Source organism: Ornithorhynchus anatinus, chromosome 10 (genome assembly GCF_004115215.2).
Source record: "Ornithorhynchus anatinus isolate Pmale09 chromosome 10, mOrnAna1.pri.v4, whole genome shotgun sequence".
NCBI classification, from domain to species: domain Eukaryota; kingdom Metazoa; phylum Chordata; class Mammalia; order Monotremata; family Ornithorhynchidae; genus Ornithorhynchus; species Ornithorhynchus anatinus.
The window spans coordinates 53,402,967-53,661,963 of NC_041737.1; the positions used below are offsets into that span (position 1 = coordinate 53,402,967).

Consider the following 258,997-nt stretch of genomic DNA (forward strand, 5'->3'; position numbering starts at 1 on the left):
GTCGGAGAGGAAACGGGGGCCAGGAAGCCCCCAGCCGCATCAAAGACAGCACAGGCGGCAACAGGAAGCTTCGGGCCTGGGGGGGCGGGGGGGACACTTCTAGGGGCTGGGTGGGGCGAGTCGCCCCCCACCATCCAGGCGTTGCCCCCCTTCTCCTTAGAGCTGGGAATATTTTGCTGTTTACCCTCTCCGCTACGACCCATTGCAACCGTATCTCACAGCAAGGTGCTAGACCCTTCTTTTCTGCAAACTGGAGGCCTGGATGGCCCGAGGGGATCTGCGGGGAGGGGAACCGGGGGGCTCCGAGACGCCCCTCCCCTCGACCCGTTGGCCCGGGGAACGGAATAACAAGGGCGAAACTGGAGCCGGGGGCTGGGAGGGGAAGGGCGTGGGCTCGTGGCCTCTGTTTAGATCCTGAACCACCCACCACACCTGAGCTCTTCCCGACCCCAACGCCTTTCCGATTCGAAGGGGGCCTGGGGCATAGAATCGGGGGGTTGAACCCCCCATCCCCATCTTGAGGGGAGGGAAGGGAGCAGAGAGAGGAGGCGGGGGGCGGGGAGAGGGTGGACAAGGAGCTGAAGGGGACAGTGTCAGAACCACGGAGAAAGAGAGAGTGGCGGAATCCTAGAGGACAGAGATGGAGGTGAGGGTGGAGAGAATGAGATTGTCAATCGGATTTATTGAGACCTTACCGCGTGCAGAGCACTGTACTAAGCGTTTGGGAGAGTACGGTAGAACAGAATGGGTAGACACGTTCCCTGCCCACAAGGAGCTGACAGTCTAAAGGGGGAGACAGACAACGATATGAGCAAATTAGAAATATGTACATGTGTTGAGGGGCTGAGGGTGGGGTGAATAAAGGGTGTAAATCCAAATGCAGAGAGAGACAGAGACGAGGGGGAGAGAGACAGAGACGAGGGGGAGAGAGACAGAGAAAGGGGGACCCGAAGAAGTAGGAGATTGAGCAGGCGAGAACAGAGAGATGAAGAGCCAAGGAGACAGAGAGAGATGAAGACCGGCTCCGCCACTTGTCTGCTGTGTGACCTCGGGTAGGTCACTTCACTTCTCTGTGCCTCGGTTTCCTCATCTGTAAAATGGGGATTAAGACTGTGAGCCCCAAGTGAGACAACCTGATTACCCGGTATCTACCCCAGTGCTTGGCACATAGTAAGCGCTTAACAAATAGCATTATTATTGTTATTGTTATTATGAAGGGCGCGGGAGACAGAGACAGAGGGAGAGAGCTGGAAACAAGAGACGGAGAAGAAGGAGGGTGAGGAGGACCAATAGGAGAGAAAGAAGGCGGGAGGAGGAGAACGGAGCCTGGAGGAGGCAGGGGGGCGAACGCTGATCCAACCTGACGGCCCCCCGCCCCCCATTCATAGCCCGGGGCCTTCCAGCCACGGCCAGGACAGGGACGGAGATGTGGGAGAGCGAGGGAGGCAGACGGAGAGCGAGGGAGGGAAAGAGAGAGGGAAGGAAGGAGAGAGGGGCGCGAGGGAAGGGACGAGGGGGACGGGGAAGGAGACGGAGAGACGAGAAACACCGATTCCGAGAGATAGAAGAGAGGCGCCGAGCCAGAAAGGGCGAGAGGCTCAGTGATATCACGAATGATGTGTGTACATCTAGGATTCTATTTATAATGATGCTACTGCTGCCTGTTGACTCGTTTTGATGCCCGTCTCCCCCCTTCGAGACCGTGAGCCCGGTGTGGGCAGGGATTGTCTCTGTTGCTGAATTGTACCTCCCCAGCGCTTAGTACAGTGCTCTGCACACAGTGGGCGCTCAATAAAGACGAGTGAATGAATGAATAGGGGGCGGTGGAGAGGGGGCGGGGGGCTGCCAGAATTAGGCGGGGGTGGGGACGGGGGGAGGGGGTGGGGAGGGGGCGTTCTGCCCCCAGGGAGGCCCCGGCCCCTCCCCCCCCCCCAGGTGCTTCCTCCCCCTCCCCTCCCCCCAGCCGTCCCGGGCGGGGCTCCTTGCGGCGGCCGCTTTGTTTACCCTGCCGGGACCCCCGCCCCCTCTGCCCTCCCCTGAGCCCTCTCCCTCCTCCCCTGAGCCCCCCCCCCCCCCCCCCGCCCCGCTCTCTCCTCCCTCCCTGCCGCTTCCTCGACCTGTTTTTTCCGCTGAGGCTCTGGCGGGCGCGTGTTTGTTTCCGTGGGTCTCCCGGGAGCGGCGTGTTATTGTGGTGGCCCCGGGTCGGGCCGGGCCGGGCCGGGCCGGGCCGGGCCGGGCCTGGCGGGTCAATGCCGGGGCTAAGGTGGGGGCTCTTAGAGAGCCGAGGAGGGCCCAGCAGCCCGGCTCAGTGGCAAGAGCCCGGCCTTGGGAGTCAGGGGTCGTGGGTTCTAAGCCCGGCTCCGCCACTTGTCAGCCGGATGACCCTGGGCCAGTCACTTCTCTGTGCCTCGGTTACCTCATCTGCAAAATGGGGGTGAAGACTGTGAGCCCCACGTGGGACAACCGGATCACCTGATATCTACCCCAGCGCTTAGAACAGTGTTCGGCACCTAGTAAGCGCTTAACAAATGCCATCACTATTATTCTCTGTGCCCCAGTTCCCTCATCTGTAAAATGGGGACGAAGACTGTGAGCCCCTCGTGTGACGACCGGATTACCTGGTATCTACCCCAGCGCTTAGAACAGTGCTCGGCACATAGTAAGCCCTTAACAAACCCCGTCATTATTATTCTCTGTGCCTCAGTTCCCTCATCTGTAAAATGGGGATGAAGACAGTGAGCCCCACGTGGGACAACCAGATTACCTTGTATCTACCTCAGCGCCTAGAACAGTGCTTGGTACCTAGTCAGCGCTTAACAAATACCAACATTATTATCATTAAACGCTTAGTACAGTGCTCTGCACACAGTAAGCGCTCAAGAAGAGCGATTGAATAAATGAATGAATGAAAGGGGCCGGGCGGGGGACCGTTATGATAGAGCCTCAAGGGGTGTGTGTGTGGGGAGGGGATTGTAGGGCCGCCGTTGAAAAACTTTCAGGGAGTGGTTAGTAAAGGGTTCCTAGGTTTTGCCGTTTCGAAAGAGTCTCTATTCATTCGATCGTATTTATTGAGCGCTTACTGTGTGCAGAGCACTGTACTAAGCGCTGGGGAGGTACAATTCAGCAACAGAGACAATCCCTGCCCACAGCGGGCTGACAGTCTAGAAGGGGGAAGACAGACATCAAAACAAGTGAACAGGCATCAGTAGCATCATTATAAATAAAAAAAGATTTATAGATATATGCACGTCATTAATAAAAATAGATAGAATTATAATTATAAATATGTAGTCAGCCTGGGAGGATGGTTATTGTAGTGTCTGGGGGCGGTTATTATGGGAGCTCCTTAATGGACTCCTTAATGAGTCCTTAAGGGACTCGAGGGGGTTTTACTATGGGGTCTCCAGGGGCGTGTTATTGTAGGGTCTCCTTTAAAGAATCCCAAGGGGGTGTTTGAGGGGCATTTCCCAGCTGTTATGGTAGAGTCTCCATTGAAAAATCTGGGGGAGGGGGCGGTTAGAAGTAGTAATAGCATTTATTGAGCGTTTACTGTGTGCAGAGCACTCTACTAAGCGCCGGGAGAAAATACACAGATGCGAATTCAACAGGGTCCCTGTCCCTCGTGGGGTGCGAGTGTAGACTAATTCTAGACTGTAGACGGTGAACTCGCTCTGTAAACTCGTGTGGGCAGGAATCGTGATTACCAATTTACCAATTCTGTTCTATCGTAGTCTCCCCAGCGGTTAGTACAGTGCTCTGCACACGTTAGAAATACGATCGATCGATCGAAGGGTTTCCAGCAGTGTTAATGTAGGATCTCCGCTGAAGAGTCTCTAGGGGCTGTTTGAATAGGTCCTTCCAGCTGTTCTGGTAGAATCTCCTTGGAAGAATCTCAAGGCAGCTGCGAGGAATATTATTGAATACTTTCTTTTGAAGCGTCTCGAGGAGTGTTTTGCACGGGTCTCTGGGGGTGTTACTCTAGAATCTCTTCCGGGCTGTTACTTTAAGGTCTCCAGTCATATTATCGAAGGGTCCCTGCATAAGAAGCTGCCAACTCTCTTGTATTGTGCTTAGTACTGTGCTCTGCACACTGTAATCGTTCAAGAACAGTGCTTGGCACATAGCAAGCGCTTAACAAATACCATCATCATCATCATTATTATAAATGATCGATTGATTGAGGAGTTCAGGGTGGAGACCTAAATTCTGCCCCACAGCCCCTGTGCCTTGCGAGTGTCTCCAGGCTAATTCCCACTTCTGATTGCTGGGAACTTGTCACTTGGAGAGACAGAGAGAGACACTTTTTCACTGCAGGGTTTCTTTTTGCAAAGTAACTATCATCTCCGGATGTTGTAGAAGGGAGCTGAGGCAGAGACCTATCAATCAGTGCTATTTACTGAGCACTACTGTGTGGAGGAGAAGGTGATAAGCACTTGCAGAAGGGAACTGGGGCATCGATCTATCCGTCAGTGCTATTTACTGAGCACTCCTGTGTGCAGAGCAAGGTGATAAGCACTTGTAAAAGGCAGTTGGGGTATCGATCTATCCATCAGTGCTATTTACTGAGCACTCCTGTGTACAGAGCAAGGTGATAAGCACTGGTAGAAGGGAATTGGGGCATCGATCTATCCATTAGTGCTATTTACTGAGCACTCCTGTGTGCAGAGCAAGGTGATAAGCACTTGTAGAAGGGAGTTGGGGGCATCGATCTATCAATCAGTGCTATTTACTGAGCACTTGATAATTTACAGGTAGGAAGAAGAACTATTTGAATGAGTAGGGTATGGAAAATCGATTTGTCTGAAAGTACAGCAGGAGGTTGTGAGTGCAAAAGTGTTGGTTGAGATGGTGTCACAGTCAGGGATCGATCATTTCGGGTCTCTGGGTGGTTAATGTTGGGTTTGGGGATTGCCGTTTGCGACACTGTGTGATTCCGTGATGGTGTTTGTGTCTCCGTTTTGTTGTTATTGTCAGTTGACTGTTGTATGACCTTAGGTTACTTAATTTCTCTGCGATTCATCTGTAAAATGGGATTAAATATCTGTTCTTCTTCCCCCTTAGATGGTGTATCGGATCTATTCCAGCACTTAGTCCAGTCTTGACTCATAGCCATTAACAAATCTATCCGTGATCATTTTATTGCCTAGTGGTAAGAGCTCGACCTGGGAGTCAGAGGACCTGGGATCTAATCCTATAATAATCATAATAATGGTATTTGTTAAGCGCTTACTATGTGCCAAGCACTGTTCTAAACTCGGGGGGGGGGGATACAAGGTTATCAGGTTGTCCCAGGTGGGGCTCACAGTCTTCATCCCCATTTTACGGATGAGGTGACCGAGGCACAGAGAAATTAAGCGATTTGCCCAAAGTCACACAGCTGACAAATGGCGGAGTCGGGATTAGAACCCACGTCTTCTGACTCCCAGACACGTGCTGCTTCTCGCTCCTAGCTCTGCCACTTGTCTGCCGTTTGATTTATGGCAAGTAACTTCACCGGACTGTGCCTCCGTTCCCTCATTTGCCAAATGGGGATTAAATCGTATTCCCTCCTATTTAGGCAGTGAGGCCCATGTGGGGTAGGGACTGCGCCCAACCAGATTATCTTGTAACTACTCCAGGGCTCAGTACAGTGTTTGGCTCCCGGTAAGGGTTTAACGAGCACTGTAGTTATTATTATTATTAGCCATAGTAGTAGTAATTACGGTTGTTGTTGTAGGGTAGAGTCTCCGAGGTGGTTATTGGCGAGAATCTGGGGTGGTTGTCTTTTGTAAGGCCTCGGAGATTGTTATTGTAGTGCATCTGGGCTTGTTATTGCGGTGCATCTGGGCTTGTTATTGGAGGGTCTCTGGATTGTTTATTATCGCGTTTCTGGGGTGGTGGTTGTTGTTATCGCAGTGTCTCTGGGGTTGTTTTTCAGGTTCCCGCGTTCTCTCCTTGCCCAATAAGCAGGAAGAAGCAATGCGGTCTTATCCTTTTATTGTCACACACCGGAGCGGGGTGGGGGGGGAAGGGGGAAAGGGGAAGGTGGCGGGGCGGGGCGGGCCGAGGCCTGCAGGGCGGGGGGGAGGGCGGGGTTAAAGGGCCCGAGGACCCGAGCCACGCTCCGGGTTGTGGGGGGGATGGGGAGGGGTGGGGCGGCCGGGACCCCCGTCCCCCACCCCGTCCCCCGCCGTGCCGGTGTAGACGCACGGACGACTCTCACTGCAGCCGCGGCCAGAAGGGGCCCAAGTCCGAGCCTGCTCCGGGAACCGGCACCGGGGAGACGGACACGCCGGTTGACAGGAGGCCTGGACCGGGGACAGAGGGGACTGAAGGGACACGGGGGGGGGGGGGGCTGAGGGACGCCACTTCCTCGTCCCTCGGGACCAGGCGATAGAGGCCTTCCTCCCCTTCCTCCCCTCGCCCCCGGCCTCCCCCGTGCCGGTGCCGGTCCCGGTCCCGGTGCCGGTGCCCGCGGCCCCGCTCACCGGTGCTGGCGGAGCCGGGGCGGGCCAGGTGTGGAGGCAGGGAGGAGGGGTAGCGGCCCTCCGAGCCGGGGGCGGGGCTGGGGTAGGGGGCGTTGGGGGCCGCTACGGGAGGCGGGGCCTGGGCCTGGCAGAGGCAGGCAGGCCGTCAGGACCCCCTCCCCCCGGCCACCAGATTCCCTCCCCTCCCCCAACCCCCTCCCCTTCCTCCCTTTACCCCCTCCCCCCATTTCCCTCCCCCATTTCTATTGCCCTCCCCCCTTCCCCTCCCCCCTCCTTCATTCCCCTCTCCCCTCCTTCATTCCCCTCTCCTCTCCTCTATTCCCCTTCCCCTCTCTTTTTCCTCCCCCTCCCTTCCCACTTCCCCCCTCTTCTTCTTCCCCCTCCCCTCTCACTTCCCCCTCTCTTCTTCCTCCCCCTCCCCACTTCCCCCTCTCTTCTCACTATCTATTCGCCCCCTCCGCCCCTTCCTCCTCCTCTTTCTCCCCTCCCGCTCCCCTCTCCCCAGTCTCCTCCCTTCTTTGTCCATTCGGTCCATTTTTTCCTCCCACCCGCCCCCTCTGACCTGCATCCCCGAGAATCCAGGGGAGGGTCTCAGGGGACCGAAGCTGGAGGGGACCCCAGCGTCCCCGGCCCCCAGAGTCGGCCCTGAGGACGGAAAGGGGTCGGGGTCAGCTCAGATGCCCATCTCTCGAACAGTAGCCTCCCCCCTCCCCCCAACACACATACTTTTCTGCCTAAACAGGGGTGTGATTTGTGAGGGGAGGGAGGGGGTGGGATTTAGGGGAGCGGGTGGAATTTGCAGGGACGAGGCGAGGCCTAGTGGCTACAGCCCGGGCCTGGGAGTCAGAAGGTCGTGGTTTCTAATCCCGACCCTGTCATTTGTCTGCTACGTGACCTTGGGTAAGTCACTTCTCTGGGCCTCGGTTACCTCGTCTGTAAAATGGGGAATTGAGACTGAGCCCTGCGTGGGACAGGGACTGTGTCCAATCCGATTTGCTTGTATCCAGCGCTTAGTAGAGTGCCTGGCACTTAAGCGCTTAACAAATACCACAGTTATTATTATTACATTATTAATAACAAATGCTACAACGATTATTATTATTATTACAAACGACGGTTCCCGGGAGTTGATGAGGAGATTTGGGAAGCTCGGGTGCCGGGGGAGGGGGAGAGGGAGGGTGGTTACCGGGTTGGGGAGGAGCGAGGGTCCCGGGGTACCGAGGGGCGGGGAAGACCCCGGCCCCCAGCTCTGACCCCGAGCACGACCCTCCAGCCTGGCGTCTCTGGCTTCGCAGCTTCTCCTCCCTGCGCCACTTGGCTCGGCGGTTTGAGAACCAAACCTGGGGTCCGCGGGGAGAGAAAGGGGAGGGGAGGGGAGGGGTCGACCCCGTCCCGACCAACTTCTCCCCCCTCCCCCCTCGACTCAGACCCCGCCCCCCCCCCCCTTTGAAGCAGCGTGATTTAGTGGCAAGAGCACGGATTTGGGAGTCAGAGGTCGTGGGGTCTAATCCCGGCTCCTCCCCTTGTGAAGATGTGAGTCCCACGTGGGACAACCTGATGACCTTGGATCTCACCCGGGGCTTAGAATAGTGCTTGGCACCTAGTGAGCGCTTAACAGACGCCATCATCATTATTATTGTTATTATTATTTACCCCCAGACTCTGCCCCCTTCGTTCCCCGCCCATCCCATCCCGTCCCCCCGGCAGGCCCCGGACCTGGATCCGCGCCTCCGGCAGGTCGATCTTGGCCGCGAGGCGGTCGCGGGCGAAGACGTCGGGGTAGTGGGTCCGCTCAAACTCTGCGGGGGGAGAGGGAGGCGAGGAGAAGGTGCGGGACCCGCCCACTCCCCTCCCCCGGGAAACCTCACCCCCCACCCCCCGCCCCGACCCCCGACCCGAAGTTCCGCCGCCGCTTGTCTGTCGTGTGACCTTGAGCAAGTCACTTCACTTCTCCGGGCCTCGGTTCCCTGTTCTGTAAAATGGGGATGGAGACTTGGTGCCCCGAGGGGGACAGGGATTGGGTCCAACCCCATTTGCCGGTATCCACCCCAGCGCTTAGTACAGTGCCCGGGACAGAGTCAGCGCTCAACGAATACCGTAATAATACTAGTTAATACTAGTTATTACTATTATTATTACCCTTCTCCAGCGCCTCGATCTGCTCCGAGCTGAACGACGTCCGGTTCCTCTGCAACTTGCGCTTCAGCTGCAGGTGGAGCTGGGAGGCCTCGACGTCCTCCTCCTCCTCCTCCTCCTCCCCGGGGACCCCGGCGGGGTCGGGCCCCAGCGCCGGGCAGTGCCCTGCGGGGAATCGGGGAGACCTCGGGCCTCCCTCCCCTAGCCTCCCCTCTCTCTCCTTCCTCGCCCCCCTCGGCGCCCACCGCCTCGCACCTACCTGCGCTGTCCTCTCGGGCCCTCGGGCTTTCCGGGTACCAGTCCTGCCTCCCCCAAACTCCGCTCTGAACGTTGAGCATCGTGAGGGCTCTCGGGGGTCGGAGTGGGGGTCTCGGGGCCGGGCGAGGGGAAGAGAGTGGGGGGCTCGGGGCTGACAAGGAGATGGGGTTGGTGCGGGATTGGGGGGGAAGGAGTGAGTCCCAGAGGATGAATTTGTCCTCCTCCCGCCCCGGGGGACGAGGAGGCGAAGGCCGAGAAGGGGAGGGGGCTTTTCCGCGGCTCTTCCGCACAACGCTCCGCTCCCGAGTGATTTAATTCGCCGCCTCCCACCCCGAGATGCGAAAGACGGACCCAGTTGCCCCGTCCTCCAGCCCCCAGGCACGGTCCGTCCCCTAGGCTCCCTCTGGGCGCATCCCAAGGGCCCCCGGCTCTCTCCCTCCCCCACCCCCTTCCCCGGCTTTTCCCCACCCAAGGACCCGAGTCGCCCCCCCGGTCGCCCGGGCCCTAGTCCCGACCCCCCGGGCATCCGCCGGTCCGCGGCCCCTTCCCTCGAGGGGTCCGAGTCCCGCCGCCCGGACCCCTCCAAGGGGACCCAGGCGTCCGGGCCGCTCAGCCGCTGACCTGGCCTCGGTGGCGGGAGTGCGGCGGCCTCTCCAGCCGTGGTCTGAGCGTTTCTGGCCGCTCCTTGTTGAGTCGGAGGGGGGGGGGGGGGGGGAAGGGCTGTCACTTCGACTCAGGCGCAAAGGAATAAGGGAGGGGGGGCGAGAGCCGGGCCGGAGCGCAGCCCGGGAAAGGAGGGAGCCGGGCGGGGCTGAGACTGGGGGCCGGGGGCGCAGGATGGGGGAGAAGAGAGGGGAGAAGTCAGCAGGGCCCGGGGTGATGCGGGGAGAGAGAGAGAGAGAGAGAGAGGGACTGGGAGTGGGAGAATAATAATAGCGGTATTTGTTAAGCACTTACTATGTGCCAGGCACTGGACTAAGCGCTGGGGTGGATACAAGCAAATTCGGTTGGACATAATCCCTGTCCCACGTGGGGCTCACACTCTCCTCCCTCATTTTACAGATGAGGTCACTGAGGCCCAGGGAAGTGAAGTGACTCGCCCAAGGTCCCGCAGCAGACAAGTGGCGGAGGCGGGATTAGAACTCATGACCTTCTGACTCCCAGGCCCCTACTCTAGCCACTAGGCCGTGCTGAGAAGAGGGGAAGGTGGTGGGGAGAAGGGAGGGGGGCCCCGGGATGAGGTAGGGAGGGGGATCCTGTGGGGCCCGAGGACTGGGATGGGGAGCGGGAGCCCGGGGGTGAGGGGGGGCGTTCAGGGATCGGTGAGGGGAGAGGGGAAACGGAGGGTCGGAAGGGGGAGAGATGTTGGGGGGAAGACCCTGGCCGGAGAGAGCGAGAGGAGGAGAGGGGCTGAGTTGGGGGAGATCGGAGGCTCTGGAGTGGGGATGGAGAAAAAAGTGGGAGGCCAGTAGTCAATCAGTCCATCGAATTTATTGGACGCTTTCTGTGCGCGGAGCATCCTACTAAGTGCTTGGGAGAGGTTAAGCGCTTACTGTGTGCCAAGCACTGTCCTAAACACTGAGGTAGATACAAGGCAATCGGTTTGGAAACTGTCCCTGTCCCACATGGGACTCAGAGTCCTAATCCCCATTTTACAGATGAGGTCATTGAGGCCTAGAGAAGTGAAGTCCCTTGCCCAAGGTCACACAGCAGACAAGTGGCGGAGCCGGGATTAGAACCCACGTCCTCTGACTCCCAAGCCCGTGGTCTTGCCGCTAAGCCCCGCTGCTTTCACGCTGCTCTTGCCAGTAGGCCAAGGCGCTTCATCATAAACAGACCGTAAGCCCGTTGTGGGCAGGGATCGTCTCTCTTTATTGCTGTATCGTACTTTCCAAGCGGTCATGGGTTCAAATCCCAGACCCGCCACTTGTCAGCTGTGTGACCTTGGGCAAATCACTTCACTTCTCTGTGCCTCAGTTCCCTCCTCTGTCAAATGGGGATGAAGAGACTGTGAGCCCCACGTGGGACAACCTGATCATCTTGTATCCTCCCCAGCGCTTAGAACAGTGCCCGGCGCAGAGTAAGCGCTTAACAAATTCCATAATAATAATAATAAGCGCTTAGGACAGTGCTGTGCACACCGAAAAGCGCTCAATAAATACGATTGAGTGAAGAGATGCATTCCTTGCCCACGATGAGCTTACAGTCTAAGGGAGTAGGCTGAGCCAGGGGTCCCGGGGGGCCAAGTAGGGGGTCCCGGGGGGGAAACATCCCGGGGGGGAAACATCCCGGGGGGGGGGGGGGGCGGTCCGGGTTAGTCGGTGTTACCACGCCACCGTGTGGCCGCGGGCGGGGCTGCAGCCCCGGCGTCGGGCCCCCTCCCCTCCCCCGGCCTGTCCTGGCCTGGCCTGGCCTGGCCTGTCCGGCCCTGCCTCCGGGGGGGCGTCCAAACCGGAGGCAGGGGCCTGGCCACGGTGACCCCAGGGCCCGGGGCGGACGCCAAACCGGGCGGGGGCCCAGCGCCGAGCCCGGAAGGGGCCCGGCCGGGCGGAAAGGGGCCGGGAACAATTCGGAGACAGAAAGAGGAAGCGGGCGGGGGGCGGCGGCGGACACTCTGGAAGCCCTCGGAGGGGTCCGCGGCGTGAGTCCGGGGCCGGGGGGAGCGGGGGGCGCCCGGACGCCTGGGTCCCGGGAAGGCGGGCGAGAGGGAAGCCTCCCGGACACTCATTAACCAGCCGGAGGGTAAAGTCCCCATTCGGGGCCCGGGAGGAGGAGGGCCGGAGAGCTGGGCCGGGCTCGGGGGGCTCCCCGGGACTGGCCACACCCGGGGTCGGACCGCCCGGACACCGCCCGCCCCCCCGGGGGGTGACCGGGCCCGGCCTTCTTGCCTAGCTGGGGGTCCCGAGGAGGGAGACCCGGGGGAGGGTCCAGGGTCGTCATTCCCCTTTTTGCCCAGGTCTCTCCTACGACATGGCCGGCCCCCTGGCCCCCCGAGGCCCCGCGCGGAGCCCCTGTCTCCTCCTCCTGTTCTTCCTCCTCCTCCTCTTCCTCCTCCGCCTGCCCCTGGCCTTGGGGTCTGGTAAGATGCCAAGATACCCACCGGCGAGGTGGGGGGCGGGGGGCACACACGCGGGGAGAGAAGCGGTGAAGGGGAAAGGAGCAGGAAGTAGGATGCCCGAGCAGAGGGTGTACCGCGTGGTTGGGGACTGGTGTTGGTGGACGGGGAGGGATCTCTGGAGGAGAGGTGGGAAGCAATCTTGGAGTCTCTTTCCTGAGGATCTGGACCACCCCCCCCTTCCCTTCCCTATTTCCTCATTCTCCCCCGTCTTCCTTTCGAGAAGTCGCCTGACCTAGGATAAAGAGCCCGCATCTGGAGGTCGGGAGACCTGGGATCTAATTCCGGTCCTGCCCCTTGTAGTCGATCGATCAATCGAATGTACCGAGCCCTTACCGTGGGCTGAGCCCTGTGCTGAGCGGTTGGGAAAGTAGAGTCTAACACATTTGGGCGACGTGTTCCCTGCCCAACAAGGAACTTTCGGTCCAGAGAGACTTGCCAGCTGGGTGACCTTAACTGCCTTGGACCTCAGTTTCCTCATCTGTAAAAGGGGGAAGAAAAGCCTACTCTCCCTCCCTTCTTCGCCGTGAACCCCGTATGGGACGGGAACCGCGTCCGAGCATGGTGTGGCGGATAGAGTGGGGGCCTGGGAGAAGGTCAAGGGTTCCGATCCCGTCTCTGCCCCGTATCTGCCGTGTGACCTTGGACAAGTCACTTCACTTGTCTGGGCCTCTGTTCCCTCATCTGTAAAATGAGGATTGAGATTGTGAGCCTCACGTGGGACAGGGACTGTGTCCAACCCGATTTGCTCGTATCCACCCCTTAGTATAGTGGTTGGCACATAGCAAGTGCTTAACGAATACCGCGGTTATTATTACTATTACCACAGCGCTTAGTCTAGTGCCAGGCACGTATTAAGTGCTTCACAAATATTATTATTTTCATTATTCCTCCTCCTCCTCCTCTCTCACGGTATCTGAATCAGGACATCCCATCAGGGAGGGGGTAGGCCTGCTTGCTCTGAAATGGGCAAGGAGAGTCAGGAATCACAGAGGCCAAGATTCCCTAAATCCTGGGAGCTCAGGGACAGAATTAAGAGAGGGAAGGGATGATTCTCCGCCTTCAGGGTTGGGGGGTGTGTGACCTGACCGGGCTGGCCAACGTGAGTAGCTGGGGGTCCCGGAGCTGGGGGACGGAGACCCGGGGAAGGGCACAGGGGCATAGGGGCCCAGGGTTGTCATTCCCCTTTTTGCCCAGGTCTCTCCTTCGACATGGTGGGCCCCCAGTCCCCGGAGCGGAGCTGTGTCCTCTGTGTAGCCTCAGCTTTGTCTCTCCATCTCTGGTCCCTGCCATCCATTTCCCTGAGTTCAACCAAGCAATTACTCAATCGGTGGTATTTATTGCAGAACACTAAGCACTTGGGAGAGTGCTGTGCACGCAGTAAGCATTCAGTGAATACCACTGACTGATACTATCTGGTGATCAATCAGTGGTATTAACCGCTTAATCTGTGCAGAGCACTGTACTAAATTGATAATCAGTTGGATTTATTGAGAGTTTACTGTTTGCGGAGGATGTACTAAGCACTTGGGAGAGTCCAACCTGAAAGAGTTTCCCTGCCCAAATGGAGCTCACAATCTAGATGGAGACTGACATTAAAATAATAATAATGTTTATGGCATTTGTTAAGCACTTACTGAGTCCCAGGCACTGTTCTAAGTGCTGAATCAGTTTTAGGTAGAGGAAGCAACAGGGTCTAAGGATGTGGAGACAAGTCCTGGGAAAGGTGGGAAGCTGGGGGTTGGGAGCGGGGAGTGTCAAAGTGCCTCGGAGGTTCAGATCTAAATGAGTAAGTGAAACAGAAAAGAGGGAAGAGCAGCATGGCCACCCCCCCCACCCCCCACCCCCCACCGCCCGAGTCCGAAGGATCTGGGTTTTAATCCCGGCTCTGCTACTAGTCTGCTATGAGACCTTGGGCAAGTCACTTCACTCCTCTGGACCTCAGTTACCTCATCTGTAAAATGGGGATTGAGACTGTGAGCCTCATGGGGGACAGGGATTTGTCCAACCCGATTAGCTTGTACCCACCCCAGCTGTTAGTACAGTGCCCGGCACACAGTAAGTGCCTAACAAATACCACCCAATTATTATTACAGTTGATAAGTATGAATGACTGATTAGCATTAGAGGAGCTACGAGTGCGGGCTGAGCTACAGCGGGAGAGGAGCGAGGTTGGGCGGTGGGACTGGGGGTCGACAAGCCGATCAAGCTCTTGCTGTGTCTCCCTGCTGGCCTTCCTGCCGTTATCTCTGCCCCCTCTCCCCTCCCCCGCAGCGGCCCTATGGTCTCTCCACTATCACTTCACGGCCCTGAGCCAACCAGGCCCGGGGCTTCCCCGCTTCTGGGCCTCGGGCTTCCTGGGAGAGGAGCTGGTGGTGACGTTCAAAGCGGCCGGCACCGGGGGCCAGGAAGGCCAGGCCGAGGCCCAGGGGCCCTGGAAATTTGAACTCCTCCCTCCCTGGGCCTGGGAGCAAGAGACCACGGATCTCCGGAGCCGCCACGCGGAGATGGAGAAGGCTCTGGCCGCCATCGTGGAGCAAGCCGGTCCTGGAATCGGTGAGAGGGGGGCGGGGATGGCCGGGATGGGCGGGCGGAGGAAAAGAGGGGAGGGGGGGATGTCCCTGCCTCCCCCCGCTCACGGTCCGGGTCGCTAGGAAACGGGGGGCTCCCAGGGTCGCACACGCTCCAGGGCCTGGTCAGCTGTGCGCTCCGAAAGGACAACAGAACCGAGGGCGTCTCCCGCTTCGGCCTGGATGGGCGCGACCTGCTGACCTTGGACCACCTGACGACCCCAGAGGCCACCTGGGTGGGGGCCGGGCCCGCGGCCGACAGCGTCCGGAAAGCCTGGGGGTCTCAACAAGCTGAGAAGGAGGTGGGCTTTCTGCAGGTGACGTGCCTCAAGCGCCTGCAGAACCACCTGAAAACCGGCCGGGGGAACTTGGCGTGGACAGGTAGAGGGGCCGAAGGGGTGGTGGGGTGGGGATGGACTCCCTCCTACCCCCCAGCCTCCATCGCCCCTTCTGACTGCGGTCGTGCTCTCCCCGCCCCCGCCAGAGGCTCCCACGGTCCGCAAGTCCACCCGCCGCTCCCCGGGCCAGAACACTACGCTCCTCTGCCGGGCCTTCACCTTCCACCCCCCCGACCTCCGCCTCTCCTGGCTGCGGGACGGCGCGGTGCTGCCGGGGGAGACCCGGGCCCAGGCGCCCCTCCCCAGCGGGGATGGAACGTTCCAGACCTGGGAGGTCCTGAAAGTCCCTGAGGGAGAGGAGTGGAGATACGCCTGCCGCGTGGAGCATCAGGGCCTGGCCCAACCTGTTATCCTAACGTGGGGTCAGTAACGGGGGAGGTCAACTCATCCATCCCCCTGCCTCCGCACTGGCCTCCCTCATCCCTCAGGGGCGGCATGATTCTCTTTGATCCCCCCGATCCTCTAGCTTCCTCTGGGGAGTCCCCTGGACCCCCGTAGGGGGAATCTCAAACCTAGAGTTGTTCACCGCTTCCTCTGGCAGAAGGGGAAGTCGCAGGGATAGTCTGAGTGGATAGAGCACCGGCCTGGGAGTCAGAAGATCGTGGATTCTAATCTCGGCTCCGTCACTCGTCTGATGTGTGTGCTTGGGCAAGTCACTTCACTTCTCTGGGCCTCAGTTTCCTCATCTGTAAAATGGGGGTTGAGACGGTCAGCCCTACTGTGGGACAGGGACTGTGTCCAACCTGATTTCCTTGTATCCACCCCAGTGCTCAGTACAGTGCCTGGCACACAGTAAGCACTTAACAAATACTACAATTATTATTATTATTATTAATATGATAATATTAATAATTATGATTATTATTATTAATAAGGGGCTGGGGTATCGGTTGGGGACGTGGGGGGGACAGGAGGTTCCCGAGGGGGTCTGAGAGAGGACAGGGAGCCGAACACCACAAATAATAAGAATGATTATGGGACTTGGTAAGCGCTTGCTATGTGCCGAGCACTGTTCTAAGCGCTGGAGTAGATACAAGTTAATCAGGTTGGGCACAGTTCCTGTCCCACGTGTCCCATGTGGGGCTCACACTCTTATCCCCGTTTTAAAGATGAGGTAACTGAGGGCCGTAGAAGTTAAATGACTCGCCCTAGGTCACACAGCAGACAAGTGACAGAGCCTAGATTAGAATCCATGACCTTCTGACTCCCAGGCCGGTGCTCTATCCACTAAATCCTGCTACTTCCAGCTGGGCCGGGATTAGAAGAACCAGGTCCTTAGGATTCCCGGACCCGTGCCGTATCCGCCATCCCAATCTGCGGGTGGTGGGGACGGGGCGGGTGGGCAGAAAGAGGAAGCAGTGGGTGGGGTGAACGGAGGTCGTGTGGGAAGCACCGGATCAACAGTGAGCATCAGAGAGGCCTGACTGCTTTTATCCTTGCCCTCCTTGGGCTGCACTTCGACCCCTCCGACCTCCGTGCCGCTCCTCTCTGCGCTCCGGCCCCTCGACCCCCACGGTTCCGGGGCCGTGGGTTTGGCCTCCGTGATTCCGGGAAGTTCGGGAAGTTGGGGTCCGGACGGGGTCTTCACGGGGCTTGACCCCCCCTCCCCGACCCCGTCCCTGTTTCAGAGCAACGAGGCCCTTCCCCGGCCTGGCTCTTTGCGGCCTCCGTCCTGATCCTGGCCGCGGGGGCGGCGGGGTACCTGGTGTGGAGGAGGAGGAAGCTGGGACCCCCAGGTACGGACCGGGAGGGGAAGGGAACGGATGGTTGAGCCCGGGGGAGGGGGGCGGGGGGGCAGGGTCCCCCACCCCCATCCCCACCTCCTCGGCAGAGCAATGACGGGGAGGAGGGGGAGGCCCCGGCCGGGACGGCGGGTCCTCACCCCCCTCTCCCCTTCAGCCCTGTGGCTCCGTCTCCGCGGAGAGGACACCGGCTCCCTGCTGCCCGATCCCGCCACCTCCGACTCGGACGTCCCATCGGCGGCCATTTGACGCCCCCCGGGCCTCCCCCCCGGCCCCCGCTCTCTGCCGGTCCCGGGACTCCCCCTCCCCTCCCGGTGTCCTTCTCGGTTTATTGAACCACAGTGTCCGTTTGGTGTGCCTGGCGTTTCTTTTGGGGAGGGGGTCGGGGTGGCGGGGCTGGGGAGGGGGTGAGGGAGGGGTGGGCGGCGGAGGCGCGGCCCGGCCCGGACATCCCCCGCCCGCCCCCCGGGGGGCTTCCCCGGCCCCCTCCCCTCCCCCCCGGTGGGGACGTGGCGCGCGGGGCCCAATGAGCGACGGGGGGTGGGGGTCTCGGGCCCCGCCCCCGGCGGGGGCCGCCACGAAGTGATTGGCGGAGGTCGGGGGGGCGGGGACCTCTCGGGGGCGGATAATCGGGGCGGACGGAGCGCGGAGCGGAGGGGAGCGGGTCGGGTCGGGCCGGGCCCGGGGGCCGAAGACTTTTTGCTTGCGCAGAGAAGAGTGTGGGAGGAAGGTGGACGGCGGGGAGGGGGCAAGCAAGGGCCCAATCCCCACTCCCAACCCCCCGCCACGTCCCTCGGCGCGCCCCGGCCCGGCCCGGCCCGACCCGGACTTGTGTCCGGCCCCACCGGCCCTTCGGCTCCCTCTCTCTCCCCCGGGCCCCGCCACTCGGGGTTAGTCCCGCGTGTCCCCCCGCCCACCCTCACCCCCGGCCTCGCCCCATCCCCCGCCCGGAGCGATGAGGAGCTGGGCCTTGCTGTGGCTGCTGGGGCTGTGGTGGGGGTCCCGGCCGTCGGAGGGGAAGCCCCCCCCCGAGCCCCCCGCCCACGGGGAGCGGGTGCGGCACGGGACCCCCCTCAGCTCCGTCCCCCACGACGACGCCCACGGCTTCCAGTACGACCACGAGGCTTTCCTGGGCGCCGAGGAGGCCCGCACCTTCGACCAGCTCAGTCCCGAGGAGAGCCGGGCCCGGTTGGGGTGAGGACAAAGGGCGCGGGGCACGGGGAGGGGAGGGATGGGGAGGGGGTCCCCGGGCCGACCCCCCCAAAGACCCCTCCGGCCGCAGGCGCATCGTCGATCGCATCGACGCGGCGGGGGACGGGGACGGCGTCGTGTCCTCGGCGGAGCTGCAGGCCTGGATCCGCCACACGCAGCAACGCCACGTGCGGGAGAGCGTCGACCGGGCCTGGGGCGACTACGACACCGACGGCGACGGCCGCGTGGCCTGGGGGGAGTTCCGCAACGCCACCTACGGCTACTACCCAGGTCTGACCGCCCCCCACCCTCCCCGCCGCCCTGGGGAGTCACCGTAACTTTGGGCCCTCTTGAGCGCCGGGGGGATAGAGGGGCGTCGGGTAGTCCCGCGCGGGGCTCGCCGTCTTTTTTAGATGAGGGAACTGAGGCACAGGGAAGTGACTTGCCCAGAGGCACCCAGCTGATGAGCGGCGGAGCCGGGATTAGAACCCGCGACCTCTGGCTGCCCAGCCCGGGCCCTTTCCACTGAGCCACGCTGCTTCTCTAGCTCCCCCCGCTTGCAGAAGCTCCTTGCCGGGGGTGCTGCGGGGGACCTGCCCGTTTAGTCTTACCTTCCACTGTCCCCGTAAAACACTGCTCAGCGCTTAGAACAGTGCGTGGTACATAGTAAGCGCTTAATAAATACCGTCACGACTATTACTATAATTATCCTAAGATCTGTTTGTTCATTCAGTCGTATTTATCGAGCGCTTACTGTGTGCGGGGCCCGGTACTAAGCGCTTGGAAAGTACAATTCGGGAACAAATTTCTTACAGTGTGCCAAGCGCCGGGTTAGACACGAGGTAATCAGGGTGCCCGATGTGGGGCTCGCCATCTTAACCCCCATTTTACAGATGAGGTAACCGAGGCACAGAGAAGTGAGGTGGCTTGCCCAAGATCTCGCAGCAGACAGGTGGCGGAGCCGGGATTAGAACCCACGTCCCCTGACTCCCAAACCCGTGCTCTTTCCACTAAGCCATGCTGCCGGTAATAATCGTAGTATTTGTTAAGTGCTTACTATTTGCTAAGCACTGTGCTAAGCGCTGGGTAGGTACAAGGTGATCAGGTTGTCCCACATGGGGCTCGCAGTCTTAACCCCCATTTTACATATGAGGTCACCGAGGTCCAGGGAAGTGAAGTGACTTGTCCGAAGTCACACAGCAGACGAGTGGCGGAGCCGGGATTAGAACCCACATCCCCTGACTCCCAAGCCTGTGCTCTTGCCGCTAGGTCGTGCTGCTTCCCAAGCGCTTAATACAGTGCTCCGCACACAGTCCGCACTCCATAAATACGATTGAACGAATGGAGGGTGGAGCCGGGTGGGTCCCTCCACCCCACCCCGGGCTCTGGTCAGCAAGGGTGGGTGGGCTGATCCTGACCCTGACCCACCGCCCCACCGGCCCAGGTGAAGAATTTGGAGATGTGGCGGACGCGGCTTCGTACAGAAAGCTGCTGGCCCGGGACGAGCGGCGGTTCCGGGTGGCCGACGAGGACGGGGACATGGTGGCCACCCGGGAGGAGTTCACCGCCTTTCTGCACCCTGAGGACTTCCCCCGCATGCGAGACATCATCATTGCCGTAAGCGAGGGGGGGCACCAGTCCCGGGGGAGGGGAACGTGGGGAGACTCTGTCCCCCATGGGGCGGGGACCGGTCTGCTAAGTCATAATAATGATTGTCCCTATCCTAGGTCCTTCTGACTTCCAGGCCTGGGCTCTATCCGTTTGGCTTTGCTCCTAGCCTGTTGTACTCTCCCAAATGATTAAGACAGGGTTCTGTTCAGAGTAAGTGTTCAATAAATGCCATTGATTGATTGATTGATTGATTGCCCTACCGCCCCCTTCCCCACAGGAGACGCTGGAGGACTTGGACAAGAACGGGGACGGCTTCGTACAGGTGGATGAGTACATAGGTAAGAGAGGAGGGGGTTGGTCTCCGGGGGGGTCTCCATCCGCCCGCCGGGGGGTCTCCGCCAGGCCCCCGACCGCCACACGCCGCTCTCCCCTCCCCACCAGCCGACATGTACTCGCCCGAGCCGGGGGCTCAGGAGCCGGAGCCGGAGTGGGTGCGGACGGAGCGGACGCAGTTCCGCGATTTCCGGGACCTGGACGGGGACGGGCACCTGAACGCCCAGGAGGTGGGGCACTGGGTCCTGCCCCCCGACTACGACCAGCCCTACGTGGAGGCCAACCACCTCCTCCATGAATCCGACAGCAATAAGGTGCGTGCGGGGGATGGGGTCGGGGGGCGAGGCAGGGGGCGGGGCCGCCGTCCCGTCGGAAGGTGCTCAGGCTCCCATCCGCCCCAGGACGGGCAGCTGAGCAAGCAGGAGGTGCTGGACAACTGGAGCATGTTCGTGGGAAGCCAGGCCACCAACTACGGCGAGGACCTGACCCGCAAGCACGACGAGCTCTGAGGGGGCCGGAGCCCCAGCCACACGCACCCCCCTTCACCTACCGGGGCCTCGCCCCCACTGCAGCCAAAGAGAAGGTGCCTGGGACCACCCCCCCACCCCCCGCCCCGGGAACAAAAGTTCTCCTACCTCTCAGACACTTTCCCCACCCGCTCACAAATACCAGGCCCCCTCCCGCCCCGATCCCGTACCCCGGCCAGGCAAGCGTTGCTCCCGGAGAAACGCTCCTCATCTCCCTTTCCCCCCTGGGCCACGGACCACTCCCCTCAGCACTCCAGCCCCCCAGGAGGAGTTATTTATTGGGGTTGAGGCCCCTAGTGGGCGATCAGACCCTCCCTTTCCCATTCCGACCCTTCTTGCAGGGGTCGGGGGCACAGGGAATAAAAGTCTGGTCTCTAGTTGTGTACGTGTGTGCTCACGCTCTCTGTCGGCCCGTGGGGTCCCCTGGCCCGGAGCCCCTGCCCACCCCCGCCAACCCGAACTCAGCAGCAAGGACTCAAAGTGTAGCGCAGCACAGCTTTATTGCCTCTTTCCTTGGGGCCCTCAGGCCTGCATCACGGGACGAGATTTCTTCGCTTCCAGGGTCACCCCAGAGCCGGCAAAGCCCGTGCCTCCCTGCAGAGAGAAACACAGAGCCGAGGTTGGGGGTGGAGCGGGGTGGACGGTCCGGGGGTGGAGGATAGAGCAAGGGCAGAGAACCGGGCAAGGTAGGGGGAGCGGCGGTGGCTGGTGGAGGGCTGCAAGGGAGAATAGGGCGAGCTGGGGCAAGAGGAGCTGGGGCAGAAGTCTAACCCGCTGCAGCACGATGATGTCCTTGGCCGTCAGCTTGGCCCCGTTGACGGGGTCCACCATGTCCTTGCGGATCAGCCGCTCCACACACTCCAGGGTAACCACCGCTCCCCTGCCAGGCACGGATGGACGGACGCAGTGAGACGTGGGATCCCTCCTCGGCCGTCCCCGCTCCCACCCCCACTCCCCGACAACCCGGGCAGCCGAGGGCGGTCCCACGGCCGCCGCCGCCCGCAGGGGAGCAGGGTCCGACGGCCCGCGACCACCTGCCCACGCCCCGTCTGATGGTCCGGCGGGTACACTCACGAGGGCCGCAGCACGGCGCAGGGCACGGAGTTGCTGAGGCTGTCGCGGGTGACGGCGCAGATGTAGCGCTCGCTGCGGGTGATGAGGCCCACGCGGTCCACGGAGCCGTCCAGGAGCGTGAAGCGGACGGGCGTCAGGTCGTTGAGGCGCAGGGGCCGTCCGCTCATCGGACACAGCACCGCCCGAGACTGCCGGGCAGAGGACGGAGACAGAGAGAGATGACGGTGGGTGGGAGGGGATGCGAGGCCCAGGGAAAGGGGGAGTCGGTCGGGGAGGGGAGGAGTGGGGCGTCCTTACGGGTTTCTGCAGGCGAGAAGCCTTGGCCTCCGGGGTGAGCGAGGGGATCCAGAAGCTGGGCAGCTGCTTGTCCTTGTCCTCGGGGGCGGAGGTGGTGCTGGGGCCCGGCTCGCTGTCGCCTGGCCGGGATGACGGGACAGGGTCTCGGTGCCGGGGGGGGTGGCACGGCGACCGTGGCCATCACCCCACTTCCGCCCCCACGCTCTCCCCCAGCCCTCCGGCTCCTCGCGCCCCCACGCGCCGGACCCTTCCGTACCGGTCCCCGCCGGCCGCCGCTGGAAAGGGTTGAGGGGTTTGGTGACGATGGCGGTCTCCTTCTCCAGGAAGCCGCGCACTTGCTCCTGGGCAGCCGCCCGGCTCAGCTCGCGCCGCTCCGCCTGCTGCTCCCCCTTCTGCTTCTCGTAGGCCTGGGGGGTGGGAGGAGGGGGGGATCTCTCGCCGCCAGCCCCGGTTAGCGCACCCCTCCGAGCTTCCAGACGCGGCCGTGTGCACCCCCCGTTCCTCCACCTCCCCCCGACCCCCACCTCCATCCCACAGACCTTCATCTGCCGCGCAATCTCCCTCTTCTGGTGCAGGATATACTCCAGGATGGCTTCCTTTTCGTATAAGAACCCGTCGGGGCTGGCGGGGGCAAGGAGAGGGATCCAGCAATGATCTTTTTTTTTTTTTAATGGTATTGTTAAATGTTTTCTATGGGCCAGGCACTGTACCAAACGCTGGGGTAAATACAAATTTAACAGGTTGGATACAGTGCCTGTCCCACACAGGGTTCACAGTCTTAGTCCCCGTTTTATAGATAAAGTCACTGAATAATAGCAATTGTGGTGTTTGTTAAACACTTACTATGCGCCAGGCACCCGTAGTAAGTGCGGTAGAAGACACAAGATAATCGGGTTGGACGCGGTCCCTGTCCCACGTGGGGCTCACAATCTATTTCCCCATTTTATAGTTGAGATAAGAGGCACAGAGAAGTGAAGTGATTTGCTCAAGGTCACAGAGCAGACAAGTGGCGGAGCTGGGATTAGAACCCAGGGCCTTCTGACTCCCGGGCCCGGGCTCTATATGGCAGATTGCCTGTCCCACCCCACGGCGACCATAAGAACGATGGTATCTATTTGGTTCTTGCTATATGCCAAACCCTGTGCTGAGCGCTGGAGTAGCTCCCAGACGGTGCAGCACCCAACCCTCCCCGCCGTCTCCCCTGTCCCCCAACTCACGTGACAACAGGATCATGGCAAGGCTGCAGGGACAGGCAGCAGCAGTCAAAGTCCTTGACGGCATCGCGGCTCAGACGCACATTCTGGGTCCCGTAGCCCGAAGCCGCTGCGGGGTGGTGGGGAGGAGGGGCAGGAAAATCGATCCATCAGTGGTACTTAGTGGGTGGCTCCTGGATGCAGAGCACTGTACTAAGCGCCTGGGGGGACTACAAAGAGTAAGCCGCCTTCTCCCACTCCCTTTTGCGTCGCCTTGACCTGCTCCCTTCATTCACCTTTCCTCCCATCCCCGCAGCATATATATATATATATACATACACATATATAGCTAATTTATTTATATATATTAATGTCTGTCTCCCTCTTTAGAGTGTAAGCTCGTTGGGGGCAGGGAATGCATCTTTATTGTATTGTACTGTCCCATGCGCTTAGTACAGTGCTCTGCACACAGTAAGCGCTCCATAAATACGACCGAAGAATGAATGAATGAAGGAGGAGCGATCTGTCTGCCCCTCTAGACTGTAAGCTCGACGGGGGCAGAGATTGTGTCGTTACTGTATTGTACTCTCCCAAGCGCTTAGTACTGTGCTCTGCACATGGTAAGTGCTCAATAGCTACGGTTGACTGACGCGAGGGTCAAGTGGGTAGGATGAGAGAGCAGCGGTAAAGGGAAGAAGGTCGGGCCATAGGTCCCTTTAGACTGAGCGACTTGTGGGCAGGGATTGCCACTCTTTATTGTTGTATTGCACTTTCCCAAGCGCTTAGTACAGTATTCTGCACATAGTAAGCGCTTAATAAATACAACTGACCAAAGGACCTTTGCCCCATCTCTCCGGGAGATCCTCTTTCCCAGGCCTCTCCTCCAGCCTCCCCCTGGACTGGCCTTCAGCCCCGCGACCCCCACGCTCACCCGTGTCCTTCTTCTTCTCGTGGTAGGTGTAGACGGCTCCCGCCGTGCAGTTCTTCCCGTGGCGGGTCATCTCGGGGCGGGCCTGGAGGGAGAGACAGGGGTTCGAGAGGGTCCCGGCCTTGGGGCGGGCTCCGAGGGCGTCTGGGTTCCCCAAACGGAGTGGGAGTGGTGGCGTGGGGGACGGCGTTTAAGGAGGCTCGGGAAGTGTCCGCACCCGTGGGAGGCGATAACAGGGGAGGAGCGGGTGGCGAGCCCCCTTGTTAACACCCGCTGAGACCCGCCGCCCTGGGCCTGCTCTGCCCTCCAGGAAGTCCCTCCTGGAGTCTGCCCTAACTCCCTCTTGCTTCGGTCTGGCAATCAGCGTGGCTTGGTGGAAAGAGCCTGGGCTTGGGAGTCAGAGGACGTGGGTTCTAATCCCGCCTCCGCCACTTGTCCGCTGTCTGATCTGGGATAAGGCACTAAGCTTCTCTGTGCCTCGGTTACCTCATCTGTAAAATGGGGATGAAGACCGTGAGCCCCATGTGGGACAACCTGATGGCCTTGAATCTACCCCAGCCCTTAGAATAGTGCTTGGCACATAGTAAGCGCTTAGCAAATGCCAGCGTGACGGCTCAGTGGCAAGAGCCGGGGCTTGGGAGTCAGAGGACGTGGGTTCTCATCCCGGCTCTGCCACTTGTCTGCTGTGTGACCCTGGGCAAGTCACTTCACTTCTCTGGGCCTCAGTTCCCTCATCTGGAAAATGGGGATGAAGACTGTGAGCCCCACGTGGGACAACCTCATCACCTCGTTACTCCCCCCACCCCCAGCGCTGAGCACAGTGCTTGGCACATAGTAAGCGCTGAACAAATGCCATCCCACCTCCACCACTTGTCTGCTGCGTGACCCTGGGCAAGTCGCTTGGAGAAGCAGCGTGGCTCAGTGGCAAGAGCCCGGGCTTGGGAGTCAGAGGTCATGGGTTCGAATCCCGGCTCTGCCCCTTGTCAGCTGGGTGACTGTGGGCAAGTCGCTTCACTTCTCTGGGCCTCAGTGACCTCAACTGTAAAACGGGGATGATGACTGTGAGCCCTATGTGGGACCACCTGATGACCCTGTATCTCCCCCAGCACTTAGAACAGTGCTCTGCACAGAGGAAGCGCTTAACCAAACGCCAACATTATTATTATTATTGTTATTACTCTCTTCTCTGGGCCTCAGTTCCTCTCTGGGCCTCAGTTCCTTCCTCTGTCAAATGGGGATGAAGATCGTGAGCGCCCCCTGGGGCGATCTGATGACCCTGGACGTCCCCCAGCGCTTAGAACAGTACTTGGCACAGAGTAAGGGCTGAACAAATGGCATCATTATGATTATTCTAATAATCATGATAGTATTATAATCATGAATCGTCCCCGCTATCGCGGCCGGAAGCCAGTCCTTACGTTTGTCCGCCTTCCCAGCTGCGACCCCCGGCTGGCCCAGCGCTGCCCCAGCGCTGCCCCGGCTCCCTTCCCCCAAAACCGGAAGCCGGAAGTGTCCCGGCCCCGCCCCTCCCGGCCAGACCGGAAGTGTGTCTGCCCCGAGCCGCCGCGTCCCTCCCTCTCTACCCTCCCCCGGAAACGCCAGTCCGAGCGCCATGGTTCCGGGGCCGGAACGAGCCGGAGCGGGCCCCCCCCCCCCCCCGGCGATCCCGTCGTCATTCATTCATTCCAGAGTATTTACTGAGCGCTTACTAGGGGCAGAGCACTGGACTAAGCGCTTGGATTATACGACTCGGCAGCTGAGACCATCCCTCCCCAGTGACGGGCTGGAAGTCGAAACGGGGCAGACAGCAGAGCAAAACAGAACAAAACAAAAACAACATGAAGATAAACAGAATCATGGAGATAGATAGACACCTCATTAACGAAATAAATAAGGTAATACATCTTCGTGCCAGGATCCCTCTCCTCTTTCAGTCGTATTTATTGAGCGCTTTCTGGGTGCAGAGCACTGTATGGAGCGCTTGGAAAAGTACGGTTTAGCGGGACTTAGTGGAAAGAGCCCGGGCTGGGGAGTCAGAGGTCGTGGGTTCTAAACCCCGCTCTGCCACTTGTCGGCTGCGTGACCTGGGGCAAGCTACTTCACTTCTCTGGGTCTCAGTGATCTCGTCTGTAAATGGGGATAAAGACTGTGAGCCCCACGCGGGACAACCTGATTACTTTGTATTTCCTCCAGCCCTTAGAACAGTGCTTGGCACCTAGGGAGTGCTTAACGAAGACTGTTATTATTATTATAATAATTATTAAGGAATGAATAAATACGATGCTTGACTGACTTAAATTCCATTTTAAAAAAGGATCCCCTTGGGTGCTTAAATATCATTACTATTATTATTATCATTATGACAATATTCTACCCCATCAGGGACCCAGGATGTCCTGCTCCTCCAGGCCCTGGCGCCCCGTCCTAAGAACCTCAACCAACCAACCGACCCCCCAATCCCCTGCCCCTTCCCTGGCAGCCCCTCGCCTCCCCTCTCCGGGGCATCATCATCAGAATGGTATTTGTTAAGCGCTTACTATGTGCCAGGCACTGTTCTACGCGCCGGGGTAGATACAAGGTCATCAGGTTGTCCCACGTGGGGCTGACATGCTTAATCCCCATTTTACAGGTGAGCTAACTGAGGCCCAGAGAATAATAATAGTAATGTCGGTATTTGTTAAGCGCTTATTATGTGCCTAGCCCTGTTCTAAGCTCTGGGGGAGATAGGGGGACATCAGGTTGTCCCACGTGGGGCTCACAGTCTTCATCCCCATTTTACAGATGAGGGAACCGAGGCAAGGAGAAGTGAAGTGACTTGCCCCAAGTCACCCAGCTGACAAGTGGCGGAGCGGGGATTAGAACCCACGACCTCTGACTCCCAAGGCCGGGCTCTTGCCACTAACCCTCGCTGCTTCTCATGCTCAGCAGTCCCCGGCCCTTCCTTCCCGCTTTTCGGGGTCGGGGGTCCCGACCCCCGACCCCTCCTCCCCTCTGGCCCAATCCCCCCCCCCCCCCCCCCCCCCCCCGTGGCGGTCCCTTTAATCACCTGCTCTGTACCAAGCACCACCCCTACCAGGTGATCCCAAAGTCCCGCCCCCTCGTTCACCTGTAGCCGGGACCTGTGGGCGTTGGGAGGGAGCCGGCCCCTCCAGAAACCCTCTTTCACTCCCACCTGCTCTGGCCCCCGGGTCTCCCTCGGACGCAGCCGCCCGCCTCCGGAGCCGGGTTAGGGTCCCGACCCCCCCGGCAGGTGAGTTCACTCCCCTAAACCCTCCGCAGGTTTTGGTGTCCAGCCCCAAGCCTGCTCCACCTGCCCTTTGACCCTTGTTCCCTAGGTTCAAACAGTGAGCGGTGGAATGGAGGAATGGTTCCCGGGGATTCAACTGTTTATTTCTGAGAACCGCTATTCCATTCCCCCCCTCACCGCCCTGTGGGACCGCTCCCCTCGGGGACCCAGACGTCCTGCACCTCCTTTCATTCAATAGTATTTATTTATTGAGCTCCAGTGACCTAGGTGGTCAGCGCCCCCCCCCCCAATTCCCCTCACCCTCTTGGGTGGAGTTAGGAGTTGTGGCAAGGCAGGGTTTTCTGGGTGTTACCACTCGCCCCCGTTCCTCTCTGGGATCTGGTTATCCGGCCCCCAGGCCCCGGCTCTTCCTGGATCCCCTCGTTACCGTCTTTTCACCCTTCAGGATCAGGCGTATTCCGCTCAGCCCCCTCACTGGTCTCCCCAACTCTCTCCAGGTCTCCCCCCGTCCCCCGCACCATGCGCTTCCCCCCATCCCTGCTGCTACTGCTACTCTATCACGGGGCCGTCGGCTACCTGCCCCCTCCGCCTGACCTGAGACGGGACCGAGGGACCGGAGTCAGGTCAGATTCATTCATTCAGTCGGTCGTATTTATGAAGCCCTTACTGTGTGCGGAGCACGGTACTAAGCGCTTGGGAAAGTACAAATGCAACAGTAAACGCTGACATTCCCTGCCCTCAGTGAGCTCACGGTCTAGGGCGGCGGGGGTGGGGAGGGAGACAGACATTAATGCAAATTAAATAAGATTACAGATATATACATAAATGATGTGGGGCTGGGAGCGGGGGAAGATGAGCAGGTGGGTGTACCCACAGCTGCAGACGGTCCCCTTATGGGGGAATGTGAATTTCCCTGGCCCCAAGTCCCTCCATCCAGGCCTTTGGCTCTCCCGGCCCTCGCCCTCCTCAGAGACTAGGCCTCCTCCCCTCCTGCTCTCCTTGGGAATTCCGGTGTCTAGGTCCCTGATCTTCCTTCTCCCCCATCTGGAATTCTCCATTTCCCTTAGGAATCTAGTATTGCTATTGTTCTTGTCTGTCCGTCTCCCCCGATCAGACTGTAAGCCCGTCAAAGGGCAGGGGACTGTCTCTATGTGTTACCGATTTGTTCATTCCAAGCGCTTAGTACAGTGCTCTGCACATAGTAAGCGCTCAATAAATGCTATTGAACCCCGTTCCCAACCCAGGCCTCCCGCCCTCCTCTCCCCCCCAGCTCCCCTCCCCGCACATCTTCCCTAGAGCCCCAGCACCTGCCTTCCCCTCCCGTGTTCCTGGAGGGTCCTGGGGCCCTTACTTTCCTCCATCACCGCCCTCGGGTCCCTCGGGCCAATCACTGGGACCTGGAGCTACTGACCCCGGGGAACCTGGAGCGTGAGTGTATAGAAGAACGCTGTGACAAGGAGGAGGCCCGAGAGTTCTTTGAGGACGACTTTAGCACGGTACTGGCGTCGGGAACTGGCTGGGAGCCTGAGGCCGGGGGGTTGGCGGGTCGACTCTTCAGTGGGTCGCGGGGATGGATGCGGGGTGAAGGGAGAATGAGTTGGGGGGAGGGGAATCAAAGAAGAAAGCGGGGAGCAGAAGAAGGAGCTGGGGGAGATTGGGGCAGGTGGAAAAAGGTGGAGCTGGGGTTCGGGAGAGCCCAGAAGGGAGGGAGAGGAGAGGAAGGGGATATAGAAAGGAGAAGTGAGAGGGAAGGTTGGAGGTTTGAGGCGGAGAAGGGAATCCTGGAGGAAGACCTGGGTCACGGGTGAGAAGAGGGGAGGTGGCCGGAGAAGGGAGGGAGAGGCATCGGACTCCCGCGGTTCAGCTGACACCCTCTTCTCCCCCACTCCGATTCAGGAGCTCTTCTGGGAGTCGTACATCTTCAACGGGAAAGGCGGAGGTGGTGAGTGTGGGGGGGCACGGGCGTCTCTCGGCATCCCAGCCCCGAGGGTCACCGAGGAGGGAATCTCCCAGCAGCGAGGGCTCTGGGGCCGACTCCTCTCCGGCCAAATTCGAGCTCCCTGGCCCTCCTACTGTGGGCCCTTGCAGACATGCCCCTTTGCCTGGTTGCTAAGGAAGGATGCTCCCCTAGTGACCGGAGCTGTCCCTCCCCCGAAGCCCCCCACCAGACACGCCTCCTCCTCCTCTCCTACCAGGCCTCGGGAAGGGCTTGGACGTGGCCGGGCTGACCGTGGGGCTGACGGTCGCCCTGCTGCTGCTGCTCTTGACGGGGCTGGGAGTCTACTGGTACCTGAGCTGCTACCGGGACCGTGCCCGAGGCCCCAATGGGTGAGGGATTCCGGGAGCGGTGCGGGGAGGGCCGAGAGACGTGGAGGAGGGGAGTGGGGCCGAGGCTGGAGAGCTCTGGGAGCTGCGTGGGGGGAGGGAAGGGGAAGTTGGTGAGGGCCGGGGCGGTCCCAGGGGGTCGTGTCCGGGCTGCTCGGACCCCGGGCTCCCTGGGTCTGCCCTGGCACGAGGCCCCGGGTCGGCCTGCACGCGCCTTTCCATTTCTGCCCGTCCATGGTGCGTTCTAATAATAATAATGATGATTACGGTGTCCGTGGAGCGCTTACTAAGTGCCGGGAACTGTACTAGACGCCGGGGTGGATACAAGCAAACCGGGTTGGACGCGGTCCCCGTCCCACGTGGGGCTCACGGTCTCAATCCCCATTTTCCAGATGAGGTAACTGAGGCCCAGGGAAGGGAAGTGACTTGGTCCCAGAACAGACAAGCGGCAGGGGCGGCATTAGAACCCTCGACCTTCCGACTCCCGGTCCCGGGCTCCAGCGTGGTTTACTGGAGACGGCCCGGGCTGGGGAGTGGGAGGTTGTGGGTTCCCATCCCGGCTGCGTCACTGGTCAGCTGTGTGACTTTGGGCCAGTCACCTCACTTCTCTGGGCCTCAGTTTCCTCATCTGTAAAATGGGGATGAGGACCGTGAGCCCCAGCGCTTAGAACGGTGCTGGGCACGTAGTAAGCGCTTAACAAATCCATCATTTGCACTAGGCCACGCCGCTTCATGCTGTTTGTGTCTTGCAGGGCCTGCAGGGCGGGGCTGGGGGTGGAGGAAATACCCCTGCAACCGACGCCCGCCGTCTCGCCCGTCCCGCTGCCCGACCTGGCCCCGGGACTCCCGTCCTACGAGCAGGCCCTGCAGGCCTCAGGCGTCCACGACGCCCCGCCGCCCCCCTACCACGGGTACCCGGGCCACGAACCCACAGGGGCGGGGCGGGGCGGGGCGGGGCGGAGGGCGGGCCTTCGCTGAGGGGGCGCGCCCGGGGATTGGCGGAGGGAAACGTCCGTCGGGGCTCGAGGGGCGGGGCCTCGGGGGGAATTGGCCGCGTCTATTGGCTGAGGGAAACGTCCGTCGGGGCCTGTGGGGGCGGGGGCCTCGGGAGGAATTGGCTGCGTAGATTGGCTGAAGGAAACGTCCGTCGGGGCTTGAGGGGCGGGGCCTCGGGAGGAATTGGCTGCGTGGATTGGCTGAGCGAAACGTCCGTCGGGGCTTGGGGGGCGGGTTCAAGAGGCGGGTGGGCGGGGCCGGGGCAGGATTTCGCTGCCTCGATTGGCCGAGGGAGACGTCCGTCGGGGCCCGGGAGGGCGGGGCTTCAAGAGGCGAGTGGGCGGGGCCGGGGCAGGATTTCGCTGCGTGGATTGGCCGAGGGAAGCGTCCGTCGGGGACTGGGGGGGGCGGGGCTTCAAGAGGGGGAATGGGCGGGGCCCCGGTCGGATGGGGCTGCGTGGATTGGCCGAGGGAAACGTCCGTCGGGGCCCGGCGGGACGGGACCGGGGGGGGGGGGCGGGTGGGTTCGTCTCCGCCGTTCGGGCGGGACCCATCTCAACTGGTCTTTTCTCGCCCCCTCCCCGCCCCCCGCCCCGCTCTTCTCCAGCAAACCACCCCAACGGCCTCGCCGAGGAGACCCCGCCCCATCGCCCCCGCCGACCAATCCCTAGGCCTCCCGGACGGAGACCCCGCCCCCGCCCCCCCCCCCCAGGACCGGCCTCCGCCGCCTGCTTTCCCTCCGGACTGTGGGGGCCCGCGGGCCCCGGGACTCGGGCGGGAGGCGGGGGGGCGGGGTGGGGTCTAGACCCGTTTAGTAAATGTTGTTGTTTTTGACATGTCTGTTTGTTTGGCGCCGCCCACTCCCCTTTGCCTTCCACCGCTCCGTCACCGAGCCCCCTCCCGTGCGCTTCTTGGGGGACACGCACACGCACAATTGTCGAAGCCGAGTATTCCGGTGGCCACCTTTTCCCGGGGGTGGGGGGTGGGGGGCGTGTGAGCCCGCAGGCCCGGGCTTTTGCAAATGAGCGGGGGGAGAGAGGGGCGTCAGCCTCCCCGCCGAACGAGGTTTTCAGGTTCGGGGAGGGGGGGCTGTTGGGGTTAGAGCAGCCCCACTTCTTCTTTCCTCCCCATCCTTCACCTCGAGGAGCGAGGTGAGAGGGGAGGGGATCGGAGGGCCATTGTGGGGGGGGGCGGGGGGGGCGCTGGCCTCGCAGAGGGAGGGTGTGCATGGCGGAGGAAAGTCCTTTTTTGGGGGAGGGGGGTTGCATTACGCCCCCTCCCCCGTGTCCCTCCCCCTTTCCGCACGCTGCACCGGGCGGGTTGTGTCTTGCACGCGCGTGTGCGCGCGGCGGCGGCGGCGGCGGCTCCTTCTTTCTCTGGCCCGGGTCCCCCCCCTCCCCGCCCCCTCCCCTCCATCGCCGCCTCCCCTCCCCCCGCCCCCCCCCCCCCCGCGTCTCCGCCTTTGCACTGGATTGTGGGAGGAAGCGGAGCGCAGCCAGACACCCCGCCGCCCCCTCCTCCCGCAGCCGCTGCCTTGTGCAAAGATGGCTGCTCCGTGAGCCACCCGGAGGAGGAGGAGGAGGCGACCCCAGGCCGAGCGGCGGCGGCGGCCTCCACACCCCCCCCCAGCCCGCCCTCCCCCCCGGGGGCCCGGCCGACCCCCCCCCCCTTTGCAACCCCCCCCCCCCCGGCCCCAGCGGCGCATCCAGGAGGAGGAGCAGGAGCAGGGACCTCCCCCTCCCCCCCTCCCCCCCGTCCGCGAGGGCCCCCCGCCCTTCCCCCTCCCCTCCTCCGGGCCCCGGAGGTCGCGGCCGGTCCCGGGGCTCGGGCGGCAGCGCGGCGGCTGCGAAGAGCCGCCCCCCCCTTCCCTCCCTCCTCCTCCCCGGCCTCGCCGCGGCCCCTTCATGGACAGAAACTACCCGAGCGCTGGCTTCGGGGACCCGCTCGGCGCCGGGGCGGGATGGAGCTACGAGCGGACAGCCAAAGCTAGGTGAGGACCGGCGGGGGAACCGGGAGGAGGAGGAGGAGGAGGAGGACCCGCTTCGGGGTGGGGTGTGTGCGGGGGGCGGGGGGAGATGTTAGGGGGTGCGACCCCCCCCCCCCCCCGGTTGCACCGGAGCCGCCCCCGGTTGTCCCCTCCCCCTCCCCCGCCGCCTCGGGTGCAGCGGCGGCGCGTGCGTGCCGCCGGAATGCAAGAAAAATGCATGGGGGGGGAGAGGGGGGGCGGGGCGCGCCGAGCCCAGAGAATAAGGCGGTGGGGGGGGGGCGGCGGGGCGCGCCCCCCCCCTCGGCCCGGGAGGGGGGAGGGGGAGGCGGTGCGAAAGAGGCGAGCGTGGCGCGGCCTCGCCCCCTCCCCCTCCCCCGCCTCGCCCCCCGCCCGGGGCCCCGGAGGCGCGCGCCCCCCGCGCTCCCGCCCCCCTGAAGACCTATTGTTCTGCGGCTGCGCGACACTCTGCCCTTCACACCCCCCCTCCGCTCGCACACACACACACATACGCACAGCCGGGACCCCCCCCTTTATCCCCCCCCCTCCGAGACCCCCGAATCCCGCTTGCCGAGGCAGCCCCCGCCCCTGGCCTCTCCCCGCGGGGGCGGGGTCTCTCGCTGGCCCCGCCCCCCGCCCTCCCGGGGGGGGGGCGTCGATGGGGCCCCCGGTCCCGCCCCCTCCGCCCCCAACGGCCAATCCCGCCGCCGTTGGGCTCCCCCTCCCTCGGAGACCCAAACAATGGGCTTTTGGGGAGGTGGGCGTCGGGGGCGGCTGCGTCTGCCTCTGGGAGGTGGGGGGGCGCGGGGGGGGCGGGTTGGGGGGGGCTGGTGTCTGTCACCTCCCCCTCCTCTGGGAAACTTGGGCCTGGACTCGGGGCCTGGTAGCACCTGTGTGCAACCTAGGCCCGCCCTGCCTCTCTTTCTCACACACACACACACACACACTCCCCCCCCCCCCCCCGTGTGCAACCTAGGCCCACCCCTTCTCTGTCTCTCTCACACACTCGCGCACACACTATTCTTCCTCCGTGTGCAAGTTAGGCCCACCCTGTCTCCGTCTCTCTCACACACACTCTATTCCCCCTTCAGTCTCACACACAAATACCCCCCCCCCACTCGTGCAACCTAAGCCCACCCTGTCTGTCTCTCTGTCACACACATAGTATTCCCCCCTCTGTCTCACACACACACACACACACACAAAACCCACCCTCACTCATGCAAACTGGGCCCACCGTGTCCCTGTCTGTTTCTCACACAACACATACTATTTCCCTCCTCTGTCACACACACACACACACAACCCACCCTTATTAGTATAACCTAGGCCCACCCTGTCTCTGTCTGTTTCTCTCTCAGGCACACATACTATTCCCCTCTCTGTCTCTCTCACACACATACACACACAAAACCCACCTTCACTCGTGCAACCTAAGCCCACCCTGACTGTCTCTCTCTCACACAGGTAGTATCCCCTCTCTGTCTCACACACACACACACATAAAACCCACCCTCACTCATGCAAAGTGGGCCCACCATGTCCCTGTCTGTCTGTTTCTCTCTCACACAACACATACTATTTTCCTCCTCTGTTGTACACACACACACACACATACACGCAAAACCCACCCTTACTCGTACAACCTAGGCCCACCCTGGCTCTGTCTCTCACATTCAGACGCAGACAGTATCCCTCTCTCAGTTTCACACACACACACAAAACCCATCCTCACTTGTGCAATCTAGGCCCCCCGTATCTCTGTCTGTTTCTCTCTCAGGCACACATACTATTCCCCTCTCTGTCTCTCTCTCTCACACACACCCAAAACCCACCTTCACTCGTGCAACCTAGGCCCACCCTGTCTCTGTCTCTCTCTCACGTACACACACTATTTCCCTCTCTCTGTCACACACAAAATCCACCTTCACTGAGAGTTGGGCCTCTGAGAACTCAACTCTACCAAAACCCGGTCCTCCTCCTGTCTGTGCACTGCCCAAGCAGGTCCCTGGTCGTTCTCCAATACCTCTTTGCCCTTGGTGAGCCTGTCTCTTGCTTTTCTGTATTATCCCGGGGGCATGTTCTCCAGGCCTCCCCCCATTGGGGGGACTCTTTCCTCCGTCCCACTTGGGTCGGTGCGTGGAGTTGTGTGTGCCGCCTGTGACCCCGGGATCCATGTGATCTCCGAATCCGGGAAGAAGGGGAGGTGGAAGGGTCAGGAGAGGAGTGTCCATGCAGGTGCTGGAGCTGGAGGGTGTCTGGGGACAGGTGTGTGTGTGAGAGATAGAGATGGGTGTGAGAGAGAGTCCAGGCAGAGGAGGGGGGTGTGAGCGGGAGAGTGAAAGAAAGAGAGGCTGGGGAAAGACCTGCTCTGTGTCTGGTCCTAGACAGGGACCCAAAGACGTGAGGAATGGTATGTGTACGTGTTTTTGTGCATGTGTTTATAAGTTTAATTTGGGGCGGGGGGTTCATGTGTGCACTCTGGGATTCCTTGTGCCCCCAGAGGTGGTTTCCAACTCTGGAACACCCTGTCCTCGGGGGCCGCACCACCACTTCCGAGCCCTTTCTCGGGGCCCCTGCAAAGGGCTGGGGGCGGTGGGTCGGCGTCCTGGGGTGGGGCTGGTGGAGAAGGCGGTCCAGCTGTTGCTGGAGAGGAATGGAGAGAGTTGGACATCTGGGTCTCTTTGAGGTGTGTGTGTGGGGGGGGGTGCTGCACTTGTGACCTGGGATGGGGTTGGGGGAAGAAGCTGGAGTCCAAGGGTGTGGAACCCCCCCCCCCCCCCCCCCACCGAGTCCTGAAGAAAACGAGGACCAAGTGGGGAAGAGAGCCGGGGTCAGGGAGATGGGCCGAGGTGGGGAGCGGCCGGGGTGGGGTGGACGGAGGGCCGTGTTTCCTGGCTCCCGGGACGGGCTCTGACGTTGTCCCTCGGACGTTCTCCCCAGCTTGGTGTACGGCGGCTCCCGGGCGTCGCACCCTGAGACGGACATTTTGCACAGACAGGCCTACGCCGCCCCCCACCCGCTTCAAGGCTATGCTACCAACCACCATGCCACAGGTAGCCGTGGGCCCTGCCCCGGACGGCGCCGTCCCCTGCTCTCCATTCCCATCTTACCTCTGACCTCCCCCTGGCCCCCCCCAGCCTCACACACACACCTTGGCTCCCCATCTCTCCCCTTCCCCCGTGTCTCTCCTCCTGTTTCTGTCCCTTCGGATCGGCCTGGCCGTCTCCCTCCCTTTGGTTCCCTTCCCTTGATCGGCCCCCCGCTTTCCCTGGCTCTCTCCGGCCGACTGGCACCTCTCGCCCCCCCACCTGCTCGTCGGTTCCCTGCTTCCCCTGGTCCCGTCCCCTCCCGCTGGCTGCCGCTCTGTCCCCTGGCTCGATTTTATTCCCCCCCGTCGGTCGTCCCTGTTCCTCGTGGTGCCGGTCCCTCCGATTCGACCGTCTTGCTCTCCTGGGTCGCCTTCCCCGCCCCGGGCGTCCTCGTCTCTGAGTCTGCCCCGCAACTCGGCCTCCCCTCCCGCTCCGCCTCCAGGGCTGTCGGGCTTGTTCGAGACGGGCCTCCACCACGCTGGCTCGGCCGCCCCAGATGCCTCCGTCATGAACCTCATCTCGGCCCTGGAGTCGCGGGCCCCCCAACCCGGCCCGTCTGCCTCCTCGCTGCTCTCCCAGTTCCGCACTCCCTCCTGGCAGACAGGTAACCCCCAGTGAGGGCCGGAGGGGCTGATGTTGCTTGGATGGGTGGAGGGGGGGACGATCTGGGGGGGGCGGAGGCGGTGGGGGGGGGGGGGCGGGAGAAGTGGGGCGCCGGGGGCCTGGGGAGGGCGGGGGAGGGGGAGGAGGCGAGTTGTGGGGTCAGGGGGCGGGGGAGGGAGTCTGTCATCTGGGGGTCAGGAAGAGGGAGACGGGGGTGGGGGATGGCATTCGGGGAGACAGAAGGGGCTGGGAATGGCAACGGAAAGCGAAGGGGGTTGGAGGGGAGGAGGTCAGGAGGGAGGGAGGGGACCCCGAAAGGTGAGAGAGCCGGGTAGAGCAGAGAGAGGTGGGGGCTGGTGGAGGGCCGAAGGTCAGGGACCGAGCGGATGGGATTTGGCGAAGGGGAAGGGTACGGCGCAGGCACTGATGTCCGGTCCTCCCCCTGCCTCTCCCTCCTCTCTCTCCTCTTCCCTCTCCCCCCGGCCCGCCCCGGCCCGCCCCGGCCCTCTTGGGCTCCCCCGCCCTCCCCGCTCCCCCGCCCCCCACAGCCATGCACACCCCGGGCCCCACGGAGCTGTTCATCTCGGGGGCCCTGCCGGGCTCCGGGACGTTTCCGTCGTCCTCGGCCCTGTCGGCCTACCAGCACCCGGCGGCCTCCTTCGGGGGACGCAGCTTCCCGGTGCCGTCCTCCCTGGGCCTGCAGGATGCCCCCTTCAGCCCCCCCGCCAACGGGCTGCTCTCCCCGCACGAGGTCCTCCACCTGAAGCCCTCCCAGCCGGCCAGCGTGCCCTCCTCGCTGGGCTTCGACCGCTTGCTGGGCCCCGCCCAGACCCCGCCCTACCGTCCCGGCCCCCCCGACCCGGCCCCCCGCCACCTCCCCGCCCAGTTCAACCTGCTGTCCTCCTCCCTGGGGGGCGCGGCGGGCGAGCAGGGGGCTCCCCCGCCGCAGCTGTACAACGCCTCGGTCTTCTCGGGCGCCGCCGGCCCCCCGCCGCCCCCGCCCCCGCCCGAGCGGGCCCTCCCGCGCCAGGACAGCGTCATCAAGCACTACCAGCGGCCGGCCAGCGCCCAGCCCCCGCCCCCGCCGCCGCCGCCCACCCACTCCCTGCAGCACTACCTGAGCTGCGGGGGCAGCTACGCGGGCATGGGGCACCGGGCCGGCCTGGCCTGCAGCCCCCTGGGAGGGGAGGCCTCGCCGGGGGGCGGCGAGGGGCCCGCGGGCAAGGCCGGGCAGCAGGGCGCGGGCGGGGGCCAGGGCGCCGGGGGGCCCGGAGGCCGGGCGGGCGGCGGGCCGGGGGCCGGGGAGGCGGGGGCCGGGGGCGGGCAGGGCGCGGGCGGGGGGCCCGGCGGCCCCGGCTACCGGCCCATCATCCAGTCGCCGGGCTACACGACGGCCAAGGCGGCCAAGGGCTACGGGGCCGGGGGCGGCGGGCGGCCCCCGCCCCCGCGCTCGACGGCCACCCCCAAGTGCCAGAGCCTGGGCGGCGCCGGCTACTCGGCCGGGACCCCCAAGGCGGGGGGCGGGGGCGGCGGGGGCGGGGGCGGCGCCGGGCAGGCCTACTCGCCCGGCCAGCCCCAGAGCCTCCTGGCCAGCCAGGGCTACGGCGTGTCGCCGGGGCCGCCGGGCTTCGGGGCCGGCCAGGCCCAGGACCTGAGCAAGGGACCCGGCTACTCGGGCGGGGGCCCGCCGGCCCCGCCGCCGCCGCCGCCGCCGCCGCCCCCGGGCCTGGCCACCTGCCAGAGCTTCTCGCCCGAGCAGCTGCAGAGCCTGCCCTACGCCGTCCAGGGTGACGGCTACGCGGCCTCGGCCCACGCCCAGGGCCTGCCGGCCGCCAGCCCCTCCCTCAGCTACAGCACCGGCCACTCGCCCGCCCTGTCGGGCCACGGCCACTACGGCCACGGCCCGGCGGCCCTGGCCGGGGGCGGGGACTCCAGCCCGTCCCAGATCATCCGGCCCCTGCAGTCGCCCCCGGCGGCCGGGGGCCGGCCCCAGCAGGGCGTGGGCAGCCCGGGGGCCTCGGGCAAGTACCTCAGCTCCGTGCTGGCCTCCCCGTCCTTCCTGCCCCCGCCGGGGGGCGGCTACCCCGGGGGCGGCCTGGAGCGGGCCGGCGGGGGCGGGGCCGGCGGCTACGGCAAGGGCAAGGGGGAGGCGGAGTCCCTGCTGGGGGCGGGCGGCGGGGGCGGGGCCGGCGGGGGGACCGGCGGGGGCGCGGGGGGCGGCGGGGGGGCCGCCGAGCGCACGGAGGACGAAGACTTCCTGATCCAGCACCTGCTGCAGGCGCCCAGCCCGCCGCGGGGCGGGCCGGAGGGGCTGGTGGAGTGCGAGGAGCGGGGCGGGGGGGCCGGGGGCGGGCCGCCGCCCCCCCAGGCCCCCAAGGGGCTGGTGGCCGGCTACGAGCTGGGCAAGGAGGAGCAGCAGCGGTACCACCTGCAGAGCGTCATCCGCACCAGCGCCAGCCTGGACGAGGCCGGGGGCCTGGAGCTGGGCCTGGCCGGCCTGAAGGAGAAGAAGAAGGGCGGGGCGGGCGAGCGGCCCCCGCCGCGCGGCACCCCGGAAGCCCTGGCCACCTCGGTCGTCCACTACGGGGCCAAGGAGCTGGCCGGGCACGGCTACCTGCAGAAGACGCCGCCGCCGCCGCCGCCGGCCTCGGCCGCAGCCGCCCATCACGGCCTGCTCCTGGAGGGCGCCGGGGACCTGCCCCTGGGCCTGGCCCCGCCCGGCCCGGCCCCTCAGCCCCAGCTGCTGCCCTCCGTGCTGAGCCACGCGCCCAGCCCCCAGCCCCCGCCGCCCCCGCCGGCCCGCAAGGGCCGGCCGCCCGGCCTGGACGTCCACCTGCTGGAGGGCCCGCGGGGCCTGGCCCCGGACGGGGGGCCCGGCGGGCCGCAGCTGCAGATGCAGGCGCTGGAGGCCCACCTGCACGGGGTGGCCGCCGGCGGCCGGCTGCTGGACGAGGCCCCCAGCCCTCGCCTCCGGGCCGACCTGGCCCCCGGCGGCCTGGACCCGGGCCCCGCCATCCAGGACTTCCTGGACCCCGAGCTGGGCGGGCTGGAGGGTCACCTGGCCCCGGCGGGGGCCGGCCCGGGCCCCGGCGGGCCGCCCCCTCCCCACCTGCTGCCGTCGGACGGGGCCGGGGCGGGCGGGGGCCGCCCCCCGCCGCCGGGGCCCCCCGAGCCCAAGGACCGCTACCGGAGCCCCAGCCCGCAGGGCCCCAAGCCGCCCCGCTTCGTCCCGCTCACGTCCATCTGCTTCCCGGACGCTCTGCTGCAGGACGAGGAGCGCGGCTTCTTCCCCAGCATGGAGGACATGTTCTGCGCCGGCCCCCCTGACGACTACCCCAAGCCCGGCGGGGGCCAGGGCCAGGAGGACGAGGACGAGGACGACGACGACAACAACGAGCCGCCCCCGCCGCCGCCGCCCGCGGGGCCCAAGGGGCCGGGCGGGGGGCCCGCGGCCGCGGCCGGCTACGGACTGCAGGGCTACGGGCCCTACTGCGGCGGGCCGGCCGCCGGCCAGCCCCCGCCCTCGCCCCCGGGCCTGGGGCTGGAGCCCGGCAAGCCGCCCGAGCTGCCCTCCACCGTCAACGCCGAGCCGCTGGGGCTGATCCAGGCGGGACGGCAGCCGGCCCCGCCCCCGCCCCTGCCGCCCCCGCCGCCCCCGCCCGAGCCCAAGGGCGGCCTGAGCTCGCCCATCTTCTGCTCGTCCAAGCCCAAGAAGCTGCTCAAGACGTCGTCCTTCCACCTGCTCCGCCGCCGGGACCCGGCCTTCCAGCCGCCCAAGAAGCTGTACGCGCAGGAGTACGAGTTCGAGGCCGACGAGGACAAGGCCGACGTGCCGGCCGACATCCGCCTCAACTCCCGCCGCCTGCCCGACCTGCTCCCCGACCTGGTGTCCAGCTGCCGCTCGCGCCCGGCCCTCTCCCCCCTGGGGGACATCGACTTCTGCCCGCCGGCCCCCGGCCCCGCCGGCCCCCGCCGCCGCGGCCGCAAGCCCACCAGGGCCAAGCGGGACGGGCCGCCCCGACCCCGCGGGAGGCCCCGCACCCGGCCCCTGGCCGAGCCCCCCGGCCCCGCCGGGACCCCCAGGCCGGGCCCCGGCGGCCCCCAGCCGGACGGGGCCAAGAGGCCCCGGGGCCGCGGGCGAGGCCGGGGCAGGAAGGCCGAGGAGGGGGACGGCCTGGAGCTGCTCAAGCCCCTCAAGGTGAGGGGGGGGCGGCGGGACCCCGGGGGGGTGGGGGGGCGCGGGGAATCACTGTGGGTGGTCCGGGCCGAGGACGTCTGCGGGAGAGGAGGAGGTCGGAGGGGACGGGGTCGGGTGCGGGTGGGGTGGCGGGGGCGGGGCCCTCGGGTCGGGAGTCCCCGGACTCCGGGTGGAGGATGTCGGGGAGGCCGGTGAGCTCGTCCCGTCCCCCCCGGCTCGAGCGTTCCCCTCTTCCCCCGTCCCCCGGCCCCCAGATCAAGCTGCCGGTGCCTAAGGCGGGCGAAGGCGCGGCCCCGCTGGGCGTGGGCGAGGCGGCCGGGGTGGCCCCCGCGGAGGGCGGCCTGGACAGCTGCCAGACCCGCGAGAAGATCAAGCAGAAGATCAAGGAGGTGGAGGAGCAGCAGCCCGAGGTCAAGTCCGGCTTCATGGCCTCCTTCCTGGACTTCCTCAAGTCCGGCAAGCGGCAGCAGCTGCCCACCGCGGCCGGGCACCCTCCCAGCCCCCCCAAGGCCGCGCGCCCGGCCGCCCCGGCCCCGGCCCCGCCGCCGCCGCCCCCCTTCGGGCTCGGGGGGGCCCTGGAGGCGGCCGAGAGCGAGGGGCTGGTGGGCATGGGCTGCCCCTCGCCCTGCAAGCGCCTGGACGAGGAGCTGAAGCGGAACCTGGAGACGCTGCCCTCCTTCTCCTCCGACGAGGACGACTGCGTCTCCAAGAACCGAGACCTGCAGGAGAGCATCTCCTCCGCCATCTCCGCCCTGGACGACCCCGCCGACCGCCGCGACGGAGACGCACCAGGTGCTGGTGGGCGCTGACCCCCGACCTCCCGGACCTCTGCCCTTCCTTCCTCGGGGCGGGGGGGGAGGGGGGCCTCGGGGGTCGGGGCTCCTCTCACCGCCCTCCGTCTCCCCGCAGACGTCCCCGTCCTGGAGGAGAAGCCGGCCCCCTCCCCGACCCCGTCCTCCCCGTCCCCGCCACCCCCGCCTCCGGCCCCCGTCTCCCCCTCCCCGCCACCCCTCCCTCCCCCTCCCCTGCCCCCTCCTCCGCCTCCCTCTCTTCCTCCCGCCCCGCCCTCCGGCCCTCCGGCTCCTCCCTCTCTCCCTCCCGCTCCTCCCTCTCTCCCTCCTCCCCCGTCGGCCCTCCCTCCCGCTCCTCCCTCTCTCCCTCCTCCTCCTCCCCCTGCTCCTCTCCCTCCTCCTCCTCCCGCTCTCCCTCTTCCCCCTCCCTCTCTCCCTCTTCCTCCTCCCTCTCTCCCTCTTCCCCCTTCTTCTTCCCTCCCGCCGCCTCCGTCTCCCTCACTTCCTCCTCCTCCCCCACCTCCTCCCGTCCCTCCTCCTCCTCCTCCTCCTCTTCCTCTTCCACCTCCTTCTCTGCCTCCCCCTTCTCTCCCTCCTCCCTCTCTCCCTCCCCCGTCCCTGCCTCCTCCTCTGCCTCCCCCACCTCCTCCCCCTCCCCCGTCGCTCCCTCCTCCCCCTCCGCCTTCCCTTCCTCCTCTCCCGCCGGCCCTCCCGCCCCCTCCCGCCCTGCCTCCGCCGCCGGCCCCCGCGGCCGACCCCGTGCCCCCGGCCCCGCCCCCGGCGCCCCCGGCCCCGCCCCCGGCCTCCCCCGAGGCGGAGGAGCCCCCGGACGCCAGGCCCCTGCACCTGGCCAAGAAGCAGGAGACGGCGGCCGTGTGCGGGGAGACGGACGAGGAAGCCGGCGAGAGCGGGGGCGAGGGCATCTTCCGGGAGCGCGACGAGTTTGTCATCCGGGCCGAGGACATCCCCGCCCTCAAGGTGCGGTGCGGGAGGAGGGCGGCGGGGCCAGGGAGGGCGGGGACGGGCGGGGGGGCACCGCCGGGGAGCGATCTGACGGCGCTCCCCCACAGCTGGCGCTGCAGACGGGCCGCGAGCCGCCACCCATCTGGCGGGTGCAGAAGGCCCTGCTGCAGAAGTTCACGCCCGAGATCAAGGACGGCCAGCGCCAGTTCTGTGCCACCAGCAACGTGAGGCCCGGCCCGGGGGGTGGAGGCGGAACGGGGGCCGGGGCGACCGGCGGGCGGCGGGGCCGCGGCCGGCCGGGCGCTGACGCCTCTCTCCCCGGCCCCGTCTCCTCTCCCCACCCCGGCCCGCCCCCACTGCAGTACCTGGGCTACTTCGGCGATGCCAAGAACCGTTACCAGCGCCTTTATGTCAAGTTTCTGGAGAACGTCAACAAGAAAGACTACGTGCGCGTGTGTGCCCGCCGGCCCTGGCACCGCCCGCTGCAGCCCGTCAGGTAGGTGGGGCTGGGGGCCCGCCGCACCCTGCCTCTCCTCCCCCTGGCCCCGTCTCCTCTCCTCTCTCTTCCTTCTCCTTGGGTCTCTCCTTCCTCCCCGTCCCTCCTCCCCGGATCCCTCCTCTCCGTGTCCCGTGTCCCTCCTCTCCTCCTTTCTGCACCCCGTGTTCCTCCTCCCCACGCCCCTACTCTCCGTGTCCCGTGTTCCTCCTCCCTGTGTCCCGTGTACTCCCGCTCTCCTTCCCCGTCCCCTGTCCCTCCTCATCTCTCCTCATCCCTCTTTCCTTGCCCTCCACCCCTTCCTGGTCCCAAATCTCCTCTGCCGCGCTCATCCCCTCCCCTGCCCTCGACCCTCCACCGGCCTTCATTTTCTCCACCCGCGTTTACTTTCTCCGCCCGCCTTCATTTCCCCCGCCTGTCTGCTTTCTCTCTGCCTGCCTTCGTTCCCTCCGCCGCTCGCCCGCCTTCATTCCCCTGCCCGTCCGTTCCCTGTCTCTCCGCAGGCGCCCCGGACAGCCCAAGGGTCCCGGGGGAGCAGGCGGGGGGGGCACCAAACCCTCCGCTCCGCCGCCCAAGCCCGAGCCTCCCGAGAAAGGGCCGGAGAAGCCCACCCCTCCCGCCCCGGAGCGCCCCGCCCTGACCCCCGCCGCCGAGAAGGAGCGCGGACCCCGCGGGGAGCGGGGACCCCGAGGGGAGAGGGCAGCGGGCGCCAGGCCCCCCCGACCCGAGCGGGGGACCCCCCCCGGCCCCCGAGCCGGCCCGGCCGCCCCGGCCCCCCAAGGCCCGCCCCCCGAGGGTGAAGGCCGAGCCGCCCCCCAAGAAGCGGAAGAAGTGGCTGAAAGAGGCGGCGGCCGGGGGCGGGGACAGCTCCTCGGACTCGGACTCCTCGCCGGGGCCCCCCAGCGACCACGGTCAGTGGGGAGGGGGCGGGGGGCCGGGGGGGTACCGGGGGCCCTGGTCCCGCCGCGCGCCCTCCCTCTCGCCCCCGTCCTCACGGCGTGCCCGCGCGTGCCCCCGCAGACCGGAGCGTGCCCGGCCGCCTGCTGAAGACGCGGGCCATGAGGGAGATGTACCGCAGCTACGTGGAGATGCTGGTCAGCACCGCCCTGGACCCGGACATGATCCAGGCCCTGGAGGACACGCACGGTACGGACCGCGCCCTCAACGCCCCCCCCTCTCGCCCTCCGGCCCACTGCCCGCCCCGGGCCCGGCTGTTGGATCCTCCCTCTTCCCTCCCTTCCAAGCCCACTCTGGCCACACCTCTCTCCCTCTGGGGGCACGTGAGGGAGCCGCGTGGCCTGATGGACGGAGCCTGGGCCTGGGAGTCAGCTGGACCCGGGTCCTGATCCCGGCGCTGCCCGCTGTCCGCTCCATTTCTCTGGGCCTCGGTTACCTCATCTGGAAAACGGGGATGAAGACTGTGAGTCCCATGTGGGTCAGGGACCGTGTCCGACTCGATTTAGTTGTCTCTGCCTCATCGCTTAGAACAGTACGCGGCACGTAGTCGGCACTTTAATGCCACAGTTATATTTTATTATTATCTGGGTCACTTGGGGGAGGGGTTAGGACACTGGGGACCTCCTTTCTCTGTGCCTTTGTAACCCCTGTTGGTCCCCCCACCCCAGATGAGCTGTACCTGCCCCCGATGAGGAAGATCGATGGGATCCTCAATGAGCACAAGAAAAAAGTTCTCAAGAGGCTGTCGCTGAGCCCGGCCCTGCAGGTGACAGAACGGGGCGGGGGAGCAGGGGAGGGAACCGGAGGGGATTACAGGCAGTCAGTCGTATTTATTGAGCGCCTACCGTGTGCAGAGCACCGTACTAAGCCCTTGGGAGAGTACAGTGCAACGTAACGGGGAGGTGGACGTTAATGTAGATAAAGCGACAGACGTGGACATGAGTGCCGTGGGGCTGGGAGCAGGGGGTTTACAGTGCCCCGGGGAGGGTGTGAGGGGGAGGGGGAGGGGGTTACGGGATCACGGGTGGGGAGGGTGCCTGGGCTGGGGGGGGGGTCCACTCTGACCCGAGGGTCTCCGCCCGCCGCCTCCGCGGGCAGGACGCCCTGCACACGTTCCCTCAGCTGCAGGTGGAGGCCGGCGGCGTGGAAGGGGGCGGCCCCGGGGCCGCCGTGCGGCTGCGCCCCGCCGGGGAGCCCTACAACCGCAAGACGCTCAGCAAGGTCAAGAGGAGCGCCACCCGCGCCCAGGTGGGGGCTGGGGCAGGGGCTGCTGGGGGGAGGGGGGGAGCGGGCAGGGGCGAGCACGGCCCGCACCCGTGTCAGGGGAAGGGGCTGCAGGGATCCGGGGATGGGGGTGGAGCCGAATAGCTCCCCCCGGGCCCCCGCCCCATCCCGAGCTGCTCCCATGTGGCCGCAGGAGTTCAAGGTGGAACTGGACAAGTCGTCCTTCTACACCCTGTACCACGCCCTGCATCACTACAAATACCACACCTTCCTGCACTGCAAGGACCAGGTGAGATCTTCGAGCCACTCCGCTGTCCCCCCGGACCCTAGCCCCCAGCCCCCAGTCGTGACTGGATGCAGAGCACTGTACGAAGCACTGGGGAAAGTACAACAGAGTAGAATTGGTTGATGTTATCCCCGCCCGCAAGACCTTACAGGGTGAGACAGATGTTAAATTACCAGTGTGGGAAACAGCAGAGTTTAAGGATGTGTACCTAGGCGCCTTGGGGTGGGTTGAAAATCAAAATACTTTAAGGGGTACAGACTCAAGTGCATAGGTGACCCTCTAGACTCTAAGTTCCTCCACGGCGCGTAGTACAGTGCTCTGCACACAGTAAATGCTCGGTAAATAGATTGATTCCTGAAGCGAGGGCTTAGTTTTGAGGAAGGCTTCTTGGAGGAGGGGAGATTTTTAGGGGAGGGCGGTGGACAGTTGGATGGACTCTTTGTATTGATGTCTGTCGCCCCCCCATCCAGACTCTAAGCTCGTTACAGGCAGGGATCGTCCGTCTCTATTGCTATTGTACTTTCCAAGCGCTCAGTACAGTGCTCGGCACCCAGGAAGCGCTCAGTAAAACAACTGAACGAAGTGGGAGGGGGTTCAACTCGGGCCAGAAGGGGGATGCGAGTGAGGAGTCGGCGGCGCGATAGCGTGGTTTAGCCCGGGCTTGGGAGTCAGAGATGGTGGGTTCTAATCCCGGCTCCGCCGCCAGTCAGCTGTGTGACCTTGGGCAAGTCACTTAACTTCTCTGTGCCTCAGTTACCTCCTCTGTTAAATGGGGATTAAAAAACTGTGAGCCCCACGTGGGACAGCCTGATCACCTTGTATCCCCCAGCGCTTAGAACTGTGCTTTGCACATAGTAAGCGCTTAACAAATACCACAATTTATTTATTTTAATCTCGGCTCTGCCACCTGTCAGCCGTGTGACTCTGGCCAAGTCACTTCACTTCTCTGTGCCTCAGTTAACCTCACCTATCAAATGGGGATTAAGACTGGGAGCCCCACCTGGGACAACCGGGTCACCTTGTATCTCCCCCAGCGCTTAGAACAGTGCTTGGCACATAGCAAGCGCTCGACAAATACCATCATTATTAGAGAGAGGAGATGGCGGTACAGGGAGCAAATTGGGGTTAGAGGAGGTTTGTGCGTGGGCCGGACTGGAGTAGGAAATCGGCGAGGTGAGGTGGGAGGACGCGAGCTGGTTAGTTTAAAGCTGAGGACGAGGAGGAGTCTCCCCAAATCCCGCCCCTGGTCCCCCGACCCCCCCGGGAGCCCCGCCCCCAGCCCCCGCTGTCGGGTCCCTTCCCCGCAGACCACAGCCATCGAAGGCGGGGCGGAGGATCTGGGGCAGGAGGAGGTGGTGCAGCAGTGCATGCGAAACCAGCCGTGGCTGGAGCGACTCTTCGACGCCTTCAGCGACCTCCTGGCCCAGGCGCAGAGCCGCTGCGCGTGACCCGGGCCCCGGAGCCCCCTCCTCCCACCCTGGACCCCGGGCACCCACCGGGCGGGCGCGGGCCCCGGTGCGGCTGTGGGGGCCGGGGAGGCCGGCGGGCGGCCCGGGCCCCCTCCCTCCCCACCCCGTCTCAGAATCCAACGGGCCCGGGGCCGCCGTCGGGGAGGGTCCGGAGGCCCCGTCCGGGGGAGCCGAGAGCCCCGGCGGCCCCCACCGCCGCGTTCCCCTCCGTCGTCCCCCCCCCAGTAACTGTACAGAGAAATTATTTATATATATGTATAAATGTCTATTTAGTAACGTGCCCCAGCCCTGCTCCTCCTCCCTCCCCTCCCCCATGTATATACTGTATAGGAGAAGTCTATGTGTGATAATGGGGGGGGGGGTCCTGGAGGTGGGGGGGCCCCCCCCACGGACTTTTAGACGCCCTCCCCCACCCCCGAGAGGGGACGTTTTCTTCAAGGCCTGTAACCTGCAGCCGGGGCGGGGGTTGGGGCAAGACTCTGTGCGTCTCGTTAATTATTTTTAACCTTATTTATTGTACATAACCCAGCCGGGGGTTGGGGGGTGGTCACTGGGGCGGGGAGGGCGGAGGAGGAATCCCAGAATCCCACGTCGCGGCCGCCTCCCCCCCGGCCCCCTCCCCGTTTTCTACGGCGCCGCGTCTGCCTCCGCCCTCCGCCTTCCCGGTCCACGTGTTGTCTGAATGTGATTCTCTATTTTTTATCAGTCTCCCCCCTCTCTCCCCCACCCCCTCCCCGTGTCGCTCGCTCTCACTTGTATACACTGTGTACACACCGAACGGCCAAACAGAAACCAACGGCAAACACTTGATTTGCAGCTGCCTGTGCCTGAGCCTCTCTGTCCTGCGGCGGGGTTTGTGGGGGCCGGGTGGAGGGCTTTGGGGGTCCGGAGGCGTCGGCCACCGTGGGCCGCCGGAAGGCCCGGGGTGGGGGTGGGGGGCCGACGGGTCACCGAAGAGGGCTTGTCCGCCCCGGGACCCCGCCTGATTCTCGAACCGTCTCCCCGGTGCGGCCCGTTCTTCCTCTGGGACTGCAGCCCCCCCCCCCCCCCCCCCCCCCGGCCAACTATCACCATCCTAGGGTTTGGGGGAGGGTCTCAGCTGTACTCCTCAATGTGGCTTAGGGGAAAGAGCACATCTTTGGGAGTCAGAGGTTGTGGGTTCTAATCCCCACTCCGCCACTTCTCAGCTGCGTAACTTTGGGCAACTCACTTCACTTCTCGGTGCTCGGTGACCTCATCTGGAAAATGGGGATGAAGACCCCGAGCCCCACGTGGGACCACCCGATTACCTCGTATCTACCCCAGCCCTTGGAACGGTGCTCCGTCCATAGCGCTGAACAAATACCGTCGTCGTCGTCATTTAAGGGTGTCCCTGCCTTCTTTAGATTATTAATAATAATAATGGTATCCGTTAAGTGCTTACTATGTGCCAAGCACCCCAGATAGCCGGCCATTTAAAGACCGCAGGATTCCTTGCACAAGGATCACCTCCGGCCCGGGGCCCTAGATCGGGCCGTAATTCCCAATCGAGTGTTCTTTCCCAGCGCTTAAGAGAGTGTTGTACACTTAAGCTCTAGTACTTTAATTACTCCTCTTATCACTCCCCCTCCTCCCAGGCAGGAAGCTAGCTGAATTCCCAGCCCAAGCCTGTCTCTTCCATCCCCACGGCTCCCAGGCCCCCCCATCCAAGTCCGGTACTACCTCGGTAGTGATCGGAGTGGGTGACTTTATTTGGAGGTTCGAGGAGGTATATACAGCTGTGAGCAGGTGCCAGACCCTCTCCTCATCCCCCAGGCCGGTGCGCGGACGGACGAGAGGCACTGAGGCGGCCCGGGCCCGGAGGCGGGGGAGGGTCTCGGCGCCCCCTCCCCCGTCCCCCCCCCCGCCCCCGGTCCCAGGCTTCGGGTAGGGGCGGGATGGGAGGGAGGGAGAGGATGTAGTGTTTCTGTGGAGAGGACGGACAGGGTCCACGGAGGCACTTGAGGCGGTGAGGGGCGGTGGGCCGGGGGCGGAGGTGCAGCTAGAGGAGGAGGCAGGGGCAGCCCCCGTCCGCCGTCTTTTTCCCAGATGGTGCCGGAGGGGTGGGCGGCGACTCCTGCTCCTGGAACTTCCTAAGGGGGCAGCGGAGGAGGATGGGGTGGTGAGCCCGGGGGGCACCCGGGGCAGGGGGCACACGGGCAGGGGGCACCCGGTACAGGGGCATGGGACACCAGGGGCAGGGGACACCCGGGGCAGGGAGCGGGGGGCGGGGGGGCTGGGGGCGGGGCAGCGCCTGACCGGACGGCGCGGACGAGCTGGTGGAAGGCTTCGTCCACGTTGAGGCGGAGCTTGGCCGAGGCCTCGAGGTAGGGCAGCCGGTGGGAATGAGCGAAGGACAGCGCCGCGTCCCGGGGCACCTGTGGGCCGGAAGGACCGGCGGACACCGGAGACCTAAGGCGGCGGCGGTAGGGAAGGAGAGAAGGAGAGAGGGAGAGAGGGAGAGAGGGAGAGAGGGAGGGAGGGAGGGAGGAAGGGAGGGGCGGGCCGGGGCGGGGCGGGGCTTCTGGGCCAAAGGGCGGGCCGGGACCGGGGGAGGAGGGGCGGCCGAGGGGGGCGGGGCCGAGGGCACGGACGGGCCCCGGGGGCCCAACCGAAAGGGGCAAGGGGCGAGGCCTCCGGGCCGGGGGCCACCCCGGGGAGGGGGCCGGGGGGCGTCGGGGCTCCCGACCTGCCGGGTCTCCTCCAGGTCGGCCTTGTTCCCCACGAGCACCATGGGGAAGTCGTCTCGGTCCTTCACACGCAGGATCTGGGTGTGGAGTTTGCCGATCTCGTTAAAGCTGCGGAGACAGAGCGGGGCGGATGGCGACGGGGGGATTGCGGGGGTCCCGGCCCCGGCCCCGGCCCCGGCGGGCGCTCGCTCTCACCTCGGGCGGTCGTTGACGGCGAAGACGAGGAGGAAACCGTGTCCCGCCCGCATATACTGCTCCCGCATGGCCCCGAACTCCTCCTGCCCCGCCGTGTCCAGGACTGGGGGGAAAAGCGGGAGCCGGGCTGGGCCGGGCCGGGCCGAGCCGAGCCGAGCCGGGCCTCCCGCCCCCCGGGCCCGGGTCCCCTCCGCCCCCCGCCCCGCCCCGGCCCGTCCCGTCCCCATCCTCACTGTCCAGCCGGGCCAGGCGGCCGTCCACCGGGCAGATCTTGGTGTAGGAATCCTCGATGGTGGGGTCGTAGTCGGACACGAAGTAGGACTGGAGAGGAAGGGAAGGAAGGAGGGAGGCGCGGTGAGGCGGGGGCCCCGCACCCCGCACATCCTGCTCCCGCTCCCGTCCCTTCCCGCCGCCCCGCCCGCGCTTCCTCCTTCGGCTCCGGGACCCCCGGGACCCCCGGGACCCCCGGGACCCCTCCGCCCCGGACCCCTCCCTCTTCCTCCTCCTCCGCCTCCCGTCCCGCCGCCCGCCACCTGGATGAACTGGATGGTCAGGGCGCTCTTGCCCACCCCGCCGCCCCCGACCACCACCAGCTTGTGCTCCTCGCCGGGGGGGACGCCGGCATCCCCGGGACCCGCCGCCGCCGCCGCCGCCGCCGCCCGCCCGCTCATCCCGCCGCCGCTGCCGCCCGGAGAGCGGAATGGGGCGGGGCGGGCCGGGGCGGGGCGAGGCGGGGCGGGCCAGGACCGGCCCCCGGACGCCGCTCCGCTCCATCATTCCTGAGCCTCGCGCGCTTCCGTCCGGGGGCGGGGGCGGGGGCGGGGCCGCGGGGAGGACACGCCCCCTCCACCTGGGCCCCGGACCCCGCCTGCCGAAGCGCCCCCCGCCCAAACCGGGACCAAAGAGAGTGTGTGTGTGTGTGTGTGTGAGAGATGGGGGAGGGGCCGCCCGCCCCCTTCCCCTCCCCCCGCCCGTGAGCCCTCACCGCAATCCTCAACCGGGAGGCGGATCTTCCCCCGCCCCCCTCGGGCCCCGGGCCCCCGCGCGGCGCCGTGCGGCCCGGGACATTTTTCAGCCCTATATGTCCCGCGGGCGGCCGGACTACAATTCCCGTCGGCCCCGGGCGCCGCGCGCCGGGCAGTCCCTCCCGCGCGGTGCACTGTGGGGCGGACCTCTCCTCCCCTCCCCTCCCCTCCCCTCTCCTCCCCTCTCCCCCTCTGGTCCCCGCGGCCGGGCTCCCTCTCCCGAGGCCGGGCGGACTACATCTCCCGGCGGCCCTAGCGCCGGGCGGCGCGCGGGCCGCCGGGAGAGCGAGTCCCCGGCCCGCTGGCCTGAAGGCCCTGGGCCGCCCAGAAGACTTCAAGTCCCGTCGTCCCCCGCGCGCCCTCGGCGCCCTCCCCCCTCCCCTCCCCTCCCCTCCTCTCCCCTCCTCCCCCCCTCCCCTCCCCTCCCCGCCGGGGCCGGAGCCGCAGCCCGAGCGGCGGGGTAAGATGGCGGCCGGGGCCCGGCCCGCGAGGCCCCGCCGCCCATTGTTATTATAGGGCCGGGAGGGAGCGGGGCCCGGGGGCCGGGGCCTTCCCGCGGGCCGCGGGGCGGAGGTACGGCCGGGGAGGAGGGCGGGGTGCGGGGGGAGGACCGCCGGGGCGCCCTGGGGGCCGGTCCTGCCGGGGGCCGGTCCTGCCGGGGGGCGCCGCCTATGCGGGGGGGGGAGGGGGGAGGGGGGCGGGGGGTCCCGGGCGGGGGCCGGGGGGGGGAGGCCGATGACAGGACCGTCCCCAGGGTGGAGCCCGCGGCGGCCATGGAGGAGGAGGACGACGAGGCCGGGCCCGGCCGCGGCCCCCACACCCCCGACCGCGCCGGGACCCCCGACGACGACCCCCAGCCGCCGCCCTCCGTCGCCCTGCCGGTGAGACCCCCCGGACCCACCGGGCCGCGTGGCGGGGCCCGGGGCGGGGGGGGAGGGGAGCCGGGCCCGACGCGCCCCCGACCCCCGCCGTGTCCCCCCGCAGATGACCCTCCGCCCCGCCCGACGGCCGGACGATGGACCCCGCAACAAAGGTCGGTCGGAGGGGGTGGGGGGCGCAGGGCGGGGGGGACGCACCCCCGGGGGACCCCCAGCCGGGTGGGCCCCGCTCCAGCCTCCGGGATCGATGGGGGTCCGACGGCCGGGCTCCGGCCCGTCGCCCCCGTCCCGCCGTCATCGGGCGCCACGTGGGACCGGGACGGACGACGAGGCGCGGCGCCGAGCGGGGCCCGGAGCCGCCCCGGCGAGGCCCGGCTCCCCGACCGCCGTCTCTCCGTCTTCCTCAGACGCCTCCCGGGGACCCCGCCGGAGACGCTGCCGCAGCCCCCGGACCGAGCCCGCCCCGGGCGCCACCGGCCGGGCTGACCCCGCCGACCCCGCCGCGGTGCGGAGAGCGCGGGGGCGCGAGGGAGAGAGGGAGGGAAGGACGGGGCCGCCCTCCGTCGGGTCGTCCTGACCGGCCGCCGCCTCCTCCGTCCCCTCCCAGGTCATCGGCCTGGCGGCCGGCAGCCTCCTAGCCGGACTGGTGGGCGTCCTGGAGTCCCCGGAGGCCTGGGTCCCGGCCCGGCTGGAAGCCCTCCCCCTGGAGTGAGTGGGCCCGGGAGCCCCGGGCGGGAGGGGGAGAGGAGCGCCGGGGGAGCGGGGCGGCCCCTGCTCGGGGCCGGGGGGACGGGCGAAGGCCCGGCGGGGACCGCCCGCTGACGTCTCCATCCCTCCCCACGCCACCAGCGGGGACGAGGCCGGGGAAGAGCTGGAGCTGGTGGCCGAGGTGCGCATGGGGGACGCGGGGCCGCTGTCGGCCGCCCGCCTGCTGCCCCGGGCCCGCCCGGGGAGGTCCGGGAAGACAGGTACCGGGGACGGGCGGGCGGGGGTCGCGGGTGGAGGGGGGGGGGGGGCTCTTCTCAGCGCCGGGCGGGTCCCCCCCGCGCCCCCGCCGCCTCATCTCGCTCCTCCGCCCCCAGGCTTCCCGTCTAGCCCCCGCCCCCGGTCGCTGCCGCCGCACCCCCTGGTGACGCTGGGCACCGGGGAGCAGGGGGCGGCCGGAGGGGGCTGCCCCCCGGAAAGCCAGCGCCCGGCCCCCCCCCTTGGAGAAGGCCGACTCCTCCTCTTCCTCCTCCTCCTCCTCCTCTTCCTCCTCCTCCTCTTCTTCCGCCTCCTCCGCCTCCTCTTCGGCCTCCTCGTCCCAGCGGCCGCCCCAGCCCCCCCACGCCCAGGACATCTACGACCCTTTCCACCCCACGGACGAGGCCTACTCGCCGGGCAAGGAGCCCCCCACCCAGAAGTACGACCCGTTCGAGCCCACCGGCTCCAACCCCAGCTCCTCCGCCGGCAGCCCCTCCCCGGGCGAAGAGGAGGAGGAGGAGGAGGAGGAGGAGGAAGAAGAGGAGGAGGAGGAAGAGGAGGAGGAGGAGGAGGAAGAGGAGGAGGAAGGGGAGCGGTTAGCGCACAGCATCAGCCGCATCTCGGAGACCCTTGCCGGTATCTACGACGACAACAGCCTGAGCCAGGACTTCCCGGGGGCCGAGAGCCCCGGCCAGGCCCCCGCCGCCGCCGCCCCCCCGGACCCCGCGCCCCCCGGCCCCGAGCCCCGAGCCGACTCCACCCGGGCGGACGCCCCCCCCCGGCGCCGGGTCTTCGTGGTGGGGGCGGAGGCCGAGGTGGCGCCGGAGGGCAAGGTGGCGCTGGAGGTGGTGGCGGCCGGGGCGCCCTACCCGGTCCGCCCGGCCCGGGACGACTCGGAGATCGAGGAGGGGGAGATCGTGCAGCCCGAGGACGAGCGCCACAGCCCCGTCCGCCTCTTCCGGGCCGGGGCGGCCCGCCCCCGGCCCCCCGCCGCCGGGCCCCCGCCCCCGCCGCCGCCCCCGGCCCCGGCCCGGGGGCCGGAGGGGGACGACTTCCTGTCGCTCCACGCCGAGTCGGACGGCGAGGGGGCCCTGCAGGTGGACCTGGGCGACGGGCAGGAGTCCCGTTGGGGCGGCCTGGACCTGCGCCGCAAGATCCTGACCCAGCGGCGGGAGCGCTACCGCCAGCGCTCGGCCTCGCCCGCCCCGCCGCCGCCGCCGCCCCGCCCCCCGCCGCCTCCGACGCCGCCGCCGCCCCGCCCGCCTCGCCCCCGCCGGCCCCCCGGAAGAAGACCAAGCGGGAGCACAAGCGGAGCGGCCGCGGCAGCCGGAGCCGGGACCCGAAGCCGGCCAGGGAGGCGGGGGCCGCGCCCGGCCCGCCGCCGCCCTCGTCCTCGCAGGCCGCTTGGGACCCCAAGGCCCGCCGCTCCCGCGAACGGCGACCCGCCGGCTCCCGCGCCTCCCGCCATCGCTCGCGCTCCCCTCGCTCCCCGCGCCTCCGCTCCTGGTCCCCGGCCCCCAGCCCCGCGGGACGGCGGGGAGGGGGCGGGGCCCGGCGTTCCCGCTCCCGCTCCCGCTCTCGCTCCCGGGAGAAGCGGCGCCGGCGGCGGCGGCGGAGCCGGCGCTCGTCCTCCTCGCGGCGGGAGCGGCGGCGGGCCCGCCACCACGGCGACAAGAAGAAGAAGAAGCGCTCGCGCTCACGGGGTGAGAAGCGGCCGGGCAGCGGCCGCCGGGAGTCCGGTCCGGACAAGGCGGCCCGCGGTGAGCGGGAGAAGCGGCGGGGGGACGGGCGGGGCGTGGTGCCCCCGTCCATCCAGGACCTCACGGACCACGACCTCTTCTCCATCAAGCGCACCATCACCGTGGGGCGCGCCGAGAAGCCGGGGCCTCCGGCGGCGCCCCCGCCGGCGCCCGCCCCCGGCCCCGCCGGGGCCAAGCGCGAGGTCCTCTATGACTCGGAGGGGCTGAGCTACTCGGACCGGGAGGACCCGGGGGGCAAGGGCAAGGTCGGGGACAGAGAGCGGCGGAGGGGTCACCTGGCGGCCGCGCCCGCCAGGGACAAGACCGCCAAGAAGGCGGAGGCCGGGGGCAAGGGGCGGGCGGAGCGGGACAAAGGCGTGAAGAAGGGCAAGGCCGGGGCCGGGGGCGGGCGCCGGGACGGGGCGGGCAAGGCGGGAGCCGGCAGCGGGCGCAAGGTGAAGCTGCAGTCCAAGGTGGCCGTGCTGGTCCGCGAGGGCGTGAGCAGCACCACGTCCGGCAAGGAGCCGCCCGGGTCCATCGGAGTCAAGTTCAGCCGCGACCGCGAGAGCCGCTCGCCCTTCCTCAAGCCCGAGGAGAAGCCGGAGCCCCCCGGGCCGGAGGCCGCCCGCCCCGCCGGCCCGGCCAAGGCCAAGAAGGTCAAGGCCAAGGCCAAGGCCGGCCTCAAGAAGGCCAAGGCCGGCAAGGGCAAGGCCCCCGCCGAGGCCAAGCGCAAGAAGAAGGCCAAGCCCAAGGGGGCCACGCTGAAGAAGTCCAAGGCCGACAGCTGCAGCCAGGGGGGCCCCCAGGCCCCCGGCGGGGGCGAGGAGCCCTCCTGGTCCGGCTCGGAGCGCTCGGCCAAGCCGCCCAGCCCCCCGCAAGCCAAGCCGGCCGCCCCGCCCGCCCCCGCCCTCACCCCCGACTCCCAGACGGTCGACAGCAGCTGCAAGACGCCCGACGTGTCCTTCCTGCCCGAGGAGCCCGCGGCCGAGCCCCCCAGCACCACCACCGCCGGCGCCGCGGCTGGCGCGGGCGGGGGCGGAGCCCCGGACCCCGGGGCCGAGGAGGGCGGGGGCGCCGCGCGGGCCCCTCTCCCCCCGCCCTCCGCCCCCCAGATGCCCTGGAACCTTCAGGCCGGCGTGGACTGCGCCACCAGTGGCGTGCTGGCCTGTGAGTTGGGGTGCGGGGCGGGGGTGTCCCCCCCGAAGTGGAATTGGGGGGGGGGGGCGCGCCCCTCGGGAGCGCGAGGGGCAGTCACCGGCCTGACCCTCACCCTCCCCTCTCCCTCCCCCCAGTGACCGCGCTGCTCTTCAAGATGGAGGAGGCCAACCTGGCCAGCAGAGCCAAAGCCCAGGAACTGATCCAGGCCACAAACCAGGTGCGCGGGTTGGGGACGGGGGAGCGGGGGAGGGTGGGGGGTGGCGGCCGGGCCCGGGCGGGAGGGGTGCCCGGGTCCTCACCCTCTCCCCGCCCTCCCCCAGATTCTGAGCCACACGAAGCCGTCCACCTCTCTGGCCGTCTCCCAGGCCGCCCCTCCTCCCTCGTCGGCTGCTCCCCCGCCCCCGGTCCCTCCCGGCTACTTGCACCACGGCGGGCTGCCCCTGGGAGGGGCCACGCCCCCCACCCCTCCCGGCCTGGCCGGGCCCCCCGGACCCCACGGACCTCTTTTCGGCCCCGAGCCCGGCAAGCGCGAGGGCAGCAGCAGCTCCGACGGGCACATGGACACCGATAAGGTGAGGCGGGGAGCCGCCGAGGGCTCCCGCGGGACGGGGACCGGGCCGAGGGCCCGCTGCGACGGAATAGCGGCGACGCGGGGTCGGCTCTAGCACCTCTAGGGCCGGCTGCCTACCTGAGCGCGCCCCTAAGCCTTTGTCTCCGGAGTCCGGAGCAGGAGGGCTTTTAGCCTCGGGGCAGAGGGAGCCCGGTGGGGGCAGTTGCAGTGGCCGGGATTGCAGTTAGACTCGGGGGGAGGGACCCGACAACACCCAGCCCTTGCGTTTCGTCCACCCGCAGTACCTAAAGAAGCTGCACACCCAGGAACGGGCGGTGGAGGAGGTGAAGCTGGCCATCAAGCCCTATTACCAGAAGAAAGACATCACCAAGGACGAGTACAAGGATATTCTGCGGAAAGCTGTGCACAAGGTGGGGCGGGAGCCACCGGGGGTGGCGGGGGAGAGGGCCGGGCGGGGGGGACCCCGGGAGGTTCCGGAGCCTCACTTCCTCCCCGCCCCCCCCAGATCTGCCACAGCAAGAGCGGGGAGATCAACCCGGTCAAGGTGGGCAACATGGTCCGAGCCTACGTCCAGCGCTACCGCTATTTCCGCAAGCACGGCCGCAAGCTGGGCGGGGAACCCGGGGCGCGGGCCCCTCCCCCGGTCCCGCCTGACCAGGGACCCCCCGCCCTCCCCATCCCTCCCTTGTGATCGCGCCCCTCGGGGGGCCGGCCCCCCGGGGCCCCGGCCTCCCGCCGTCCCCCGTCCCCCCCCCCCCGCCCCCGCCCCCCAGCTTCCGTAACGACTCCGGATAAAACCGTGTTCCGCGTCCCCGCTCCGGCTCGTGTCCCGTCTGTGAGGGAAGGTGGAGGGGGCCGGGGGCGAGAGGCGGGCCCGGGGGAGCGAAAGGAGAGGGAGCGGCCCGTGGGCGCCGGCGCAGGGAGCGGACGGCGGGGCGCGGTGGCCGAAGGCTGCTTTATTGGGAAGCGGGGACCCGGGGGTCCGCGGGGGACTCGGTCTCCATGCTCTCGCAGAAGTCCTGCAGCAGGGTGATGAGGTCGGGGAGCGGGAGGGACCCGAGGCTGTCGGAGATCCTCAGGTCGACTTCTCGGTCGTCCAGGGAGGAGGCGCCGGCGTCGCGGCCGATGTTGTGCAGGAGCTGCAGGCTCAGGGGCACCACCTGCGCCCGGGGCTGGGGTCAGGGACGCCCGGCCCGCCTCCCCTCAGCCCCCCGCCCCCAACCCCACCTCACCTTGACCATGACAAGTTTCTTGTTCCAGGGCAGGTCTCTGTTGGGCCAGACCTCCCCGAGGCAGAACCATAAGGTGTACTGGGGGGAGCGGCCCCCACCGTTCAGGAAAGGGATCATGTCTGGGAAGGAGAGGCCCGCTTAGTCCCCGACTCCCCCACCCACCCCCACCCTCCCTGCCTTTCCCCCTCCGCTCCCCCCTCCAGGGACCCCGGCGTCCAGGCTCACCCTGTACAAACTCATTGATGTGGTAGAGGCAGCTGCCCCCGTCCTCCTTGGTCACCACCCCGTGGGGGTGGTCCTCCTGGGGCAAGACCCCCCGGCCCCAGTAGACGTGACAGTGGCCCCGGCGCCGGGCCCGCAGCTCCGTCGGCGTCGCCCAGAGGTGCAGCCCGGGCACCAGGCTGTCCCGCACCCTCTGCACGTAGCCGGCCACCTTCCGGTCGCTCAGGACCCCCGGGTCCGGCAGCGCCAGCTCCGTCACCGCCCCCGGGTTCTGATCCCGACGGCCCACCACCTGCAGGCCCCCGGGGGCCCGGAGCCGCTCCTGGGCCACCTGGGTGCCCCGGTAAAACACGGTCACCTCGAATTCCGTCTCTGGCGGGGAGGAGAGGGGAGAGTGAGCGCCCGAGGAAACTGGTCCCCCGCCCAGCTATCCGTCGATCAATCGCCGGTATTTAGCGAGCGCTTACTACGTGCAGAGCACTATACTAAGCACGTGGGAGAATACGACAGGGTCCGCGGGGCACGTTCCCTGCCCGTCACGGGCTTAGGGTCTATGTAAGCCTAACGGGAGCGGCGTGGTTTAGTGGATAGAGCGGGGGCCTGGGAGTCGGGAGGATCTGGGTCTTAATCCCGGCTCGGCCACCTGTCTGCCGTGTGACCTCGGGCGGGTCGCTTCATTTCTCTGGGCCTCAGGTCCTTCGTCTGTAAAATGGGGATTGAGAGCGCCGGTCCCATGTGGGACAGGGACTCTGTCCCACCTGATTACCTTGTGTCTACTCCACAGAGACGTGTTCCAGCTGCACATTGTAAGGCCTTACCAATACCATCATTATTTTGATTTTCGTCATCATCGTTACTATTACTAACAACTAGTACTTGTTCGAGTGCTTACTGAATGCCAAGCACGGTACTAAGCGACGAGACAGGTCAGACACAGTCCTTGTTCCATCTATGACTCGACAGCCTACAGGGGGAGGGAGGATAGGGATTTTCTCCCCCTTTTCAAATGAGGAAAACTCAGACCACAAAGGCTAAAATGACACGGCCAGAATCACCCAGAAGGTTCTGTACGTTTCCCACAAGGTCCGCTGCTGGCCCCAGAGCTCCTCCCCTCCCGGCCCCGCAGAGTCCCAGTCCTTACCGACAAAGAGTTGGGCTACTTGATGTGCATCGGCTGGTGGTGCTGTCTCCCGTGGCACTGGGCATATGGGGGTGGGGGTGGCAAGCAGTCAGTCGATTGTATTTATTGAGCGCTTAATGTGTGCAGAGCACTGTATTAACCGCTTGGGAGAGGACAATAGAACAGACACATTCCCCGCCCGCAAGGAGCTTACGGTCTACAGGAGGAGAGAGACCTTAACGTGCATAAATCATGGATACGGACATAAGCGCCGGGGGGCCGGAAGAGGGGGATGAATGCAGAAGGGAGTGGAAGAAAAGGAAAAGGGGGCTTAAGACAGGGGAGGCCTCTCGGAGGAGATGTGCCTCCGATGAGTCTTTGAAGAGGGGGAGAGTCATCGTCTGGTGGATATGAGGAGGGAGGGTGTTCCAGGCCAGGGGCAGGATGTCGGCGAGAGGTCAGAGGGAGAGGTGAGATCGAGGCACAGGAAGACGGTTTCCGTTAGAGGAGAGTGAGGTGTGCGCGCTGAGGTGTAGTAGGATAGAAGTGAGGTGAGGTGGGAGGGGGCAAGGGGATGGAGTTTTTTTTAAAGCCGAGGGTGAGAAATTTCTGTGTGAGAGGTGGATGAGCGACCGCTGGGAGTTCTAGAGAAGTGAGGAAACGCGGATTAAACGTTTTCGTAGAAAAATGATCCGGGCAGCAGAGTGAAGTGAGAACTGGAGTGGGGAGAGACAGGAGATAAGGATAACACCAAGGTTATGGGCTTGGGAGACAGGAAGGATGGTGGTGCCAAGTACAGTGGTGGGAAAGTTGGGGACGAGAGGATTCAGGGGGGAAGACCAGGAGTTCTGTTCTAGACAAGGTAAGTTTGAGGTGACAGGAGGACATCCAAGTAGTGATGTCTTGAAGGCGGGAGGAAAGGTGACTGCAGAGGGGGAGAGAGAGATCAGGGCTGGAGATGTAGAGTTGGGTAACATCAGCATAGAGGTGATAGTCGAAGCCATGGGAGCGAATGAGTTCATCCAGGGAGCGGGTGGGGATGGAGGATAGAAGGGGAGCCAGAACTGAGCTTTGAGGGATCCCCAAAGCTACGGGGTGGGAGGCGGAGGAGGAGCCCCCGAAAGAGATTGAGAACGAGCGGCCAGAGAGACAGGAGGTGAACCAGGAGAGGACAGTGTCAGCGAAGCCGAGGCTGGATAACGCTTCCGGGAGGAGGGGGTGGTCGACAGCGTCGAAGGCAGCTGAGTGGTCGAGGAGGATTAGGATGGAGTAGAGGCCGTTGGATTTGGCAAGGAGGAGGTCACTGGTGACCTTTGAGAGGGCGGTTTCTGTGGAGTGAAGGGGACGGAAGCCAGATTGGAGGGGTCCAGGAGGGAATCGGAGGAGAGGAACTTGAGACAGCGGGTGTAGACAACTCGCTCAAGGCGTTTGGAGAGGGAGGGTAAGAGGGAGATGGGGCGGTACCTGGAGGGAGCTGTGGGATCGAGGGAGGATTTTTTTTTTTAATAGGAGAGGGGAGACATGGGGAGGAAGCCATTAGAGAGCCAACAGCTGAAGGTGGCAGTAAGGGAGGGAAGAGTGTTTTGATTAAGTGCGGAAGAATGGGTTGGGATGAGCAGGTGGAGGGTTGGATTTTGAGAACAGGTAGGAGATCTCCTCTAGAGAGAATGTTGGGAAAGATGGAAGAGGTGGAGAGGGGGCGGGACCGGGGCGTGGTAGGGGAGATTTTAGGGAGGGTTTGGGGGTAGATGGAATTCTCCAAGAAGCAGGTGGGTGACACCAGAAAAGGCAGCAGTGACAGCAACAGGATGGGGGTTGAGAGGGGCTGGGGGGTTGCCCCAACGTCCTGTCTTCCCCCATTCCCATCCCACTTCTTCCCTCCCTCCCCAACTCCCACCTGGAGCTGGCGACAGGGCCAGGTTACCGAGAAACTCATCTAGAATATCTTCTTGAATAGTATCCTGAAATGAAAAAAGATGGGGGGGGGGGGGGTAGAATTTGGATTGCGCTCCAGTTCTCAAGCCACCCCACTACTCCCAGTCAATCGAAGGTATTTACCGAGCGCTCACTGGGCGCGGAGCACGGTACTAAACACTCGGGACAGTACGGTCCAGTGGACAAAAGCGCTGGGGGAGGCAGTGGGGAGATGAATAAAGGGACCGAATCAGGGCGACGCAGAAGGTGGGAAAAGAGGAATGGGGGGCTTAGTCAGGGAAGGCCTCTTGGAGGAGACAGGCCTTCAACATGTCTTTGAAGACGGGGAGAGTCATCGCCTGTCGCATATGAGGAGGGAGGGAGTTCCACACCCGATCCCTGCCCTCGGGAAGCTTCCAGTCTAGTGTTCTGGGGTCCCTGTTCCCGACCTTCTCCGGGACCCCAGGCATCCTAGCCCGAGCTCCCAGTCCTGACCTGGCTCCAGCCGGTGGCGTCCTGCAACTCCTCGGGACCGCTGCTGTTGGCGGATGAGTTGACCGCGGTTCCGTTGTCTTCTATCAATCGATCGCATTTATTGAGCGCTTACAATGTGCAGAGCACTGTACTAAGCGCTCGGGAGAGTACAAACAAAGGGGCTTAGCGGCCACGTTCCCTGTCCCTGATGAGGTACTGCCTCAGTTACCTCATTTGTAAAATGGGGATGGAGACTGGGACCCCCCGTGGGCCATGGACTGTGTCCAACCCCATTCGCTTGTATCCACCCCAGCGCTTAGTACAGTGCCTGGCACATACTAAGTGCTTAACAAATATCACAGTTATCATTATTATTATTATTATTATGAGCTCACTGCCAAGAGGGAGCACGTGAGGGGGTGGGGGGGGGCGGGAGGTGCTCAGGACACTGCAGTCCTCCTCCCAAGGCTCCCTCCCCATCATGGAGACCCCGGAGACCCCCGCCCTCCTCCTCCTGCCCCCCAAGTCCCTCCGAGTCCACCGCCTCACCCGAACCCAGGAACTCATAGATCTTGTGGGGGTCTTGGGCGTCACGGCTGTGGTCCTGGACGACGCGAAGCCCCTTGCGGTTCAGGGCTGAGCGGAAGTTTCGTTTCCAGATGGATGGAGTGCGCTGGTCAATGTTTGGGCGATATGCCCCGCTAGCCACAGCCCAGGCCTGGAGGGGCGAACAGATCATTATTATTATCACGGTATTCGCTAAGTACTTAAACTACCTGCCGGGCACTGTACTAAGCACTGGGGCGGCTACAAGCAAATCGGGTTAGCACAGTCCCACGAGGGGCTCACAGTCTCCATCCCCATTTTACAGGTGAGGAAACTGAGGCCCAGAGAAGTGAGTTGCCCAAGGTCACACACAGCAGACAAGTGGCAGAGCCGGGATTAACAAGTACCGCACCCCGCTCCTCACCTCCCCGGCCTCCTTCCCTCCCTCCAGCCGTCGCCCTCTTGCTCTTTCCAGGTTGGGGGAACCCCGGCCCTCCCGGGCCCCAGCCTGCCTTTGGTCAATTGTATTTATTAAGCGCTTGCTGTGTGCGGAGCACTGTACTAGGCGCTTGAGAGAGGACGATATAACAATAAACGGACCCATTTCCTGTCCGCAGCGAGCTCACGGTCTAGAAGGGAAGACAGACATTCACGAAAGGGTAAGTAAATGACTTGTGAGTCCCATGTGGGACAGGAATGGTGTCCAATCCTACTTGCTTGTAATAATAATAATAATTTTGGTATCTGTTAAGCACTTACTGTGTACCAAACGCTGTTCTCAGCGCTGGGGTAATAATAATAATGGCACTTGTTAATAATACTAATAATGTTGGTATTTGTTAAGCGCTTACTATGTTCAGAGCACTGTTCTAAGCGCTGGGATAGATACAGGGTGATCAAGTTGTCCCAGGTGGGGCTCACAGTTTTAATCCCCATTTTACAGATGAGGTAACTGAGGCACAGAGAAGTTAAGTGACGTCCACAGTCACACATGGGACAAGTGGCAGAGCTTAAGTGCTTACTATGTGCAAAGCACTGTTCTAATCGCCGGGGACGATACAAGGTGATCAAATTGGCTCACTGTCTTAATCCCCATTTTACAGAGGACGTCACTGAGGCCCCCGAGAAGTGAAGTGACTGGCCCAAAGTCACCCAGCTGACGAGCGGCGGAGCCGGGATTTGAACCCACGACCTCTGACTCCCCAGCCTGGGCCCTTGCCACTGAGCCACGCTCCTTCCACCATGTTGTCCCACAGGGTGCTCACAGTCTTTATCCCCATTTTCCAGATGGGGTCACTGAGGCCCAGAGAAATGAAGTGACTGGCCCACGGTCGCAGAGCAGACGAGGAGTCGGGATTAGAAGCCCCGTCCTCTGCCTCTCTCGCCCTAATGCTGCTGCTGCTCCGCCTGGGTGCTTAGTCCCGGGCCTGGCACCCAGAGTGGGCTTAACCAATACCCTTATTAGTATTATTAGTCCCGGGCCTGGCACCCAGAGTGGGCTTAACCAGTACCCTTATTAGTATTATTAGTCCCGGGCCTGGCACCCAGAGTGGGTTTAACCAATACCCTTATTAGTATTATTATTAGTCCCGGGCGTGGCACCCAGAGCGGGCTTAACCAATACCCTTATCAGTATTATAAGCAGCGTGGCTCAGTGGCAAGAGCCTGGGCTTGGGGGTCAGAGGTCATGAGTTCGAATCCCGGCTCTGCCACTCGTCAGCTGTGTGACCGTGGGCAAGTCACTTCACTTCTCTGGGCCTCAGTGACCTCATCTGGAAAATGGGGATGAAAACTGAGAGTCCCCCCGTGGGACAACCTGATTCCCCTGTGTCTATCCCAGCGCTTAGAACGGTGCTCTGCACACAGTAAGCGCTTAACCAATACCAACATTATTAACATTATTATTATTATTAGTCCCGGCCCTGGCACCCAGAGTGGGCTTAACCAATACCCTTTTTAGGATTATTATCAGTCCCGGGCCTGACGCTCAGAGAGGACTTAACGAATACCCTTTTTAGGATTATTATCATCAGTGCCGGGCCTGGCACCCGGCTGGGGCTTAACCGCTGCCCTTCTCAGTATTATTATTATTATTAATAATAATAATAATCCTCATCCTCGGCGCAGCCAACCTCGAATAGCCGGAAGTCCTCGTCGTGGGCGTCCTGCCTTAGCCCGTGCTTCCAGGGGACGCGGAAGCGGGTGCGGGTGGCGTCGGTCCAGGCCACGCCGTCCAGCAGCCCCCGGTCCAGCTGGTCCCGCAGCCAGGGCACGATGAGGGGTTTGGGGGCGCCCATGGAGGGGGAAGGGGAGCCGGTCGAAGCCCCCCGAAGTCGAAGCCCTCCCGACCCTCGGGCTGGGCCTCCGGGCCGGTCCCGCGCCGCGGCGCCCCCTGCCGGACCGCTCCGGGAGCGCCGCGCGCCGCAGCGCCCCCTGCCGGGCCGCCGCTTCCTCGTCCCGGGACCCCGGGCGGGGGGCCAAGGGGGGGGGGGGGGGGGTCTCGGCTTCGGCCTTTTTCCCGGCCTGGGGCGGGGGGGGGGGGGGTCTATCGGCAGCCGGGAGAGGAGGGGACGCCGCCCGGGGCCCGCGGAATCGCCGAGCGGGGCGGCTGACGTAGGCCTGACGCGGGGGGAGGGGGGCCGCGCCTCTCTGCGCAGGCGCCGAAAAGTTGGCTCCCTCCGAGTTGGCCCAAGTGGGCGGGACGGGCGGCTCCAACGCCCACCGGGCCCATGGCGGGAAGCGGACGCCCCCTCGGCCCGCACCCGGCGGACGGGGCCCGGCTAAGAGAGGACACCCGAAAGGTGCTGGACGCCTTCCTGAAGAGGAGGCTGAGCCCGGGACAGGCGGCCCGGCGCTGCTCACGGTAACCGAGCCCGGGCCCGTCCTGCCTTGATCCCCCCCTCCCTCCCGGCTCGGAAGAGCTTCGCTTCTCCTCCCTTTCGGCCCCTTCGTAGCGTTCGCTCATTCAGTCCTCCTAGTAATGATAATGTCGGTATTTGCTAAGCGCTTACTAGGTGCGGAGCACTGTTCTAAGCGCCCAGGGGGATTTAATAAGAATCACGTGGGTATTGGTCAAGCGCTCACTATGCGCAGAGCACTGCTCTAAGCGCTGGGGTGGATACGGGGTCATCAGGTGGTCCCACGTGAGGCTCACAGTCTTCACCCCCATTTGACAGATGAGGGAACTGAGGCACAGAGAAGTGAAGCGACTGGCCCACAGTCACAGTGACCTGGTATTTGTTAAGCGCTCACTATGCGCGGAGCACTGTTCTAAGCGCTGGGGGGGATACGGGGTCATCAGGTGGTCCCACGTGAGGCTCACAGTCTTCACCCCCATTTGACAGATGAGGGAACTGAGGCACAGAGAAGTGAAGCGACTGGCCCACAGTCACAGTGACCGGGTATTTGTTAAGCGCTTACTATGCGCGGAGCACTGTTCTAAGCGCTGGGGGGGGGATACGGGGTCATCAGGTTGTCCCACGTTCTTCATCCCCATTTGACAGATGAGGGAACTGAGGCCCAGAGAAGTGACTCACCCACAGTCACACAGCTGACAAGTGGCAGGGCTACTTCCTGAGCGCCTATTGAGTTGCCCGCTTCGTCCCCCGCGTCAGTTTCTCGTGTCTTTTCAATCAGTCGATGGCACTTTTGGAGCACTCACCGTGTGCTGAGCACTGGACTGAGCGCCCGGGAGAGCACAAGGGAGGGGAGACCCGTTCCCTGCTCACGGTCCGGTTTCTCACTGTCCCTGTCCCGTGTCCGTCTCTTCCCCCGCCCCCTTCCCACCCTCCTGCAGGACAAGACCCACAGCTTGTAGGGTGGGGATGGCTGGAGCTCGAAATAAACAGGCAAGGCCCGGCGGCGGCGAGCGGGGTTCCAGTTAGACTTTAAGGAGGGCTTCCCGGAGGGGGAAGGCTCATAGCTTCTGGAAGCGGGGATTGAGAGAGGTGGGGGGTGGGGGACGGGAGTCGGTCACCCCAGCATCCTAGGTTGGAGGTAGCAGGATTCATTCATTCAATCGTATTTACTGAGTGCTTACTTTGCGCGGAGCACCGTATTAAAGACTTGGAAAGTACCATTCAGCCACAAAGGGAGACAATCCCTGCCCACCACAGGCTCACAGTCTAGAAGGGGGGAGACAGACAGCAAAAGAAGTTAAGCGGGCATCGATAGCATCAGTATCGATATGTGCAATTAGAGATAGAAATGCACATCAAACAAGTAAAACGGGCATTATGACGGAAGCCTCTCTTCCCCACAGGAGCCCAGGAGAGGAGGTCCAGAAGTCCAGCCCCCCGCCTCCGGAGGAGAAGGATCTTGGCCTCCGGAACCAAATCCGACGCCTCCTCGGGGGTAGGAGGGACGGGGACGGAGCCCCATCGGAGCCGGGAAGGCCCCCCGGCAGCGGCTTCTCTCTCCGCCAGCTGCTGCCCCGGCGTCCCAATGATTCCCAGCCGGAATCACCAAGCCCCTCCAGGCCCGACTCCCTCCCCGTCCTCTCCTGCTACTGCCCGAATTCTGAGGAGCCGGGTAAGAGACCTTTCCCATCCAGCCCAGATTCCCAACTCTGTCCCTGTCCCATCCCCTCCGACTCGATCCCCAGGAGACACCCGTCTCTCTCTTCCCCCCCACCCCTCACCCCGATCACCCCCTATTTCCAGCAATCACGTTCTCCTCCTCACTGTTATCGGGCTGGCATCCCATCAGCAGGGCTTGGTACTGGGGCAGGACTTCAGGCTCCCTGCTCAGGCTAAATTTATTATTATTTGATGATGATTATTAATAATGATAATCGTATCTGTTAAACGTTTACTATGGCCGAGCAGTCTTCTAAGCCCTAGGGTAGATACAAGTTAATCAGGTTGGAGCCGGTCCCTGTCCCGCATGGGGCTCAGAGTCTTAATCCTCATTTTACAATGAGGGAGCTGAGGCCCAGAGAATTGAAGCGACTTGCCCAAGGTCACACATCTCAGACAGGTGGCAGAGCCGGGATTAGAACCCATGACTTTCTGATCCCCAGGCCCGCACGCTAGCCAGTAGGCCACACTGCTTGTCGGCAGCACCCCCTGCCCCCGGTGCTGGCCCTGTAAGATGCCCCCCAGCCACCTTCCCTCTGTGGATTTTGCTTACTCCCCTGCCTCCCCGCCCTCCAGCCTTGCCTTGTCTCCTCCCATCCTTCCCCACTCCCACGTCCGGGATCCCTGCCGAGGACCCGGCTTTCTACTCCCTGGTGGCGGAGAAGCTGGAGGCGATAGTTCAGGAGCAACTGAGGTCTCCGTTGGCCACCCTGCCCCCACCCGGTAAGGCCTGGAGTCCTGGGGGTATTGGGGAGGGGGGCCGTGCGGGATGGGGTGGCCGGGGTCCCCTCATCCGTTAAGTCCTCTCTCCTCTCACAGAGTCCTCCCCCTCAGAGAAAGAGGAGCTGCTCAGGCGACTCGTGGCTTTGCTAGAGGAGCAGGCCGACATCATCAACCAACAGGTCAGCGCGGAAGGTCACTTAATGACCCCTGCCACCACCCCTGCCCCTTCCCTTCTTTCATTCATTCGTTCAATCGTATTTATTGAGCGCTTACTGTGTGCAGAGCATTGGACCGGGCGTTTGGAAAGTACAATTCAGCAACACAGACAATTTCTATCCGACAACGGGCTCACGGTCTAGACGGGGGGAGACAGATATCAAAACAAGTCAACGGACATCAATAGCATCAGTAGAAATAAATAGAATTATAGATATCTATGCCCATCATTAATAAAATTAATAGAATAACAAATAGGTACATATATACCCAAGTGCTGTAGGGCGGGGAGGTGGGTAGAGCAGTATGAGGGAGTCGGGTTGAAGGGGAGGGGAGGAGGAGCAGAGGAAAAGGGGGGCTCAGGCTGGGAAAACCTCCTGGAGGAGGTGAGCGTTCAGTAAGGCTTTGAAGGGGGGAAGTGTGATAGTTTGGCGGATGTTGGCCCTGAGCCAGCTCCACCTCAGACACCTTTTTTTTGATCTTTCTGTCCTAAAAATCAACGGTATTTATTGAGCACTTACCGTGCACAGAATATTGTACCGAGCGCCTAGGAGAGTACGGGAGGCTTGGTAGACACGATCGCTGCTCACAAGGAGTTTACCGTCGAGACGGGGAGACAGACATTAAAACAGATTAGGGATCGGGGAAGCAGCTGAGTATAAGGAAGAGGACGTCAGTGCGGTGGGAATGGGGAGGTTATCAAGTTCATTCATTCATTCATTCATTCAATAGTATTTATTGAGCGCTTACTATGTGCAGAGCACTGTACTAAGCGCTTGGGATGAACAAGTCGGCAACAGATAGAGACAGTCCCTGCCGTTTGACGGGCTTACGGTCTAATCGGGGGAGACGGACAGACAAGAACAATGGCACTAAACAGCGTCAAGGGGAAGAACATCTCGTAAAAACTGATGGCAAATAAATAGAATCGAGGCGATGTACAATTCATTAACAAAATAAATAGGGTAACGAAAATATATACAGTCGAGCGGACGGGTACAGTGCTGTGGGGATGGGAAGGGAGAGGTGGAGGAGCAGAGGGAAAAGGGGAAAATGAGGCTTTAGCTGCGGAGAGGTAAAGGGGGGGATGGCAGAGGGAGTAGAGGGGGAAGAGGAGCTCAGTCTGGGAACGCCTCTTGGAGGAGGTGATTTTTAAGTAAGGTTTTGAAGAGGGAAAGAGAATCAGTTTGGCGGAGGTGAGGAGGGAGGGCGTTCCAGGACCGCGGGAGGACGTGACCCGGGGGTCGACGGCGGGATAGGCGAGACCGAGGGACGGCGAGGAGGTGGGCGGCGGAGGAGCGGAGCGTGCGGGGTGGGCGGTAGAAAGAGAGAAGGGAGGAGAGGTAGGAAGGGGCAAGGTGACGGAGAGCCTCGAAGCCTAGAGTGAGGAGTTTTTGTTTGGAGCGGAGGTCGATAGGCAACCACTGGAGTTGTTTAAGAAGGGGAGTGACATGCCCAGATCGTTTCTGCGGGAAGATGAGCCGGGCAGCGGAGTGAAGAATAGACCGGAGCGGGGCGAGAGAGGAGGAAGGGAGGTCGGAGAGAAGGCTGACACAGTAGTCTAGCCGGGATATAACGAGAGCCCGTAACAGTAAGGTAGCCGTTTGGGTGGAGAGGAAAGGGCGGATCTTGGCGATATTGTAGAGGTGAAACCGGCAGGTCTCGGTAACGGATAGGATGTGTGGGGTGAACGAGAGGGACGAGTCAAGGATGACACCGAGATTGCCGGCCTGCGGGACGGGAAGGATGGTCGTGCCATCCACGGTGATGGAGAAGTCTGGGAGCGGACCGGGCTTGGGAGGGAAGATGAGGAGCTCAGTCTTGCTCATGTTGAGTTTTAGGTGGCGGGCCGACATCCAGGTGGAGACGTCCCGGAGGCGGGAGGAGATGCGAGCCCGAAGGGAGGGGGAGAGGACAGGGGCGGAGATGTAGATCTGCGTGTCATCTGCGTAGAGATGGTAGTCAAAGCCGTGAGAGCGGATGAGTTCACCGAGGGAGTGAGTGTAAATGGAGAACAGAAGAGGGCCAAGAACTGACCCTTGAGGAACTCCAACAGTTAAAGGATGGGAGGGGGAGGAGGCTCCAGCGTAGGAGACCGAGAATGATCGGCCAGAGGGGTAAGAGGAGAACCAGGAGAGGACAGAGTCCGTGAAGCCAAGGTGAGATAAGGTATGGAGGAGGAGGGGATGGTCGACAGCGGGTACAGACCCAAGTCCATAGGTGATGCGGGAGGGAGGGAGAGTGAGATGGGGAGATGAGAGGTTAGTTGTGGAACAAGTACCGTAATTATGATTATTATTATTATAGAGGCTTCCTGGAGGAGAGAGTTTTAGTAATTACTGTGGTATTTGTTAAGCACTTACCGTGTCAGGCACTGTTCTAAGCACAGGAGAAGATACGAGATAATCAGATTAGACACAGTCCTCGTCCCGTACAGGGCTCGCAGTAGGAGGGAGAACCGGTGTTGAATATCCATTTTAGCGATGAGGTGACTGAAGGCCAGAAAAGTTAAGTGACTTGCCCATCGGGATTTGAAGAGGGGGAGAGTGGTGGTCTGAAGGATAAGGGAGAAGAAGTTCCAGGCAGGAGGGAGAGTGTGAGCTAGGGGTTGATGGCAAGAGAGATGAGATGGAGGTACAGTGAGTAAGTAGGTTGGGGTAAGAGGAGTGAAGTTTTGGGGGTGGACAGTAATGGAAGGAGAGGGAGGGAAGAGAGCTGACTGAATACCTTAAAAGCCCAAGGGGAGAAATTTTTGTTGACCATCGTCAATATCAAGAGTTTTTACTGACCACTAGGGTTACAACAAAACTGTGAGGCTTGGTCCTGCCTGTTCCTCCTCTCCTTTCTCTAAGCCTCAATTTTATCACCTATAAACGGGGATCCAACGCCCTCTTACATCTACTGTGCAACTCATGTGAGGCAGAGATGGTGTCCGACCTGACCTGTAGCACGGCGCTCGACACCTAGTAAAACCTTAACAGATGCCTCAGTTGTACTACGATTTTCATCATTACTTCCCTCTCCTCCTCTGCCCAGCCTGCCTTTTCTCCTCTAAGGGCAGAATGAACTCACTGTGGGCGGGGAACCGGGTGGTCCACCAGCTCTGTTAGAGTGTACTTTCCCAACTGCTCTGCACACAGTAAGCACTCAATTCATTCAGCTGCATTTATCAAGTACTTACTGTGTGCAGACTGCTGTCCTAAAAGCACTCAATAAAGAAATACGATGGATGGATGGATGGATGGATGGATGGATGGATGGATGGATGGATGGATGGATGGATGGATGGATGGATGGGGGTGTAGTCTGGTAAAGAGGCGGGGCTCATCGTGGGTGCAGAGTGTGGGCGCAGAGTGTGGGCGGCTTGGCCAGAAGAGGGAGGGGGGAGAGCCTGGCGGGTCAGGTGGAGCCCGTTGCGGACCGTGAGAGGGTGAGCGACGGGGGCGCTCCCCATATCGTAACTCTTCCGGACCTCATCCTCATCCCTTACCCCAACCTCCTCCCTTCCTTGCCCTCTTCCAGCTCCAGGAGGACCCGGTGCTGCGCCGGGCATTAGCGCGCATGTCCTTCGGCTCCTTCACTCGCCTGGCGGAGCTCTTCTCCTCTCGTCACCCGCCGGGGGCTCCCTGTCCCGGGACCCCGGGACCCCCAGCGCCCCCGGAGCCCCCCGAGCCCCTGGCCCGCCTCGCCCTGGCCATGGAGCTGACGCACCGTGTGTCCGGGCTCGGGGGGCCGGCGGCCGGGGCCCTCATGGGGCACAGCCTGGACCATCTGCACAGCTTTGGGCCCTGGCTGCAGCGGCGGGGGGGCTGGGTGAGCACGGGGCCCAACTTCTTCATTCATTCATTCATTCAATAGTATTTATTGAGCGCTTACTCTGTGCAGAGCACTGTACTGAGCACTTGGAATGGACAATTTGGCAACAGATGGTGGTTGGGGGGGGAAGATGAGGAAGAGAGAGGGATGCCAGGGTGGCCAGCCTCTTCATGGCCGGGGGGTGACTCACATCTCCTGGTGGGGAGAAATCGGAGGGGATACGAGTGGGAGCGGGGAGGCAGAGGGGTACTCTCCTGGGCAGGGGAAGACTGGGCTGGGGGGGGTAGTGTGGCTCAGTGGAAAGAGCTTGGGCTTGGGAGTCAGAGGTCGTGGGTTCTAATCCCCGCTCTTCCGCTTGTCAGCTGGGTGACTGTGGGCAAGTCGCTTAACTTCTCTGTGCCTCAGTTCCCTCAAATGGAAAATGGGGATGAAGACTGTGAGCCCCACATGGGACAATCTGATGACCTTGTATCCCCCCCACCCAGCGCTTAGAAAAGTGCTTGGCACATAGTAAGAGCTTAACAAATGCCATCATTATTATTAGAAGTGGGGGTGGAATGGCAGGATGGGTGGGCTCCTCCTGGCCTGGAGGGGATGAGGGACCAAGGCCGGGTGGGGGGCTGCGGCCGGAGGGAGCCGAGGCGGGTGCCCTGACCCCTCCGTCCTTCCCTCCAGGAGAGCCTCGTCTCCCCCGTGGATCTGACGCTTCCACTCGACTGAGGATTTGGTCGCTCGGGCCCGTCCACCCCCTGAGGCCGCCCGAGGCCCAGGGACGGCGCGCCTCTAATACAGTCGGTCGTCTTGATGGAAGCAGCGTGGCGCAGTGGCGAGAGCCCGGCCTTAGGAGTCAGAGGTCGTGGGTTCCAATCCCGACCCCGACACTTGTCAGCTGTGTGACCTGGAGCAAGCCACTTCCCTTCTCTGGGCCTCAGTGCCCTCATCTGGAAAATGGGGATGAAGCCTGGGAGCCCTACGTGGGACAACCTCATCCCCTTGTATCTCCTCCAGCGCTTAGATCAGTGCATGACACATAGTAAGCGCTTAACAAAGAGTACAATTATTATTATTATTATCATCTTGGAATTCCGCCCCGCTCGTCTCTCTCCGCTGCCGCCGCCGCCCCGGGCGCGGGAGGGAAAGAAGCGGGGGCGGCGCGCGCTCACACGTGCGCGCGCTGGGGGGAAGGGGGCGGGACCTTCCGTGAGTGACCGTTTTTAGGCCCAATCCCTTCACGCCCCAATCCTCCCCTCAACCAATGACGCTCGTCCCTTCCGGGCCCCTCGAGGCGGCGCGCGCGCGCGCGCGATGCAAATCCCGAGCCCCGCGTGGCCAATGGGAGGGCGGGGGGCGGGGCCTCCGCGGAACGGCCGCCGGGAGGGGGCGAGCGCTTCCTAAGACTGACAGCCGCGCCGGCCAATGGGGCGCCGGGATTCGGCCGGCCAATGAGCAGGCTTTCCCCGCCCGGGGTGGGGGCGGAAGGCGGGGTCTCCGGCCGACCGGGCCGGTTGATGGACGTTGGGTTCCGCCTATAGGAGCGTGAGGGGCGGTGACGGGCGGGCGGCTTCGCCTATCGCGTGCCGGCGTGGGGCCCGAGGGGGCGGGGCGGGCGGTCCCGCTATAAGAGCGTCCCGGGGGAGGCCGAGAGGGGGGTCCGGGCCAGTGGAGGAGGAGGATCGGGGAAGATGGCGGCAGCCGAGGCCACGAACTGCATCATGGAGGTGAGCGGGCGCACGGGGGGCCGCGGCCGGGGGATGGGCCGGGTGGGGGGCTCGGGGGGGAGGCCGGGAGCGCCACGGCGGGGGCTCCGCGGGGCGGGGGCGCGTTAAGGGACACACGTCCCCAAGGGGGGGGGGGGAGGGAGAGCGGTGCGGCCGGGGGTCCGGGGGGGTGGGAAGGCCCCACGTGCTTCGATGGGGGAGGGGCGGGGGGGCTTTATACCGGCGATGGGGGGGGAATCTCTTTGCCTCGAGGCTAAATCCCCCATCACGTGTTTCCGGTTCCCCTCCCCCCCCCCCCGGAGGTCGGGGCGGGCAGGGGTCGGGGCCGCTTCGCTCCCCACGTGGGAGGGGGAGGGGCCGCACAAAGCCCCGCGCGGGCCGCCCCGACAACAAAGGCCCCGCCCCCCGCCCGGCCTTCCCCCACTGGGGGGGGGGGGGGCGGGGGCGAGCGGGACCCCACCGCCTCGGGGATAGACAGAAAGAAAGGGTTAATAATATTAGCGACGGGGGTGATGCGCTCACTATGTGCCGAGCGCTGGTCTAGGCGCCGAGGTGGATGCAAGGTCATCGGGGGGGGGCCGAGCGGGCTTCACCCCCATTTACGGGGGAGGGAACTCAGGCCCAGGGCAGTGACCCGTCCAGGGTCACCAAATGATGATGATGATGATGATGGTATTCCGTTAAGCGCTTACAATGTGCAGAGCACTGTTCTAAGCGCTGCGGGAGATGCAAGGTCCCACGTGGGGCGCCAGGCTTCATCCCCATTTTACGGATGAGGGAACTGAGGCCCAGTGAAGTGACTCGCCCAGGGTCACCCACCAGACCAGAATTATAACGGTATTCTGGTAAGCGCTTACAATGTGTCGAGCACTGTTGTAAGCCCTGGGGGGAGATACGAACTAATCAGGTGGCTCCACGTGGGGCTCACAGGCTTCATCCCCATTTTACGGATTGAGGCAACTGAGGCCCAGTGAAGTGACTTGCCCGGGGTCACCCAACAGCCAAATAATGATGATGATGGTATTTTGTTAAGCGCTTACAGTGTGCCGAGCACTGTTGTAAGCGCCGGGGTAGATCCAGGGTAATCAGGTTGGCCCACGTGGCTCACAGGCTTCATCCCCGTTTTACAGATGAGGGAACTGAGGCACAGAAGTGAAGTGACTTGCCCAGGGTCGCAGACAATAATTATAATGGTATTTTGTTAAGTGCTTACGATGGGCCGAGCACCGTTCTAAGTGCTGGGATAGATCCAAGGTAATCAGGTGGTCCCATGTGGGGCTCACAGTCTTCATCCCCACTTTAAAGGTGAGGGAACTGAGGCACAGAGAAGTGAAGCGGCCTCCCCAGAGTCACATAGCTGATAAATGGCAGGGCCGGGATTAGAACCCACGACCTCTGACTCCCAAGCCCGGGCTCTTGCCGTTGAGCCACGCCGCTTCTCCGTTAGCGGGCCGGCTTCCAGGAATCGGGGCCAACACTTGGAATCGGGGTTCCCGGGGTGGGTTAGGGGCCGGGGACGTTTGTGGGGAAGAGGCTGGAAAAGAGAGGGCCGGGGAGAGGGAGCTAGGCGGGACGCTCCCTGAGGGCCGCGATCCTGGCTGCCAATTGTATTGTGTGCTCCCAAGTGCCTAGTACAGAGTTCTGCAGGTAGTAAGCGCTCAATAAGTACCCTCGGTGCAATCAGATGAGGCACAGCCCCTATTCTGCAAGGGGGGCAGTGGGAGAAGTTGCTAGGAGGATTGATGAGCCGGGGGGGGGGGGGGGGGGGCTTGTTGGGAAGCCCGAGGGGCGATTTTGGGGAGGGGGGCGGCGACTGTCCAGAGAGACCCGATTTAATGGTCGGGGGTGGAGCCGTGAGATTTGGTAAAGGGAAAGTTGGGGGTCGAAATTGCGGGGGTGGAGGAGTGGAACGAGCGGAAGGATGAGGAGAGAGAAAGGGGAACGCTAGATGGAACTGGGGAAATCCAGGGAATTCAATCATTCAGTTTATTGAGCGCCTACCGTGTGCAGAGCACTGTACTAAGCGCTCAGAAAGTACAATTCAGCAACAAGTAGAGACAATCCCTGCCCACAACGGGCTCCCAGTCTAGAATGGCTCGTTGCCTCCCCCACCCCCCCGTGCTGCAAGCTATTCCTGGTCCTGTAATCTGCTCTGGGGAGATTAGGCTGGGATCGTCAGCCCCCCCCCCGCCCCCCCCCCCCCCCCCGAGTCACAGCTGCCTGTGTCTATCTTGCGCTCAGTGGATTTGCTCCCCCTTCCTTCTCTTTGGGGGTCCTGAGGGGGGGCCAGCACGGGCCAGGAGCCTCTGAGGTCTAGTGCTGGGTTTGTGCGTGTGTGCGTGTGTGTGCGTGTGGCTGTCTGGGTGTGGGGGGCTGCTGGGATGTTGAGGTACAGGCAGTTGAGTTGCTGGGGGTCAGGGGAGTCACGGTAACACCTCTTCAACCACAGCGGGGGCAGAGGATGCTTCCCCCCCCCCCGTCCCCAGAATCCAACGCACAGACACACGCAGACACACACACCCCTCTGTCCTGCCCCCCAGCACTCCTCCCCTCCCCCAGATCCAGCCCTCTTCAGTAGCCTCCCCTGCCTAATCCTGTCTCCCTGTTGCTCTCTCCTAGAGTTTTGTAGCCACGTTGGCTAATGGAATGAGCCTTCAACCACCTCTTGAAGATGTAAATATCCTTTTACGGGCCCCCGGCCCAGGTTGCGTCTCTGCCCCGCTCCCCCTACTTTCTTTTCTGGACCCCAAAACTGGGGTCCCAGTAAAGCCAGCCCCACGTTCTCTGCCCCCCGCCCCCAAGCCGATTCCCCAGAGCTGGGCCCCGGTCAGTGTGCTCTCCCCTTAACGTAGGGCCCACCCAGTTCGGACATTTTTCCCCGCCCCACTCCCCAGGCCTTTCCCTCTCCACAAAGCACAGTGGCTATTTCCTTAACCCCGTCTCCAGCAGCCTGTATCCCCTCTCTCCGTTCCTTCCCCTCCCCTAGGCCCCCTTCCTTGCCCCCCTCCCCCAGCTGTGGGATCAGCTAGTGACTAGGGCGGAGTGACTGGAGAGAGAGAGTGTGGGAGCAGGTATTGGGGCGGGGGGGGGGGGTCCGGCTGGATTTGGGGGGTTGGGGGCGGGATGGAGGGGACTCTTTGGGGAAGGAGAGGCTAGGGCTGGTCCTTAGGGTGGAGAGCAAGAGGGTTGGGGGAGGTGTTGGATTGGGTGGGTCTGTGGAGGGTGGGGACGTGGGGGAATTGGAGCGAGGAGTGGGTGGGGAGAGTCTGAGCCTAACCTCTCCCCGTCCCGTCCCCCCCGTCCCGACTCCAGGTGTCCTGCGTCCAGCCCGAGGCCAGCGAGAAGCCTAATGCCGAGGACATGACTTCGAAGGATTATTATTTTGATTCTTACGCCCACTTTGGCATCCACGAGGTGAGGAGGGGTGGGGGATTCTGGAGAATGGTGGGTGCGGGGGCCGGCTGCTCTGCTCTCTGGAGCCCCATGTCGACGCCTCACAGCGGCCCTGGGTCAGCCCACGGCCCGTCCAGCCCGCTCCGCTGGCGGGAAGGAGACGGTCGGTGCTCTGACAGGTTCCCCTTCCGGTCCGGGGCCGGACCCTGTGGCTCCCCCGTCCCGGGGTGGAGGGTGAGGAGTTGGGGTGGGGGGAGGGGTCCCATCAACCCCGGCCGTGGCTCCCCAACAGGAGATGCTGAAGGACGAGGTGCGCACGCTCACCTACCGCAACTCCATGTTCCACAACCGGCACCTGTTCAAGGACAAGGTGGTCCTGGACGTGGGCTCCGGCACCGGCATCCTCTGCATGTTCGCCGCCAAAGCTGGCGCCAAGAAGGTCATCGGGGTGAGCTGCCAGCGTGGCGGTGGGGTCGGGGCAGGGGAGACGACACGGGTCTTTCGTGGCTGCCTCCATCCTCTCTGGGGGTTGGGGGCGCGGAGGGCCAGGGATCCGCTCTGGGGAGAAGGAGGGCCACAGCTGGAGGGGGGGTGGTCCCCCGGAGGGGCACTGGTCGGGCTCAAGGGGGGTGGCCCCCCGGCCCTCCGCCGCTCTGAGGGGTTGTCTGGGGAAACCGAGTCCCGACAGGGGGGAGGGGTGTTCTTCGGTCAGCCTCCGAGCTTAGGATCTTTCTAAGCGTCGCTTTCCCCACCCCTGCAGATCGAATGCTCCAGCATCTCCGACTACGCGGTCAAGATCGTCAAAGCCAACAAACTGGATCACGGTGTGTCTCCGCGCCCCTCGGTCCCCCAGCCCCGTGCCCCTCGGCCGCCCGCTCTCCCCTCCCCCTGACCTCTGCCCTCCCCGTCCCCACCCCAGTGGTTACCATCATCAAGGGGAAGGTGGAGGAGGTGGAGCTGCCGGTCGACAAGGTGGACATCATCATCAGCGAGTGGATGGGCTACTGCCTGTTCTACGAGTCCATGCTCAACACCGTGCTTTACGCCCGGGACAAGTGGCTGGTGAGTCGGGCTCGCTCCGCACCCGGGGGGCTGCTGGGGCCAACGGGGAGCGGACAGCCGACCGGCGGCTGAGTCAGTTGTATTTATTAAGTGCTTGGGAGAATACAGTATAACGACATAGACGTGCACGTTCTCTGCCCACAACAAGCTTATAGTCTTGAGGGGAAGGTGGGTCAGAGAGCTGAGCGGAGCCTGCTGGGATCGAGGGGCCGGGGCGCGCCGGAGAGCTGAAAGGGGGGATTTCCCTCCACAGGCCCCCGACGGCCTCATCTTCCCAGATCGGGCCACCCTCTATGTGACCGCCATCGAGGACCGGCAATACAAGGACTACAAGATCCACTGTGAGTGGGAACGGGGAGAAGCGAGGCGAGGGGTGGGAGAAAAGGGCGGGGAGCCGGGGCTGGACCACCCCCCGACCCTTGACCCCGGCCGCCATCCTCCAGGGTGGGAGAACGTGTACGGCTTCGACATGTCGTGTATCAAGGACGTGGCCATTAAGGAGCCCCTGGTGGACGTGGTGGACCCCAAGCAGCTAGTGACCAACGCCTGCCTCATTAAGGTGGGATCGGGGCCGGGGGGAGGAGAGTCGGGGGACGGGGGCGGTCCCTGGGTCGGCGCCTCCTGACCCCTGTGGCCTCCCGCCCCCGGCAGGAGGTGGACATCTACACGGTCAAGGTGGAAGACCTGACGTTCACGTCTCCGTTCTGCCTGCAAGTGAAGCGGAACGATTACATCCACGCCCTGGTCGCCTACTTCAACATCGAGTTCACACGCTGCCACAAGCGCACAGGCTTCTCTACCAGTACGGGGGCGCCAGGGGGCTGAGGGGGGTGGGCCACGGGCGGAGAGGGAACCCTGCCTCACCAGGTTCCCTCCCGGGCCACAGGTCCCGAGTCCCCCTACACGCACTGGAAGCAGACGGTTTTCTACATGGAAGACTACCTGACCGTCAAGACAGGCGAAGAGATCTTCGGCACCATCGGCATGCGGCCCAACGCCAAGAACAACGTGAGTGGGGGCTGTCGGCGGGGGCCGGAGCCAAGCGGCGGGGAGGTGCGGGTCCTCTCCCCTCCCCTTCCCCCCCAATTGACCCTCCTCCTTTCCCTCAGCGCGACCTAGACTTCACCATCGACCTGGACTTCAAAGGCCAACTCTGTGAGCTCTCCTGCTCCACCGACTACCGGATGCGCTGAGGCCCTTCCTCCCTCCTCCGGCCCCCTGCCCCTCCCCCCTCCCCGTCCTCCATGGCTGTGGCCCCCAACCCCACCCCCCTCGGGCCCACGGGCCGTCCGGTTATTTTAGGTGCCCAGGGGCGAGGGGCCTGCCTGTCTTCGCCGCCCCCCGGGCTGCCATTGTGACTGTGTTTTTCATAACTTATGTTTTTATATGGACATGGCCGCATTCGTGACAATAAAGCGATAGCCGCGAGCGTGGGGCGTGTGTGCGGGGCAGACGGGTGGGCCGGCCGGGAGGGGGTGGCGCGGCCTCCCCGCCGGCGCCCCGTTCTCCAGCGTTCTTGCGGGGGGCTCTCCAGAGCCCCTCAACTGAGGCGGGGGCTCCCACTTCCCTGGAGCTTCCCCGTTTCTGGGGCCGCCAGTCGTGGAGGGAGACGGGACCCGATCTCGGTGGCGCTTTGTCGGCTGTTTGCTCAACCTGGGCCCCGCCCTGACTATGCCGGAGCATTGGCTTGCCCTCTGGGGGCCAGAGCGGAGGGGTCGTTACCCCCATCTCTCTTACAGCAGAGCCTGGAGCTTCCTGCTGGCGTGTGAGGTCGGGGATCGTGTTCGGGAGCATCAGGGGCGGGGCCACCGGAATAGGGGTGGGTGTCCAGGTCGCTGGAGCCTGTCTCCCCCTACCCCACAGTGAGAATCCGTGCTGGGTGTCCCCATCTCTCCTCTAGGGGCAATTAGGCCTGTGACTGCCCCTCTGCCCTCCTACCCCAGCCAACCCTTGCCGGTACCCTCACGTACCCTGTTGAGCAAATGGAGTCAGTGGGGAGGGGCGGACAACGGAGGTAAAGATGGGAACGCCAGGCAGTGTGGGTGCGGAGCGTGGAGGCTCGTGAGCTAAAGTGTTCGGGGCTTTCTCCGGGCCCGGAGCTCAGTAGTGTTTTTTCCTCTCTGGAAGGTCTCTGCCCACCTTCAGTTGTAAACTCCGGCGATAGGAAGCTGTGTAGGAGAAAGTTAATGGTTTGGTGGTGACGGTGATGGTGGGAAAGGCAGTCAATCACTGGTATTTATTTAGCACTCACTTGGGAGAGTATGATATGAGTTCATTGACAGGATCTCTGTCTACAAAGAGATTATACTTGACATGGGGAAACATTAAATTACAAGGGGAAGCAGTGGAGTATGACGACGTGGACAGGAGTGGTGTAGAAAACGGGGAGCATCAAAGGGCTTATCGGGTACTTGAGTGTGTAGGTGATACAAGAGGGAGAATTGGGGGTAGGCAGGGAAGGCTGGAGGAGATGTGGTTTTAGGAGGGCTCTGAAGGTTGCCGGGCGGACTGCTGGGTATGAAGAGGGTGGGCAGGGAAGGACTTTAACAATAATCGCTTGCTACGTGCCAGGCCCTGGACTAAGCGCTGGGATAGATAAAGGCAAATTGGGTTGGACGTGTGGGGCTCACAGCCTCAATCTCCATTTTCCAGATGAGGGAACTGAGGCCCGGAGAAGTTACGCGATTTGCCCCAAGTCCCTCACCAGACAAGTGGTGGAGCAGGGATTAGAGCCCATGACCTGACTCCCAAGCCCGTGCTCTATCTACTTCACCATTCTCCTCGGTTTATCGTTGCGATATACTCTCCCAACCGCTTAGTACAGCGCTCGATAAGTACGATTGAACGAAAAAGGGAGGGAGTTCCAGGTTGGAGGCCGGAGAGTAACGGAGTGCCGGACAGAGAGTAGGTTGGCCTTAGAGGAGCGAAGCACGTGGGCTGCGGGAAGGAGGCGCCGGGCAGGGCACGGTGGCCGAAGGCCCAGCGCCGGCCAGAAGGATGCCACGGCCCGAAACGGAGAAGACAAAAAGGGCAAAGGGCGGTGTGTGTGGGGGGGGGGTCGTGGTTTCAATTGTAGCCACCGTGTGCCACCTCGACGGACCCTGGGCCCTGCTGGTCCTTGGCGGGGGCCGGTTGGGGCCGGCGGGGGTCATCGCGGCCAGGCCCCTGCCTCCGTTCCGGCAATCCCGGCGGCGGCCGCGGGGTGGCGCCGGGCAGCCACGTGTCGCGGGGAGGTGGGGGGGCCGAGGGGGTCCCGGGGGTCCCGAGGCCGCGGGGGCGGCGCCGGTTCTGGGAAGCTCAGAGGTCGGGAGGGCCCTGCAGCTGCTGGGAAGGAGACGCCGCTGGTCGTCTTATCCACCCCCATCCCGCTCCACATCCCCTCACCCCCGCCGCCTCCACCTTTCCCCCACCCTGCTTCCAAGCAGGGAGTAAAGGCGGCGCACACACTGACACCTGCTTGGGGCTGGGGGCCGGGGACAGAAAGGCCCCGGGGCCTGAGAGGAGGGCCGCTGGGGGGGTCCCTAACCCCGCCTGTCCCCCCCCCACCGCCACTCTGTCTTCCCCCGAGTGTAAGTCGCCCCCCCTAAGCCTTCTCCCCCCACCTCCTCCCCCACGTTTCCTCTCTGACTCGTCTGTTTTTTCCGTTCCCGGGAGATCCCGGCACGGACGCCAAGGGCTCGGCCCGTCGGGTCCCACCGCGGCCTTGACACCGTCTCTGCCTCCTGCCTCCGGGTTCTGTCTCCGTCCGTTATCTGTCTCTGCTCCGTCCCTTCGGTCTCTCCGTCTCTCCGGAGCTCGCCCGATGCGTCTCTGCTTACGTCCAGCTGGGTGTCTCCGCCCTGCCCCCAGCCCCCCCGGGGACGCCGGTGTTCCCGGTCCCCTGCAACAGCTCTCGAGGGGGACAGGAAGACTATGAATAACTCGGGCCCCCCTACCCCGGACCCCTTCCAACCTGGAGCCAGGAATCAAAGTGGCCCCGGGAGGTGGGAGAGTGTGGGAGAAGCAGGGGTGGACTGAGTGGATAGGGACAGAGAGAAACAAACTAACCCCCCCACCCCCCCAACCACTCCATCGGCCTCCTCGGCGTCCGTCCCCCGCCCCCTCGCACTCCTCATCAGGAAACGACGGCCAGAGGAGGAAACCGGTGAGGGGGGGAAAGGCCCGCAGGGATCGACCAGCTGCAGCCCGCTCCTGAGGTGAGTCACCTAGGATGGCGATAGCCGCTCACGTACCCTGTTCCACCCTGACCCCCGCCCCCCACCCCCATACCGCACTCTCCGCTCAACCCTCGACCCCACTCCGCTCAGCATCTCTCCCCCATCTCATTCCATCCACACCTCCTCCGCTGGGTCCCTGCACTTTTTTTTGTTTTTGTGGTATTTGTTAAGCACTTACTACGTGCCAGGCACTGTATTAAGCGCTAAGGCACTGCACAGCACTGTACCCTAGACCGTAAGCCCATTGTGGGCCAGGTTTGTCTCTATTGTATTGTACTTTCCAAACGCTTGATACAGTGCTCTCCACCCAGTAAGCACTCAATAAATGATGGAATGAATGAAAGCGTTGGGGAAGATACAAGTTCATCAGGTTGGACGCAGCCCCTGTCCCGCATGTGGCACACTCTTAATCCCCTTTTTACAGATGAGGTAGCTCAGGCTCAGAGAAGCGAAGTGACTTGCCCAAGGTCACACAGCAGACAAGTGGGGGAGTCGGGATTGGACCCAGGTCCTTCTGACTTCCAGGCCTGAGCTCTAACCACTAGGCCAAACTGCTTCTCCCGCTGCTTCCTGCCATCCCTTCCCATATTACTCGTGGCATTTGTCAAGTGCTTACTATGTGCCAAACACTATATGAAGCCCCGGGGTAGATACTAAATCATCAGGTCCCACGTGGGGTTCGCAGTCTAAGTAGGAGGGAGAATAGATATCGAATCCCTTCTTTAAAGATGAGGCAATGGCAGCCCAGAGAAGTTAAGTGACTTGCTCAGGGTCACACAGCAGGCGAGGGGCAGAGCCGGGATTCGAATCCAGGTCCCCCATCAACCACCTTATTTCCTGGAGACCTGACCCTCTATCCCCTCCCTGAGGGAATGGAGGGGTCAAGTCCATCGCCAGCTAAGCTCAAGCTCTGACTGGGCAGGTTCAATCACCAACGCCTCCTCCATTCTGCCCTGTTTCATCATCATCATTATCATTCCTTGTGGGCAGGGAGCGTAGTAATCAATCAATCGATGATATTTATTCCATTCAGTCATATTTATCGATTGCTGAGGGCAGGGAATGTGTCTGGGTAGTGTACTCTCCCATGTGTTAGCGCAGTGCTCTGTACACAGAAAGCGTGCGGTAAATACGATTGAATGAATGAATGAGCACTTACTCAGAGCGGGAAGTGCTCAGTAAATGCTATTGATGATGATGGTGAATTGGATTGATTGATTGATCGATGATGGAGCTCAGGGTCGATGAGCACCCTCTGCCGGCGGAAGCGAGGAGAGCACCTCACGCCCCTTGCCGCCTCTTCCTCCATTTCCCTCCATCCCGTCCTTCCCAATTCCAGCTCAATTCAATTGTATTTACTGAGCGCTTACTGTGTGCAGAGCACTGGACTAAGCGCTTGGAATGTACAATTCGGCCCCAGATAGAGACCTGCAGTTCCTGCATCCCTGCAGTTCTCCCTCATTTCCCAACCAAACTTCCCCGGGGCCTGGGCGGGAAGGGCCGGGGGCAGGCCCAGGGTAGGGCAGAGAAGCAGCGTGGCTTAGTGGAAAGAGCCCGGGCTTGGGAGTCAGAGGTCGTGGGTTCTAATTCCTGCTCCCCCACGTGTCTGCCCTGTGACCTCGGGTCAGTCACTTCACTTCTCTTGGCCTCATCCGAAAAACTGTGAGCCCCACGTGAGCCAACCCGATTTCCTCGGATCTACCCCGGCGCCTAGAACCGTGCTTGGCACATAGGAAGCGCTTAACAAATACCATTATTGTTATATTATCATCATTATTATCATCACAACTGTGGTATTAAGCGCTTCCTATGTGCCGGGCACTGTAGTAAGCGCTGGGGTGGATACGAGCAAATCAGGTTGGACACGGTCCCTGTCCCAGGTGGACAGGGGTTAGGGGTTTGCGTCGGGGGTAAGGAGAGTCCGATAGAAGGAGACTTCGAGTAGGGGGGCGGTAGAGGGGGAAGGTCGGCTTCTCTGCTCCCCCCTCCTTGCCCTGGCCCTGCCCCTGGCCTGCCCTGGCCCTGCCCTGCAGTCCCTGCTCCGGCTGGGCCCCTGCCCGGATTTCCCCAGAGGGGAGGAGGGGGCGGGGCGGCCCCCTTGTTTGGGTCTTTTTCGTGGCACGTGCTGGGGGGCGGGGGATGGGGGAGGGGTCGAGCATCCCCAGGCCCCCCCTCCCCTCCACCCCCGCCCCCGGCTTTGGGTCCCGCCCCTTCCCTCTTAAAAGGTCCGCGGTCCCTCGAGACCCCGGTCCAGTCGGAGCCGGCCGCCGCGGGACAGGCCCCCAGCCCCAACTCCGGGGACCCCCGAACCCCGGGAACCCCGACAGAGGCCTCCTCCTCCTGCTCCTCTTTCCCCCCCCCCAACCCCCTCCCCGGGCGTCTCCCCAGGTGAGAAGTTCTTCGTGGAAGGAGAAGCGCGGTATAGCCGAGGGTGGGGGCGAGGGGGAGGGTCTGGAAGGGGAGGTGGGGTGGGGTTGGCGGGGTAAAGGAGCGATCGTGGGGAGCAGGAAACGGGGACCCTGCCGGGGGGGCGTTATAGAGAGGAAAGGGAATGAGAGACCGCTAAAGCTGGGGCTACGACCCCTGAAGAACGGTAAAGCGGGAGCAGGAGGAGGGCAGAGGTAAAACATCTGGACCGTGAGACTGTGAGCCTCCCCTGGTGGGACAGGGACCGGTCCCGGCGCCATTCTCGCCTCTATCCCAGCGCTCAGTACAGTGCCTGGCGCATAGTAAGCGCTTAGCCGTGGTTTAGGGGGAGACAGATGGTTGAGGGAGCGTTGCATCGAGGAAGGGAAGTGAGGTGGAGAGGCCTGACTTCTCTCTGGGGAGCCCGGCTTGGGGCACTGTATGGAAGGCAGTCGGGGAGCGTTGTAGACAGCACGGGGGGCGGGGCCGAGGCGCCGAGAGAAGTAGGTTACCCTGTCCGCAGGCCGGGGGGATCAAAGCTGCCGTTAGGGAAGCGCTATAGCCGGGAAGGGAAGAGGGGGAGGGCAGGCGGCAGGTGAAGACGGGAGAGGTCACGGTGCAAGAGGATCCCGAAAAGGGGCGGTTAAGAGGGGTAGGGCGGCGTAGAGGGGGGCGGGCCTTCGGTGGAGGGAGGAGGGTGGGTGACGGGCGGCTGCTTAACCAAACTCTTTCCAGGAGTCGAATCTGAACCCACGACCCCCTGCCCCCGAGGCCTCGAGGCTCGGCCCGGACGGCGCCCCCTCCCCCATGACGCCCCTGGCCCTCCTCCTCCTCCTCCTCCTCCTCCTCCTCTTCGCCTCCTCCCCCGGGGCCTCCGGCCGCACCGACAGGTGAGAGATGAGCGGGCTAGCCGGGGACGGACGGGGGCTTAGTAAAGCGCTTTAGCGGGCCGGGACCCGGAAAAACGTTTAGGGGAGGGAGGGTCGCTCGGGGTCGGGGTCGGGGTCGGATCGGAGCAAGAACCTTCGGGAGAAATCTAGAGGGGGAAGGTGGGCTCCTGCCGGGGTGAGGAGGGTCCGCGTCCAAAGGGGGGGGGTCATAGAGGGGACGGTCCGAAGGGTGGGCCTCGGTCGAAAGGGGAAGGGTCTGGCGGCCCCCTCCCTCCCGCCGCCAACGCCCCGGGGCCTCCCTTCCCCTCAGGGGGGCGGGGGCCGGACCGTCGCCCGTCGCCCCCCGGAGGCGGCCGGGACCCCCGGCCCCGGCGCCCCCGGACCCGCTGCCTCGGCTCGACGGGGACCCGCGCGAGGGCCGGTAAGAGGGGCCGGAGGGCGGCCCGGGGGAGGAGGCGGGAAGAGGGGGAGGATGGGGCGGGGCGGGGCGGGGCGCGGAGCTGAGAGCCGGTCCTGTCCGTGTGTCTGCCCCCCACCGTGTGTCTGCCCCCCGTGCGGCGGCAGGAGCGCTCCCGGCCGTCGGGCGCGTCGCCAGGCCTCGTCCTCGGCCCTGGGCCCCAGCCCGCCCCTGCCCTGGCGCCGCTGCCACCTGGGCACCTGTCAGATCCAGAACCTGGCCAGCCTCCTCTACCGCCTCGGGGGCAACGCCGCCAAGGAGTCCTCCGGGAAGAACAGCAAGGGCACCTCGGACCCGCTGGGCTACGGCCGCAGGCGGAGGAGGCGGAGGAGGCGGAGGCGGAGGAGGAGGAGGAGGGGAGCCCCCCGACCCCCGCCCGATGCCCCCCCGGGGACCCTCCCCGCCTCACGGCTCCGCCCTTGACCCGGGCTCCAGAGGAGGGGACCCCGCACGCCCCAGCCGCCCGGCCTGGAGCTGCCCCCCCGCCCCCCGCCTGCCCCTGGGGCCCGGACACCCCCCGCTCCCGGACTGACCCCCTCCCCCGGGTGGCCTTGGTGGGGCGGGGGGCGACTAGGGGCTCCCCACCCTCCGCTGGCGTGCGAGGTCCTTTCCCCAGGCGGCGGGCCTGTCCTACCCCCTAATAAACGCTGACCCGGCAGGCTGGGTTTTTCTTTTCATTATGGCATTTGTTAAGCGCTTACTATGTTCCAGGCTCTGTACTGAGCGCCGGGGTAGAGACAAGGTGGTCGGGTGGGACACTCCCTGGCCCGCCGGGGGCTCCCAGTCTTAATCCCCCGTTTTACAGATGAGACCACCGAGGCGCAGACACCGATAATGACGGTATCTGTTCAGCGCTTACTTGGTGCCAGGCACTGTACTAAGTGAAGCGACACGCCCAAGGTCACACAGCAGACGAGTGGCTGAGTGGGCATTAGAACCCAAGTCTTTCTGTCGCCCAGGGCCCTGCTCTTACCACTAGGTCACCCGGCTTCTCGTTCTGTCTCCCCCTCTCGGACCCGGATCCTGGGAGTCATTTCGGTCAGCCCCCTGCCTCTGGCCAAGACCAATTCTCCCTCACGCTCCCTCAGTCAGGCCTTGGCCGAGGAGACGCCACCTGAGAGGAGGAGAACCCAATGACCCCTCGCACAGCTGGGAAGTCCTTCCTTAGATCTGGCCTCTCTCCCTCGTGCTTTCATTCCAAGTCTTTTTTTTTACTTTAAATCCTCTTTGGCCATCAATCCATTAATCAATTAGTGGTATTTATTAAGTGCTCACTCATGGGAGACTACTGTACTAAGCGCTTGGAAGAGTACAGTGCAACAGAGTGGGTAGACATGTTCCTCGTCCACAAGGAGCTCGGTCTAGAGGGGAGAGCGGGGGTCTGGAGCCCCCCCTTAGGCTGAGCCTGGAGGCGTGATCGTAAAATCATATATAGAGAGGCGGCATTGCCTAGTGGATAGAGCCTGGGATCTGGGTTCTAATCCCAACTCCGCCCCTTGTCTGCCGTGTGGCCTTAAGCTAGTCACTTCCCTTCTCTGTGCCCTGGTTCCCTCATCTGTCAAAAGGGGATTGAGACTTAGAGTCCTTCGTGGGGGGGGGGGGGGACAGGGACCAACCCGATTTACTCGTATCCAGCTCGGGGCTTAGTACAGTGCCCGGCACATAGTCAGCGCTTAACAAATACCAGAATTATCATCCTACTTGATAACACCTTATGTAATTCACAGCTGGGGTGGTGGTTCCCCAGAGGACAGAATTTGGGGGTCCCCCAGGGGAAGCTGGGGACACCGCTAATCTACCTTTTAGATAATAACGATGGTATCTGGTAAGCGCTTACTATGTGCCGAGCACTGTTCTAAGCGCTGGAGTAGATACACGGTAATAAGGGGAAGGGGAGATGTTTCCTTGCTTCGGCTTCTCATCCCTGAGCCGGCAAATCGCTAAGAATTGTCCTTCCAGGAGAGATGGGGGTTCAGGGGGATCGCCGTCGGTCGCCCACCCCCAAATTAGTGACCGTCGTGGGACACCTCCACCCCCGGGAAAAGAAGGAAAAGAAGGGGTGGGGGGTGTAGGGGGGCTGGGGATGGGAGATGGCAGGGCCCGGGGACGCTCAGAGGCGGTGCCAACGAGCTGGACTCGGGGCGCGGGGGAGAAAAAGGGGATGCGAGGAAGAAAGGGAGGGGTTTGAGGGCCCCTTCGGGGGTCGCCCCCGGGGCTGGGCTGCCCGGGCCGAAGGGCGGTCCCAAGCCCTGTGGGGGGGGGGTCGCCCTTATTAGGGGGCAAGATTTCGGGGGGTGCATGTGTCCCCGGCGGCGGGGCGGGGGCTGGAAAGTGGGGTCCGGAAGGCACAGGGGGGAGACCAGGGGAGGAGGAGTCGGGGAGCTGGAGGGTTAAGGAGGAGGGGGTGGGGCGGGCGCGCTTCGGAGGCCCCCGGGAACCTCCAGTGGACCCGACTCTCTGAATGACTCCCGGGTTGCCGTGAGTACGGAGGGGTCCGGGGGAAGTCCGGGGGTCCGGAGCCCCTTGAGGGCATCAGAAAACGGGGCTAAGCCCCGGAGGGGTGGGAGAGGCCTGCGACTCCCACTAGAAGTGGCTGGGAAGGAGCTGGGGCGGGGGGCGTGGATGGACGAGGCCCGGAGCCGGACACCTGGCTCCCGGCGGCGGCGGGAGGGGGCGGGGAGCAGGATCCGGGCCTCTCCATCCCGGGTCGGGAGATCTCCGTCTCTCCGGCTCGGCCCCGTGGGGCATGCGCGCCGGGAAAGGAAAGGATGGGGGGGGGGGGGGGGCGGCGAGGGAGGAGGGGGCTGCCTTAACCCCTTCCCGCCCAGCGGGAGCGGGCCGCCGGGGTCCGAGGCTATAAATAGAGAGCCGGAGGCCGCAGGGTGGGAAGCGGAAACCGGGGGGACAATGAGGCCGGCCGGGCGTCCGGCAGGTGGTGGCTGAAGGCCTCGCACCTCCCCCCAGCCCTCCTCCCGCCCTGTCTTCATCAAGGACCCAGGCGTCCTGCCCCCCTGCCACCCCCCGCCCCCCGGGTTCGTTCATTCACTCAGCCGAATTTATCGAGCCCTCACTGTGTGCAGAGGTGGCCCCGTTCGCCGCTCCCCCCCCTCCCCGCCCCCGGCCATCGATCTGGTCCTCTGTGCTCCCCCGCGCTCCCGCCCTTCCCCCATTTAGCCTCCTTTCCCAGCAGCGCCCGAGGGACGAGCCAAACCGGGATGGACGGCGGGTAGGACGGAGAGATTCCTTCCCTCCTCCGCCCGGCTCAGGCGGGGCCACGGAACCGGACCCCGGGCCCGGGGCGCCGCTGCGAAAAGGAGGTGGGGGCGGTTGGTGTGGGTGGTGGGGGGACAATTGGGGGGCGACTCCTTGGGGGTCCTCCGAGGGGGAGGGCAGGCCTCCCGGCTCCCTGAGGAAAACGAGGCGGTGGCCGGCGGGGCGGGATTTCTGGGGGCTGGGCCTTCCCCGAGGGGAGAGGCCGGGGCGGGGGTGACCCGGCAAAGAAAGGGTCCTCTCCTCTCCTCCTCTCCCCTACCCCTCCCCACCCCGCATCATCCTCTGTGCGCTCACCTCTCCCGGAGCCCACGTCACGAAAGCCCGGGGGTGGGGGTGGGGGGTGGGGGAAGGAGGCTGCGGGGCAGCTGCGGGACGGCTGCGGGGAGGGGCGGGAAGGGAAGGGAGGGGGGTTTCCCTCGGTGAGGCCTGGCCTGGACCGGACCCTGCCACCGAACAAGGTGGCCGAGGCCTGGGGCGAACCGAGGTGCGGGGGCCGGGCTCCGGGAGGGCCACTCCTGGGCCTGGCAGGGCCCCAGAGATTTGGGGGGGGGGTCCAGGGGAGAGCAGGGGGTCGGGAGGACCGAGGGGAGTCCCGGGAGAGCAGAGGTCCCGGGACTGTGGGGAGCAGGTGCGAGCAGAGAGCAGGGGCTCAGGAGCACCGAGGGGAGCCAGGGGGAGCAGGAGGACTGAGGGGAGCCCTGGGACAGCAGAGACTTGGGGACAGGGGGAGCAGGGGCTCAGGAGGACTGAAGGGAGCCCCGGGGAGGAGCAGGGGCTCAGGAAGACCGAGGGGGCCGGGGGAGATCAGGGGCTCGAAGCAGGGACTCCAGAGGACGGAGGGGAGCGGGGGAGAGCTGAGGAGAGTAGGGGCTGAGGAGGACTGAGGGGCCCGACGCCTGGACTGGGAATGGATGGATTCGGGAGTCGGGAATCCCCGAGTCGGTGCGAGGCTGGGCTGTCGGGACTCCGGACTGCCCAGGGCCCTGAAGGATGAGGGTCCCGGGAGCCTGGACCCCCGTGGGCGGGAGGGAGCTGAGAGTCCAGAAGCCTGGGCCCCTAAGGGCAGGCGGATGGTTGGTTTGGAAAACCGAGATGTGTGGGGTGGCGGGAAGGATGGGGACCCCTGAGTCCGCGGAGTCTCTATCCCGGGAGGAAGGCTATCTGGGTCGCTCTCTCCCAAGCAGCGGGATTGCCGACTCTATCTTCCCTCCCTCCTTCCTTCTCTCTCTCTCCCTCCCTTCCCCGCTTCATCCTTTCCCGCTCCCCGGGCCCTGGCGATACTCTCCCGGATCAGGGATCTAGGCGGCCATGGCTGAAGCCCACCAGGCCGCGGGTTTCCGCTTCTCCGGGCCCCAGGAGGGCTTGGAAGAGGAGTTCCACCACCAGGCCCTGCGGGAGGTCTACCTGTCTGGCCTGCGCTCCTGGAAGAAGCGGATTTCCCACCTCTGGGTGAGGGGCGCCCCTCCCTCCCCCCCGACCCCGGCCTCCCCTTCTGAGACACCTGACCCCACTGCCCGGACCCTGCTGACCCCCGTCTCTGGCAGCCCTGGAGGTAGCTGGCCATCAGGGTGGGAGGAATTGATAAAGCCTGGGCCTACGAGTCAGAAGGTCATGGGTTCTAATCACGGCTCTGCCACTTGTCTGCTGTTTGACCTTGGGCAAGTCACTTCACTTCTCGGGGCTTCAATTACCTCATCTGTAATCTGGGGATGGAGACTGAGGGCCCCTCGTGGGACAGGCACTGTGTCCAACTGTTTCTCATTGCGGGCAGTTTATTGTTGCGTCGTACTCTCCCAAGCGCTTAATAGCGTGCTGTGCGCACAGTGAGTGCTCAATAAATATGATCGAAAGAATGAAGAAATCTACCCCAGCACTTAGTGGAGTGCCTGGCGCACAGTGAGCGTTTAACCGATACCACAGTTATTTTTACTAAGCCTCTCTCTCTCTCCCTCCGCCCCCTTCTCCCTCTCTCTGGCTCCCTCGCTCTCTCACTTCTCCTCCCTCCTCTCCGCCTGCAGTATGGCTTCCTGGCCGGGGTATACCCCGCCAGCCCACTCAGCTGGCTCTTCCTCTTCCTGGCACTGCAGCTCGCCCCCCTGGTCCAACTGGATCCATCCCTGGGGATGGTGGGAAAGATCAAGGAGCAGCTGCCGATCAGGTGAGACCGCGCATCCGTCCCCTCCTGGAGTCTCTCCCGTCCCATCCCCTCCGACTCCTCTCCATTTTCCTCTCCAATCAATTGGGAAGCAGCGCGGCCTAGTGGAGAGAGCCCGGGCCTGGGAGCCAGAGGACCTGGGTTCTCATCCCAGCCCTGACAGCGGGTCTGCGGCGTCACCTTGGGCAAGCTCCTTAACTTCTCTGGGCCTCAGTTACCTCATCTGTCAAATGGGGATTCAAACCCTCCCCCTCCCTCCCCTTTAGACAGTGAGCGTCGAGGACGGTGTCCCACCTGACCATCCTGTAACCGCCCCAGCGCCTGGTACAGTGCTTGGCACATAGTGAGCGCTTAACACGTACCACCATTTTCATTATTTGAGAGCTTACTCTGTGCCGAGCACTGTATCAAGCACTTGGGAGGGTATGAGTTGATACGCATGATCCCTGCCCTCAAGGAACTCCAGAAAGCTCTTAATAAATACCACTATTATTATTATCAATAAAGCAGTAGTATTTGATGATTTACTCTGTGCAGACACTCTACTGGGTGCTTGGAAGACTATAATAATAATAATTGCGGTATTTGTTAAGCGCTTAATATGTGCCGAGCACTGTACTAAGTTTGGGGGTAGAGGCAAGATAAATCAGATCCCACGTGGAGCTTTGTAAGTGCTTAACCAATCTCATTAGTATTATTCGCTATCAATCAATTAATAGTACTTGTGAGCTTACTATATGCAGAGCACTGTACTGAGTGGGAGAGTGCCGTACAATAGATTCTGTAGGCTCAATCCCTGCCTTCAGTGACCTTTGTAAGGGCTTAGTAAATACCACTATTATCTATCAATCAATCAATAGTATTTATTATTATATAATAATTGTATTTAAGTGCACTATATTTGAGAGTTTACTATTATCTATCTATCAATCAATCAATAGTATTTATTATTATATAATAATAATTGTGATATTTGTTAAGCACTGACTATGTGCCAGGCACTATATTTGAGAGTTTACTATCTGCAGAGCACCGTGCTGAACGCTTGGGAGAGTGCTGTACGATAGATTCAGTAGACTGGATCCCTGTCATTTGTTCACTCATTTCATTCAGTGGCATTTATTGAGCAGCTGTGTGTAGAACATTGTACTGAGCACTTGAGAGAGTTCAATACCACAGGAAACAGACACGTTCCCTGCCCACAATGAGCTTACAGTCTAGAGTGGGGGGGGGGAGATAGACATCAATAAAAATAAGTAAATGACAGATATGTCCAGAAGGAGCTTCCAGCCCAGCCCCCCATCTCTGCCCCCGGCTTGGGCTCTGTACTCTCGGCTGTCTGTCCCCAGCGGGGAGCCGCTTCTGGACGGGTTCTGGGGAGCCGTAGCGTCCGGCCTCTTCGCCACGGGGCTGTGGCTGTTGCTGATCCTGACGCTCCGCCTGGCTCTGAGGCTGCTCCTGTCTTACCACGGCTGGATCTATGAGCCCCACGGACACGTCTCCACCACCACCAAGGCCTGGCTGGTATGGACGGGGGGGCTGGGGAGGGCGGGGAGGGGGCCTGGATGCTCAATGCGGGAGGGGACTGCCGGGGAGAGCCAGAGTTTTGGGGGTGGGGGCGAGTGGAGGAGGGGGGTCAGCACATATGGCCATGACGTAAATGAAACTGCCCAAGTATTAAGTCTTCAGTGAGCATATTATCCTTTTGATTCAGTTCTTCTGTGCCCCGATACTTTCTGTGTAAAACCCTCTCTCATTTGATCATTTGTACAATATTCTGGGAGAACCCCAGAGACAGCTACGTCGTTGGCTGGGCACAAAGAGTTTGGTCTCTGGTTTGGTGGGACCTGGTTTATGTAATCATCATAATAATAATGTTGGTATTTGTTAAGCGCTTACTATGTACAGAGCACTGTTCTAAGCCACTGGGGTAGATACAGGGTAATCAGGTTGTCCCATATGAGGCTCACAGTCTTCATCTCCACTGAGGCACAGAGAAGTGAAGTAACTTGCCCACAGTCACACAGTTGACAAGTGGCAGAGCCGGGATTCGAACCCATGAACTCTGACTCCCAAGCCCGGGCTCTTTCCACTGAGCCACGCTGCTTCTCCCAATCAGTAGGATTTATTGAGTGCAGACTGTGAGCTTACAGATGTGTATTTTCTCCCAGCGCTCTGTACGGTGCTCTACACACAGTAAGCGCTTAATAAATACTCTAAATACAACTACCTACTAGGTGGAAAGCGCTGTTCTAAAAGTGTGGGAGGGGACAATGGAGTTGGTAAATAAGATCTCTGCTCTCAAGGAGCTTTATAATAATAATGATGGCATTTGTTAGATGCTTACTGTATGCAAAGCACTAGCAGGGAGGACAGACCCTGAAAGAAATTAGAGTAGGAAGAAGAAGGGCAAGGCAAGATATATATGAGTTAATATTTAAGTAATAGGGTATTGAAAGCAGCATGGCCTAGTGGGTAGAGCCCGGGCCTGGGAGTCAGAAGGTCATGGGTTCTACTCCCAGCTCCGCCACTTGTCTGCTCTGTGACCTTGGGCAAATCGCTTCACTTCTCAGTTCCCTCATCTGTAAAATGGGGATTAAGACTGCGAGCTCCATGTGACTGTGTCCAACCCGATGATCTCGTATCTACCCCTGCGCTTAGAACAGTGCCTGGCACCCAGTAAGCACTTAACAAATACCATTATTACATTTTTACTCTCCCAAGTGCTTAGTACTCAGTACTCAGTACTCCAAGTGCTCAGCACACAGTAAATGCTCAATTAATACGATTGATTGATTGATTATAGACAGGGTGCGTCTTGCTGGCTTTTGGAGGAGAATCTGGGAGGGAGATTCCAGGGCTGGAATTGGGGGAGGAGAGGGAATCATGAATCACGGGGAATCACAGGGCGGGAGACATTCGAGGGGTCTTGGGGATGGGCGGGAGTCGAGCTAAGCGCGGAGCCGACCCCTGCCTTGCCCTCCTCCAGGCGTTGGTGAAGATTTTCTCCGGGAGGAAGCCGATGCTCTACAGTTTCCAGGGCTCTCTGCCCCGGCTTCCCGTCCCTGCCGTGCAAGATACCGTGCAGAAGGTGAGCGAGGCGGGGGTCGGGTGCAGGCCACTGGTCTGCCGGGTGACCTTGGGTGAGTCACGTCACTTCTCTGGGCCTCAGTTACCTAGCCTAGGGGATAGAGCCCGGGCCTGGGAGTCAGAAGATCATGGGTTCTCATCCCGGCTCTGCCAGTTGCCTGCTGTGTGACCTCGGGCAAATCACTTCACTTCTCTGGGCCTCAATTCTCTCATCTGTCAAATGGGGATTAAGACTGTAAGCCCCATGTGGGACAGGACTGTGTCTAACCTGATTATCTTGTATCTACCCCAGCCCTTAGAAAGGTGCCTGGAACATAGTAAGTGCTGAACAAATACCGTAATTATTATTATTATATGTACAGTAGGGATCAAGACCTTGAGCCCTGTGTGGGACATGGACTGTGTCTAACCTGAGTAACTTTTATCTACCCCAGCGTGTCGTATGGTGCCCGGTTAGGTAGTAAGGGTGTACCAAATACCCTTAAAAAAAGGAGAATTAGGGGGAGGGGAGTGAGTGAGAGGCAGAGGGAGGTGAGGAGGGAGGGGTGTGATGGAGGCACTGATGAGAGCTGTGCCGGCAGTACCTGGAGTCGGTCCGGCCGCTGCAGACGGACGAAGACTTCGAGCGGACGATGGCCCTGGCCCAAGCCTTCCAGCGCAAGGAGGCCCCCCGCCTGCAGTGGTATCTCCGCCTCAAGTCCTGGTGGGCCGCCAATTACGTGAGTCCGCCCCCTCCCAAGCACCCACACACCCACTCACCCACCCACCCACCTTCCTGCCCTGCCCCCTTCTCTTAGCCCCGCCCATGATCCATAATAATAATAACGATGATATTTGTTAAGCACTTACTAGGCACCGTACTCAACGCTGGGGTGGCTACAGCCAAATTGAGTTGGATGCGGTGCCTGTCCCATGTGGGGGTCGCAGTCTTAATCCCCATTTTCCAGATGAGGTCTCTGAGGCCCAGAGAGTAACAATCATAATAACGAAGGTATTTGTTAAGCGCTTACTATGTGCCAGCACTGTTCTAAGCGCTGAGCACTGTTCTAAAAGAAGTGAAGTGACTTGCCCAAGGTCACACAGCAGACAAGTGGCAGAGTCAGGATTAGAAACCATGACCGGCTGACTCCCAGGCCTGGGCTGTGGCCACTTAGGCCATGTTGCTTCTCTTAATAATAATAATGATGGCATTTGTTAAGCGCTTACTATGTGCTGAGCACTCTTCTCTTAGTCCCGCCCCCTCAGCCCTCCACTCCCACCCCTTCTCGTGGCTCCTCCCACCCCCTCTCGAGCCCCGCCCCTCAGAGAGACCCCACCCCACCCCGCCCCCACCCCAGCGACGTGTGTCTTTCCCGCCTCCCCCCACCCCGCCACAGGTGAGTGACTGGTGGGAGGAGTTCGTCTACCTGCGAGCCCGCAGCCCTCTGATGGTCAACAGCAACTACTATGTCATGGTGAGGAGGTCCGGGAGGAGGGAGGGGAAAGCTCATCCATCGATCCATCCATCCATCCATGCCGTTTATCAATCGGTCGTATTTACTGAGCACTTACCGGGTGCAGAGTACTGTACTAAGCATTTGGGAGAGTACAATATAACAGAATAATAATAATTATAATAACGATGGTATTTGTTAAGTGCTTACTATGTGCCAAGCACTGTTCTAAGCGCTGGGGTAGACACAAGGTAATCAGGTAGTCCCACCTGGGGCTCACGGTCTTCATCCCCATTTTACAGATGAGGTCACTGAGGCACGTGACTTGCCCAAAGTCACAGCTGACAAGTGGTGGAGCCAGGATTAGAACCCACGACCTCTGACTCCCAAGCCCGGGCTCTTGCCACTGAGTCACGCTGCTTCTCTAAATAACAAGATACATTCCCTGCCTACAATATGCACAGTCTTGAGCACTTACTATGTGCAGAGCACTGTACAATAGAATGATCAGACACGTTCCCTGCCCATAATGACCTTAGAGCCCAGAGGGAGACAGACTTTAATATAAATAAATAATTTACAATATATAATTTAAAGATGCGTACATTAGTGCTGGGTGGTTGCGGGTGGATCCAGCAAATATCAAATTCCCAAAGGTCACGGATTCGAGTGCACAGATGATGCAGAAGGGAGAGCGAGCTGGGGGGAAGAGGACCTAACTGGGGAAGGCCGCTTGGATTGAGATGTGACCTTAATAAGGCTTTGAAGTTGGAGAGGGGGGTGGTCTGGCGAACATGGAAGGGGAGGGAATTCCAGTCCAGAGGGAGAACTTGGGAAAGGAGTCGGTGGTGAGATAGATGAGAGTGGGGCACGGTGAGTGAGCGAACGAAGCGTGCAGGCCGGGCTGGAGTAGGAATCGGTGAGGTAAGGTGGGAGGGGGGAGAACCGATTGAGTGCTTTAAAGCCGACGATACGGAGTCTCTGTTTGAGACGGAGGTGGATGGGCAGCCGTTGGAGGTTCTTAAAGAGAGAGGAAATGTGGATGGGACATTTTGGTTGAAAAATGATCCGTGCAAGCAGAGAGAAATCTTGCCTGGAGTTGGGGGGAGAGAGAGGGAGCCAGGAAGTCAGCAAGGAGGCAGATGCAATAGTCAAGATGGGATAGGATAAGCTCGGATCAGCGTGGTAGCAATTTGGATGGATAGGTAAGGGCGGATTTTAGCAGTGCCGTGAACCGAGTGGATTTGGTGCCAGATTGGATACGGGGGTTAGATCAACCGGTCGTATTTATTGAGTGCTTATTGTGTGCAGGGCACTGTACCAAGTGCTCGGGAGAGCCCAAAATAACAGAGTTCGTAGGCTCTCTGTCCACGAGGAGTTCCCAGACCAGACGGGGAGACATCTAGTAAAATATATTACAGATATGGACAGAAGTGCTATGGGGCTGCGGGTGGGGAGGAATATCAGCTTCTAAAGGAGGCAGATCCAAGTGTGAAAGAAATGAATGTAGTATTTATTTTTATTAACGTCTGTCTCCCCTTCAAGGCCCGTAAGCTCGTGGTGGTAAGGGAATGTGTCTGTTTATTGTTTTTATTGTTGTATTGTACTCTCCCAAGCACTTAATACAGTGTTCCACACACAGTAAGTGCTCAATAAATATGATTGATTGACTGATAATGAAGAAAGGAGAGGATGAGGAAATGAGGGCTTCGTCGGGGTGCGTCCTTATGTGTGATTTATTTGATGTGATTTATTGATGTCGTGGACCATCGGCCATCTCCGCTGTGGTTCACCTGCTCCAACTGCTTATCTGGATAAGTTCACATGGATAATTGGGAGTTGAACGTGTGGATCCAGGAATGTCCCTCTAAATCCCTACCCTTCTGCCCCCGCGCCTTCAGGATCTCCTCTACGTCAACCCGACCCGGCTCCAGGCCGCCCGGGCCGGGAACACCGTCCACGCCATGTTGCTGTATCGGCGGCGGCTCAACCGGCAGGAGATCCAACCCGTGAGAGGGGAAGGAAGAGGAGGAGGAGGAGGGAGGAGAAGGCCCAGAGGAAGCCCGGGAGGAGCTCGGGGCAGGAGGGAATGGGGTTGGGGGGTGACACCGGAAAATAGGGAGCGGGAGAGAAGGGCGAGAGGGGAGCCAGGGCTGCTGCTGACCCCCTCCCGGTCTCCCCTCTTGCAGATGATGCTGGCCGGGTGCCTCCCCACCTGCTCCGCGCAGTACGAACGGATGTTCAACACCACACGGATTCCGAAGCTCGGGACGGGTGAGAGGAACCGAGTCCCCCGAACCCCCTCACACACACCCTCCCCCTCGCTGACCTCCTGCCCCGGTTCCACCCCTTCCCCGCAGGGTCCTTGTCTGATTCCCGTTTGCCCCCTTTTCCTTTTTCCCGCTGCTTAGAACATGCTCTGCAGGCAGTAAGCACTCAATAAATAAATTCTACGATTACCACTACTATTCCTTCCAGCACTTAGTTCAATGCTTGGCACATAGTAAGCACTTAACAAATGCCAGAATTATTATTCCTATGACTACTGCTAGAAGAATGATCGAACTCCACCCCTCCCTAATTCTGCCCTGCCCCTCCTACCATGACCCCGCCCTCTGCCTCCCGTGGCCCCACCACCTCTCCATCTGGCTCTGCCCCCTCCCTTTGGTTCCGCCTCCTCCTCCCCTTCTGTCCCCTGGCACTGCCCCCTTTCTCTCCCATTCCGCTGACTCCATCCCCTCCACTGACTCTGCCGCCCCCCCCCCCCCCCCAACGACCCCGTCCTCTCGGACCCGGGTCCCCAGACACCCTCCAGCACCGTCGGGACAGCCAACACATCGCCGTCTTCCACCGGGGACGCTTCTACCGCGTGGGTCTCTACTCTGCCGGACGCCTGCTGCCCCCCAGGGCCCTGGAGCAGCAGTTCCAGAGGATCCTCGATGACCCGACCCCGCCCTGCCCCGGAGAGGAGCATCTGGGCGCCCTGACCGCCGCTCCCAGGTGAGGGGGGCGCCTGGGTCGGCCGGGGACGGGGTGGGCGAGGGGCCCGGCCGGGCAGGAGGCGGGGTGGAGGGGCAGTGCGGGGAGGGGGGAGGGCGGCGGTCTCAAACCCCCTCGCCTCCCCCACCCGCCCACCGCAGGGACACCTGGGCCCAGACTCGCTCGGCCCTTTGGGTCGGGGGCTCCCGGAATGCGCTGGCGGCCGTGGAGGAGGCCGCCTTCTTCGTCACTTTAGACGACTCGGCCCAGGGGCTGCGGCCGGAGGAGCCGGTCACCTCCCTGGACAAGTACGCCAAAGCCCTGCTGCACGGGAAGGCCCACGATCGGTGAGAATCGCCCCATCCCGCCCCCCCCCCCCACCTCTCTTCATCGCCATCATCATCGTCATCGTCATTGTCGAGGGCGGGGGTTGGAGCCCGCCGCGTGCAGTAAATGCTGATAATAATAATAGTGGTATTTGTTAAGCGCTTACTATAATACTTATGGAATTTATTGGCGCTTACCAGGTGCCAGGCACTGTTCTAAGTGCTGGGGGAGATAAAAGGTAATCAGGTTGGAAACGGTTCCTCTCCCAAGTTGGGCTCACAGTCTTAATCACCATTTTACAGATGAGGGAACAGAGAAGTGAAGTGACTTGCCCAAGGTCACGGAGCAGATAAGTGGTGGAGCCGGCATTAGAACCCATGATCTTCTGGCTCCCAGGCCCAGGCTCTATCCACTAAACCACTCTGCTTACTCTATGTCAGGCACTGTTCTAAGTGCTGGGAAAGATAGAGGATGAACAAGTCAGATAACAATCCTTGTCCCACACAGTAAGTGTCCTCCCTAAGTAGGAGGGAGAACAGATACTGAATCCTCACTTTACAGAGGAGGGAACGGAGGCACGGAGAAATGAAGTGACTTGCCCAAGGTCACCCAGCAGATAAGTACTGGATCCGGGATTAGAACCCAGGTCCCTCTGACGCACAGGCCCGTGCCCTATCCCTTAGGCCATCCTGCTTGTCTAAAGACATGGTCCCTTAGTTTCCAGGCTAAGAAGTGTGGCATTTATTAAATGCCAAGCGCTGTACTAAGCGCTGGGATAGAGACAAGCAAACCGGATCAGACCTCCCTGTCCCACATGGGGCTCACAGATTATTCTTTCCCTTCTCCTGTCTTCCCTTTCCCTCCTTCAGCCCCTTTTCTCCTCCTCTCAATTTACTGTTCTTCTGAGATGCCCCAGCTCCCCCAAACTGCGGCCTTTGCTTGCTCACCAGGTCTCCCCTTCTTCGTTCCTCGCTTCCTTCATCCCCTCTGACTCTTCCCTGCAAATCCTGGCCAGATCCTGGGTCCTCCCCGCCGACGCCCCACCAAGCAGCAGATTTTAGGAAAAAGACCCCAGCAAGGACAGGGGAAGGAGCAGAGAAGCCCGACAGCTATCCCCCATCACCCCCCCCCCCGACTTCGGCCCAGTCCCCGCTCCCCGCTCTGACACTCTGCCTTCTCCCAGGTGGTTCGACAAGTCATTCACCCTCATCATCTTCACCAACGGGAAGATGGGACTGAATGTGGAGCATTCGTGGGCTGATGCCCCCGTGGTGGGGCACATGTGGGAGGTAATGGAGACGGGCGAGGGTCCCGAGGGCAGGGAGAGGACGGGGTTCGACGGAGGCCAGCCGGCTCCCCAATCCCACCCGGCCTCCGGGTCTACCGGCCCTTCCGGAGTGGTCGACCTCTCAGCCGGTTGGGCTTCTAGATCTACCGGTCAACCCGACCTGGCCACCGTGGCCTCCAGGTCGCGGGAATTGTTATTATATTGGACCCTCCCAAGCGCTTAGTACAGTGCTTTGCACGCAGCAAGCGCTCAATAAATACGATCAAATGAATGAATCGGCCAATAATAATAGTAATTGCGGTATTTGTTAAGCACCTACCATGTGCCAAGCACCGTACTAAGCTCCGGGGTAGATACAAGATAATCCGGTTGAACACAGTCCCCGTCCGACATAGGGCTCATAGTCTTCATCCCCATTTTACACAAGAGGGAACTGAGGCCCAGAGAAGTGAAGTGACTTGTCCAAGGTCACACAGCAGAGAAGTGGAGGAGCCGGGATTAGGACCCAGGTCTTTCCGACTCCCAGGCCCGTGCCCTATCCACTAGGCCAAGCTGCTTCTCAATCCAGCCCAGTCGAGCCTGTCGCTATGCCAGCCCCGACCACCATCATGAATGCCTGGGGTTGGGGAATGGTAAGCAGAGGGGCCCGGACGCTGAACGGGAATTCTCACCCACCCTCCTTCTTTCCCTCCTAGTTCGTTCTGGCTATGGATAGCTTTGATCTAGGCTATTCTTCGGATGGACACTGCTGGGGAAATCCAGATCCCACACTTCCCATCCCCCAGCGCCTAAAATGGAACATTCCTGAGGAGGTGAGATCTACCCCCACCCGCCCCCGCAGGACTCAGACTCCCTGTCTTCCTGATATCGCGTGGTCTCATGGCCCTCTCGACGTGCAGCCCAGTGTTATATCAAACTGCACCGTCTCATGTGATGATAACAGTCGTCACAAGCAGCATGGCGTACTGGATAGAGCACGGGCCTGGAAGTCAGAAGGTCATGCGTTCTAATCCTGGCTCCGCCACTTGTCTGCTGTGTGACCTTGGGTGAGTCACTTCACTTCTGTGCCTGTTACCTCATCTGAAAAACGGGAGCTGAAACTGTGAGCCCTACGTGGGACAGGGGACGGAATCCAACCCACTTTACTTGTATCCACCCCAGTGCTTGGTACAGTGCCTGGGACATAGTAAGCGCTTGACAAATACCATCATCATCATCATTGTTGTTATTATTATTAATAGGCTCCTAGGTGCCAAGCACTGTACTAAGCGCTGGGGTAGATTCAAGATCCTCAGGTCGGACACAGTCCCTGCCCACCCAGGGTTCAAAGTAGGAGGGAGACCGGGAACTGAATCCCCATTTTACAGATGAGAAAACTTTCAGGCCCAGAGAAGTGAAGTGACTCGCCCAAGGTCACGCAACAGCCAAGGGGCGGAGCCGGGATTGGGACCCAAATCCCCGACTCCCAGGTCTTGCCTCTGTCCCCTGGCTCACGCCGCTTCCCGTTCACTTCCCCTCCCCCAATTAATCAATTAATTAATGGTATTTATTGAATGCTTACTGTACACTAAACGCTTGAGAGAGTACAATATAAGAGAAGTGGTAGACACATTCCCTGTCCAAAAGGAGTTGCCTTATTAGTAGAGCATGGGCCTGGGAGTCAGAAGGACCTGGGTTCTAATTCGGACTCCTCCACCCTCATGGAGCTCACAGTCTGAATCTCCATTTTACAGCTGAGGGAACTGAGGCACAGGGAGTAATACTAATAGCAATTATGGTACTCTTTAAGCGTTTACTATGTGCCAAGCACTGCTCTTAAGCGCTGGGGTAGGTAGAAGTCAGTCAGGTTGGACACAGTCCCTGTCCCACATGGGGCTCACGGTCTTAATCTGAGGGAACTGAGGGCCAGAGAAGCGAAGTGAGTTGCCCGAGGTCACACAGCGGAGGTGGGATTAGAACCCATGACCTTCTGCCTCCCAGGCGGGTGCTCTATCCACTAGGGGGTGCCGCTTCTCCAACCTTGTCCTAAACCCCGTCCGTCCCCCAGGTCTTCCCGTCCATCTCCCTGGCCCTCCGGACAGCCCGGGCCCTGGCCGCCGACATAGACTTTCACACCTTTCCTTTCACCGACTTTGGCAAAAACCTCATCAAGCGGTCCCGTACCTCACCCGATGCCTTCCTCCAGATTACTCTGCAGCTGGCTCACTTCAGGGTACTAGGGAGTTGAAGGGGTGGGATGATCGTGTATGGGTGCGTTTGTGTGTGTTGGGGTGGGGGCTGGAGCGTCCGGGGGTCGGTCCCCGAAGAGCTTGAGGCCACGGGCCAGACACCAGGATTCCCCAAGGGGCAGGATTGGGATGTGGAGCCCCAGGAGATGGGAGCCCCGAGAAAAAGCCTGAACAAATCCCCAGGGCTGGGAATGGAGGGAAGGGGTTCCTGCGATCCAGCTTTGGGAGAAGACCCAGGACCTCGAAAGGAGCGTGTGTGGGAAGAGTTGGACAGAGAGGGGTTCGGGGAAGGTGAGGACCTGCCCCTGCCTCTACCCATCATGGGCTTCCCCTCGCTTCCCCCCACGCCCCGCAGGACAGGGGCCATTTCTGCCTGACCTACGAGGCCTCGATGACCCGGATGTTCCGGGAGGGAAGGACGGAGACCGTGAGATCCTGTACGCGAGAATCCTGCGCCTTCGTCCGGGCCATGGAGGATCCCGACCAGAGCGTGAGAGATGGGCCGGAGTGGTTGTTGATGGGTTTGGCGGTGGGGAGGGCAGCCCCGGGGGGCGGAGGAGGGCAGCCCCTTCCTGACTCCCGCCCCCTTCGCGACTCGCTGTCGCGTGCTTCCGGCCGCCCCCGTCACTACCAGGACGCCCAGCGCCTCTCCCTGTTCCGTGTGGCCACGGAGAAGCACCAGGCCCTGTACCGCGCGGCCATGACGGGGGCCGGCGTCGACCGGCACCTCTTCTGCCTGGCCGTGGTGGCCCGCTTCCTCAACATCAACTCCCCGTTTTTGTCCCAGGTCAGCGGGGAGCGGGGCCGGGGGGTGGCGAGTGGAGGGAGACGCAGGGGAGGGGTCTGAGAGGGGGACGGCGGGCGGGACGGGAGACCCCGTAACAACTCGAGGAGAGGAAAAGTGCCTGCCGACTCGGATATGCTGTAGTCTCCCAAGCTCCGCACACGGTAAGCGCCCAAATAAATACGACTGAGGATGAGAGGGAAGCATAGGGATGTCGGTGGCCGGGGGAAGGTCTGGAGGCCCCAATCTCCCCTTCCCACAGGCACTGTCAGAGCCGTGGCGCCTCTCCACCAGCCAGACGCCCATCCAGCAGTCCCACCTGTTTGATCTCAAGAGTCGGCCGAACTACGTGTCCTGCGGTGGGGGATTCGGGCCTGTGAGTGCACGGTGGGGCCGAGGGTCCCGGGGTGGCTGGTCGGGGGGGACTGACAAGTGCGGGTAGCGGTGAGACCCTGGGTCCGGGTGGGCGGAAGTCTGACCCCTCCCCAAATCCCTCCGCCCTGACCTCCTTACCTGCCCCAGGTGGATGATAAAGGCTACGGAGTTTCCTACATTATCATCGGGGAAGACATGATCAACTTCCACATCTCCTGCAAAGTCTCCTACCCCGAGACGGTGAGAGGTCCCCTTCCCCGATCCCATCAGCCCTCCAGCGCCCTGAGCCTCCTCTGCCTTCTCCCCCTCCTCCACGTCCTTCCTCTTCTTCCCTTCTTCCCCAGTGGGTGGGTGGTCTGTCAGGTTCCTCCCCGCTCAGGGGCTGGGGGCAGGGCGCAAGGGATTTTGCAAAGGGGTACGGACAGAGGCCTGAGGCGGTCGGGGGTAGAGTGCCCCGCCCGATGTATGGTTCCTGAAGAGAGCGGGAGCTGGGGGAAGGGAGAAGGGGGTTGCCTGGCCTCACGGGGTTCCCCCCCATCTCTCCCCCGACCCCAACAGGACGCCCACCGCTTCGGCCAGAATATCCGGGCAGCCCTGCTGGACATCGCCGCGCTCTTCCAGTTCGGGGAGGAGACGACCAAGAAGGCAGAGCGACCCCCGGGGGCGGCGTCCCACCTGAAGCCCACTGGGGAGGCAGGAGCGAAAAGATTCTGATGCTTCCCTTGCCTTCGAGGAGCTGGTCTCCTGTGGGTGTGGGGGTCCCCCACCATCGGGCCCCCCTCCCCTAGATCTCAGGCTTGAACCGGTGGCAACTCCAGCGCTTGGGGACTCCTCGTCAGCTCCTTGGGCTCCGCGCTCCCCCCGCCCCCCAGTCAGGGGGTCCCAGCCCCCCAATAAAGCGCTGAACCGGCACGTGGGGTTGTCGGGTCGGGGAGCGGAGGGCGGGTTTCGGGCGCCCCGTCACCCAAACGCTCCCCCAGACCGGGGCAGCTGGCTGGACTGGGGGCAGCCCGTTTATTGATCAGTATTTGAGCCCCCATGTTTGAGAGGGGGCCCCCCGCTACTGCCGCCCCCCTGGCCTCCGGTCGGTCCCTCCAGGGGAAGGGTGCTCAACTGCTCGTGCAGCGAACACATCTTCAGATGGAGGTAATCCAGTGCCGCGATCTTCTCCCTGCAACGGGGCAGAGGCTCAGGGCCAGGGAGCCCTGAGAGGGCGAGGGATGAAGGGGCTCAGGGGGAGGGAGAGGAAAGAGGGGGCGCGGGGGCCGGGAGAGGGCGAGGGGGCAGGGGACCCGGAGAGGGCGAGGAAGAGGCCGAGCGGCCACAGAAGGCTGGCCAGGGGTGGAAGACCACTCCTGCACCGTCCGTCGTCGTCCCACCTCCTGTTCCTCAATCGATCGGTGATATTTACTGAGCGCTTCCTGTGTGGGGAGCACTGTACTAAGCAGCCGAGAAAGTACAAGCCACTGGAGTTGGTAGACGGGATCCCTGTCCACAAGGAGCTTCCGGTCTCATCGTTATGGAACTTAAGCACTTGCTACGTGTCAAGCGCTGTTCTGAGAGCCGGGGTTAGATCATCAGGTTATCCGGTTGGTAAATAGGTTGTGATCGGGTTAGACACAGTCCGTGTCCCACTTGAGGCTCAAGATCTAAATAGGATTTAATCCCCATTTTACAGAAGAGGAGACTGAGACACAGAAGTGAAGCGACCTGCCCAAGCTCACGCAGCAGACCAGTGGCGAGCCGGGATTAGAACTCAGATCCTTTGACCCCTAGGCCTGTGCTCTGGGAGACAGACATTAAAATCAATTACAGAATGGAGGTGATGACTGGGGGTGGTCGGGATACGTATATAAGCGCTGTGAGGGTGGGTAGTTAGGGCTTAAGGTATTAGACCGGTGCTTGGCACATAGTAAGCACTTAAATACTATAATCATTATTATCATCAGGGAGCCGAGTGGGTTAGGTGATGCCAAGGGGAGGGGAAATGAGGGCCTAATCTGGAAAGGTCTCTGGGAGGAGATGTGATTTTTAAGAAGGTTTTGAAGGTGGGGAGAGTGGTGGACTGTCGGATATGAAGACCAGACTATAAGCTCCTTGTGGACAGGGGACGAGGCTTCCGACTCTCGTAGTCTTCCAAGTGCTTAGTATAGTGCTCTGCATAAAGTTAGTTGGGGAATACCACCGATGGATCGATTGAAGGCCAGAGAGAGGATGTGGGCAAGGGGTCGGCGGGGAGATAGGAGAGATGGGGGTACGGTGAGTAGGCTGGGACCAGAGCAGCAAAACGTGCAGGATGGCTCAGAGGAGGAAATCGGCGAGGCGTGATAGGAGCAGGCGAGGTGACGACTGAGGGCTTTAAAGCCGAGGGTGAGGAGTTTGTTGGGTACAGAGGTGGATGGGCAACCCCTGGAGGTTCTCGAGGAGGCGGGGGGTGTGGACTCTACTTTTTTTGTAGAAAAATGACCCGGGCAGCCTGTGGGGAAGCGTGTTCGTGGAGGCGAGGGAGAGGGGGCCGGGCGAGGAATGATCAAAGGGAGAAGAGAGGAGGGTCGTGGCGGCTGGTCTGACCCTCCCCAGCCCCTCCCCCTCACTCCGGCTTCATCTTGTCGGTGAGCAGCAGGTTCTTGGCCCGGAGCGCCTCGTCCTGGGCCAGGCGCAGCGTGGAGCTGAGAGCCTCCGCCCGCACGTGCTTGGCCAACGCCTGCCGCTCCAGCTCCTGCGGGGCACCGGCACCGGGAGAGGGGGGCTGGGCCGGGGACCGGAGGGGCCGGGAAAGGGGGCAGGAGCGGGCGGAGGAGGGGGCTGCCCAGCTTTGACATACGGGGCGGGTAAAGAGACGTCATGGAATCCGGCGGGAGGAATTAGGTGGGAATTCCGGGCAGGATGAGGAGGCCGAGGGGGGGCAAGGCGACATCGGGGAGGCCGAGGAGGGTGAGGACGGGGAGCGAGGAGGCCGAAGACGGGGCACAGGGAGGATGGGAAGGCCGAGGACAGGGCAAGGGGAGGCCTAGGCCGGGCCCATGGGTGGTTTGGGGGTGAGGGTCGGGGTACCAGGATCTTCTTGTGCAGGCGTTGGCAGCTGGGGCAGGCGGGCGGGAGGCCCTTCTGGCGGACCTCGTCGAGCAGCGGGGCCAGGGCCCGCTCCAGCATGGCCTGCAGAGACTCGGAGCCCAGCTGCTGCCCCTGGCTGGGGGCGGGAGGGGCTCACACGGGGCCCAGGCCCCGTCGCGCCCTCCCTCGCCCGGCCCCCTCTCCCTCGCCCCCACGGTTCCCCTCCACGTTCGGCCGCCAGGCCTTCGTCCGCTCCCCGGCCTTCCTCCCCCCAGCCCCACTGAGCGGAGGGGCGCCAGTGCCCATCGTACCTGCCACAACGGGTGCAGGAGATGTGCGGGGGTCTCTCGGGGGGCTCGGGAGGCCCTCGGTGGATGGCCAGCTGCCTCCCCAGCTCCTCCAGGACCGGCTTCACGTGGCCCAGACCCTCCAGCTCCGAGCGCAAGGACGACAAGGAGAGGACGGAGCGCTCCACCCTGCAGGGGCCGAGGGGCGCAGGTGCCGGACTCCATCGCCCCCATCCAAGATCCCCCTCTTTTCCAGCGGCTCCCTCCCACGGCGCAAGATTTGCCGTTCCACCCGTGTCTGCAGAACCTGTGGATTTCCCTAGCTGTGGCCCCACCCTCCTGGCTACCCTGTTCTTCTCCTTCTCTTCCTCCTCCTTATCCTTCTCTTCCTCCTCCTTCTCTTCCCCTTCCTCCTCCTCCATGTCCACGGGCCCCTCTCTCCCTGCCCTTGTAGGGTATAAGACATTTTTCCCTCCCCTCCCAGCCTCGACCTTATGGACATGAGTGCATATTCTCTGTCATCACCCCACCCCAGGTGCCCTGATGGGGTTGGGAGGCAATGCTTTATGAAGACTGGAAGCCCCACATGGGATAGGGGCTGTGTCCAGCCTCATTAACTTGTATCTACTCCAGCGCTTAGAACAGTGCTTGGCACATAGTAAGCACTTAACGAATACCATCGTTCATTCAGGCCCCGATTCCAACTCCCTGGGAGTCTGATTGCACCCAGCCCCTCGATCACCAGGGCTCGGGAACTCCCTGATTGGCACCTCCTCCCCAGTGCTGATTCCGCCCTACCGAATTCCCTGTTTGGCATCTCCTACCCAGCACCGGTCCCATCCCCCTCACCAAGTCCCATCCCCACAAACTCCCTGATTGGCATCGCCCACCCAGCGCCGATTCCTCCCCCTCAAACTCCCTGATTGGCAGCCCCTGCCCAGCGCTGATCCCGCAACTCCCCGACTGCCACCTCCTCCCCGGCACAGACTCTCTAATTGGCACCTCCTACAGTGCCCCATTGCTTAGCGACTGGCACATAGTGTGAGCTTAACAAACACCATCATTATTATTACCCAGCGCTGGATCCCGACTCCCCGATTGGCCCCTCCTTGCCAGCACTGGTCTCCCCCCTGCCCCGACTCCCTGATGGACACCTCCCGCCCGGGTCTGGTCCCGGATCGGTTCCCCTCTGCGTCCCCGGGCCGCTTGGCCCTCCCGAGCATCGGCGCTCACATGGTGCAGAGCTCCTCGGCGCGGGTCCGGAGGTCCTGCAGACCTCGGGCCGCCTGATCCTGCTCCCGCTGGGCCCTCTCCCACTGGGCCAGGAAGCCGTCCAGCCGCCGCACCGCCTCCTGCCCCGGCCCTTCTTCCGCCGGGCGGCGGCGGGCCAGGGCCGACACCTCGCGCCTATGGGGTGCCACAGTCGAGTGGGGTGGAGGGGACAGGGACGTTCGCCGGATCGGGGTGAGGAGGGGGAGCAGGGTCTCTGTCCCTCGTCCCGTCCTCCTCTCCCGGTGCCGTGCCCCTTCATTCCCTTCCCTCTCTTCTTCACCCCGGTCTTAACCGGTTCTGTTTTCCAGCCTCTCGGCTGCTCTGATTTGTCTGCCTCCCTTCCCTCCCTCCCTCTCCTCTCCCCCCCCCCGCTCTCCTCCCTCCTCTCCCCCTGCCCACATCCCTCTCCCTCCTTGGCCTTCTCGGCCTCCCCGGCCCACCTCAGTTCTTCCAGCTCAGCCGAGATCTTCTGCAGCAGCTGTTGTCCGCCGCCGGGACCCTCCCCGCTCGGGGGCGGTTCCTGGGGGCTGGAGGGAGTCGGGGTCGAGGCCGGGGCCGGAGCGGGGTCGAAGGAGAGGGGCGTTGGCGTTGTCTCCAGCCCCTCTGGCTGGTCCTCCGGCCGGGCATCCGGCTGGGCCTCCGGTTGTGTTGGGGCCTCCTCCTGGATCTGCTGCTTTAGGAACCGAAGCTTCTCCTTGGAAGGGAAGGGGGACCTCCCGGGGCTCACCTGCCTTTCCAGCCCACCCCCAGCTGGCCCCCTCCGAGCCCCCTCCGCTCGGGGCCACAGAGAAGGAGACCCTCCCACCCTAATAATAATTACGGTCCTTGGTAAGCGCTTTACTATGTGCCAAGTTAAGCAGGTTGGACCAGTCCCTGCCCCTCATGGGGCTCACAGTCTTAATCCCCATTTTACAGATGAGGTAACCGAGACCCAGAGAGGTGAAGTGATTTGCCGTAGGTCACACGGCAGACTTGTGGCCCAGCCAGGATCAGAACCCAGGTCCTTCTGACTCCCAGGCCTATGTTCTGTCCAGGAGGCCAAGCTGCTTCTCAGCCGAATGCCGGCAGGTGCGGCATCAGCGGGGCACGGTGGTGGGAAGGGGTTTGGCCCCCTGCCCCCGGGCCCACCCCTCTCTGACTCCCCCACTTTGGGGCAGCCCCCCCAGTCCCCCCCTAGCTGGCTCTCTCCCTCCCTCTGGGCCCCCCCTCACCACCAGCAGGGTTGAATTCTGCTTTAGGACGTTGGTCTTCAGCTCTGCATCCTCCACGGTCTGGGTCACCATCTGACAGTTCTCCTGGCACCGATAATAATAATAACGATAGTATTTGTTAAGCATTTACTACGTGTCAAGCGCTGTTCTGAGCGCGGGGGTAGATACCAGGTAATCGGGTTGTCCCACATGGGGCTCACAGTCTTAACCCCCATTTTCCAGCTGAGGTAACTGAGGCGCCGAGAAGTGAAGTGACTTGCCCAAGGTCGCTCTGCAGACAAGGGGCGGAGTCGGGATTAGAATCCACTCCCAGATCCGGTTTCAGGCCACTGGGCCATGCTGCGGTGTCCCGCCCCCGTCCCCTGTGCCGATTAGCTCCTCCCCTCCCACCTCCCCTGCCGCAGGTCACCCGGCCCCTCGGGACCCCAGTCCCACTTCTCCCAGACCATGGATGCTCTCATTCCCCTGCCCGTCTGATTTGATTCATTCTTTCATTCGATCGTGTTTATTGAGTGCTTACTGTGTGCAGAGCACTGTACTAAGCACTTGGGAGACTACAACGGTAAACGGACACATTCACCGCCCGCAGTGTGCTTACGGTCTAGAGGGACTGTGGCTCACTCACAGTATCCTCTAGTCACCGGGAGCCTGCTCCTGGAGGTTTCTGGCCCTACTCCTCAGGCTCTGCCCTGGAGATTGGGTGCTTTCCTAAGGGTTCAGTACAGTGCTTTGCACACAATGGGTGCTCGATAAATACTATCAATCGATGGGTTCTCCTTAAGTCCCTCCCCCTAATAATAAAAATACTAATAATGGTATTTATTAAGTGCTTACTCTGTGTCAAGCACCGCTCTAAGCGCTGGGATGGAACAAAGTAATCAGGTCGGACACGGTCCCTGTCCCACATGGAGCTCACAGTCTTTAATCTCTAGACCGTAAGCTCGTCGTGGGGCAGGGAATGTGCCTGGTTATAATTGTGCTCTCCCAAGCACTTAGAACAGTCCTTGGCACACAGGAAGTGCTCAATAAATAAGACTGGTTGACGAATCCCTTTTTTTACAGATGAGGGAACCGAGGCACAAAGAAGCGAAGTGGCTCGTCCAAGGCCACGGAGCAGACGAGCGGCGGAGCCGGGATCAGAAGCCAGACCTTCTGACTGCCGGGCCTGGGCTCTAGCCATTAGGCCACTCTGCTTCTCCTCTGATCCAACCCACTTCTTCCTTCTAACCTCATCTGGCCTCATTTCCTCCCTGGGCCCCGGCCGCCCCGGCCACCCTGGCCCTGGCCACGGCCCACCTTGAGCTTGCAGCAGTAGCCCTCCAGCTCCTCGGCCTCCTGTCGCCTCCGCTCCAGGTTCTCGCTGAGGAGGGAGCACTCGCTCTGTCGGACGGGGTGGGGGGTGGGAGCCGTTCATCAGCGGGGGGGGCGGACACAGAGGAGCCGGGGGCAGGTTGGCGGGGCTGGTCAGTGAAGCAGGAGGGAGGACAGAGAAGGGACTAGGGAGGGATGGGTGAGGCTAGTGGAACTGGTTTACCGGCTCCCGTCCTGCCGTGTGACCTTGGGGAAGTCGCTTAAGCTCTCTGTGCCTCAGTTTCCTTATCTGTAAAATGGGGACTCTATACCTTTTCTCTTTCCTTCAGACTATTTATTCATATTAATGTCTTCCCCTCTAGACTGTAAACTCGTGGTGGGCAGGGAATGTGTCTGTTTATTACTAAATTGTACTCTCCCAAGCCCTTAGAGGGATTGCCTATCCGGGATTGTCAATCAATCTGTTGTTGATTGATTGCTAATATATTTTAGTGTCTCTTCTCCTAGACTGTAAGCTCCTTGAAGGCAGCCTCCTGCCTCAAAGCGTTCAGTACAGAGCTCTGCACTCGGTAGGTGCTCAAGAAATCCTGTTGGTTTATGGATAGATTGGAAATGCCGCCTGGGTCCTGTCATCCCAACCTGCCCCAGCGGAATAATAATAATGATGAAAAGAATTGTGGTATTTGTTAATTTGCTTTCTGTGTGACAGGCACTGTTCTAAGTGCTGGGATGGATACAAGCAAATTGGGTTGGACACAGTCCCCGTCCTACATGGGGCTCACAGTCTCAATCTCTATTTTACCGATGAGGTAAGTGAGGGACAGAGAAGTGAAATGACCCGCCCAAGGTCTCACAGCAGACAAATGGCGGAGCCGGGATGAGAACCCAGATCCCTCCGACGCCCAGGCCCAGGCTCTCTCCACTAGGACGAGTTGCGGAATTCGTGCCTGGGGCTCTCGGGCCGGGATCAGAACTGGGTCAGGGTTGGGTCAGGATCGGGTGGCTCTGGCGATGCTCTCCCTGATTCCCCAGGCCGGCCCCTCCTCTGTGGCCGGACGTCGGCTCCGGGGAAGGGGCGAGACGGGGGGGAAAGGGACCGCTACCTGCAGACACTGGACGTGGTGGTTGACCCGGGTGGTCTTCTCCTTGAGGCTGGTGATGGAGTCCTTGGCCCGGACCAGGCCACTGTTCACCCCGTTCTGCAGGCAGGAGTCGGGAGGGGACCCCGAGGACCCCGAGCCAGAGTAGCCGTGCCGGCCCCCGACCCCAGCCCGCCCGCCCCCTGGCTCCCGGGGGCTCCGGGCGGGAGGGTGATCGGGCTGCTCCTTGGCCCCGGTCCGCTAGCGCTCAAGTGGCCAGAAGTGACCGGTTGGCCGGCAGACAGCGGGGTTTGGTTTCTGGCTGCACGGTGGAGGGGGGTGGTCCGAGAGGTATTTCTTACACAAATGTCTCCCCGCTCTCTTCCCCCTCCTCACCTTACCCCTTCTTCTCCCTCCTCACCTTACCTCCTCCTCCCCCTCCTCCCTCTCCCTCTTCTTCTCTCTCCTCCCCTTCCTCTTTCCCCTTATTCCCCCCCTTCTCCTCCTGCCCCTCCTCTCCCCTCACCCCCACAGTGACTGAGTAGGCCTCAGTTCTGCCACTGCCCCGCCCCCCCCGCCCCAGGGCCCTCTGTGCCCCATCGCCCGGGCCCCCGGCGGCCCCTCACCAGCAGGTCGGCGATGTCGGGGTCGTGGGGTCCCCAGGCCGGGGCCCCGCTGTCGAGGAAGGAGTCGGTGAGGTCGGGGGGCAGGTCCACGGAGGCCAGGTTGAGCAGGGAGACGTTGGTGCAGGCGGATGAGCGCTTCAGGTTCAGGCACCACTGCATAGGCTCATGGGACATCCGGGGTTCCACCCTGGGGGGGGACGGGTGGGCAGGGGAGGAGCGCTGACCCCGGACCCTACCTTCTCTCCCCCCCTTCTACTCCCTCCCCTCCTCAGCCCTGCCCTCCAGGCCCTACCTCCTCTCCCCTTCTCTTGCTCCCTCCTCTCCTCAACCTCAGCCCCCCGAGACCTTACCTCCTCTCCCCGCTTCCGCTCCCTCCTCAGCCCTGGGCTTCTGAGCCCCTCCCTCCCTCCTCTCCCTCACCTCTGCCCACCCAGATCCTGCCTCCTCACTCTTTCTCCCTCCCCTCCTCAACCCCGGCCCCCAGCCCCTACCTCTTCTCTCCTCCTTCTCCTCCCTCTCCTCTTCAACCTCCAAGCCCCACCCCGGACCCTACCTCCTTTCCCCCTTTTCCCTCCTCTCCTCAACCCTGCCCACCGGGCCCTATCTCTTCTCCAGCTCCCTCCTTTCCTCAGCCCTGCCCCAGACCCCACCTCTCCTCCCCTCCTCAACCTCCACACCCCACCCCGGACCCTCCGTTCTCTCCTCCTCTTCTGGTCCTCCTCACCTCTCCCTCCAGACCCTACCTCCCCTCCCCTTCCCTTGCCCACCGAGACCCTCCCTCCTCTTTCTCCCTCCTGTCCTCAACCTCACCCCCCAAGACCCTACGGCCACTCTCCCCTGCTCCTCAACCCCGCCCCCCCCACCCCTCTCCCCCTTTCCGGCCGGGTCCCCTCCTCGGCGGCCCCTTCCCCGCCCCGTCCTCGGGTCCCAGCGGCCTCTTCCCCTCCCACCTCCCCTTAGTCCCGGCCCTGCCCCTGCCCACCCGTGGAAGGACACGGCCTTCTTCTTCTTCTGGATCCCCTTCCCAGCGCCAGCGGCACCGCCCGGGGACTCCTTGCCGAGCTGGGCTTGGCCGTCGGCTCCGGCCGGGGGGTCCCCCGCCTCGTGGATCTCCTTGCTCTGCCAGATGGTCTTGACCACCACGGAGGCCATCGTGGCTGAGAGTCTGCCACGGGGGTGGCGGTGGGGGGAGGGGGGGGGCGCTCGGCGGGGGGCCTGGTGCCCAGGGGCTCCACGGGACCCACTGCCTGCTCTGACCCTTCACCCCAACTCCCTTCCCCGCTTTCACCTCACAATGGACCGGACAATGAGGCCCAGAAGGGGGCTTTGGTTCTAGATCTCGGGGTCCCCCCCGGGTTCCACAGCTGGGGCAGGGCCTCGGGTTCACAGTGAGACGGCTCACGGAACTTCTGGGGGGTTGAGCGCTCAGCACGGTGCTCTGCACACCGTAAGTGCTCAATAGATACGACCGAACGAATGGATGGGCGGGGGGCTGACTTCCTGGAATCCACTCTGACCTCTCCGGGGCTCGGTTAATCAATCGATCGATCGTACTGATCGAGCGCTTACTGCGCGCAGAGCACGGTAAGCTCGCTGTGGGCAGGGAATGTCACTGTTTATTGTTGTATCGTAGTTTCCCAAGAGCTCAGTCATTTCCCTTCTCTGGGCCTCAGTTCCCTCATCTGTAAAATGGGGATTAAGACCGTGAGCCCCAAGTGGGACATGGACTGTGTCCAATCTAATTAGCTTTGTACCTACCCAGTGTTTAGAACAGTGCTTCGCATATAGACAGCACTTAACAAATATCACAGTTATTATTCTTATTATTATCTTGGGCAAATCACTTCTTCTCTGTGTCTCAGTTTCCTCATCGGTAAAAATGGGGATTAAATCCTACTCCCTCGAAGTGCTTAATACAGTGCTTTGCACACAGATCAGTCCTCAATAAATACAACCGAATGAATGAAAGACTGTGACCCCCGTGTGAGACAGGGACTGTGTCCGACCCGATTACCTCGTATCTACCTCAGCGCTTAGTATGGTGCTTGACATATAGTAAGCACTTAATACCGTAAAATGAAACAAAAATGAATCAGGTTTCATGTCCCTGGAAAAGGGGGGCCTCACTGAAGCTTGAAGGTAGTAAATTCAAAACCAACCACTTTTTCAGAGGGGAAAAATGTATCCATCCAGCTATTACTCTGTCGACTTGTATATTCAGTTGAACACTCCATTATTTACCCTGCTATATGCTATTTCATTTATAGACATATCCTGCCTACAGCAAGTTTACAGTCTATGATTTCTCATTTGGAATACTGCCTACTGCCTCTCTGATCCTTGCTTTTACTGTTCTCACTTTTGTAAATATATTTTGGGTCATCTTGTCTCTCCCATTAGACCGTAAGCTCCTCATGGGCAGGGAATGTGCATGGCCTAGGAGATAAAGCCGGGGTCTCCTCCCTCTCCTTCAGGTGAGCCCCACGTGACCCAGGGACAGTGCTCGACTTAATTATCTTGTATCAGCTCACTGTGGGAAGAGAATATGTCTGTTTATCGCTGTACTGTACTCCCCCAAGCGTTTAGTACAGTGCTCTTCATCTTGTAAGCGCTCAATAAATACCACCGATTGAAGGAAGGATGAACCAATTCCTAATTCTGTCCTAACGAGTTCTTAGTACAGCGTTCTGCCCCAGGAAGCGCTCAATAAATACCATCGATTGATGGAATGCCGAACCGATTCCTAAATCTGTCATACGGAGCTCTTAGTACAGTGCTCTTCACCTAGTGCTCATCGTCTCAAGCTCTTCGTACAGTGTTTTGCTCCTAGGAAGCGCTCAATAAATACCATCGATGGAATAACGAACGAATTCCTATTTCTGGATTATCGTGTTTCTAGTACAGCGCTCTGCACTAAGCGCTCAATAAATACCATCGATCGATGGAATGATGAACTAATTCCTAATTCTGTCGTATCGTGTTCCTAGTATAGCGCTCTGCCCCTAGTAAGCGCTTAATAAATACCATCGATCGATGGAATGATGAACTAATTCCTAATTCTGTCGTATCGTGTTCCTAGTATAGCGCTCTGCCCCTAGTAAGCGCTCAATAAATACCATCGATCGATGGCATGATGAACCGATTCCTAATTTTGTCGTCGGGAACTGTCTCAAACCGTGCACGGCGCTCTGCCCCCGGGAGGGGCTCGATAAGTGCCATCGATCGATGGTGAATTAATCGATGCATCAATCGGAGGCAAGGGTCAGGCGTCGGGGGAGGAGGTGGGAAAGGCCGGGCCCAGCAGGTGGCTCCCTTCCCCCGCCCCGCCCCGCCCCGCCCCGCCCCGCTCCCGCCAGCCGCCGCAGCAGGGAATGGCAGGCGCCGGCGGACCAATGGCAGGCCCGCAGCCCCCGCCCGGCAACCCCTCTCCACCAATCAGCGTCCGCACGGCGCGAACGTCCCGCTCCCCGCCAATCAGCGCCGGCGCCGGGGGCGGAACCCGCGCGCTCATTGGTCCGTCCCTCCGTTCCCGCCCTTTCCTTCCCCCCGCCCCAACTCCGTGGCGGAAGCGCGCGGCCCTCGGCCAATCGGCGGGGGCGCGGGGGAGGGGGCCGGGAGGAGGGGAGCGTCCATTGGTCCCCGGCCGGGAGGAGCCGCTCCGGACGGACCAATGGGCGGCGGCGGCGGCGTGAGGGACGGCGGCGGGGACCAATGGCGGCGGGAGGCGGCGGGGAGCGGGCCAATGGGCGGGGGCGGGCGCGGGGGCGGGGCTCCGCCGGCGGCCGTGCCCCGTCCGCCTCCGAGGCCTGGCGGCCCGTCCCCGGTCGGGCTCGGCGTCCGCCCCGCTCCGCTGTCGCCGCCGCCATCATCATCATCATCATCATGCCCGCCGTGTCCAAGGGAGACGGGATGCGGGGCCTGGCCGTCTTCATCTCCGACATCCGCAACTGTGAGGGCGGCGGGGGCGGGCCGGGGGCGTCCTGCACGCTCCGGGGGCTGGGGGACCCCGCCCCACCCCTCCCCCCACCTCCCCCCCCCCCCCCCCGCCCCGCCAGCTGCTTCCTTTTCGGTTGCTCTGCCGCCTCCTCCTCCTCGCCGTCTTCGCGTTTGTTCGGCGCCGATTGGGAGCGCCGGGGGACCTCCGACCCCATCAGCTTGCCCGACCCTCCCCCCGGGGGGGGGGGGGGTTCCTCAGTCCTCATCCCCATTTTCCAGATGAGGTCACTGAGGCCCAGAGAAACGAAGCGACTGGCCCAAGGTCACAAGGGAGGCGAAGGCGGGATTAGAACCCACGACCCAGCCGCTAAGGGGGCGGGTAGCGTACAGTCGATCAGCTCGTATCCTCCCAGCGCTCACAACAGCGCTTGGCACATAGTAAGCGCTTAACAGATGCCGTCGTTATCATTGCAATTATCGTGACGGTATTGGCTGAGCCTTTACAGTGTGCCAAGCGCTGTGCGAAGCGCTGGGGGGAGATCCAAGGGAATCGGGTTGTCCGCCCCCTCCACCTCCCCCGGGGCTCACGGTCTTCATCCCCATTTTCCAGAGGAGGGAACTGAGGCCCGGAGAAGTCAAGTGGCTTGCCCAAGGTCAGACAGTAGACAAGAGGCAGAGGCGGGATCAGAACCCACATCCTCCGACTCCCCGGCCGCTAAGGGGGGCGGGGGTATTGCACAATTATTATCCTAGCATTTGCTAAGCGCTCACTATGTGCCAAGCGCTGTTCTCAGCGCTGGGGGAGATCCAAGGGAATCAGGTTGTCCTTCCCCCTGCCCCCTTCTTCACAGTCTTCATCCCCATTTTCCAGGTGAGGGTACTGAGGCCCGGAGAAGTCAGGTGGCTCGCCCAAGGTCACACAGCTGAGAAGCGGCAGAGCCGGGATTAGAACCCACCCCCTCTGACTCCCAAACCCCGGCTCTTGCCACTGAGCCACGCTGCTTCTCTGATAATAACCGGGGTATTTGTTAAGCGCTCACTAGGTAGCAGGCACTGTTCTAACCGTTGGGGTGGAGAGAAGATAATCGGGCTGGACAGTCAAATTTTCATTACTCTCCCCCTTATCGGAGATTCAAGGGTATTTATCCAGCACTGTGCAGAGCACTGTCCTCAGCGCTCAGGAGAGTACGGTTTAGTCGTTCGTATTTATCGAATGCTTACTGCGTGCTGAGCACTGTTAGAGCACTGTTAGAGCTTAGCAGTGCTAAGCGTTTGGGAGAGCGCAGTCTAACAATGTAACAGATACATTCCCTGCCCACAAGGAGCTTACGGACTAGAGGGGGAGACGGACGTTAATAGAAATAAATAAATGAGAGCTAGGGCCGTATTTTCATCTGGCCGCCTGGCTGATTTCTGTAGCCCCGCTGCCTGCTTTCCGCTAGCCTTGGCCACCTCGTTTCCACAAACGCCCGTTGATTTCCATCAGCCCTCGCTGCCGTCCGCCTTTCACCGGTCTCGGTGCCCGGTTTCATTTAACTCCGCCAGATCTCTTTCGGTGTCCAACCGACCCGGTCGTCGGTGTGGGTCGTGCCCGAGGTCGGGGGTCGGCCCTTCCCCTAGAGTCCACCCCCACCCCCTCCTGGACCCGGGAATAATACTAATCATCATCATAATTATGGCACTGTTAAGTGCTTACTCTCTGCCAAGTACTGTTCTCAGCACTGGGGTAGAGCGGACCTAATCAGATTGGACACAGTCTCGGTTCCACATGGGGCTCACATTTTGAATCCGCTTTTTACAGATGAGGTAACTGAGGCACAGAGAAGTGAAGGGACTTGCCCACAGCAGATACGTGGCAGAGCCGGGATTAGAAGCCAGGCCCTTCTGACTCCCAGGCCCGGGCTTTATCCACCAAGCCACGCCGCTCCTCGAGTCGGGAGAGTCGGGAATCTGACGACGGAGGGGGAGGGAGGGAATAGAGAGGAGGAAGGCGGAGGAGACGAGCGAGAAAGGGAAAGGTGGAATATTGGCAGCCGGGTTTCTTGAGCCGCCCTCCCCGCCGCCCCCGCGGACACTCAGCTCCTCTCCCCACCTGCCTCCACCACGCAGGTAAAAGCAAGGAAGCCGAGATCAAGAGGATCAACAAGGAGCTGGCCAACATCCGTTCCAAGTTCAAAGGTAATAATAATAATAGTATTTACTGAGGGCCTACTGTGTGCAGAGCACCGTACTGAGCGCTCGGAATGTACAATTCGGCAACAGATAGAGACAATCCCTGCCCAATGATGGGCTCACGGTCTCATCGGGGGAGACGGACAGAAACAAGACAACATAATCACGATGAATAGACTCAAGGAGATGGACACCCCATTAACAAAATAAATAGGGTGATAAAAATATAGACAAATGAGCACAGTGCTGAGCGGAAGGGAGAGGGGAGGAGCAGAGGGAAAGGGGGCTTAGCTGAGGGGAGGGGAAGGGGGAAGGGGGAGGGAGCAGAGAGGGAGCAGAGGGTGAGTGGTAGCTCGGTGTGGGAAGGCCTCTTGGAGGAGGAGGAGTCTGGGGGGACTGGACGGGCCCCCCGGGGCAGCGGGACTTGGCGGGGGGGCAGGAGAGATGCGGTCCCGGTGGCAGGGGGTCGTGGGGGTCGATCGGGTTGCCCGCTTGCCCACCAGGGGACAAGGCCCTGGACGGCTACAGCAAAAAGAAGTACGTCTGCAAGCTGCTGTTCATCTTCCTCCTCGGCCACGACATCGACTTCGGACACATGGAGGCCGTGAACCTGCTCAGCTCCAACAAGTACACGGAGAAGCAGATCGTGAGTCCCGGCGGGAGGGCCACCCGGAGGGGGTGGGGGTGGCGGTGCCCCCCGGCCCCTCCCCCTGAGCGATCCCGCCCCCCGCTTCGCAGGGCTACCTGTTCATCTCGGTGCTGGTAAACTCGAACTCGGAGCTGATCCGCCTGATCAACAACGCCATCAAGAACGACCTGGCCAGCCGCAACCCCACGTTCATGTGCCTGGCCCTGCACTGCATCGCCAACGTGGGCAGCCGCGAGATGGGGGAGGCCTTCGCCTCGGAGATCCCGCGCATCCTGGTGGCAGGGTGAGGGTCGGGGTGGGCACGGGGCCCCCGCCCTGGGAAGTCGGGGGAGGCGGGAGGGGGCCGTGGGGTCGGTGATGGAGATGAGGCGGGGGAGGAGGGAGTTTTATGGGGTTGGGGAGAGGGGGTGCCGGGGAGGAGGGCCAGGCGGGGATCCAGGTTGAGACTTATTTGACACCCTCGTCCCCCCCGCCCCGCTCAGGGACACGATGGACAGCGTGAAGCAGAGTGCCGCCCTATGCCTGCTGCGCCTCTACAAGACGTCGCCCGACCTGGTGCCCATGGGGGAGTGGACGTCCCGCGTGGTTCACCTGCTCAATGACCAGCACATGGTCGGTGGCCCGGCGCCTCGTCCTCCCCCCGGGGGGGTGGTGTTTAAGGGATCGCCTCGTGCCAAGCCCGGGAGCGGAGCGGCGGGTTAGATCAGACGCCATCGGGTGGGGCTCGGTTCCCCCCCCGCCCCGGGGTGTCCCGGGAAGGGAGAGGGAGCGGGTTCCCCTCTCCGTGGACCCCCCTGATCCCTCTGGGTCCCGGGCCCCAGGGCGTGGTGACCGCCGCCGTCAGCCTCATCACCTGCCTGTGCAAGAAGAACCCAGACGATTTCAAGACCTGCATCTCCCTGGCCGTGTCCCGGCTCAGCAGGGTCTGTGGGGGCTGGGGGGGGAGGGTTGCGGGCGGGAGGAAGGGAGTGGGTCTTTTTTTGTTGGTTTTTTTCATGGCATTTGTTAAAGTGACTCCTCTGAGCGCTAGGGTTGATAGAGGCTAATCAGGTCGGACGTAGTCCCCGTCCCGCAGGGGAACTCACGGTCTCAATCCCCGTAGAGACAACGATGATAATGATGGTATTTATTAAGCGCTTACTATGTGCTAGGCACTGTCCTAAGGGCTAGGTGAATACAAGCAAATCCAGAGGGGGACTCTCAGTCTTGATAATAATAATGGCATTTGTTAGGCGCTTACTATATGCCAAGCACTGTTCAAAGCGCCAGGGAGAATACGAGGTAATGGACTTGTCCCACATGGGGCTCACAAGTCCTAATCCCCATTTTACAGATGAGGTAATGAGGCCCAAAGTCACCCAGCTGCCAAGGGGCGGAGCCGGGATTAGAACCCATGACCTCTGACTCCCAAAGCCGTCTCCTTTCCACTGAGCCACGCCGGTGAAGTGATCCGCCCGAGGTCACCCGGCAGACAAGTGGCGCAACCGGCATCAGAACCCGGGTCCCTCTGACTCTTCCCCGTCCCCTCCCTCCTCCAGATCGTCTCCTCGGCCTCCACGGACCTGCAGGACTACACCTACTATTTTGTCCCCGCCCCCTGGCTGTCCGTCAAGCTCCTCCGCCTCCTCCAGTGTTACCCGCCACCAGGTAGGGGGCTGAGCTTCCCGTCCCAACCGGGCCCCACCGGCCCCGCGCCCCGGTCCGTGTCGTCCCCCCGCCCACCCCCGGCTCTCCCCGCAGAGGACGCCGCCGTGAAAGGCCGGCTGGCCGAGTGCCTGGAGTCCGTGCTCAACAAGGCCCAGGAGCCGCCCAAGTCCAAGAAGGTCCAACATTCGAACGCCAAGAACGCCACCCTCTTCGAGACCATCAGCCTCATCATCCACTACGACAGGTGGTCCCGGGGGGCGGCGGGAGAGGGGCTGGCGGGGGCCCCGGGGAGCGGCCGGGCTCGAGGCTGACCGGCCGGGCTCGAGGCTGACCGGCGGGCCCGGCTCCCCGCTCAGCGAGCCCAGCCTCCTGGTGCGAGCCTGCAACCAGCTGGGCCAGTTCCTGCAGCACCGCGAGACCAACCTGCGCTACCTGGCCCTGGAGAGCATGTGCACGCTGGCCAGCTCCGAGTTCTCCCACGAGGCCGTCAAGACCCACATCGACACCGTCATCAACGCCCTCAAGGTGCGCGCCTGCTTCTCTCTCTTCTTCCGGCCCGTCCCTTCCCTCCTTTCCTTCTACCCCTTCCCTCCCTTCTTTCCTTTTTTCCCTCTCTTCCTTCTTTCCCTCCTTCCTTTCCCTCCTTCCTTCCATCCTCTCTCTTCCTTCCATCTTCTCCCTTCCTTTCCTCCTTCTTTCCATCCCCTTCCTCCCTTCCATCTCCCCCTCCTTCCCCTCCTTTCCCTCCTTCCCCTCCTTCCCCTCCTTCCCCTCCTTCCCCTCCTTCCTTCCTTCCTTCCTTCCTTCCTTCCTTCCTTCCTTCCTTCCTTCCTTCCTTCCTTCCTTCCTTCCTTCCTTCCTTCCTTCCTTCCTTCCTTCCTTCCTTCCTCCCTCCCTCCCTCCCTCCCTCCCTCCCTCCCTCCCTCCCTCCCTCCCTCCCTCCCTCCCTCCCTCCCTCCCTCCCTCCCTCCCTCCTTCTTCCCTTCTTCCCTCCATCTCCTTCCTTCCTTCCAGCCACTCCCTTCTTTTCTTTCCTCCTCTGGGCCCTGGCAACCGACTCCCGCTCTCACCCCCGTCACCCCCTCCCCCACAGACGGAGCGGGACGTGAGCGTCCGGCAGCGGGCCGCCGACCTCCTGTACGCCATGTGTGACCGGAGCAACTCGAAGCAGATCGTGTCGGAGATGCTGAGATACCTAGAGACGGCAGACTACGCCATCCGCGAGGAAATTGTGAGGGGTGGGGCGGGCCGGGGGAGGACGGTCTGGGCCCCGCGGGCAGGGCAGAGCGGGTGGCCCCGAAGCCCCTTGGCTCGCGGGGGGCGGGAGCCGGACGCCTGGGTCTGCCGGGCAGGTGCTGAAGGTGGCCATCCTGGCGGAGAAGTACGCGGTGGACTACAGCTGGTACGTGGACACCATCCTGAACCTGATCCGCATCGCCGGGGACTACGTGAGCGAGGAGGTGTGGTACCGCGTCATCCAGATCGTCATCAACCGCGACGACGTCCAGGGCTACGCCGCCAAGACCGTCTTCGAGGTCCGTCTCCGTCCCCCTGCCCATCCCCGAGGAGCCCCGGGCCCCCGCTCCGCCCCGGACCCCCGACCCCCAGGGGCCCCAACCGCCCCGGGCCCGGGGGCGGCGGGTGACGCGGGGGTTCTCTGTGCACGCCCCCAGGCCCTGCAGGCCCCCGCCTGCCACGAGAACATGGTCAAAGTCGGCGGCTACATCCTGGGCGAGTTTGGAAACCTGATCGCTGGGGACCCCCGCTCCAGGTGAGGCGGGGTTGGGGGGGTCGGGGGGATCCCTCGCCCCGGGAGCTGCCGGCGCCTGCCGCTCCCGGCCTGCAGGACACCCGCAAGCGGCATGGTGAAGTGGCTGGAGCCCGGGCCTGGAGGTCCGAAGGTCACGGGTTCTAATGCCGGCTCTGCCACTTGTCTTCTCTGTGACCTTGGGCAAGTCAGTTCACTTCTCTGGGCCTCAGTTCCCTCATCTGGAAAATGGGGATCGAGACCATGAGCCCCACGCGGGACAGGGGCTGTGTCCAAACCCATTTGCTTGTATCCACCTCAGCGGTTGGTACAGCGACTGGCACATAGTAAGCGCTTAACAAATCTCGCGGCGATTATTACTATCGTTTATCTGGGTCCCGGGGTGGCGGACGGCATGGCCGTCCACCTCGGGAAAGGGGAGGGTGGGATGGCACCGCTGGGCCCCTGACTCCTCTCTCTCCCCCCCACCCCCCCACCCCCCCGCCGCTTCCGCCAGCCCCCTGGTCCAGTTTTCCCTGCTCCACTCCAAGTTCCACCTGTGCAGCGTGGCCACCCGGGCCCTGCTCCTGTCCACCTACATCAAGTTCATCAACCTGTTCCCCGAGACCAAGGCCACCATCCAGGCGGTGCTGCGGGCCGGCTCCCAGCTGCGCAACGCCGACGTGGAACTCCAGCAGCGCGCCGTCGAGTACCTGAAGCTCAGCTCCGTCGCCAGCACCGACGTCCTGGTTGGTACCGAGACACCGCCCCCCCGTCCGACCCCGTCGGATCACCCTGGGCCTCGGGATGGCCTGACGGCCCCCTCCTCCCCTCTCCGTCCCCAGGCGACGGTGCTGGAGGAGATGCCCCCCTTCCCCGAGCGGGAGTCGTCCATCTTGGCCAAGCTGAAGAGGAAGAAGGGCCCCGGGGCCGGAGGGGCGGTCGACGACGGGCGCAGGGAGCCGGGGAGCGGGTCCGAGCTCAACGGCAGCGTGGAGCACCCCCACAGCGCCGTGGTGAGGACCCCCGCCGCCCCACGTCATAACCTCTCCCACACCTTCACCCGTGCTCTTCCTCCTCCTCCTTTCTTGCCCCCCTGAACCCCATGGCCTCTCCCGCAGATGGGGGGTGGGGACCCACCGAAGGAGGCGGCGTAGGGAAGCGGCATAGCATAATGGACAGAGCCCGGGCCTGGGAGTCAGAAGAACCTGAGTTCTAATCCCGGCTCTGTCACGTGTCTGCTGTGACCTTGGGCAAGTCACTTCACTGCTCTGGGCCTCAGTTACCTCATCTTTAAAACGGGGATTGAGACCGCGAGCCCCATGTCGGTCATGTACTGTGTCCAACCTCATTTGCTTGTATCCACCCCTGCGTTTAACACAGACCATAATTATATTATTATTAACTTGTATCTATCCCAACACTTAGAGTGCGTGGCGCATAGTAAGCGCTTAACAAGTACCATAATAATAATTATTATTGGGGAGGCAGAAGAGACCTAGGTGATGGACCCCGGGGGCGGGGCGGCGAGGAAGAGGAGGGAGGGTGGAGAAGAGGCTGAGGCCAGGAGCCCTCCCTTCTAACGCCTCATCGTCCATCCTGTCAGTCCACCCCATCCCCGTCTGCCGACCTCCTGGGGCTGCGGGCCGCCCCCACCCCCTCGCCCGCCCCCGCCGGCTCCCTCCTGGTGGACGTCTTCTCGGACAATCCTGCCCCTCCGGCCGCCCTGGAAGACAGCTTTCTCAGGTCAGGGGCCCCGCCCACCCGCTGCCCAACATCCTCCCGGCCACTTGCGGCCCCATCCCGTCTCGGCGGCACCGCCCGTTGCCTGGGCTTTGGCCCCCTGGCTCCTCCGGCCCCACCTCCCCAGAGACCCCTTCCCCGCTTCCTTGGTTTCTCTTTTTCGACGGGCTGTGCTTTGCTGTCACTCTGCCCCGGGTCCTCCCCGGCACTGTCCCTTTTCATTTCCATTCAGCGCTAGTACAGTGCCTGGTACATAGCAAGTGCTTAACAAATTCCACCATTATTATTATCTGGGTCTTGTCCAGCGGAAGGGCTCAGAGCCTGCCTTGCTCTCTCCTCTCTCTCTCTCTTTCCCTCCCTCCCTCTCTCTCTACCTTCGGGCCCGGGCTCCTCCTCGCTCTGCCTCACTGCTGCTCGGGATCGGCCGTCCCCACCCTGTCCCGTCCCATCTGTCCCGTCGGCTTCTGCCTCCGCCCCGGGCTTGGTGGTCCAGGGACTTGGAGCCGTCCGCCCCCGAGAGCCCCGGGGCTGGGGCTGCCGAGTAAGGGGGGCTGTGTCCTTAAAGCGGGGGGCTGGGGTGGCGAGGGTGGCTGGGTCCCCAGAGAGATGGATCGAGCCAAGGGAGGCTGGGGCCTAGCAGTTGGGGCCTGTGGGGGTGGGACCGGGGCCGGATATCATCAGGGCCCAACGGGGAGAGCGGAGGGGCGTCCGCACCTGGCTCACGCTTCTCTGGGCTGCTCCCCCGTGCCCCGCCTTTCTCATCTACCCCCGCCACCTCGCCCCTTCCCTTCTCGCCGTTTCCGACCCCTCTCCCCTCCCTCCGACCGATGGTCCAGTTCTGGCCCCGACGACCCAGGAGTCCCCATCCCCGAGGCCGACGAGCTGCTCAACAAGTGAGTCGTTAGAGGTGTCGGGTCAGAGGCGTCCGGTCTTTTGGTGGGGGAGGTTGGGGAACCCTCGGTGGGCGAGGGAGGATCAGAGAGATGCCCGAGATCCCCCTCTGGGGCTCCCTCATCCCCTCACTGCCGCCTCCCCCTTCCCAGATTTGTTTGCAAGAACAACGGTGTCCTCTTTGAGAACCAGCTGCTGCAGATCGGGGTCAAGTCAGAATTTCGGCAAAACCTGGGTACGCGGTGGGTGGGAGGGGGCCGGGGATGAGGCGGGGGTGGAGGAGACTGGGTGGGTGAGTTGGGGACCCCCAGGGGGACTCCGGTCCGGCCACGAGACGTCCCCCTTCCCCGTCCCCAGGCCGCATGTACCTGTTCTACGGGAACAAGACGTCCGTTCAGTTCCAGAACTTCAGCCCTACGGTCGCCCACCCGGGGGACTCTCAGACTCATATCCTCCTTGGCCTCCGGCCTTGGCTCCCCCTCCCCGGCACCCCCTCCCCACTCCTCCGCCACCCCCCGGGCCTTGCCGCCGGGCCTTTCCTTGACTGACCGGGACACAGCTGGCCGTGCAGACCAAACAGGTGGCGGGGCAGGTGGACGGGGGCGCCCAGGTCCAGCAGGTGCTGAACATCGAGTGTCTCCGGGACTTCACCACCCCCCCGCTGCTGGCCCTGCGCTTCCGGTGAGTCCGGGCGGCCCGGGACGGGGCCGGTGGAGGGAGGCCGGGTTGGGGGGTCTCACTGCCCCCCTCCTCCGACCCCACCAGATACGGGGGCGTTCCGCAGTCCGTGACGCTCAAGCTGCCGGTCACCGTCAACAAGTTCTTCCAGCCGACGGAAATGGCCGCCCAGGACTTCTTCCAGCGCTGGAAGCAGCTCCGCCTGTAGGGCGCGGGGCTGGGGGTGGCCGGGAGGGTGGGGAGTTTGCAGGGGGGTGGGGGACACGGATGGGGCGTCCCCTCCGGCCACCCTCCCCATCGCCTCTCCCACCCATCCCCTCGCAGCCCCCAGCAGGAAGCTCAGAAAATCTTCAGGGCCAACCAGCCGATGGACCCCGAAGTGACCAAGGCCAAGGTGGGAGTCCTGTAGGGGTTTGGGTGGGGGACGGGGGAGGGCGGGGGCCCGGTTCCCTGACCTCCGACCCCTTCCCCCCCTCCCCGCAGCTGTTGGGCTTCGGTTCCGCCCTCCTGGCCAACGTGGACCCCAACCCGGAGAACTTCGTGGGGGCCGGCATCATCCAGACCAAGGCGCTGCAGATCGGTTGCCTCCTCCGGCTGGAGCCCAACGCCCAGGCCCAGGTGAGCGCCGCCCCCGGGCCCTCTGGCCGCCCTCGCCTCCGCCGCCCCCCTGACCCCGTGCCCCGTCTCTCCGCAGATGTACCGCCTCACCCTGCGCACCAGCAAGGAGAGCGTCTCCCGCCACCTCTGCCAGCTGCTCTCCGAGCAGTTCTGAGCCCCAGGGCCCCGGCTGCCCCCCGCTTCGGAGCGAGCGGCCCGGAGCCGGGCCCCTCCCTGGTGGGGGTCTGGAGAGCCGGGGAGCAGGAACTCTTGGATCTCAGTTGGGGGCGAGGGGAGGGGTGGGGAGGAAGGAGCAGAGCACTTGGGTCCCCAGCGGCCGGGAGGCAGGGCTGCCTGCTCCCCTGTCTCTCCTTTTGTATTATTATTTTTTCATCTGCTGCTGTTTACAGTCTTGGGAGGGGAGGGGGCCGGGTGGCCCTTCCCCTCCCCGCCCCCTGGGGGTGAGGGTGCTGGGGGCAGTGGGGTGCCCCCAGAGGAACAGTGGGCGGGAGGGGTCGGTCAGGGCCAGCGGGCCCCTTCCCTCCGCCCCCACGGTGTATCCCCGTGAGCCAATAAATGGAGAAGACATGGAGAAGACGCAGCTGGTGTCTGGCGCCCCGCCCCCCGTCCCCGGGGAGGGGCAGGATGGCCGGGCCGAGGAGGGAGCAGGGACGGCCGGGGTGTGGGGGGGAGATGTCTTTATTCAACAGGTGGCTGGGGTCAAAGTCCCAGGTGTGGCCGGGGAGAGCTCCGGGGGTCAGAGGAGGGGCGTGAGGGCCTGGAGGGTGCGGGCGGCCAGGGCCCGGAGTCCGTGGGTGGGGGCCGAGCCGGCCAGCAGCAGCAGGAGGCGGCGCGGGCCGGCCCTCAGCGCGAAGAGCTTGTGGCCGCCTTGGCTGACCGCGTAGCAGCCCCGCGGCTGGGCCAGGGCCGGTGTGGGGCCCGAGCCGGCCTCTGACGGGGCTGCGGGGGAGCAAGAGGGGGAAAGATGAGGCCTTCCAGAGAGGCCCACGCTTCCGTCCCCACCCCTCGACGCCCCCGCCGTCACCTGGGCAGCCGTCGGAGGGCTCGGCAGCGAAGTGTTCGGCCGTGACGAAGGAGAACCACCAGCGGAGCAGCTTGCGCCGCTGGCTGGGGGCCGGGCCTGGATCGGGGAGGGGGCGTGACTGGATCTGGGGCCGGGCCGGGGGAGAAAACCATCCAGCCTCCCCTTTCCAGCCTCCCCTTCCCGGCCTCACCGCGGGGCCCGGCCTCCCGAACCCTTCTGACCTTCCCCGGCAGGCCCCCCAGGCTGGACGGTGAACAGGCAACGCCGCTGCTCCAGGTGGACGAACAGGAGGCTGGGGCCGGGGAAGGAGACAGAGCGGGAGAAGGTGGGTGGCGGGGGCTCCCCCCCACTCCCCACCCGAGGTCCGGCGCAGAGGGAGGGCGGTGGGGGAGGAGTTGCCCCCCCCTCCACGATTCTGGGGCAGAGTGGGACCTCCGACCACCCTCCGTGGGACTGTGGCGGCAAGGTGGGCCTGTGCCCCCTCCCCAGGGAGGGCAGGGGTGTGGTTACCCCAAGATGGCAGGGGCCAGCGTGAGGCTGGGGGGCAGCCCCCGGGGCAGGAGGAGGAGACAGGCTCTCAGCGGCTCAAGCAGCGGCTGCCACCACCGGTCCAGGAGCTGGAGGGGGACAGACGGTGGAGGCGGAGCGTCGGCGGCCGCCCCCCGAGACCGCTGGACGGTGCAGCCGGCGGGGGCGGGGCGACGCTCTGACCTGGGGGGTGAACTGGGCCAGGGCCGGGCCGGGCCCGCACAGCAGACCCAGCTCCAGGCCGGGCAGCAGCATCAAGGTCAGGAGGCGGTGGGGCACCTGGAGGGACGGACAGATGGACGGGCGCGGCGGCGGAGCCCTCCCGCTCCCTCCTGCCCCCCACTCTGGCTCCCCTCCCCCCCCGGGACCCTCTCCTCAAGTCCGCTTCGCCCAAGAGCGCCTCCACGGCCCCCTCACCGTGGGGCTGCCGTGGGGCAAGTAGACCGGGTAGTCCCGCGCTGAATGCGGAGGGAGGGTGCCCAGGAGCCAGGGCAGGAGGATGGACTCGGGCGCCGCCAGGCGCCACCAGCCCGGGGTGCCCGCTGCCACTCTCCCCCCGGCCACCAGGCACGCGAAGGCCGCTCCCACGGACTCGGCGAAGCCGGACAGGGCCTCCTGGGGGGATGGGAGGGAACGGGGAGGAAGGAAGATGGGGTGAGAATCTTCACCGCAGCAGCCAACACTGAGCCTGACAGTCTCCGCTTGCCAGCACAACTTAATTTTATTGATAACGATGACTGTGGTAGCAGACGTGTTAAGCGCTATTCTAAGACACGACAGACAGAACCAGTCCCTGCCCACGACAAGCTCACGGTCCACGCTGAGAGAACAGTTAATTCCCATTTTAGAGAGGAAGGAGCTGATGCCCAGGCAGGCTTACCCTGCAGGCAGTGAGCACTCCACTGCTTGATCAAGACTCCCGGCAGATTAGAACCCAGCCCGTTGGCTTTAATTGAGTTTTTACTGCGTGCAGAGCACTGGGTTTAGCCTCTGGGAGAGCAAGGCACGAGTCACGGATACATTCCCTGCCCACGGGGAGCTTGCGGTCTAGCCCAGGCCTGGGCTCTTCCCGCCCAGTCCGTCTGCGGGTGGGAGCTGGGGTGTCTTCGGTCCCTTCCCCACCCCCCATTACCTGCAGCAGGGGCCCGTCGGGGGACACGATGCAGTCCACGCACTGAGTCAGGTCTCCCACCCGCTCCGACTCACACAGCAGGCTGTCGATGAGGCCGTGACAAGCCTGGGGAAGGGGCCGGAGGGAGAGTGGGTGGGCGGTCAAGGCCCTGCTGACCCCCACAACCTCCCCCCCCCCCCCCCCCCCCCGGCCACTTACCCTCAGCTCCTTCTTGAGCCTCTCCACGTTGCGGATGTCGGTCAGCTCCTCCAGCCCGATCAGCAAGACCTGGAAGAGCCAGAGTCCGGGGCGGGGGGGGGGGGGGCCCTTGGCTCTCTGAAGTGGGGGGAGGGAAGGGAGGGATGGGGTTGGGGTCCCTGGGCCGGGAGGCGGCACGGGAGGGGGGGTTTGCGGGCATCTCACCATGGCCCCAAAAACCAGTTCCAGCAGCCGTTCCAGGCTCAGGGCCGAAGCCCCCTCCTCCGAGGACAAGACGATGAGAGTGATGCTGAGAAAGGGGGAGCGAGGGGTGAGGGGTTGGGCAGGTTGGCACCCCTATGTGGGAGCGCTGCCCCCCCCCCCGGTATGGTTTGATGGGATAGAGCACGGGCCTGGGAGTCGGAAGGACCTGGGTTCTAATCTCAGCTCCGCCGCGTCTGCTGTGTGACCGTGGGCAAGTCATTTCACTTCTCTGTGCCTCAGTTACCGCGTCGGTAGAAGTGAGGACAAAGACTTGGAGCCCCATGGGGGACAGGGACTGTGTCCGACCTAATTCCTATCTATCCCAGTTCTTAGAACAGCCTGTTGCTGGGTAGGGATTGCCTCTATATGTTGCCGAATTGTACTTTCCAAGCGTTTAGTACAGCGCTCTGCACACAGCAAGCGCTGTTCTAAGCTAAGAGTTATATGGGTTCTGATCCCGGCTCCGCCACTTATCTGCTGTGTGACCTTGTGCAGTCACTTCACTTCTCTGGGCCTCAGTGACCTCCTCTGTAAAATGGGGATTGAGACTGAGCCCCACTTGGGACAACCTGATTACCTTATATTTACCCCAGTGCTTGGGACAGTGGTTGGCACATAGTAAGCGCTTAACAAATACCATCATCATTATTATTATTCTCTTGAACTCTCCCAAGAACTTAGTACAGGGCTTTGCACTCAGTAAGGGCTCAATAAATACGACTGAATAAATGAAGTGCTCAATAAATACGACTGAATAAATGAAGTGCTCAATAAATACGACTGAATGAATGAATGTTCAATAAATATGACTGGATAAATGAAATAAGTGCTCAATAGATGAGTGAACGAATGAAGTATTATTAGTAAGCAGCGTGGCTGAGTGGAAAGAGCCCGGGCTTGGGAGTCACAGATCATGGGTTCAAATCCCGACTCCGCCGCTTGTGTGTGTGTGACTTTGGGCATGTCACTCCACTTCTCTGTGCCTCAATTCCCTCATCTGTAAAATGGGGGCTAAGCCTGTGAGCCCCAAGTGGGACCACCTGATCACCCTGTACCTGCCCCATCGCTTAGAACAGTGCTCGGCACATAGTAGTCGCTTAACAGACACCAACATTATTACTTCACTTCTCTGTGCCTCAGTGCCCTCATCTGGAAAACGGGGAAGGAGACGGTGCGCCACCTCACCACCCTGTATCTTCCCCAGCGCTTGGCACATAGTAGAGCACTTGGCACATAGAGAAGCAGCGTGGCTCAGGGGAAAGAGCCCGGGCTTGGGAGTCCGAGGTCATGAGTTCGAATCCCAGCTCTGCCACTTGTCAGCTGTGTGACTGTGGGCAAGTCACTTCACTTCTCTGGGCCTCAGTTCCCCCATCTGTAAAATGGGGATTAACTGTGAGCCTCACGTGGGACAATCTGATGACCCTGTATCTCCGCCAGCGCTTAGAACAGTGCTCGGCACATAGTAAGCGCTTAACAAATACCAACATTATTATAGTAAGCACTTAGCAAATACCATCATCATCATTATTATTCTATCGAACTCTCCCAAGCGCTTAGTACAGGTCTTTGCACTCAGTAAGCGCTCAATAAATACGCCTGAATGGATGAGGTAAGAAATGGCCACATTTATTATTATTATTATTATTATTATTACCTGTCGTGGAAGGTCTTCCACACGACGACGCTGTCTTCGGTGCGGGCGGAGGCCAGCCCGACGTCCAGATTGCGGCCAAACATGTGGACGCCATTGAGGGAGCCGATGACGGAGAAGGGGAGCTGGGGTGTGGGGGGGAAGGGGATGTGGCAGGTAAACTGAGGACCCCGGCGTGCGGGCCTCGCCCCCCTCCCCGTCCCCTCACCTGCTGGCGGGAGGGGAGGCCGGCCCGGCTGGTCCGGCAGAAGAGAGGGACGCCGCTGGTGGCCGTGAGGCAGAGCAGGTCCTTCCCCTTGTCCCCCATGGCGCCTCGGCCATCTTGCAGTCGCAGAGCACGCTGGGAAAGTTGGCCAACTAGGGCCGCCCCCGCTCCCCTCACGGAAGGCCCGGGACCCCGCCCGCTTCTTTCTTTTCTTTTCTTTTCTTTTCTTTTCTTTTCTTTTCTTTTCTTTTCTTTTCTTTTCTTTTCTTTTCTTTTCTTTTCTTTTCTTTCTTCTCTCTCTCTCTCTCTCTTCTCTTCCTTCCTTCCTTCCTTCCTTCCTTCCTTCCTTCCTTCCTTCCTTCCTTCCTTCCTTCCTTCCTTCCTTCCTTCCTTCCTTCCCTATCCTTTCCTTTTCCTTCCTTCCTTCCTTCCTTCCTTCCTTCCTTCCTTCCTTCCTTCCTTCCTTCCTTCCTTCCTTCCTTCCTTCCGTCCCCTTTCTTCCTTTTCTTTCTATCTTTCCTTCTCTTTCTTTCCTTCCTTTCCTTTTTTCTTTCTTTCTTTCTTTCTTTCTTTCTTTCTTTCTTTCTTTCTTTCTTTCTTTCTTTCTTTCTTTCTTTCTTTCTTTCTTTCTTTCTATCTTTCCTTCTCTTTCTTTCCTTCCCTCTTCTTTCTTTCTTTCTTTCTTTCTTTCTTTCTTTCTTTCTTTCTTTCTTTCTTTCTTTCTTTCTTTCTTTCTTTCTTTCTTTCTTTCTTTCTCTTTCTTTCTCCTTCTTTCTTTTCTTTCTTTTCTTTCTTTCTTTCCTTCTTTCTCCCTTCCTTCCTTCCTTCCTTCCTTCCTTCCTTCCTTCCTTCCTTCCTTCCTTCCTTCCTTCCTTCCTTCCTTCCTTCCTTCCTTCCTTCCTTCCTTCCTTCCCCTTTCCTTTCCTTCCTTCCCCTTTCCTTTCCTTCCTTCCCCTTTCCTTCCTTCCTTCCTTCCTTCCTTCCTTCCTTCCTTCCTTCCTTCCTTCCTTCCTTCCTTCCTTCCTTCCTTCCTTCCTTCCTTCCTTCCTTCCTTCCTTCCCATTCAGCGCCCACTGTGTGCAGACCACTCTACTAAGCGCTGGGGAGAGTAGCCCACCTCCTCCAGGAGGCCTTCTCAGACTGAGCCCCCCTTTCCCTCCGCTCCTCCTCCCATTCCCCGCTCTCCCGCCCTCAGCACTTATTTATTACTCTATTTATTTTGTTAATAATAATGTTGGTATTTGTTAAGCGCTTACTCTGTGCAGAGGACTGTTCTAAGCGCTGGGGGGGGGGATCCAGGGTCATCAGGTGGTCCCACGGGAGGCTCCCAGTCTCCATCCCCATTTGACAGATGAGGTCACTGAGGCCCAGAGAAGTGACTTGCCCACCGTCACACAGCTGACAAGTGGCAGAGTGGGGATTCGAACCCATGACCTCGGACTCCCAAGCCCGGGCTCTTTCCACTGAGCTGCTGCTTCCACCTTAATGAGGTGTATATTTTCATGATTCTATTTATCTTCAGGATATTGACATCTGACTACTTATTTTGCTGTCTCCCCACCCACCCCCCCCCCGTTAGACCGTGAGCCTGTCGTCGGGCAGGGACTGTCTCTATCTGTTGCCCAATTGTCCATTCCAAGCGCTTAGTCCAGTGCTCTGCACATAGTAAGCGCTCAATAAATACGATTGAATGAACATTATTACTCTATTTATTTTGTTAATGATGTGTCTACAACTAGGATTCTATTTATCTTGATGATGCCTGCCCCAGATTACATGTTTTGTTCTGTTTTGCTTTGTCTGTCTCCCCATTTGGACTGTGAGCCCGTTGTTAGGCAGAGATTGTCTCTGTTGCCGAAGCGTACTCTCCCAAGCGCTCAGCACATAGCAAGCGCTCAATAAGTACTATTGAATGAATATTATTTATTACTAGAGGTCGTGGGTTCTAATCCCGGCTCCGCCACCTGTCAGCTGTGTGACTTTGGGCAAGTCACTTGACTTCTCGGTGCCTCAGTGACTTCATCTGTCAAATGGGGATGGAGATGACCTGATGACAACCTGCTTCCCCTGGATCTCCCCCAGCGCTTAGAACAGTGCTCTGCACAGAGTAAGCGCTTAACAGATACCAACATTATGACGATTACGATTTGTGCGGCCGTCGGTGGGTGATTAAGTGGGGCCGACAGAGGGTGCGGACGGCCTTTCCAGGGACCGGCGGCCTCTAGGCGGGGGCGGGGCAGAAGGGCGGAAGGGGGCGGGGCCGGCATCGGCGGCTCGGCGTGCGACTCCGCGGCCTGCGTCGGCCCGAGCGACGCCGCCCCTGGGACTCCAGTGGACGGGCCGGGGAGTGGAGCGCCGAGCTGAGGCGGGGGTGAGCGGGGGGCGGGGGAGGGGGCAGGGCCCTGAGGGGGCGGCCTTGCCCGCCTCCCGTCGACGCTGAGGGCGCGGGGGGGGGGGGGGCGGGCCGGGTTGTGCGCCCTCGCGCCCCCCCGTCCTCGCGTCCCCCCCGTCCTCGCGTCCCCCCCGTCCTCGCGCCCCCCTCTGTCCTCGCGCCCCCCTCTGTCCTCGCGCCCCCCCGCCCTCGCGCCCCTCCGTCCTCGCGCTCCCGTCTTCGCGCCCCCCTGTCCTCGCGCCCCCCTCCGTCCTCGCGCCCCCCTCCGTCCTCGCGCCCCCCTCCGTCCTCGCGCTCCCCTGTCTTCGCGCCCCCTGTCCTCGCGCCCCGCTCTGTCCTCGCGCCCCCCTCCGTCCTCGCGCCCCCCTCCGTCCTCGCGCCCCCCTCCGTCCTCGCGCTCCCCTGTCTTCGCGCCCCCCGTCCTCGCGCCCCGCTCTGTCCTCGCGCCCCGCTCCGTCCTCGCGCCCCCCTCCGTCCTCGCGCGCCCCCACCCCGTCCTCGCGCGCCCCCGACTGTCCTCGCGCGCCCCCTGCCCTCGCTCGCGCCCCCCTGCCCTCGCTCGCGCCCCCCTGTCCCCGCAGGCAGACGGGCAGGCAGACGGGCAGGGAGGGCATGGGGGTGCCCGGGGCCGACAGCCCCGCCCGGGCCGGCGGCGCCCTGGTGGCCGACGTCGTCTTCGTCATCGAGGGAACCGCCAACCTGGGCCCCTACTTCGAGGCGCTGAGGAAACATTACCTGCTGCCCGCCATCGAGTGAGCCCACCCGGAACCCCCACGGCCAGGCCGCACACACCGCACCGCACCGCACACACCGCACACACCGCACACCACAACCCACGCCCCGCTCCGCCTCTGCTGCCCCCACAGCCTCCCATCCTCTCTCTGTCTGTGGGTGGGTGGGTGGGTGGGTGTGCGCGAAAGACTCGCCTTTTAGCCTACAACGTCTTGTGTCTGTGCGTTTTCCCTCACAGCCTCTCATGGTGGGAGTGTACAAGACTCACCGTTTACCCCACAACTTCTTGTGTGTGTGTGTTTTCCCCCACAACCTCTCATGGGGTGTGTGTGTGTGTGTGTAAATGACTCATTTTTTATCTTACAATTTCTTGTGTGTATTTTCCCTCACAACCTCTCATGGTAGGTGTGTGTATCTGTGTGTAACAGACTCACCTTGTACCCTACAACTTCTTGTCTGTGTGTGTGTGTTTTCCCTCACAATCTCTCATGGCGTGAGTCTGTGTATAAAAGGCTCACCTTTTACCCTACAATTTCTTGTGTGTATGTGTGTGTGTGTGTTTTCCCTCACAATCTCTCATGCTAGGTGTGTGTATCTGTGTGTAAAAGGCTCGCCTTTTACCCTACAACTTCTTGTGTGTGTGTGTGTGTTTTCCCCCACAACCTCTCATTGTGTGTGTGTGTGTAAATGACTCATCTTTTACCCTACAACTTCCTGTGTGTGTTTTCCCTCACAACCTCTCATGGTAGGTGTGTGTATCTTTGTGTAAAAGACTCGCGTTTTACCCTACAATTTCTTGTGTGTGTGTGTGTGTGTTTTCCCTCACAACCTCTCATGGCGTGAGTCTGTGTATAAAAGGCTCACCTTTTACCCTACAATTTCTTGTGTGTATGTGTGTGTGTGTGTGTTTTCCCTCACAACCTCTCATGGTAGGTGTGTGTATCTGTGTGTAAAAGGCTCACCTTTTACCCTACAACTTCTTGTGTGTGTGTCTGTTTTCCCCCACAACCTCTCATTGTGTGTGTGTAAATGACTCATCTTTTATCCTACAACTTCTTGTGTGTGTTTTCCCTCACAACCTCTCATGGTAGGTGTGTGTATCTGTGTGTAAAAGACTCACCTTTTACCCTACAACTTCTTGTGTGTGTGTCTGTTTTCCCCCACAACCTCTCATTGTGTGTGTGTGTGTGTGTGTGTGTGTAAATGACTCATCTTTTATCCTACAACTTCTTGTGTGTGTTTTCCCTCACAACCTCTCATGGTAGGTGTGTGTATCTGTGTGTAAAAGGCTCGCCTTTTACCCTACAACTTCTTGTGTGTGTGTGTGTCTGTGTGTGTTTTCCCCCACAACCTCTCATTGTGTGTGTGTAAATGACTCATCTTTTATCCTACAACTTCTTGTGTGTGTTTTCCCTCACAACCTCTCATGGTAGGTGTGTGTATCTGTGTGTAAAAGACTCGCGTTTTACCCTACAATGTCTTGTGTGTGTGTGTGTGTTCCCTCACAACCTCTCATGGCGTGTGTCTGTGTGTAACAGACTCACCTTTTATCCTACAACTTCTTGTGTGTGTGTTTTCCCTCACAACCTCTCATGGTGTGTGTGTGTTTGTTTTGTCCTGCTTTGCTCTGCCATCCGTCTCCCCCGATTAGACCGTGAGCCCGTCGTCGGGCAGGGATGGTCTCTCTCTCTGTTGCCCAATTGTCCATTCCAAGCGCTTAGTCCAGTGCTCTGCATACAGTAAGCGCTCAATAAATACGATTAAATGAATGAATGAATGAATGAATAAAAGACTCGCCTTTTATCCTACAACTTCCTGTGTGTGTTTTCCCTCACAACCTCTCACTCTGTATATGTGTAAAAGACTCATCTCTTATCCTACAACTTCTTGTGTGTGTGTTTCCCCCCCCCCGGCCTCTCGTGTGTCTGTGTAAATGACTCAACTTTTAGCCTCAGCTTCCCGTGTGCGTTTTCCCTCACAACCTCTCATTGTGTGTGTGTGTGTGTGTGTGTAAAAGACTTGCCTTTTACCCTACAACTTCTTATGTATGTGTGTGTTTCCCCATACAGCCTCTCATTGGTTGTGTGTGTAAAAGACTCATCTTTTATCCTACAACTTCGTGTGTGTGTGTGTGTGTGTGTGCAGAAGACTCATCTTTTATCCTACGACTTCGTGTGAGTGTGTGTAAAAGCCTCATCTTTTATCCTACAACTTCGTGTGTGTGTGTGTGTAAAAGACTCAACTATCGTACAACTTCATGTGTGTGTATAAGACTCATCTTTTATTGTATATCTTCGTGTGTGTATAAGACATCTTTTACCCTACAACTTGTGTGTATATATGTGTAGAAAAGACTCATCTTTTCCCCCACAACCTCTCATCGTGTGTGTGTGTGTGTAAAAGACTTCTTTTCTCCTACAACTTTTAGTGTGTGGATACATGTGTGTAAAAGACTCATCTTTTCCCCACAGCCTCTCATCACATGTGTGTGGAAGACACTTCTTTTCCCCTACAACTTCTCGTGTGTGTGTAAGACACTTTTTTCCCCCCTCAACTTCTCATGTGTGTGTAAGACACTTCTTTTCCCCTACAACTTCTCATGTGTAAGACACTTCTTTTGCCCTACAACTTCTCGTGTGTGTGCCACTTCTTTTCCTCTACAACTTCTACTGTGTGTATGTGTCTGTAAAAGACTCATCTTTTTTCCTACAACCTCTCATTTGTGTGTGTGTGTGTATAAGACTTTCCCACAATCTCCCATCGTGTATATGTGTGTAAAAGACTGGTTTTTCCCCTTGCAACCTCTTATTGTGTGTGTTTGTGTAATAGACTCTTCCCCTACAACTTCTAGTATGTGTGTGCATGAAAGACTCGTCTTTTCCCCTACAATCTCTCGTCGTGCATGTGTAAAAGACTCGTCATTTCGCCCTCCACCTCTCGTGTGCGTGTGTGTGTATCTACCATTCACCTTTTCCCTGAATTTATCGTGCGGGTCTCTTAAAGATATCTTCCTCCAACCTCTCGTCGTGGGTGTCTGTACATGTTAGACTCGTCTCCCCCCGCCCCCAACCTCATTGTATGGGTGTGTTTAAAAGACTCCTCATCCCCCCTCCAACCTTTCTCTCTCCCCCTTGCCCTCCCAGGTATTTCAACGGAGGCCCCCCGGCAGAGACCGACTTCGGGGGAGACGTGAGTAGGGATCTGGCGGGGCCAGGCACCCCAGGCCAGACCTTGTGTGGACCTGAATCCCTGGCGCGGCCTCGTATCCACCTGTCCCCGTGGGCCTCGGGGAACTCCAGCTTCCCCCTCTTGGCCCGCAGCCCGAGCGACCCCGGGGTCCCTATAGGGGTGGGGGCGACGGACCTCGGGGTCCTTGAGAAGGGAAAGCTTGGACGCCAGGCTGCCTGGCTTCCCACCCGCCCGTGACCTCGCCTGTCTTCCTTCAGTATGGGGGCACTCAGTACAGTCTGGTCGTCTTCAACACGGTGGACTGCGCCCCGGAGTCATACGTCCAGTGCCACGCTCCCACCAGCAGCGCCTACGAGTTTGTCACCTGGCTCGATGGGATCCAGTGAGTCTGGGCGGGGGCCGGGGAGGTCAGAGGGCCCGGGGCTTCCCGGGGAACCCGCCGGGGCCCCGGGGAAGAGGGAGGGAGACCGAGGTTGGGGCGGTGGGGAGGAGGGGGCCGGGGAGGGAGAAGAAGAAAGGCCCCCGATGGGGGAGGGACGGCAGCTGAGCCCCCCGCCCCACGCTGTCCACCAGGTTCATGGGCGGGGGCGGCGAGAGCTGCAGCCTCATCGCCGAGGGGCTCAGCACCGCCCTGCAGCTGTTCGACGACTTTAAGAAGATGAGGGAGCAGATGTGAGTGCTGGGGGAGGAGCAGCGGCTGTGTTTGTTGCTGTATTGTACTCTCCCAAGCGCTTAGTCCAGTGCTTTGCACACAGTAAGCGCCCACTACATTCGATTGAATGAATGAATGCTTCACCTCGCCCCGCCCCCGTCTCAGAATCGGGAGGACGTCACTTCCTGATAGCACTTCCCATCTCCAGATGGTCATCGGTCCCACCCCACGGGCCCTCCCTGCCACCCGCGTCTCTCCACCCCTTCGCCGTGTCGCCCCCGTTGGGCCTCTTGCTTCCCGGTTTTCTTGTCTCTGCTCCCCGGTCAAGGGCGGGGCAGACGATCGGCGGGGAGGCGGTGGCGGCCGCTCGGGCCCCGCTCTGGATCTGCTCGCTTTCCTCCCGGTCCCCTGACGCACTTCTGTCTGCCTGTCCGCCCACAGCGGGCAAACCCACAAGGTCTGTCTCCTGATCTGCAATTCGCCCCCGTACCTACTCCCTGCCGTGGAGAGCACAACGTACTCGGGCTACACGACCGAGAGCCTGGTGCAGAAGATCGGAGAGGTGAGGGGTGGGCGGGAGCGGGCGGGGCCGCGACGGTGCTCTGGGCAGGAGGCGCCCGGCGAAGGCACGTCTTCCCCTCGGTGCCCGCTCGCGGTTGGGGGGAGCCCGGCGGGTGCATGGGGAGAAGCGAGAGGGGAGGAGGGCAGGGAGGCCTGGGATCCAGAGGGGAGCGGGAACGGGGTGGTGGGGGATTGGGGCCAGGAGGCGGGTGGCCTCGGTCCCTAACCCGCTCTCTCTCTCCCCCCCCTGCAGCGCGGCATCCATTTCTCCATCATCTCCCCCCGGAAGTTGCCGGCGCTGCGGCTGCTGTTTGAAAAGGCCGCGTCGCCCCCCGCCATCCTGGAGCAGCAGGCCAAGGATGTGAGCCAGGATCCACGCCACATGGTGCTGGTGCGGGGCCTGGTGCTTCCTGGTGAGCGGGCGCGGGCCCCGGCTGGAGGGGGAGGGGCCTCTGTCCCTCTTCACTCATTCATTCAGTCGTATTTACTGAGCGCTTACCGTGTGCAGAGCACTGTACCGACCGCATGGAAGGGTGCGAGAGAACAGTAAACAGAAACCTTCCCTGCCCGCAACGAGCTCACAGTCTAAAAGGGGCGACAGCAATAAGTAATTGACAACGGTGGACGTGAGCTGTGGGGGGGAGTGAAGCTACTTCCCCTTTGATTGGCCTCTGTCTCTGCCTCTCTCGCAGTTGGAGGGGGCTCGGCCACGGGTTCCCTCCCGACCAAGCAGCCGGTCCCGCTGCCCCCGGCCCCGGCCCCCGGCCCCCAGCTCTCGTCCGCTCCGGCTCAGGCGCTGCCCCCCGTTTCTCAAGCCTATCAGGTACGGAGCCCTGGCCCTCCTCGCCTCCCCTCCCACGTGGTCTCCCTCTTTCTCCTTCCCGGGCACGGTTCAACCCCTGCCCCTCTGTGGAGTTTGCAGGACCAGCTGATGCTGGACCCCCACAATCTCGGGGGGGTCCTGTGGGTCTTTGACTTCACGGGAAACGTGGTCTTTGTAGGTAGGCCAGGCCAGAAGAACCGCCCACCCCGCCAAATGAAATAACAGGGGGATCTTTTAAGGACTTACTCTGTGCCAGGCACTTTGTGAACCACTGAGGTGGATACGAGCAAATCGGATTGGACAGAGTCCCTGTCCCACGTGGGGCTCACGGTCTTAATCCCCATTTTACAGATGAGATAACCGAGGCCCAGAGAAGCAGAGTGACTTGCCCAGGGTCACCCTGCAGATGAGGGGCAGAACCGGGTTTAGAACCCAGGTCCTACTGACTCCAGCCCGTGCTCTGTCCACTAGGCCACGCTGCCTTAGGCTCCTCAGTGGGAGCAGAAGGGACCTGGGCCAACTTCCCGGGGGCCGGGTTGGGCCCGGACGCTACGAGGCCGATGGCCCCGGGCCCCGAGGGGCAAATCCGTGCCGCCACGGGACGGACCAAGGCCGGGGCCTGAACTCATTGAGTGGGGCCCGGTCCCCACTTCCCCCCATCTCCCCGTCCTCCCCTCCGGCCCAAACCTTCCCTCCATGACCTCCCCTCTTGGCCCATCCCCAGGTCTCCAGCAACCTCAGTGCAGCCCAGGTGGCGGCTCAGAACGCCGTGGAGGCTGCCAAGAACCAGAAAGCTGGACTGGGCCCTCGTTGTGAGTCGTGTGTGTGTGTGTGTGTGTGTACCCACGAGTGCAGAACGAGGGGTGGATGTGGGGGTCGTTGGGACCTCCCTGAGGGAGGGGAAGCCCCAGGGTCAGGGGTGCAGGTGGCGATCTCTAGACTTCGTGTGTGTGTGTGTGTCTGACCCGCCTGCTTCTCCTCCCCCGCAGTCTCCCCCATCACTCCGCTGCAGTCGACCACCTCGGGCGTCGGGCCCCCGTTCAGCCAGGCCTCGGCCCCTCAGATGGCTCCCGGGGCCCCCGGGGCCCCCAAGCTGCCCCCTACCGCCTCGCAGCCCAACCTGGTCTCCACGGTCACCACCGGCTCCGGCCTGGCCCCCCAGCCCCAGCCGGGGGCCCCTTCTTTGGTACGGACCGCTCCCCCTCGTTCCTCCCCCGAGCCCACCCCTTCCCCCCCGCCGGGAGCCACGTTCACCTTTCTCCACGGTCCCCTCCAGCCCACCGGCGTGGCCCCCGGAGGGGTGTCGGCCGCCCCCCAGGCCCCGATCGGAGCCCCCCAGCTGCCCGGCGCCCAGCAGTCGGTCACCAACAAAGTCCTGGCCTGGAGTGGCGTGCTGGAGTGGCAAGAGGTGAGGGGAACCGGGAGGTGGCCGGGGACGGCACCGGGCCTCGGGGCAGGCTGGGCGGGGCCGGAGGAACCGGGAGGGGCCGCGGCCCTCCTTCCACCCCCCTGACTCCCCCCCACCATCCCAGAAGCCCAAACCGGCCTCTGTCGACGCCAACACCAAGCTGACCCGCTCCCTGCCCTGCCAGGTCTACGTCAACCCTGGCGAGAACCTGTAAGTGTGGGCGGCGGAAGCCAAGGGGGTTGGGGTTCACGGACTGGTGTGGGGCGGGGAGTGGCGAAGACGGCTTCGGGCGGGGGTGGGGTGGGGTAGGCCCGACATTTCCTGCCAGCTTCTCTCTCCCCCTTCCAGGAAGACAGACCAGTGGCCCCAGAAGCTGATCATGCAGCTGATTCCACAGCAACTTCTGGTGAGGTCGCGGGTGGGGCTGGTGGGAGTCCTAGATTGCATCCCCCTCCTCCTGCCCTGCTCCTCCCAGGATAAGAATAATAATTATGGTATCTATTAAGCGCTTACCATGCGCCAAGCACTGTTCTGAGCGCTGGGGTAGATAGAGGGTAATCTGGTTGTCCTATGAGGGGCTCACACTTTTAATCCCCATTTTCCAGATGAGGTAGCTGAGGAACAGAGAAGCTAAGTGACTTGTCCAAGGTCACACAACGGACAAGCGGCGGAGGCTCTTTCCACTGAGCCCCGCCGCCGACCGTGCGGGTTAAGCGCTCACAGCGGGCCAAGCACCGTATCGGAGCCCGGGGTTGACGTAGGGCCGGCTGGCCGGTTTCCTTCCCCCGTCCACACCCGGTTTCCGTCGGTCAGCCCGGACTCTTTCATTTCCCCTTCCCTGTCTGTCTCCCGCCCTCCCCGGCTCCGCGCAGACCACCCTGGGCCCTCTCTTCCGAAACTCCCGCATGGTCCAGTTCCACTTCACCAACAAGGACCTGGAGTCCCTGAAGGGCCTGTACCGCATCATGGGCAACGGCTTCGTGAGTCCGGGGGGCCGGAGGGAGGAGGGGGAAGCCGGGGGCTCCGGTGGGAGCCGCTGCCCGAGCTCCTCCTCCAGCTCTTCCTCTTCTTCCCACTCTCTCTCTCCCGCTCCCGGCCTCAGGCGGGCTGCGTGCATTTCCCCCACACGGCCCCGTGCGAGGTGCGCGTCCTCATGCTGCTCTACTCCTCCAAGAAGAAGATCTTCATGGGGCTCATCCCCTTCGACCAGAGCGGCTTCGTCAACGGCATCCGCCAGGTCATCACCAACCACAAGCAGGTGCAGCAGCACAAGCTGGAGCAGCAGCAGCAACAGCGCGGGGTGAGGGTCCGTCCGGCCGCGCCCCCCCCCCCCCCCCCCGACCTCCCTCCCACCCTCCTTCCCACTCTCCACTTGCAGCACGGTGGATCGAGTTTAGACTGGGGGCAAGGATCTTCTCAGGAGGCGGGGTTAGGCCGCCCCCCCTCTCCAGCCCTCCGTCCCCCCTCTCCAGCCCTCCGTCCCCAAGCTCATCCTCCTCTCTCCCTCCTCCCCCCATGCCACAGATCGGCGGGCAGCAGGGGCCCCCCGGCCTGGCAGCCGCTGGCCAAGTCCCGCTCTTGGAGGAGCCGCAACGACCCCCGCAGAACCTGGTGAGGGGCCTCGGGTGGGGGGAGAGAGGGAGAGAGAAAATGTGTGTGTTTGTGTGTACCCGTGTATGTAGTGGGGGGAGGAGGGGGCAGGGAAAGTAAAAGTGATGCCTGACTCCAGGCCTTTCTTGGGTGTCTCCTGACCTTCGACCCTTCCTTGGTGGGGGCGGGAGGGGGTTGCGCCCCTCTGACCGTGCCCCCCTCCGTCTCTCTCTCCCCTCCCCCAGTTACAGCTCCGGGCCCAGCAGCAGCAGCAGGGAGGCGGCGGAGGAGGCGGCGGCGGGGGAGCCGGAGGGCAGCCCCCTCCCCCTCCGGGCCCCACTCCTCCCTCCGGCCCACCCCCCGTGCCGGCTCCGGCGGGGGCCCTGCTGCGCCCCCAGAACCCCGGGGCCAATCCCCAGCTGCGCAGTCTGCTCCTGAGCCAGCCCCCGCCGGTGAGCCCCCTCCCCGGACCCGCTTCCAGCCGACTCCCGAGCCCACGGAGGGGAGGGGTGAGGCGGGTGGGGGACGGGGACCACCCGGCGCCGGGGGCTCCGGGGAGCCGAGGACCGTCCTGACCTCCGTCTCCCCTCTCTCCCCCCACCAGCCCCAAGCCGGGCTGCCCCCCACCCAGCCGCAGCCGCAGCCCCCGCTGCACCACCTCCCGCCGGGGGCTCCCACCCTGCTGCCTCCCCCGCACCAAGGTCTGGGCCAGCCCCCCTTGCAGATGGCGCCGGGGCCCCCTCTCCTGCACGCGCCCCCCACCCAGGCGTGGCCCGGACAGATGGCCCCTCGGGCCCCCCTGCCAGGTACCAGGGGAGCGGGGGCGGCGGGGGAAGACAGACTGGGAGAGTGACTGAACCAGTGAACCGGAAAACTCTGCTTGCACAGTTGGGAAGGGCCCTCAACCCCTGGGCCAATTTTCCGGAAACTGAGTTCCCCCACCCCGGCTTGGCCGGGCTCCTTGTCGGTCCGTAGAGTCTTGTAGAGACGGGTCCTGAGAAACCTCCGGTTGAGAAGGGGACCCCGTGCCCCTGCAGGGGCACCAAATGGCTACCGTCCCGGACCCCTTTCCCCCGGAGTCGGCTACTGGATCCGACCCACCGGCCCCAACGTCAGCCGCGGGAAGGGACTGGAATTGAGGGGGTGGCCCCAGAGGTCCCATTGCATCTCTCTCCTGATCCTCTGGGCTACCCCGAGGCTCCAGGCCGGGAAGCTGACGGGCCTGGGAGTTCCAGGCTCCCCCGCGTTAAGTCTTCCTCCCCATCTCTAGGTCAGATGCTCCTGAGTTCGGGACCCAGGGGTCCGGTGCCACAGCCCGGCCTGCAGCAGGTGCAGGCTCCCAGCGTCATGGAAGAAGACATCCTCAGGGATTTAATTTGAGCCCCGTCGCCCCCTCTTCTCTCTGTACAGTCCCCCCTCCCAATAAATTCTTTGCTCCCGGCACCACCTCTGCCTCTCTGCCACCCGGCGCCATCACCGGCCCCGACCGCCCCAGCCGGGGAGCTCTACTTTCTACCTTCTAACCCTGATCCTTCCCGCTGCAACACCTGCTCCTATTCCTTTCGTCGGCACCCCCAGCCCGGGCCCTCCAGAGGGAAAGGCTCTCGGACACGGCCCTTCTCACTTCTCACCTCCTTCTCCTCTCCGGCTCTTTGCCGGTCCGCTCTCCCCCCGCCACGATGACGCCCAAATCTACCTCTACCACCCGAAAGGGCAATTGTCTTCGTGCCTTCTCGCGCTGGACTTGTCCACTCGTCCCCGCCGGGGTCTCTGGCGAGAGTTTGAGAGTTTGCAGTCGGGGCTGGCTGTGACCCCCTCCCACTGAACCCGGGGGCTTTCTGGCCTCTGTATTCTTGGAAACCAGGCTCCTGCCTGTCTAAAATCACCGTGCCCCTCCCGGCAACTGCAGCACTAGCATCGATCTGTCTGGCCCTGGTCAGATCCCCGCTTGCCTTGCCTCCTCGCTGCTTATCCTGCCTCTCCCCTCCCGAGTCTGTACTTCCCGGTGGTGCCAGTTTTCCAGTTCCTTCTGCCCGGGCCTCCCTTTCCCGGCCTCCAACCTTCACTCCTCCCCCTCAAGACGCTCCTGTCCACTGGCTTCCTGACAGTTCACTCCTCCTTATCCACTCATTCACTCCACCCCAGCTTATCCTCTTGAAGTGTCGCGAGAGATTGCCAATGCTTTCCAGGGCTAGGCCCGGTGATCGGTCTCTCTAAACGGGTGGCAGCACCCCCCGACCACCCCCCACCTTGGGAGCGGATCCGTGGGGGGTGGCCACACTGGTCTCTGCTGCGTAGTCTACCCCCGATCCCTCCCCTGCTCCGCGACACTAGAAACTGTAGAAATTGAAGATGGGTCTTTATTGCGGGGGGTCCGTGGAGAGGGGAGGGGCTGGGCTCAGCCCTCAGAGAACTGACGATAGAGGGCTGCCTGCCTGGGGGAGGAGAATCTGGGGCGGAAGGGGATCTCCAGGATCTGGGAGAATCCCTCCGCCAACGTGGGAGCCACAAACTGCTTCCTGGGGGAGGAGGGGGAGGAGTTGGGAGCTGCCCTTCCCCGAGCCCATCCTTCCTTCAGTCTCCCAGCTCCCACCCCCTCCCAAGGCTCCCTCTCCCCTCCCTCCCTCCCTCTCCGCGGGCACCTGTATCCATAGAGGATCATGTCGGACACGGAGGGGTGAGTGCCGTCCATCATCTGCCGAAACTAGAGCAGAGAAACGGGCCGGCTCAGGGAGAGGCGAGGGGGAAGGGGTCCGGTGAGAGGGGGACGACGGCGGGGCGAAGACGGGGACGCCGGGTCTTCACCCTCCTCCCCTCACCCTGTTGTTGTGCTTCGCCAGCTCCAAGGAGGCCGTGAAGTGGAAACAGCGGCAGGGGACGCCCAGGTCCCGGGCGCAGGCCACGTACCTGGAGGCGGCAGGGGAAGTCACTCAGGTGTCCGTCCCCCTCCCCCCGCCACCAGCCTCTTTCCCCTTCCCCCTCCCCACGTCCCCCTCCCCGACCTACCTGGCCCTGCTCCCCGGGTCGGGGTTGGTGTTGTCCACCACGGCTCGGCCCCCGGCCTTCAGCGCTTCCTCACACACCGACACGCAGCGCTGCCACGTGCCCAGCGTGTCCTGGCGGCGGGGACGGGCGGGCACCCGTTCAGCCTCTCCCTCTCCAACACCCCCCCGACCATAGACCCCCCCTTCCCCCTCCCCCGGCCCCCTACCCGATTGGCGTAGGCGTAGCCAGCGGAGACCAGGTGTTCCTTCAGGAACGTTGACTTTCCGGCTGTGGGGGGGAGACGGGGTGGGGGCCGGAGTCAGGGGGGACCCCGGGCGGAGGAGGGGTTCGGAGGGAAGGGGGGGGCCCTCACCTGCCGGGTACCCTACGGCTACCACCAGTTCAGGCTCGGCGCTCACGAGGGCGGCCGAGGCGGGAAGGTGCAGGGGACCACCGGAGTCCAGCTGGCGCTGAGGGGGGCGAGGAGGGGGTGGAGTCAGCGGCGGCCCTCCCCCTTCCCGTCCCTCCCCCTAACCCCTTTCCCTCCACCCCCCACACCAACCCCCACTCACAGGGTCCAGCTCCGGGAGGCTGAAAGGGCTCGGTTTCCAGTTCAGGAAAAACTCCTCAGGCGTGTGGAAGGGCAGAGCGGCGTTGAGGGCGAACTGGGGTAGGGGGAGGGAGGGGGGATGGAGCCCCGGGTTAGGGGGCGGGCCAGGAGGAAAACAGGCCAAAGAGACTAGGAAGGGGGGGGCGGGTCAAAGGTCACACGTCCTCACCAGCCGGTCCGCACAGGAAAAGTCTTTCTTCTTCCGTCCGGGGGCCCAGTCGGCCGGCCGGCCGGCGGCGTCTAAAGCAGAGGGTCTCGGGCTGCCTCTTCTCCCCCCGCCGGGCCCCGCCCCGCTCCCACTGCCCCCCTCGGCTCCAGACCCCTCACCTCCTACATAGACGCTGTCCTTCACGGAGATCTCCACGCCTCCGTTGGCCTGGGGAGAGACGCGGACGTGGGTGAGCTCCCCTGCGTCCTCCCACCCGAGGCCCCTGCCGAGCCCCCGGGAAGCAACGTGGCCCAGCGGAGAGAGCCGGGGCCTGGGAGCCGGAAGACCGGGACTCACCTCCCGGCTCCACCATTTGCCTGCCGTGGACCCTCAGGCAAGTCGCTTCGCTTCTCAGTTTCCTCATCTGGGAAATGGGGATTCGATACCTGTTCTCCCACCTACTTAGAAAGTGAGCCCCAGGTAGGATAGGGACGTCTTAATAATAATGTTGGTATTTGTTAAGCGCTTACTATGTGCCGAGCACCGTTCTAAGCGCTGGGGTAGACACAGGGGAATCAGGTTGTCCCACGTGGGGCTCACGGTCTTCATCCCCATTTTACAGATGAGGTAACTGAGGCCCAGAGAAGTGAAGTGACTCGCCCACAGTCACATAGCTGACAAGTGGCAGAGCTGGGATTCGAACTCATGACCTCTGACTCCACAGCCCGTGCTCTTTCCACTGAGCCACGCTGCTTCTCGACTTGCCTCTACTCCCTGGCTCAGTATAGTGTCTGACACACAGTAAGTGCTTATACATCTATACCGCCCCACCAATAATAATAAATAGGAAGCTCTGGCCCCTCACCTGCTCGCAGAGATGGTCCCACATTCCCAAGACTGGCTTCCTGTAGAGGCCAGAGCCAGTGGCCACCAGCACCTGGAGAGACACAAGCCCCGGTGAAGGCCCAAGCCCCTCACTCCTCCTTTTCCCGTGTAGCCCCTCTTTTTGACGCGTCCTTCCCCCCCGTCCCTCCTTCCTTCCCGCTTCCCGGCCCCGGCTGCCCCCTCCCCGTCGGCCCACCTGCAGGGGAACTCCCAGCTGCTCCAGCACGGCCTCCACCTTCGCCTGAAAATCTTTGGCCTTGAGTTTCCCCCGACTGATCCCCATCTGATTGGTGAATATCACCAGCTGGGAAGACAGGGTGTGGGAAAGGGAGGCTCAGGGACAGGGTTGGGGAATAATAATAAGGATGATGGCATTTGTTAAGTGCCTACTCTGTGCCAAGCACTGTTCTAAGCGCTGGGGTAGATATAAGGTCATCAGGTCGTCCCTCGTGGGGCTCACAGGCTTAATCCCCATTTTACAGGTGAGGTAACTGAGGCGTAGAGAAGTGCGGTGATTAGCCCAAAGTCACACAGCTGACACCAGGTCCCTCGGCCCGGCTCCCTGACTCCTCCGTGCCAGGCTGACCTCCTACCCCTGCCCCATCTGCCCCTCAGCCTTCCCGGGGAAGGGGTGGAGACCTCGCTTCTCTCTCTCTCTCAGGAGACATCTCCCTGAGAAAAGGAAATGGCTCCCAAGCCATCCCCCTTCCCTGGCTCGAGGGAAATGTCTTTCTGCAGTGGGTGTGACAGGGAGAGACAGAGGGAGAAGTCATCTCCTACTGAGACGTCTCTGGGGAAGAACAGGCCCCACACGCCCACCAGCCCAGCTCTCTTGCTCCCCGCCTCAGGCTCCATTTCAGTCATTCCATTGTATTTACTGAGTGCTTACTTTGCGCAGAACACTGTCCTAAGCGCTTGGATGCTGACAGGTCCCTAAGCTTCCTCCATGAGAGCCCCGCAGCCTCCTCCTCCTGCCCCCTCCCTGACCCGGGAGAAGCAGAGCCGCCCCCGCTTCCGCTGCTGCTCCCCCCAGCCCTTCCTTGGTGCCCCCCGGGCACCTTGTAGCCGTCGGCTTGAAGCTGCTGGAGTTTGCGAGGGATGGAGGGGTAGAGGATCCTGGAAGGAGAAGCAGATGGGGCGGGTAAAGCACCAGGGACCCTGGCATCCTCCCCTCCAGCCCCGCCACCCCCCCCCCCCAGGCACCCAGACCCCCCCACCCCCCGTCACCACCAGCCCAGTCACCTCCAGTCATCGGGCCCCGTGGGGAAGACCTTCCCAGATCGGGTGGTGATCAGGGTGCCATCCAGGTCAAAGCCTGCAATCTGGAACGGGAGGAACTCTTCGTGATGCTCCAGGGACGCTCTCTGCCCCGCCCCGCCCCCCTCCTACCTGGGTGTTCTCTCCCGGTGGCTTAGTACAGTGCTCCGCACCCAGTACGCACTTAATAAATGCTACTACGGCTCCTATTACTCCTAAGAATAATGATGGCATTTGTTAAGCGCTTATTATGTGCCCAGCGCTGGGCTAGGAACAAGGGAATCGGGTCGTCCCACGTGGGGCTCACGGTCTTAATCCCCATTTTGCGGAGGAGGTCACTGAGGCCCGGAGAAGTGAAGTGACTTGCCCGAGGTCACAGAGCAGACAAGCGGCGGAGCCGGGATTAGAACCCACGTCCCCCGACCCCCAAGCCCGGGCTCTTGCCACTAGGCCAGGCTGCTTCTCTCCACCCTACACTAATTAGAGACACGCTCACTCTCACTCTGTCACCCCCGCTCACTCTCCGCGGTACCTTCTCTCGGTCTCTCACGCCACCGGCCGTGAACACCAGCAGCTTCCCCAGCTCCTGCCAGCCTGTGGGGACGGGGACGGCGGCCCCCTTAGACCCGGCCTCACCCCGGGCCGGTTTCTCCCCCTTGAGCTTCTTCTTCGGAGGCTCCACGTCTCCTCGCCTCTGTGCCGCTTCCTCGGGGCCGGCCGGGGGAAAGCGCAGGACGAGCGGGTACAACCCATTGACCAGAAGCAGCGTCTCCCCGTGTCGCAGCGGAGCCTGGGCCCCGGGGGCCAGCACCCGGCCTCCGACTGTCGACGGGTTGACGCCCAGCTGCGCGACGGGGTGCGGGGAGAGGGGCGTCAGGGGGCCTGGCCCTCCCACCCGTGATCCTCCCCGGCTGCTCCTCCCGGAATCCCCCATCCCCCTCTGCTCCGCAACTCCTCCTCACTGTCCCCTCTTGTCTGGTTTTCTTCCCTTTTCCCCTTGGTGCCCCCGAGGCTCCCACCTGAGTCACCATCACAGTCCGCGTCTGGTAATCTGGGACAAGTTCCACTAGAGAGGGGAAAAGATTGCTGTCACCTCCCCGGTCGGGGCCGCCATCCCTACCCTCTGCCCGCCTCCCCGATCCACCCCAACGTCCTCAGGTCCCCCCAGCCCCCTCCCCATCCTCCCTGACCTTCTCCACGGGAGCCCCTGGACTGGCCGGCTTTCTCTCCAGATCTTCGGTCCCTCTATTCTCCCCCCGGCACCCTTCTGTTTGGGTCCCTTACCCCCTTTCCCATCTCCCCCACCCTTCTAACCGGGTCCCCTCGGACCCCCCCCCCCCCCCATCCCTTCCGCCCTGAGAAGCAGCGTGGCTCAGTGGAAAGAGCCCGGGCTTGGGAGTCGGAGGTCACGGGTTCGAATCCCCACTTTGCCACTTGTCAGCTGTGTGACGGTGGGCGAGTCACTTCACTGGGCCTCGGTGACCTCATCTGTAAAATGGGGATTAATGGTGAGCCTCCCGTGGGACAACCTGTTGACCCTGTATCTCCCCCAGCGCTTAGAACAGTGCTCTGCACATAGTAAGCGCTTAACAAATACCAACATTATTATTCTCCCCGGTCCACTCAGTTCCCTACCCTTCTCCCCAGAGCGCTCGGTCCCCCCAACTTCCCCGGACCTTCCCCCCTGGTGCCCCGCGTCCTCCCCAGGTGCTCTGAGCCGCCCCCGTCTTCATTGATCTCTCACCTGGTCCCCCCCATTCCCCCCGCCCTTCTCCCCTATCCCTTTCACCACCTTCCATAATAATAATTGTGGTATTGGTTAAGCGCTTACTACGTGCCCAGCACTGTCCCCCCACCCTTGCCCTTTTCCCCAGGTCCTCTCAGTCCTCCTGTCCTCCCCCCACCCTCCTGCACGGGTCCCTCGCCCCCTCCCCATCATTTCCCCCCAATCCCCTCCACTCTCCTCTCCCAGGGTCCCCCGAGGTTGGAGAAGCAGCGCGACTGTCTGTTCCCGAATTGTCCATTCCAAGCGCTTAGTCCAGTGCTCGGCACATAGTAAGCGCTCAATAAGTACTAGGGAATGACTCAGTGGCAAGAGCCCGGGCCTGGGGGCCAGAAGTCGTGGGTTCTAATTCCAGCTGCACCACCTGTCTGCTGTGTGCCTTTGGGCAAGCCCCTTCACTCCTCGGGGCCTCGGCTCCCTCATCTGTAAAATGGGGGTTAAGGGGCAACCTGATGACCCTGCATCTCCCCCCCCAGCGCTTGGAACAGTGCTCGGCACATAGTAAGCGCTTAACAAACACCAACGCTACTATGCTTCCCTGGGCCTCAGTGACCCCCTCTGCAAAACGGGGATGAAGACGGGGAGCCCCACGCCGGACGACCTGCTGACCCTGGACCTGCCCCGGCGCTTAGAAGAGCGTTCGCCACCCGGTAAGCGCTTAACGTTCTTCTAAATTATTATTATCATTACAGTCGATTAGACTGTAAGCCCGTCAAACGGCAGGGACCGTCTCTCTCTGTTGCCGACCTGTTCGTTCCAAGAGCTCAGTCCAGTGCACTGCACAGAGTAAGCGCTCAATAAATACGATTGATTTATTATTATCATTCTAACGGTGCCTTCGGCCCGACCTTGGTTCCTCGAGCACTTGCGGTCGGTGACTCGCGTCAGCGGGCTCCGTCCGAGCAGCAGGGCCTGTCCGGCGGGCAGCGGGATGGGCGGGGGCCCCCCGGGGTCCGGGCTCTCCAGCCGGCAGCCCCGAGCAGCGTCCGCGCCCTCCGCCATCCTCCTCCAAGGCTGCCAACTGACGGGCCCGCGGCACCGCCCGGTCCTGTCCAGCGAGCTCTTACTCTCTGCGGAGCCCTGGACTCAGCGCCTTCGTGCATTCAGTCAGTCGTATTTACTGAGCGCTCCCTAGGTGCAGAGCACTGGACTAAGCGCTCGGAATGGACAACCGGGCAGCAGCTAGAGGCCGGTCCTGTGCAACGACGAGGCCGCCGACTCCAGCCCTTGCTGGCGGCGGAACCCTTGGGCGGGGGGCTCGGGGGCCGGGGGGGGCCGCGGGAGCGGGAGCACTCGGCCGGAAGTGCTCCGCTCTCTCTCGTGCGCACGCGCGCGCTGGAGCCTCGCTCGCCCCGCCCACTGCCTTTTCCCGCCCTCCGCGCAGGGCGCATGCGCCGCTCCGGCTCACGCGCCGCTCCTGCTCACGAGGCCTCGGCCCCGGGGGGGCAAGGCGGGGTCAACCTGGCCAGTCCCCTGCCGCTGTCCGGGGCCCAGCGCGTAGAGCATTAGCCTGGGCGGCGGAAGGACCGGGGTTCTAACCCCCACCTCCACCCCATCACAATCATAATGATGGTGTTTGTTAAGCGCTGGCTGGGTGCCAAGCGCTGTTCTAATAATAACGTTGGCACTGGTATTTGTTAAGCGCTTACTAGGTGACGAGCACCGTTCTAAGGGAAGCAGCGCGGCTCGGCGGAAAGAGCCCGGGCTTGGGAGGCAGAGGTCATGGGTTCAGATCCCCGCTCGGCCGCTTGTCGGCTGGGTGACTGTGGGCAGGTCACTTCCCTTCTCTGGGCCTCAGTGACCTCATCTGGAAAATGGGGATGAAGACTGGGAGTCCCATGGGGGACAACCCGATCACCCAGTGCTTAGAACAGTGCTTGGCACATAGTAAGCGCTTAACGAATGCCATCGTTTATTTTTATTCTAAGCACTGGGGTACAACCAGGCTGTCCCACGTGAGGCTCCCAGTCTTCATCCCCATTTTACAGATGAGGTCACTGAGCCACCGAGAAGTGAAGCCACTTGCCTGAAGTCACACAGCTGACAGGTGGCAGAGCGGGGATTAGAACCCACGACCTCTGACTCCTAAGGTCGGGCTCTTTCCAGTGAGCCTCGCTGTAATCCCTGTCCCCCGTGGGGCTCGCACTTTTAATCCCCATTTTACAGGTGAGGTAACTAAGGCACGGAGAAGCGAAGCGGCTTGCCCAAAGTCACGCAGCAGACAGGGGGCGGAGCCGGGATAAGAACCCACGCCCTCTGACTCCCAAGCCGCTAAGGCACTTTCCGTGTCTGCCGTGGGAACCTGGGCAAGTCGTTCCACTTCTCCCTGCCTCAGTTACCTCATCTGGAAAAACGGGGATTAAGAATGTGAGCCCCGAGGGACTGCGTCCAACCTCGTCTCCATCCCAGCGCTTAAGCAAGGGCCGGGTCCGTAGCCAGCGCTTGGCAAGTACCGTAAAAATAAAACCAAGCCCGCCGCCAGCTGGCCTCTCGGCCCTTCCTGGCCTGGGACTCTGTCCCGGACTTTCCGTTGGCGGGTCCAAACCGGACGCGGAGAGAACACTTCTTCCTCTTCAGGCACTCAGTCGAATTCAGAGATAAAATCTGTCGTCTTTATTGTCAGATCAGCATCCCCACTCCCCCTCCCCTCCCCCCCGGGGGGCAAGTGCAGGGGTCGGGCTCCCCCCCCCCATCCACGGGGCTTGGTGGGGGGAGACACCCTTTAAGGCAACATTGGGAGGGGAGGGGCAGGAACGGAGGAAACGGGACGACCAGAGGAGGGGCGGATCGATGAGTGGGTGGTGGGAGGGGAGGACGGGGAGGACAGGGCAGGGGGAGTTTAAGTTCCCCATCTCCTTTCCCCCTGCCCTTCAAGGTTGTAGTGTGTCTGTGTGCGGGGGAGATGGGGAAATCGGGGGTTGGGGGAGAGAGTCGGGACAGTCGGCGTGTGGCCACGGGGACGTGTTCCCGTCAGTATTTCCGCTTGAGTTTCTGGAAATCGCTGGTGTTGAGCCGGGGCCGGGGCAGATCGCCGAACACCTGGGTCCCCTCTGCCTCCCGCAGCACCAGGGCCCGCATGCTGGCTGCGATGCGCTCCAGGTCGGGGGACGAGGGCTACGGAAAGAGGCCGGAGGGGCTAGGCTTCTGTCCTCCGGGCCCCCGGGCCCCCGCGCCTCCCCCCGCCGGGCCCTCCCCCACCCCAGCGCCCCGACTCCCTCTCACCGGCCCGTTCTCCTCGTCGGAGGACCGTGTCTCCGTCCGTTTCTCCTTGAAGCCCCACACGGGCACGGAGACGGGCAAGGACTTGGCGTATTGCTGGGTGGGGGCGACTGTGGGAGGCACGGTGAAGGCCGGTGGACCCGGGGGCGCCTCTTCACTCACGCTGCCATCTGGGGACGGAGAGAGAGGGGGAGGTGGGCAGAGGGAGGCGCGGCCGACGTGGCACGCCCCGCCGTAGGTAGGCCCGGTGCCGGCAGGGCAGTCGAGGCCGCCGACTCGACCCTCTAAACGGAGAGCAGACCCGGCCTGCGATTCCCGTCCCCGAGCCTGGGGGCCGGCGTCGAAACGGCCCCACGGGCCTCGCCGGCCGGCTCCAACGCAACCACCCGCCGCTCGGAGCCGACACCTTCGACCGCGGGTCCCCGGCTGCCCCGGGACTCGTGGCGGAGGGACAGAGGGGGTGAGGTCCACCGGCCCCAATCCCCCCTCGGCCCCTCCGCCACGTACCGTCTGTGCTTTCGGGGTCGGATTCGCAGAACGGGGGCAGGTCCTGACAGGGTGCGTCCTCGTCCATGACAAACAGGCCTGGAGGGAGGCGGCGGGATGGGCAGAGTCCGGCACTCCTCCCCGTTTCTTTCCTAGACCGGGGCCTCCCCCAGATCTCCCCAAGCCCTCCCACCCACCCGCTTTCTCTCCTCCCGCCCGCCTCTCGGCTCTTTCCCTCCGGCTCCCCCGTCGTCGTCCTCCTCCTCCTCCTCCTCCCGGTACCTCCGCTGTCGCTGGGATACCGCCTCTCTCCGGGCTCCGTCTCCTCCTCCTCTTCCTCCTCCTCCTCCCCCACCTCCTCCTCCGTGGTGGGGGCCTGTGCCGGGGGGGCGGGGGGCTCCGGAGGGGGCGGGGGCCGCGGGGGCGCGGTGGCCGTGGCGGCCCGGTGGGCCAGGGCGATGTCCTGCAGGCATCGGCGGGCGGCGTCGGCCAGGGCTCCTCGGCCGTGGGCGGCGTAGGCGCAGGGGCCAGGGCGGGGGGGAGGGGGCGGCGCGGCCGTCAGCAGCACCAGCTCCGTCCCCGTCTGCGCCCGGAACCGCTCCGCCGCCCCGACCACGGCCTCCCACAGCTCCTGCGGTCGCCCCGCCGCCATCCGGGCCCTGCTCGGGAGACAGAGGAGGAGTCATGGGGGCACGGTGTCGGCCGGTCTCCCGGGGCCGGTTGGGAGGGGTGGCTCGGGGGGAATCAGTCGGTCGATCGTTTCAATCCAGCGCTTCCTGCGGGCGGAACCCCGTGCTAAATCTTGGGGAGAGCAGGCTACAACGATAAACAGACGCAGTCCCTGCCCACAGCGAGGTACGGGGGGAGACAGACGTGAAAATAATTAATTACAGACACGAGGGGACAAAGGAGGCGGTGGGGTGGCGGGGGGAACGAGATTATTCGGAATTCCCAGGGGCTGATGGAACAGGAAAGAAAAGGGTAGTACCCTGATCACTCTGGCTCCCGGGACCCGGGGGGGTGTCTGGGTCATAACCTCCTCCTAAGAGTTCTGGAAGCCCAGTCGGCCAAGGACATAGAGAAGCAGCGAGGCCTAGTGACAAGAGCCCGGGCTTGGGAGTCAGCAGCGGACGTGGGTTCTAATCCCGGCTCGGCCGCTCGTCTGCTCTGTGACCTGGGGCGAGTCACTTAACTCTTCTGTGCCTCAGTTTCCTCATCTGTAAAATGGGAATTCAGATTGTCAGCCCCACGCGGGACAACCTGATTGCCTTGTATCTACCCCGGCGTTTAGAACCGTGCTTGGCCCCTAACAAGTGCTTAACAGATACCGTCGTCAATATTGTACAATGCCAGTTATTACTCAGCTCTAGAGGACTGAGGGAAAGGGAGAGGGGGCTCCGTGGTAGGGTTGGGGTGGAGAGCAACGGGAGAAAAGAATAATAATAATAATAATTGTGGCCTTGGTTAGGCGTTTACTGTGTGTCGGGCACTGTACACGGATGTGGGGTGGATCCAAACTAATCGGGCTGGACGCAGTCCCCGTCCCGCTTGGGGCTCCCGGTTCCCTATCCCCATTTTGCAGAAGAGGAAACCGAGGCCCAGAGAAGTGAAGTGATTGGCCTAAGGTCACCCAGCGGAGAAGTGGCGGAGCCGGGCTTAGAACCCGTGACCTTCTTCACTCCCGGGCCCGGACTCTACCCACCGCGCCATCGAAAGAATCAGTGAAGAAAGGAGAAAGACGGGAGTCGGCGGGACCCCGGAAACTGACGGAAGGGGAAAAGAGTCTTGTCTTCTGGGGGCGGCGGGAGGAAGGGAGTTATTCAGGGGTCTCGGGGGCGGGGGAGCCGCCGGCGGACAAGTCGCCACCTCTTCGGCCGCCCCTTCCCCAGGGGAAGGAGGAGAAAGAAAGGAAGGCGCTCGGATCCTCGCCGGCCATCACCTGCCGCACGCGTCCCTCCCGCCTCCGCCGACAGTGGGCAGGGATGGTCTCTATCTGTTGCCCCACTGTACGTCCCAAGCGCTTGGTCCAGTGCTCCGCACGTAGTCAGCGCTCAATACTCTTAGCTCGGAGGAAAGAGCCCGGGCTGGGGAGTCAGAGGTCATGGGTTCGAATCCCCGCTCTGCCACTCGTCAGCTGGGTGACAGTGGGCAAGTCACCTCCCTGGGCCTCAGTGACCCCATCTGTCAAATGGGGCTGCGGACCTAGGCCTCCCGTGGGACCACCTGATGACCCTGGATCTCCCCCAGCGCTCAGCACAGTGCTCCGCACAGAGTAAGCGCTCAACCCCTACCAACGAGGTGATTATTCCTGTTGAACGGATGACCGCCCCTTCCCTTGGGAAGGGGGCACTCCCGCCTCCGCCGGTCGGCCGTGGGACTTTGGGCAAGTCAGTGCACCGGGCCTCACTGCCCTCCTCTATCCGGGGGTGACCCTGGATCTCTCGCAGCGCCTAGAGAGCGCTTGCCAGAGGCCACGGTGAAAAGAGGGAGGGCCTCCCTCTCCTGCGGGAGAAGGGGCGTCGAGGGGGGCGCCTAAGGGGGGACCCTGCAGCCCCCCGAGGGAGAAGAGGGCGGAAGTCCCGCCCTCGGGGTGGGGTGGGGGGTCGGTCCTGGGGGGGGGGGCGGGCTCCCCTTCTCCGAACCCCGTCCCGCCCCCCAGGCTGGGTCCCCGCCGCCTCCCCCGGGCCTCCCCCCTCAACCCGGCCCGGGGGAGCCGCCGCCGCCGCCGCCGCCGCCACTCACGTGCCCGCCACCAGCATGGCGGGGCCGGCGGCCTCGCCGCCCTCAAGAGACATGGCGGCCGCCCCGCCCCTTCCGCCGCCCCTCCTCCTCCTGCTCCTCCTGCTCCTCCTGCTCCTCCTGCTCCTCCTGCTCCTCCTGCTCCTCCTGCTCCTCCTGCAGCCCGGCCCCTTGGTGTTTGAGCGGCCGGGGCCGAGCGCCGCCCAGGCGGCCCTTCCGCAGACGGGCACCATCCCCGCTTCTCCGCAACTACCCGGCGATCTTTGTCTGCCCCCGCTTCGGCCGGTCCTTCGGGTCTAGGGCCACCCCGTAGGCCTCATCGGCCCCCGGCCCCGACGGTGACCCCGCTCGGTCAACCCAGAAGGACCGTCCCGTCCTCCAGGACCGGGGGCCGGCCGCCCCCCGTCATCGGGCCCTCCCCACAAGCCTTCCCCGCCCGCCATGCCCGCCCGCCGGGGCGTCTTTTTAGGCGCCGGGGGGGGGGGGGGGAACGGCCGGTCTCGCAGGCCCGAGCCGGCCGCCCTCCCCCCCGCGCCGTCGTTCCCTCGAGAAAGATGGCGGCGGCTCGGCCTCGTTGCCCGCATCCAAGATGGCGGCGTCGGGCACGTGTCCCCGCAGGGGGAAGGGAGGCGGGCTTGTTTACATCGGGGGGAAACAGGCGGGACGCTGCGCATGCGTGGAGCGGACTCCGCCCTCTCCGGCGGCTCTCCCTCCCTGCTGCTCATGGTTCCTTCCGGCCCCGTAAGCGCTGAAGGGCGGGCCGTACCACCGCACGCCTCCGGGGGGGGGGGAGGAGGCGACTGAACGACAACCTCGGCCGGTGGAGGGAGGGGCCGCACGTGACTTTGGCGTTTCCCCGGAAGGGGCGGGGCCTCCGCCGTGGCGATGGAGTCGACCGGCCACCGGGTAAGAGTCGGGGGTGGCCGGGGTGGGGAATGTAAACAAAAGACCCCCCCCACACACACCCCCTGGGACCCTTCCCTGACCCTTGGGCCTCCCCTAGAAACAGCCCCTTAATAACCGGGATGGCATTTGTTCGCGATAATAATCATAATAATAACGATTTGTGAAGTGCTTACTATGTGCTAAGCGCTGGGGTGGATCCGAGGGAATCAGGTTTGTCCCCCGGGGGGCTCCCAGTCTTCACCCCCCCCCCATTTGACAGATGAGGTCACGGAGAGAAGTGAAGTGACCGGCCCAAAGTCACACATCCCACCCAAGCGCTTGGTACAGTGCTCTGCCCCTAGTAAGCGCTCCATAAATACTCTCGAATGAAGTGGCAGGATCGGGATTAGAACCCACGACCTCGGACTGCCCCGCCCGGGCTCTTGCTGCTGCTTCTCTACGATGATGATGTTATTTGTTAAGCGCTTACTCTGTGCCCAGCGCTGCTGTAAGGGCTGGGGGAGATCCAAGGTCATCGGGTTGGCCCCCGTGGGGCTCACCGTCTTCATCCCCATTTGACAGTTGAGGGAACCGAGGCGCAGAGAAGTGAAGTGACTGGCCCACAGTCACACAGCCGATAAGTGGGGGAGCGGGGATTAGAACCCACGACCTCGGACTCCCAAGCGCGGGCGCTTTCCACCGAGCCCCGCTGCTCCCACAAGCGCTTGCTATGTGCCAGGCCCTGTCCCGCCCCTTAGCAACTGCCCCTTTAATAATAATAATAATAATAATAATAACGTTGGTATTTGTTAAGCGCTTACCATGTGCAGAGCACTGTTCTAAGCGCTGGGGTAATCAGGTTGTCCCACGCTCACTTTGCCCTGGGCCACCTCCCTCCCCTCCTTCTAGCCTTAACTCCTGTCCATAGCCCCCGGCCCACTCTTCTCCATTGAATTCCCCCTCCCGTCCCCCGTTTTCTGCTCAGCTGTGGGCAGGGACCGTGTCTACCAACTCTGCCGGGTTGTACTCTCCCAAGCGTTTAGTACAGTGCTTTGTATGCAATAGGCTGTAAGCTCCTTGCGGGCAGGCAATATATCAGTTTTTTGTTATAGTGTACTGTCCCGGGCGCTTAGTACAGTGCTCCGTACACGGACTGGAAGCTCAAGACTGTAAACTGGTTGCAGGCAGGGAATATATCCGTTTATTGTTAGAGTGTACTCTCCCGAGCGTTTAGTACAGTGTTCCATACACAGACTGGAAACTCAAGACTGTAAACTCGTTGCGGGAAGGGAATATATCCGTTTATTGTTAGAGTGTACTCTCCCAAGCGTTTAGTACAGTGCTCTATATGCAGTAGACCGTAAGCTCATGTGAGGCAGGCAATATATCAGTTTATTGTTATAGTGTACTCTCCCAAGCATTTAGTACAGTCCTCTGTACACAGACTGTAAACTCAAAACTGTAAACTCGCTGTGGGCAGGGAATATATCCCTTTTTTTGTTAGAGTGTACTCTCCCACACGTTTAGTACAGTGCTCTGTACGCAGTAGACTGTTAAACTCAAGACCGTAAGCTCGTTGCAGGCGGGGAATGTGTCAGTTTATTGTTACAGTGTACTCTCCCAAGCATTTAGTACAGTGCTTTGTACACCACTGATCGTAAACTCCAGACACAGTAAGCTGGTTGTGGGCAGGGAATGTGTCAGTTTATTTTTATAGCGTACTCTCCCAAGCGTTTAGTTCAGTGCTCCGTACGCCGTAGACTGTAAGCTCGTTGTGGGCAGGGAATGTGTCAGTTTATTGTTAGAGTGTACTCTCCCAAATGTTTACTACCGTGCTCTGCACACCGTGAGCGCTCGATAAATCCGACGGAATGACAGTAAGCGTTCAAATAAACACCACTGATGATGATGATGGCTGGGGGAGAGAGGAGGGCGCCGGGGCTCCAGACCCGTCGCCCCTGACCCCCCGTCCTCCCGCCCTCCAGGTGGTCTTTGAGAAATCGGGCGTTTTCCTCCACACGAGCGCCAAGCCCCGCCAGGATCCCGACTCTCTCATCGCTGGGGTCATCCGCCTCGTGGAGAAGGTAACGGGAACGAGGTGGGGCAGGCGGGAGAGCTACGGGGCCTCGGGGGTGGGGGATGAGAGGTCGGGAAGCAGGGGGCACGTGGGGAACAGCGCTCGGCACGTAGTAAGCGCTTAACGAGCACCACGATAATAGAAATCCGGAAGATAGAATCAGAATCACCGGATTTGGGGGACATCTAGTGCAGAGGGACTCGGTGGAGGTGGGAGTGGGCGAGGGGTCGTCATCTGGAAGATGGCGGGGGTCAGAGTCACTGGATTTGGGGGGTGGGCTTGTGTAGCTGGGACTGGAGGAGGTGGGCGTGGGGCGGGAGCTGTGGGAATAGAATGAAATGGGGCTGCCGGCGGAGTGGGGTGGCCGGCCGGGTGGAGGACCGGAGCCGGGATCTGGGGGAGGGAAGGACGGAGCGAGGTTATCTCTTGAGATCCCCTCTGACAACTCTTCCTTTCAATTCGTCTCAGGACTCAGACGTCCTACTGCACTGGGCCCCGGTGGAAGAAGCCGGAGATGGGACACAGATCATCTTTTCCAAGAAGGTGGGGAGACCCCAACCCCTTCCTTGACCTCGTCTCCTCTTGCTCGGTCCTCTCCTCCCTCTCCTTGCTCCCTTCTTCTTCCTCTCCTTTTTGTTTTTAAAAAAGATGGCATTTGTTAAGCGCTGACTGTGTGCCAAGCCCTTTGCCGAGTATTTAGAGAAGCAGCGTGGATTAGTGGAAAGAGCCCGGGCTGGGGAGTCAGAGGTCGTGGGTTCTGATCCCCCCTCCGCCACTTATCGGCTGTGGGACTTGGGGCAAGTCACATCGCTGCTCGGTGACTCCGTGAACTCATCTGGAAAATGGGGATCGAGACTGGGAGCCCCAAGTGGGCCAGACTGATTATCGTCTATCTACCTCAACGTTTAGAATCGTGCTTGGCACATAGTAAGTGCTTAACGAATACTATCGTTATTATTATTATTAGGTAGATATAAGATAATCAGATTGGACACAGTCCCTGTCCCGCATAGAACTCCCAATCGAAGTGGGAGGGAGAAAAGATGAGGAAACTGAGGCCCAGAGAAGTGAAGTGACACGCCCAGGGTCACCAAGCAGGCAACTCAGGACTATGAGTCCTTCGCCCTCGTCTGCCTCCCTTCTCTTGTAGATCTTTTCCGTCCCTCCGCTGTGCCATGCCCCCTTCCTCGACGTCTCCTCCCCTCGCTTTGTTTCTCTTCCTCTTCCCTGTTCCCTGGTAACCCTGGGACCATCCTTTAATACTTTAATGAGAAGTGGAGAGAGCCCGGGCCTGGGAGCCAGAAGGCCCTGGATTCTAATTCTGGCTCCACCGCTGGTCTGCTGTGGGACCCCGGGCGAGTCACTTCACTTGCCTGGGCCTCAGTAACCTCATTTGCAAAACGGGAATTAAGACTGTGGGCCCCATGGGGGACAGGGACCCTGTCGGACCTGATTAGCTCGTATCTACCCCAATGCTTAGTACAGTGTCTGGCACATAGTAAACTCTTCACAGAGTCCATAAAAAAAAAAAAATACCTCTGGCCAGTGTGGCTTAGTGGAAAGAGCCCGGGTTTGAGAGTCAGAGGTCATGGGTTCTAATTCCGACTCCGCCACTTGTCGGCTCTGTGTCTTTGGGCAAGTCACTTCACTTCTCTGTGCCTCAGTTACCTCATCTGTAAAAGGGGGATGAAGACTGTGAGCCCCAAGTGGGACAACCTGATTACCTTGTATCTGGGAACGATGCTTGGCACATAGTAAGCACTTGACAAATACCGTCATCGTCATTATTATTATTATCATTATTATTATTATTCACTTACCACCTCATCCCTCACTCTCCCAGGAGCCGACAGGCGGGGAGTCTTGCCCGCCCGAGGAGGACCTCTTCGACCCTGGCTACGAGCCCGACTGGGCCGTCATCAGCCCCGTGGGAGCCCGGTTCCGGGCCCAGGAGCCGGGCACCGGTGAGACGCGGACCTGTGCCGGGGGAGGGGGCGAGGGAAGCTCTACCTCAGGGGCTTCCGTGCCGGAGCCCAACTGACCGGATCTTTGGGCTCTTACTGCCCTCACCTGGGGGGTCTTCCGGTGGGACACAGTCCCTGTCCAACGTGGGGGCTCACAGTCTCAGCGGGAAGGTGAAGGGATGAGGCCCGGAGAAATCAGTCTGGGAGTTGTATTTTTTGAGCACCGCATTCGTTCGTTCAGCACTTAGTCGCTACTAAGTGCTCGAAAGAGTACGGTGCAGCCATAAACGGAGACATTCCCTGCCCGCAACGAGCTGTGGGGGGAGACAGACATGACTGTAAATAAGTAAATGACAGATGCGTACTTCAGTGTTGGGGGATGAACGAAGGGAGCGAGTCGGGGCGACGCAGAAGGGAGTGGGAGAAGAGGAAAGGAGGGTGCAGTCAGGGAAGGCCTCTTGGAGGAGGTGGGCCTTCGATAAGGGTTTGAAGGGCGAGAGAGTCACTGTCGGACCTGGGGGGAGGGGGTGGGCGGGGCGGGGGGCATTCCAGGCCGGAGGCGGGACGTGGGTGAGAGGCCGGGGGCAAGATGGAGGGGATGGAGGCACAGTGAGGTTAGCGTTAGAGGAGCGAAGTGTGGGGGCGGGTTGGAGTAGGAGAGTAGCAAGGTGAGGTAAAAGAGGGCAAGGGGATGGACTGCTTTCAAGACGGGCACGGTGGACGGTTTCTCTTCTGGATCACCCCCCAGACCGGCCCCTTTCATCTCAGTTGCCCTGGTCCCCATCCGCCCCCACCGGGGTCGCTGCGTCGGGCTTCGCCGCCCCCAGTTGCAGCGCGGTGGGCCCGGGGACTGAGGGAGGGGTCTCCCCTAGGGCCGAAGGGGATCCTGGCCCCGGAGAAGGGTTTGAGCGCCCTTCCCTTGGCCTCCCTGTCCACCCGCAGGCGCAGGGGCCGGTGCGTCCCGGCCGTCGTGGGCCTTCTCCCTGAGGCTGGCGGAGCTCAAGTCGATCCGCCGCTCCAAGCCCGGGCTGGGCTGGGCCTACCTCGTGCTGGTCACTCAGGCCGGGGGCTCCTTGCCCGCCCTCCACTTCCACCGCGGGGGGACGCGGTCCCTGCTCCGGGCCCTCAGCAGATACCTGATCCTCGCCAGGTGAGTCCACCTCTCCGCCCCCTTCCCCGCCTCTACCCACCGTCCTCTCCCTGGCTTTGGTTTTTGGGTTTTTTATGGTATTTGTCAAGCGCTTACTCTGCGCCGGTCACTGTTCTATGAGCTGGGGTAGATCCAAGGTCATCAGGCTGGATGCAGTCCCTGTCCCCCGTGGGGCTCACAGTCGTAACCCCCATTTTACAGATGAGGTCCCTGAGGCACAAGGAAGTGAAGTGACATGTCCGAAGTCACACAGCCGACAAGTGGTGGAGCCGGGATTAGAACCCACGACCTTGTATCTACCTTGTAATACCTCGTATCTATCCCAGCGCTTAAAGGAGTGCTAGGCACGTAGTAAACGCTTAACAAATGCCATCATTATTACTGTTATTATTATTAGGGAAAGGGGCTGGGGGCGGTTAGGGTGTCTCCCAGCTCCAGATCACCTGGGTCAGAAGGGCCAAGCACCGAGAGTGTTTTTCTTTGTCTCTCTCTCTCTCTCTGTCTCCGTCTCTCCCCTCTCCAGCTCCCCCCAGGATTCCCGCCTCTACCTCGTCTTCCCCCACGACTCCTCCGCCCTCTCTAACTCCTTCCACCAGCTGCATCTCTTCGATGAGGACAGCTCCAACGTGGTCTCCGTGAGTGTGGACGGGCCCTCCCCAGCCTCTCCCTGCCCACCCACCGCTCCTCGGCTTTCCCCGGCCCAGCCTCCCTCTCCTCCCCCGTACCCTCCCGACGAACGGCGGAAGCCGTTCTGCGCTTACCACGTGGCGGGTGTGGGGGTTAGTACGGTGCCGTCCGGTCGGGCCCAGTCCCCCGTCCCCCAGGGGGCTCGCAGTCTAAGGGGGAGGAAGGGCGGGAATTGAATCCCCGCCGAGTGCCCGAGGCCACGTGGGTGGACTCGGGATTAGAATCCGAGACCCTGGATTTCCAGTCCTTGGCTCTCCCCACCCTCCCGGCCACGCCATTTCCAGGCCCCTTCTTCTCTCCTCCCATAAGGCTCTTCTCGCCCTTGCTGCCCCACTCACCCACCCACCCGTTGGCGTTCCCGTCGGTCTTCCCACCCTCCTCACCACCGCCCCAAAGCACTCTTCCTTTCCCTCTGGGCCGAGGGATGGGACCGGAGAAGAAGAGGATAGGCCAGGATGTGGGGGGAGGGAGGCATTGGAGAAAACCGAAGGGGCTCAGGGAAACTGGATCCCATAGCAGCAGTGGGAGGGGGCGGAGCCGGGAGAAAAGGTTTGGGATGGGGGATGGGGGGGCAGGATCCCCCTCCTCTTTCTCCCTCCTTTCCCCCTCCCCTGACCATCCTGGGTTGACCCCGTCTCCCCCCTTCTCCCCCACCAGCGTTTCCTCCAAGACCCTTACGCCGCCACCTTCGGAGGCTTCTCGCGCGTCACCAACTTCTTCCGCGGTGCCCTGCAGCACCCCCACGACGGGAGCCCCCCGCCCGGCCTCCTGGGCCCCGAGGACGAGCCCGAGCCCGGCTTCGAGGTCATCTCCTGCGTGAGTGGCGGCCGGGTGCGGCGGGAGGGAACGAGGGGAGACTCGGTGATCGGCGAATCCCGGAGGCACCAAGTCACCCGGGCGGGCGGGACCGAGAGGCCGCCCGGTCTGGCCCGGCCCCTGCTGCCTCGCCGCTTGCCGAGGGCGGGAGGGCCCCGGCGGAAGATCTCCCCCGGGGGAGGGATGTATTCCTTCCCTTACCCTCGTCAGTCATTGTTATTGAATGCTTTCATTCGTTTGTACTTATTGAGCGCTTCCTGTGTGCAGAACACTGTACTGAGTGCTTGGGAGAGGACAGTATAACGGCCACATTCCCTATCCACAGTGAGCTTACTGTCGAGAGGGGGAGACAGACACTGAATAAATAAATTAAGTGCTGTGGGGCTGGGAGGGGGGATGAATAAAAGGGAGTGAGGCAGGGCAGCGCAGAAGGGAATGGGAGAAGAGGAAAGGAAGGCATAGTCGGGGAAGGCCTCTTGGAGGAGGTGGGCCTTCAATAAGGCTTTGAAGGCGGGGACAGTCGCTGTCTGTGGACCGTGGACTGAGGGTGGGGGAGCGAGTGGACCCTGTTCCTGTGTGACTCTCTCCTGTGGAGAAGGACTAGCCAGCGTCGGAAAGAGGATGGGCTCTGGCAGGTTAGACGACTCCTTGCTCAGCTTCCAGCCCGAAAGGGTGGGAGAGATCGGGGGAATCCCTCCCGCCGGGCAGAAGGCAGGCGAGCCTGGTTTTGGGGGGGCGGGGGCCAACACCCTCTCCTCACCCTCTCCTCCGCCCTGCCCAGGTGGAGCTGGGCCCCCGGCCGGCCGTGGTCCGGGGCGCCCCCGTGACGGAGGAGGAATGGGCGGAGCACGTTGACGCGGACGGGCGGCTGAAGGACGTGCCCGAACTGAAGGCCCGGATCTTCTCCGGGGTGAGGGCGGGCGGGGGTCCCGCGGCCGGGGAGGCGGCGGGCTGGGGAGGGTGAGGCGTGTGTGTGTCAGCCGACCCGACCCTCCCGTCCGCGGCCGTCCCCCGCAGGGCCTGCACCCCTCTCTGCGGAAGGAGGCCTGGAAATACCTCCTGGGCTACTTGAGCTGGGAGGGCAGCGGCGAGGAGCACAGGGCCCAGCTGCGGAGGAAGACGTGAGTGTCGGCGGGGTCTCGGGGGCCCCCCGGGCTCCCCGGCGTCGCGGTCCCGGCCCTGCTCCGTCGCGGCTCGCTCGCGGCCTCCCCTGCCCTCGCGGGGCCCGCCGTTCCCTGGTGGTTGGGGGCGAGAGCCCGAGGGAGGCCGGCTTTCAGGCGATTCCCCGGGGCTGTGCTTCGATCCTCGTCGCCCGTTAGTTGGGGGGGCGGTGGGGGGCGGCCACAAACCCACTCCTTCACAGCCGCTTCGGGGGCCGTCGGCGGAGGTCGGGTTGCGGTGCCCCTCTAGGTCCCCCGCCCGACTCACGGCCTCCGCCCTCTCCCTCCACCCAGGGACGAGTACTTCCGCATGAAGCTGCAGTGGAAATCCGTGAGCGAAGAGCAGGAGAAGAGGAACTCCCTGCTCCGTGGATACCGCAGCCTGATCGGTCGGTGCCAGGGGACTGCCGGGATACCCGCCCCCCCCCACCCCGCTCACATACACGCACGCCGCCTCCAGGGGAGGCCGGGCCCCCCCTTCCCTCCTGGGGTCACTCCAGCCAGAGGGCGTGGATTGGGCGGGGGCTCGAGAAGACAGGGTGGAGGCCGGCTGGCTTCCCCCGGCCCCCCCCCCCCCGACCCCGCCGCCTCTCCCTCGGCCAGAGCGGGACGTCAGCCGGACCGATCGGAACAACAAGTTCTACGAGGGGCCCGACAACCCCGGCCTGGGGCTGCTCAATGATATTCTGCTGACCTACTGCATGTATCACTTCGACCTGGGTACGGGAAGGGGCTGGATGGCGGGGGCCGGGCCCTTTCACCCCGGTGGGGGCTGATACGGCGTGGGAGGGGCTTTAACATCGAGGGGGGTGAGATGGGGTGAGAGGGGATGCGCCACTTCACCCTGGGTAGGGGGAAGTGGGGCGGGCACGGCCGTATCGCTTTAAGCCAGGGTCAGGGCGGAACTAGTAGGCGAAGGCGGAGAGAGAGTAGAGGGGTGAGAGGAAGAGGTGGACTGGGGAAATGACGGGGAGGGAGATGGTTGAATTGGGGCAGTATTTGGGGGCGCCGAGGGGACGACCGGGAGAGAAGAAAGTTCCGTGACCGTGGATCCCGACTCCTCCGCCCACCCCGTCCATCTCCCCCATCCCTCCGTCTCCCTTCTGCCTCAGGTTACGTCCAGGGCATGAGCGACCTCCTCTCCCCGATCCTCTTCGTCACCCAGAACGAGGTCGACGCTTTCTGGTGTTTCTGTGGTTTCATGGAGCTTGTGGTGAGGGGACTCGTGAGTCTGGGTGGGGAGGTGAGGCGGGGATCGGGGTGTCCGACCCCGTGGGTCCCTGACGCTCTCCGTTCCTCCCCCTCCTCCTCCTCCCGCCTCGATCAAGCACGGAAACTTCGAAGAGAGTCAGGACAGCATGAAGCGCCAGCTGGGCCAGCTGACCCTGCTGCTGAGAGTCCTCGACCCCCCGCTCTGCGACTTTCTGGGTACAGACTGGGGTGGGGCAGGAGGGAGGAGTGGGGGGGGGGTCTCGGGCGGCCCCCTAGCCCTTAGCTCCGGCCCCGCCCTCCGCCCAACCCCTCCTCCCTCCCCAGACTCCCAGGAGTCAGGATCCCTCTGCTTCTGCTTCCGCTGGATCCTGATCTGGTTCAAGCGGGAGTTCGCCTTCCCCGACGTGCTGCGGCTGTGGGAGGTGCGGAGGGCAGCCGGCGAAGACGGGCGGGCCCGGGGGTGGGAGGGGGCGGGGAGGGGAAGCGGGACCGCGGGGCGGATGGGAGGTCTGGACTCGGTGCGGCGGGAACGGGAAGCATTGCCTCTGGTGTCCTCTGGTGTCCCCGGCCCCAGGTCCTGTGGACGGGCCTCCCTGGCCCCAACTTCCACCTGCTCGTGGCCTGTGGGATCCTGGATGCTGAGAGAGACGCCCTCATGACGTCGGGCTTTGGCTCCAATGAGATCCTCAAGGTCAGGCTGCTCCTCTTCCTCTCTCGCTCCTCTTTCTCCCTCTCCCTCCGTCCTCTCTCTCTCTCTCTCTCCCTCCCTCCTCGCCAGAGGCCGAGGCTCCCTGTCCGACCCACCCTGGTCCCCTTTGCGTCCGACCTCCTCTTACTTACGTCCGCTTCCCCTCCCCAGCACATCAACGAGCTGACTATGACGATGAGCGTGGAGAAGATCTTAACGCGGGCCGAGGAGCTGTATCGGCAGCTGGCTGCCTGCCCGGTGAGAACCTGTCGTTCCCCGTCCCTCCCCACGGGCCTCACTTCCCCCGCGGCTCTCGCGTGGCGGGGGTCTCCTCCTCTCTGACACCCTCCCCCCGACCCCGCTCTCTCTCCTCCCCATCGTCCCCACAGGAGCTGCCCCTCAACGTCCAGGAGATCCTGGGCCTGGCCGCGGCTCCCCCGGCAACCCCTGCCAGCCCTTCCTCTCCGGCACCCGTCTTCCTCCTGTCCCCGGGGGTCCCATCCCCCGGCCCCCCTCCGCCTGCCACGCAACCGCCCCGCCGGTCAGAGAGCAGCCCGGGGACCCCCCCACCGGACACCGCCCCCGACCCCTGATTCCGGCCCGCCTCCTCCCCAGCACGTGCACTTTACCTCCCCCCCGGCCCGACCCCCGCACCCCACCCCTCTTCCCCCCAAGCCCACCGTTGTCATCTCTGAACCTGACCCTGGGGGGGTCTCACCCCCTCCCGGCGAATACCCGGAAGGAAGGGGGTGAGCACACGCCTCCCAGAATCTTCTTCACCTCGGAACGCCCCGGATCTTCGGCCCCCGCCACTCCCGACGACTCCCGTGGCCGACTGCGTTAACCGGAATCGCTGTCCGGGCCTCCTGCCTGGGCGGCGGGGACAGAGCGGTGCCAGGAGGGGTGAGGTGTGATCTGTGGGAGGGGACGGAGGGGGCCTGGGGAGGCTGGGGAGGCGGGAGGATGGGGCCTGGGCAGGAAGCGCTGGGGAAAGGGAAGAGGACAAGGCGCGGAGACCCTAAAATAAAGCTCTTGGCTGCATCTCCACCAGCACCCTTTATTCCAGGATCCCCCCAGTCCTCCCCCAACCCCGGGACCGGCCGTCGCCAATTCTTTCTGGATCCTGGGTGGGGGCGGGGCTGACCTGAGGCCCAGAAGAGAAGGTAATAATAATAATGATAATAATAATGTTGGTGTTTGTTAAGCGCTTACTTTGTGCCGAGCACTGTTCTAAGCGCTGGGGGAGATACGGGGTCATCCGGTTGTCCCACGTGAGACTCACAGTCTTAGTCCCCATTTTACAGATAAGGTAACTGAGGACAGAGAAGCGAAGTGACTCGCCCACAGTCACACAGCTGACAAGTGGCAGAGACAGGATTCGAACCCATGTCCTCTGGCTCCCAAGCCCACACTCTTTCCACTGAGCCACGCTGTAGGACCCAGGAGGCGGGGACCTAGGATAATAATTGCGGTATTTGTTAAGCGCTTACTATGTGCCAGGCCTCTGTACTAAGCGCTGGGGTGGTTACTGGCTAATTGAGTCCCTGTCCCACATGGGGATCCCAGTCTTGATCCCCGTTTTGCAGACGAGGGAACCGAGGCACAGAGAAGCGAAGAGACCGGCCCAAGATCTCACGGCAGACGAGCGGCGGAGCCGGGATGGGAGTAGGAACTGGGATCGGGAGTTGGAGTCCGGCCGGAAGGAGGGGGAGGGCGGCGAGGCTGAGCCTGGAAGTTGGGGGGAGCATCACGAGGTGAGAATGAGGAGCCAGGGCTAGGCCGGATCGTTCATTCGTTCATTCAGTGGTATTTATTGAGCGCTTACTGTGTTCCAATCTCCAACGGTCTGGAGGGAAAGCTGGCGACCCGGCGGGAAGCAGGATGGACAGGGGAACGGGGGGTTTAGCGTGTCGGGGGCGGTCCTCGCCGCCGTGGCCGGAGCCCGGGCCCGGGAGTCGGAAGGTCACGGGCTCTAATCCCGGCCCCGCCGCCCGTCCGCCGTGTGACCTCGGCAGGTCACTTTCCTCCTCCGGGCCTCGGTTACCCCATCCGTCAGATGGGGATGGAGACGGCGAGCCCCGCGTGGGACGGGGACCGTGTCCAACCCGACCATTCTTGCATCCGCTCCGGCGCTCAGTAAGCGCTCGACGAACGCCCCAGTCAGGCGTCCCGGTGAATGGCCCGGGCGGCCCGGAGCCCGGCCTTGACGGCCGCTTCCACCCAGCCGTGAGGGAAGGCCGCGTGCTCCCCGGCGAAGTAGACCCGTCCCTCGGGCTCGATCCAGGCCTCCGAGGCCCCGTCCTCGTCGCCCGGGGCCGCGGCCCCGCTGGGCTCCATCACGACGAAGCCGCCTTGGCTGCGGGGATCCTGGGCCCAGCGTTGCACGACCCCGGTCCCGTCCCACAGCTCCCGCGCCTGGGCGCCGTGCAGCCCCTCCAGCTCCGCCAGCGCCAGCCGGAACACCTCGGGGGCCGGCAGCCCGGCGAAGGCCTCCGCCGCCGACGACCAGGCGTAGCCGGCCAGCAGGAGCCCGCCGGGGCCCCGGACCCTGTCCGATGGGTAGTACACGGCCCGGGACAGGCCGTCGGTCACGGACTTGCCGCCGGCGATCCCCTCCGCTTCCCAGAAGCGCCGGCGGAAGCCCAGGGCCACCTTGGTGGCGCCCACGTAGTGGAGGCGGCGGAGGGCGTGGCGCCGGGCGGGGCTCAGCGGAGGGTCGAAGGCCAGGCGCAGGGCGGCCGGGGCCGAGGTGGCCACCAGGACGCGGTCCGCCGGGAGGGACCGCTCCCGGGAAGCGTGGTCCAGGAAGGAGACGGAGGCGGGGGCGGAGCCGGGGCCGGAGCCGGAGCGGGCCTGGAGGACGCTCAGGGCCGAGGCGCCCAGGTGGACGGGGCCCGACAGGGAGTGGAGGAGGGAGCCCGGGAGGAGGTCCCAGCCCCCCGCTACACGCAGGTACCTGCGGGCAGGAGAGAGGCGGCGGGGTGGGGACGGGCGTACCAACAGCTCGTCCCCTCTCCCTCCTCCCCCCACCCCCCGACTCCTCCTTCAGACTGTAAGCTCCTCGTGGGCAGTGAACACGTCTACCAGATACATCGTATCCAGCTCTTGGAACGGCGCTTCACAGATTGCATCGTCGTTATCATCCTAATAATATCGATGGCATTTAATAATAATAATAATAATAATAATGTTGGTATTTGTTAAGCGCTTACTATGTGCCGAGCACTGTTCTAAGCGCTGGGGTAGACGCAAGGGAATCAGGTTGTCCCACGTGGGGCTCACAGTCTTAATCCCCATTTTACAGATGAGGGAACTGAGGCACCGAGAAGTTAAGTGATTTGCCCAAAGTCACACAGCTGGCAAGTGGCAGAGCCGGGGTTCGAACCCATGACCTCTCACTCCAAAGCCCGTGCTCTTTCCAGTGAGCCACGCTGCTTCTCTATTTGTGAAGCGCTTCCTCTGGGTCAAGCGCTGTTCTAAACGCCGGGATAGGTAACAAGCGGATCAGGTTGGACACGGCCCTGTCCCTCGTGGAACTCACGGTCTTTGTCCCCATTTTACAGATGAGGGAATTGAGGCACAGAGAAGTGAAGCGACTTGCCCACGATCACGTAGCAGACGAGGGGCGGAGCGGAGATTAGAACCCAGGTCCTTCGGACTCCCAGGCCCGGGCTCTATATGGTATTGTGCATTTACTGTGCACCGCACATACTAAACGCTTGGGAGAGTATAATACACCGCAGTCGGTAGATGAGGCTAAGCCCACGAGCTCAGTATGGTGCTCTGCACCCAGTAAGCGCTCCATAACTACTGTTGATTGATTGATTGATTGATTGATTCCCCCCGCCCCCCACAACCGTCCCCCGGCTCCACGAACCTGTGCTGGTCGTTCAGGGCCTCGTGGGCCCTCAGGGCTTCGGTGAAGCTCAGGGCCAGGAAGCCATCGAGGCCGAGGACGTCGCCCAGGAGCCGCACGGCCTCTCGGCTGAGGTTCCCCTCCCCGAGGAGGTAGCCCTGCGCGGTGGAGAGAGAAATGGGGGTGCGGAGTAAGGCGGGGGCGGTTCATTCAGTCGCATCTGTTGAGCGCTTACGGTGCGCGAAGCTGTGCACTAAGCACTTAGGAGAGTACAAGAAGCAACATTCCTGCCCACAGCGAGCTCACGGTCTAGCGGGGAGGACAGACATGAATATAAATAGGTAAATAAATTTACCGATCTGTGCTGTGGGGATGGGGGGGGGGGGGTGAATGAATCAGCGGGCCCCGCCCTCCCGCCCCTCCCCTCGCCTCGGCCCTCGAGCCCCCGACGTCGCCACCACGGTGGGGTCGGATGGAGGGGGTCCAGCCGGGGAGGGAGGGAGGCCTGGGTCCCCGGATCCCCCTTCCCTTACCTCAAGGGTGTAAGCGTTGTATTTCTTCAAGACCCCGGAGCAGCCTAAGCGTTTGAGCTCTTGGACGGCCTAGGTGGGGGAAGGGAGAGTTAGCGGGTTGGGGAGGTGAAGAGGGGCTGCGGAGGGAGAGGGAAGAAGGGAGGGAGGGAGACGGGTGCGGAGTCTCACTGGCTCCAGTCCCAGCCGGTACAGGTCCTCGGGGAGTTTCTTCCGCTCCCGCGGCCGCAGCCTGTAACCCAGCAGGTCGGGGTTCCTCTCCACTTCGTACGTCCGAAGCTTCACCCCGTTGACCGCGTACCACGTGTGGGGGTCGACCTGTCTGAAGGGGACGAGGGAGAGGCCAAGGCTGGAGCAGAGGGTGCGGACGAGCCTGGGGTCGGGAGGGGAACAAGATGGGGTCAGGGGGCTCTCCGGCCGAGGTCCTCTCCGGGGCTCTGGCCCCCGGTCCACCCCGGGGACCCTCTTCCCGGCCGAGCCGGGGGCCGCCCCGCTTCCCGGAGGGGCCCGGGAGCGTTTCCGGGGTGACCGGGCCTAGCGCCTCGCCCCGAAGCGCGGCGTCCGAGGGCAGGAGGAGGAGGCCGGGCGGGGGGCCCGGAGACGGAATCGGTGGGGGAGCGGAGCGGCCCGGTGGATGGAGCGCGGAACTGGGAGTCAGAAGGACCTGGGTTCCGGGCCCGGCTCCGCCACTCGTCTGCCGTGTGACCTTGGGCAAGTCACACGGCTTCTCTCGGGCGCCAGTTACATCATCTGGAAAACGGGGATTAAGGCCGTGAGCCTCACGTGAGGCGGGGACTTGATCCAAATCGATTGGCTTGGATCTCCGCCAGTGCTCAGTATGGTGTGTGGAACAGAGTCGGTGTCTCACCAGTGGTTAGTGGGCATTCTCATGGCTCCCAGCTCAACCAGGGCCCCCGAGGTCTCATTCCGATAGGTGAGGATCCGGCCCCCGACTCTCTTCTCGGCCTCCAGGAGGGTCACCTTCGGTGGGAAGCCAGAGGGGTGGCTGAGAGTGTGGACGGCGGTGCCCAATCCGCTCCAGCTTCCCTCCCCTGGGGAGCGGGCTCGACCAGCGCCCGGGCCCGTGGGCTGGCGGTCAAGGCCGGACCCCACCCGGGAGTGAAGTGAGACCCCGCCCCGGCCGGCGGCCGGCCCGCGACCCCCTCCCCTCCCCTCGGCCCCCTCTCCTCCCCTCGCCCGGTGCCCCCGGCCCCCTCACCCGGTGCCCGGCGTCCCCCAGGACCTTGGCGGCCACCAGCCCGGCCACGCCGGCCCCGACGACGACCACGCGCTGGGGCCGGGTCGTGTTCTTCAACCCGTGCGTCAGCGTGTCCAGCAGCTCCATGTAGTCCGGGTCCCGGAAACACTTCGCGAAGGGGTCGTCCCCGAGCTGGTCTCCGGCCTCCGTCGCCCCGCGGATCAGGAGGACGGCTGCGGGGAGGGGGCACGGCATGGAGGCCGGGAAGCCCTCCGGGAGACTCCTCTCCGTCCCCCCCCACGGTCCCGGGCCCCTGGAGAGAGGGGCTTCTCCCCCGCTGCAAGCCCTACTCCCGGGGATCCGTCCTCCGCCTTCCCCGGGATCTTACCCCAGAGGATCGTGGCTCCGGGGCCAGGGAGGCACATCTTCCCCACGCCTCACCCTGCTCCACACGCTCGACTCGGGCTCTGCCAGCCTCGGACGCCGGGACTCCCGCTTTCCCTACTTGCCTCCCAGCCTTCCCCGTGTGAGCGCCTTTCGTCCCAGGCTTTAGATGCTTCTGAGCCCGGACTTCGACTGCCCGGGCTGACTCGGTGCCCCCGTCTGCCCTATTCTCCTTCCCTTCCCGTCTTTTTCTGGGAGGCCGTCAAAGGGGAAATGAAACTGCTTGAGTTTAAGAGTGACGTGAGCTGAGGGGGTGTCGGCCCGGGTCTTCGGAAAAAGGGCCGGTGATTTCCTTCGTCTAAAGTCATAGTTTTCACACTCGGCTCTCCGTTCCCTCCCATTCGAAATTATAGGCCTGGACTTTCTGTCGGTCTCTGGGTCCGGATCCCTGCGGCCCGGTGGACGGCGCCCGGGCCCGGGAGTCCCGAGGACCTGGGTTCCGATCCCCGCTCTGCCACTCGCCTCTCGCGTGACCTTGGGCAAGTGGCCTCTCGGAGCCTCATCTGTGAAACGGGGATGAAGATTGTAAGCCCTGTGAGGGACGGGGACTGGGTCCGACCTGATGAGCTTCTGTCCGCCCCGGTGCTTGACTCCTAGTAAGCGCTGAATAGATCCCGCCGTTATCGTTTGGTCCCCCTCCCCGAGAGTACGTTGTGAGCAGTGTGGACTAGTGGAAAGAGCACAGACCCGGGAGTCATAGGACCTGGGTTCTAATCCCAGCTCTGCCACGTGTCTGCTGTGACACCTCGGGCAGCTCGCTTCACTTCTCCGAGTCTCGGTTTTCTCGTCTGTAAAATGGGGGTTCGATTACCGTTATCCCTCCTACGGACAGGGACCCTTTCCAACCTGCTTATCCTGCATCTAGACTGTTGAGCTCGTCGTGGGTGGGAATGTGTCCGTTGTTACATCGTGGTCTCCCAAGCGCTCAGTACAGTGCTCTGCACACCGGACGGGTGACTGAATCTACACTGGAGCTTGGTACATAGTAAGTGCTTGATGTGAATGAATGAACTACCACAGTCATCTATGAGAAGCAGTAGAAAGTGGAAAGAGCCCGGGCTTGGGAGTCAGAGGTCGTGGATTCTAATTCCGCCGCTTGCCAGCTGTGTGACTTTGGGCAAGTCACTTCACTTCTCTGGGCCTCAGTTTCCTCATCTGGAAAATGGGGATGAAGACTGTGAGCCCCACGTGGGATAACCTGATCACCTTGTATCCCCCCAGCGCTTAGAACAGTGCTTGGCACATAGCAAGCGCTTAACAAATAACCACCATTATTATTATTATCATCTCCTTGTCATCCTCTCGGGTCTTCACGGCCCCCCACCCGCCACGTCCACCAATGACATGATTTTCTGTGCCCCTCCGACTGTCCATCTCTGCGTTTACAGTTCCTTTTGTCTCTTCTCCCATCCATGGGGTCTTAGTCTTTCTCTACCCCACATTCTCCCTCGGATAACACCACGCCTCCCACCAGCCTCAGTGAGCTAAAATTGCCACCCTTGCCCCACTTCAAAACTTCCGATGGTTGCCTGTGGTGCTTTTCCTCAAACGAAAACTCCACCACCTGACATCCTCTGACCCATCCATCCGCCCATCCGGCGTCCCTATTGAGCTCTTACCATTTGCAAAGCACTACGCGAAGCACTTAGTGACCTTGAGCAGGTCACTTGACTGGGCCTCGGTTGCCTCATCTGTAAAATGGGGCTGAAGACCGTGAGCTCCATGTGGAACAGGGACTGTGTGCAGCCCGATTTGCTTCCATCCACACCGGCGCTCAGAAGAGAACAGGGCCCAGAAGGAGCTAACGAGACGGCGGAGGAGAATGGCACGAACATCGATTAACGGGGGAAGCGACGGAAAGATACGGAAGAGCTACGAGTCCGGGGGAACGGTCAGTGCTAGGATGGAGCGGGAGTGCAGAAATGGCCTTTGGAAGACAGAAGGCGGGGGGAGACCAGAGGTCGACTGGGGAAGGCCTCCTGAAGGAGACGATCTCTCTCGCGGCCTCTCTATCTCTGATCCTGTTCTGTCCCCCCACCTCCTCGATTACAAGCTTCTCCAGGAGATAGACTGTCGGGAATCCCTTTGGTGCGAACCCACCTGCCACGTACAGCACCCTCTTCATAGTAAGAGCACCTTAATGCCGACGATGATGACGATGACGATCCCCTAAACTTGCCTCAGTTCCAAGCCTGAGACCCGCTGTGGTCCCAGAGGCCGATGGGCTAAGCGGCCCCAGCTCCCCTCGCCTCCCAGACCCTTGGATTCCAACGCTAACGTGAGTGACTACAGCTACGGTCGACGCTTAGGGCGAGGAGAGACTCCATAGGTCCAAGAGACTGCTGGCAGGTTGGATTCCAGGGTCAAATCAGGCACTGGTCCCAGTGGTGTCGGGAGCTGGATTCCAGGGAACGAATGGAGCACTGGTCCCACTGACCGCTGGGAGCTGGATTCCAGGAACCGTAGGGAGCTTCCCACCTTCCCGCCCCTTTCCCGGAGGTCAGGGATTCTGGCTGCAGCTGGTGAATCAAAAGAAAAGACGGTTTGGAAAATCCCACCAGAAAAGAGGGCAGAAAAAGGGTGGAGGAAGGTTGGGCGTGAGTCAGCCGGGAGGGGACGATCGGAGGAAGTGGTGCCGAGTGGGGGCGGAGGGGAGGGGATGGAAAGCTCTTCACGGTTATCGGGGGTGGGGGAATTCAGGGAAAGGGAGGGGAAATTCGGGGCAGGGAAAGGGACAGTACGGGTGACGACACGGCGAGGGATGGCGGGGACGGCCATCCCAAGAGGAAGAGCGCTGGCAGCCGGGGGAAGCGTCAAAGATGGGTGGCTTGGGAGGTGGGCTCTCCTGGATCCACGAAGCGGGTCTGCTGGGGTGGGCGAGTCCAGGCCAGAAGACAGGTAATCCGGGAGTCCCCGGGGCCCAGACAATAATAATAATAATAATAATGTTGGTATTTGTTAAGCGCTTACTATGTGCCGAGCACTGTTCTAAGCGCTGGGGTAGACATAGGGGAATCAGGTTGTCCCACGTGGGGCTCACAGTCTTAATCCCCATTTTACAGGTGAGGGAACTGAGGCACAGAGAAGTGAAGTGACTTGCCCACAGTCACACGGCCGACAAGTTGGCGGAGCTGGGATTCGAACTCATGAGCCCTGACTCCAAAGCCCACGCTCTTTCCACTGAGCCACGCTGCTTCTCCAACCAATCCATCGGTGGCATCGATTGAGCGCTCACTGTGCGCAGGGTACTGTACTGAGCGTTGGGAAAGAACCGCACAATAGGGTTGGTTAATCAAAGGTATTTACTGAGTCCTTACGATGCGTGGAGCGCTTGGGAAAGTACAGTAGAGCAGAGGTGGCAATGCGATACTATTTATAATATCAGTGTTTGCATTTGTTAAGCGCTTACTATGTGCCGAGCACTGTTCTAAGCGCTGGGGTAGATAGAAGCTAATCAGGTTGTCCCACGTGAGGCTTACAGTTAATCCCCATTTTACAGATGAGGTAACTGAGGCACAGAGAAGTTAAGTGACTTGCCCACAGTCACACAGCTGACGCGTGGCGGAGCGGGATTCGAACTCATGACCTGACTCCCAAGCCCCTGCTCTTTCCACTGAGCCATGAGCGCTTACCCTGTACTAAGTGCTTAGGATAACTTAGGAGTCAATTTCCCTAAGCCCCTCGTGGGTCAGGGCCTGAGTTGAACCTGATTTGCTCATATCCACCCCAGCGCTCAGTACAGTGCCTGGCACATTGTAAGCACTTAGCAAATACCACAGATATTGGTATGACGCTTCAAGCACTGTTCTAAACGCTGGGGAAGGTACCGATAATCAGGTCAGACACAGTCCTTGCCCCACGCAGGGCCCACAGACGAAGTGGGAGAGAGAACAGATATTGAATCCTCATTTTACAGACGAGCAAACCGAGGCCCAGAGAAGTGAAGTGACTGGTCCCAAGTTCACCCAGCAGACAGGTGGCAGAGTCGGGATTAGAACCCAGGTCCGGGCTCTTTCCACTAGGTCACACTGCTTCTCAAGAAGCTATCGGTCAAGTGGGGGAGGGAGCCGGAGACCCCAACATAAATTAGGAGGAAGTCAAATAAAGGTAGGAGGAAACAACAGGGTATATATAAGGGTGAGGTGGGCGTAGGGGGAAGGGACTTGAAGATCAAAGTGCTCAGGTGGGTGGAAGTACTTTCCGAGCGCTTAATTCAGTGGTCCGCACACAGCGCTCAATAAATACGACTGAAATGAATGAAAGTGCCGAACTGCCAGTTGGTTCTAGATCGGGGAAGTGAGAAATTAATCAGGGAAGACCTTCTGGAAGAGATAGCGCAGGGGTCTTGAAGGCAGGGGAGAGCAGTGGCGGGCCAGATACGAACGGGGCACTCCCAGGCAGAAGGGAGGAGGTGAACGAGAAGTTGTTTGTCCGAGCAAGGTCTAGGAAGGGGAGGAGAGCCCATCGAGCCATTTAAAGCCGACAGTCAGGAGTTTGATTTGGGGGGAATTGGCCACCGTTGGAGGTTTTTTGAGGAAGCGGGGGAGATGTGTGCAGGAAACGTGCTTAATTCCCCTCTGGGTATTGTCTCCCAGCGCTCAGTACAGCGTTCTGCACCCAATAAGCCCTTCTGAGAGCTCATCTCCTCCAGGAGGCCTTCCCAGACTGAGCTCTCCCTTTCCCTCTGCTTCTTCTCCCCATTGCCCCGACTCCCTCCCTCTGCTCTTCCCCCTTCCCCGCCCCACAGCACTTGCCTATATTTGTACATATTTATTGCTCTATTCATTTTAGTGCATTTATCTATGGTTCCGGTTATCTATTTTGATGGTAGCGATGCCCGTCTACTTGTGTTGTTTTGTCCCCCTCCTAGACTGTGAGCCCGTTGTGGGGTAGGGATTGTCTTCATCTTGTCGAATCGTACTCTCCCATCGCTTAGTATGGTGCTCTGCACACAGGAGGTGCTCAATAAATACGACTGAATGAATGAATCGAAGGAAATAGGATTGAATGAGTGAGATTAGTGAGGTAGGAGGGGGCGAGGCGATGAGGAAAGGTACCTAAATTTTTAAGGGGCGCCGATTTAAATGCTAGCGTCGCAGAAGGGAGAGAAGAGAAGGTGGAAGGCTTCATTCGTTCAATCGTATTTATTGAGCGCTCGCTGTGTGCAGAGCACTGTACTAAGCGCTTGGAATGGACAATTGGGCTACAGATAGAGCCCATCCCTGCCCAACCACGGGCTCACGGTCTAAACCGGGGAGGCAACAAAAAAAAAGTAGTAGTATATCATCGAGATAAACAGAACCCTAGATACAAATACATCATTAATAAAATAAATAGAGGAATAAATAATATATACAAATATGCACAAGTGCTGTGGGGAAGGGGCATACTTATATATATATATATTTGTATATATCATTGATTACCCTATTTATTTTGTTAATGATGTGTATATCTCTATGATACTATTTATCTTGATGATGTTTTGTTTTGTCCAGTTTTATTTTGCTGTCTGTCTCCTCCGATTAGCCTGTGAGCCCGTCACTGGGCAGGGATTGTCTCTCTCAGTTGCCCAATTGTCCATTCCGAGCGCTTAATCCAGTGCTCTGCACATAGTAAGTGCTCAATAAGTACTATTGAATGAATTGTCCATTCCAAGTGCTTAGCCCAGTGCTCTGCACACAGTGAGCGCTCCATAAATACGATTGAATGTACGAATGGGTAGAGCAGAGGGAGGGAGTAGGGAAGCAGCGTGGCTCAGTGGAAAGAGCCCTGGCTTGGGAGTCAGAGGTCATGGGTTCGAATTCTGGATCTGCCACTTGTCAGCTGTGGGACTGTGGGCAAGTCACTTCACTTCTCGGTGTCTCAGTGACCTCATCTGTCAAATGGGGATGAAGACTGGGACCCTCACGTGGGACCACCTGTTGACCCTGTATCTCCCCCACCGCTTAGAACAGTGCTCTGCACATAGTAAGCGTGTACAAATACCAACAATACTTAACTTCTCTGTGCCTCAGTTCCCTCATCTGTAAAATGGGGATGAAGACTGGGAGCCTCACATGAGACCACCTGCTGACCCTGTATCTCCCCCAGCGCTTAGAACAGTGCTCGGCACATAGTAAGTGCTTAACAAATACCAACATGATTATGATTATTAGGGGGAATGGGGAGGAGGGGCGGAAGGAAAGACAGGGCTCAGTCTGGGAAGGCCTCCTGGAGGAGGAGAGCGCTCAGGGGCGATCAAGCCCAAATAAGTGTGTAAATAATAATAATAACGTTGGTATTTGTTAAGTGCTTACTACGTGCAGAGCACTGTTCTAAGCGCTGGGGGAGATACACGTGAGGCTCACAGTCTTCACCCCCATTTTACAGATTTGCTATCGTTTTAATATGTTCATCCCCTCGATTCTATTTCTTGCGATTGTCCTTGTCCGTCCGTCTCCCCCGATTAGACCGTAAGCCCATCAAAGGGCAGGGACCGTCTCTATCTGTTACCCATTTGTCCATTCCAAGCGCTTAGTCCAGTGCTCTGCACAGAGTAAGCGCTCAATAAATACTAGTGAATGAATGAATGAGGGAACTGAGGCACAGAGAGGTGCGAGTGTTGTAAACAGGCGTGTGTGTGTGTAAACAGGGGAGAGTGTGCAAACAGGTGTGAGTGTGTAACCAGGTGTGTGTAAACAGGGGTGAGTGTGCAAACAGGTGCGAGGTGTAAATGAAGACTATTGAGAGAAAAAATAGAGAAGCAGCGTGGCTCAGTGGAAAGAGCACGGGCTTTGGAGTCAGAGGTCATGAGTTCGAATCCCAGCTCTGCCACTGGTCAGCTGGGTGACCGTGGGCAAGTCACTTCACTTCTCTGGGCCTCAGTGACCTCATCTGTCAAATGGGGATGAAGACCGTGAGCCCCACGTGGGACAACCTGATTCCCCTGTGTCTACCCCAGCGCTCAGCACAGTGCTCGGCACATAGTAAGCGCTTAACAAATACCAACATGATTATAAAAATCAGGTGAGAGGCAGAGGCCTGAGGAGAGAGGGGCAGTGCGCCTGCGCGCCTTCCCCGCCCCAGCCCCGGCCGCGGGGCGTTGTGGGAGAGCGAGGCGCGGCCGGGTGCCAGCGCGGGGCATTGTGGGAGAGCGAGGTGAGAGCGCGGGGCATTGTGGGAAAGCGAGGCGCGGCCGGGTGCGAGCGCGGGGCACTGTGGGAAAGCGAGGCGCGGCCGGGTGCGAGCGCGGGGCATTGTGGGAAAGCGAGGCGCGGCCGGGTGCGAGCGCGGGGCACTGTGGGAAAGCGAGGCGGCCGCGGGGCATTGTGGGGCCGGGCGCCGCTCCCCGGCGGGGGCGGGGGCGGAGGCGGGGGAGGGGGAGGGGCAGCGGGAGGGGGAGGGGGCGCCGAGCGGCCGAGCGGCCGAGCGGCCGAGGCCCGTCAGGGGCCAGGGACTCACGGCGCCGGGTCCCCGCCGGCCCCGGGGCAGCATGGAGGAGCGGGAGCTGCAGGAGCGCGAGTTCTTCTCGTGGGAGGAGTTCAGCGGCTTCTTCGACGCCTGGTGCGAGCAGCGCAAGGTGCTCTTCTTCGTCAAAAACTCGGTGCCGCTCAGCAAGTGCAAGTGGGCCGCCGCCCCGCCCCTGCCCGCCGTGGTCGACGCCCTCAAGTACAGCTCCGTCAGGCTCGTCTGCAAGGACGTGCGCGGACCCGCCAAGGCGGCCGGACGGTAAACCCGGGATGACAAGCGTCGGCGAAGCCTCGCTGTGCCTCCTGATGATCGAGGCGTGGTTATTGGGAAGCAGCGTGGCCCCGGGGAAAGAGCCCGGGCTCGGGAGGCCGAGGTCATGGGTTCGAATCCCGCCGCTGCCACTTGGCGGCCGGGGGACTGTGGGCCAGTCACTTCCCGGGGCCTCAGTGACCTCATCGGGGAAATGGGGATGAAGACTGGGAGCCCCACGTGCGACCACCTGATTCCCCGGGGTCTCCCCCAGCGCTTAGAACAGTGCTCTGTGCACGTAGGAAGCGCTTCACAAAGACCAACGTTATCATTGTTATCCGCTTAGAGCGGGAGCCCGTCCCCGAGCGGGGACGGTCCCCAGCTTTTGCCCAGTTGTCCAGTCCAAGCGCTTAGTCCAGTGCTCTGCACCTACTGAGCGCTCAATAAATACAATTGAATGAATGATGATGGCATTCGTTAAGCCCTTACGATGTGCGAAGCACTGTGCTAGGCGCTGCAGGGGATCCCAGGTGGTGAGGCTGGCCCACCCGGCTGGCAAGCGACGGAGGCGGGATTTGAACCCACGATCTCTGACCTCCCCCCCCCCCCCCCCAGCCCGGGCTCTTTCCATTGAGCCACGCTGCCTCTCCGTGCTCTGCACACAGTAAGCGCTTGATAAATACGATGGACCCTCCTTTAAGTCGATCGGTGCTATTTATTGAGCGCTCACTATGTGCAGGGAACACTACGCAATGGGGGAGCAGCAAGGCCTGGCTGATAGACCACACAGGCCCGGGAGTCAGGAGGGCTTGGGTTCGAAGCCCGGCTCTGCCGCTTGCACGCCGTGGGACTTTGGTCAAGTCACTTCACTTCTCGGGGCCTCAGGTCTTGGGTAGGAGGCTCCTCAGCACCTTTCACACACGACATTAGTACCCTGAAGGTGCTAAATCGCAAACCCGGCCTGCAGAATGGGAACATGTTGGGTCTGGGGGTACTGGAGTAGACAGGAGTGGGGAGAGAAAGAATGTGTGTGTATGCCACGCTCTCTTTCTCTCAGGGGTGCAGCAGTGGACCAGAATGGGGCTTGTGCACGAAGGGGACCGGTCATTCCTTCATTCAGTCGTACTTATTGAGCGCTTACTGCGTGCAGAGCACTGTACCAAGCGCTTGGGAAGTACAGTTCGGCAACAGAGACAGCCAGCAAAGAGGGGAGCCGGTATGGGCCCGGGGACTGGGGATTATATCTGTAGGAAAAGATATATCAGAAGAGGTTAGGCGTGGTGTCTAGCGGAGGAGGAGGAGTCGTAGTACGTAGTAAGCACCTTATTGCCCCCGGGGTGTCTGGATCTCAGAGGGAGGGGTTGGTCCAGGGCGGCGGGCGGGGATGTTGGGGTGGACGGTGGAGGGTCTAGGATAGATGATCGGAGGCCCACTGGGATTATAGTCATCGTACCCTAACGCTTAGATCGGGCCAGGCACTGGGGAACGTTCAAGATAATCATTTATTGAGTGCTTATTGTATTCAGAGCGCTGTACTAAGTGTTTGGGAGAGTACAAAAGAATCAGCCTCCCTGCCCATCAACGAGCTTATGGTCTAGACGGGGAGACAGCAGTCTGAATCAGGTCAGACACCGTGCCCGTCCCACAGCGTATGGAGGCGGGAGAACAGGTAATGAATATTGAATCCCCCCTCTGACGGAGGAGGAAACCGAGGCCCAGAACAGTCAAGTCACCCGCCCAGAGTCACCCAAACAGTCCTCTGACTCCCAGGCCCCTGCTCTTTCCACCAGGCCGAATGGCTTCAACAATCAGGGGGTGAGGTTTGGGAATATTCATAATAGTGATAATAATAATTGATGTATTTTGTTAAGCGCTTACTGTGTGCCAGGCAGCGTTCTAAGTGCTGGGGTAGATACAAGATAATCAGGTTGGCTATGGTCCCTGTCCCTCATGGGGTTCACAGAATTAATCCCCATTTTACAGATGAGGTAAAGGAGGCCCAAGAGAAGTGCAGCGACTGGCCCACAGTCACCCAGCGGACAAGCGGCGGAGGCGGGATCAGACCCCTTGACCTTGCGACTCCCGGGCCCGAGCTCCAGCCGGCGGGCCACGCCGCTCCTCCTGAGGGGTGGTTGGGGGGTGCCCGGGGGCCGCGTCGGGAGACGTCTGCTGGGTTAGGGGCAGAGCTGGGGTGAGGCCGGTCAGAGGGGAGGGGTCGGCGGGACGGGGGAGGGTCTCGGAGACGGTCCCGGCCACCCCCTGACCTGACCTGGTCTCCGTCTCCCCCGAAGCGCCCCCCAGAAGGGCTGCACGGCCTCCATCGTCCTCAAGATGAGCCCCCGGCGGGACCGCCTCATCGTCACCGAGTGCCAGCTGGCCCACAACCACGCCCTGTGCCCCATCGAGTTCGCCTACTACTTCCGCAAGGGCTACCTCCTGGCCAACTCCTGCCTACCCGTCCGCACCACCAACAAGATCTCCAAGCAGTTCGTGGCCCCGGCCGACGTCCGCCGCCTCCTGTCCTACTGCAAGAGCCGGGCCCACGGGGTCCTCGACGCCCTGCGGGTGCTGGAGTGGCTCTTCGCCGGGGACCCCGGGGCCAAGGTCAAGCTGGTCTTCGTGGAGGATCAGGTGATCGTGAAGACGGTCTTCTTCCTGACCTCGGCCATGATGGCCCTGCTGCGGCGGTACCCGCTCATGCTCTTCTTCGACCGCATGCTCGGCCTGAACGAGGAGCTGGACCTCTACACCGTCCTCTGCGTGGACGGCACCGGGCGCGGGCGCGAGGTGGCCTGCTGCCTGACCCAGAAGGCCACCCCGGACCTGCTGCGCTTCACTCTGGCCTCCCTGGTGCAGAGCGTGCCGGAGGTCAAGCCCCGCGTCCGCTGCGTCACGGTCGGCGTCGAGGTCGGCCCCCAGCTGGACGCGGTCCGCGAGCTGCTGCCCAACGCCCGCGTCCAGATCTGCCGGGCCCAGGTCCTGGAGACGCTCTTCAGCAAGGCCCAGGAGCTGGGGGCCGGCGAGGACGGGCGGCTCTGGCCGCTGCTCTGCCGCCTGGCCGGGGCCCCCTCCCCGGCGGCCTACGGCCGGGCCCGCCGGGAGCTGGGGGCCTGCTGCCCCGCCGCCTTCGTCAGCTACTTCGAGCGGCGCTGGCAGCCGCGCTGCGAGATGTGGGCCCGGTTCTGGGCCTTCGAGACGGCGCGCAACGTCAACGCCTGCGAGCTGGTCGGCCAGCACCGCCGCCGCCTCTTGGCCGGCCTCAGCCCCTCCCCCACCGTGGCCCAGTGCATCCTGGACCTGGTGGCCCTGCAGCGGGAGGAGGAGGACGACGAGGAGGAGGAGGAGGAGGAGGAGGACGACGACGAGGACGAGGACGCCGACCAGCGGGAGGAGCCGGGCCGGGATGACGGGGGCCAAACGGAGAGGGTCGGATGGGAAACGGGGGTGACCGGATGGGGGACGGCACCTCCTCTGGAGGTAGAGGTGGAACTGTCGCCCGGACGAGACACGGAAGACCCCGGCTGGGAGTCGGGGGCGGCGAGGGGGCGGCCGAGGGAGTCCGGACCGGAGGCCGGGACTCCCCCGGGGTCCGGGGACCCGCGGGCATCCGGGAGGGGCGCGCCGGCGTCCCCGGAGGACTCTAGCCGGGGGGCGGGGGGAGCCAAAGGGCACGGAGGGACCGGGTCGGCACCCGGGCGGGAGACGGACCCCGCCGGGTGGGAGACGAAGATGTCCAGGTGGGAGACGGGACGGGAGCCGGCGGCCTCCAGATGGGGATGGGAGGCTCCGGGGGCCTCCGGGAGGGAGGCCGGGGGGTCGGGCGGGGCGGAGGGCGAGGGGCCGGAGGTGGCCTGGTTCCGGGCGGCCTGCGGGGCGGAGGGGGCGGGGCTGGTGGCCGAGGAGCTGGGCTTCGCCCGGCAGCACGGGGCGCGGGGGTTCCGGGCCGCGGCGGGCGGCGGGTACGCGCTGTGGGACGGGGCCTCGGAGTTCCGGCTGGACGGAGCCCTGACGCGCTGCTCCTGCTCCATCCACGCCACCCGCCACCTGCCCTGCCGCCACCTCTTCGCCGCCCGCATCCTCACGGGTGCCGCCCTGGTGGACGTGGCGCTGCTGAGGGACAGCTGGGCCGGGGCAGACGGACCCTGAGGGGTCCCGGGCCCCGCCCGCCTTCCCTCGGCCCCCGGCGGTAGTCGTCTCCTCGGAGCAGATCTGGGATGTCGCCGGGGTCCGGGAGCTCCCGCAAGTCCGGATCCTCAGAGCGCGGGCCGGCGCCCGGCGCGGGGAGGGGCCGGGATGCTCCGTCCTTGGCTCTGGGGAGCGGTCGTGGGGCGTTGGCTGGGAGACTCGCATCCCCGAGGTGGAGGCCGGGGCAGCCGGGGACCCGCGGCTCTCCGGCGGGCACGTGAGAAACGACCGGGCCCCCGGAGTTCCTGGGTCCTCGGCTTGACGGCCGGGGACCGTGGTTCCCGCGTGGGGCCGGTCGGGGAGGGAGGACGCCCGGGTCCCCGGCCGCTGGTCGGGACGGGAACTCGGGACCTCCGAATGGAGGAGGACGGGCGCCGAACGGGAGAAAAGGAAGATTGGAGCGGAGGGTGGGGGGGGGGGGGGAGAGCCGGACGACCGAAACCCCGAGTCCGTTCCCCCCGCCCTCAATTCCCTTCGCTGACTCTGGAGAGCCTGCTGAGGCAGGACAGGGAAAGGGGAATGGCTGAGGAGGAGGAGGACTCCGGGAAACCGAGTTGGCGAAGGGCCGAGGGGAACCCCGGCATCCGGGCCCCTGGCAGCGGCGGAGGGTTACACCCCCCCCCCAGCTCGTCTGTAGAAGTGTCACAAGTGACCACAGCAAATAAAAATGTTTTATTTTCGTTTCCACGTGGCCGTGGGCCTAGGCTCGCTTGCACTCCTGTCAGGGAGGGGGCCGTGTGGTGGGGCGGCCTGGGTCCCCCGTGGTAAACGGCGGGGAGGGTGGGGAAGAGAGAGGTCGGACCCTGGAATCCCTGAGCCGGGAAAGGGGACAGGAGCCAGGGGGTGGTGAGCGGGGAACCCCCGTGCCGGAGTGGAGGGGGAAAGTGGCCAACTGGGAGATCAGATGCCTGGATCAGTGAGAGAAATGGGATCGGCGGGTTGGGGGAAGCCCTAGAAGAAGCCGAGTGAATATCCAGGTGGAGAAATAAACCGTAAGATCTGGCAGGTGAGGGTCAAAAGGATTTCAGCTTCATAATCTTGAACGCTTGCGCCAAACTCTTGCCCCTCACCTGAGCTCACGCAAACGAGAGCAGCAAGAAGCGGCGTGGCCTAGTGGAAAGCGCATGGGCTCGGGACTCCGAGGATGTTGGTATTTGTTAAGCGCTTACTATGTGCCGAGCACTGTTCTAAGCGCTGGGGTAGACATAGGGGAATCAGGTTGTCCCACGTGGGGCTCACAGTCTTAATCCCCATTTTACAGATGAGGGAACTGAGGCACAGAGAAGTTAAGTGACTTGCCCACAGTCACACAGCCGACAAATGGCAGAGCTGGGATTCGAACTCATGAGCCCTGACTCCAAAGCCCATGCTCTTTCCACTGAGCCACGCTGCTTCTCGTGAGTTCCTGAGTTCTAATCGCAGCTCTGCCACTCGTCTGCCGGATGGCCTCGGCCCAGTCGCGTAGCTTCTCTGTGCCTCAGTTACCTCAATTATAAAATGGGGATTGCCACTAGGAACCCCGTGTGGGACAGAGACAGTTTCCAACCTGATGTATCTTCCCCAGCACCAGCAATTAGTGCAGTGGCTGGCGCGCACTAAACCCTAAACAAATGCCTTTTTTAAAAAATAAAAAAGCCTGCCACATGTCCCAGCTCTGGCTTATCAAGAGTCTCTCCTGAGAGATCTCTGGGAGAGTTAGCGCTCATGGCTTTTCCCTTCTGGAATCTAGGCTTCTCTGAAGTCTAGCTTCCATTCTTCACCTCTGCCCACCAACTTTCTCGGGAAGTCAGTCAGCGGTATTTCTTGAGCGCTTATTATGTGCAGAGAACTGTACTAAGCGCGTGGGAGAGTCCAACACAACAATAAGCGTGGCTCAGTGGAAAGAGCCCGGGCTTCGGAGTCAGAGGTCATGGATTCGACTCCCGGCTCTGCCACTTGTCAACCGTGTGACTGTGGGCAAGCTACTTCACTTCTCTGGGCCTCAGTGACCTCATCTGGAAAATGGGGATTAATAATAATGTTGGTATTTGTTAAGCGCTATGGGCCGAGCACTGTTCTAAGCGCTGGGGTAGACACAGGGGAATCAGGATGCCCCACGTGGGGCTCACAGTCTTAATCCCCATTTTACAGATGTAACCGAGGCACCGAGAAGTTAAGTGACTTGCCCAAAGTCACCCAGCTGCAAGTGGCCGAGCCGGGTTTCGAACCCATGACCTCTGACTCCCAAGCCCGTGCTCATGGGACAACCTGATTCGCCTGTACCTCCCCCAGCGCTTAGAACAGTGCTCTGCACGTAGTAAGCGCCTAACAAATACCAACATTATTATCATCGGGGCCAACCGGGGCGGGAGGGAAAACCGGACCCCGACGTGACAGTGGAGGGGGGGGCGGGGGGAGACAGGAATGAATCCTGTGAGGAGAAGCGACTACAACGGGCGAGGACGGGGAGAACTACAACTCCCATGGGCCCGCGCGCGGCAGGAGGCTATTGGCCGGCGGCGGCCGGAAGTGACGTTCGCTCCCTTTCCCTTAACCGCTCTGGCCGGGCGGCAGCGCGAAGCGGGTGGCGCGAGCCGCGGGGAGAGCGCTGGGCGAGACCCGACGTTCGGCGGCGCGAGGCAAGTCAGGTCCGGCGCGAGGCGGGGGACGGAGGCGGCCCAGTGCGCCTGCGCGTGGGGCGCGCGGGAGGGTGGGGGAGGGGGCGCCCGGCTGTGGGAGTCAACGGTCGTTGGGGGAGGGCGGGGGGGAAATGGCGGGAAAACTGCCCCGCTCCCCCACTGTCAGGGGGGACAGGACCTCAGGCCCACCTGGCAAGCCGAGGATAATAATCATAATCACAATGATTATTCAATAAATAGAGTCAAGGGGAAGAACATCTCCTCAAAACCGTGGCAAATAAATAGAATCAGGGGGATGCACATCTCATTAAACAAAACAAACAGGGTGGTGAAGATATAGACAGTCGAGTGGACGAGTACAGTGCTGAGCGGGTGGGAGGGGAGAGGGAAAGGGAAAGGGGGGAGAAGAGGGTTTAGCTGCGGAGAGGTGAAGGGGAGAGGGAGCAGAGGGAAAAAGGGGGGAGCTCAGTCTGGGAAGGCCTCTTGGAGGAGGTGAGCATTTATTGGGCGCTTACTGTGTGCACTGCACTAAGCGCTTGGAAAGTATACTTCGGCAACAGACAATCCCTCCCCAACAACGGGCTCCCAGTTTAGAAGCCTGACTACTTGTTTTGCTTTGCTGTCCGCCTTCCCCCCCCCTTCTAGGCTGGGAGCCCGTCGTTGGGCAGGGATGGGCTCTCTCTCTTGCCCAGTTGTCCATCCCAAGCGCTTAGGACAGTGCTCTGCACCTAGTCAGCGCTCGATAAATGCGGATGGGATGGAATGAAGGGGGGTGACACACAGCAAAACCAAATGCCATGATGATGGTATTGGTTAAGCGCTTACTCTGTGCCAAGCACCGTTCTGGTCAGCCGCGTTTTGGGCCCGAGGTGGAGGTCCGGCCTGGGTCGGCTGGAGAGCGGTGGGCCTTCTGCCCCAGGCTGGACGTCAGGGTTTGTTGATGATGATGGTGGTGGTATTTGTTAAGCGCTTACTACGTGCCAAGCACTGTTCGAAGCGCTGGGATGGATATAAGGTTATCAGCTTGGCCCATGTGGAGCTCTCCGTCTTAATTCCCGTTTTACAGATGAGGGAGCTGAGGCACAGTGAAGTGACTTGCCCAGTGTCACCCAGCTGACGAGTGGCAGATCCGGGATTAGAACCCATGACCTCTGACACCCCAGCCCGGGTTCTTTCTTGCTGCTTCCCCAGGGGACCCCCTCCCCTTCTCCCCACAAGAGTAGCCCGGGCCTATTGGAAAAAGCACGGGCCCGGGAGTCGGCTCCCAGCGCTGCCATTTGGTTGCTGGGTATCTTCGGCAACTCACTCTCAGGGCCTCAGTTTCCTTATCGGCAAAATGGGGGTTTCTGTTCGCCCTCATTCATTGTCAGTCGTATCTATTGAGCGCTTCCTGTGTACAGAGCACTGTACGAAGTGCTTGGAAGGTACACTTCAGCAACAGAGAGAGACAATCCCTGCCCACGACGGGCGCACAGTCTAGAAGGGGGGAGGCAGGCATCAAAACAAGTAGACAAGCATCAGTAGCATCAATAAATCGATATGTAGAATTATATATATACACCATTAATATTAGTAAATAGTTATAAATATGTACATATATACACAAGTGCCGTGAGGCGGGGAGGGGAGTAAAGGGAAGGAATCGGGGCGATGGGGAGGGGAAGCAGAAGTAAAGGGGAGATTGGGACTGTGTCTATTCCAGTGCTTAGCCCGATGCTTAGCATCTAGTAAGCGCTTAACCAGTTCCACTGTAATCATTACTCCACCGAGCAGGGCCTAAACAGGACTAATTAGCAACTAATGATTAGCAACAGGTAAACCTGACTTTCATTCTCCCCCATAGACAATTTTACCTTTTAGCAGTCCTTGGGTCTTTAAGGTGCTCTTTTGTGATATGTGCTATTGTCTTGAAATCATCTTGCATCTGCTTAGGTGTTTTTTGGGGGGTTTTTTTAGTGGCATTTGTAAGCGCTTACTATGAGCCAGGCACTCGACTAGGTGCAGCGGTAGATACAAGATAGGTTGGACACCGTCTCTGTCCCACATGGGGCTTAGAGTTTTAATCCCCATTCTACAGTTGAGAGAACTGAGGCGCCGAGAAATAAAGTGGCTTGCCCAAGGTCACACGGCAAGCACCTGGCAGAGATTAGAACCCAGGTCCTCTGACTCCACGCCTGTGCTCTTTCTACTAGGCCATGCTGCTTCTTGCTACTTCTTAGTTAGGTGCTTTCCCCCGCCCCAAAATACATGCTGGGTTCTGATGACTGGCGCATACTGATTTTTCTCTCCCCCTGACCCCCAAATGTCGGTTGCAGGTGTTGGCTCTCTCCCATGCGTCCCTGCGTGTATCCTCTCCTCACGAGCTGCCTCTCATCCAAGCAGAGCAGATGAGCTCCCGGTTCATCTGAAAGACGTGTTCTGCCCCTTCCCTGGACTCACCTATTGCCTTAGATAGCGTCAAAATCCCGACCCCATCAGTCGTCACCATGCAGCGAACAATCATGTGAGTGACCAACCTCTCATCTCCCCTTCCTCTCCCTGCACTTGGATCCATATCCCTTAAATCCTTCGATGCTCCCTCCACCCGACCCGCAGCACTTAGGTCCATATCCTTGTTCTCTGCTGGTTCCGCAGCTGTGACTGATTTTAACGTCTGTCTTCCCAATTCATTCACTTCTATTTATGAAAAATAATAATGTTGGTATTTGTTAAGCGCTTACTATGTGCCGAGCACTGTTCTAAACGCTGGGTACAGTGCTCTGCTCCCAGTAAGCGCTCAATAAATACAACCGAGTGATGGATCGAGTGGGTGGAGCGCTTGGCAGAGAACGGCTCATGGACTGCAAGGCCGGAAGTTCTGCCTTGTTGGTCCCTGACTGACCGACTCCTTTTTATTCCTCGTCTCCCTCCAGGTCGTTCTTCCAACCCATGAAGGGGGACAGGGCGAAGAAGGAGGAGAAGACGCCGGCGGAAGGAAGTAAAGTGACGGAGCCCCCGCCGAAGTGAGTGAGAGGCAAGCCGGGGGACTGGGAGGTGGGTTGTAGAACGCGATACGACTATCCTGGGTATCCGAACGAGGTAACGCTGATGGTGGTGTTCGCCTAGGCGCGTCTCTGCGGGCCGTAAGGGCCCATTCGTGACCACATCGGGCATCCAAAAAGGTCGCCCTCTGTTGTGTCTTTGTGCTTGATATCCGGGCCTGGGATTCAGGATTTCTTGGAGAGGTCCAGGTGCTAATAATGATAATGGTGTTAAGGGCTTACTGTGTGTCGAGCACCAGGGTAGAGCCAAGCTGATCAGGTTGGACACAGTCCCTGGCCCACATGGGGCTCTCCGTATTAATCCCTCTTTTACAGCTGAGGTAACCGAGGCACAAAGAAGTGAAGTGACTCGCCCAAGGCCACCCAGCAGACAAGTGGCGGAGCCGGGATTCGAATCCAGGCCCACTCCCAGGCCCGGGCTCTATCCGCCAGGCCACGCGGGGGGGTGGGGACGGCTCGGGGAGATGCCTGGAACCTGAAGGGGAGCGAGAGGGCATGGAGGAGAGGTGGCATCTGGAGAATGGGACCCTTGGGTTCCCAAGGAGGGGAGTCTACAAGTGACCGTAAGCTTGCTTTGGGGCAGGGAACCTGTCTACAACTCTGTTGGATTGTCCTCTCCCAAGGGCTTAGTACAGTGCTCTGCGCACAGGAAGTGCTCACTAAATACCATGGATTGCGGTTGAGCCTGAAGGAAGGGCAGGGCTGTAGTTTCAAAGGGCAAACGTCCCACAGACTAGGTTGGGTTGAGCCTGTGAAGAGGAACATCATGGCCTAGTGGAAAGAGCCCAGGCCTGGGAGGCGGAGGACCCGGGTTCTAATCCTGACTCCACCACGAGCCTGCTGTATGACCATGGGCAAGTCAGTTCACTTCTCTGTGTGCTTCGGTTAACTCATCTGTAAAATGTGGGGATTCGATACCTCTTCTCTTTCCTACTTTGAGAGCTGCGAGGAGGACAGGGGATGGATCTCTGTTCCTCAGCGTTTAGATCAGTGCGTGGCACATAGTAAGCACTTAAATTCCACAATTATGATTTTTATTATTATATTTGGACTAGTCTGGGATGGCCCCACCTGGAGATTTTCTCGCCTCTCCAAGCCGGGGCAAGTGGGCCACACCAGCATCTGGTTCCCTTGTTTAGCCAAAAGGGTCTCGGGACTCCTGGTCCCGGCACCCCTCGGGAAAAATCCGGGGTGAACGCCACGTCGTGTGCCCGGGGCCCTCTCCCCACCCGACGCCTCCACCCCCAGTTGTCTGGATCCACGGCCCCAGAGAAGCAACATGACACAGTGGATAGAGCATAATAATAATAATAATGTTGGCATTTGTTAAGCGCTTACTATGTGCCGAGCACTGTTCTAAGCGCTGGGGTAGACATAGGGGAATCAGGTTGTCCCACGTGGGGCTCACAGTCTTAATCCCCATTTTACAGATGAGGGAACTGAGGCACAGAGAAGTTAAGTGACTTGGAGTGACTTAGTGACTTAGAGCATGGGCGTGGGAGCCAGAAGGTCATGGGTTCTGATCCGGATCTGCCACTTGTCTGCTGTGTGACCTTGGGCAAATCACTTCACTTCTCTGTGCCTCAGTTACCTCATCTGTAAAACGGGGAATAAGACTGTGAGCCCCACATGGGACAGGGACTGTGTCCAACCCGATTTGCTTTGTTTCCACCCCAGTGCTTAGAACAGGGCCTGGCGCACAGTGGGTGCTTAAAAAATATCGGTTTTTTGTTTATTAAAAAATTTAACTCGGCCTGGGACCTGTGAGGGGCCGGAGGTGGTGAGGGGAAGTGCCACCCGGTCTGTGGGAGTCGTCGTCCAAACAGCCCCCACGTCAGCTGCTCCGTAGATAGGGCAGGGCCCGGGCTCCCGGGTTTCCGTGACCCCGGGGGGCTTGGCCACTCCCGGACTGCCTGCAAGGGTCCCATAGCAAGCCCTCTCCCCCTCCCAGGGCGACCCTGAAGGAACAGAGCGGCGTGGAGCCCGCCGGCGACTCCCCCGTGAAGCGGCCCGGCAAGAAGACGGTGCGGCCCCTGGGGAGCGAGGGCGAGGAGGAGGACGACGACGAGATCCGGGCGGAGGAGGAGCCGGAAGCCGAGCGGCCCAAGGCCGAGGCCCCGCCCCAGGCCAGCCTCCGACAGGTGGGTTCCCGTTGACCGTGAGCCGTCTCCCAGCCCGTGGCCCTCGTTTCCCGTCTGAGGTCCAAGCGTCTTCCCCCTTCCCCGGCCTCTCGCCCCCCCCCCAGCCACAAACCTCGAGTCTTTCTGCCCTTCACAGGAGCCGGCCTCAACTTCGGCCTCGACCTCAGCCTTCCCCGGGGAACCGTCGGGTCCAGCTGCCTCGCCGGTGGTGTTGCCGTCCAGCAGTCTGGTCCTGTCCGACTCTCCCGGAGTCTCCCCTTCAGGCAGCTCCCAATTAAGCATCCCCAAACGTCGCACTGGTAAAGGCACTGGCTTATATCAATGCCCCCTTCCTTTTTTTCTTTCCCTTCCATCCCTTTTTTCTTTCTCTCCCATCCTTTTTTTCTTTCTCTTCCATCCTCTTTTCTCTTTCCCTTCCATCCTTTTTTCTTTCTCTTCTATCCTTTTTTTCTTTCCCTTCTATCTTTTTTCTCTCCCTTCTATCCCTTTTTCTTTCCCTTCTATCCTTTTTTCTTTCCCCTCCATCCTTTTATTTTTTCCCATCCCTTCCATCCTTTATTTTTTCCTGTCCTTTTCATTCTCTTTTTTTTCTTCTTTCCCTATCTCTCCTCATCCCTTCCAGCGGGACTCTTCTTCCCAAGTACTTACTAACTAAGCCCGGGCCCCTTGAGCCTTCCAGATCAGAACCATTTGCATCAGAAGGTACTGGCAATTGCAGCAAGAGGGGTGTGGGTGAGACTTCAGGAAGGCCTTCCAGATTGTGGGGCTTGAATAGTAGGGAATGGAATGGGAGGACCTCCTAGGGGGAGCCAAGGGAGTGGGATGGCTGGGTTAATGTTCTCTCCTCTCCCAACCCCCTACCGACCCCCTTCCCTCCCCTTCGGGCAGCCCGGAAGCAGTTACCCAAACGTAAGCTGGGAGAGTCACCGGAAAGTGAAGAAGCGGGCGTCTCCCCCCAGGGGGAGAGTGAAGCCAAGAAGAGCAAGAAAGAGGAAGGTGAGAGGAGGTAAGGGGAGGAGTGGGATGGAGTGGGCAGAAAAGTTGGGGAAGGGAGAAGGGAAAGGGCTATGGAGGTAGAATCATAATTAATAACTGTGGTATTTGTTAAATGCTTACTGTGTGCCAGCCACTGGGGTGGATACAACCCAATCAGGTTGGACACAATCCCTGTCCCAAGTGGGGCTCACAGTCTCAATCCCCATTTTACAGATGGGGAAACGGGCACAGAGAAGTGAAGTGACTTGCCCGAGGTCACACGGCAGACAAGTGGCGGAACCGGGATTAGAACCCGTGACCACCTGATCCCTAGGCCCGTGCTCTATCCACTAACTCATGCTGCTTCTCATTAATCTATATTAACGCCTGTCTCCCCCTCTAGATTGTAAGCTCTTCGTGGGCGGGGATCGGGTCTACCAACTCTGCCGTATAGTACTCTCCCCAGCGCACAGCACAGTGCTCTGCACAGTACCCGTTTAATACGTACCAGTGATCGATGAGCCCTCCCAAAATCATTTCTCTTCCAAGAGGCCTTCCCCGACTAAGCGACCCCGTCCCTGTCCTAGCCCTCCGGTATCGCCTAAGAACTCGGCTCCTAAGCGCTTTGCTGTTCACTCCTCCCCTCGCCCCACAGCGCTCACATCTGTGTTCAACACGTCCGCCTCCCCCTCTCGGCTTTAAGCTCTTCGTGGACAGAGGCCTCCCAGCTCTGTCCGCTCCCAAGCGCTTAGGACAGTGCTCTACACAAAGGAAGCGCTCAGTATAAGTATCATTGATTGATGAGCCAGCCCACTGAGCTCTTCCTTCCCCTGCTCTGCCAGCAGACGGGGACTGTGTCCAACCTGATTAACTTGCATTAACCCCCCCCCCAGCGCTTAGGACAGAGCGTGGCCCACGGTAAGTGCTTAAAAGTACAATTATTATTAGAACGGCGAGAGCCTGCCGAGGAAGGGGAGACGGCGGCGACATCAACGGTGAAAGCGGGGAGCCCCGAGGGGAAGCCGGACAAGGTGGCGGGGACGGGACGAACGGAGAGGGACGAGAAGAAGCAGCCCAAACCGCGCCCGTCTCTCAGCAGCTTCTTCGGTGAGTCCCGCCTCGTGAGTCTCTCACCTCTCCTCCAAAAGGCAGGCCCGAGGGGGTCGGGCTGCCATCTCCGGGGATGCTGCCGAGGCCCGTTCTGCCCGGCCCTCTGAGGTCCTGGAGGATGGGGGGGCTTCCCTGGGTCGGGGCAGGCTGACACCCCCAGGAAGTCGTCCGTCTCCACCCCTTTCTCTCCCCACCCGCCGACCTGGGGGTTCGGGTCCCCTCCCGGGCCGGGCCCGAAGGTTTTCCCGAGGGGGCTGGGAAGACCCCCCTCCCCACACCTTTTCTGTGTTCCCCTTTCCCCAGCCCCTTTAAAGCCGGCGGAGAAGGGGGCGGAAAAGGAGAACGCTCTGGGGAAGAAGCCTCAAGAGGAGACAGTAGCGAGCAGGTTTGGCTTTGAGGTTTCGGTTTTGCCTGGTGAGGGATGGACAGAGAAGCGGGGTAGGTGGGAAGCTTTTTTTTTTTTTTTTTGGAAATTTGTATTAGGTGCTTACTATGTCCCACGCACTGTACTAAGCACTGGGGTAGATTCAAGCTAATCAGTTGGGCTCAGTCCCGGTCCCAGTCTTCATCCCCACTTTACAGACAAGGGAGTAGAGGCCCAGAGAATTTAAGTGACTTGCCCAAGGTCACCCAGCAGACAAGTGGTAGAGCCAGGATTAGAGCTTAGAGCCCAGGTCCTTCTGACTCCCAGGCCCAGGCTCCATCCACTAGGTCACCAGTCCTGGATTTATGGTTTCCGTGGGGACTCGGTATCCTCCCCGTCCATCTTGAGGTGCTCGCTTTACTCTTTCTCTCTCCCTCCCTCCCTCTTCTTACTGGCAAGGCCTGGCTACCCCTCACCAAGCTACTTGCCCCATCCCAGGCCTCCTGCTCTGCCCTTCCCATCTAGGGATAGGGGGCAGGAGCCAGAAGGAGGGAGGGAAAGAGGAGGAAATGTCAGTGGGTAGGAAGCAGGAACGTGGAAAAAGGAGTGGGGCGGGGTGGTGGGAAAGAGGGTAAAGGAAGGGGGAGAGCAGAGCCTCATCTCTCCCTCAGCCCCCCCCTTGCCTCCCTTTTAGCTCCCCCAGCCCCCCGGACCTCCCAGATCCAGCCAGCTACAGCCCCTCCAAGCCTAACTATCATCCCACACAGGACGCCTGCTGGCGGCACGGGCAGAGGTGGGTACCGGCACGGACGCGGGCATCGCCCCCCACTGCCTTTCCTTCGGACCACGACCCCAGAGCGACGGCCTTTTGGGATCCCCCCCTTCCCTTGCCTCCCTGTCAGCAAGGGGCCGCCTGCATGGCGGAGTGAGGAGGAGTAGGCCTCGGGGGGGAGGGAAACCGGGGGGAAACGGGGAGAGGAGGTGGCTGGGAAGGGAACTTCCCTCTTGACCCTCTCTTCCTCCCCTCCACCCTCCCAGGGTTCCCTACCTCGCTGTGGCCCGGACCTTCGAGAAAATCGAAGAAGTGTCGGCCAGGTGACCTCATCTCCTTGGCTCTCTTTCCGTCTCTGCCCGTTGGTCGGCGTATCACGCGTCGCGTCCCCCTCCCCCGAACCGTTCCGCGGCCGAGAGGGCGAGCGAAGCCCCCTTCCTTCCTGCCTCTCTGTCTCCCGCACCCGTCAGGCTCCGCATCGTAGAGACCCTCAGCAACCTGTTCCGCTCGGTCATCTCCCTGTCACCGACGGACCTGCTCCCCTGCATCTACCTCTGCCTGAACCGTTTGGGCCCGGCCCACGAGGGGCTGGAGCTTGGGGTCGGGGACACGGTCCTGCTCAAAGCCATCGCCCAGGCCACTGGTAACCGCCGACCACCCCCGTCCCTCACGGCTCCCCACCCCCTTGGGCGCGGAGAGGCGGCGGGCGGTCTGTGCGTTCGGAGGTGGGGCGGAGGCAGGGAGGACCGGTCCCCCGGCTCGCTTCCGGGGTCCCGCCTCCAGCCTCTGTTGTCCCCTCCCAGGCCGACAGCTGGACGCGGTGCGGGCGGAGGCAGCGGAACGGGGGGACGTGGGGCTGGTGGCGGAGAGCAGCCGGAGCACCCAGCGCACCGTGTTCGCCCCCGCCCCCCTCACGGTTCCCGGAGTCTTTGCCAAGCTCAAAGAGATCGCCAAGATGGCCGGCAACGCGGTGAGCGGGGGACGGGGACCCCCTCCCGTCTGGCCTCGGCCCCGGTCGCCCTCGTCCCCGCAGACGAGTGGACCGAACGTCCGGCCTCGTCCCCTTTCCGGCCCGGCTCCCCTCCTCCCTCCGCAGGGCAGATCTGGTTGCCTCAGGTCGGGTGGAGGAGAGGGAGAAAGGGACAGAAAGAGGAAGGAAGACCCAGACCCAGAAGGGCGAGCGAGAGGAGAGGGGTTCCTGGGAAGGGGAAGAGCAGAGGTGACACACGGGGCGGCGGGGAGAGGAGGAAGAGGAGGAGGATGAGGACAGGCAGCAGGGGAGAGCCGGCCAGAGGTGGGGTCGAGATGCAGAAACAGGAAGGCCGGTAGGCGTAGAAACAGACTGGAGAGAACCCGGAGGCCCAAAGCCAGAGAACAGGCTGGGGGAGGACTGAAGGCGTGCGGGGGCCGGGGACCCTGGGACCCCAGGACCTCGGCGAGCCCGTCCTTCCGCCTCTTACAGTCCATGAACAAGAAGATCGAGATCATCAAAGGCCTGTTTGTGGCCTGCCGGCATTCGGAGGCTCGCTTCATCGCCCGGTGAGAGTCTGGGGCCGGGGGGTGGGAGGTGTGGGGGAGATGGAAGCCGGGGGTGTGGAGGTGGGGGGAGGGGTTGGACAGGGAGGAAGAGGAGCTTGCCTCAAACCTAGAGCCTCCTCGCTGAGCCTCCACCCGCCCCGACCTCCTCCCAGGTCTCTGAGCGGGAAGCTGCGCATCGGACTGGCGGAACAATCCGTCCTGGCGGCCATCGCCCAGGCTGCCACGCTCACCCCTCCGAGTCAAGGTGAGCAGCCAGCTGCCCGCTGGGGGACCTCGGCCTTAGCTGTGGGTCGGGGGGGTGGGCTTCCGACCCCTGACCCCGACCCGACCTCCACTCAGGGTACCCACCCGAAGTGCCGGACGCCGGGAAGGGGAAGTCGGCTGAGGCCCGCAAGGCGTGGATCGAGGAGAGGGTCCTGATCGTCAAGCAGACGTTCTGGTGAGAGCCTGGCGCGGGACGGGGCGGACACCGGAGAGGCGGGCAGGGAGGGGGGCGAGAAGGGTCAGCCGGCCAGTCATTCGTATTGATCGAGCGCTCACTGTGGGCGGGACCACCCTACTAAACACTCGGGAGAGTACAGTAAGACCGACGCTCCCTGACCGCCAACTTTGCGGTTGAAACTGAAGGTGCAGGATCGAGGGATGCGGTTCCTGGCGGGGCGGGGGCCCGGTGGGCGGCGTCTCCTTCCTCGGCCGGCCGGCGCGGGGGCAGAGGGAGGGTTGGGGTGGCCTCTCGGAGGGCCGGCGACTCAGCGGGCCGTCCCGTCCTCAGCGAGGTGCCGAATTACGACACGATCGTCCCGGTGCTCCTGGAGCACGGCGTAGAGAGCCTGCCGGACCGCTGCAAGCTGACGCCAGGTAGAGGATTCCTCCCCGCCCCTCCGTCCTGCCTCCGGGCCCCCCACCCTCCAGGCCTCTGCCTCCAGTGAGGTGCCCTTTCCAGCCTCCTGTTTTTTCACACCTGCCCTCTGCCCCGTCATGGCCCCCTCCTCCAGTGTCATCCCCGACCATTAAGTCCTTTTGCTAAAGTCTGCTAGCCCTCCTGCCCTCCCTCAGGGCATGCCCCAAGGACTCGCCTCAGTGGCGTTGCTCCTTGTATTGCCAGTCGATCATATTTATTGGGCGCTTACTGGGTGCAGAGCACTGTACTAAGCGCTTGGGAGAGTACAGTACAACAATGAACACATTCCCTGTCCACATGAGCTTACAGTCTAGAGAGGGGTAGATGGACATAAATATAAATCAGTAAATGACAGGTATGTCCATAAGCGCTGTAGGACTGGGAGGGAAGACGAATAAAGGGAGCGAGTCAGGGCGACGCAGAAGGGAGCGGGAGAAGAGGAAAGGGGGGCTTAGGGAAGGCCTCTGGAGGAGACGAGGCTTCAGTAAGGCTTTGGAAGGGGGTGCCCCTTCCCAAGCGCTTACTACGGTGTTTGTTCAGGAGGTTGGAATGCTGCGTGCAGGGGCCGTGGGCGGGTCGCCTCCCCCAAGTCCCGGCCGGCTGCCCGGACCGCCCCGGCCCCCGACCCGGTCTCGCCGTGTAACGGGTTCACCTCCCCACCGCAGGCGTCCCCTTGAAGCCGATGCTGGCGCACCCCACCAAGGGGGTCGGGGAAGTGCTGAAACGCTTCGAGGAGGCGGCCTTCACTTGCGAGTACAAATACGACGGGCAACGGGCTCAGGTAGGGGCCCCGGGTTGGGCGGCGGCTCCGGCCCCTCCCGCAATCCGACCTCCATCCCTCCCGCTGCCCCTGACGGGTTCTTAGGCAAGAAGGGCCCTCGGAAATTCCCCCGTCCCTCCTTCCGCCTTCCCTCGCCCCGGGAATCGGGGGTATCGGTGGCCAGTCGGAGCCGAGGCTGGGGGGGGTGTCCCGCACTTTCCATCGAGGGCTTGGGGAGACGGAGCCCATGAGGGAGGAGGTGGGCTGGGAAGGTCCAAAGAAGGAGCAGCGTGGCCTAGTGGAAGGAGGATGGGGCTGGGTGTCAGGGGACCTGGGTTCTAATCCAGGATCTGCTTCTTCCTGCTGCGTGACCTTGGGCAAGTCACTTTACTTCTCTGTGCCTCAGTTCCCTCATCCGTAAAATGGGGATTCAATACCTGCTTTTCCTCTGTAAGATGAAAGTTTAGACTATGAGCCCCATGCGAGGCAGGCACTGCGTCCAACCCATTTACCTTGTATCTACCCCAGTGCTTAGTATAGTCCCTGGCACACCGTAGGCACTTAACAAATACCTAATTATTATTTTGATTATGATTGTAACTAATAATAATGAGGGCCTTGAGCTCATTGGAGGGCAGAGGGCCGTGGGGTGGAAGGACCAAGGTGAATATGTGGGGGAGGAGTTGGGGTGCCACTCGGGGCCGGGGTGGGCCGGAGAGAGGGGAGAAGAGAGTGTTGCCCAGTGGATAGAGCGCGACCCTGGGAGTCCATGCGACCCTGGGAGTCCATAGGACCCGGGTTTTAATTCCGGCTTTGCCACGTGTCTGTCGTGTGACCTTGGGCTAGTCACTTTATTTCTCTGTGCCTCAGTTACCTCATCTGTAAAATGTAAGATTGTGAGCCCTATGTGGGACAGGAACTCTGTCCAACCTGATTAGCTCGTGTCTATCCCAGCGCTTAGTGTAGTGCTTGGCACATAGTAAGTGCCCGACAAATGCAATTTAGGGGGGAAAAAGGCATGGGGAGGCAGGGGGTGGGTAGAGGCTGAACCTTTCCTCCTTCCCCCCTCTTTCCAGATCCATATCCTGGAGAGTGGCGAAGTGCGAATCTACAGCCGCAACCAGGAGGACAACACCGCCCGCTATCCCGACGTCATCGCCCGCGTCCCCAAGGTGCGGGAACGGAGCAGGAAGTCCGGCGGGCAGCGACCTCCGCCCTTTCTGTCTCCGTCCCTGTTTCCTTACCTCCATCTCTGTACTTGCCTCCTCCTCCACCCCTTCCCTTGGCGCGGGTCCAGATGAAGAAGGCGTCCGTCACCTCCTGCATCTTGGACACGGAAGCCGTGGCCTGGGACCGGGACCGGAAGCAGATCCAGCCCTTCCAGGTCCTCACCACACGCAAGCGCAAGGTGAAATTGCTCCCCTCCTCCCAAACCCTTCCTCTGAGTCCTTCCTTGTGCCCGTCCCCATACGCGCAGACATGAAGACACGCTCCTTCACTCGTCCTCTGCCCGCCCTTTTATTCCACTGGATAAAACCACTGCAGTGGGGGATTGCGGGGAGCCGCGGGGGGACCGACCCTCGCCGATTCCCTGAGGGCCTCTTCTCTTGTCTCCACCTCTCTGTGCGTGTCCGTCCGGGGTCGGTGGGGGCCAGGAGGTGGACGCGGCCGAGATCAAAGTGCAGGTCTGCATCTACGCCTTCGACATCATTTACCTCAACGGGGAGGTGAGTTCAAATGGGAACCAGGCACCCTCTCCCTCCCTCTCCTCTCTTTCTCCCTCAGCTCTTTCTCCCTCCCCACGTTCCCCCCCCCCCCCCATTCCCCGGGGCCCCTCCCAGGGATCTCCTCGGGCCCTCTCTGAGGCCGGTCTTGTCGTTGCCCACCCGCCCCCGGCAGCCGCTGGTCCGCCAGCCCCTCTCCCGGCGCCGCCAGCTGCTGCACGAGCACTTCGTGGAGACGGAGGGAGAGTTCGTCTTCGCCACCGCCCTCGACTCGGCCGACACGGACCAGATCTCGGAGTTCCTGGAGCAGTCTGTGCGAGGTGGGAACCGCCCCCACCCCCCCGACAGACACAAACCTTACCCCTTTGGTGCCCAACGGATAGTACGTATTAAACCCTTACTGGGTATGTGGGAGAGTTCAGTATGTTTGGGAGATATGAACCTGCCCATGCTCTTTCCCCTAGGCTGGCTCTCCCCCATCTTCCTCCTCCCCCCGTTCCCCTCCAAACCTGCAGTAGACCCTGTTCCCCCCCGACCCTTGACCGTCCTCCCTGCTCCTCCTGCTCTCCCGCCATGACCTGATTCTACCCCAGACTCCTGTGAGGGCCTGATGGTGAAGACACTGGATGTGGATGCCACGTACGAGATCGCTAAACGGTCCCATAACTGGCTCAAGGTGAGAAAGGTCATCTCGGCCGGCCCCACCTCCGTCCGAGGGGCTTCTCCCCGACCCTGCGGGATGGAGGGTTGGGCCCCCGAGAGGCCTAGCCAAGCCTCTCCCGCCGCCCCGCTGTCCCCCTTCCCGAATGCCCCTGAAGCCTTTAGCTCGAGCACCTTGGCCTCCTCTGCCTCCTATCATTCCACCCTCCTCACCCCTCTGGGCCTCGCCAGCTGTTGGAAGATTGTTGCGGGGAGGGAGGGGAGCCTGAGATGGAAACTGGGAGTTGGGGAGAGGGCGGGACAGGCAGAGTGAGGAGTAGAGGGTTTAGCAGAAGGCGCACAAGTGACAGATGGCAGTGAGATTACCAGCTCAGGACGAGGGACATGGACGGGGGACGGTCGGGACCCCAGATCGGGGAGGCGGCTGTTTCCCCTAAGGGGCGGGGAGGGCCGGGGGCCGACCCAGACGTCGCTGACGGCCTGCCTGCGCTCTCCCTCCCCCGCCGACCTTAGCTGAAGAAGGACTACCTGGAAGGGGTCGGAGACACCCTGGATCTGGTGGTGATCGGCGTCTACCTCGGCCGGGGCAAGCGGGCCGGCCGCTACGGGGGCTTCCTCCTGGCCGCCTACGACGACGAGGGGGAGGAGTTCCAGGCCGTGTGCAAGGTTCGGCGTGGGGGAGAGGGGTTGGGGGGCCGCCGGCCTCCCCTCCCGAATGGGCCGGAGGGCCGACTCTCTTGACCTCCGCGGCCCCCTCACCCTCCGCTCTTTTTTCCTCAGCTGGGGACGGGCTTCAGCGACGAGGAGCTGGACAGACATCACCGGACGCTCCAGGTATTGGTGGGGGGGCCCGGTAGCAGCAGCGAGTTCTCTAAAGGTCCCATTGTAAAGGGAATCTACATCCTGTGGCGGCGGCTTGGAGGTCGGCCCCGCCCAGGTGGACGGCGGGAGGGCGCTCCCGCCTGGCTCTCGGGGCTCCCCGGGTCCGTGGCCGACGGCGACCGTGCCCTTTTCCTCTCCCCCGGCCCTCTGCCAGGACCACGTGCTCCCCGCCCCCCGGCCCTACTACCGCTGTGACGGGACCGTGGCCCCCGACCACTGGGTGGAGGCCGCAGAGGTCTGGGAGGTCAAGTGCGCCGACCTGTCCCTCTCGCCCATCTACCCTGCAGCTGTGGGCTTGGTGAGTGAGGGGTGGGAGGGCAGGAAGGATGCGGGGAGGGGCGGGCGGATCCCAGGGTTCGGGGCAGCTGGAAGGGGGAGACTGGGGCCGAAGCCCCAACCCAAGTGTGGAGGCCAGCTGGACACGAAGAGGGCAGCTCAGGTCAGCCGTCTGGGGGACCCCTGGGGAAGTGGGAGAGGGATACAGCAGTCGCCCCTGTAGCTGCCCACAGCAGTTTGTAGGAAAGACTTCCTGGCAGCGATGATTTTCTCTCGTACCTCTACTGGCTCAGGGCTCGTCTTCATTGTCCGCGCGCGCGTGTTGTGTTCTTCCCACCAGGTGGACAGCGAGAAGGGCATCTCTTTACGTTTCCCCCGGTTCGTCCGCGTCCGCGGCGACAAGAAGCCGGAAGAGGCCACGACCAGTGCCCAGGTGAGCAGCTTGCTGGCAGCCAGCCCTGGGGGACGGAGCGACCCCCGACCTGCCGCTGACCCTCTCCCTCCCCGCCGCTCTCCCACCCAGGTGGCCTCTCTGTACCAGAAGCAGCAGCAGATCCAGAACCAGCAGGGAGCGGCCCCAGCCTCCGACCCCGACCCCGAGGACTTTTACTGATGACCGTTCTCGGCCCGGCCCCGGGGCCGGTGACGCGGGAAAGGGGGTGTGGCGCGGTCACGATAAAGCAGGTGGTTGAACCGGCCGGCGGTCTGCTTCCTGAGGGGTTGGGCCCGAGGGGGTGGGGTGGGCATCCCTTGTAGCTGGTCACCCCCCTCCTCTGGTGCGCGGGACCCAAACACACACTGCTCAGACCTTTTTAATTTTTGGTTTTTTATTACACCACTCCAGTCCCCTCACCCTACCCTTCCAGTCCCCCTCCCCTGGGCACTGGTTATCTGGGCACTATGGGCTATTGGTTCCCATCACCCCCGACCCCCTACTCCACCCTACCCCCCGATCTTAGGAGCTGAAACAAGTCCCCCTCCCCTCGGGCTAGCCTAAGTTGGTTCCATATCACTACCCTATCGACCCCCCCCCCCCCCCCCACCGGGAGAGCTGTCCTCCTGCCCTTCCCTCGGCCCGAGTCGACACCTGGTTCTTGTTGGCATCAATCCCCCTCCTCCCCTCTTCCCCCTGGAGCTGAGGGACGGAGGGGGCAGCGGTTGCCCCCATCTGTCCTCCTCCCCCAGCTCCTACCGGCCCCAGTTGGCTGTGGTTTCCAAGTCCCCCGGTCCCGCCTCAGCCGGCCCAGGGGCCGGGTAACAAGACAGGGCACGGAGGCGGGGGTCGTGCGGGTCCCCGGGCTCGGCCTGCCCTCTGCGCTAGCTCTACTCTCCCCCCGCCCCTCCCCGCAGCGGGCCCTGCCTCCCCCCAGCCCGCCCGCCTCAGGGGCTGCGGAGCCGCTGGCTGCGAGCTTTATACACCTCAATGAGCAAGTCCTTGACGTACTGGATCTCCCGCTCGATGGAATCCGCCTTCTCCCTGAGCTCGCGGTTGCGGGCCTCCAGGCCCTGGCACTCGTCGTCCAGCGCCTCGAACTCGGCCCGCTTGCGCTGCCGGTACCTGAGGGCCGCCGTCTTGTTCTGATCCCGTTTCTTCTGCTTGCGGTCGCTCTTGGGTGGGGCCGGCGGCGGGCCCGGGGCGTAGGGGGCGGGGCGGGGCCGGCGCGGGGCGGGCGGCGGGGGGCCGGGCAGCCCCTCGCCCCCGGCCGCCCCCCACAGGGTCAGCAGCTCCAGGCAGCCCGAGTCGAGGGTCTCGAGGGCGGGGCCGGGAGGCGGCTCCAAGTGGGGGAAGGCGAGGGCGAGGGGAGCCTCGGGGAAGGGGAAGGGGCCGGGGGCCGGCGGGTCGTGGGAGGGCGGGGTGGTGGGGGCCGCCTGGTCCGGGGGCAGCGTCTCGTCCAGGAAGTAGTCCTCCATCTGCTCCAGCTCCTTCTTCAGGAGGCTGGCCATGGCCTCCAGGTCGGGTGGGGGTGGGGAGGGGACCGCTGGCTCGGGCAGGAAGGCGGCGAAGTCCACCCGCTCCGTCAGCCAGTCGCAGTAACAGTCGCCTGGGGGGGGGGGCGGCGGGCCAGAGGGTCAGCCGAGTCACGTCCCTGCCCTCTCCCCCGCCCCGTCCCCCCCACCCGGCCCCCTTCTCTCTCACCTGTCAGGCCCTCGGACCCCTCCAGACCCCCACCCGGCAGCTCATAGTGGCCCCCGGGGAGCTGGGGCGGCAGCTTGGCCAGGTCGGCCCGCCAGGCCAGGCCGTTAGCTGGGAGCAGGACGCGCTCCAGCTCCAGCCCCAGGGCCGCCAGGAGCGACATGCTGGTGGGGGGGGCCTGGGCCGGGGCGGCGGCTGGAGGAGTAGGAGGAGGACGCGGTTGCGGCTGAGGGGCGGCGGGCCCGGCGGCTTCTGGTGGGCTGGGTGGCAGGCGGCACGGTGGCGGAAGAGAAGGACCTGGAGAGGAGAGAGACGAAGGGGACAGCCCGGGGTTTGACGGAGCCTGCGCCTCACTGGCTCCTTCTTCTGAGAGGGTCCAGGTTGGGTCCAGATGCGCCTGGCTCATTTTCCCCGGTCATCGATCAATGAACGGGTTTGCCCCCCTGCAGGCCAAGCCAGCGGCCCAACCCCACGGCTTCTCTAGGTACCCTGCCCTTAATAATTGCGCCATTTAAGTGCTTAGACTGTAAGCTTGTTGGGAGCAGGCGCTGTGTCATATTGTACTCTCCCAAGTGCTTAGTGTAGTGCTCGCCACACAGTGAGTGCTCTGGAAATACAGTTGACAACTGATGGATGAGTACTGAAGTGCTTACTATGTGCCAAGCAGTGTACTAAGCACTGGGGTAGATGCAAGATAAGCAGCTCCATAGGGGGTTGACAGTTGGAGGCAGTAAGCTCACTGGGGGCAGGGAATGTGTCTGTTTATTGTCCTATTATACTCCTCCCAAGCGCTTAGTTCAGGGTTCTGCACACGGTAAGTGCTCAAGAAATAGGATTGAATGAATGAGAACATACTGAAATCACCATTTTGCAGATGAGGAAACTGAGGCCCCAAGAAGTGAAGTGTTTTGCCCCTGGTCACCCACCAGACAAAGGGTGTGGAGCTGGGATCAGAACCGGGGAATTGGAGGATTCCCAGATCCCTGCCCTTTCCAGTAGGCCATGCTATCTCTGCCCAGGTGTCGGGGCTTATCGTCCCTCTGCGGGCCCTGTGTGGGCCTGAATTCCATTTGACCACCCCCAGCACCATCCTGGGACAGGAGCAGGAGGAATTGGATGGAGACTGATCAATCAGTCGTATTGATTGCGTGCTTACTGCCTGCAGAGCGCTGAACTAAAATGCTTAGGAGGGAACAACGTAGTTCCTTCGGTTGTATTTGAGCGCTTACTGTGTGCAGAGCACTGTCCTAAGCGCTTGGAAAGTACAATTCAGCAACAAAGAGGGACAATCCCTACCCCCAGCGGGCTCACAGTCTAGATGGGGAGGCGGAATATTCATTCAATAGTATTTGAGTGTTTACTATGGGCAGAGCACAGCACTAAGCGCTTGGAATGTACAAATCGGCAACAGCTAGAAGCAGTCCCTGCCCATGGACGGGCTTACAGTCTAATCGAATATCAAAATAAATCACTATCAAAAATAAATGATGGGTTTTGGGCAGTAAGGGGCGTGGGGCTGAAGAAAGAAAGCAAATCGCAGGGAGGAGGAGGCCACACCCCCAAGCCTGCGGGCCCAGGGGGCTCAGCTCTAAACGAGCCCCTGGGGGGGAGGGAGAAAGGGTGTCAGGCAGCCGTCTTTCTGCCGCCCCCTCCCTGGGAGCGTCCAGTACGCTCCTCGCCGCCGCCTGCTCCACCGCGCCTGCGCAGAGGCCCGGTCGGCGAAGGCGCGGTCTACTGCGCATGAGCAGTCGCGCCGGACTCTTTCCCCCCCCCCCCCCCCCCACGGCCGTCCGGCAATGACAGGGGGTCGGCGCCCAGTGCGCATGGGCAGGGCGCGCGGACCGGGCGCGCGGCGGCCCCCCGAACGGGCAGCTCACTGCGCCTGTGCGAGATTTCCCCCCCCTCCCTCCGGCCGCCCCCCCGCCCCCCGCCCTTCGGGCTACTCACTCCATGGCGGCGGGAAGAGGAGGCGGCGGCGGCCTCAGCTGAGGGAAAGGGGCGGGAGAGGCGGCGGGGCAAGCGCGATCGTGGCGAGCGGGGCCGGGGGGAGCGGGGACCGGACTAGAGGGCCATGGCCGGGCGTGGGAGCTAGTGCGGCGGACGAGAAAGAATGAGGCGGCCCAGGGGGGATGCGGCATATAGCGGCGGCGGAGGAGGAGGAGGAGGACGGACCGCATCACCGGCACGATCCCTCCGCGCCCGGCCCCCCCTTCATTCATTCAACCGTATTTATTCAGCGCCCGCGTCATTCATTCATTCGCATTTATTCAGCGTTTCCTTCCATCGTATTTACTGAGCGCTTCCTCCCTTCCCTCAATCGTATTTATTGAGCGCTTCCTTCCCTCAATCGTATTTATTGAGCGGCCCCCCCCTTCACTCATTCATTCATTCAACCGTATTTATTCAGCGCCCGCGTCATTCATTCATTCGCATTTATTCAGCGTTTCCTTCCATCGTATTTACTGAGCGCTTCCTTCCTTCCCTCAATCGTATTTATTGAGCGCTTCCTTCCCTCAATCGTATTTATTGAGCGGCCCCCCCTCACTCATTCATTCATTCAACCGTATTTATTCAGCGCCCGCCTCATTCATTCATTCGCATTTATTCAGCGTTTCCTTCCATCGTATTTACTGAGCGCTTCCTTCCTTCCCTCAATCGTATTTATTGAGCGCTTCCTTCCCTCAATCGTATTTATTGAGCGCTTCCTTCCTTCATTCAGTCGTCTACCCTCCGTCCCTCCTGTCAGTCGTATTTATTGAGCGCTTACTACACTCATTCACTTAATCCTATTTATCCAGCGCTTCATTTCAGTCACTCGATCGTATTTATTGAGCGCTTCCTTCATTTACTCAATCGTATTTGAGCGCTTCCTTCATTCAGTCGTATTTATTGAGCGCTTCCTTCATTCAGTCGTATTTATCGAGCGCTTACTATGTTCCTTCATTTAATCGTATTTGAGGGCTTCATTCAGTCGTATTTATTGAGCGCTTCCTTCACTCAATCGTATGTATTGAGTGCTTACTACATTTATTCATTTAATCGTATTTGAGGGCTTAATTCAATCGTATTTATTGAGTGCTTCATTCATTCCATCGTATTTATTGAGCGCTTCCTTTATTCAGTCGTATTTATCGAGCACTTATTTCATTCAATCGTATTTATTGAGCGCTTCCTTCATTCCATCGTATTTATTGAGCACTCATTTCATTCAGTCGTATTGAGCGCTTCCTTCATTCCATCGTATTTATTGAGCATTTCACTCATTCATGCATGCAATAGTATTTATTGAGCGCTTCATTCAATCGTATTTCTTGAGCACTTCATTTAATCGTGTTTATTGTGCCCTTACCAGAGTCATTCATTCATTGATTCAACCGACCGTATTTATTGAGGCCCTACTGTGTGCAAAACACTGTCCTAAGCGCTTGGAATGTACTATTCGGAAACAGATAGGTTGTTTCCTCTAGCTCTGTCTACCCGTGCTCCCATTTGTAATTTTCAGCTTGGTAACCCTTCATTCAATCGTTCATTCAATCGCATTTATTAAGCGCTTAGAAAGTACAGTTCAGCAATAAAGAGAGACAATCCCTGCCCACATCGGGCTGCAGTCTGAGCACTGCAAGGCCGGCTAGAGAAGCAGCGTGGCGTAGTGGCTACAGCACGGGCCTGGGAGTCAGAAGGTCATGGGTTTTAATTCCACCTCCACCACCTGTCTGCTGTGTGACCTTGAGCAAGTCGCTTCGCTTCTCCGGGCCCCAGTTACCTCAACTGTAAAATGGGGATTAAGATCAGCTGCATGTGGGAATGGGAATGTGTCCAGCTCAATTTCCTTGAATCCACCCCCGTGGACAGCCCAGTACCGGGCACATAGCAAGCGCTTAACAAATATTATTATTCCAAACCAGTGGTGAGGGTGAATGAGGAAAGGGGAGACGGTTCTCTGAAATGTTGGGGAGGAGATATCCTGATCTTCCCACGTCACCTACATGTGAAGTTTTTTGGGTTCAGTCTCCAGCTCTGCTAATGCAAGGGCTCAAAAGTCTCACTGCCATCTTTTTTGGTACAAATAATGAAAAGATTCTTTCTCTCTGCCCCATCCCCTACCAGTAAACCAGAGGATTACTACCACATTCTCCTGTTAGATTCCCAGAAAAGGAGACATCCCAGCTTCGCTCTGTTCGCCACCCTTTTTTCCGGCCCGGAAGGTGGCCTAGTGGAAAAAGCACGGGACCTGGGTTCCAAACTCGGCTTGGCCACTTGCCTGCTGCATAACCTTGGGCGAATCAGGCAACTGCTCGGTGCCTCAGTTTCCCCTTCTGTAAAACGTTCTCTTCCCTACTTAGACTGTGTGCCCCATTTGGGACAGGGACCGTGCCCGACCTGATTATCTTGTATCTACCCGAGCGCTTAACATTCAATCCAATCCCTTCATCCTCTTCCTCCTCCTCCTCCTCCTTCCCCTGGCCCTGACAAAGCCCCAGCCCATGGCTGGCCACCAAATAGTCCTAATGACTGAATCTCCAAACGGCCATTTGGACCTTCTTGCTGCCGCTCCTGCCTCCCCTCATTCACCCCCCTCCCCAACTTTCCGTTTCACTGCCCGCAGCCTCAGGTCATTTGAATCCAGCCTCATTTCTTCCAGGCCAAGGGACCACTGAGGCTAAGATGGGGGGTGAGGGAGATAAGTCAGTCTGGCCTTGAAGGAAATTGTCCACCCTCCTGGGCTTCTCCAGTTTGGTGTCTGGCATGTACTATTCTGGAAGTCCTGCCTGAGGTCTAGTCTCCCTTCCTCCTGCTGCAGATAAAGTCAGGAAGCAGCGTGGTTCAGTGGCAAGAGCCCGGGTTTGGGAGTCAGAGGACGTGTGTTCTAATCCCGGCTCCGCCACCTGTCAGCTGTGTGACCTTGGGCAAGCCACTTCTCTGTGCCTCAGTTCCCTCTTGTAAAATGGGGAAGAAGACTGTGAGCCCCACGTGGGGCCACCTGATTACCTTGTATCCACCCAGTGCTTAGAACAGTGTTTGGCACATAGTAAGCGCTTAACAAATACCATCGTCATCATTATTATTACTGTCAATGCCCTTAGGGGAGATGGAGAACACTGGATCAATCAATCGATAGTATTTATTGAGCACTTACTGGGGGCAGAACACTTCACTGAGGGTTTGGGAGAGCAGTCGATCGCATCTGTTGAGTGTTCACTGTGTGCAGAGCGCTGAACTAAGTGCTTGGGAGAATACAATGTGGCGGAGTTGGTAGAAAGTATTTGCCCCCAAGAAAGATTACATTCATTCATTCGGTTGTATTTATTGAGTGCTCGGGAGAGTACGATATGACGGAAGATACATTCCCTGCCCACGGCCAACTCACAGACCAGAGGGGAAGAGAGATAAATGAATTATAGGTATGGACATAAGCATTGTGGGGCTGAGGGAGACGTTCATTCATTCATTCATTCATTCATTCATTCATTCATTCAGTTGTATTTATTGAGTGCTTACTGCGTGCAGAGCACTGTACTAAGCGCTTGAGGTGAATAAAGGATGCAGATCTAAGTGCAAGAGTGATGCAAAAGGGAGTGAGAGAAGAAGAAATGAAGGCTTAAGTCAGGGAAGGCTTCTTGGAGGAGTTGTACCTTCAATAAGGCTTTGGGATAAGTTTTCAGAGAGGGAGAGGAAGGTGAAAAAATACCGGCCAGTGCATTGCCTTTGGGCGGGCACCTCCCTGGCTGCTAAAGCCTTGGTTTGGCACCTTTCACTGGCAGGAAGTTCTTCTTGAGGTCTAGCCTAAGCCCTTCCTATTGCTTCCCCCCGACCCACCCTCAAGGTCACCTCCACAGAGCTCTGCACTCTCCTTGGGAATGATAACCTTTCACCCTGCCTGTCCCCCTCCTCGGGTCCATCAACCTACTCCCTTCTGGCAGCCTCCTCCAGGAAGTCCACTGGGATTTCCTGGAAAACGGAAGCAGGACCCTTTGGGTCGGACTGTGTGGGACACGTGGAAAAATGGACTTGACCTTCTGTGGGCGCAGGCTGGGGCTGCTGCATTGTCCCCAGAAGTTTTCTTGGTTAGACTGTAGGAAGTGGACCCAGGCGCCCACCTTCCAGTCCCTTTCCCAGCCGGGATCTCAGGATCTCCATCCGACTGCTGGAATTCCCTCCCCCATCTCCTCTTTATGAATAATAATGATAATAATAATAATAATGATGATGGTATTTGTTAAGTCCTTACTATGTGCCAAGCACTGTTCTAAGCACTGGGGTAGATACGAGGTAATCAGGTTGTCCCCACGTGGGGCTCACAGTCTTAATCCCCATTTTCCCGATAAGGTGACTGAGACACACAGAAGTGACTTGCCCACAGTCACACAGCTGACACATGGTGGAGTCGGGACTAGAACCCACGACCTGTGACTCCCAAGCCCGGGCTTTTTCTACTAAGCCACGCTGCTTCTTCCCAGGGCCCTGGTTCTCCACCCCCAACGCCCTATTCCTTGCCCCCCACCCAGAAACCAGCCATCAACCCTACGCCCCAGGTTCTACCAGCGTCCTTTTAACACGTGAATGATGCGTTTGTGTGTGTGTCCTTTTAACACCCCACTCTGATTCTTTCCCTCCGGCCCAACGGGGCTGGAAATCCGTTAAAGACCCCTTTGGGGGCAGGTGTCTGGTTTCTGGTGGAGGGGCCGGGGACGCCTGGCTTCTTGGAGAGGAAGGGGCCGTCGAAGGGCAGGAGAAGGCAGGGAAACTGGATGTCTGGACTCAAGACGTCAGGACGAGCGGCAAAGCTCCGGTTTCCTCCCCGAGCGGGACCCCGGCTTCCTGCTCCCCCGGGGGGACAAGGCCGGGCGTGGTGGAGCTTGGGCTGGGGCATGGTTGGGGGGCGGGGAGGGGGGATTCTTTCTTGAGGCGGAGGGGGCTTGGCACGGTGGGCAGTGATTTGGCAAGATTGCAGGCTGGTTGCATCAGCCAGCCTGGGGGTTGAGGGCGGGGGGGACTCTCCTGGCGCTCCAATCTGCCCAGCAACGCTGCAGATTGGCTGAGCCCTCCGACCCCCGGGACGCGCCCCCCAAAAGTCCTCACTCTCAGGGGCACCCCCATCGCCAGACCACCCCACTCTCCCCTCTAGACTGTCAGCTCATTGTGGGCAGGGAATGCATCCGTTTGTCGCTCTGTTGTCCTCTCCCAAGCGCTTAGTAAAGTGCTCTGCACACTACTGGCCGACTGACTGACCCCACTCTCCGGCCCAGGACCTGAGCGTCTTCCTCATCTCTTCCCCGGCTGTCCCGGCCTCAGTTTCTGCTCTTGGATCGCCGGCACTCTACCCCCGACCTCTCTCTCCCCCTCCTCTCCTGCTTCCCTCAGGGACCCGACCACGGGTTCCTCTCCCCCGTTCTGGGGCCTTGGGGTTGGGGTCGTGGCCGGAGGTTTGGGCCGTGTGCGGCGTGAGTCGGATCGATGAATGGGGGTCGAGCCCTGCGGTGGGAGGGGAGCGGATGCCCGAATCCCGGAAAGGACGAGGGGCTGGGGGGAGGCCGGATGCCAGAGGCCGGGGTTCCGAGGGGGGCGAGGGGGGCGGGATGGCAGGGGCCCTGGGGGAGGAGGGGGATTGGGGCTGGAAGGGAGGAGGTTGGCTGAACCCTGGTCCCGGTTGAGAGAGCAGGAAGGGACAGAGCCAAGGTCACTGGGCGAAAGGTGCCGCGGGCGTGCGGTGGCTTGGAGAGTGACGGGTCTCGAGTCCGGTCGGAATCCGACCTCCCCGTCCGCTGGGATCCGCCCCGCAGTGCCAACGGAGTGAGCCCGTCATAGAACGGGGATTGTCTCTATCTGTTCCCCAATTGTATAGTCCAAGCGCTTAGTCCAGCGCTCTGCACAGAGTAAGCGCTCAATAAATACGATTGAATGAATGAATGCACGGAGGGGGTTCGACTTCCTCCTGCCCCTTGCCGCCCTGCCACGTTTTCCCCCCTGGAACTGGGGCCGGAGCCGCCCCGTCCGCGGAGGGCAGGGACGGGACGGACGGAGGCACGGAGGGGAGAGTGGGGGTAGGCGGTAGCAGGCCCGCTCTGGGGGGCTCCGAGGGCCCAGGAGGCTCTCCAGTGGGAACCGGGGCAGACACTAACCCTGCACCCGTCCCCACCATTTAGGGAAAGGGGAGAGGTGGAGGAAGAGGTGGCGGCCAAGTAGAGGAGCCACCGACTCTTCAGGCTGGGAAGGCAGCAAGGTGATCCTGTATCTGAGGGCCAGGAGCCAGTCACGGTGAGGGGAGAAATCCCCGGCTCCGTAGCTGTTCGTCCTGTGGAAGGGTCCGCGGGCAGACCGGGAGAGGAGTTGGGGGGCTGTGAGCTCTGATGGAGGCGGTGGTACCCAACCCCAAATCCTTCCCATCTCTGAAGCCCGCAAGCCCGCTCGGAGCTGGAAAGCCGGAGGGAGATCGAGGCAGAGAGGAGAGGGGGCGGGCGGAGAGGGGGGCGCCGATCAGACCAGAGCCACGTGAACCCATCGTGAACCCACCGTCTCCTCCCCCCACCGTCTCCCGGCTGCCCCGGGGGTTATCATCTCCTGCCCTCTTGGCCGGGGTGAAGGCCCCTGCGGTTGACTGACCGGGGGAGCGGGAGGCCTGGTCGGGATCGGAGAGGGGGCCGGTGGGCCCCAGCTGAGGCGTGCGGGTCCCCGAGGGCCATGAGAATGACGGGGCGGGACAGAAGGGCCCTTCACCCCTTCCCCAATCTCGCTCAGCCCCCTCTCCGCGCCGCCCCCGCTTCCTCAGGGCCTAAACACCTGGTCGCGGCTGTACCGAGCCTGACCACGGTCACCGGGGCAACCACCACCTCACAGGCAAAACCGTCCTCCCCTTTGGGGTCTCCTGCATCCGCCCGGCACCGAGCGAGGCGGGGACCAGAACTGAGGCCGCCGCCCCGCTCCCCCTCCCCAGCTCGGGCTGCCCGCTCCCAGCAGAGGGGCAAGGCTTTGGGGGGAGCGCGGCCGGGAGGAAGGACACTGGATCTGAAGGAGGCGAGAGGGATGGCGGTGTCCCAGTTCTGGGAGAGGAAAGCCAGCCGCGCTCACCCCGCGCCGTCTCCCTTCCTCAGGCGGAGCTGCCCTGGGGGAGCCCCTGCCCTGCCACCAGTTTCCTTGGCAACGATCTCCTCTCCGCGGCGACCCCGAAGGCTTCTTCCCTCCCCCAGGGACTTGGCGTTCAGAGAGACAGGTGGAGGCAGAGAGACGTGAGAGGCAGGTGGTGTTCAAAGGGGGAAGGAAGTGTGGACCGACACCGAAGCCCCACCTCGCTCTTCCAAGACTTCGGCAACTCCTCGTCCCCTCCATTTTTTTGGCGTAGGGGGTGAGGTGTGTGTCCGCGTAGGTGGGCTGTCTGAGAGCTGACCACTCACAATGTCCACAACGAGTGGAGGACGGCCGGGGGACGGTCGGGGTGGTGGGGGCGAGGGGAGGGAGGGATGGACCAGTTAGGAAAAGGGAGACCTACGTGAGGAAGAAACTTCAGTGTTGCTCACTGTCCAACACAAGCAATCAGGTCTTCCTCCCCCAACCAAAAACAGTTCATTCATTCATATTTATTGAACGCTTATGGTGTGCAGAGCGCCGTACTAGACGCTTGGGAGACTACATTATAACAATAAAAGCATTCCCTGCCCACAGTGAGCTTATCGTCTAGAGGGAACCAGCGTGACTCTTTATTAGATAAGCAGTCGGGGGGAAAAGGACAATCGGTCAGAACTGGAGCTGAGGAGGAGGGAAGGGCCCCCTCAAGATGAGGGAGAGATTCCCTCCAGGCCTGCTATCCCCTGGACCCCTCTCTATCCCGACCCCCTTCCTGCTGCAGGAGCAGCAGCAGCATTCATTCGTTCAGTCGTATTTATTGAGCGCTTACTAGGTGCAGAGCACTGGACTAAGCACTTGGAATGGACAATTTGGCAACAGGTAGAGACAATCCCTGCTCAGTGACGGGCTCACTGTCTAAATCCCAAGGCCTCTCGTCCCCACGGGCAGGGCTCCAGGCTGTGCCAGCCACTTCAGCAGCCCCTGCCCCCCCTTCTCTGGGCCCACCCGCCTCCAGGAGCAGGAAGTAGAGGCCGGGCAATCGGCACAGCCCGCAGCAGCGAGGCCAGCGGTTCCCCGCAGGAGCCTGGCTGTCCCACAGAGGCCAGTGGGAGCCTGAGCCCGCTACAGGTCAAACTGGGGTGTCGAGGGGGAGCGGACCGGGGAGGCAGAGTGAAGCCGGGGAGGCTGCCAGCCTCTCACAGAGCGGGCCGGGGGCGGCCACCAAAACCCTGCGGCCGGCCCTTCCTTGGGTCTGCAGGAGCACTTTAACCTTAGCAGCGGGGTCAGAGGTCAGGAGGGCCCCTAGGACTGCCAGGAGGGGTGCAAGGCCGGGGCCTGAGCCTGGCTCTGTTCCCGGAGGTGGTAGAGGTCAGGTTCTTCTGCCTCCCGGGCCCGTGCCCTACCCACGCCATCCGCCTAGAGCAATTATCGAAAGCCCGTCTCTAAGGGGTTGAGATGATGCTTGAAGTCTTTTGAGTCGGAATAATTTCCCAGAGGAAGAGAATATTCTAATACCTGTTCCCGCGCCTCTTTTTGTGATCTCCAGCGTGGCTAGAGATCATATAGAGGATCGGTCCAAAGAAGAGGCTTGCCACTCATCCCAGCTTTTGCCCACTGGGATCCGAATAACGGATTGGACGGTCTTTGCGCCCTTTAAACACCCCTTCCTCAGCACTTTTTTATGGTGTTTGTTAAGCACTTACTAGCTAATCAGGTTGTACAGTCCCTGTCCCACATGGGGGTCCCAGTCTTAATCCCCACTTTACAGATGAGCTAACTGAGGACCGGAGAAGTTTAAGTAATTTGCCCAAAGTCACACAGCAGACAAGGGGCAGAGCCAGGATTACTTGCGTCCATTAATGCTTGTCTCCCCCTCTAGACCGTAAGCTCATTGCAGGCAGGGAACGTCTACCCTCTGTTATACTGTCCTGTGCTGCTGTCAGGTAATTGATTCTATTTAGTTGCCTTGATTCTATTTAGTTGCCATTGTTTTTACGAGATGTTCTTCCCCTCGACTCTATTTATCGCCATTGTTCTTGTCTGTCCGTCTCCCCCGATTAGACCGTAAGCCCGTCAAACGGCAGGGACTGTCTCTATCTGTTGCCGACTTGTTCATTCCAAGCGCTTAGTACAGTGCTCTGCACATAGTAAGCGCTCAATAAATACTACTGAATGAATGAATTGCTGAAATAACGGTCACCTGGTGTCAGGGTGGACAGAGGTGAGGGGTTAGTGAAAGAGATATGGCATCACCAAGGGATTCCATTCTTCTGGAAACCCACCGATCCTTAAGCCCTTACCGTGCACAGAAAAAGCGCTCAGTAAATACCACTATTGGCTGGTGAGGCCAGAGCCCTCTGCAGAAGTGCTGGGGTGAGATGTGCAGGGCCATAAAACAGCTTTAACGAGGTGTAGAAGGTCTTGGTTTGCTGGTGGTAGCTGTCACCTTGCATTTCTTCGCAGCAAGTGCTTAACAAATGTCCCAAGTATTAACATTTAATCATATTTCATTCAATTATATTTACTGTGCGCAGAGCACTTGGCTGGTGCTTGGGAGAGTACGATACGACGATAGACACATTTCCTGCCCACAACGAGCTTACCCAACCACACGGTTCCTCTCCCCAGGTCTCCGGACGCTGGTTTTGGGGCCGTGTGGGTCGTGAGAAGCGCTTAGTACAGTGCTCTGCACACAGTAAGGGCTCAACAAATACGATTGAATGAATGAATCAGACCCACGGCTGGAGTCGATCCCCGCAGCGGGAGGGGAGCAGGAGCCCGGATCTCAGAATGGACGAGGGGCCGGGGCGAGATGGAACGCTAGAGGCCCGGGTCCCTGAAGGACGGAGGGAGGTAGGTGGGTGGGGTGGGCAGGATGGCGGGGTCCTCGAGGGAGGAGGGGGCTTGAGGCTGGAGTGGGTTGGAGGGACCCTGGCCACAGTTGGGAGAGCAGGAAGAGACAGGGCCAAGGTCACCGGGTGAAAGGTGATGGACCCGGGAGGCGACGAGCCCCGGATCCGGTCAGAGTCCGAACTCCCCGCCGCCCCCGTCCGCCACGATCCGCCCTGTCAGGCCAACTGTGGGGGTTTGACCTCCTCCTGCCCCTCGCCGCCCTGCCTCATTCTCCTTGCAACCAGGAGGACACGGATCAGAAGGGAGAGGGACTAGAAGAAATGAGAGCTTAGTCGGGAAAGGCTTCTTGGAGGAAACGGGATTTTAATAAAGGTTTGAAGGTGGGGAGAGCGATGGTCTGTCCGATATGAAGGGGGAAGGAATTCCAGGTCAGGGGTGGGATGAGGAGGTCGGCCGTGAGCTAAATGAGATCTAGTACAGTGAATGGGTTGGCATTAGAGGAGCAAAGCGTGTCAGCTGGGTTGTAGTAGGAGACCACTGAGGTAAGATAGGAGGGGTCAAGGTGATTGAGTGCTTTAAAGCCCACCGGGAGGAGTTTCTGTTTGATGCAGAGGTGGATGGAAAACCACTGGAGGTCCTTGAGGAGAGGGGGCGACCGGGCCTGAACATTTTTTTTTTTCGAAAAATGATCCGGGCAGCAGAGTGAAGTATGGACCGGAGAGGGGAGAGACGGGAGGCTGGGAGGTCAGTGAGGAGACTGACACAGTAATCAAGTGGGGATAGGATAAGTGCTTGGGATCAATATGGTAACAGTTTGGATGGACGGGAAAGGGTGGATTTTAGCGATGCCGCGAAGGTCGAACTGACGGGATTCGGTGACAGATTGCATATGTGAGGGCAAGCAGCCCTCCGGCCTGGTTGGCACTGGACAGCGGGAGGGTGACCGAGGCAGAGCAGAGGAGAGGGGGCGGACGGGGGGGGGGGCGCCGATCAGACCAGAGCCACGTGAACCCATTGTAAACCCACCGCCTCCTCCCACCACCGTATCCCGAGTGCCCCAGGGGTTATCATCTCCCGGAGGCCTCGGGTCTGCCCGCCCGGGCAGGGTGAAGGCCGCTGCGGTTGACCGACCGGAGTGGGAGGCCAGGTCAGGGACGGAGAGGGGCGGAGGGCGGTGGGCCCCAGCTGAGGCGTGCGGGTCCCCAAGGGCCAAGAGAATTACGGGGCGGGGTGGAAAAGAAAGGTCCCTCAACCCCCCTTCCTCAATCTTGCTCAGTCTCCTCTCTGCAGCCCTCCCCCTTCCCCAGGCCATAAACACCTGGTCCCAGCTGTGCTGAGCCTGACGACGGTCACCGTAGCAACCACCCCAGCACAGGCAAAACCATCCTTCCCTTTGGGGTCTCCTGCATCCGCCCATCACTGAGCGAGGCGGGGACCAGAACCGAGGCCGTTGGCCTGCTCCCTCTCCCCAGTTCGGGGTGCCCGCTCCGGGCAGGGAGGCACAGGCTTTGGGTGGGACCTGGGGAGGAGGATGCCTGGGCCTTAAGGAGGGGAGAGGGAGGGCGGCGCCTTGGTTCTGGGAGAAGAGAGCCAGCCCCGTGCCATCTCCCCTCCTCAGGTGGAGCAGCCCTGGGGGAGCCCCTTCCCTGCCACCTGTTTCCTTGGCAACGATCTCCTCTCCACGGCGACCCCGAAGGCTTCTCCCCTCCTCCCCTGGGGACGGCGGGCCGAGGGACATGGTGTGTAGAGAGGCAGGTGGTGTTCAAAGGGGAAAACGAGGACCGGGACCGCAGCTTCATCTCACTTTCCCAGGGCTTCGGGATCTCCTCGTCCCCTCCGTTATTTTGTGGGTGACCCTGAAGGCTACTGCCCTTCTGAGTCCGAGCTGTCCGTGAGTCCATCTGCACCGTGGCACGGCCTGAGAGCTGCCCATGCGTGGGGTCCACACAGGTGGAGGACAGGCTGGGGGAGGGCGAGCGGGTAGGCCAATTTGGAAAAGGGGGGACCCCCAAGAGGAGGGAATATCGGTGCTGATCACTGTCATGTACACACACAAACAATATATATATATATATATTTATCCCTCCCCCTACCAAGATCAAGGTTGAAAACCAATGTGGATCTGCATTAGAGCAGTGGGGGAGAAAGTAGTACAGAGCTACGTGGCTCAGTGGAAAGAGCCCGGGCTTGGGAGTCAGAGGTCGTGAGTTCTCCGCTCCCGGCTCCGCCACTTGTCAGCTGCGTGACTGTGGGCAAGTCACTTCACTCCTCTGGGCCTCAGTGACTTCATCTGGAAAATGGGGAGGAAGACTGCGAGCCCCACGAGGGACAACCTGATAACCCTGTATCTCCCCCAGCGCTTCGAACAGTGCTCGGCACATAGTAAGCGCTGAACAAACGCCGTCGTTATTCTCTGTGCCTCAGTTCCCTCGCCTGTAAAATGGGGATTAATGATAATGTTGGTATTTGTTAAGCGTTTACTATGTGCCGAGCACTGTTCCAAGCGCCGGGGGAGATACAGGGTGATCAGGTTGTCCCATTTGAGGCTCACAGTCTTCATCCCCATTTTACAGGTGAGGGAGCTGAGGCACAGAGAGGTTAAGGGACTGGCCCACAGTCACACAGCTGACAAGTGGCAGAGCCGGGATTCATTCATTTATTCAACAGTATTTATTGAGCGCTTACTATGTGCAGCGCACTGGACTAGGCGCTTGGAATGGACAATTCGGCAACAGATAGAGACCATCCCTGCCCATTGACGGGCTCACAGTCTAATCGGGGGAGACAGACGGACAAAAACAAGCCAAGTTAATCACGATAAATAGAATCAAGGGGATGTATACCTCACTAACCACGTACACCTCATTAACAAGGATTCGAACCCATGACCTCTGACTCCACAGCCCGGGCTCTTTCCACTGAGCCACGCTAAGACAGTGAGCCCCAAGTGACCCGATTTGCTTGCATCCACCCCAGCGCTTAATACAGTGTCCGGCACGCCGTAAGCGCTTAATAAATACCATGGTTATTATGATGATGATGATTATTGGCGCTGGCTCCGCCCTTTCCCACGTGCCCCTCCTCGTTGCTATGGAGACGGCTCGGCCGCTCCCGCGGCTCCTCCCGGGCGCCCATTGGCTGCTGCTGCGGACCAATCGCGCTTTAGCCTTGACCGTCGGGCGCGCGGACTACGTATCCCAGCGTGCCTCGCTCCACCCCCCTTCCCGCCTCCGCGCCCGGAGCTGCCTCTGCGCATGCGTCCCGAAGGCTCCGTCGCCCGCCGGCCGGTCCGTCCTGAGCATGCGCAGCAGATGGGTTTGGGGGGGAGGGAGGAGGGAGGAGGGGCGGCGCGGGGCATTGTGGGCCCCCCTTGGCTGCGGGGGGCCGAAGGGCGCCATCTCGAGGTGAGGGCAGGATTGAGGACGGGGCGGGGGAGGGAGGGCCTTCTCCCGTTTCCACGGAAACGGCTTGGGCCGGCGGGAGGGGCGGGTAAGGGAGCGGGGTTTCCGTCTCCATGGTAACCGAGGAGACGGAGGATGCTGCTGATGGAGGTTGGGGATGGGGGGCGGATTTAAGGGAGGACTGGACAGTGAGTGGAGTTCCCGAGGCCGTGGGAAGGGGGTGGGATGATGATGATGATGGTACTTGTTAAGCGCTTACTGTGTGCCAAGCACTGTTCTAAGCGCTGGGATGTGCCTGGGAGCCGGGGAAGACGGGGGTGTTGGGTGGGGGGGACAAGTGGAGCCATGCAGGGGGCAGAGCTGGATAGGCCCACGATGCCCCAGAGGGCCGAAGGGGTCACCCTTAGTGACCCCTTAACTTAACCTCTCTGGGCCTCAGTGACCTCATCTGTAAAATGGGGATTAAGACTGTGAGCCTCACGTGGGACAACCTGATTACCCTGTATCTCCCCCAGCGCTTAGAACAGTGCTCTGCACATAATAAGCGCTTGACAGATACCAACATTATTATTAGTGGATCGTTGACCACTCTGTCCCTCATAGCCATTGTATCTGGATCTGCGTGTCTCCAATTCCACCCCTTCCATCTGCCACTCCATCCCCCGCAGGGCGGCCTCGCCCCTCGTGCCGCCGGGCCATGGGGGACCTGGGCCTGGGCCGAGAGTTCCACACGTGGCACCAGTTCACCTCCTTCTTTGACGACTGGTGCGAGGCGCACAAGGCCCTGTTCATCGTCGCCAGCCTCAAGCCCCTGGTGTCCCAGCGCCGGCACCCGCCGCCCTACCTGCCCAACCTGGCGGCCACGCTGCGCTTCCGCTTCGTCCGCCTCATCTGCAGGCACAGCGGGACCTACGTGGGCCAGAGCACCGTGCAGCGCAACAAACTGTAAGTCCGAGGGTGGCCTCGCCCCCTCCCCTTCCCCGGCGGCATCTCCCTCTTCCTAACCCCCCTTCCAGGGTTTGCCCCATCCCCCCGGAGGAGCATCTCCCTCCCCCACTCTGCCTCCCCCAGGGACCTTTCCCCATGCACCCGTCACCTGGTGTCACTTAGATTCAAGTGGGGGGAGACAGATTCATTCATTCATTCAATTATATTTATCGAGCGCTTACTATGCGCAGAGCACTGTACTGAGTGCCTGGGAAAGTACAGTAAACAGTAAGCAGACACACTCCCTGCCCACAGTGAGCTTTCGATCTAGAAGGGGAGAAAGACATTAATATAAGTAAACAAATAACAGATGGGTACCTAAGTATTGTGGGGTCAGAAGGGGGGAATGAACGAAGGGAGCAATTCAGGGCGACGCAGAAGAGAGTGGAAGAAGAGGAAAGGAGGTAGTCAGGGAAGGCCTCTTGGAGGAGGTGTGCCTTCAATAAGGTTTTGAGCGGGGGAGAGTCACTGTGAGACACCGTAAGCGTAAATACGGTCAATAGGGTTTAGTGAATGTGAGCCGAGGCCTCCAATCTGCCCGTCCTCTCCCCTCTTCCTCTCTAATAAGAACAATACTGACGATCGTGGCATTTGTTAGGTACTTACCACTTAAGGGCCGAGCGCTGTACCTAATGCTGGGGTGGAAATGAAATAATGAGATCGAGCCCCGCCCCGACCCAGGTGAGGCGCACTGTCTAACAGGGAGGGAGAACGGGCATCTGGTCCTCATTTGACAGACAAGGAAGTCGAGGCCCACGGAATTAAGCTTAGATCCCTCACCAGGCAAGTCCTCTAAGACTGGAAGCTCCTCGTGGGCAGGAAGCCCGCCTGCCAATTCCGTCGTGTCGCGTTCTCCCAAGCGCTTCATCCGGCGCTCTGCCCGGCTTAGTAAACGGCGTCGGCCGAAGGGCCCGAAGCCAGGTGCGCCCCGCCTCGGCCCGCCCCGTCCCGTCCCCTCGCCTCACTGCGTCTCCTCGTCCCCCACCGCGTTCCCCGGCAGGAGCGAGAAGATCGCCTGCCCCGCCTCGGTGACGCTCCGCCTGGGCCCCAAGAAGGACCGGCTGGTGGTGATCGAGGCCAACCTGGAGCACAACCACCAGCTGGCGGCCGGGGAGTTCGCCCGCCGCTTCCGACGGCGGCAGCTGGAGGCCAGCCTGGGCCTGCCCATCCGCATCACCAACAGCGTGTCCAAGCGCTTCCTGGCCCCGGACCTGGTCCGGAACCTGGAGGACTACAGCAGGGACAAGGACAAGGGCATGTGCGAGCTGCTGGCCCAGCTGGACGGGCTGTTCCAGGCGGACCCGGGGGCCAAGGTCAAGCTGGTCTTCCAGGAGGACGTGGCCATCCTCGGCTGCATCTTCCTGGCCACCTCGCCCATGCGGGAGCTGCTGCGGGCGGCCCCCCGCCTCCTCTTCCTGGACCTGGCCGCCGGCCTCGGCGGCGACTTCGACCTGTACTCGGTGCTCTGCCAGGACGCGGACGGGCGGGGCCGCGAGGCGGCCTACTGCCTGGCCCGCCGGGGCACCCGGGACCTGCTGGTCTTCATCGTGGCCTCTCTGGTGCAGAGCGTGCCGGACATCAAGGCGCGGGTGGAGTGTCTGACGGTGGGGGCGGCCCTGCCGGCCGGCGCCGACGCCGTGGAGGACGTGCTGCCCCGCGCCCGGGTGCAGATCTGCCGGGCGCAGGTCCTGGAGGCCCTGGGGCGCCGGGCCCGGGAGCTGGCGCCCCTCCGCCGGGGCCGGCTCCTCCCGCTGCTGCGCCGGCTGGCCCGGGCCGCCTCCCCCGGGGCCTACGGCCGCGACCTGAGCCGCCTGGAGGACGCCGCCCCCCTCGCCTTCCTGCGTTACTACCTGGAGACCTGGCACCCGCTCAAGGGCATGTGGGTGGCCTGCTGGGCCTACCCCGAGCTCCGCGAGGGCGTCTTCGCCGCCCACCTGGCCGCCCACCGGCGGAAGGTCCTGCCCGCCCTGGCGCCCGCCCGCAGCCTGGCAGCCTGCCTGGGGGAGCTGCTGGCCCTGCAGGCGCCGCCGCTGGAGCTGCCCGCCCGGGAGGCGGCCGAGGCGGCGGCCCCGGTGGCCGAGCCCGGGCCCGGGGGCGTCCGGGAGGCCGAGGGCGCCGGCGGGCCGGGGGGCCCCTTCCTGGCGGGGCCCGGCCCGGCCTCCTGCGGCTGCCCCGTCTTCGGGTCCGGACGACGGCCCTGCCGCCGCCTCTTCGCCGGCCGGCTCTGGGCCGGAGAGCCGCTCTGCGACGCGCGCCCGCTGCCCGTGGGGGAGGACGGGTAGGGCGCCCGCCGTTCCCCGGCCCGCCGGGGGCGAGGACCGGCGGCAGAGCCCCAAGGGGGACGCCCACCCCCGGCGGTGTCTCGGGGCAGCGTCACCCGTGCGGGTAAGCTTCCGGTTTGCCAGCCCGTCGGGGCGAGGCCGAGCCGGGCCCGGCGACGGGGGCAGTCGTGGAAGGGAGGAAGGGAAGCCGGACGATCCGGGGGTGAAGGGGCCGCCCCTCCAAAGGCCCCACCCGAATAACGGGACCACCTTCCCTCCGGGGTCGGGGCGGTTCGAGGTAAGCGACCGAGGTTGGGGGCCAGTTTTGCTCGTCTCCTGCCGTAGTAATAAAAGGCGTTTCTGTCTGCCTCTGAATGTCCCCTGCCTCGCCTTAGGCAGATGGGGAGGGGAGGGTTTGGGGAAGGAGAGAGGACGTATATGTCCTCGAGAACAGTGCTTGGCACAGAGTAAGCGCTTAACAAACACCATAACCGTACACTCCAAGCGGTTAGTAAAGTGCTCTGCACACAGAAAACGCTCAATAAATACAACTGAATGAATGAATAATAATTATTAATATCATTATGAATATTATTACGTGAGAAGCAGCGTGGCTCAGTGCAGAGAACCCGGGCTTGGGAGTCAGAGGTCATGGGTTCTAATCCCGGCTCCGACGCTTGTCAGCAGTGTGACCGTGGGCAAGTCACTTAACTTCTCCGGGCCTCAGTTCCCTCATCTGTAAAAGGGGGCTGAAGACTGTGAGCCCTATATGGGACAACCTGATTACCTGGTAATAAAACAGTGCTTAGAACAGTGGTGGGCACATAGTAAGCGCTTAACAAATACTAACATTGTTATTTATTATTATTACCCCAGCGCTTAGTAGAGTGCCAGGCACGGAGCGCTTAACAGGTATCAGAAAAAAAATACAATGTGCATTAAAAGAAGGGAAGGGGAGAGGTAGTAGGGAGTGAGCCCTCGTAAAAGTCAGGTGCCTCGGTTTCCTCCTCCTCCCTTGGGATTACATCACAGCGTGGCTCAGTGGAAAGAGCCCAGGCTTAGGAGTCAGAGGTCATGGGTTCGAATCCCGGCTCTGCCACTTGTCAGCTGTGTGACAGTGGGCAAGTCACTTCTCTGTGCCTCAGTTCCCTCACCTGTAAAATGGGGATTAACTGTGAGCCTCATGTGGGACAACCTGATGATCCTGTATCTCCCCCAGCGCTTAGAACAGTGCTCTGCACATAGTAAGCGCTTAACACATACCAACATTATTAATTATTATTATTAACTATTATTATTAATTATCGTTAATTATTATTAATTGTGTTGGTATGTGTTAAGCGCTTACTATGTGCAGAGCACTGTTCTAAGCCCTGGAACTACATAGCAGCGTGGCTCAGTGGAATGAACCCGGACTTGGGAGTCAGAGGTCATGGGTTCTAATCCCGGCCCCGCCCCTTGTCAGCTGTGTGACTGTGGGCAAGTCACTTCACTTCTCTGGGCCTCAGTGACCTCATCTGTCAAATGGGCATGAAGACGGTAAGCCCCACGTGGGACAACCTGATCACCTTATATCAACCAAGGCGCTTAGAACAGTGCTTTGCACATAGTAAGCGCTTAACAAATACCCTCATTATTATTATATAGCAATATTCCTGAGGAGCAGGGCACGGAGGCCAAGCCAAGGCTTTCGCGAAGCCTCCTCAGGCTTCAGGAGGGAGGCCCGAGGGGCCGTTCCTTATTGGTCGAGGCTCCTCAGAGCCCAAATCCTATTGGTTGGTTTTCCCGTCAAACAAATTAGCCTCGGGCTCTGAGGGAGGGGGCGGGATCCGGGGAGGGATGACGTCAGACTAGAGGCGGGGAGACGCTGGGCTTGCCACGCGCCGGCCGCTCTGCCGGAAGTGGCTTTGCCCCGAGTCACGTGTCGCTGACGGGCAGCTGGGCGGGGGGGGGGGGCAGGTGGAAGAGCCCTGGCCGGAACTCGGCTCGCACGGAGTGTGGGCGCGGGGAACGCTTTGGGTGGGACACAGGCCGGATGTGAGGGGCAGAGGGGGAGCGAACTGGCGGCCGTGGCCCGGTGAGTCCCCGAGAGCACAATGACCCTGCTCCGGCGTTCCCCCCTCTGCAACGACTGGGCCCGTCCGGATTCCCCATCCGCACAATGGACGCGGAACGGACCATCGTTCCGCGGCGGGGGGGGGGGGGAAGGAAGGGACCATTCTGCCTGGGTTCTGTGTTGATGGGGAGGGACCATTCGGAGAGCGGGGGGGGGAGGGTGGGGTGGATCATCGGGCGGGGAACGGAGGGGTTCGGGGGAAGGAACCATTCCGGGGAGAAGGGGTGTGTGGGAAGGAACCATTCCGGGGGAGAACAGAGGGGATGGAGAAGGCCATTCTGGGCCGTTCTTCATTCAGTAGTATTTATTGAGCGCTTACTCTGTGCAGAGCACTGTACTAAGCGTTTGGAATGGACAGTTCCAATGTACATTATGGGAGAAGGGGGATGTAAGCCCGTTGTGGGCAGGGAATGTGTCTGTTTCCTATATTGTACAGTCCCAAGCGCTTAGTACAGTGCTCTGCACATAGTAAACGAAGAGGAAATACGACTGAATGAATGAATGGGCGAGACCTCTGTCAAATGGGGATGAAGACTGTGAGCCCCACATGGGACAACCTGATCACCTTGTATCCCCCCAGCGCTTAGAACAGTGCTTGGCACATAATAAGCGCTTAACAAATGCCATTATCATTATTATTATGTCAGCAGTGACAGGGATGGAAAAAGGGTACAGTTCTGTGAGAGGTGTGGGGAAGCAATGAGGACCTGGGTTCAAATTCTGCCTCCCCCACTCGTCTGCTGCGTGACCTTGGGCAGTCACCGGATTTCTCAGTGCCTCAGCTCCTTCATCTGAAAAATGGGGATTCGACCCCTGCTCTCCCTCCTACTTGGATTGTGAGCCCCGTGTGGGACCTGGTTGTCTTTTATCTCTAGTGCCCGGGCTTGGGAGTCCGAGGTCGTGGGTTCTAATCCCGGCACCACCGCTTGTAATAATGTTGGTATTTGTTAAGCGCTTACTATGTGCAGAGCACTGTTCTAAGCGCTGGGGTAGACACAGGGGAATCAGGTTGTCCCACGTGGGGCTCACAGTCTTCATCCTCATTTTACAGATGAGGTAACTGAGGCACAGAGAAGTTAAGTGACTTGCCCACAGTCACACAGCTCACAGGTGGCAGAGCTGGGATTCGAACTCATGAGCTCTGACTCCAAAGCCCAGGCTCTTTCCACTGAGCCACGCTGCTTCTCTGCTGCTTGTCTGCCGTGTGACCCTGGGCAAGTCGCTTAACTTCTCTGTACCTCGGTTCCCTCATCTGGAAAATGGGGATGGAGATTGTGAGCCCCACGTGGGACAACCTGATGACCCTGGATCTACCCCAGCGCTTAGAACAGTGCTCGGCACATAGTCAGCGCCTAACAAATGCCATCATTATTATCATTACTATTCTCTGTGTCTCAGTTCCCCCATCTGGAAAATGGGGATTTAGACTGTGAGCCCCACGTGGGACATACTGATTACCCTGTATCTACCCCAGGGCTTAGAACAGTGCTTGGCGCATAGTAAGTGCTTAACAAATACCGTCATCATCATCCATTACGTGGGGATTAGATCCTACCATTCCCTCCTACTTAGCCCGGGAGCCCCATGTGGGACAGGGACTGTGTCCAACCTGATTAACTTGTGTCTACCCTAGTACTTAGAACAGCGCTTGGTAATATAGTAAGCGCTTAATAAGTGCCAAAGTTATTATTATCACCCCAGTGCCTAATACGATGTTCGGCACACAGTAAGTGCTTGACAGATTCCACAGTTATTGTTGTTATCGTTCGGTGCACGTGGGACAGGGAAAGATTGGTTGTGAACTGGAGGGGAGACGAGCTTAGGGTGGGGGAAACCACTTTGGGCAAATGATCAATAATATTGTGCGAAATGGGGAGCGCTACAGGGCAAAACACTGTGTGCAAAACGTGGGGAGAGACCAGGTGGAGAGGGTGACGGCTGGGGAGGTGCTCTGCACACAGTCAGCGCTCAATAAATACCACTGATGGATTGAGGGAGGAGGGGCTACCTCCTGGTGGAGATGGTGCAGACTGTATGGCCCTGAATCGTGGGACAGGTTGCTCTGCCTAATAATAATAATAATGACGGTCTTTGTTAAGCACTTACTATGTCCCAAGCACTGCTCTAAACCCTGGGATAGATACAAAGTAATGAAGTTGTCCCACGTGGGGTGCACGGTCTTAATCCCCCTTCTACAGATGAGCTAACTGAGGCTCAGAGAGGATAAGCGACTTGCCCACAGTCACCCAGCGGATAAGAGGCGGAGCCGGGATTAGAACCCACCTCCTCTGACTCCTAAACCCAAGATCTTTCCCTTAAGGCCCGCTATCATTGATATTTATTGGGCGCTTACTATCTGCAGAGCACTGTACTAAGCATTTGGGAGAGTGCAGTACGACAGAATTAGCAGAGGCATTCCCTGCCTGTAACTTGTGACCAGTCTGGAGGGGGAGACAGATATTCAAGTGAATGGATGAGTGGTTTATAATGTACAATTTAAAGATCTGTACCAGAGCGCGGTGGGGTTGGGGGTGGGGTGAATATCCAGTGTCCCGAGATCGCAGATCCGGTGCATAGACGAGGCAGGAGGGAGAGGGAGCCGGGGAAGAGAGGGCTTAATCGGGGAGGGCCTCTTGGAGGAGGCGTGACTTTAATAACACTTTGAAGGTGGAGGGAGTGGCGATCTAGCGTCTATGGAGTATCATGTGGCGGATAGGTTGATGATAATAAATAATAATTGTTGTACTTGTGTAATACCGGGGGAGGCTACTTTGGATGTGGAGGGAGCCGGGGGAGACTAATGTGGGTGCGGGGTGATCTGGGGGAGACTACTGTGGGTTTGGGGCGGCCGAGAGACCCCCGCGTGTGCCACATGGGAAGGTTGGCCCCCCTCCAACCCCCGATTTTTGACCCTTTTCCATTATTCTGTCCATCCGCAGGCTGTGAGCGGGGTTCGCCCCGCCGTACCCCGCCGCCGTATTATGGAGTCGGCGGACCCTGTGCCGGCCCCGGGCCTCCCGGGCGGACTCCCCCGGCGGCCGCCCCTCCTCCGCCACCGGCTCCGGCCCGTGAAGGAGGAGCCCGTGGAGCGGGGGGCCGGGGATGGAGGGGAGCGGCAGCGGGGAGTCCGGGGGAGCGTGCTCCCCGAGAGGGCCGGCCCGTCGCACCCGCTGCCCCTGAAGGAGGTGAGCAGCCGCCTGACGCCCCGTTGTCTGCCTCCACTCCCTTCCCTCCCCCAGAGTCCCCGTCTCCGGAGGGAAGGCGGAGGACTGGGTTCACCTTTCTTCTTTCCTTCTGTCTGTCCTGCTCTCCTTCCTGCTCCTCCTCCCTGGGTCCTCCCTGTCTTTATCTTCCTCCTTCCCTCCTTGGGTCCTCTCCTTCCCACTTTTCCCTCCTCTGGTACTCCCCGTCCTGCCCCTCCCACCCCGGGCCACTCGTCCCTCCCTCGGTCCTCCCTTGGCCTCCCCTCACCCCCTTGGTCCTCCCCGTTACCTCCTTCCTCCCTCCGTCCTCCCCATCCTGCTCCACCTCCTCCTTCCCCTGTCCGCCCCATCCCACTCCTCCCTCCGCTGGTCCTCCCCATCCCGCCCCTTCCTCTCCTCCTTCCGTCGGTCCTCCCCTGGTCCTGTGTGTCCTGCTCCTCCCTCCCTTGATCCTCTCTGTTCCCACCTTCCTCCCTCCTCTCTCCTCTGGTCCTCCCTGTCCCACTCTCTCTTCCTCCCTCTTTTCCGTCCCTCGGTCCTCCCCCGGTCCTCCTCGTCCCTCTCCCTTCCCCCCCCCCCCCCCCCGGTCCGTCCCTGTGTCCCTCCGTCCGCCCCTGTGTCCCCAGGAGGACCCGGGCGCCGAGTGCGAGTCGGAGGCGCGGCCGGCCCTGGTGCACCTGATCGATGAGCACGGCGCCTACTCCACGGCCAGGCTGGTGCCCGAGGACCCGGCCCGGCCCGCCGAAGCGTCCGGGGACGGGTCCGGGGACGGGGAGGGATCCGGGGAGGAGTCCGGGGAGGGGGCGGAACGGGAGGCCGGCGGGGGCTTGGAGATCCGCCAGGTGACGGTGGCGGAGAAGCCGTTCCGCTGCGGCGCCTGCGGCAAGAGGTTCAAGCGGGCCTGGGAGCTGTTCAGCCACGAGGTGGTGCACAACGAGGACCGGCCCTTCCGCTGCCCGCTCTGCGCCGCCGCCTTCAAGCGCCACTCGGACTTCAAGAGCCACGGCCTGGTGCACACCGAGGACCGGCCCTTCCGCTGCGAGGCCTGCGGCAAGCGCTTCAAGCGGGCCAGCAACCTCCAGGTGCCGGGGCGGGGCGGGCGGGCAGGGCCACGGAGGGATGGGCCGGGGCGCCGGGGGAGCGGACGGGGCAGAAGGCCCGGGGGGGGGGGGGGTTCACGGCGGTGGGGGCCGGGGGCCGGCCCCGCCAAGAGACGGCTCTTCCCTGAACGGAACGGGGGAGAGACGAGGGGTGGGAGGGCCAAGCGGGGTGAAGGAGGAGAGTAGAAAGGGAGAGGCGAAAGAGGAGGCGGACGAGGTGGGGAGACACTGAGCCCCACGCGGGACGCGGACCGCGTCCAATCTGATTATCCGTTACCTCTCCCACCGTTTGGCACGTGGCCGGCTCTTAATCGGTGGTATTCATCGGGCGCTTACCGTGGGCGGAGCCCCGGACCGAGTGCCCGGGGGAGTTGGCGGGCACGTTCCCCGTCCACGCCGAGCTTAGTCTCGAGGGGGAAATAGACATTCGTGTGAATAAATGACGTTTTTGGCGGCGGCGTTGGTGTTAGGAGGTGGGATGCCGGAGAGCAGCGAGGCTCGTTCAGTCGTACCTGCTGAGCGCTTATCGTGTGCAGGGCACTGTACTAAGCGCTTGGAGAGTCCAGTTGAGCTCGTTCCCTGCCCACCACAAGCTTAGCGTCTAGAGAGGAGGAGGCGGGCAGGAATACGAGGAGATGAATTACGGGATTTATGTGAGGAGGAAGGGGAGGAGGAGGCGTCCCAGCCTCCGCCCTCTCCCCCCCAGGAGCACCGACGCATCCACACGGGCGAGCGCCCCTTCCCCTGCACCCGCTGCCCCAAGCGCTTCAAGACCCCGTACGAGCTGCAGCGGCACGCGTTGGTCCACCGCACCGACCGGCCCTTCCCCTGCCCCGACTGCGGCAAGGCCTTCCCCGCCCCCCACGCCCTGCTGCTCCACCAGCGTCAGCACTGCGACGACAAGCCCCACGCCTGCGGCGTCTGCGGCAAGAAGTTCACCTACGGGCACAGCCTGCGGGTGCACCAGCGCGTCCACACGGGCGACCGGCCCTTCGCCTGCAAGATCTGCCCCAAGGCCTTCAAGCAGTCCAACGCGCTGGCCTCCCACGAGCGCGTCCACACGGGCGACCGGCCCTTCGCCTGCCAGACCTGCGGCAAGGCCTTCAAGCAGTCCAGCTACCTGGCCGTCCACCGGCGCGCCCACACGGGCGAGCGGCCCTACCGCTGCCAGGCCTGCGGCAAGGCCTTCGCCCGGCCCTCGCTGCTCCTGCAGCACCGCCGGGTCCACAGCCCCGCCCGGCCCTTCCCCTGCCGCTTCTGCCCCAAGCTCTTCAAGGACGGCGCCTACCTGGCCGTCCACGAGAAGGTCCACGCGGGCGACCCGCCCTACAAGTGCCCCGTCTGCGACAGGGGCTTCGCCCACCCGTCCAACCTGCTGCAGCACCAGAGGGTGCACCGGGACGGGTGAGGGGGGCGGGGGGGCGTGGCGACACCGTCCCGTCCCCGTCGCCCGAGGGGCGGCCGGCCCGGAGGGGCCACGGAACGGACGGGGATTGTGGGCGCTCTGCCGCGACATCCCCTCGTCCCCGCTGTCCGAACGAGGCCCAGACCCGGGCAAGGCGAAAGGAGGGGAGGGTGGGGCCGGAGCAGGACAGGCTGCCCTTCCTTCCCGGGACCGTCCGGACCGGGGGGAGACCCCGGGCTGGGGTACGCTGGGAGCAGCTGCATGCGAGGAGCTGGTTTGTATGTTTCTGGGTGAGCGGTTCGTCCGCTGGGGGCCGGCCTGGCCTTCCCTTCCCTCTCCCACCCCTGCCGTCCCTCGATTTCCCTTGGTTGGAGGGGGTGGGCGCCGAGACTCCCTGCTGTTAGGGAGGAAGGAGAGGCTCTCACTGCCTCCCCCCGGGGTCCTCGGTCTCCCCTCCAGTCCCGTGGAGGGGATGGGGCGGGGGCCGAGAGAGACCGGGGCTACGGCGGTGATGGCCCGAAGAGGTGAGTCGGGGGTCCCGCCGTCCCCCAGGCTGCCCTTCCCCCCCGAGAGAATTCTGGGCTCTCATTGGGCTGGGGTGGGGGTGGGACTCCCGTGTCTTGCACCGGGGGCTCCGGGCCCCCTCAATACGGGCCCCAGGTGGACGCCCCTGACCCCGTGGGACCCGAGCCCGTCTGTCTTCGCCGCCGAAGCCCCCGGCGTCCCCGCCCCCTCCCCGCCCTTCCTGCCGCCCACTCGGACCGGACGCGGGGCAGGGGAGCAGCGTGGCCTGGTGGCTGGGGCACGGGCTTGGGAGTGAGGAGGTCAGGGGTTCTAATCCCGGCTCCGCCACTCCTCTACCTTGTGACCTTGGGCAAGTCCAAGAAGCAGCGTAGAGAAGCAGCGTGGCTCAGTGGAAAGAGCACGGGCTCGGGAGTCAGAGGTCATGGGTTCGAATTCCGGCTCCGCCACTTGTCAGCTGTGTGACTGTGGGCAAGTCACTTCACTTCTCTGTGCCTCAGTTACCTCATCTGTAAAATGGGGATCGAGACTGCGAGCCTCACCTGGGACAACCTGATCACCCTGTCTCTGCCCCAGCGCTTAGAACAGTGCTCTGCACATAGTAAGCGCTTAACAAATACCAACATTATTATTATGAAGTCACTTCTCCTCGCCTCAGTTCCCTCACCTGTGAAAGGGAGGTTGAGACCGGGAGCCCCATGAGGGACAGCGACTATGCCCAGCCCGATTTGCTGGGATCCACCCCAGCGCTTACTACGGTGCCTGGCACATAATAAGCGTTTTACAAATCACCACAATTACCGTTACTGAGCTGCAGCTCAGCCCCGGCGCAGGGCGGACGAGCATCACGAGAAGCAGCGTGGCTTAGCGGGTGGAGCGCTGTCCGGTATTCACTAATAATTCGCTAATTAAGCGCTCACTATAACAAGGAGCGTAATTATTAGTTTACCGTCAAACAAGGACCGTAGTAATCGTATTATTGGGTCACTCACCGCGGGGCTGGCGGCAACGCGGCCTCCCGCCGCGGCCGCCAGGGGGCGGTGTCACCGCCGAAGTGAAGCCACGCCCCCTCCCCCACTCCCCTCTCTTCCGCCGCCTCTCGGTGGAGCCGGGAGTTGCAGCCATCATTCATTCATTCATTCAATCCTACTTATTGAGCGCTTACTGTGTGCGAAGCACTGTTCATTCAGTCGTATTTATTAAGCGCTTACTGTGTTCCAAGCGCTTGGGGAAGTATAGTAGAACAGCGTTGGTGGAGAAGCAGCGTGGCGCAGTGGAAAGAGCACGGGCTTTGGAGTCAGGGCTCATGAGTTTGAATCCCAGCTCTGCCACTTGTCGGCTGAGTGACTGTGGGCAAGTCACTTAACTTCTCTGTGCCTCAGTTCCCTCATCTGTAAAATGGGGATTAAGACTGAGCCCCACGTGGGACAACCTGATTCCCCTGTGTTTACCCCAGCGCTTAGAACAGTGCTCTGCACATAGTAAGCGCTTAATAATAATAATAATAATAATAATGGCTTAACAAATACCAACATTATTATTATTATTACGTTCTCTGCCCCCAAGAAGCTTACAGGCTACAAGGGGAGACGATGTAAATAAACTATGGATAGGTACCGAAGTGACAAGGGGAAACAGACAATAAATGAATTACTGATAGGTACCTAAGTACATATGAGCATAGAGAAGCCGTGTGGATAGAGCAGGGGCCTGCGAGTCAGAAGGCCCTGGGTTCCCTTCCCGGCTCCTGCCATTTATCTGCTGCGTGACCTTAGGTAAGTCACTTCACTTCTCTGGGCCTCGGTGACCTCATCTGTAAAACGGGGATTAAGACTGTGAGCTCCATGTGGGACAGGGCCTGTGTCCAACCCGATTACTTTGTGTCTACCCCAGCGCTCAGAACAGTGCCTGGCATGTAGTAAGCGCTTAACAAATACCCTAATTTTATTGTTATTCTATTTCCAGCTCCTGCCACCTGTCCGCTGTGTGACCTTGGGCAAGTTACCGCATTTCTCTGCCTCGCCCACTATACTAAGCGCTTGGGAGTGCACAGTGCAACAACAAACACTCATTTCCTGCCCACAGTGAGCTCTCGGTATAGAGAGGGTAGGCGCTCTGGGCACAAGCACTGCCCAGGCTCTGGCCTGGTGCCCCTGCTTGGAGTAGGTGGGGGAAGGGTCCCCGGGGGGGGGGGGAGGGAGAGGCGGGGGTCCCACGGCAGGAGGGGACAATTGAACCCTAGAAAGAGGCAGAGCATGGGATGGGTCAGTCAGTCGTTCATCTGTTCAGTCGTATTGATTGAGTGCTTACTGTGTGCAGAGCACTGTCCTGAGCGTGCTGGGGAGTACAATGCAATAATAAGGCACTTCCCTGCCCACAGTGAATTCACAGTCTAGCAGAGGGGGAGACAGACATTAATAGAAATCAATAAATAACTGATATGGGTATAAGTGCTGTGGGGCCCAGGGGAGATGAATAAAGGGAGGATACAGAAGGGAGTGGAAGAGGAGGAAAGGAGGGCTTAGGGAAGATGTTCTTCCCCCTGACTCTATTTATTGCCATTGTTCTTGTCTGTCCGTCTCCCCCGATTAGACTGTAAGCCCGTCAAACGGCAGGGACTGACTCTATCTGTTGCCGACTTGTTCATTCCAAGCGCTTAGTACAGTGCTCTGCACATAGTAAGCGCTCAATAAATACTAATGAATGAATGAAAGGCCTCTTGGAGGGGATGGGCCTTCAATAAGGCTTTGAAGGCGGGAAGTTCATTCATTCAACCTTATTTATTGAGCGCTTGCTGTGTGCAGAGCACTGTACTAAGCGCTTGGAGTGTACAACTCGGCTCCAGATAGAGGCAATCCCTGCCCAACAACGGGCTCACAGTCTAAAAGGGGGGAGACAGACAACAAAACAAGTAGGCATAACGTAAGCTGACTGCGTGCAGAGCACTGTACTAAGCGCTCGGGGGAGGACAATGTACAATTAAGAGACGCATCCCCTCGAAGAGGGTTTGCAGTCCAGAGGACGGGGAAGCGGAGTGGAGCTGGAGGGCCAGTAGGGGGCGCCAGGCCACTTTTAAGCTCCCCCCTCCCCGCTGCCCTGGATCCCTGCTACTGCAGATGCTGTAAAAGCGGGGGAGCGGGGGCCCGCGACGACTCTGTCCGTGCTTTCAATCAGGTAGTGAGCGCTCACTGTGTGCAGAGCACTGTCCTAAGCCCCTGGAAAGGACAATTCGGCCACAGAGAGACCCTCCCTGCCCAACCACGGGCTCACAGTCTAGAAGAGGGGAGACAGGCCGCAGAACAAGTGGACAGGAGTCGGTGGCATCCAATAGAGAGCACCCGGGGCTGCCCCTTCCTCTTCCCTTGCTGCCCCGGATCCCTCCTACTGCAGACGCTGCGGGGCCCGCTGCCAGCCTCCCTGCCCTTCAGCCCGTCTCTGCGTCTCTCGGTCTCTCCCCGTCGCCCTGTCTCTGAACGTCTCTACCGAGACCCCTCAGTCGGTCGGTCCTGCCAGAAAGGCTCCTCCACTTGTCTGCTGCGTGACCTCGGGCAAGTCACTTCACTTCTCAGGGTCTCAGTGACCACCTCTGGAAAATGGGGGTGAAGACCGTGAGCCCCTCGTGGGACCTCCTCATAACTTGTATCTACGCCAGCGCTTAGAACAGTGCCTGGCACGTTGTCAGAGGTTAACGAATACCGTCATCATCATCATTACTTTCCGAGAGCAGGAAGAGGCTATTGTTCACCCTAAATTGGACACATTTTTCACCTAAGATGCAAGACCACGACCCCAGTCAGCAGAGCAAGCTTCTGTTTTGGCAGTTTCTAATTGCTAAAATTCGTAATCCCACTCCAGATCCTCACTGATGCTGTGATGCTTTGTCTCTCTCCAGGAACCAGGTCCAGAGGTGGGAGGGACAGGGCCGGTGAGGAGGAGGCCCCGACCCGGCTTGGGGGGTCTGAAGAAAACCCAACAGAGATCTTTCCGTGGGGGACTGCATGGTGACTGAGGGACGGAGCTGGGGCACCCGCACTGGGGTGTCAGCCTCAAAATTGTTGCATTATAACTCTCCCAAGTGCTTAGTACAGTGCTCTGCACGCAGTAAGCGTTCAATCAATATGATCCAAGGAATGAAGATCCTGGAGTCCTTCAAACGCGCAAACCCACACACTCGGAAGAATAATGATAATTGTTCTATGTGCCAAGCAGTTTAAGTACTAGGGTATTCATTCAGTGGTATTTATTGAGCGCAGTACACTGTACTAAGCACTTGGGAGAGTACCCCTCTAGACTGTAAATTCTTTTTTTCTTACGGTCGTTTACTAAGTGTTGGAGTAGATGCAAGTTAATCAGATTGGACACAGTTCTTGTCTCATATGGAGCTCACAGTTTTAATCGCCGTTTTGCAGATGAGGTTACTGAGTGGCAGAAAAATTAAGTGACTTACCCAAGGTTAGGCAGCGGACAAACGGCGGGCCTGGGTTTAGAACTCAGGTCCTTCGGACCTCCAGGCCCGTGTTCTAACCACTGGCCACACTGCTTCATTTTGGGCCGGGAATGTGTTTGCTAATTCTGTTGCACCGTGCTCTCCCAAGTGCTTAGTACAGTTCTCTGTACGTAGTAAGTGCTCAGTCAATACTATTGATTGATTAGGAGATAACAGAGTCAGCAGACGTTCCCTGCCCACAACGAGCTTACAGTCTGGGGGGGGAGACACATTATTATAAATAAATAATTTAAAATAGAGGCAAAGTAATCAGGTTGGAAACAGTCCCTGTCCCAGTTTACGGGGGAGGGAGAACAAATGTCAAATCCCCATTTTAGAAGATGAGGAGACAGAGGCTCAGAAAAGTTAAGTGGCTTGTCCGAGGTCAGGTGGCAGGCAAGCGGCAGAGCTCAGGATTAGAACCCAGATCCTTGGACTCCCAAGGCCATGCTCTTTCCACGAGGCCACACTGCTCTTTAAAACACATACACAGGTGCACAGTTCTTATCACAGACCCAGAGATGCCCTCACATAGGAAGACACCACCCCACAGAAATCCACAGAAACCAAAACTGGCGCGAGAGGCACCTCTTAAACAGATGCGACCTGGGGATGCAGTGACCTGTCTAATATCTGACAACCCAACACGTCCTTTCAAAGTGCCGAAGCAGCGTGGCCTAACGGATAGAGTCCGGGCCTGGGATTCAGCAGGACCTGGGTTCTAATCCCGGCTCCACCTCTCATCTGCTCTGTGAGCTTGGGCAAATCCCGTCACTTCTCTGGGCCTCAGTCACCCCATCTGTAAAATAGGAATTAAGCCTGTGAGCCGTAGGTGGGCCAGGGACCGTGTCCAACCTGATTAGCTTGTATCCACCCCAGCTCTTCGAACAGCGCCCGGCACGTAGTAAGCGCTTAATAAAACCACAACTATTATCGTTTTTACTATATGAAGACGTTACGGTTCCTTTCCCACCAGTCACAATCGGACGATTAAGAAATCTTGCATCTTTTTGAAGCAGATGAATTTATAAAACCGACCGGCGGAGACCCTTCTGCGTCATCTGTGCATTTGAATCTGTCCCCTTCGAGCGCTTGATATTCACCCACCCTCAGCCCCCCAGCATTTATATCCAGATCCATCATTGATTTTAATGTCCGTCTTCCCCTCTAGAGTGTACGCTCGTCGTGGACAGAGAATATGTCTACCGACTGTATTATATTCTCCCAAGCGCTTCGTACAGCGATCTGCCCACAGTAAGCGCTCAATAAATACCCTCGATTGATTGTTTAGAAGTCATTGAACTGCTGTAAGGTACTTTCTGAAGACAGGAAGAGGCCTTTCACCCTGAATCGGACAAATTTTTCACTTAAGTTGCAAAACCACAACCACAGTCAGTAGGACAAGCTTCTGATTTTGCAGCTACTGGTCGCCAAGATTTGTGATCGTATTCCAGCTCTTCAGGGAGGCCGTGATATTTTGCTATGAGTTACTTTCTAAAAGATCGAACAATAGAGATGTTTTAATGGGACAGTAGCTGGCACGTAAAAAAAGAATGGTTTTTCCAGGTGTTTTAGAACAGATTCCAAAAGAGATTGAGAAGCAGCGTGGCCTAGTAGAAAGAGCACGGGCCTGGGAGTCAGCGGACCTGGGTTCTAATCCTGGCTCTGCCCCTTGTCTGCTTTGTGATCTTGGGCAAGTCGCTTCGCTTCTCTGTGCCTCCGTTACCTCATGTGTTAATTGGGGATTAAGACTGGAGCCCCGGGGAGGGAGACGAGGACCGAGTCCAACCCCATGAAGCTCGTATCTACCCCAGCGTTTAGTACAGTGCCCGGCACACAGCACCTAACGATTACCATAAAAAACCCAAACCAAAACAAAAATTGACCCCCAGTTCTCGGCCGGGAAGCTGCCTGGCCGGAGGGTTTGGTTTTTCTGGGTCCTTAAAACGTTTCTTCTGGCTTCCTCTAGCCTGTAATCTCGTCAAGGGCAGGGAATGTGTCTGTTTATTGTTGTATCGTACTCTCCCAAGCGCTTAGTAAAGTGCTCTGCACACAGTAAGCGCTCAATAAATACAGTTGACTGATTGACTGACTCCTTGCTTTTGGTTTCCTGATTGCAGCTCTCTCCATTCAGCAGCCATTCAGTTCTACCGTCGTTCGTTCTCCTCCTCAAGTAGTCCGGCCCGGTGAAACTGAGGTAAGATGACTCTGGTCTCTGTGATAAGGGCATCGACTACACTCCAGAACTTCATTGTTTGCCATCCCATCTTGGCCTCCGATACGGACTACGGTCCTTAAGTGACGCCATAGGAACTGCTTGAGGAGCCAGAGGCGGTGTGGACGGGGACTGTGGCCCGCTAACACTCTTTGGATTAGATTCACCCAAGCGCTTAGTACACTAAGCGCTCGGTAAATACCACTGGTGGATCGATTTCCACGAGTCGTCCAGGTCTCACGGTCATGGAAAGAGCCCGGGCCTAGGAGTCAGAGGGCCTGGGTTCTAATCCCGGCTCCGACCCTTGCCTACTGTGAGACCTTGGGCGAGCCGTGGCTCAGTGGAAAGAGCCCGGGTTTAGGAGTCAGAGGTCGTGGGTTCTAATCCCGGCTCCGCCACCTGTCAGCTGTGTGACTTTGGGCAGGTCACTTCTCTTCTCAGTGCCTCAGTTCCCTCATCTCTAAAATGGGGATGAAGACCGTGAGCACCACGTGGGACAGCCTGATTACCCTGTACCTACCCCAGCGCTTAGAACGATGCTCGGCACATAGTAAGCGCTTAACAAATACCAACGTTATTATTATTATTGTTCTCCTTGTCGCACTTCCTTCATCCACAGGATGGGGATTCAATAGCTGTTCTCCCTCCTACTTAGACCGTGAGCCCCCTGTGGGACCTGATTATCTTCTATCTACCCTAGCGCTTAGTACAGTCCTTGGCATATAGTAAGTGCTTAACAAATACCACACTTATCGTCGAGAAGGTTGAAAAACACTATAGTTCTGTAGACATTGGGCTCACAGTCTTAATCCACATTTTACAGATGTGGTAACTGAGGCGCAGAGAAGTGAAGTGATTTGCCCAAGTGGCAGAGCCAGGATTAGAACCCAGGTCCTCTGACTTCCACCCCCAGGCTCTTTCCCCTAGGCCACGCCGGCTTCCCACTGTGAAAATAGTTTTAATGCGTCCTCCCTCACACCCACATACTGACGCGCCCAAAAAACGCAGAAAAACATAGACGTAAATACATAAATAAGGAAGCAGCACCGCCCAGTGGATAAACCTCAGGCCTGGGAGTCAGAGGACGTGGGTTCTAATGCCGGATCTGCCACTCCTCTGCGGGGTGTCCTTGGGCAAGTCACTTCACTTCTCTGGGACTCAATTACCTCATCCAGAAAATAGGGATTTAGACCGCGAGCGCCACGTGGGACAGGGACTGTGACCGTCCCGATTAGTTTATCTCCACCCCAGCGCATAGAGCAGTGCTTGATACGTAATAAGCGTTTAACCGACACCCTCATTATTATTATTATTATTACACAGATTCAAAGCCAAATGCACCCTAACTACTAACCAAGCGAAACACACAACCCCACTCACAAAGACGACACCAGGAAACGTACGGACGTAGACACAGCCACAGGCCCCACACAGCCCCGCAGTATTTATTTTCATATCTGCAATTTATTTTAGTATCTGTCTCCCCCTCTAGCCTGTAAGCTCCCGTGGGCAGGGAATGTGTCTACCAACTTAAACCGTAGTCTTCCAGTCGCCAGAACCAGTGCCAGGGTGGCCCATACACAGTCACCACTGGGTTTTGGGGAGCTTTTTTATGGTATTTTTGAAGCTCTTACTCTGTGCCAGGGACTGTACTAAGCTCTGGGGCACATACAAGCTAATCGGGTTGAACACAGTCCCTGTCCCACATGGGACTCACAGTCTTAATCCCCATTTTACAGGTGAGGTGACTGAGCCCCAGGGAAGGTCATTCACCCGACAAGCGACGGAGCCGAGAAGTCGTGGGGAGCCGATGGGCACCTTTGTAGGGGGGACGCCGAACAGGGTGTGTTCACTCCCTCACATCCCGGGCGAGGGGAGAGACAGCTTCTCAAGAGTCAGGAAGTGGTGTTTTTTACTCTCTGAAGTTTCTGGTTCTGCCTCGATTCAGTGGGGGCAGAGGAACGGAGGTGTGGGCGAGAAACACAGGAAATGACTTTCTAAGGCATCACCATCTCAAAATGATGGTCGGGGACTCTGGCTCTTTTTTTTTCTTTCTTTTTTTAAAATGGTGTTTGTTGAGCGCTTACTCTTTGCCAGGCAGAGTTGCCAGAGGTCCGGCGAGAGAGCGAGGGGACGGAGAATCCAGAACTGAGCGACGGAGTGGAGGAAGAGTGGGAAGAGAAAGCCGCGGGGAGCAGGCGGTGGAGAGGCAGGGAAGCAGACTGGGAAAAGTCTCCAAAACACGTCGGACCAAACCCTGGAAGTCCGGTTCTTAAATCCCAATTGTCATTCCTAATGGTTTCAGTTAAGTGCCAAGGGCCGTGCCAAGCGCTGTGCTGAATACTGGGATATGCCAAGGTAATCAGGTCACGGTTCCTTTCCCACACAGGGGTGAACAGTCAAAAAGACATGGAGAATGGGCGTTTTAGTCCCCGTTTTTTGATCAGTCGATCGATCGGGTCGAATGCTTACTGTGCGTAGAACACTGTACTGAGTGCTTGGGAGAGCACAATACAAGAGTTGGGAGACGAGAAGTATAGCGCACTTAATTTTTTTATGGCATTTCCTAAGCGCTTACTTTGCGACAAGGGCCGGTTCTGAGCTCAGGAGTAGATGGAAGTTAATCAGGTAGAACACTTTCCCGGTCCCACATGGGGCTCGAGGTCTAAATAGGAGAGAGGACAGGTATTGACTCTCCATTTTATCGATGAGGAAACTGGGACCCAGAGAACTGAAGTGACTGGCCCAAGGTCTCCCGGCGGGCAATTGGTGGACCAGAGGATTCGAATCCAGGTCCTCTGACTCCCAGGCCCCATCTCTCAAATGACTCACCCAAGGTCACCTAGCAGACAGAGTGGTGGAACTAGGACTCGAACTGAGGCCTCGACACTCCCAAGCTTGGGCCCTTTCTCCTAGGCCAGGACGAGGCGTCATTTCCCAGACTCAAAATCCAGCGTCGCCAGCTGGTCACCAGTCAAATCTGACCCGATCCGGGGCCGGGGCGAGGGGAAGGGCGGTGGGTTAGGGCGGCGGACTGTCGTCGGCTGGACGTCGGCGACGTCGCCCTCCGGGGGTTTGGCGTCTGGCGAGCTGAGCTGTGGCCGGGGGCAGGGCACCTCGCAGGGCGGTCGGGCCGGGGGGTGGAGGATGGGAGGGGAGCGGAGAGAGGCCGGGATCCCCCAGGACGAGGGACGGGGGTTGGGAAGGGCAGCTCGGGCTGGTTCCGGCTTTCCTAGAAATTTGATTGGTCATCATCCCTCTCTACGCAGACCTTGATGATGGCCTTGGCGTTGTTGGACATGGTGGCCGTGACCCGGATTCCGTTATTCTCCAGGGACACGGGACACTGGCATTCACAGAGCTTCTCCTTGGCCATCTTCAGCCACCCCTTCTGCTTCTCGTGGTAGAGGAGCTCGAAGAAGGCCTTCAGGTCCTGGGTCTCTTCCTTGTAGCCGGAGAGGGCCACGGCGAACTCCACCTTGAAGAAGTTGTAGTCGAAGGGGTTGGAGAACATGATGGCCAGAGTCTGGTCCTCGATCTCGTACACCAACAGCCCCACGCTTCCCCGGAGGGAGAATTTTCTTTTCACAAAGATGCAAAACCCCGCGTTGTTAGGATGGATGATGGGAGTCGGCGGGGTGAGGGTGTGGCCGCTGAAGCAGAAGGTTCTGGGGGAGACAGAGAGGGGAAGGGTCGGGGGGGTGGGCTGCCTCACAGGCCTCCTACGGTAAAACCTGTGACGCCTTGCCCCGTCCTGGCGCGGGCCCCGTGTCATCCCGCTCTGACCTCACGCGGACCTCGCGACGCCGCGTCTTATAATAATAATAATAATGTTGGTATTTGTTAAGCGCTTACTATGTGCCGAGCACTGTTCTAAGCTCTGGGGTAGACATAGGGGAATCAGGTTGTCCCACGTGGGGCTCACAGTCTTAATCCCCATTTTACAGATGAGGGAACTGAGGCACAGAGAAGTTAAGTGACTTGCCCACAGTCACCAGCCGACACACAGACCCTGCGGCATCCCGCCCCCTCCTCTCCCACGCTGTGACATCACACCCTGTGACATCACACCTCAGCCTCACACAGACCCCGTGACGTCACGCTCTATCCTCGTAAACCGGCCTGGATTTCCGTAGAGGCTCGTGGGAGGTTAAGGCCCAGAGCTTGGGCCCAGAAGGGCCCGTGGAGACACAGAAGCCTCACCGGGCCTCACCCCACCCCGTTGCTTTATAATTACAAAGAAGTCCCATCTCCTTCCCTCTAATCAGTGGTATTTATTGAACGCTTAAGGTGCGCGGAGCGCTGGCTTAAGCGCTCTGGAGAGTCCAATATAACAGCATGGTCAGGTCCGTTCCCTGCCCACAACGAGTTTACGTGGAAATGCGGAGCAGCGTGACTTAGTGAAAGGAGCACCGGTCTGGGAGTCCAAGGACCTGGGTTCTAATCCTGGCCAGTTTTCTGCTGCGTGACCTTGGGCGAGTCACTTTGCTTCTCTGGGCTTCGGTTCCCTCATCTGGAAAGTGGAGATTAAGACTTGGGAACCCCACGTGGGACCTGGATTGGGTTCAGCCTGTTCAGCTTGGATCTACCCCAGTGCTTAGTAAAGTGCCTGGCATATAGTAAGCGCCTAACAGATGCCATTAAAAAAAGAAAAAAAGAGCTGTCTAAATTTGAGACACGAGGAGTGTTTAGAAGCGGAGGGATTCCACTAAGGATATCTAGGGAAGCAGCGTGGCTCAGTGGAAAGAGTCCGGGCTTGGGAGCTAGAGGACGTGGGTTCTAATCTCGGCTCTGCCACTTGTCTGCTGTGTGACTTTGGGCAAGCCACTCAACTTCTCTGTGCCTCAGTGACCTCATCTGTCAAATGGGGATGGAGACAGTGAGCCCCACGTGGGACAACCTGATGACCTTGTATCTACCCCAGTGCTGAGAATAGTGCCTGGCACAGAGTAAGCGCTTAACAAATACTATCGTTATTATTAGAAGATGAGATCAGGGAAAAGAGGGGCTAGGTGAAAGGAGGGAGGAACTGTGCAGAGGCTTGAGGAAATGGGTTTGTTTACTTGGCTGGGAGAATAACGGGGTGGCAGGGTTGAGGTTGAAGATTTGGGAGACATGATTCCTGCTCTCAACCGGTTTACAGGTAGACAGACAATCAAATAAATCACAGTGAGGGAAAATGGCAGAGAATAAGGATATGGACATTATGACTTAGTGGAAAGAGCAGGGGCTTGGGAATCAGAGATGGTGGGTCATATGTCTCTATTTGTTGCCGAATTGTACTTTCCAAGCACTTAGTACGGTGTTCTGGACACAGTAAGCGCTCAGTAAATACGATTGAATGAATGACTAATCCCGGCTCCACCACTTGTCAGCTGTGTGACTTCGGGGCAAGTCGCTTCACTTCTCTGGGCCCCAGTTCCCTCATCTGTAAAATGGGGATGAAGACTGTGAGCCCCACCTGGGACAACCTGATGACCTTGTATCTACCCCAGTGCTTAGAACAGTGCTTGGCACACAGTAAGCGCTGAACAAATTCCATCTTCTTTTTTTTCCAAGCGTTCTAGGGGGACAGATTCAAATGTCCTGCTCCCTCCTTCCGTTTTCCACCCCCAACCTTCGTTCGTCACCCCCAGCTTAGCCTACTGCGGCCATCTTCCACGCTTCCCCGGGCAAGATTTTCCCGTCAGGTCCACGGGACTTCTAGCCGCTACAGCCGTGGATGTGCAGGGTGGGCTCGGGTGGGACGTGAAAGGGAGAAGGCGTGAAGTGGAAAGAGCCGGAGCCTTTGCGTCAGAGGTCCTGGGTGCTAATTCCACCTCTGCCGCTTGCCTGGTGTGTGGCCTTGGGCGGGTCACTTCACTTCTCTGTTCCTCAGTTTCCCCACCTATAAAAGGGGGTTCGGTCCTTACTCCTTCTTACTTAGACCACGAGCCCCATGTGGACCGAGGACTGAGTAACTCTATGATTAAGCACTTTGATCTTCACCCCACCCTCAGCCCCACAGCGATTACGTCCAGATCCGTCATTTATTTATTCATATTAATGTCCGTCTCCCCCTCTAGACCCTAATCTCCTTGTGGACGGGAAACGAGTCGTCCGACTCTGCCGCCCTGCTCTCCCAAGAGCTTGGCACGCAGTAAGCGCTCAACAGATCCCATCGATTGATTCCCTCCATCCCTCGTGCTGTAACGGGGGTCTCATCTCCCGGAGGTTACTCCAGGCTGGGACTCATCTGGGAGGTGACCGTCCTTGACCCGCCTCGGGGAGGGTCAGGCCGGGATGGGCTCGAGAAGCCCGGGGGAGATTCTCACCTGGGGGAGCGAAACGTCATGTTTGTGGTGTTGGTGATCTCGATCCCCACGCACCGCCCGGCCTCCACCTCGTGGACCAGGTGTTCGATGGTCTGCGCCATGTCTGCCTCTCCTCGGGGGTCCCCCGCGGCACGTGGGGCCGGTGGTCGACGGCTCCTTGCGGAACTGAGGGGCCGGATGCCCTTCACCCCCCAGCCCGTCGTAACCCTGCAGGGCTGAGGGGGAGGAGCCAGGAAGCCTCCTCTCTTCCTCCACCCTTCCTCCCTACCCACCCCTGACTATTTTCCTCCTTTCATTTTCCGGTTTCTGCGCACCGGGAGCGGGGCCGGGAGAGAAATTCCCTGGTCTGGAGAGACCCTGGCTGGAAGAATCGCCTTCCCCAACGCCCCTGGTGCCCGCAGCCTTCCGGGAGGTGATGTTTTGGTAAATCGAGACCCCGCAACTGGGAGAAAGCTAAGTGAACACAGCCACGGAGTGGGAGGCAGACACACGGTAAACACACCCAAAATAATAATAATAATTTTGGTACTTGTTAAATGCTTACTGTGTACCAAGCACTGTTCTAAGTGCTGAAGTAGATACAGGTTGGACACAGCCTCTGTCCCATATTGGGCTCACACTCTAAATCCCCTTTTTTTTTTTACAGATGAGGTCACTGAGGTCTTGCCCGAGGTCACACAGTAGATGAGTGGTGGAGCCGGAATTAGAACCCATGACCTTCTGACTCCCAGGCCCGGGCTCTACCCACTATGCCATGCTGCTTCAACTACACAGCTTTACAAACACACACTCTCTTTTTCTCTCTCTCATGCACGCACACGTGCCTACAGGCAACACACACAATCTCTCTCTCTCACACATACACACCCTCGCACACGCACACGGCCCGACCCTAGCTAGAGATTGGGCTTCCATGACCAATGAGAAGTCTTGGGACACTGTGGGAGACGACGACCATCTTGATTTTCCAGGATTCTCTGCACCACGGAGCCCCGCCCCTGGGCCCAGAATGACCCCTACCTCCCAAGGGTCATCCAGTCCAGCCCCCTGCCTCTGGCCGGATGGGCCTCAATCCTGGGTTTTGGCCGCAGCCGCCCACTGGACCGGATGGTTTTCTGGAGGGAGGAAAGGAGGGGCAGCAGGAGGTTCCTTTCAGTAGATGCTGCAGCTGCAGTAGCAGGGATCCAGGGCAGCAGGGAGGAGGAGGTAGTCACGGGGACCAAGTAGATGAGGAGCAGGCCAAGAGGCTGGAGCTCTGGCGCCCCCTTCTGGCTCTTGAGAAGCAGCGTGGCTCCGTGGCAAGAGCCCAGGCTTGGAAGTCAGAGGTCTTGGGTTCAAATCCCCCCTCGGCCACTTGTCAGCTGCGTGACTTTGGACAAGTCACTTCACCTCTCTGGGCCTCAGTGACCTCATCTGGAAAATGGGGATCAAGACTGGGAGCCCCATGTGGGACCACCTGATGACCTTGAATCTACCCCAGCGCTTACAACAGTGCTTGGCATATAGTAAGCACTTAACAAATTCCATCATTGTTATTATTGTTATTGTTATTATTGTTCACCTTCATTTCAAGCCCTGCAGGCAGACCACTAGCTTGATTCTCAGGCCCCGGTCACACCGACCCACTCACCCACCCTCGACCAGGCCGGGCCTCCCCAAAAGTATTCACTGTCATCCCTTATGCACTCACGGTCACATCGTCTGAAGACACAACCCCTCCTGACACACTCTTGCTCATGCATAACCCCACATTTCACGGCCCAAGGCTTAGCAACACAAGCATAGTTACATATGACTCATACGCATACACGCCTATCCTTAAATCTCATTCACAGAGTCAGTCATAATAATAATGTTGGTATTTGTTAAGCGCTTACTATGTGCAGAGCACTGTTCTAAGTACTGGGATAGATACAGAGAAGCAGCGTGGCTCAGTGGAAAGAGCCCGGGCTTGGGAGGCAGAGGTCATGGGTTTGAATCCCAGCTCTGCCACTTATCAGCTGGGTGACTGTGGGCAAGTCACTTCACTTATCTGTGCCTCAGTTCCCTCATCTGTAAAATGAGGATTAAGACTGTGAGCCTCACGTGGGACAACCTGATGACCCTGTATCTACCCCAGTGCTTAGAACAGTGCTCTGCACATAGTAAGTTCTTAACAAATCCCAACATACAGGGTCATCAGGTTGTCCCACGTGAGGCTCACAGGCTTAATCCCCATTTTAATAATAATAATGTTGGTATTGGTTAAGCGCTTACTATGTGCCGAGCACTGTTCTAAGCGCTGGGGTAGACATAAGGGAATCAGGTTGTCCCACGTGGGGCTCACAGTCTTAATCCCCATTTTACAGATGAGGGAACTGAGGCACAGAGAAGTTAAGTGACTCGCCCACAGTCACACAGCCGACAAGTGGCAGAGCTGGGATTCGAACTCATGAGCCCTGACTCCAAAGCCCGTGCTCTTTCCACTGAGCCACGCTGCTTCTCAGCCACGCTGCTTCTCAATGAGGCCCGGAGAAGTGAAGTGACTTGCCCACAGTCACCCAGCTGACAAGTGGCAGAACTGGGATTCGAACCCATGACCTCTGACTCCCAAGCCCGGGCTCTTTCCACTGAGCCAGGCTGCTTCTCTAATATAGTGCTCAAGTGCCGAGTACAGTGTTCTGCACCGAGTAAGCGCTCAATAAATACTATTGAATGAACTAAGCGCTTGAGCAAGTGCAATGCAACTCCCAGCGGGGCATGAAATGGCAAGGGGGAGCCAGAAGGGGGCGCCCCCGGGCTACCCCCCCAACCCCCATGCTGCCCTGGATCCCTGCTGCTGCAGCTGATGCTGATGGGAAAGACAGACACGAACAGCCATCGGCCTCCTTCCTCTGCCTCCTTCCAGTCCAGTGGGGGCTACCACCCAAACCCAGGGTGGGAAACAGGAGGCCTAGTGGGTAGAGCACGGGCCCGGGAGTCCGAGGACCTGGGTTCTAATCCCTGCCCCGCCACCTACCTGCTGCGTGACCTTAGACTGTGAATCCCGTGGCAGTCAGTCATATTTATTGAGCGCTTAGCGCCCGCAGAGCACTGTACTAAAAGCTCGGGAGAGTATAATACAACAATAAACAGACACACTCCCTGTCCACCGTGAGGGACAGGGACTTGTTAAACTTATTTCTACCCCAGCATTTAGAACAGTGCCTGACGTGTAACAAATACCAAGAAGTAGAAGAAGTCACTTCTTCTCTGTGCCTCAGCTCCCTCATCTGCAAAGGGGGGATTCAATACCCGTTGTCCCTCCTACTTAGAAGACGAGGCCCACGTGACGTCCGACGATCTCCTCTGTCCCCAAAAGGGCACAGGACACGGTTCACGGAGACTCCAGACGTAAGTGCCCGTCACACGGTTGGTAAAGTTACTAATGAAACGAGACCAGCAAAGGTTACATTTAATAAGTTGATTTAATAGGGGAGCAATATTCACCCCCCAACCCGATCGGTGCGGGGAGACGGGGACACTGCTGCCCGGGAGGTCCCGCTCAAGGTGGCGCCTGAAGGGGCCGAGCATAAGTGACTCGTTGAAATGGGAACTGATGCAGTGGAATGATCCAGCACAGCATGACGGGGTGGAGTTGGAAAGCGAAGATAAGATTCAACCAACAGACTAGAGATTGAGCGCCTACAGAGATATCGATAAGTGGGGAGCGGAGGTGCCGGACATCGGTATGGGGAAAAGGGGGTTGGTGAACTGCAAACGAACACTCGGTTCTCTGTGACTGAGTTACAGAGTTGTAACTCGCCGTTATCGGTTCAGCCACTCAGTTGTCAGGAGCAGCGTGGCTCAGTGGAAAGAGCCCGGGCTGGGGAGTCAGAGATCATGGGTTCGAATCCCCGATCCACTTGTCAGTTGTGGGACTTTGGGCAAATCACTTCACTTCTCTGGGCCTCGGTGACCTCATCTGGAAAATGGGGATTAAGACTGTGAGCCTCACTTGGGACAACCTGATCACCTTGTACCCCCAGCGCTTAGAACAGTGCTCTGCACAAAGTAAGTGCTTTACAAATACCACCGTTATTATTATTATTATAAATCCTGGCATGATAGACCCATCCCCTGGGGTGAGAAGCTCCCAGCTCTGCCTTCTGCAGGGGATATGGTGGGAACTTTGCAACCAGTCTCTGGAAGGACTCCTCGGGGGCTCCCCAAGTACATTCTAAGTTTCCCTGCCTTAACTCTTCCATGACCGGCACCTACACTACCCCAGTGCTTAGTGCAGTGCCTGGCACCTAGTAAGCGCTTAACAAACACCTCGATTATTACTAGTAGTATTACTCTGAAGAGGGGCCAGGAGCGAGAGCAGCAAGGGGAATCGAGGGTAGACCGAAGAAAGGACCTCCGCCCTGTCACGGCTTAGGAGGATTGTTGGCAGACGACTGCTCCTTTCCCACGGGATCCGTTTGCTCCTTGGCATTTTCACCTCGATCGGGGTCTTGTTGGGACTTGGGAGGGTCTGTCCCCTTTTCAGACCCTGGCTTCTTTCCCACGGGATCCGTTTGCTCCTTGGCATTTTCACCTCTATCGGGGTCTTGTTGGGACTTGGGAGGGTCTGTCCCCTTTTCAGACCCCGGTTCCTTTCCCACGGGATCCGTTTGCTCCTTGGTATTTTCACCTCTATCGGGGTCTTGTTGGGACTTGGGAGGGTCTGTCCCCTTTTCAGACCCTGGCTTCTTTCCCACGGGATCCGTTTGCTCCTTGGTATTTTCACCTCTATCGGGGTCTTGTTGGGACTTGGGAGGGTCTGTCCCCTTTTCAGACCCCGGTTCCTTTCCCACGGAATCTGTTTGCTCCTTGGTATTTTCACCTCGATCACGGTCTTGTTGGGACTTGGATTGGTCTGTCCTCTTTTCAGACCCCGGCTCCTTTCCCACAAGATCCACTTGCACCTTGATCACGGCCTTGGTGTCGTTGGACATGGAGGCCGAGACCCGGAGCCCTTTCGCCTTCAGAACCAGGGTCTCCTGGATGGAGCTCAGTTTCCTCTTGACCACCTTGATCGAACCCTGCTCTCTCTCATTGTAGATGTGATCGTAGAGGACGTCCAGCCCCGTGCCCTCCATATCCTGCTTGTAGAGAGCCAGGGCGAACTCTATGGAGTACAGGTTGTAGTCGTAGGGGTTGGAAAACAGGATGGCCAGGTTGAGGTCTACCCCGATCTTGTAGACCAGCAGCCCCACGCTCCCCCGGGCGGAACCGGCGGTTTTCACGAAGATCCACTGCCCCTTGGATCCCGACTTGATGTCGGAGCCTTCGGGGGGGTGAGTGTGGCCGCTGTAGCAGTAGAACCTGGCGGGGAGACAGACAGAGAGGGGGTGGGCGGGGCCGCCCTAGAGACTATTTGAGCACCTTCCCATTGGTCACCAGAGCAATCAATCAGTCAACCGATCAGTAGTGTTTATTGAGCAATTACTGTGTGCAGAGCACCTCACTAACACCTTGCACTTCCCCGAAAGTGCAGGGGTGGGGTGGGGAGAAGAGACTTGTTCTCCCCAGGCCCCCAGAGACATCATCCCCTGCCCTGACGAATCCCCCGTGCCCGCTCCTTCCCCGCCATCTTGGGCTGGGCCTGTTTCCGCCTCCGGTGGAGCGGGAGCGGCAACCGGGGGCACCTGCGGAGGCCGCAGAACCCCCCGGGGTCCGCCCCAGGCTCAAGGACTCGGACCTTTGGACCTGCAAGAGCACCCTGCCCCGGGCCAGCTGGTGACAGGAAGCCCAGCAGAACCCAGGGCCACAGAAGCAGCGTGGCTCAGTGGAAAGAGCATGGGCTTTGGAGTCGGGGCGCATGAGTTCGAATCCCAGCTCTGCCACTTGTCGGCTGTGTGACTGTGGGCAAGTCACTTAACTTCTCTGTGCCTCAGTTCCCTCATCTGTAAAATGGGGATTAAGACTGTGAGCCCCACGTGGGACAACCTGATTCCCCTATGTCTACCCCAGCGCTTAGAACAGTGCTCGGCACATAGTAAGTGCTTAACAAATACCAACATTATTATTATTATTATTATCGGCGTCATCACCCTCTGAGAGTTTGGTATCTGGAAAACTGAACTGTGGCCGGGAGCAGGACATCTCGCCGGGAGATCGGACCGGCGGCTGGAGGGCGGGAAGGAATGGGGGAGACACCGCTACAGCCCATGGCAACCGGTGGAGGTGAAGGGCAGCTCGGGCAGGCCGCTGAAGCAGTAGCTTCTCGGGGGAGGTAGATACAGGAGAGGTGAAGCCTGCATTCCCCCTCAGGGCGGGGGAGAGTAACGGGGAGCAGAGATGTGGCCTAGAGCAATGTCAGTGACATCACGTCCTGTCCGAAAACCAGCACTTTAAGGAAGAAAAACATTTCTGAGAGGGCAAAGTGCCAGCTGTCCACCCCATCGGCTCAGACACCAAGAGAACTGAGAGAATGGAGGCTTCCAAGGACCAGATTGCAGGGGAGTCGGAGGCTCGTGTGTGCATTTGTGGGCTCTCCTGTTTGTGTGTGTGTATGATCTGTGTGTGGTTTGTGTGTTCGCTCTGTCTTGGCTCCCAGCTCCTGTAGGACTTAAACCAACTCCGGACCTTCCCTTTGAGACCTCGGATGCTCCCCAACCAGCCAACAGTCACCCCCAGGTCTGGAAGTTCTTCCTTGGGTCGGACTCGATCTCTGGTGCTGTTACGGGGGCCCCTCCCTCCGGGGACGGCCCTGGGCTGGGGCTGGTCTGGGAGGTGACCGGGGCTACCCTTGGCCTTCCTCGGGCTGGGCCAGGGTCCAGGGAGGGATGGGAGGGTGGAGGGTCCGGTTCTAGGGGCCCGGGCCCGATCAGCTGGAGAAGCTTGGTGGAGCGTCCTCACCTGGGCAAGCTGAAGTCCTTGTCCGTGCTGTTGGTGACCTCGGTCCCCACACATCGCCCGGAATTCACCTGACCGACCAGTTGTTCTATGGTCTTCTCCATGTCTGCTTCTCCTCGGGGGTCTCTCCCGGGCGCTTGGGAGGGGCCTGTGGATGAGGGCTCTGTGAGGGATTGAGAGGACGCACCCCCCACAGCCCATTATAACCTGCAGAGTGGAAGGGGAGGAGCCAGGAGGTGTCCTTACTCCCTCTGCGAACCTCCACTTCCCTTTCCTCCAACTCCAGTTTCCCATGACAGGGCTGGGAGAGGAATTCTGTGGTCTAGGGGGTGGGGAGAGTGGGCGGGAGGGCGATTGGAGGAGCCTTCCCAGCCCCTGGGGCTGAAGAGCCATGGGAGAGAGGATGCGGGGAAAACAGGCATGGGCCTGGGTCCCGGTTCAAGTCCCTAGACGAGCCAGCCCAAGGGCCGGTTCCAGATCCCCAATATCGGTTCTGGGGAGACGGGTCGGTGAGCGGTCTTGGCCCAGAGCGGACCTCAGCGGTCAGGCTCTGGGCCAAGCCGGGGCCTGGTCAGTTCCAGTGCAGACTGACACTGCAGATGCAGAGATTTAGGTGAGACTTATAGAAGACTAGACTCTAGACCGGAAGCTCCTTCTAGACTGTAAGCTCCCAGTGGGCAAGGAAAATGTTTACCAACTCTGTCAACTCAGTGAAGTAGAGTAGCCTAATGGAAAGAGCCCGGGTCTGGGAGTCAGAGGATCTGGCTTCTAATCTCACCTCCACCACTGGTCTGCTCTGTGACATTGGGCAAGTTACTTTACTGCTCTGTGCCTCAGTTTTCTCGTCTGTAAAATGGGGATTAAAGCCTCTCCCTCTGATTTAGACTGTGAGTTCTTTGCGAGACAAGGACTATGTCTTGCCTGATGATCTTGCATCTACCCCAGCATTTAGAACAGTGCCTGATACTTAGTAAACCCTTAGCAAATATATAAAACCAACCCCCCCAAAAGCCCTGCTACGTTATATTCTCCCAAGTGCTTAGGACAGTGCTCTGTGCACAGGAAGTACTCAATATATGCAACTGATTGATCGACTGAAGGACTTCTCACTTGGGAGGAAAGCAAGAAACCGAGCAGAGGATGAAGGCCCATCTTGGGGGTGTCTCTCACCATGAGCAAGAGTGTCTCATCTAGCCGGGACAGGAGGCAGGAGACTGGCTGAGATGACCTGAGAAAGAGTTGAGGAACTTGACCCCGGGCTGTGGTGAGCGATGTACATGATTCTCAAAACATCGCGGGGCCTAAATGAATCTGAAACCCCCTCACCCACTGCCAGCTCCCAGACCCCCCAACCCCCCGGCCACTCCACGGTGCGCCCGTTCTTTCTGGAATCTGCTGATTTTTCAGCATTTTCCCAAGAGCGGTCACTTCCCTGTGAAAGTAACTGTGTATGTTTATTTGATGGGGGGTTGTGTCACATTTGATGATGATGATGACGATGATGATGATGATTGTGGCCGCTTGCTATGTTGAGCTCCACAGCACTTAGGGCCATACCTGTAATTTATTTATTTATCTTACTGTCCACTTCCCCCTGTGGATTGTAAGCTCATTGTGGGCGGGGAACGTGTCTGTTTATTGTCATACGAATATACAGACGCATTTATAAAAGACTAAATGACGGATATGTACATAAGTGCTGTAGGGCTGGGGGGAGGGAAGAACAGAGGGAGCAAGTCAGGCCAGTGCAGAAGGAAGTGGGAGAAGAAGAAAAGGAGAGCTTAGTCAGGGAAGGCCACTTGGAGGAGATGGGCCTTCAGTAAGGTTTTGAAGAGGGGGAGAGTAACTGTTTGTCGGATTTGAGGAGGGAGGGCGTTCCAGGCCAGAGGCAGGACGTGGGCCAGGGGTCTGAGGTGACATAGGTGAGATCGAGGCACAGTGAAAATGTTAGCGTTAGAGAAGCCAAGTGTGTGGGCTGGTTTGTGGTAGGAGAGTAGCGAGGTGAAGTAGGAGGGGGCAAAGTGGTGGACTGCTTTAAAGCCAACGGTGAGGAGTTACTGTTCGATACGGAGGTGGATGGGCAACCACTGGAGTTTTTCGAGGAGCGGGGCGACGTGTCCTGAACGTTTCTGTAGAAAAATAATCCAGGCAGAAGAGTGACGTACGGACTGGAATGGGGAGAGACAGGAGGCTGGGAGCTCGGCAAAGAAGCTGATGCAGTGATCCAGGCGGGATCGGACCGATGACTCCCTTAACGTGGAAGCAGTTGGATGGAGAGGAGAGGGCGGATTGTAGCGAAGTTGTGAAGGTGTGATGGATTGAACATGTGGGTTGAAAGAGAGAGAGGAGTCAAGGGTGACATCGAGGTTACAGCCTGGTGAGACAGGAAGGATGGGGGTGTCGTCTACAGTGATGGGAAAGTCAAGGGGAGGACAGGGTTTGTGTGAGAAGTTAAGGAGCTCAAATTTTCCTGGAACTGCCCAAGTGCCCACTGTCCCCCAAATCTTTCACTGGCCACAGATGCTGAGTCCCTGGACAAAGTCAGTGAGGGTGGGGTGGGTGTGAGTGCATGCTTCCGGAGGTCTGTGCTTTTTTTTAAAAATAGAATTTGTTTAGCACTTACTATGTGCCAGGCACTGTTACAATCTTAATCCCCCATTTTCCAGATGAGGGAACTGAGGCCCAGAGAGGTGAAGTGACTTGCCCAATGTCACCCAGCAGACAGGTGGCAGAGGAGGGATTAGAATCCAGGTCCTTTGGACTCTCGGGCCCGTCCCCTAGGCCATGCTACTCTCAGTCTGTACAAACGCCTGCATCCCACTCTAGGGCAGAATTCACTTTGGACGTGACGGCCTGGGAGGGGTGAAGACCGAGGACTGGAGAGCACAGGGTGAAGAGAATACAAAGATGAGGAGGGGTCGGAGGCCGCCGAGTCTTGAAGCCGAATGGGAGGAGTTTTTAATAATAATTTTGGTACTTGTTCAACGCTTACTACGTGCAAAGCACTGTTCTAGACACTGGGGTAGATACAGTTAATGAGGTTGAACACAGTCCCACTGGGTTCAAGGGCTCACACTCTTAATTCCCATTTTACAGATAAGGTAAACGAAGCCCAGAGAAGTGAGGTGACTTGCCTAAGATCACACAAAAGACAAGAGGCAGAACTGGATTAGAACCCAGGTCCTTCAGACTCCCAGGTTCATTCTCTATCCACTACCCTGATTATAATAATAATAATAATAATTGTGGTATTTGTTAAGCCCTTACTATGTGCCAGGCACTGTAATAAGCACTGGAGTGGATACAAGCAAATCGGGTTGGACAGTCCCTGTTCCACACGGGGCTCACAGTTTCAACCCCCGTTTTACAGATGAGGTAGCTGGGGCGCAGAGAAGTGAAGTGACTTGCCCAAGATCATCCAGCAAGGATTAGAACTCAGGTCTTTCAGATTTCCAAATCCATGGTCTGTGCACTAGCCTGATTATCTTGTATCTACCCCAGCACTTAGAAGAGTGCTTGGTATATTGTGAGCGTTTAACCAAGAAAAAAACCATTATATTGTATTCTCCCAAGTACTTAGTACAGTGCTCTGCGCAAACTAAATGCTCCATAAATGCCACTGATAGAACGATTGATTGAAGGACTTCCCAACTGGAGGAAACTGGGCAAGGGATGAAGGGCCATCTTGGAGGTGGCTCTCACCACGAGCAAGAGTGTCTCATCCAGCTGGCCTGCAGGCAGGGGACTGGGTGAGATGACCGGTGGAAGAGATGAGGAACTCGACCCTGGGCTGTAGTGAACGATGTACCCAACTCTCCAAACAACGTGGGGCCTAAATGAATCTGAAACCCCCCTCACCCCCGGTCACTCCTCCGTCCGCCGTCCCTTCCTGGAATCTGCTGATTTTTCAGCATTTTCCTGAGAGTGGTCACTTCCCTGTGAAAGTAACCTAGTGTGTGTTTGTGTATGTGTGTGTGTCGGGGGGGGGGGGGTTTGTGTTCACATTCGATGATGATGATGATTCTGATATTCGTTAAGTGCTTACTATGTGCCTGAGGAGAGAGATGGACCCAATGGGAAGGAAGGAAGAGAGGGAGAAATGAGTGGGAGGATGGAGAGGAAGGGACAAGTTGAGGAGAGTTAGAGGGAGAGATGGATGGGGAGAGAAGGGAGAGGGGAGAAGAGGAAGGGGCAGAAAGACAAAGAGGGAGAGGCAGAGGGAGTGGAAAGAGAGTGGAAGGAAAGGAAGGTTGATTGATGCAGCTGATTCGATTGGTTAATTGATCACAGAGGGGAGAGAGGAAAGCTGGGCTGTGGGAGGTGGGAGAAGCTGGAGAGGAAGAACAAATAGAGGAGAGATAGATGGGGAAAAGCCAAGGAACACAGGCAGAGAAGTGAAAGGAGACGGGAAAGAGAAGAGATTATGGAAGGGGAGGGGAGGGAAGAGATGGGTCAGCAGGAAAGGGGTTGGGAGAGAGGAAGGAGGGGTGGGAGGTAGGGCAGGGGGCTGATGGGGACCCGATGGGGGTGGGGTTGGGCCAGGGAGAAAGGTGGCAGGGGGGTCCCTCCTCCCCATCTTCCCCCAGCTCCCCCATCTGACTCCCCCCCAGGAGCGGCCGCTGGGGCAGGATGAGATTGAAGGTAAGGGCTCCCCTTCTCCCCACGGGGCTTTCGTCTCTCTCGGCCTCATTCGGGGACCCCTCCCTCTTGTGGTGGCTTTGTGGGGGCCCTCGCTCTCTCCTTGGTGGTTTCACGCTCCCCTCCTTCCCCCCCCCTCCAGAACTCCGGGAGGCCTTCTTGGAGTTGGACAGGGACCGGGATGGATTCATCTCCTGCAAGGACCTGGGCAACCTAATGCGGACGATGGGCTACATGCCGACCGAGTTGGAGCTGACCGAGCTGGGCCAGCAGATCCCATGAACCGAGGCCTGGGGGGTAAAGCGCGGGGCTGGCGGTCTGGGGGGCCGGAGGCCCCGACCCAAATCTCTTCCCCTCTCTGGTCCTCATTTTCCCCATCTGCAAAATGGGGCTGCAGTAGCCTTCCTTCCTTCCTTCCTGCCTGCCTTCCTGCCGTCAGCCTGTGGTGGTCCCAAGGGTGCGGCTGCAGGGAAAGGGCTTTGTCTGGGGCTCGGGTGGAGATCGGGGGTCCTGACCCCCCGGATGGGGCGGAAGCCTCCAGCCCTTGTCTGCACCCCCCGGGTCCCTCCTTGGGCTCCCTCTTTCCCCCTTCCTCCTCTCCCTTTTTCTCTCTCTTTCTCTCTCTCTCTCTCTCTGTCCCCTTCTTTCAAGGAGGTCAGCCGGGCCGGACAGGGCCAGGACTGGCCTCGGGGGGCCTCCGAGGAGGATGGGGGCCACCCCCCAAAGCCTCCCCGCCCTGCCCAGTTGAGAATCACTAGCCCATCGTCCTCCCCCACTCTGCCCCGGACGCCCCCATTTCCTCCCCGGGCGGGGGGTGGTTCACCTGCAGGCCGCCTCCCCTCCCTGACCTCAGAAAATGAGCCAAATGCCAGAAGGGGCAACTCTACAGCAGCCGCCGGGTGGACAGACGGAGGCAGGGACACACGGACAGGGCAAACAGACAGGCGGTTCATTCATTCAGTCATATTTATTGAGCGCTTACTGTGTGCGGAGCACTGTACAAAGCACTGGGGTAGATACGTTCCCCGCCCACAGAGAGCTCACAGTCTAGGGGGGGTGAGTCAGTCGGAAAGGCAGGTGGGCAGACAGACAAGCGGCAGGCTAAACAAGCAGACGGTCAGACGGGTGGACAGACGGACAGATAGACAAGCTGACAGAAAGAGACAAGCGGTAGGATAAGTAGGCAGGTGGACAGAGAGAGAGAGACTGGTGGTCAGAGAGAGACAGCAGACAGACACCTTGACAGGTGGTAGGAGAAACAAGCAGGCTGTCAGACAGACGGGGGGTGGGTAGACGGATAGACAAGTGGACAGACAGACTAGAGGAAAGATAAACAGGTAGGTGGACAGATAGACAGACACACACACACAGGTAGACAGGTGGACAGACAGATAGGCAAGCTGACAGAGAGACAAGCAGTAGGATGAAACAGACAGGAGGACAGATGGAGAGAGAGAGAGACAGTAGGTCAGAGAGACAGACAGGTGGACAGGCAGTTAGATAAGCTTGACAGAGGGACAAAGGGTAGGATAAATGGGCAGGTGGACAGATAGACGAGGTCACCCAGAAGCCAAGTGGCAGAGCCAGGACTCCCACTGCTTCTCAGTGACTCTCAATGTTGGGAAAGGAATCGGGGAAGGCCCACGAAAGAGACCGAGAATGAGCGGCCAGAGACCTAGGAGGAGAATCGGGAGAGGACGGTGTCTGTGAAGCCAATGCTGGGGGTGGTCGACAGTGTCGAAGGCAGCTGAGAGGTCGAGGAGGATTAGGATGGAGTAGAGGCCGTTGGATTTGGCAAGAAGGAGATCACTGGTGACCTTTGAGAGGGCGGTTTTTGTGGGGTGAAGGAGGAGGATTCCAGATTTGGGGGGCGGGAGGGTGGTCAAAGAGAGAATTGGAAGAGAGGAACTTGAGGCAGCGGGTGTAGACAAGTTGCTCAAGGAGACTGGAGAGGAATGGTAAGAGGGAGATGTGGGGTCAAAGGAGGGGATTTTTTTTTTTAGGATAGGGAAGACACAGGCAGGTTTGAAAGCAGTGGGAAAGTAGCCATCGGACAGCGGACAGTTGAAGATGGCAGTTAGGGAGGGAAGAAGGGAGAGGGTAAGTGTTTTGATAAGGTGTGGGCAGGGAATGTTTCTACCAACTCTGTTATAGTGTCCTTTCCCAAGTGCTTAGAACAGAGCTCTGCACAAAGTAAGAACTCCTTAAATTTGATTGATTGAGCATCTATGAGCTGGAGTTGTCATGGTCATCTCTAGATTGAGGGGTCATTGTGGGCAGGGAAGCAGCGTGGCTCAGTGGAAAGAGCAGGGGCTTGGGAGTCAGAGGTCACGGGTTCTAATCCCAGCTCTGCCACTTGTCAGCTGTGTGACTTTGGGCAAGTCACTTAACTTTTCTGTGCCTCAGTTTCCTCATCTGTAGAATGGGGATTAAGACTTTGAGCCCCACGTGGGACCACCTGATGACATTGTATCTACCCCAGTGTTTAGAACAGTGCATGGCACATGGTAGGCACTTAACAAATATTATTATTAATAATCCCCATTTAAAGATGAGGTATCTGAAGCCCAGAGAAGAGAAGTGACTTCCCCAAGGTCACATGGCACACAAGTGGCAGAGCCGGGATTAGAAACCATGTACTTCTCACTCCCAGGCCCGGGCTCTTTCCACTAGGCCTCACTGCTTCTCTTGTTTGTTGGTCTTTCTCATTCATTTATTCATTCAGGGCCGTGGGATGGATCAGTGTCCCACTGAATTCTCGTGGTGCTGGGAGTTAGGGCACTTTGCCAAAGGTGGGTAACGTGTAAATGGATTCTTCCCGAGTGGGAAACATTTGTGGGTGGGAGCTGGGCGCTTCCCCACGTGCGAGCTATGCATCAGTGTATTCCTCCCGAGTGGGAGGTTCAATTCAATTCGCTGCATTTAAATAACTAAAATAAGCATATTCCACCCCTAGAAGGGAAGTTCAATTTAACACACAGAATAAACTTTGCATGGCTCTGCTTTGGATTCTGGCCTCTTCCTCTCGCCGGGCCGATTCCCGAACCCGTCCCCCGTGACAGGGTGACAGGTCTCCTCCGGCTCAGAGATGCAGAGGACTCAGAGATAAACTGAGAGGACTCAGAGACACAAGGAAGAGTC

General features: G+C 61.0%; 25 protein-coding genes and 1 long non-coding RNA gene across 46 annotated transcripts; 15 read left to right on the forward strand and 11 right to left on the reverse strand.

Annotated features, from left to right (window-relative positions):
• Positions 1–6,198: 6,198 nt before the first annotated feature.
• On the reverse strand, positions 6,199–8,941 carry LOC114814558 (paired box protein Pax-6-like). The gene is made up of 7 exons (XM_039913386.1): positions 8,863–8,941; positions 8,607–8,768; positions 8,184–8,266; positions 7,654–7,807; positions 6,979–7,112; positions 6,468–6,591; positions 6,199–6,287 (listed from the first exon to the last, which is right to left on the reverse strand). Exons 1-7 carry the CDS (start codon positions 8,939–8,941, stop codon positions 6,199–6,201), a joined length of 825 nt encoding a protein of 274 aa, XP_039769320.1.
• Positions 8,942–11,308: 2,367 nt separating this feature from the next.
• FCGRT (Fc fragment of IgG receptor and transporter) lies at positions 11,309–17,027 on the forward strand. 3 transcript variants are annotated; one of them, XM_029073268.2, is made up of 7 exons: positions 11,309–11,502; positions 11,818–11,940; positions 14,251–14,532; positions 14,631–14,927; positions 15,031–15,306; positions 16,573–16,680; positions 16,844–17,027. In XM_029073268.2, the coding sequence occupies exons 2-7, from the start codon at positions 11,832–11,834 to the stop codon at positions 16,933–16,935; spliced, it is 1,164 nt and encodes a 387-aa protein (XP_028929101.1). In that variant the 5' UTR covers positions 11,309–11,502; positions 11,818–11,831; the 3' UTR covers positions 16,936–17,027. The 3 variants fall into 3 exon arrangements, with proteins under 3 accessions (XP_028929101.1, XP_028929102.1, XP_028929103.1); XM_029073269.2 differs by lacking the exon at positions 11,309–11,502 and adding an exon at positions 11,511–11,603; XM_029073270.2 differs by lacking the exon at positions 11,309–11,502 and having other exon boundaries at positions 11,620–11,940; positions 14,649–14,927.
• Positions 17,028–17,624: 597 nt separating this feature from the next.
• RCN3 (reticulocalbin 3) lies at positions 17,625–20,731 on the forward strand. Its single transcript, XM_029073273.2, has 6 exons — positions 17,625–17,880; positions 17,969–18,168; positions 19,322–19,494; positions 19,766–19,826; positions 19,930–20,135; positions 20,223–20,731. Exons 1-6 carry the CDS (start codon positions 17,642–17,644, stop codon positions 20,328–20,330), a joined length of 987 nt encoding a protein of 328 aa, XP_028929106.1. The 5' UTR covers positions 17,625–17,641; the 3' UTR covers positions 20,331–20,731.
• A 98-nt stretch (positions 20,732–20,829) lies between these two features.
• Positions 20,830–25,340, reverse strand: LOC107547182 (nitric oxide synthase interacting protein). Its single transcript, XM_029073276.2, has 9 exons — positions 25,259–25,340; positions 23,844–23,925; positions 22,937–23,042; positions 22,259–22,340; positions 21,976–22,126; positions 21,720–21,838; positions 21,423–21,610; positions 21,120–21,228; positions 20,830–20,942 (listed from the first exon to the last, which is right to left on the reverse strand). The coding sequence occupies exons 2-9, from the start codon at positions 23,911–23,913 to the stop codon at positions 20,871–20,873; spliced, it is 897 nt and encodes a 298-aa protein (XP_028929109.1). The 5' UTR covers positions 23,914–23,925; positions 25,259–25,340; the 3' UTR covers positions 20,830–20,870.
• A 205-nt stretch (positions 25,341–25,545) lies between these two features.
• On the forward strand, positions 25,546–31,082 carry PRRG2 (proline rich and Gla domain 2). 2 transcript variants are annotated; one of them, XM_029073278.2, is made up of 7 exons: positions 25,546–25,735; positions 27,585–27,710; positions 28,358–28,583; positions 28,984–29,029; positions 29,283–29,415; positions 30,165–30,323; positions 31,016–31,082. In XM_029073278.2, the coding sequence occupies exons 2-7, from the start codon at positions 27,607–27,609 to the stop codon at positions 31,077–31,079; spliced, it is 732 nt and encodes a 243-aa protein (XP_028929111.1). In that variant the 5' UTR covers positions 25,546–25,735; positions 27,585–27,606; the 3' UTR covers positions 31,080–31,082. The 2 variants fall into 2 exon arrangements, with proteins under 2 accessions (XP_028929111.1, XP_028929110.1); XM_029073277.1 differs by lacking the exon at positions 25,546–25,735 and adding an exon at positions 26,928–27,090.
• A 1,115-nt stretch (positions 31,083–32,197) lies between these two features.
• On the forward strand, positions 32,198–46,537 carry PRR12 (proline rich 12). Its single transcript, XM_029072897.2, is given in 17 exon segments — positions 32,198–32,398; positions 35,336–35,448; positions 35,927–36,088; positions 36,636–39,196; positions 39,239–40,285; positions 40,540–41,077; positions 41,195–41,259; positions 41,869–42,054; positions 42,147–42,263; positions 42,402–42,535; positions 43,039–43,282; positions 43,284–43,446; positions 43,556–43,681; positions 44,161–44,258; positions 44,591–44,740; positions 44,910–45,005; positions 46,310–46,537. Coding segments are annotated over 17 exon segments (6,027 nt in total). The 5' UTR covers positions 32,198–32,312; the 3' UTR covers positions 46,451–46,537.
• A 1,640-nt stretch (positions 46,538–48,177) lies between these two features.
• Positions 48,178–50,428, reverse strand: RRAS (RAS related). Its single transcript, XM_029073279.2, has 6 exons — positions 50,360–50,428; positions 49,608–49,695; positions 49,375–49,477; positions 49,179–49,287; positions 48,749–48,867; positions 48,178–48,582 (listed from the first exon to the last, which is right to left on the reverse strand). Exons 3-6 carry the CDS (start codon positions 49,440–49,442, stop codon positions 48,492–48,494), a joined length of 387 nt encoding a protein of 128 aa, XP_028929112.1. The 5' UTR covers positions 49,443–49,477; positions 49,608–49,695; positions 50,360–50,428; the 3' UTR covers positions 48,178–48,491.
• Positions 50,429–51,172: 744 nt separating this feature from the next.
• Positions 51,173–56,399, forward strand: SCAF1 (SR-related CTD associated factor 1). The gene is given in 13 exon segments (XM_029072898.2): positions 51,173–51,280; positions 51,384–51,432; positions 51,685–51,782; positions 51,885–51,985; positions 52,127–52,268; positions 52,373–52,607; positions 52,610–53,459; positions 53,567–53,765; positions 53,832–55,146; positions 55,272–55,354; positions 55,458–55,709; positions 55,990–56,118; positions 56,214–56,399. Coding segments are annotated over 13 exon segments (3,747 nt in total).
• Positions 56,400–56,644: 245 nt separating this feature from the next.
• Positions 56,645–63,613, reverse strand: IRF3 (interferon regulatory factor 3). The gene is made up of 8 exons (XM_029073267.2): positions 63,349–63,613; positions 61,220–61,388; positions 60,692–60,771; positions 60,180–60,243; positions 58,304–58,360; positions 57,166–57,534; positions 56,941–57,059; positions 56,645–56,868 (listed from the first exon to the last, which is right to left on the reverse strand). The coding sequence occupies exons 1-8, from the start codon at positions 63,511–63,513 to the stop codon at positions 56,665–56,667; spliced, it is 1,227 nt and encodes a 408-aa protein (XP_028929100.1). The 5' UTR covers positions 63,514–63,613; the 3' UTR covers positions 56,645–56,664.
• A 159-nt stretch (positions 63,614–63,772) lies between these two features.
• Positions 63,773–71,414, forward strand: BCL2L12 (BCL2 like 12). The gene is made up of 6 exons (XM_029073275.2): positions 63,773–64,079; positions 65,478–65,746; positions 66,370–66,516; positions 66,613–66,695; positions 70,255–70,545; positions 71,224–71,414. The coding sequence occupies exons 1-6, from the start codon at positions 63,946–63,948 to the stop codon at positions 71,266–71,268; spliced, it is 969 nt and encodes a 322-aa protein (XP_028929108.1). The 5' UTR covers positions 63,773–63,945; the 3' UTR covers positions 71,269–71,414.
• A 770-nt stretch (positions 71,415–72,184) lies between these two features.
• On the forward strand, positions 72,185–78,150 carry PRMT1 (protein arginine methyltransferase 1). 2 transcript variants are annotated; one of them, XM_029073271.2, is made up of 11 exons: positions 72,185–72,266; positions 74,886–74,939; positions 75,579–75,680; positions 75,952–76,107; positions 76,420–76,483; positions 76,579–76,721; positions 76,975–77,062; positions 77,165–77,280; positions 77,373–77,523; positions 77,608–77,729; positions 77,831–78,150. In XM_029073271.2, the coding sequence occupies exons 1-11, from the start codon at positions 72,231–72,233 to the stop codon at positions 77,912–77,914; spliced, it is 1,116 nt and encodes a 371-aa protein (XP_028929104.1). In that variant the 5' UTR covers positions 72,185–72,230; the 3' UTR covers positions 77,915–78,150. The 2 variants fall into 2 exon arrangements, with proteins under 2 accessions (XP_028929104.1, XP_028929105.1); XM_029073272.2 differs by lacking the exon at positions 74,886–74,939.
• Positions 78,151–84,576: 6,426 nt separating this feature from the next.
• Positions 84,577–85,371, forward strand: LOC114814748. Its single transcript, XR_003762499.2, has 2 exons — positions 84,577–84,655; positions 84,799–85,371. It is a non-coding gene; the product is annotated as an uncharacterized LOC114814748 (long non-coding RNA).
• Positions 85,372–87,888: 2,517 nt separating this feature from the next.
• Positions 87,889–103,535, forward strand: CPT1C (carnitine palmitoyltransferase 1C). Of its 2 annotated transcripts, none has more exons than XM_029073970.2 (19): positions 87,889–88,008; positions 89,259–89,413; positions 89,983–90,122; positions 91,469–91,643; positions 93,109–93,210; positions 93,791–93,928; positions 94,586–94,663; positions 96,544–96,651; positions 96,832–96,916; positions 97,447–97,642; positions 97,783–97,968; positions 99,132–99,237; positions 99,932–100,048; positions 101,284–101,448; positions 101,820–101,954; positions 102,099–102,251; positions 102,511–102,624; positions 102,771–102,863; positions 103,182–103,535. In XM_029073970.2, the coding sequence occupies exons 2-19, from the start codon at positions 89,273–89,275 to the stop codon at positions 103,335–103,337; spliced, it is 2,388 nt and encodes a 795-aa protein (XP_028929803.1). In that variant the 5' UTR covers positions 87,889–88,008; positions 89,259–89,272; the 3' UTR covers positions 103,338–103,535. The 2 variants fall into 2 exon arrangements, with proteins under 2 accessions (XP_028929803.1, XP_028929802.1); XM_029073969.2 differs by lacking the exon at positions 87,889–88,008 and adding an exon at positions 88,325–88,448.
• Positions 103,536–103,564: 29 nt separating this feature from the next.
• On the reverse strand, positions 103,565–112,737 carry TSKS (testis specific serine kinase substrate). 8 transcript variants are annotated; one of them, XM_029073974.2, is made up of 11 exons: positions 112,446–112,737; positions 111,464–111,650; positions 110,862–110,957; positions 109,744–109,827; positions 108,448–108,531; positions 107,677–107,909; positions 107,198–107,371; positions 105,989–106,153; positions 105,678–105,813; positions 105,218–105,342; positions 103,565–103,794 (listed from the first exon to the last, which is right to left on the reverse strand). In XM_029073974.2, exons 1-11 carry the CDS (start codon positions 112,613–112,615, stop codon positions 103,638–103,640), a joined length of 1,611 nt encoding a protein of 536 aa, XP_028929807.1. In that variant the 5' UTR covers positions 112,616–112,737; the 3' UTR covers positions 103,565–103,637. The 8 variants fall into 8 exon arrangements, with proteins under 8 accessions (XP_028929807.1, XP_028929805.1, XP_028929808.1 ...); XM_029073972.2 differs by having other exon boundaries at positions 107,677–107,927; XM_029073975.2 differs by having other exon boundaries at positions 107,677–107,906; positions 112,446–112,736.
• Positions 112,738–115,242: 2,505 nt separating this feature from the next.
• AP2A1 (adaptor related protein complex 2 subunit alpha 1) lies at positions 115,243–126,115 on the forward strand. Of its 2 annotated transcripts, XM_029074228.2 has the most exons (24): positions 115,243–115,412; positions 117,509–117,577; positions 118,075–118,217; positions 118,310–118,503; positions 118,703–118,832; positions 119,042–119,143; positions 119,759–119,867; positions 119,961–120,111; positions 120,224–120,392; positions 120,961–121,098; positions 121,220–121,402; positions 121,541–121,638; positions 122,132–122,363; positions 122,460–122,630; positions 123,221–123,360; positions 123,851–123,898; positions 124,194–124,250; positions 124,401–124,483; positions 124,606–124,695; positions 124,806–124,929; positions 125,014–125,130; positions 125,251–125,320; positions 125,410–125,544; positions 125,621–126,115. In XM_029074228.2, the coding sequence occupies exons 1-24, from the start codon at positions 115,346–115,348 to the stop codon at positions 125,696–125,698; spliced, it is 2,898 nt and encodes a 965-aa protein (XP_028930061.1). In that variant the 5' UTR covers positions 115,243–115,345; the 3' UTR covers positions 125,699–126,115. The 2 variants fall into 2 exon arrangements, with proteins under 2 accessions (XP_028930061.1, XP_028930062.1); XM_029074229.1 differs by lacking the exon at positions 123,851–123,898.
• An 88-nt stretch (positions 126,116–126,203) lies between these two features.
• On the reverse strand, positions 126,204–130,685 carry FUZ (fuzzy planar cell polarity protein). Its single transcript, XM_029074234.2, has 11 exons — positions 130,529–130,685; positions 130,324–130,445; positions 128,631–128,715; positions 128,427–128,495; positions 128,229–128,333; positions 127,514–127,711; positions 127,280–127,375; positions 127,079–127,185; positions 126,790–126,860; positions 126,569–126,664; positions 126,204–126,483 (listed from the first exon to the last, which is right to left on the reverse strand). Exons 1-11 carry the CDS (start codon positions 130,625–130,627, stop codon positions 126,281–126,283), a joined length of 1,251 nt encoding a protein of 416 aa, XP_028930067.1. The 5' UTR covers positions 130,628–130,685; the 3' UTR covers positions 126,204–126,280.
• Positions 130,686–133,444: 2,759 nt separating this feature from the next.
• Positions 133,445–143,315, forward strand: MED25 (mediator complex subunit 25). Of its 2 annotated transcripts, none has more exons than XM_029074231.2 (18): positions 133,445–133,669; positions 136,793–136,838; positions 137,096–137,220; positions 137,412–137,510; positions 137,932–138,052; positions 138,305–138,464; positions 138,744–138,874; positions 139,599–139,686; positions 139,864–140,060; positions 140,151–140,282; positions 140,410–140,492; positions 140,631–140,688; positions 141,155–141,262; positions 141,385–141,582; positions 141,807–141,893; positions 142,118–142,324; positions 142,477–142,678; positions 143,143–143,315. In XM_029074231.2, the coding sequence occupies exons 1-18, from the start codon at positions 133,530–133,532 to the stop codon at positions 143,250–143,252; spliced, it is 2,292 nt and encodes a 763-aa protein (XP_028930064.1). In that variant the 5' UTR covers positions 133,445–133,529; the 3' UTR covers positions 143,253–143,315. The 2 variants fall into 2 exon arrangements, with proteins under 2 accessions (XP_028930064.1, XP_028930063.1); XM_029074230.2 differs by having other exon boundaries at positions 133,446–133,669; positions 140,407–140,492.
• Positions 143,316–144,214: 899 nt separating this feature from the next.
• On the reverse strand, positions 144,215–150,795 carry LOC100088944 (polynucleotide kinase 3'-phosphatase). Of its 2 annotated transcripts, none has more exons than XM_029074232.1 (16): positions 150,389–150,795; positions 148,777–148,823; positions 148,290–148,601; positions 147,743–147,822; positions 147,559–147,616; positions 146,697–146,804; positions 146,481–146,552; positions 145,795–145,843; positions 145,637–145,707; positions 145,430–145,522; positions 145,231–145,327; positions 145,084–145,145; positions 144,879–144,988; positions 144,692–144,779; positions 144,515–144,576; positions 144,215–144,391 (listed from the first exon to the last, which is right to left on the reverse strand). In XM_029074232.1, exons 1-16 carry the CDS (start codon positions 150,540–150,542, stop codon positions 144,271–144,273), a joined length of 1,584 nt encoding a protein of 527 aa, XP_028930065.1. In that variant the 5' UTR covers positions 150,543–150,795; the 3' UTR covers positions 144,215–144,270. The 2 variants fall into 2 exon arrangements, with proteins under 2 accessions (XP_028930065.1, XP_028930066.1); XM_029074233.2 differs by having other exon boundaries at positions 148,290–148,351; positions 150,389–150,602.
• Positions 150,796–152,130: 1,335 nt separating this feature from the next.
• Positions 152,131–156,428, reverse strand: AKT1S1 (AKT1 substrate 1). 2 transcript variants are annotated; one of them, XM_029074265.2, is made up of 5 exons: positions 155,988–156,428; positions 153,528–153,904; positions 153,267–153,344; positions 152,763–152,929; positions 152,131–152,654 (listed from the first exon to the last, which is right to left on the reverse strand). In XM_029074265.2, the coding sequence occupies exons 1-5, from the start codon at positions 156,215–156,217 to the stop codon at positions 152,511–152,513; spliced, it is 996 nt and encodes a 331-aa protein (XP_028930098.1). In that variant the 5' UTR covers positions 156,218–156,428; the 3' UTR covers positions 152,131–152,510. The 2 variants fall into 2 exon arrangements, with proteins under 2 accessions (XP_028930098.1, XP_028930099.1); XM_029074266.1 differs by lacking the exon at positions 155,988–156,428 and adding an exon at positions 154,234–154,392.
• A 364-nt stretch (positions 156,429–156,792) lies between these two features.
• Positions 156,793–168,412, forward strand: TBC1D17 (TBC1 domain family member 17). Of its 2 annotated transcripts, XR_003762585.2 has the most exons (19): positions 156,793–156,890; positions 158,855–158,953; positions 159,415–159,489; positions 160,790–160,910; positions 161,853–162,060; positions 162,584–162,695; positions 163,405–163,563; positions 164,345–164,473; positions 164,581–164,684; positions 165,018–165,112; positions 165,327–165,443; positions 165,836–165,936; positions 166,052–166,151; positions 166,260–166,357; positions 166,510–166,626; positions 166,795–166,881; positions 167,013–167,531; positions 167,690–167,786; positions 168,210–168,412. XR_003762585.2 is itself a non-coding variant. In XM_029074227.1 (17 exons), exons 1-17 carry the CDS (start codon positions 156,870–156,872, stop codon positions 167,214–167,216), a joined length of 1,947 nt encoding a protein of 648 aa, XP_028930060.1. In that variant the 5' UTR covers positions 156,793–156,869; the 3' UTR covers positions 167,217–167,670. The 2 variants fall into 2 exon arrangements, 1 of the variants encoding a protein (XP_028930060.1); XM_029074227.1 differs by lacking the exons at positions 167,690–167,786; positions 168,210–168,412 and having other exon boundaries at positions 167,013–167,670.
• Positions 168,413–168,698: 286 nt separating this feature from the next.
• On the reverse strand, positions 168,699–180,177 carry IL4I1 (interleukin 4 induced 1). 3 transcript variants are annotated; one of them, XM_029073828.2, is made up of 8 exons: positions 180,095–180,177; positions 174,752–175,170; positions 172,229–172,440; positions 171,878–171,990; positions 171,181–171,382; positions 171,013–171,081; positions 170,501–170,637; positions 168,699–169,579 (listed from the first exon to the last, which is right to left on the reverse strand). In XM_029073828.2, exons 2-8 carry the CDS (start codon positions 174,774–174,776, stop codon positions 168,784–168,786), a joined length of 1,554 nt encoding a protein of 517 aa, XP_028929661.1. In that variant the 5' UTR covers positions 174,777–175,170; positions 180,095–180,177; the 3' UTR covers positions 168,699–168,783. The 3 variants fall into 3 exon arrangements, with proteins under 3 accessions (XP_028929661.1, XP_028929662.1, XP_028929660.1); XM_029073829.2 differs by lacking the exon at positions 180,095–180,177 and having other exon boundaries at positions 174,752–175,527; XM_029073827.2 differs by lacking the exons at positions 174,752–175,170; positions 180,095–180,177 and adding an exon at positions 172,596–173,092.
• ZSWIM9 (zinc finger SWIM-type containing 9) lies at positions 180,105–185,224 on the forward strand. The gene is made up of 2 exons (XM_029072899.2): positions 180,105–180,361; positions 182,644–185,224. The coding sequence occupies exons 1-2, from the start codon at positions 180,126–180,128 to the stop codon at positions 184,496–184,498; spliced, it is 2,091 nt and encodes a 696-aa protein (XP_028928732.1). The 5' UTR covers positions 180,105–180,125; the 3' UTR covers positions 184,499–185,224.
• Positions 185,225–187,077: 1,853 nt separating this feature from the next.
• On the forward strand, positions 187,078–202,998 carry LIG1 (DNA ligase 1). Of its 2 annotated transcripts, none has more exons than XM_029073806.2 (27): positions 187,078–187,164; positions 189,471–189,658; positions 190,068–190,157; positions 192,148–192,337; positions 192,474–192,636; positions 193,226–193,333; positions 194,261–194,419; positions 194,726–194,807; positions 195,481–195,579; positions 195,825–195,881; positions 196,029–196,201; positions 196,362–196,528; positions 197,021–197,097; positions 197,250–197,341; positions 197,437–197,536; positions 197,870–197,955; positions 198,664–198,779; positions 199,835–199,930; positions 200,056–200,166; positions 200,414–200,485; positions 200,658–200,802; positions 201,076–201,158; positions 201,656–201,808; positions 201,923–201,976; positions 202,179–202,322; positions 202,641–202,733; positions 202,824–202,998. In XM_029073806.2, exons 2-27 carry the CDS (start codon positions 189,642–189,644, stop codon positions 202,911–202,913), a joined length of 2,817 nt encoding a protein of 938 aa, XP_028929639.1. In that variant the 5' UTR covers positions 187,078–187,164; positions 189,471–189,641; the 3' UTR covers positions 202,914–202,998. The 2 variants fall into 2 exon arrangements, with proteins under 2 accessions (XP_028929639.1, XP_028929638.1); XM_029073805.2 differs by lacking the exon at positions 187,078–187,164 and adding an exon at positions 188,880–188,969.
• Positions 202,999–203,086: 88 nt separating this feature from the next.
• On the reverse strand, positions 203,087–206,599 carry ATF5 (activating transcription factor 5). The gene is made up of 3 exons (XM_029073807.1): positions 206,382–206,599; positions 204,438–204,731; positions 203,087–204,342 (listed from the first exon to the last, which is right to left on the reverse strand). Exons 2-3 carry the CDS (start codon positions 204,595–204,597, stop codon positions 203,681–203,683), a joined length of 822 nt encoding a protein of 273 aa, XP_028929640.1. The 5' UTR covers positions 204,598–204,731; positions 206,382–206,599; the 3' UTR covers positions 203,087–203,680.
• Positions 206,600–219,390: 12,791 nt separating this feature from the next.
• Positions 219,391–231,645, forward strand: LOC103168310 (uncharacterized protein ZSWIM9-like). Its single transcript, XM_039913387.1, has 7 exons — positions 219,391–219,751; positions 220,417–220,693; positions 221,736–222,853; positions 223,107–223,294; positions 228,052–228,297; positions 228,942–229,397; positions 230,122–231,645. The coding sequence occupies exons 2-7, from the start codon at positions 220,446–220,448 to the stop codon at positions 230,821–230,823; spliced, it is 2,958 nt and encodes a 985-aa protein (XP_039769321.1). The 5' UTR covers positions 219,391–219,751; positions 220,417–220,445; the 3' UTR covers positions 230,824–231,645.
• Positions 231,646–239,447: 7,802 nt separating this feature from the next.
• On the reverse strand, positions 239,448–244,556 carry LOC114814709 (DELTA-thalatoxin-Avl1a-like). Its single transcript, XM_029073852.2, has 2 exons — positions 244,358–244,556; positions 239,448–241,711 (listed from the first exon to the last, which is right to left on the reverse strand). Exons 1-2 carry the CDS (start codon positions 244,456–244,458, stop codon positions 241,276–241,278), a joined length of 537 nt encoding a protein of 178 aa, XP_028929685.1. The 5' UTR covers positions 244,459–244,556; the 3' UTR covers positions 239,448–241,275.
• Positions 244,557–258,997: the final 14,441 nt, after the last annotated feature.

Excerpts from the sequence above, each read along its gene's own strand:
- LOC114814558 (XM_039913386.1), bottom strand. The coding sequence starts at position 8,941 with ATGCTCAACGTTCAGAGCGGAGTTTGGGGGAGGCAGGACTGGTACCCG. Across the intron at positions 7,808-8,183 it reads TGCCGGAGGCGCGGATCCAG|GTTTGGTTCTCAAACCGCCG; the intron begins GTCCGGGGCCTG and ends CGCGGACCCCAG. Across the intron at positions 6,288-6,467 it reads CCCCGGCTCCGCCAGCACCG|GCCTCCTGTCAACCGGCGTG; the intron begins GTGAGCGGGGCC and ends TCCCCGGTCCAG.
- FCGRT (XM_029073268.2), top strand. The coding sequence starts at position 11,832 with ATGGCCGGCCCCCTGGCCCCCCGAGGCCCCGCGCGGAGCCCCTGTCTC. Across the intron at positions 14,533-14,630 it reads GCAAGCCGGTCCTGGAATCG|GAAACGGGGGGCTCCCAGGG; the intron begins GTGAGAGGGGGG and ends CCGGGTCGCTAG. Across the intron at positions 15,307-16,572 it reads ACCTGTTATCCTAACGTGGG|AGCAACGAGGCCCTTCCCCG; the intron begins GTCAGTAACGGG and ends TCCCTGTTTCAG.
- RCN3 (XM_029073273.2), top strand. The coding sequence starts at position 17,642 with ATGAGGAGCTGGGCCTTGCTGTGGCTGCTGGGGCTGTGGTGGGGGTCC. Across the intron at positions 19,827-19,929 it reads ACAGGTGGATGAGTACATAG|CCGACATGTACTCGCCCGAG; the intron begins GTAAGAGAGGAG and ends CCTCCCCACCAG. Across the intron at positions 20,136-20,222 it reads ATGAATCCGACAGCAATAAG|GACGGGCAGCTGAGCAAGCA; the intron begins GTGCGTGCGGGG and ends CATCCGCCCCAG.
- LOC107547182 (XM_029073276.2), bottom strand. The coding sequence starts at position 23,913 with ATGACCCGCCACGGGAAGAACTGCACGGCGGGAGCCGTCTACACCTAC. Across the intron at positions 21,229-21,422 it reads TGCGCCGTGCTGCGGCCCTC|GGGAGCGGTGGTTACCCTGG; the intron begins GTGAGTGTACCC and ends CGTGCCTGGCAG. Across the intron at positions 20,943-21,119 it reads ACATCATCGTGCTGCAGCGG|GGAGGCACGGGCTTTGCCGG; the intron begins GTTAGACTTCTG and ends TTCTCTCTGCAG.
- PRRG2 (XM_029073278.2), top strand. The coding sequence starts at position 27,607 with ATGCGCTTCCCCCCATCCCTGCTGCTACTGCTACTCTATCACGGGGCC. Across the intron at positions 29,030-29,282 it reads CAACGGGAAAGGCGGAGGTG|GCCTCGGGAAGGGCTTGGAC; the intron begins GTGAGTGTGGGG and ends CTCTCCTACCAG. Across the intron at positions 29,416-30,164 it reads CGTGCCCGAGGCCCCAATGG|GGCCTGCAGGGCGGGGCTGG; the intron begins GTGAGGGATTCC and ends TGTGTCTTGCAG.
- RRAS (XM_029073279.2), bottom strand. The coding sequence starts at position 49,442 with ATGCGGGAGCAGTATATGCGGGCGGGACACGGTTTCCTCCTCGTCTTC. Across the intron at positions 48,868-49,178 it reads ACCTGGAGGAGACCCGGCAG|GTGCCCCGGGACGCGGCGCT; the intron begins GTCGGGAGCCCC and ends TCCGGCCCACAG. Across the intron at positions 48,583-48,748 it reads CAGCTCGTCCGCGCCGTCCG|GAAGTTCCAGGAGCAGGAGT; the intron begins GTCAGGCGCTGC and ends CTGCCCCCTTAG.
- IRF3 (XM_029073267.2), bottom strand. The coding sequence starts at position 63,513 with ATGGGCGCCCCCAAACCCCTCATCGTGCCCTGGCTGCGGGACCAGCTG. Across the intron at positions 60,244-60,691 it reads ACGCCACCGGCTGGAGCCAG|GATACTATTCAAGAAGATAT; the intron begins GTCAGGACTGGG and ends TTTTCATTTCAG. Across the intron at positions 57,535-58,303 it reads AGTAGCCCAACTCTTTGTCG|AGACGGAATTCGAGGTGACC; the intron begins GTAAGGACTGGG and ends CCTCCCCGCCAG.
- BCL2L12 (XM_029073275.2), top strand. The coding sequence starts at position 63,946 with ATGGCGGGAAGCGGACGCCCCCTCGGCCCGCACCCGGCGGACGGGGCC. Across the intron at positions 64,080-65,477 it reads GCGGCCCGGCGCTGCTCACG|GAGCCCAGGAGAGGAGGTCC; the intron begins GTAACCGAGCCC and ends TCTTCCCCACAG. Across the intron at positions 66,517-66,612 it reads GGCCACCCTGCCCCCACCCG|AGTCCTCCCCCTCAGAGAAA; the intron begins GTAAGGCCTGGA and ends CTCCTCTCACAG.
- PRMT1 (XM_029073271.2), top strand. The coding sequence starts at position 72,231 with ATGGCGGCAGCCGAGGCCACGAACTGCATCATGGAG. Across the intron at positions 75,681-75,951 it reads CCCACTTTGGCATCCACGAG|GAGATGCTGAAGGACGAGGT; the intron begins GTGAGGAGGGGT and ends GCTCCCCAACAG. Across the intron at positions 76,722-76,974 it reads ACGCCCGGGACAAGTGGCTG|GCCCCCGACGGCCTCATCTT; the intron begins GTGAGTCGGGCT and ends TTCCCTCCACAG.
- CPT1C (XM_029073970.2), top strand. The coding sequence starts at position 89,273 with ATGGCTGAAGCCCACCAGGCCGCGGGTTTCCGCTTCTCCGGGCCCCAG. Across the intron at positions 96,652-96,831 it reads ACCGGCAGGAGATCCAACCC|ATGATGCTGGCCGGGTGCCT; the intron begins GTGAGAGGGGAA and ends CCCCTCTTGCAG. Across the intron at positions 102,252-102,510 it reads ACTCCCCGTTTTTGTCCCAG|GCACTGTCAGAGCCGTGGCG; the intron begins GTCAGCGGGGAG and ends CCCTTCCCACAG.
- TSKS (XM_029073971.2), bottom strand. The coding sequence starts at position 112,615 with ATGGCCTCCGTGGTGGTCAAGACCATCTGGCAGAGCAAGGAGATCCAC. Across the intron at positions 110,958-111,463 it reads CCGACATCGCCGACCTGCTG|AACGGGGTGAACAGTGGCCT; the intron begins GTGAGGGGCCGC and ends TCCTGCCTGCAG. Across the intron at positions 109,828-110,861 it reads ACCACGTCCAGTGTCTGCAG|AGCGAGTGCTCCCTCCTCAG; the intron begins GTAGCGGTCCCT and ends CCCGTCCGACAG.
- AP2A1 (XM_029074228.2), top strand. The coding sequence starts at position 115,346 with ATGCCCGCCGTGTCCAAGGGAGACGGGATGCGGGGCCTGGCCGTCTTC. Across the intron at positions 118,218-118,309 it reads AGTACACGGAGAAGCAGATC|GGCTACCTGTTCATCTCGGT; the intron begins GTGAGTCCCGGC and ends CCCGCTTCGCAG. Across the intron at positions 125,321-125,409 it reads CCGAAGTGACCAAGGCCAAG|CTGTTGGGCTTCGGTTCCGC; the intron begins GTGGGAGTCCTG and ends CCCTCCCCGCAG.
- FUZ (XM_029074234.2), bottom strand. The coding sequence starts at position 130,627 with ATGGGGGACAAGGGGAAGGACCTGCTCTGCCTCACGGCCACCAGCGGC. Across the intron at positions 128,334-128,426 it reads GGCTCAAGAAGGAGCTGAGG|GCTTGTCACGGCCTCATCGA; the intron begins GTAAGTGGCCGG and ends CCCCTTCCCCAG. Across the intron at positions 127,712-128,228 it reads CCGACGGGCCCCTGCTGCAG|GAGGCCCTGTCCGGCTTCGC; the intron begins GTAATGGGGGGT and ends CCATCCCCCCAG.
- MED25 (XM_029074230.2), top strand. The coding sequence starts at position 133,530 with ATGGGGGTGCCCGGGGCCGACAGCCCCGCCCGGGCCGGCGGCGCCCTG. Across the intron at positions 136,839-137,095 it reads AGACCGACTTCGGGGGAGAC|TATGGGGGCACTCAGTACAG; the intron begins GTGAGTAGGGAT and ends GTCTTCCTTCAG. Across the intron at positions 141,894-142,117 it reads AACGACCCCCGCAGAACCTG|TTACAGCTCCGGGCCCAGCA; the intron begins GTGAGGGGCCTC and ends CCCCTCCCCCAG.
- LOC100088944 (XM_029074232.1), bottom strand. The coding sequence starts at position 150,542 with ATGGCGGAGGGCGCGGACGCTGCTCGGGGCTGCCGGCTGGAGAGCCCG. Across the intron at positions 148,602-148,776 it reads GGACTGTGATGGTGACTCAG|CTGGGCGTCAACCCGTCGAC; the intron begins GTGGGAGCCTCG and ends CCCGTCGCGCAG. Across the intron at positions 144,989-145,083 it reads GCTACGCCTACGCCAATCGG|GACACGCTGGGCACGTGGCA; the intron begins GTAGGGGGCCGG and ends CCCCGCCGCCAG.
- AKT1S1 (XM_029074265.2), bottom strand. The coding sequence starts at position 156,217 with ATGGTGCCCGTCTGCGGAAGGGCCGCCTGGGCGGCGCTCGGCCCCGGC. Across the intron at positions 152,930-153,266 it reads CGACCCCGAAAGCACAGACG|ATGGCAGCGTGAGTGAAGAG; the intron begins GTACGTGGCGGA and ends CTCCGTCCCCAG. Across the intron at positions 152,655-152,762 it reads CCGACGAGGAGAACGGGCCG|CCCTCGTCCCCCGACCTGGA; the intron begins GTGAGAGGGAGT and ends CTCTTTCCGTAG.
- TBC1D17 (XM_029074227.1), top strand. The coding sequence starts at position 156,870 with ATGGAGTCGACCGGCCACCGG. Across the intron at positions 165,937-166,051 it reads GTGGTTTCATGGAGCTTGTG|CACGGAAACTTCGAAGAGAG; the intron begins GTGAGGGGACTC and ends GCCTCGATCAAG. Across the intron at positions 166,882-167,012 it reads GGCAGCTGGCTGCCTGCCCG|GAGCTGCCCCTCAACGTCCA; the intron begins GTGAGAACCTGT and ends TCGTCCCCACAG.
- IL4I1 (XM_029073827.2), bottom strand. The coding sequence starts at position 172,632 with ATGTGCCTCCCTGGCCCCGGAGCCACGATCCTCTGGG. Across the intron at positions 172,441-172,595 it reads CGGAGCCACGATCCTCTGGG|CCGTCCTCCTGATCCGCGGG; the intron begins GTAAGATCCCGG and ends CCCTCCCCGCAG. Across the intron at positions 170,638-171,012 it reads ACAACGCTTACACCCTTGAG|GGCTACCTCCTCGGGGAGGG; the intron begins GTAAGGGAAGGG and ends TCCACCGCGCAG.
- ZSWIM9 (XM_029072899.2), top strand. The coding sequence starts at position 180,126 with ATGGAGGAGCGGGAGCTGCAGGAGCGCGAGTTCTTCTCGTGGGAGGAG. Across the intron at positions 180,362-182,643 it reads CCCGCCAAGGCGGCCGGACG|CGCCCCCCAGAAGGGCTGCA; the intron begins GTAAACCCGGGA and ends TCTCCCCCGAAG.
- LIG1 (XM_029073806.2), top strand. Across the intron at positions 194,420-194,725 it reads GTCTCTCAGCAGCTTCTTCG|CCCCTTTAAAGCCGGCGGAG; the intron begins GTGAGTCCCGCC and ends CCCTTTCCCCAG. Across the intron at positions 197,098-197,249 it reads GAGGCTCGCTTCATCGCCCG|GTCTCTGAGCGGGAAGCTGC; the intron begins GTGAGAGTCTGG and ends ACCTCCTCCCAG.
- ATF5 (XM_029073807.1), bottom strand. The coding sequence starts at position 204,597 with ATGTCGCTCCTGGCGGCCCTGGGGCTGGAGCTGGAGCGCGTCCTGCTC. Across the intron at positions 204,343-204,437 it reads GGGGTCCGAGGGCCTGACAG|GCGACTGTTACTGCGACTGG; the intron begins GTGAGAGAGAAG and ends CCCCCCCCCCAG.
- LOC103168310 (XM_039913387.1), top strand. The coding sequence starts at position 220,446 with ATGGGGGACCTGGGCCTGGGCCGAGAGTTCCACACGTGGCACCAGTTC. Across the intron at positions 222,854-223,106 it reads CCGGGAGGCCGAGGGCGCCG|CGTCACCCGTGCGGGTAAGC; the intron begins GCGGGCCGGGGG and ends GTCTCGGGGCAG. Across the intron at positions 223,295-228,051 it reads CGGGGTCGGGGCGGTTCGAG|GCTGTGAGCGGGGTTCGCCC; the intron begins GTAAGCGACCGA and ends GTCCATCCGCAG.
- LOC114814709 (XM_029073852.2), bottom strand. The coding sequence starts at position 244,458 with ATGGCGCAGACCATCGAACACCTGGTCCACGAGGTGGAGGCCGGGCGG. Across the intron at positions 241,712-244,357 it reads ATGACGTTTCGCTCCCCCAG|AACCTTCTGCTTCAGCGGCC; the intron begins GTGAGAATCTCC and ends TGTCTCCCCCAG.